The 244,039-nt window shown below is 31.5% G+C and overlaps 7 protein-coding genes across 17 annotated transcripts; 2 read left to right on the forward strand and 5 right to left on the reverse strand.

Moving 5' to 3' along the window:
• Nucleotides 1-5,307: 5,307 nt before the first annotated feature.
• LOC143074078 (PX domain-containing protein kinase-like protein) lies at nt 5,308-32,157 on the reverse strand. Of its 2 annotated transcripts, XM_076249636.1 has the most exons (15): nt 31,954-32,157; nt 27,494-27,682; nt 27,044-27,140; nt 26,237-26,314; nt 25,380-25,453; nt 24,498-24,572; nt 22,201-22,444; nt 21,534-21,658; nt 20,608-20,725; nt 19,599-19,677; nt 11,503-11,629; nt 10,857-10,940; nt 9,671-9,770; nt 7,526-7,550; nt 5,548-5,686 (listed from the first exon to the last, which is right to left on the reverse strand). In XM_076249636.1, exons 1-14 carry the CDS (start codon nt 32,053-32,055, stop codon nt 7,531-7,533), a joined length of 1,512 nt encoding a protein of 503 aa, XP_076105751.1. In that variant the 5' UTR covers nt 32,056-32,157; the 3' UTR covers nt 5,548-5,686; nt 7,526-7,530. The 2 variants fall into 2 exon arrangements, with proteins under 2 accessions (XP_076105743.1, XP_076105751.1); XM_076249628.1 differs by lacking the exon at nt 7,526-7,550 and having other exon boundaries at nt 5,308-5,686.
• On the reverse strand, nt 14,072-15,609 carry LOC143074104 (uncharacterized). The gene is made up of 2 exons (XM_076249655.1): nt 14,832-15,609; nt 14,072-14,558 (listed from the first exon to the last, which is right to left on the reverse strand). Exons 1-2 carry the CDS (start codon nt 15,468-15,470, stop codon nt 14,217-14,219), a joined length of 981 nt encoding a protein of 326 aa, XP_076105770.1. The 5' UTR covers nt 15,471-15,609; the 3' UTR covers nt 14,072-14,216.
• Nucleotides 32,158-32,441: 284 nt separating the features above from the next.
• On the forward strand, nt 32,442-43,972 carry LOC143074094 (uncharacterized). Its single transcript, XM_076249645.1, has 6 exons — nt 32,442-32,513; nt 35,426-35,511; nt 36,824-37,080; nt 37,538-37,679; nt 39,613-39,873; nt 43,064-43,972. The coding sequence occupies exons 1-6, from the start codon at nt 32,506-32,508 to the stop codon at nt 43,246-43,248; spliced, it is 939 nt and encodes a 312-aa protein (XP_076105760.1). The 5' UTR covers nt 32,442-32,505; the 3' UTR covers nt 43,249-43,972.
• Nucleotides 43,973-59,726: 15,754 nt separating this feature from the next.
• On the reverse strand, nt 59,727-82,971 carry LOC143074124 (uncharacterized). Of its 6 annotated transcripts, none has more exons than XM_076249687.1 (4): nt 82,944-82,971; nt 73,773-73,856; nt 70,947-70,986; nt 59,727-65,444 (listed from the first exon to the last, which is right to left on the reverse strand). In XM_076249687.1, the coding sequence occupies exon 4, from the start codon at nt 65,306-65,308 to the stop codon at nt 62,360-62,362; it is 2,949 nt and encodes a 982-aa protein (XP_076105802.1). In that variant the 5' UTR covers nt 65,309-65,444; nt 70,947-70,986; nt 73,773-73,856; nt 82,944-82,971; the 3' UTR covers nt 59,727-62,359. The 6 variants fall into 6 exon arrangements, with proteins under 6 accessions (XP_076105802.1, XP_076105796.1, XP_076105788.1 ...); XM_076249681.1 differs by lacking the exon at nt 82,944-82,971 and adding an exon at nt 80,419-80,454; XM_076249673.1 differs by lacking the exon at nt 82,944-82,971 and adding an exon at nt 75,095-75,127.
• Nucleotides 82,972-93,673: 10,702 nt separating this feature from the next.
• LOC143074114 (uncharacterized) lies at nt 93,674-101,218 on the reverse strand. The gene is made up of 2 exons (XM_076249663.1): nt 101,121-101,218; nt 93,674-97,964 (listed from the first exon to the last, which is right to left on the reverse strand). Exon 2 carries the CDS (start codon nt 97,820-97,822, stop codon nt 93,989-93,991), a length of 3,834 nt encoding a protein of 1,277 aa, XP_076105778.1. The 5' UTR covers nt 97,823-97,964; nt 101,121-101,218; the 3' UTR covers nt 93,674-93,988.
• A 78-nt stretch (nt 101,219-101,296) lies between these two features.
• LOC143074168 (Fanconi anemia group D2 protein-like) lies at nt 101,297-184,248 on the forward strand. Its single transcript, XM_076249720.1, has 41 exons — nt 101,297-101,387; nt 101,806-101,888; nt 103,914-104,036; nt 104,920-104,987; nt 105,826-105,878; nt 106,259-106,306; nt 106,953-107,013; nt 108,237-108,292; nt 108,712-108,799; nt 110,252-110,464; nt 112,167-112,271; nt 113,463-113,563; nt 125,925-126,033; nt 126,498-126,671; nt 127,359-127,493; nt 130,165-130,296; nt 131,051-131,158; nt 131,436-131,485; nt 132,154-132,213; nt 132,639-132,801; nt 133,464-133,540; nt 133,896-134,033; nt 134,853-134,953; nt 135,851-136,075; nt 136,572-136,695; nt 137,375-137,450; nt 138,113-138,204; nt 138,713-138,794; nt 139,547-139,663; nt 140,850-140,978; nt 161,551-161,669; nt 165,183-165,299; nt 165,637-165,764; nt 166,685-166,784; nt 169,443-169,659; nt 170,311-170,382; nt 172,681-172,719; nt 173,556-173,705; nt 175,821-175,967; nt 181,382-181,474; nt 182,190-184,248. The coding sequence occupies exons 2-41, from the start codon at nt 101,813-101,815 to the stop codon at nt 182,274-182,276; spliced, it is 4,353 nt and encodes a 1,450-aa protein (XP_076105835.1). The 5' UTR covers nt 101,297-101,387; nt 101,806-101,812; the 3' UTR covers nt 182,277-184,248.
• Nucleotides 184,249-189,464: 5,216 nt separating this feature from the next.
• LOC143074178 (uncharacterized) lies at nt 189,465-229,968 on the reverse strand. 5 transcript variants are annotated; one of them, XM_076249728.1, is made up of 7 exons: nt 229,467-229,968; nt 225,362-225,406; nt 199,534-199,588; nt 198,641-198,760; nt 195,004-195,244; nt 190,693-190,849; nt 189,465-189,755 (listed from the first exon to the last, which is right to left on the reverse strand). In XM_076249728.1, exons 1-7 carry the CDS (start codon nt 229,650-229,652, stop codon nt 189,648-189,650), a joined length of 912 nt encoding a protein of 303 aa, XP_076105843.1. In that variant the 5' UTR covers nt 229,653-229,968; the 3' UTR covers nt 189,465-189,647. The 5 variants fall into 5 exon arrangements, with proteins under 5 accessions (XP_076105843.1, XP_076105851.1, XP_076105856.1 ...); XM_076249736.1 differs by lacking the exon at nt 198,641-198,760; XM_076249741.1 differs by lacking the exons at nt 225,362-225,406; nt 229,467-229,968 and adding an exon at nt 218,977-219,126.
• Nucleotides 229,969-244,039: the final 14,071 nt, after the last annotated feature.

Here is a 244,039-nt window from a genome sequence, read left to right on the forward strand (position 1 = left end):
GTTAATGAATATCAACAATCTGGTTAAAACACAAATCATATTGCACTTGAACATAAGAAATAAATCACAAAAGACAAAATTTGTACTTCAGGGGTTCTAATTTTGTATACTTTGTCCTGATGAAGCCGATCTAATCGGCGAAACATGTCGACAATAAAAGATGCAGTTTACTTAGATTACGCTAGTTAATGTAGCGGTTTATGATGATGAGTATAAATAACTTTAAAATCTCTGATATTCTGTGGTTTTGTATGGTTTGATTTTATCGAATATAGATGCTATATATGTCTCTTTTAAGACAATTTTATACTCAATTACACTTCAGCTGTTCAAGATTATCAAAATCTTAAGGGTAGTCTGTCTTTCAATCTTATGTTGAAGAACATATAAACAATTATTGTAAAACAAATGGGGTATTGAAGTGATCCTATATCTCTTTTCATTACTCACTGCCTGGCATGCCCGGCCACCTCCAATCCTAAACACAAAACACGACACACATATCTATCTACCATAAATTAATATATATATATATTGGAATAATCACCCCAAAACATTGCTTATGGAACAGTTGCAGTCCATAGAGAAAAACTATACATTGTCTCAAAATATATTTAAACAAGTTATACAAACAAGTAGAATGCAAGATTTTGAAGAGCATTTCTATCATGTTTCAAGCTGAGTAATGGTTAAAATATGCAGAGGCAAAATAGTTACTCTTTAAATATTGCTACTTATCTAATGATTTTTTTGAAAAAGAAAAAAAATTAAATGTTCTTTTTCTGACATCAATAAAAGGCCTTTTCAAAATATTCATTTCAGAATTTTAATTTATTTAACATTATTATTCTAAACTAAACAATGAAATTTAAATAACTCTATCTCCAGTTCTCTTTAAATTAAAGTTGATTTTAAAGAAAAAATTAATTATACATTTGTATTGAGCATATATTTATTTTTTTACAGTTAGTTGATTTCAAAATCTCTTCCACTGATTTTAACCTGACACCATATCAAGTATTTTTTTTTTATTTACAGAATAATAAAACAAAATTTAAAGTTCTTTTCAGAATTTGTTGGTGAAAAAGCTAACATTTCAAACCACTAAGGGTGAATGTAAATCTACAGTCATTTAAATAATAGGGTTTATATAATTGTTGAGGTAATTTCATAGTTATTTTGGATCAATAATGTATAAACACCATGTCTAAAATACCACTGAAATTTAATGATCAGAATTAGAAAAAAATAGCATATCAAGATTGTACTCTCAAATCAATCTTTTATGAAAAGATCTTTTAATAGACTTTCTACTGACAGTAGTTAAGAGTCTTACAAAAAATATAAACTTGCCTATGAAGGATGTCCCAACCACAAATAATTCATTTCTGACTAGGAATAAAGGCAAATGCTGGCCTGCTTAACTTATTTAAGTAGTGGAGAAAAAGTACAAAATTTTTCGGTAGATGGTTAGAAATCTGGCAAGTTAAAAATCTAACAGCATGCCAGACTACCTTTATTTTTATTACACAAGTTACTGTACAGTGAAGTATCTACCTATTATATCTCTAAAAGTCGTATTAGAAGTACATGTATGTAATATTTGTCATAACACTGTAGCTGAAATTTGAGCAGACATTAATCAGTCAATTAAAAAAAAATTTTAATCAATTTTAACCTTACAGCTCATAAATAATCCATGCTATGAGGTTTCATTTTTGTTTTTTGTTTTATAACATCCTAAGCGACTACTTTGAATTTCACCAATATTAAAAACATGGATAATGTTCTGTGATTGATTAATTGGTTGGTGAATTGTTTACGCCGCATTAGCACAAAAAGGCTATATCGCAGCGAGAATGTACTGTGAAGCTTATAATCTTTCCATACAAAAAATATAGTTGACCTATTGCATATAATATTATAATAAAAGATTAAAACTCAAAAACTTAACTTTGACCACTGAACCATGAATATGAGGTCAAGGTCAAATCAAACCTGCGAGACTGACATGTTCATCATAAAATAATTTCCTACATCAAATAGAGTTGACCTATTGCATATAGTATCATAATAAATAAAAACTGAAACTCAAAAACATAATTTTGACCACTGAACCATGAATATGAGGTCAAGGTCGAATGACACCTGTCAGATGGACATGTACATCTTTCAATCATTCTATATACCAAATATAAGACATAAAGCTTATAGCATCTGTTTTATGGACTTGACCATGAAAACTTAACATTGTTTAATAATCCATGAAAATCAGGCTGATGTCAGATAAAAGCTGTCTAAAGGGCATTAGAACCTTGCAACGTATGCACATACTAAATATAGTTATCCTATTACTCATAATAAAAAAGAAAATAACATTACAAAATTTTTTAACTTGTTTTCAAGTAATCACTGAACCATGAAAATGAGGCCAAGGACAATGGACATATGACAGATGGAAACTTCGTTACATGATCTTACATAAGGCATCAATATACAAAGTATGAAGCATCCAGTTCTTCCACTTTCTAAAAAATAAAGCTTTAAAGAAGTAAGCTATCCACCAGAAACCAAGGGATGAGGATGGAAACAATTATACAGAGCTGAATAACCTTCAACAATGAGCAAAACTCATACTGTATAGTAAATATCTAAATGCTAAGACATGACAAAACATAAAACAATTAAAAATAGATATTGAAAAGATAAAAATCTCATGATATGATGGAAAATACCCATTTATCATTAAAACAGCACTTTAATTGCTGGTCTTCATCTGCACAGTTGAAAGTGTCCACACTTTGCATCAACCTCAAAATAGACCTGCATTAAATTATAATCCTAACCACTCAAATACTAGTGTAAATAGTTGAAGTTGACAACAAATAAAATAAACCTGTATGTCAACTTCTCCAACATTTATCAATAAGTAAAACAAAGACTATGTGTATGGTTGTATTAAGGAAATTCTTTGAATAAACATGAGTACAGTGTAAAATATGGCACAAACATGACTTATAAACCATAACATATGAGCTGCCGCGCATAGAAATTAATCATATGCAAGTCCATATGTACAAGTAGGCCTATAAGTAAAATATGGTACAAACATGACTTATAAACCATAACATATGAGCTGCGGCGCATAGAAATTAACCGTATGCAAGTCCATATGTACAAGTAGGCCTATAAGTAAAATATGGCACAAACATGACTTATAAACCATAACATATGAGCTGCGGCGCATAGAAATTAACCGTATGCAAGTCCATATGTACAAGTAGGTCTATAAGTGTTTTTATGGATTTTGGAATATTCAGATACGAAATAAAAGATGAATTTTGGTCTGTTTAACAGTTTTTTTATATCATTTCAATTTAGAAAAAGTTGCAAGCTGTGCATAGAATATTTTTTCAACCTGAAATATTTAAACAGATGTTATGATATTCATTTGCATAAGGTTCATTTCTATCCGAAGCAGGTCATATTATAACAAAATCTTAACTCATAATTATATTTATTGCTCCGATAGCTCATCATTTGGCTAAATTACCATAAAGTTCATAATTAAGGTATGCCAGACAGTTTAATTATAATTACTGGTAAATCAAAACAGTGATAAAACAATATTTCATTTTTTTAACTACTAACACTATAACCTATCACAGACAAAGGTTTTATACAGTTTCAGGCAAACACAGTTTGATATTTTACAGCAAAGCTATTTCTTCCTTTCAAAATTCAAGTACAGATAGAGTTATTTCCCTTTGAGAGATTTTACCAAAACGTTTTTTGTATTCTTTTCCATTTAATGACAAATGTTGAAGCATTAATTTGAAAACTAATTGCTCCATAAACACATAAACTAAGACATGGTTATCTTGATCAATTTTTTTCAAGCCTTTTTTTTTTCTTTATTTATCAATTTCTTTTTTCTCTAGTATTAAGGGAGCTACCATTTGATTTTTATGGGGGGCTAGGATGAAATTTAAAATAAATAGGCAGGACAGGAGTTTTGAGTAAAAAAAAAAAAGGCAGGATGAGACAATTGCCCCCAAAAAAAAGTCAGGACGACAATTTAGGTAAAAAAAAGTCAGGATAAACTATAAAAAAAATGCAGGACCAAACAGAGTGAAAAATAAAAAGGCAGGACAGAGATTACAGCTAAAAAAAAATGCAGGACAAAATTTTTCATCCTAGCCCCCCCCATAAAAATCAAATGGTAGCTCCCTAACACAAATATTTGTACTTGATACTTGATGGGCTGACAGACAGCCAGACAACAAACACACCAGAAAACATTATGCCTAACTTTGACAGAGCACTTAGATATTCCTTTGTCATTACACTACATAGGTACCTCATCAAAGGAAAGATAACTCTACTGAATGTTGAGGTGAAAACACCATTACCTCTACACAAATACTACTAATATTAAATTTGAATGACCCAAAATATAAGAAAAGTGAAATATATTTTAGAGTAACAAAGCTGGCATGACATAATTTGAAACAAATTGATATCAGCAAGTGGATCACATAAAACAACTCTAATATGATTATTTCTATCACAAATTTTTGGCATTCTTTTTTATTTACTGTATATATATGTGTTTAGAGAATTTAACTACCCTTTGCAGGACAAGTGGCCCTGAATCATAAAATATGCAATCTACAATAATATATTATTTTCACTAAAAAGAAAGCATACAGTATTTGTTTATAATTATTATGCAATAAGATTCAAAAACATAACAGTTTTCAAAAAAGTCTTCTTCAATAAGCACTTTGCAAATATACCTGATTATATGGATATGGTATAAACAAAATATAATAACAATATGTCAAAATACTATTTCACTGCACAAAAGAGCATTACATCTCATAATTTTCACATATTTTATACATATACAACTAATTAAAAAATGGTTTGATTCTGGTTTCTGTGATGACTACAATTTGTTTTCATTGTAAATTGACACGCTCAGTTTTCAATACAATAACTATATATACAGCTACCTTTTTTCCTTTCCCATTCCAGAAATTAATTATATTTAATAAACTGATAACAGCAATAGAAAGAGTTTTTAAAAAAAAAAGTATTTCAATTAATGCCCCCCATCCTGAATCCATCCCTGCACTGGTTATAGTGACTCTTAATTACAAATTACAAATATTTTATTGGATAAAGCACAAAAGACAAATGTGACATTGCATAATCCAAATGAACAACAGAGTAAAATGTATTTAAATGAAAATTAAAGATTACTTTCATGATTTACAACAATTTGATTTGATTGGAAATACAGTTAACAACATTAAATTAAAGCTTAAAAAATAAATGCACAAAACAACGTTTCTGATGAATGTCAATTAACGGATTTAAAATTCAACCTATAAATAGACTTTGTAGTTAATGTCTTCAATACTGATTATTCTGTATTCCTCCTAAACCTTTGGAGCACTTTTATCTACCGTCACTGCCTTCTTCAGTCCACCTTTACTGAAATTTTGTATCGATCCTAGTAGAGCTCCTCTTTCATTTGACGCTGGAGGTGGGGGTGCTGCTGGCCCAGATGTTGGCGGGGGAGGAGGAGGGGGAGCTGGAGCACCTGGTGGAGGGGGAGGTGGTGGTGGAGCACCAGGAGGGGGTGGGGCAGGGGGAGCTGGAGGGGCAGCTGGAGGAGCTGAAAAATAAGAAAATAGGTAAATTACAATTTAAGATTAATACTGATGTTATATGATATCTATATGAAAGATGTCAAATTAAAAAAAAATTGACTGCCACAATTTGATTGATCAAATGATGCTATTTATAATTGTTAAGACATGCATTTGATTTCATTAAAATGGTGTCTATGACCAGTCTTGGGATTATATCAAGCAGTCAAAATAAAAGTGTTGATCCTGCAATCAGCCAACTGTAATACATATAACAGGTACTCAAATATTTTTTATTTTTTTTACTTGTACAAATAAAGTCTCCTGTTAACCCACTTCCATGTAGAGAATGCAGTAATGTCGATACTTATTTTTTGGAACAGTTCATTTTGGGGTCTTCTTCATGGTCTACATTTAAACTATGTCTGTTTCTATGAAAAATTGGAGACAAAATTTAAACAGCTAAAACTTCAAGTGCCATGTGTTTATTTCAGGATGAAAAGAAGATATGTATATTGTCAAATATCCACTACGAATTCAGAGAAAAGCTCTATAAGCCTCGGTTTTTTCTGCTGTTTCTAACGCTCTTTAAACAAATATTACATTTCTTACAATGTACATTTATTGTTTACAGATGTATTCTTACTACTCTCAGCTGACAGTTTCATTTCAATTTTTTTTATTCCATTTTTTTGAAACAAATCTGAGATGAAAACCAAGTTATAAGTACAAACCAAGTTATAAGTACAAACTTTTATTATCTGCACATACCTTTTAAAAGTTGTACGATGAGCAGATATATTTTAAGGAGAATTATTTTGTTCTTACTCAATTAATATAATACAATAACATATGATTTGTGATATCAATGAAGAATTGGTTATGTTTAGGAAACATCTATTTGGTCCCAAGTTATGTTAATAGTGCTCTTCTAAAACATATTAGTTTCTCCAAGATCTATTATTAGTATATCAAAACACTACAATGTATACATTTTGAGAACCAAATTGAAATATAATCTGATATCAAAGCCTAGCTAAAGCAATTGATAATTATACATATATTCCATCAAGTACTGTCAATTCAGAAATTATGGCAATTTTGATTGAAGTTATTGAAATTTTGATTGAACCAAGTAAAATATGAGATTAATTATGTGATTTCAGGAATCAGATATCATAATAAAATTTCTTATTATTGTGAAACTCATCCAGTTGCATTTTGCATTGATAAAAACCTTGCAATAATTTCTTACATAGCAGTATACAGTTCTAACTTTTGAAGTGTGCAAACTTTATTCAGGATAATGAAATGTGTTTTATTTTCTATTTCCAATTCTAAAACAATATCATATGATTTTTTAATAACTATTAAAAGTTTATGATGTTTTGGAAAATCTATTTGGTCCCAACTTAAGTTAATAGCACTCTTCTAATGCATGTCAAATTCAAAAATGTTTTGCTTTATTCCAAATTAAAAAGTCATTTCTTCACCTCTATGAGGAAGACTCTGTTGTAAATCAATCTTGATAATAAAGGAGGAGAGAGTTGTAGAACTTTAATTTGGTGAGTCCAGAAGTTGTTTCTGAACATATAAGTTTGTTGTATACTTCTCTGCAACATTAATCATCATAGGATAAAAATTTGCACAACTATAAAAATTAGGGTAAAATAATATGATATAAAAATTGCTTTTACACATAGAAAATCTTCTTGCTTTAAGCTTTGTAAAAAAGGAGCAGAACAAATGTTATTAAGTCAAAGAACCCACTCCATTAAAAACTAAAAGCTATACAGAGAGAATAGATGCACACAACAATGAAGTTTAATAGATGTTATAATGAAAACATGCATATGACATTGTACCTAGATCAGGAGCTCTTTGATGATTCTGAAAACATGAATACCGGTAATGTTTAATCAAACAATTTATCAATTAGATATTGAAAAAAAAAATCATGAATTATAAAAACTGGTTAGCAGTGTTTAAGTTAAAAGACACTTACTCCAAAAATTAAACAAAATAATATTATTCAAGGAAAGACTAAAATGTCAGTTATTGAATAAAATTATTGATTTAATAAGTCTGCAATTATGTTAAAAGCTCACACACAAAAATATCCATGGAGAAATTAATAATGTTTTCGATCAACAACTCTAAAACATGTATCACTAACCCAAATAGCAATAAAGATTATCAATAATCAAAACAAGAGTTGACACACAAATGTCTTGCTTCATAATTCTTTTTAAAGGGTAATGAACTGAGATTACCTTGACAAAGCAGAAAGAAAATAGGTCAAGGTCATATGAAATATATAGGACAGACAAATAATCCTTACTCAAATCCAGACCACATACTGTTGACCTATTATATATAACTAAATATGAATATACCCCAACCTGAAAACCTTACCTATGGAGTGTAAAAATCAAGTCTAAGCCCTTTGATATATATCGATAAGTAAGATAGAAATGTACGCCTCACATCAAATCAACTACATAAACATTATTGATCTACTATGTATAGCTACTGAAGAACAGACTTCATCCTAAATATTGAACTTCATTACTGCTGGAGTTCAAATTGAGGTCAAGGTTATAACATATGTCAAAGAAACATATCTTTGCATTCAATTTACATACTTAATATTGTTTACCTATCATATATCATTTTTTAAGGAAAAGTTTCATTCTGAAAAATTTATCAGTTTACTGGAGCACGTTCATGAAGACAAGGTCAAATTGTATACATCAAAAGTGGTATCACATCAATTAGATATACAATTTCCTCACAAATTTTCAGGTATTCACATACCAAACATTGTTGACTTTTCAATACAATTGCAGAGAAACAGACCTCATCATGAAAATTTAACTTTACCAGTACTGGAGCATAAAAATGAGGTCAAGATCAGAAACAATGACTGACTATAACTTAATCAATTTTTTCCATACAACTGTTTTGTTATCTTAGCAAGAGTTGAGAGGATAGGATTTCTTAAAAGGTTATCTACAAATTGGCAGTGCATTGGTCATGAACTGAAAGTAACATGTATATGTCTTGCCGACTTCATCTTTTGTTGAGTAGAAACAAAAGTGTTAAGAAAAGAGATTCTATTATAAAACTAATTGAAAAATTCTTCATCAACACCATGTCTGAGTATACCTATTCGGGCATAAACATTCTTATGAATAAATTTTTGTTAGACTAAGGAGTTTCATCTAAATGAGTTTTGTATGAATGAAATTGACGTCTGATACTTAGGGCTATTCCAGAAAAAAATGTATGGGGGGTTGGGGGGGGGGGTTGGAAGGCACATTATATTAATAATACATGGGTGATGGGTATCAGAGCAACTTTTCACACTATAATGCCCTATAATTCGCAATTACAATTGTCTGGGTGGCAGGTGCTGATAAAAACTGCCTCCCAACCAACCAACCCCCCCCCCCCTACATTTTTTTCTGGTACACCCTTTATCAAAATTCATAATGCATTATCTTATTTACTGTAGATTCATTTATGTATGGGGGTATCAATTTTCATGGACTGAGGAAAACTTGTATTTTCTTTGATATTTGATTTCATGTTTTTTTCAAATTTGCATACAAGCCGATGGCATACTAGTGATTCGTTGACCATTTAAATTCATGGTTTACCTGTATCAATGAAAACCACGAAAATTGGTATCCCACAAATAATAATGAATCCACAGTATACAACAGCCCAGTAGCACTTTTGTCAGATTATAAAATTCTTGTGTGTTAGAACTGTGTGACAGAAGGCTTTTATATGAATTCTGCATTTGCTTCAAGATGCCAATCATCTTTGACTTGGACAAGCTTAGTGACAAACACAGCTTATTTTTTTAACTTCCCTGCTTTGTTGTTTTAATCCTTGTAAGAAAGTAATTTAAACAAAACAAATATAAAGCCCCTAAAAAAGAAGAAGGCAGAAAAAACTATTTGAACTATAAACTTTGTGTTGTATACAGATGGTTGCCATACCTGGTGCAGCAGGAGTAGTGGGTGATACTGGTGATGTAGGATTCTCACTAGATGTCACTGCTGTTGATGATGACTCTGGTTGACCATTTTCCATTGCTTTCTGATAAAATATAATGAAATAAGGATAAGAAATAGAGTTGATTTTTTTTATTTTGTAGTGGGAAGGGACAGGGAATCCTTAGGCAAAGCTAATATTGTGTACTGGTTTTAAATACCTTTATTCCTATTTTTTAAGTTAGTTTTTTTTCAGATTTGATACAACAAAACAACGAGATATTATTTCATTATCCAACTGGGGGACATGAACGAAACACTCTGATGCCAGTCTGTAAAATAATTATTTCAGCTTAAACAAAATGCAAAATATGGTGATAACATAGTATTTATGTTGTTTGAACATATATAAGCTTCTTAGAAAATAGTTTTATTCAAAACAATTATGGAGTACAAGTCTTAGTATCAAACATGAAACTTGATAAAGCTGTACTACAAAAAAATCCTGTAATGATGGAATATCATTCAAATATAATAGCATAGGATTTGGAGAAATGGACACAGCCTTAACACTTTGAAATGGAGATAGACCAGAGAAAATCTATTGTAAAACAGATATTTTTGGCAATTTCCATGCTAACTATTTCATAAAATATCAAAACAGCCACACTTTGGTGAGTTTAAAAAAACAAACCTGCTGTAATGCCAAAAAAACCCCCAAATTTCAAAATGAGAGTACATAAAATTGAGAATGGAAATGGGGAATGTGCCAAAGAGACAACAACCCGACCATAGAAAAAAACAACAGCAGAAGGTCACCAACAGGTCTTCAATGTAGCGAGAAATTCCCGCACCCGGAGGCGTCCTTCAACTGGCCCCTAAACAAATATATACTAGTTCAGTGATAATGAACGCCATACTAATTTCCAAATTGTACACAAGAAACTAAAATTAAAATAATACAAGACTAACAAAGGCCAGAGGCTCCTGACTTGGGACAGGCGCAAAAATGCGGCGGGGTTAAACATGTTTGTGAGATCTCAACCCTCCCCCTATACCTCTAGCCAATGTAGAAAAGTAAACGTAATATGTTCCATACTTTATCACATTTTGAATATGTTGTCAAAATACATTGTGCAATGTGCGACCTAAATGAAAATAAGCACATAATAGTTTCTGTAAATTTTCTTACTTTCTTTGACTTCCTTCTCCTCTTCTTTTCTTCCTCTGACATATGGAATTCTTTAGCTTTGGACATTCTCTTAATTTTATGTATCTAAAAGAATAATATTCAGTTCATTTAACATAGTTCATGATATGAATACAAACCTTGAAAACAGCACTATAGCACTCTATAATACATTTTATCTTTAATTACAGTATACTATATCATTTTTCATATTGAAGTAAATGTGATTATAGTTGTGGGGAAAAAACTTCTGCATTTTGTCTTTCTTCTTTCTTAATGAAATACAGATAAAACTGTTTCATTTGTACTGACAAGGTGTAAATGGTCCAATAACAGCTTAAATAAGTTGAAGGTTTAAAATGGTTTTTTATGTTGGGGGGGAGGGGGGGGGCCTTTTATAGCCACTAATTATACTGTATAGGTTTTCTCATAGTTGAAGGCTGTAAGATTGCTTATAATTGCTTGCATCCACGTCATATGAATTTTAGTGGACAGTTGTCACATTGTCCATATTTTTATAAAGGTATTTTGTTGCTTGCTGGATTGCATACTGAACAGTTGATGAATCATTTGATGTTTTTCTGTATGTAAAGAAGAGGAACAAGAAGAATAATTACGGTATCCTTAATAAAATTTTAATAAAACACACCACTTTTTGTTCATCATGTAGCCTCTTTTCCACATCATCTTTTGCTGTTCTGATGAATTCTTTCAATTTACTTGGTATTTTGAGTATTGGTTTGTCCATTAGTGGCAGGGTTATATCTGAAAATAGTCTGAAAGAGAAAAAGAAAGTCAGATACACTTACAACTACAACTTGAGACCTTACCCAGTGTATATTTGTAGGACTCGGAGGTGCGATGGGGACGCTGAAGTGTGATGGTCACGCTGAAGTGCGATGGTCTACGCCGAAGTGCGATGGTCCTTTCGCTGAAGTGCGATGGTTTAGCAGGACTTTTAGTTGTTTTGACGTTTTCTAAACAACACGGATTTGCAGGGAGGTGGATAAGATTATTTAGATTAAGATTTATTGCGAACAAAGGAATAAAAAAAAAACAAAAACAAAAAAACAAAGTAACGAACAATTCAAGTCCAGAACAGTTTTGAGCATTAGAGGTTGAGGTTACAAAATAATTTATAACTAAGTCATGCTACAAATCATAAGGAACAAATCGGCTAAAAGATGATCTTGGTCTGCAGATTGGTTATCTAGCGTTCGGTGTTATGCCGCACACATTTTGTACGACCAATAAAATGTCTGGGTCTTTGGTTCAAGTATGTTTCACTAAATTATATGTGATTTTTTTTTTAAATAGAATAAAATTTATTAAAAGCAATCAGATTTATCGAGTCGATATAATTTTGCTTTATTATTGAGATGAATTCTGCTTTGTAAGAAAACTCGCACTACATATAAGTCTAATTGTATTGTTCTTACAGTATAAATCTTCTGCAACAGGTTAGTCTGCGGAATAGCGGAAAATCAGCTTATTCTAAAGTTTTCACAGAACTCGCGTCACGTTTCGTTATAAGTCAAGCATATATACATGTACTTGATGGCTTTTATTTGTTAAAAACTGTTACGATATTATATAAATGGATGAATGAGTGTCTTATGAGCAATTTCTCGGCTATGATATGACGAGAACAAGTTATATTTGATAAAATAAGATGGACCCTGCGTAGCACTATATAGACCGACACGCTGAACCTTTTTTTTTTTTTGGCGCACTTGACATTTCCTCCAACTCGAATCGCGTATACTAAATTAATGCCATCTAGCCCATTTTTTCTGACTCCATACTTCTCCGTGCTAAGCGGATGATTAGCAAATTAGAATTGTATGTATTTTTTATTAGACCTGACTAAAAATTGAAACCGATCTCCCAAATGCGAAGCTAGAACGCTAACCACTACACCACACCTCATTCAATAGAGTTCTTACTTCAGACCATCGCATTTAGCTGGAATAAACCATCACACAGTTTCATTAAAGTCAACTTTATAGTTAGACTGACAGAGCCGCCATCGCACTTCAGCGTAACCTTCATCGCACTTCAGCGTAGACATCAACAAGTTAACGTCACAATGTTACCATCGCACTTCAGCGTGTTAACCAACGCACTTCAGCGTACACCATCGCACTTCAGCGTGACCATCGCAGTTCGGAGTACCATCGGGGTTCCGAGTCCTACATATTTAGATACAGACAGTTTTATCCAATGGTCAGAATGGGGGAAATTTCTTGATAAAGAACAATAAAAATTCTTGCCAAAACAATGTTCACAGTATATTTGGTGCATGACGATAAATAAATCAACTGACTTAAAAGAATGATCAATCATATTATATTTTTCAAAAAATTACGGTAACAATAATCATTTGAGACCTCTGACAAATAACAGTAAAATCTTAACCAATTAGACAATAACAGTAGCCAAAAAATAACTGTTTGACGCCTAAGAATAAAGGGCAGTCATATTGAGATGTCTTAATACCAACAATCATTAAATCTCAAATCACAAATGTTACCCTAAATTAGGAAGTTTCTGTGCATGATAAAATAGGAATCTACTTATATTTTTTTTTGTACAATTGAACAGCCTGACTGATTATATCATCAATTCTTTTTTTCTCATTTTCAGTTCATCCTTCTGTTTTCAATGCAGTAAAACTTTTTTTAATTTTATGGGCAATTTTACTTCTACATTTATCTAATAAATAATTAATATATATATATATATGCAAGAAATTTTTATTCAATCACACTGAAGCATTTTCTGTTTATAGTGTCATTTATCTATGTAATAACAAAGGAAGAACAAATTATGCACGCACAGTTCCAAGATTTGATGTTAGATGATCCCGAGGATTTATAGTTAGAGGACCATATGACCACAATGATGTAATGTAACCTATAATTTTTTTTTCGTTTTTAGGAGGTGAATCATTAAATTGGTTACTTGCATTTCATCTTGTTAGTCTTATGGTTTTTGTTTTTACATAATTCACTGCTATTTGACTGTAGCTGGTAACTCATATTTCTTTGGTTTATTACAATCTTTACTGTTGTATGATGTTGAGTTGGATATTTATTTTTTGAGGGTTGTTTTGTTTTGTTGTTGTTGTTGGGTTTTTTACTCTGATAATCATAATAAGAAGAAAGTATATATAATATCTATCATTTATTAGCACATGAAATAATTCAATAACAATATAGCACTTTATCATAAAATACACAATATAATTAAAACAACAAATATTATAGCAATTTAAAATACACAATATAAAGCATAGCACTTATACACAACACTATTCTTAGCACTTGGGACATATGTACATAAAGTTCAAATCATTGTTATTCAGTAAGGCTGGTAGTAGGAGTTCCTGTTGTAGCGAGATGACATCTTACGAGAAGTAATGGCTGTACGAGAGTGAGTGTTCTGTGAACGGTTACGTTTGTTGGCAAACCACTTCTTGACCTGTTCTTCTCTGATGTTACCCTGTAGTGCAAAGGATTGGATGGTGGTTGAGTCTGGGTATGGGTGGTCTACGTTGCAGAGGTACCATTCTTCCATGAGTTGGACAGATCGGCGTGAGAGCTGTGGACGAGACCTGACTGTGCTGGGTCTGGTAGTGGACATCTTGGTAGTAGTAGTGGGTATCTGGTTGCTGACTGTCTGCTGGAGATTAGAGACGCTGACCTGTAAAAGGAGAGGATAGTAAGTAAATATGTCAAAACATTTGTACAATATACAATTATTTCATACACAAGAAACTTACTTATTATATTAAACATTATAATTTATCTAAATAAATAAATTATTAAATTCAATATTTTACAGTTGACCAAATATAAAACTAAATATCTTTTTAACCTTTGAATATTTTACAGTTGACCAAATATAAAACTAAATATCTTTTTAACCTTTGAATATTTTAAGAGACTTCTTAAATTCAAAGAATTATTATATTACCTCAACCCTATCTATAGCCTTGTGTAGTTGCTCATCAAAGTGGTCGTTGATGGAGTGTTGAAGGTGTGGTTTGGTAGCATTCTGGTGAAGTGACTGGTAACGCTCTGTCTCGATGACAGCAGACTGGTACTTGAAGAAGCTGGATAGCTGAGACACCTGTGTTGGGTTGCTGACTTCAAGTTTGGTAAACTGGCGTTGAAGTTGTTGCTCTCTGGTGAATACACTGGTCTTGGGTTTGTGTAGTAAGCTCATCAGAGTCTGTGGTATGGTTTGCTGTTTGACTTCTGTCTTGAGTAGTGACTGAAGTTCTAGGACTGCTGAGTTGTTGGTGAGTAGTTGCTCTGGTGGTGGAGATCCAAGAAGATCAAAGAGTGAGTCAGCAAGGCGAGTTTCTGTCTCAGGCTCCAGAGCTGTTGCTTCCTCAAGGATAGCAGCAGCTAAAGCCTCATCGTCATCTTCGCTGGTGGTGGTAGCCTCAGCAGTAGTAGTTGGTTCTGGTTGAGTTGTGACATCTGAGATAGGGGTGTCTGGTTGAATGGTGGCAGCTATGATGTCCTCTAGTGTGGTAGTAGATGTGATCTCAATGGGTAGTGGAGACTTGGTAGGTGATGCCAAGAGGAAGTCAAGGAAATCAGCCATGATTATAATGATTGATAAGTAATAGTACAATGATTGATTGAAATTGGCAGTTGACAAGTGAATAATGATTTGGGTCAAAAGTGACACTTTTTTATATGGTGTCACATGTGATAACCTACAAACACTGGATTTCCATTGGTTGAAAGTAATGATGAACAGTATTCATGCATTTCTATTGGCTAAAAAGTTGGCTTCTGTTGTTCAGTGTGATTAACATAAGCTAGCTTGGACTCATCAAAGTATCATTGTGATTATTATTCTAATCATAGGCAATCAAAATCAATTATTTGAAAATAAAAAAATCTTGATTATCAATTATTATAAATCTTAAAATTATGAATACTAATGTTGAGTAAAATATTTGTACAACTTTTAATCAAGAATTATAATTTTCATAACTTACATCTTATACATATCATAAAGTATTTACAAAAACTATCCATCATACTTTAACCTTTTTATGAAATACATGTATCCTGTTCCAAAGAATTTCAATGATTATAAAATATCACTTTTATGCATGAAAATATTTTTAAGACTTATATTAAACATGGTTAAACCACTCTTCCAAATTAAATGAATAACAATGACCTGTGTGTACTATAATATCCAAAATATGAGTTCAATTTACAGTGCAAAATCATCATTTAGGATTTTTTTGCAAAATATTCAAAAATAAATACTAGCAACTTTTAGATAATGACTATTTGAGAACTGACAAAGTTAATTATCATTTGGGTTTTACAATATTTCTCAAAAAAGAAACCTGGTTTACAAAGCAAATTATATCACATTTCAGATGTTGTATACTAAAATTATTTGGATCAGTGTTTCCAACCTTTTTTCTAACCCACTTCATTAATAACAATATTTAAAAAAACATTTATTTTTCTGATTTTAATTTAAAAAGTAAATGTAAATAAATAAAATAATAAATATTTTTGAAAGATAGTTTGAATAATAAAATTAGATATTATAAAATTTGTTTCTTTTTGTTAATTGATGTATAATAATTAGTAAAATGTATAAAAAATAATCATGCATAATCATTCTTCTGTTATTCTGTAATTATTCTTTTGATCTTTGTGATTAAACATTTCAATGGTAATAATCTGATCATTAAGGTCAAATGTGTTCACCTAATTATAACTAAACTGTATTCACCATTCAGATAAATTATCTATCTTTATGATTAATCAAACAATCAATGATTACATGATTCTTTAATCATGACTACCAATTACTAATTATCACTCATTTTAACTGTAATCACCACATCTGGAGAAATCTTTTGATCTTTGTGAATAAATTAATTAGTTCATGATTAATCAATTATTGCTTGAATTAATAAAAAATAATGTCTTATTTGCAGGCAATTTAATGTTACAGAATAATTAATTTGTGATTTAAGAAATTAATAATAATTCTATTTTTATTTCATTCACCTTTTTTTCATTTTTTAATAATTCAAATATTGGCACTTTGATATTTCGTAGTGAATACAAATATCATTTTTGTGATGTTCAATGCAGAAAAAAACATCTTAAAATAAATTTAGAATTCCACACATTTGAAATATCTATCAACTTCAGTCTAATGTTAAAAACTGATGATTCATCCTTAATAATTAAAGAATATCTAATAAAAGAATTCAAATAGAGAAAAAATATTAAATGAGTGACCAAACAACACTTAAATTCAAGAATGCGTCTAGCGCATGAGTTAATTATCAGTGTTGTTTGGTTACAAGTTGATTTTTTTTTTATTAATTATTCTTTTTGTTAAATTGACAATTTTTTTGACTAAATTTTTTAGTGGAATTAAAAGTAGAAAATGTAAGGAACTATATTTTTTTCAATGCATCCACAATTTATTTTGATTTGACCTTGTCGACAACATCTTGGCAACGCCTATTGTTGTATTACATCAGAGGAGTGAAATAACCACATTTATTATATACTTAGTAGTAAATACACATAAATTCTACGTGTAATACAATCATTGGCAAGCGTGCTGTATCAGCCACCCCTGATGATATTGATGATATCGATATCAGCACAGTTGCAAAAGCTTTATCACACCTTTAATCTGTATGACGTCACATCATCGATTGCAGTCACTCTTGCAAAGGCTTTCAAATCCCTAATCTGTATGACGTCATGTCAAACCTATAATCTGTATGACGTCATTTCAAACCTCCTTATCTGTATGACGTCATGTTACATAAAAAACATCAACTTGAGGTATATGTATATAATAAAGTGTATATGATATGGCTTTTTCAATATCAAACACCATATCAACCCTCAACCAATGTAATCCCTCCAGCAGAGCTCTTGGGATTATATTGGTGTCTCAGGTTGATATGGATTCGATATTGAAAAAGCGATATGATATTCTCTATTTTTTCACATATGAAATCATTGGTTTTTATTTCACTGGAAAATTCATGCAATTCTTTACAACCAATGGGGGCTTAGTGGTGGTGAAGAATCATCCCCATCATAAACATTAAAGATACAGGAACTATTACTATAGTTGCCTCAGCAGAATGTTTGAAAATAAGAGGCAGCTAAAAAGTGAAATCACAAAAATACTGAACTCAGAGGAAAATCAATTCGGAAAGTCCATAATCACATGGCAAAATAAAAAAACAAAACACATCAAAAACGAATGGACAAGAACTGTCATATTCCTCACTTGGTACAGGCATTTTCAAATGTAGAAAATGGTGGCTGTTAGTTTTATTGTTTTAAAGGAGTAGGTCTGGTAAGGGCCGATTTTGGTCTCAAATTTCAGGTTCATCTAACAAAAGATTTTGAACACTTTTTAAACACTTAAGTTTCTATTTCAGTTGATTCAATTAGTTTATGTGAAAGATTTTAACTACTTTAGACCTTAAAAATGCTCTGATTCAAGCTTAAATATGAAAATCTATCAAATATGCCAAAAAATGTCACTTTTCAGATGGTTTCTGTCAAAAAAGAAATTGGCCGCATCCGTGTTCATCCTCAACCTTTTTATATGTTATGTATTATTATCAAATACAAATTACATTTCAATATTAAGAATGAACACGAATGCGGCCACTTTCATTTAAGACGGAAACCGTCTAAAATTTAACTGAAATGCTTAAATTGTGAAGATTTCTGTAATTTAGCATGATTTAATGATACTAGTACCCGATATGTGTGCATTGTATTGTCAAAAACAGCCCATATTTATGTAGGAGAAGCATTCTACTTTCCAATAAATAGCTAAAAGTTTACATTTTAACCATTTTGTAAAACTGCAGTTTAATTGAAGTCTGGAGCTGGCATGTCATTTAACTGCTAGTAGTCTGTTGTTATCTATGTATTATTGTCATTTTGTTTATTTTCTTTGGTTACATCTTCTGACATCAGACTCGGACATCTCTTGGACTGAATTTTAATGTGCGTATTGTTATGCGTTTACTTTTCTACATTGGCTAGAGGTATAGGGGGAGGGTTGAGATCTCACAAACCTGTTTAACCCCGCCGCATTTTTGCGCCTGTCCCAAGTCAGGAGCCTCTGGCCTTTGTTAGTCTTGTATTATTTTAATTTTAGTTTCTTGTGTACAATTTGGAAATTAGTATGGCGTTCATTATCACTGAACTAGTATATATTTGTTTAGGGGCCAGCTGAAGGACGTCTCCGGGTGCGGGAATTTCTCGCTACATTGAAGACCTGTTGGTGACCTTCTGCTGTTGTTTTTTTTCTATGGTCGGGTTGTTGTCTCTTTGGCACATTCCCCATTTCCATTCTCAATTTTATGCTATATTTTGGGGCCAAAAAGGGGTCTTACTGAACCTACCTTTGCCATTTCGCATCCTTTTACAGCAGAATTTGCAGTCTGGCTTTTGCACATTGATGAAGTTATAGGTTGACCTATAGTTGTTTACTTCTTTTTCATTTGATGTCTGGTTGAGAGTTGTCTCATTTGCAATCATACCATATCTTCTTATATTTATAGCCAGAGATCTTAATGCTGGTAGATGATTTACATCTTGTACATATCAAGGGCTGATGCCAAAACATAGGTATTTATTACAATAACTTATGTCATTGCATGCATGTACAACTACAGAATGTAAAATTTATACTTACGGATGAGACAGTAAATCTGCTACCGTTGGTAAACCATTTTTACAGGCCTCAGAGGTTAAAATAGACTCCAAAACAGACCCTAAAAAAAATATAGAAAATTTGTATCAAGGTTATCTTTTTTTTCTGTTTGGAGGTGACATGAACAAAAATGAACAATGTTTTAGTCTTAGATACATGAACTTTTTTATTGATTGTTATTGGCTTTGAACTCTGAGATCTGTACTTAGTGTCTTTTTGTTGTGGGGATGTTTAAGTATCCATCTACGTTCACTCTTGTGTGTTTTTTAGTTGTTTTATATTTAAAGGCCTTTAACAGCTGACTATGTGGTTTGGACTTTGCTTATTGTTGGAGGCTGTATGGTGACCTATAGTTGTTAATTTTTGTGTTATTTGGTTTCTTGTGGAGAGTTGTCTCATTGGCAATCATCTTCTAATTTTTATAAAACGTCATGCTTAGTATACATTGTACCTCCCTCATTAACAAACATTGAGAATAGATTCCATGCTCACATGCATGGTCAATTAAAATTTAAACTCATGTCAAACATAAAAAATATGCCATGCTGATCTGAAAATTGCTAACATGGTTCAACTCATGATTATATTAAGTTTCCAACCAAATTTAATATCAATCCTTTATAAAAAATATAAGTTTTTTAGTTTTCTCGTTTGAATTGTTTTACAGTGTCATTTTGGGGTCTTTTATAGCTGACTATTTGGTATGGACTTTGCTCATGGTTGAAGGCCGTATGGTGACCTATATTTGTTAATTTTTGTGTAAATTGGTCTCTTGTGGAGAGTTGTCACATTGGCAATCATACCATATCTTCTTTTTTTTTTTATAAATAAGACATAACGAAAAAAAAAAAAAGTAAGTATAAGGAAATTTATAAGAATTTACAGTGCCTAGCATATCTGAAAATCAATTTCAGTTTAAAAAATCATAATAAAGTTTAGACCAAATATGAAATCATTCTTAAATACAGATGCTGATGAGTTGAGGACTTACTAATCTGTGGAGGGCAGGACGGCGGGAAAGTATCACAAGTGGCAGCATATAGCTGAGAACCGAAAGTCATCTCATACAACAACTGTCCAAAACAATATACATCAATGGATTCTGTTGTCTGTAAAATAAAACATCATTCATACAATAATAAATACTGTGGATTCATTTAATTTCATGGTTATCTATTTTTCATGGATGCAGGAAAATTTGCATTTTCATAGATATTTGATTCCATTGTTATGGCAATCTGTGCATAAATAGCCTATAGAAAATTTGTAATTCCTAGAACTTTTGAATCCCTGGTTCACCTGTACCCAAGAAACCCATGATAATTTATATCCAAAAAATAATAATGAATTCAAAGTAGACTATTAAAATAAGTTGTAAATTCTGACATATACATTGAACGTTTTGGTTTCATATTCTCTTGCAAAAAGATACCATAACATTTGAACAAAAGAACATTATAAGGTAAAATCATACTACAAGATACAATTTGTCACCCAATTACACGACATCATTTTAATATATGCTGAAAAGTTTTTTACGCTGAATACTGTTTCTGTCAGTATAAAATCTATTACTATTTTTAAAGCAATCTATTAAAGTAAAAATGTTGCAATTGCCGGAACAAGAATATGTGTCCACAGCACATGACGCCTTGATTGCATTATTATAATCATATTTTCATGTCAAGTTACTGTACTGTGAAATAAGTAATTTAGCATATATTTTTTAGTTTTGAAGATAATCATGATAATTGGTAAAAGCACTAAAAATGTTTTAAAACAGTCATTCTTGGTGTCTGTCAGAACAACTTTTTACACAGGGAAAACAAACAATCCTTAAATATATACAAGTGCATAATATTACCACCCAACAAAACAGAGTAAAACCCATTCTTCTATCCAAGTTATATCACAAACCTGAATCTTCTTAAACTGTACAAAAAATGGTCTGTAATATGATGGTAACCCTAGAAACCAATTTTGAAGATCCAGAAATTTACACACTTGACCTTCAACTATGATATTTCCAGCATGTAAATGACCTACAACAGAATTCTCAAGATTTTACATTAAGATTAAATATAATATAATGTAACAAGTAACATATTTATAGGATTGTTGGTAATTTGATTGTCCATATAACAATATTAAAATAATGCTAAGATTATAACAGATTGTTGATTGATGTACCCCTATTTTTGACATTTTTACCTATTATGTCAGTTTTTGTTTGAAAGACAACATAGCTATCAAACTTTCCTTAAATAAATTTATATAAAGAAAGAACAAATTCAGCGATTTTTCCATTGGTTAAGGGGCATAACTCTAGAACAGTAAAAGTGATGGCACCAAAATTCAAACTGGATTTGTGCTTTGTGGTAGTCAGCATTGTGTATAACATTGTTTCATAACCTTTTATAGAGGCAAACTAACGTTAAAGAACAGAAACCAATGTTGGGTTATACATACAGAGGAACAGACATGGGTAAAACTTAATAATCCCTTAGTTACAGTGGGGCATAACAATTTTCACTTATCAATTGCAATGCAAAAAATGCTTTTGTATATACTAGTGCTTACTTACCATAAGGAATGCATTTTTCTTGTAAATATTTTAATGTCAGAAGTATCTGTTTTCCAAATGTTTTAATTGCCACTGGTTCTAATATTGAGTAAGATTTTGGATTGCCATATTTTTTCAAATAATGAATCTTTGGTTTACATTTACAAATAAGGTCTCTAAGTGTTCCTTTTTCACAAAAACTTTGTATTAAAAGTCCTCCACTTTCATTGGCAGTAGCAAAGGTCACAGGATAAATATTTGGATGCTGAAATATAGAAAAGAATTATAATTAAACTCATTTGTGTCACAAAGGTATTGTTAATACATGTATTTTAAAGTGATCACTGAATTTTCAAAATGTGTCGCTGCCTCAATAATGACCAAACATTCCTCCTTAGTTATTACCTTTATAAAGATATCATTGGTTCAATATTTATTTATGGGTTAATTAAGGCAAGTTTTTCCATGTTACGACAGCACATGTGATGAATAATTTGTTTTTTTGGTCCAGTGTTCATACAGAACGGGTGATGGATCATATGTCTTTCCTGGTTGAATTGTCCTGTTGGTTCCAACATATCTATCGTGAAGTGGGTAAATCGGGCAACTATAAGGCCCAGTGTTCTCCCCAGGCCCTTAAAGGACCGCGGGCCCACGATGTTTAATTTTCTACCGTGGTGGTATCGTTCTTGCCGCGATGTATAATTTTTCACCGTGGTACTAAAATTTTCGGTAAAAAAAAATCATAAATCGGTAAACCTTTTCGTTGGGTATTAAATTTCAGATGCAAATTGACCAGTTCAAACCAGTTCAATCCAGTTCTGACAACGAAGATTGTTTACACCACGTGATCGATTTACCTTTTGAGGTTAACCTTGATGATTGGATTTAATCGATGTGCATGATTCTTGTGTTTTAATTAATTAAGAGATCAGAACTTAATGATCACAGACTTATGAGACTTTTGAGGGACAAGCAGACATTTGTTAATTAACTCTATTACTCCAGCCTTTGGTCATAAATGATTTGCGTATTTTTTAAACGTGCGCTATCCAAAAATCCTGGGGAGAACACTGTATAAGGCTAACAATAACAAAGGTGTCTGGCATGTATGTATCTCTATTCAAGTTCTCAAGTCAATACGTCACAACAAGGTGACGTTACAATATATAGAAAGTTACGTTTATGTGTTTCTTCCAACAATATTGTTTCTGATGCAGGTCATGTTTTCCCACAAGTTCATTGAATTCTTACTACTGCCAAAAACCGCTGTCTACAGAATTAACATGTTTTGAGGTAATATATATTTGCATTTCTTCAAACCATTTTCATGTATATTTGTTTTCAATATTTGTATTGAGTGATTGTGTTGGAGATAGTTCTAAGTAAGCTGAGCAGGTCCATGCGTAGAAACTATATGTAGGTCTGTTACAATTAAACGTCTGGCTTTTCAGGTTGAAATAAAAAATCGCCTTTTCAGGAGTATATCTTTCAGGCTTTTAGAGCACCCTCAAAAAATTCATTAATGATTGTTTGCTATATATTTATTTTAGACAGATTCTTATTGATTTACAACCATACCCGTAGCCAGGGGGGTTCAGGGGGTTCAGACGAACCTCCCTTTGAAAACAAATACGCACTGTTAAAGTGAACGTTCTGTTCGAATTGTGACTGTTAAAGTCGAGTTCGTCAGTCCAAGTAGTCCCCTCAACCCCCCCCCCCCCTTGAAAATTCCTGGCTACGGGCCTGACAACAGTGACTTAGTATCACAGAGTATACTTTTGTATGGAACCACTTGTGACTGCAGCATCATCTGTCTCTGATGAAGGTCAATGATAGTAAAAAATGGACAGGCATCAGTTGCCTTCAGGTGCTATAAATAACATAGCAGAATAATATCCACATTTTACATCTTTTTTTTTTTTTGTATACCGTTTTTTTTTTCTCTCAGCTTAATAGTCTCAGAGAATATCTTTTAAAAGCATTTATAGATGAATGTTTCACTACAATTAATGGGTGTGATTTGTCCTGCAGGTCAGGAGCCCAATAAAACATTACTGTAAACCTTATTTTTGTGGATACCTTATTTCTTGTATAGTCCTTTCTAGCCCATTTACCTGGCGATTCTCAAATTTACTTTTTGCAGTTAAGTATGGAATAATCCAAGTTTTACACATTCAAGACGATTTATATTCACAATAGTTTTCTACTCGCAAAAGTCATGAAAATAAATCGCTTGCAAAAATAAGTTGATTTACAGTATTTCATCAAAATTAGACATTCATGAATCATTATTAATTGAAACAAGTTGAACTTACTTGTATGGATGGGAAAATCCTCAGCACAGCTGCCAGTTCCTTCTCTGGCATAAATTTGTCAGGCCCATAATCACACTGAAAAAAAATCATAACCATCACTACATATAGAACCATATGACTAATATGTGTGTGTTGTTGGTTTGCTGTCAGTATAATTGATGTATATTCCCACATCTACTTTTATTTAAATATAAATCAGAAAAATCTTGTTTCAAGATAAAAAAAATATGAAGATGTGTTATGGTTGGGAATGAGTCATCTTTCCACCTAATTCCATCGAATGAAGTGAATGTAAGCAATTATAGGCAACCGTATGGACTTTCACAATGAGAACATGTTTTCATGTTAAAATTTATATACAAAAGTGTACCTTTTACAGCCCTTCACAAATCAACTGTCAATGAAATCAGTATAAAATAAATTGAGAATATGTTAATTGGACACCGATTCTGCTCCCAGTTGCATACCCCTGTATACCATTTTAAAGAGACATAACTCTAGAACAGTAAAAGTGACATCACCCAAATTATATCCTGATTTGTGTTTATAATCATTGTTTATAACTTTCATAACATTTAGTAGAGGTAAACTTAAGTAAGAGAAGAAAACTAATTTCTTGACGCACATTCTTCTGAAGAGATAGACAATGGCAACACTCTTTTGGTGGGCAGGAGCAGCGATGGAATACAAATCTTCATATTTCTGTTCTAAATAGGCTAACTTTCTCTCTCTTGAATTTCATCATGTTGCATTGAATGGCAAGCACTTTTTTTCTGTCAATCCTTACAAGGCTTTCTGAGTTACTGTATTTCTAAATATGCCACCACGGACATGTAAGTATCAAAATAAAATGTAAAAGTTATTTAAAAAAAGAAAACTTACCCATGTTAAAATTTCTTTAATTTTTGGTTGATCTATTGGTTTAACTAAAATATATTCTTTTCTTAACCTCCATCCTGAAATTTATATAATATCTTTACTTTATAATTATTATGCATGTTATATCTTTCTCAGAGTTTATTTTAGCAACTTTTTTTTTATCTGTTATTTCATTAATACAAATGTAGAATTAATAATTTGTAATGAAGAAAAACAAATATTGAATCAAGCAGGCCGTTGCTTAACAAGAACTCCTGTTTTTGGATAGCAGTACAACTGAAATGCAGATAAAAAATTTATATAACAAAAATATTGTTCAGAACAAACCACATTAACCATCAATGCCTAAGAGAGAAAAGACCTACAACCAAAAATAAACACATATGGATGAACGATGACTCAGTGTCTTCAACAGTCATATTAAGTTTTACATAATAACCATGAGGTATGAAATTCAAGTAATCATAAGAATATCCAAAACAATGTAATGAACAGGGTCTCTTTTGGTAGTGCAAATATAAGAATATTTCACAAAAGTAGACCCTATTCAGGGAACAGGTAAAAATTCACATACCTTCTTCAAATAGAATGATTGATCGATTGATTGTTGGTTGCTTTACGCCGCATTAGCACAAAAAGGCTATAATGCGGCAAGAGCTAACTTGAATATTTTTTACAATTTAAAGCATATTTTAAAAAAAGACAAAAGGTCCTTTAATAAACTAAAATTCTAGACTAAAGCAAATTGATTATTTACAAATAAAAATCAACAGTAAGATAACGTGATAAAAATTAAAATCGATTTAAATATAATAACATTTTTATTCAAATAGAATGACAGATAAATGTAAATTATATACCTATATCTGGTAAAGATTCTATAACATCCCATTTGTTTTCAGACCTAAACACCATAGAAATATGCTGCAATGCAATCTCTGAAAAAAAAACACCAAAGAGCATTAACAATACTCTAGTGATCAAGTATCATAAAACTATTACACATCTCACAACAATATCTAACAAAGTTACAATAAACCTAAAAAAAAACATATTTGCAAAAACTAGCCACGGTCATTTTTGTGTAAATAAAAATAAGTAATAGACACCTATAAGCCAAGAACTACTTGGTATTGTTTCTAGTTAAATTAAAGAAAAAAGCCTAATGTGTAAATCAGAATTAGTACCACAGCAATATTAAAATTATTGATTGTTGGTTGCTTAATGTCAAGTGGCAAATATTTCATGCATGTTCGAGATGATAGCAATATTAAGTGATAAAAAGCTTCATATAAAAAAAATTAGCTTGCCTGATTGACTACTGTGGATTCATTATTATTCATTGGATACCAATTTTCGTGGTTTTCGTGGGTACAGGTGAACCACGAATTCAAATGTTCAACGAATACACTTATTAAATAGGTTTTGTATACAGAGATTGGCAAAACCACGAAATTAAATAGCCACGAATATGCAAAATTTCAGCAATCCACGAAAATTGATACCCACGAAAATAAATGAATCCACAGTATTGGAAATCTAATCTAGATCAATAAAACCAATTCATTGATTTCTTCAAATTTTAAACATGACCTTATTCCTTATTAAAAGCATACTCTTCCAAAGAGAATTTTATATGAAAACTTGTAAATCAAACATACACTGACCTGTCTGGTTTATAGTATAATTGTCTGGACTCAGGAATTTCTTCACAGCTTGACTGTTAGCAAGTAAAGGATGACCAAGAATGGTATCAATATATTTCTGAAAATATAATGAACTAATTATCATTCATTTCAACTAAAAAAAAAATCTGCCAAAAAATTAAGAAGATTTCCATCAGAAAAAGTGAAATAACATAACATTTTTGGTTTTAGGTTTTATCTGAAAATTTCTTTCCAATGATTTTCCTGTATTTCCTTTTTTTAAACCTGATCCTTGTACCATTTATATGCTTTTTATCTTAGATTGGTCATAGATGGCTTAAGTTCACAATATTTTACTTGCTACTCTGTTGTTATAGGAGGTACACAAGTATCTGACCCTGCTGTCAGTTTCAGAGACAAAATTACCATCTGTCAAATAAAAATAATTTATAAAAATATATTTTGACATACCTGAAGACCTTGTTGTCTTTCAGCTACAAATTCTCTATCAAAATTTCCAAAGACTTTTTTGGGTGGCAGTTGTACATCAATATTTGCTATTTTGAGCTCTGTATCTAATGCTACAAAATCACTGTAACGTTTCTGCAATGTCCAACTATTCTCAGGTTTTGGTCCATATTGAATTCTTACACTGTATACCTAAAAACGCAAGGACATAAAATTGTAGTCCTACACAAATTTCATGTATTGAAAAATGGGATATGTAAAAGACATACACAGAGCTGTTGAAACCTGTTTAGGATTTGCGGATCCTTGATCTTCCTAGACTTTTGTCATAGACGATTGTAAATTTTAGGATTTTTTTTTATAGTGCTAGCGTTGCCTGGCAAAAAAACATTATTCACATTTAATGCCCTATCATGTACTTTTAATATTTCAAAGTTTTGTAAACACATATTGATGCAGGTAGAGGACTCTGAAATTAAAATCAGAATTTACATCATAAAGTAAAACAAACTTGTAGCAAATTTTCATAGTATATGTATCAACAACAAATTTCTTACTCTTTTTTTGTATGTAAAATATGGAATTGGGGAGGGCAAAAGTTGAAATTAAAAAATTATGAAACTGGATGTATCAAATTAATCATATTTACTATGAACATGATGAATGAATAGACCACTTTTGAATTTGTTGCATTCTTTTCAATAACTTTGGCTTTAGTGGCCATCATTCATACATTTAAGGAGATTGTCACTTCCTTCCGATGTTGAGCAAGCAGTTAAAAAAATATAATGCTAAATTGACAAATTATTTCTACGAATTTTCTAGTTTATCCTGTATAATGAATATCAGGAAAACACTTGATGAACTTTTATAGTACAGGGATACAGGCAATCCCCTCTATCTGGTAGACAGGGTAAATGTCGTCATAAAAGCGTGCATAATTGTCAAAATTTTCCAGTGAAGGACATAACTCAAAAAGTGGTCTATTCTGAAGTATGAGGCATAACTTCTTCCAACTAAAGCAACATGTAACAGTTATTAAAATTTCAGTATTTACATAAAGATAACACTTATAATGTGATTCAATTTGACCAATATGACTTGTTCTTATGTCATTTAGGCAGCAACCATTTGATTTTCTGGGGGGGCTATGGTTTTTTTTGGAAAAAAAAGTTTGTTTCCAGTTTTTGGAGAAAAAAATAATTTGTTTTTGATTCTGAGAAAAAAAAATTGTTTGTTTCACCCCCAGCTGCCACTATATGTAATGCTAAAATTGAAAGAAAAAATTGTTTTCGACTTGTCGCGAAAAAAAAAGATTGTTTTTCGCCACAGGCGAAAAAAAAAGTTTGTACAAAAAAAAAACCCATAGCCCCCCCCCCAGAAAATCAAATGGTTGCTGCCTTAGTATGAAATAATGATATTCTAACCATAAGGGGTCTATTCTGATACTTATTTCAAAGACAGAAGCGAATAAGTAATCAATGAAAGCATATCTTCAACTTCTTAAAAATTATTTTCTTTGTATATCAATTTATTATACATTTGTTATAGTTTAACCTTAACCTTAATTGTCATTAGCATTTGCCAAAAAATAATAAATGCAGTTAATGGTCTGAACTTGATCAATGTATTCTTCTGTCAGATGTGTCTACCTTTAAGTGGTAAGCAGGCCTGATATTCCCAGACCATCAAGACAGTAATCTGGACGAACGTTTGTACATGTATATAGTTAAACAAGACGAATTTCAAGCAATTTATTCTAAATGCAATAAAAGTTGTGGTAGCTAGCAAAACAGAAACAAATTTAACTACACCTTTCATGTGGGTGTTGAAGACTTATTTTCATGTAACATGTTAGCAATTTTTGTATTAAGTTTTTTGTACTTGAACATGAACATGTCAAATGCATCATGTGCATATGAAGCTTGTTATAAAGTGTGTTTCCTGCATAGTGGTTATGTTTAGCAACTAGAAAGCGATATTTATGTTAAACTCATCATGAAATCAACATTTTATTTCCTCTTCATCAGTACAGACACCTCTCTTTATGACCATAGTGGAGGAAAATGATGGGATATAAAGTTAATTATGATGTGGTGCACAATGGTAAGGTCATAGAGATCCCTACGTCATGCCACATCTCCTTGTTCTTATATTACCCATGTATAATCAGTTCACAATGTCATAAATGTGATATGATATTCTATCTCTATTCTTTCAGTCTTAAATGAGTAAAGGTATAATTTACTAGTAGTCAATATGGCTTCCATTCCGGTAGATCATGTGTTACTCAACTCCTAGAGGTTTTGGATGAGTGGTCAGAATTAATTGATAGTGGGGTTCCACTGGACTTGATTTTCCTTGATTTTTCCAAGACGTTTGATACCGTGCCACATCAGCGTTTATTTTTGAAACTTGAATAACTTGGAATAAAGGGCTGCATTTTGAATTGGATAAAATGTTTTCTATTTGGGCGTAAGCAATGTGTTCGTATAAATAACACAACTTCAACATGGTCAGACGTGGTGAGTGGTGTACCTCAGGGAAGTGTTTTAGGACCAGTTCTTTTCTTAACATTTATGAATGACCTTCCTGATGTAGTAGAGAGCATAGTGAAAGCTTTTGCTGATGATTGTAGAGTTTATTCTATAGTCTCGTCAGATTATGAGCGATGTAAGTTACAGGAAAATTTGGATAGATTATGTGAATGGTCAAATATGTGGAAATTAAAATTTAATGCTGCTAAATGTAAAGTATTGCATATTAATCCTGACAGTGACCTACAATATCGTTATACCATGTTGGATTAATCCGGAAAATTTATTGCATTATCTACAGTGAATGAAGAAAAGGATCCGGGAGTAACTTTCGAGTCTAATTTTGAATTTGAAAAACATGTATAAGTGATATTTATAACAAAGCGCAGAGAGACTCTGAGTGTTATCTCTTATTCATCATTCTTTTGATTACACGGATCAAGATATGTTTCTTACTATTTATAAATCAATAGTGCATCCGCTGTTAGAATATGCAGGGGACTTACTTAAATGAGTGATTTTCTAAATCACTGATTCAAGTAACATTATTTCCATAAAGGTTGGAAGTAAGAGTTGTCTTTCTTTAATAATCACTTGCCCCCCGTATTTAAGTAGTACAAAATAATCACTAGAAGAAGTGATTTAATTTTAATGTAGTTTTAAATAAAGAATACTTATGATCCAGGGACTAATTATGTTTCTAAACTTATCAGAACCAACATCTGTGTTGTCTAGGATAACCAGGTCACTTCAGGTGATGACCTTGTACTGAATCTAGGATAATGGCATAAAAATCACTTGTTTAAGTATCATACCTCCATTTTCTTCCCAAAAATCACTTGTTTAAGTATCATACCTCCATTTTCTTCCCAAAAATCACTTCTTTAAGTATTATTATTTTAATAACCCCCACTAATTTCAACGCCCCCAAACAGTGAAATTTTTATCGCGAACAGTAGAATTTTATTACATAATCTGAAAGATGAAACCTTTAACTTTACAGGAAAAATACTCCCACTGCTGGGAAAAATCTGTTAAGAAGATCATTCTTTAAATACATTATTATAGCATTTTTTCAACTAAAATAGAATTTGCAGCTAAATGATAGCACCAAAGGCATAAAACTTGCTACATTTTTGTACTTAAAAGAAGCAAAAAAATCATTTTTTTTTAAGTTTTACTAATGAAGTTATTATTTAAACCTATGTGTTTAAAATTTTGGTAAAACTACAAAATCACTATTTCTGTCAAAACTTTGAATTTGCTACTCAAATAAGTGATTTAAAAATCACGTATTTCAGTAAGTCCCCTGACTGATATTTTTACAAAGAAGGGCCACAAAACTGGTAAAAAATATTTGTCATCTTAATTATGAAGACAAGGCTACATTCATTGGGTTTGCCAACCTTGGAATATCGTAGGGATAGGAATGATATGATACAAGTCCACAAAGCGTTGCATGGTATAGATGACATCGACTGGATGAGCCTATTTACTTTAGCACCATCTAATAATACTAGAGGTCACTCATTAAATTTTTTTAAAATACAGTGTAAGACTACACATAGACTAAATACTTTTTTCAATTAGAGTAGTGGATCAGTGGAATAACCTGTCAGATTTAACGGTGACGACAAAGACTCTGAATAATTTTAATTCTGCATTAAATGGCGAAAACTGGAATCCATATAAATTCATATGTTCGTGTTGAGTGTTTCAACTGGGCACACCTGTATGGGTACGTCGTAGCTACCAATTCTGGCTAATAAAACCTAAATAAGTATTTTTGATAAGTTTAATATATTATTTATAAATATATTATGATGAGAAGAGAAATCATATACGACAATCCAAGATGAGGGGTCAGTAGAAGACTTTGGCTTATGTAACGACCAGAAGATAAAGGTATAAAGGTATAAAACCAACCATATGATCTGCTGACTTTTGTGCAGCTTCAATTACACATGTTAACGCAACAGTGTCATCGATAGACAATTTCTGTGACAATTTCTTTTCAAAAACAGCCATTGATTCAAATTGTAACAACTGTCAACTCATAAATATCGAATAACAGGATATAATTTAGTTGTTTACATGGTCAGTGGGAGTGGGTGGAAAATTTTCATAATAATGTATTATCGATACCGGACATGATATTAAATATTTCCGGTGTCATAAAAAATCCTAGAAAGTTAAAAGTGTAATTGTCATTAATGACACAGATGATTTGTATTTATTCAGTAACACTATCACTTTACTAAGAATATATTTCAGATCAAATCAAAATTTTATTTTCATAATTTTGTATTTTTTTTTTAATTCGGAATTGATATCGCCCGATCACGATAACTGACTATACGATCTCTTACATCATTCTCACCAATGCGTTTGTGTAGAGCAAGACTTCGTATTAAAAATAAAAGCATTATTGTAATTCAGAACTAATTATATTTTTGTAAACAAGACCGAAATGTGACAATGGATATGTAAGATTTTTTGCACTATATTTGATTAGAAATACAAATTTAACCATATACTTTTCTCAAGTACAAGATTTGGATATATTCTAAAGCTAAATTAATGTACCAAATATACCATTTTTCAGCATTGTATTCCATCAAATCCTTGATAATTTCCATCAAATTGTGTTTAGGTCAAGGTTGATCAGGATTGGTAAACAATATGTTTGTATTATTTTTTTATGAGACTAGAAATACATTGTCTCAATAAAATGGATTTTTCATTGCTTTTGTTTGTCGTTTTATACTGAGACTTCTACAACAGATATAATTTAGTCTCATATCAAAAGTGAAACTTCATCTGTTCATACATTTGTACACCTTATCGCTAATTCCGGATAACCCAGTAGATTGAACTTTTAATGCATACAACAATCACTTTTCCATTGTGGCGTCAGATATTTTGTTTTATGACGTTGTTACGGCCAGAAATCGCCTTTAAATTGTAGCCAACAAAAGACACAAATCAATAATAAAATTAAACAATATTTATTATACAAAAGTTTACAAGAAGTTTTACACAAATATTACTGTCAACTTAACTGTCAAAATATGAGTCCAATCTTTTATCTTTATCTGTATTCGGAAATCTTCTAGGAATCCAATCTGAATATTACGTTCACTACTAAGGTCACAATCCAGTATGATGTTTTTTGTAGAATAAAAGTGTCAATCCAAATGCTATGAATATTAATGTCTATCGATGTCTAAATCTAAGTCCAAGAGTAAGTCCAAGAGTGAGTTTAACTTTAGTGTCTGTATATATATATATATTTGTCATGGAAGATTCTAGAACAGTCTATAATAGAACATCCTAGAAAGTTACAACAGAAGTTTCTAGTAAATGTAAAAGTTTATATAATGCATCTTTTATTAGGATCATTCTGGAAAGTTCCAATCATTCTGTAATTGTTCCAGAGATTTCTAAACTGCACAATTCTAAAATTATTCTGTAAACAACTATCAGGCCACACAATACAAATCAGGCCAACATAAATAAATACAATAATTACAATATCATAACAACGTCAAAATTTTACATGAACCTGTGTGATATTCAGTAATGGCGGACAAATAGTGATAAAGGTGTATTGTGAAGTCATCTGAGTTAATACAATATCTGACTGTCAGGTCCTTTTGCTCCATAAAACACATTCTGCCCTTGAGTCTGTTCTCACCCTATAGTATTTTTTTTATTCATATGCTGGTTGAATTGGAAGTTATTTTTTTATTGAATATAAACATCAAATGTATATTTATATTTTTATGAATAGAATTCATCAATTTTAAATGAAATATTTTTTGTGTGAATAGATAATTAATTGTTAATTATGATTTATCTAAGATACCGTTTTAAATTGGTATTTACATACATACATACATAGTATTACATACAGTGACCTATAGTTGTTAATTTCTGTGTCATTTTGCATTGGTTTTGTGTGGAGAGTTATCTTATTGGCAATCATACCACATCGTCTTTTTGATACATATGTAGGTAATATGGTATTTTTGTTATATTTTTTGTAAAGTAAAATACAAGAAGTGCTTGGTAGGAGTAAAACAAAACAAAGATTTTAATTTTTAATGAAAAAAAGGAAAGATAATTATTTTTAACAGTTTGTGATGAGTTTGGAATCTTTATTTTCTAATACAACTCTTACATGTAGATTATCATGCAATATTTATTATCCAGTTGAAATTCGAATCAAATGTCAAAATAATTCACATAAGAAAACCTGTTTATCATTTTAGAAATATCACTCTATTCTATTTTATAACAATAAAAAAAATACTTATTAAAGCATGATTAAAAGCTTATTTAACACAAAACCTTTAAAAGGGTGCAAACATGGAAGAGGGCAAACAAGAATGGGAGGGAACATTATTTTGGTTGAACAGACGCAGACTCCAATAAAAGAGCAGTATAACAATTTCCTGAGAATTCCTGAAAATTCAATATGAACCCAAAATGATAGATAATATGAGGCAGATGTCACCTTTGAAAGGGGATGAAGTCAGGAAATTTTTTAAATGCTATACGATATCCTAGTGTTAACAGCATATTTATATAAATAACATTTGTTTTTAAAAAAACTCAAGCATAAAAAATTGAAAAGGTAACTGAATTAGAGAAATGTATTCAATGTTGGTTTCTTTTGTTCAGATTTTTATATATATATATATATACATGTGTATATATATATATATCATTTTCAATGTTAACAAATTATAATTGCTATCTTCAGGTATTGTTTTTCTTCGTTGTTTTAAAGTATAGTTTATAAATTGAAAACATAACCATGCATACAAAAATATGCCTGTTTGATCTGAGATGAGAGAACTAATTTTGCCAGCTATAACATTGTACTCTGTACAAATGATGTATGCTGATTAAGTTCAAGCCTCATTTTGATATGTGCATGTACATGTACTCAAACAGAATAAATTCAAAATGTGTATCCTTATTATTCTTTTTGGTATTCAGTAACACAAATGATATACGGTAACTGACAACAGTGCCAGGTATTATTACTATATTTTTTTTAAATTACTGTATTAGAATAAGGCCAAAAACAAAAAAAAACCAATATGTTTACAAAATTTAAAAAGAATAAAAAAAATATTGGCTTAAGAATATTTTTTTTTTACAGAATTGAAGGACCCCTTACCAGACCCTCTAATGTACATGTAATGTTTTAAAAATTTAACGGGTTTCTCAATATAGGTCTAAATGTAAATAGAACCAAATGATAATTTTGTCAAATCCTAATTTTGCAAGTGACTTTTCCTTAAAAGAGCTAACAGGTGAAATTTTCATATGTCTAGAAAAAATATTAAATTTCAGCTTATAAAATATTTGTTTATTATATTTTTAGGTCTCAGAACTTATGTACGGCCTTGTGTAAATGGTTTTTATTATGGATAATTCTGCTAAAGTCATCATCAGTTGTAGGTGAAAGAGGTATGTTAATTTTAAGAAGATGCATATTTTAAACAATCATGGCTGTAAAAACGAAAAATAGCAAAAATACATAACACTGAGGAAAATTCAAAATTGAAAGTCCCTAATATGAAAGGGCAAAATCAAAAGATTAAACGCATCAGAGGACTGAACAACAACTGTCATATTCCTGACTTGGTACAGGCATTTTCTTATGTAGAAAATGGTGGATTAAACCTGGTTTTATAGCTAGTTAAACATCTTACTTGTATGACAGTCACATCAAATTACATTATGTTAACAAGGAATACAATGTAGCTTTAAGTATGTATACATGCCTATAGGGACCTGGACATACAATATCCACATTTTAGATTCTTAAAACCATCATGATGATGACAATTAGCAAAACAAAACTAAAATGTCATTTTAACCCTTAAACTAAATTGCTACTATGCATGCATTTTATGTCTTAAATTGTTCTATGAAAACATCTTGAAGAAGAGGTCTGTGCGTATAGTTTATGTCATGTATGTCCATGTAAGCAAAAGCAACTGATACATGAAAAATCAAAAAAAAATCCACAAAGCACCACCAACAGACTTGTTGTCTGCTCTTATCTTAGGTTGTTGTCTGCTCTTATCTTAGGTTGTTGTCTGCTCTTATCTTAGGTTGTTGTCTGCTCTTATCTAAGTTGTTGTCTGCTCTTATCTTAGGTTGTTGTCTGCTCTTATCTTAGGTTGTTGTCTGCTGTTATCTTAGGTTGTTGTCTGCTCTTATCTAAGTTGTTGTCTGCTCTTATCTTAGGTTGTTGTCTCTTTGATATATTCCCAATTTCTATTCTCAGCTAGCATGCAGTTTTATTGTGAAATATATTAAAAGTACATGTACAAATAGTTTTCAACATGGTTAACAACAACACTCTGCATGTACTACATGTACATTTGCATTGCTTTTTTTTTTAGATAACTAGGTTATAAAATTCTCTAAAATACTATCAAAGGTAGTTGTAATACATGCAGAAGTAAAAAAAAATATTACAGTACATTATTCATACATATATTATATAAAAAATTATATTTTGAATTTCAATTGCAACTGACTATTCTGAGCTGACACCAATAGAGGGTTTGTTACGTCTGTAGGTAAGGTCAATGTCAACAAATTTTAAGTCAACTTTTCATCCAATTACATGTATTAAAGGCCCCATATTCAAACCTGCAAAGTCTTGTCCAACTCAAAATGTTCAAATGTCTTCAGTATCATCAATGTCCAATGCCTTTTTTTTAAAACTTGCCTTCTTAATTTATATGTGTTGTTTTCTTTATTTCAGTTTGGATGGACGATGAAACTATGTGCAAGAAGAAAACTGCCATATTTGTATATGACGGAAAGCCTTTTTTTATTCAGGCCAAAGAAGGAAATAAAGACGATCCACCAAAGATTTACGATTGTGAATTAATTGTTGGTCCATTTGATGAAAACAGATCATTAGTTGTTACGTTTATATCTTTTTATATCAAGACATGTGTTGTTAAAGTCACCATTTCTGAAGGGATATCATCGACAATGATGCATGAAAAATCCTTAGTAAGTTAAAATCTTTTAATAAGTGTACATTTTATTGATTGATTTGTGTTAAACATCACTTTCAACACTCCCATTGCCCCGAATTATAGTTGAATCAATTACAACCAATGCTTTATTGACAATGCAATATTTAATTTGACTTCCCACTGATAAATTAGCACAATCTTTACCCTTCAGTGCTTACAAGCAATTTGATAATAAATAATTTTTCAAGGATTTTTGATTTAGTGGTTTTCAAAAATTTGGTAGCATGCAATATAGAAATATAGGTCTTTATTGACCAAAAAATAATTGTGGTTCACTTTTACCTATGAAGTCTATGAAATTTGGTGTCATACAAGTAATAATGAATCTACAGTATTAGAAAACTATTTATCATGTAACATTTTGTAGGGAAAATACAACTATAGCATGAGGGAATGTATTAATCACCAAGGACTTTCTTTTTCTTCTTCAGAAAACACTTGATTGTAATACTAAAGGCAAAGCAAAGGACCAATCTTTTAGACTTTCCAAAGAGAATACCTATTTGAGATTTTATTTAAAGACAGATAATCCAAATGATCTCAGATATAATTTCATATTAAATATAACTTCAGGTGAGTTAAAAAAATAGTCTGATGGTAAAGCATTTGAGATGAAAGATATTGAATAATAATCTTACTATTGAAACCTTTATTAATTGGTCCAATATTTTATTCAGGGACTTCAAGGATATTTTTTTTTGTTGGAGGAATCGTGTTTTGGTAAATTTTTACTGTGAACATTATTTGACAAAAATGTTTAATTGCAATAAATTTGTTTATAGATATAAGAAGATGTGGTACATGTATGAGTGCCAATGAGACAATTCTCCATCCAAGTCACAATTTGTAAAAGAAAACTATTATAGGCCAAAGTATGGTTTTGCATATATCAAGTGTTTTGTTTATTCACTGCGATACCTTGATGGAAGACTAAAATATGGACTGAAATTATACATACAAGTCTTACAATCTTTCCAGCGGTGATTTTGATCACTTTAATTCCATGTTTTGTGCTGATTTTAAGGTGGTACATAACACTATAGGGAGATAACTAAAAATCAACTGACCATTTTAATCACATTCTATTGTTACGGAAATGTAAAGATTCACAATGATCAAATTAAGTGTTTGTCAAACTGCTATATATTCAATGATATTTTTCCAATAAAGTATGTGGTTCAAGTTTTTTTTAAATTTTTATATTTTGGTCAACATGGTCATATTTTTGTTTGTGCTGAAATCATTACAAACATATTGCTATGTCAATTCATTTAAAAATATATATATCCCACATTGTAAAAGAGAGGCAGATATTATCAATTGGACATACAAGAGGGTTGGAGTGCCTTTAACTGTCGGCGTCAAACAGTCCTTTTCGGTTGCCTTGTGTTCAAGTTGAAATTGTACTGTGATTTGTCAAAATATCCTTATCCTGATTTGTCAGAAGTCTCAAATAATTATGTTGACCGTTATTTTTGGAAAAAATTTAATGTGATTCATCAAAATCAGTCGATTTTTTCATTGTCTAAATGAAGGCGTACATTTCTTATTGTTTTTTGTCATGAAGGTAACCACATTAAGACCCTTATTTAAAACTCATAGGTGGAGAAAAAACTGACAACATCATGGCAAAAACATAGACACAGAAATGAAAAACAAGTTCACAAAACCAACAAATGGGTAACACAAATTGGAACCCCACCAAAAACTCCTAATTACATTTTTTGTACAATAAAGACAAATTGAGTAAAGTCATACAAATATAATAAATCAAAACATAAAATAACATAATACAATGTGTACATGTATATAAAATAAACTACCCTAAGACATAATACATGTATAGCAAAGAAATGAAATGTTTTGAAAACTGATTTTCATTGAGATTCATTTATTACATCAGTACCAGTTCTATGGATTTAAGAACAAATGTATGTGTGTTTATTTAATATCATACTTTTTCCAAAGCTTGCTTATACATTTATATCCACAAAATCAAAGAGAAATGGTACTTAGGGCCCGAGAACACAGTTATTTCGTAGTGCATTTCTTTTAGACAATAAATTCAAATTAAAAAATTCCCACCTGCTCTATCTCAAAAAGATTTTTACAGTGTAGTGCACTACTAGTGGGACAAATGATATCAAATTTGTAGAAACTTCTACCAGCTCTTACTCAAAATATTGACATTTCTGTGTTAAGGGGGTCTAAAATTCAGTTTGACAGCTTCCGACGTAATAAAATTTGACCTTTTTTAACTGGACCAAATCACTACTTAACATAAAGATTCAGCACCCAAATTTTTTTAGCATGTAATTACACCCCCCTTCTTAATATTTCATGCATTAAATATCAATAAATAAATTGGCGAAGTGTATCAACTAAAAAATGCAAGTTATACACTGTTCACACTAGGGACAACAAAAACCAAAGGACGATAACTGTGTCCTTGGACCATAGGGAATAATAAAGAATCCATGATATGACATTTATTTTATATTTTCAGTGCCGTTGAAACCAGAAGATGACAGTCAATTGTCAGTAGGTGTAAAGATTGGAATAGCTATAATAAGTGTAATAGCTTTTGTACTTATTGTGTACTTTGTATTCAAAATTGTAAAACTGAGGATGTCAATAAAAGAGGACTTTGATGTCTCGCCGTCTGCCTCAAATCTGTATAACCTTCCTGGTAGTAATGCAACTAATGTGAATGCTTATGTACCTGTCCCAGGGAAGGAACCAGCTGCGAGACAAATAAGGGAACCAGGTGAGGAAACAAATTTATTTGTAGGAGAAATGATTTATTGTGTACTGGTAATACACTCTTCCTTATTAGCATTAATTGACCATGAAGCGTCACTAAACAAAGAAAAATTGAAAAAAGAAGAAAAGAAGCAAAATCTAATGGTACAAAAGTATCTATATTTGATTATTTTTATACAACCGCAAAAATTTTGCGGTCATATATTGGTATCATGTCGTCTTCAGTGTCGTCGTCAGAGTCGTCCGAAGACAATCGTTTACGGATAATAACGCAAGTATAAGTAAACAGAAATCAATAAAGCTTGGGATTGATTTTGGGGGTTATAGTCCCTAAGGTGTAGGAATTAGGGGCCCAAAGGGCCCAAAAATAGCGTTTATCTAGTGTCAGAACAATAAGTTGTGTATAAGTATTTCAATTGTTCTGTAATTGTACCACAATGTTTAATACCATAAGCAGAAGGTTGAGATATATTTTTAAGGGTTATGGGGCAAACAGTCTAGGAAAAAGGGGCCAAAAACAAGCATTTTTGTCGAGCCTGCAACTTTTGTTGCAGAAAACTTGACATAGGGATAGTGATTCGGCGGCGGCTGCGGCGGCGGCGGTGTTAGCTAACTTTTTAAAAACTTTATATTTTAGAAGGTGGAAGAACTGGATGCTTCATACTTTGTATATGGATGCCTCATGTTACGAAGTTTCTGTCAGTCACATGTCAAATGTCCTTGACCTCATTTTCATGGTTCAGTGACCACTTGAAAAAAAAAGTTAAGATTTTTTGTAATGTTGAATTCTCTCTTATTTTAAGTAATAGGATAATTATATTTGGTATGTGCGTACCTTGTAAGGTCCTTATGCCCGTCAGACAGTTTTCAGTTAACCTCGACCTCATTTCATGGATCAGTGCACAAGGTTAAGTTTTGGTGGTCAAGTCCATATCTCAGATACTATAAGCAATAGGGCAAGTATATTCGGTGTATGGAAGGACTGTAAGGTGTCCATGTCCAACTGGCAGGTGTCATCTGACCTTGACCTTATTTTCATGGTTCAGTGGTTATAGTTAAGTTTTTGTGTTTTGGTCTCTTTTTCTCATACTTTACACAATAGATCTACTATATTTGTTGTATGGAATGATTGTAAGGTGTACATGTCTAGCGTGCAGATGTCATCTGACCTTGACCTCATTTTCATGGTTCAGTGGTCAAAGTTAAGTTTTTGAGTTTTGGTCTTTTTATCTAATACTATATGCTATAAGTCAACTATATTTGGTGTATGGAAATATTATATGATCTATATGTCAGTCGCGCAGGTTTTATTTGACCTCGACCTCAATTTTCACGGTTCATTGCTCAGTGTTAAGTTTTTGTGTTTTGGTCTATTTTTCTTAAACTCTAAGTAAAAGGTCAACTATATTTGTTGTATGAAAGCATTGTTAGCTGTACATGTCTGTCTGGCATGTTTCATCTGACCTTGACCTCATTTTCATGGTTCACTGGTCTTTGTTATCTTGGTTAATGTTAAGTTATGTGACAGTTGTTATAAAGCTTTATACTTAAGACTATCAACATAATATCAATGATTAGTAAAGAAGGCGAGACATTTCAGCGTGTGCACTCTTGTTGTAGTTTCAAGTCAATAAATTGGAGTTATCTTTCTTTGTCCAGTATGGTTGTTGAATCACCTAAAACCAATGCTTTATATAATCTTCTTTGCAAATTGGAGTTATCTTTCTTTGTCCAGAATAGAAGTTGAATCAACTTAAATCAATACAATATACAATATATACAATGCAATATTCACTTTACTACCAACTGATAAATTAAAGCAATCTTTACCATTCATTGGTTACAACTTACAAGCACTTAGATTACCATTCTAGGGTTATGCCCCTCTACAAGTGGAAAAATTGAAGAATTTTTAGTTTCTGTTCTCTTAACATAAGTTTGTCTCAACTAAATTTAATGAAATGTGTATATAATGCTTATTACCTCTAAACTCAGTTTAAGTTCAATTTTTGGCAGCTTCACTTTTACAGTTCTTAAGTTATGTCCCTTAATAACATTATATGCTAGCGAAGGCATCATCTGTGTCCTTTTGGACACATTCCCCATTATTTTTATTAAGCTCAAAAGAGTATAAAACACGTTGGTAATTTAGAATATGGTGTATGATAAAATTAGCAAAATAAGGGTACAAGTCTTACTGATTTGTCTGCAAAAAAAAAAATTACATTGTATTACACTTAATGCTTAAAAGTACATGTACACATAAATGGAAGAACACACTATCATGTAAATTCAAGAGAGATAAGGGGCCTTGGTGGCCCTACAAGTTTGTCGACACTCAGGCTACACTGAGTTTAAACTGCTGCATATGGCAGGTGCGTTATACTTCAATCTTAATGTACTATGTTAGTTTTCCTGCTGAAGATCAATGATTCTCTTCAGGCACTCCATCTTCCTTCACCAATAAAAACTAAATACCAATAATCAATCAATCAATCAATCAATCAATCAATCAATCAATCAATGAAGAGCAGGAAAATTTAGCAGAAGAATACTTAAAATTGATTTTACTATCATGTAAAAAGGTGAGAAGGTAACAAAAATCTGTTGAATTAATAGTTATAAGTTAAAGAAGGAAAGACAAAACCATAGGCAAATAAAAAAGGATGAATAGACAACGGTTAAGAAAATAGAACACTGAAAATTAAATTTTGATCAATAAAAAGATATTCTAGACAGAAAGGTGCAACTGTAAACAGAAAATATCTTGCAATGGGAGGAATTACAAGAAAAACAATTTGCACAAACTGAAAGATATGAAAAAAGGGGGGAGGGTGTAAGCTGTTTGTTGCTAATGACAAAGGGAATTAATCCAATTATAGATCAGTAAGGTGATCAGTCATAATAAATGAGTGATGATTGGGTTTTAGCTATGACAAATAAAACATATTCTTATTATCAGTGACACTTATAATTTACACCTGTCAACTAATAAAATTGAGACAGGAAATGGGGAATGTGCCAAAGAGACAACAACCCGACTACAGAACAGACAACAGCAGAAGGTCACCAACAGGTCTTCAATGTAGCGAGAAATTCCCGCACCCGGAGGCGTCCTTCAACTGGCCTAGTCTTATTGGTGTTCATAAAATTGGTGAAGAGATTACTTAATTTTTACCATTTTTGCTTTTTAGATCCAGAGATCTATTATGAGTTCAGTCCATCACAGACTCCCGTGAGAGAGAATGGATCAACGGACCCAAAGACACCAGAAATCTTACCTCCAACTTACGAGGAAGCTTTAGAGAACTCTGTTCCACTGACTGAAACAGATCGTCTTAATGCAGAATATGTAAATTATAATACAGAAAACTCATAATGTATACATGTGTCATTATCACTATTTTAATGTAGCGAGCCATTGTTAGATCAAATACTGTTGTAAGAAAATAGCTTTATACAGATCTTGCCACAATTCATCGGTAATGATGAGTAGGATTAGAATTTTAATGTGGGGTTCACCTTTTGTTGTCATAATATTTAATGAGGGGGGCCAGACTTTTTTCGGGGCATCTGTATCTGGTGTTTTTAAACTCTGTATTTCAGGATTGATCCTTTCAGGATCCGGGAATTCTTTTTTCGAATTTGGGATGTCAGGATTTAAATTTCTTAAAATTTGGGACCTCAAGATTTAATGTGCTTAAGCCCGGGATTTCAGGTTCAGGACCACTCCAATCCCCCCCCCCCTTTTAATGGAATTGAAAATATATTTTGACTTCCATTTAACCAATGATGAATAGGGTTGTTTAAAACAAGAACAGGTTGATTCCTATATGAAAATGTTGATGTGTGTTTAAAATACTGAACCTCTAAGAATGAGAGGAATTTAAAGTAAAAAGAGGATAACTTGTGTGTACTAAAATTCTGAGAGAAAAAGTCATGTATTGTCTCAAATAATCCCACCTACCATTCTAAATGCTTACTTTTGTTCGGTAAATAAATTTGGAAGTATTTGCTTTTTATTAATATTAAATAAAAGGACGAGGTGTGAATAAGGTTGAAATGAATTTTGCAAATTATAACAGATTTCTTTGTCTGTGCAAGTCTATCTTTTTACATTTTGTAATGATTTCTTCTGCTGGAGAAACCTACAACTTGTTATTGTTTACATCTCTGTTCTAGGGTATTTTTGTAGATAGTTGTCTAATTGACAATCATATCACACTTCTTATTTTTATACGACCGCAAAAATTGAAAATTTTTTGGTCATATATTGGTATGATGTTGGCGTCGTCATCTGCGTCGTCGTCCTCGTCGTCGTTGTCGTCGTCCGAATACTTTTAGTTTTCGCACTCTAACTTTAGTAAAAGTGAATAGAAATCTATGAAATTTTAACACAAGGTTTATGACCACAAAAGGAAGGTTGGGATTGATTTTGGGAGTTTTGGTCCCAATATTTTAGGAATTAGGGGCCAAAAAGGGCCCAAATAAGCATTTTCTTGGTTTTCGCACTATAACTTTAGTTTAAGTGAATAGAAATCTATGAAATTTTAACACAAGGTTTATGACCACAAAAGGAAGGTTGGGATTGATTTTGGGATGTTTGGTTCCAACAGTTTAGGAATAAGGGGCCAAAAAAGGGCCCAAATAAGCATTTTCTTGGTTTTCGCACTATAACTTTAGTTTAAGTAAATAGAAATCTATGAAATTTTAACACAAGGTTTATGACCACAAAAGGAAGGTTGGGATTGATTTTGGGATGTTTGGTTCCAACAGTTTAGGAATAAGGGGCCAAAAAAGGGCCCAAATAAGTATTATTCTTGGTTTTCGCACTATAACTTTAGTTTAAGTAAATAGAAATCTATGAAATTTTGACACAAGGTTTATGACCACAAAAGGAAGGTTGGGATTGATTTTGGGATGTTTGGTTCCAACAGTTTAGGAATAAGGGGCCAAAAAAGGGCCCAAATAAGCATTATTCTTGGTTTTCGCACAATAACTTTAGTATAAGTAAATAGAAATCAATGAAATGTAAACACAAGGTTTATGACCACAAAAGGAAGGTTGGGATTGATTTTGGGAGTTGAGGTCTCAACAGTTTAGGAATTAGGGGCCAAAAAGGGGCCCAAATAAGCATTATTCTTGGTTTTCGCACCATAACTTTAGTATAAGTAAATAGAAATCTATGAAATTTAAACACAAGGTTTATGACCATAAAAGGAAGGTTGGCTTTGATTTTGGGAGTTTTGGTCCCAACAGTTTAGGAATAAGGGGCCCAAAGGGTCCACATTGAACTTTGTTTGATTTCATCAAAAATTGAATAATTGGGGTTCTTTGATATGCCGAATCTAACTGTGTATGTAGATTCTTAAGTTTTGGTCCCGTTTTCAAATTGGTCTACATTAAGGTTCAAAGGGTCCAAAATTAAACTTAGTTTGATTTTAACAAAAATTGAATCCTTGGGGTTCTTTGATATGCTGAATCTAAAAATGTACTTCGATTTTTGATTATTGGTCCAGTTTTCAAGTAGGTCCAAATCGGGGTCCAAAATTAAACTTTGTTTGATTTCATCAAAAATTGAATAATTGGGGTTCTTTGATATGCCAAATCTAACTGTGTATGTAGATTCTTAATTTTTGGTCCAGTTTTCAAATTGGTCTACATTAAAGTCCAAAGAGTCCAAAATTAAACTAAGTTTGATTTTAACAAAAAATGAATTCTTGGGCTTTTTTGATATGCTGAATCTAAACATGTACTTGGATTTTTGATTATGGACCCAGTTTTCAAGTTGGTTCAAATCAGGATCCAAAATTATTATATTAAGTATTGTGCAATAGCAAGAAATTTTCAATTGCACAGTATTCCGCAATAGCAATAAATCTTCAATTGCACAGTATTGTGCAATAGCAAGAAATTTTCAATTGCACAGTATTGCACAATAGCAAGAAATCTTCAATTGCACAGTATTGTGCAATAGCAAATATTTTCAATTGCACAGTATTGCACAATAGCAAGAAATATCTAATTGCACAATATTGTGCAATAGCAAGAAATTTTCAATTGGAGTTATCTTTCTTTGTTCAGAATAGTAGTTAAATCAACTTAAATCATTGTTTTATACTATATACAATGTATATTCACTTTTACTACCAACCAATCTTTACCATTCAGTGATAACAAGCACTTTATTTTACATTTTAATATTTTATGATGTATTTAAGAGTAGTTATTGTTGCAAACTCCATTAGAAATTTGAATTGATATCAGTTTTGGAAAAAGGGAAAGGGGGATGTGAAAAAAAAATGGGGGGGGGGGTTAAATTTTTCTTATTTCAGATTTCATAAATAAAAAGAAAATTTCTTCAAACATTTTTTTGAGAGGATTAATATTCAACAGCATAGTGAATTGCTCAAAGGCAAAAACAAAATTTTAAGTTCATTAGACCACATTCATTCTGTGTCAGAAACCTATGCTGTGTCAACTATTTAATTTTAGATTTAAATAAGTTTGAAGAAGAAATCTTTAATTGATTTGTAAAATCTTGACATTTGTTTTGTGTAAAAAACCCATATAATGTCAAAAATTTGATCACAATCCAAATTCAGAGCTGTATCACGCTTGAATGTTTTGTCCATACTTGCCCCAACTGTTCAGGGTACGACCTCTGCGGTCGTATAAAGCTGCACCCTGCGGAGCACCTGGTTATATGATATACACAGTACATGTAATATCTGAACAGAAACTGTAAAAACAATTCTGCTTTGATAAGATTTAAGAAAAGTAAAATCTTATAAGACAGAAAAAGAAATATCTAACAATTCAAGTTCATTCATCATGTTCATATACCTATTTTTTTTTTTTTTTGCTGGATGCTACATCTTTTAGAGCTTTCATTTTATAATTAATTTTATTGTGTGAAGAAATCATGCAGGAATTAAAATTAGCAAGATTCTTATCATTTAAAAGTGCATTGATCAATATTTTACTTAACCACATATTCTCAATCACTAATTTTTCTCAATCCAAGAATAGTTTTTTGTTGTATTCATACAATATATTTCATCATAAGTATATATGTATGGCAGGAGCTGTACTGTACAAATATTTGTTCACTGCAAGTTGAATGTATAACCTTGCACATCATCATATATTCATTTGATCAATTAGTTTATTGTTTTTACGTCATATTATATTGTAATCTTGCTTTTTAATATTTTGATGAATGGATATGAATTAGTATTGTGTAATCTCTGAGATATAAAAAAAAAGTATGCATGCAATAGGCTATTTGCCAATTACCGTTATTGACCCTGAAGTTAGAGATCCCTTTTTTAGTTGTCTCCCTTATGAGGGACATTAATTTTTATTTACAATGAAGAGCTAGCAGAAGAGCAAATTTACTGTGTAATGTGAGTAATCTATAAGGTTTTCAAATCTTTTAATTACATTCATTTGTTGTTTTGCTAAATACTTTTGACATCAGAAATTATTTTTCATGAGAAATTAGTGAAACCGGCGATACATCACTTTCAATTCATCATGCTTTGCATTGGCAAAAGCCAATTTTGTCCGGTATGGAACCAGTCTACGATTGACAAAGGGAAGTAATTTGTTTAAAAAGTGTGTAATAACAGAATTGGTAATTGGCAAAAAAAACTATTGGTGTGCAATTCGTCATGTTTAACACAATTTAGAGAGTGTTTTTGTTACAATTAACAAAATTGATATTAGGTTGTTTTTTTCTTGTATAAAGTGAGTATGTTAGCCTCAACTATGACCTCTTTGAAAGAGGAAATGTTTTATTTTTGTTGTTGTAGGATTGTGTTTCTAAAATTATTAGATCCTGATGTGTTTCTATGTTAATTATATTGTGAATTTTTTCACACTATAATACATACTGTAAAATTCAGTTTTTTTTTACATGTCTCCCCTATTAATTTCCTGTAAAAGAATGATGTCACACAAAAAAGCTAAATACTGTTTACTGCAATTTTGAAGTAAAATGTTTGCTCTATATTGGTGGTCTAATCCATTTTACCCTTGTTGAACACAGCGACCTTTGGAACATTTATGAGGTGGATATGAATTGCAAGTTTGTATAGGGACAATCAGCCTCATATCCATCTATACCAATTACACTTTCAATATTATTCTAATCATCCATCTCCTAAATCTACTAATCCATTTTAAAAAACCAAGTATGCCAGATCAATTAACTTATGAATGTATTCAACTTTATAAAGAAAAACTATTTTTCTTCTTTGAATACATAACATAAATATAAGATTTTTTCAGCTGTTAAAATTGTGTACTTGTTATACATACATGTACAATCATCCCATGCATAGTTGTTTTTGCCTTTTTAACTTTTTGGATTCGAGAGTCACTGATGGGTCTTTTGTAGACGAAACGCACGTCTGGCATTTATAAAAAATTTAGTCCTGGTATCTATGATGAGTTTATTTGTTGCTTATTTATTTATTGCCATGTTGTAAGACTGCAAACCTTTAAAGTCTGTGCATTTTTTATCATTAAACGTCAATACAATTCCCCTATATACATGATATATGGAAAGATACAGGCTACTATGTATGGAATGGGCATAGACTTCAATACTTGTTTGTATTAAATTGTGTGAGTACACATATTCTTTTTGAAAATATTTATATTCATGTCATAGAAAAGTTTTACAACAAATTTTGTTTGTAGGCCTATTTTCTACTCATTTTTGCTTTGGCATTAATGGTATAGTGTTTTGATATATTATACCTAGAATAGAAAGTGGTTCTTTCTTGTTTCTTATGCTCAATGAATTTTATATGTGCATAAGATTATGTTGCTCTTCAATTTTTCCCTATTGACTCCAACTTATTTTAATTTCTTATGCTCATTTAATTTTATTTGTGCATTAGAATATGTTGCTCCTCAATTTTTTCCCTATTGAAACCAACTGTCTCCGCTTTAATTTTGCGTGGATTTTTGTAATCACTAGTCATTTTCTTTTTCCCATTATGTTATCTTCTACTTGTTACATTACATTGTACAGTGATACACTATTTGATTAACCATATTTGAACAAAATGGTTATTTTAAGTTGCCTTGTACTTTTCAGCCTACGTTTTTATATAAAATCTCAATGATTACAAGAAAATGTACAAATTTGGATTCATTTCTATATTGTAACATGTAAATGTGGATAAAATAGGAATTTAAAAATCATTAAACTACATATTTAATAAAAACTATTGGTTACTTCGACAGTATCAATAATGAAAATGCTTTTTCAAACTTCTCCCAAAACCATGAGAAATAATACCAGTATGTAATTGTATGAATTCTATGTAATTTTTAGCTCACCTGGCCCGAAGGGCCAAGTGAGCTTTTCCCATCACTTTGCGTCCGGCGTCCGTCGTCGTCGTCCGTCGTCTGTCGTCCGTCGTCGTCCGTCGTCCGTCGTCGTTAACTTTTACAAAAATCTTCTCCTCTGAAACTACTGGGCCAACTTGAACCAAACTTGGCCACAATCATCATTGGGGTATCTAGTTTGAAAAATGTGTGGCGTGACCCGGTCAACCAACCAAGATGGCCGCCACGGCTAAAAATAGAACATAGGGGTAAAATGCAGTTTTTGGCTTATAACTCAAAAACCAAAGCATTTAGAGGAAATCTGACATGGGGTAAATATGTTTATCAGGTCAAGATCTATCTGCCCTGAAATTTTCAGATGAATCGGTCAATCTGTTGTTGGGTTGCTGCCCCTGAATTGGTCATTTTGAGGAAATTTTGCTGTTTTTATACGACCGCAAAATTTGAAAAATTTTTCGTCGTATATTGCTATCACGTTGGCGTCGGCGTCGTCGTCGTCGTCGTCGTCGTCGTCGTCCGGCGTCCGAATACTTTTAGTTTTCGCACTCTAACTTTAGTAAAAGTGAATGGAAATCTATGAAATTTTAACACAAGGTTTATGACCACAAAAGGAAGGTTGGTATTGATTTTGGGAGTTTTGGTCCCAACATTTTAGGAATTAGGGGCCAAAAAGGGCCCAAATAAGCATTTTCTTGGTTTTCGCACTATAACTTTAGTTTAAGTGAATAGAAATCTATGAAATTTTGACACAAGGTTTATGACCACAAAAGGAAGGTTGGGATTGATTTTGGGGGTTTTGGTTCCAACAGTTTAGGAATTAAGGGCCAAAAAAGGGCCCAAATAAGCATTATTCTTGGTTTTCGCACAATAACTTTAGTATAAGTAAATAGAAATCAATGAAATTTTAGCACAAGGTTTATGACCACAAAAGGAAGGTTGGGATTGATTTTTGGAGTTGAGGTCACAACAGTTTATGAATTAGGGGCCAAAAAGGGGCCCTATTAAGCATTATTTTTGGTTTTTGCACCATAACTTTAGTATAAGTAAATAGAAATCTATGAAATTTAAACACAAGGTTTATGACCATAAAAGGAAGGTTGGGTTTGATTTTGGGAGTTTTGGTCCTAACAGTTTAGGAATAAGGGGCCCAAAGGGTCCAAAATTGAACTTTGTGTGATTTCATCAAAAATTGAATAATTGGGGTTCTTTGATATGCCGAATCTAACTATGTATGTAGATTCTTAATTTTTGGTCCCGTTTTCAAATTGGTCTACATTAAGGTCCAAAGGGTCCAAAATTAAACTTAGTTTGATTTTAACAAAAATTGAATCCTTGGGGTTCTTTGATATGCTGAATTTAAAAATGTACTTAGATTTTTAATTATTGGCCTAGTTTTCAAGTTGGTCCAAATGGGGGTCCAAAATTAAACTTTGTTTGATTTCTTCAAAAATTGAATAAATGGGTTCTTTGATATGCCAAATCTAACTGTGTATGTAGATTCTTAATTTTTGGTCCAGTTTTCAAATTGGTCTACATTAAGGTCCAAAGGGTCCAAATTAAACTAAGTTTGATTTTAACAAAAATTAAATTCTTGGGCTTATTTGATATGCTTTATCTAAATATGTACTTTGATTTTTGATTATGGGCCCAGTTTTCAAGTTGGTCCAAATCAGGATTCCATATCAAGTATTGTGCAATAGCAAGAAATTTTCAATTGCACAGTATTGCACAATAGCAAGAAATATCTAATTGCACAATATTGTGCAATAGCAATTAATTTTCAATTGGAGTTATCTTTCTTTGTATAGAATAGTAGTTGATAATATATGTTGGAAATTTGCCAGACATGACTATGATGTCATTTTCTATTTTTATTTGCCAATAACTTTATGTAAATAACTTCATTGGAAATTTGCCAATATAAAATGTTGCTGATGAAGCTTTTTTTCCTTATCTTATCTAAAATGTTTTAGATAATGTATGTTGGAAATTTGCCAGACATGACTATGATGTCATTTTCTATTTTTATTTGCCAATAACTTTATGTAAATAACTTCATTGGAAATTTGCCAATATAAAATGTTGCTGATGAAGTTTTTTTTATTGTTTTATACAATAAACAATGTATATTCACTTTTACTACCAACCAATCTTTACCATTCAGTGATAACAAGCACTTTATTTTACATTTTAATATTTTATGATGTATTTAAAAGAGTAGTTATTGTTGCAAACTCCATTAGAAATTTGAATTGATATCAGTTTTGGAAAAAGGGAAACGGGGATGTGAAAAAGGGGGGGGGGTTAAATTTTTCTCATTTCAGATTTCATAAATAAAAAGAAAATTTCTTCAAACATTTTTTTGAGAGGATTAATATTCAACAGCATAGTCAATTGCTCAAAGGCAAAAAAAAACTTTTAAGTTCATTAGACCACATTCATTCTGTGTCAGAAACCTATGCTGTGTCAACTATTTAATTTTAGATTTAAATAAGAAGAAATCTTTAATTGATTTGTAAAATCTTGACATTTGTTTTGTGTAAAAAAAAAACATGTAATGTCAAAAATTTGATCACAATCCAAATTCAGAGCTGTATCACGCTTGAATGTTTTGTCCATACTTGCCCCAACTGTTCAGGGTTCGACCTCTGCGGTCGTATAAAGCTGCGCCCTGCGGAGCACCTGGTTGGTTATTATCTTGAATATTATTATAGATAGAGATAAACTGTAAACAGCAATAATGTTCGGCAAAGTTAGATTAACAAATAATTCAACATGACCGAAATGGTCAGTTGACCCCTTTAGGGGTTATTGCCCTTTATAGTCAATTATTAACCATTTTTCACAAATCTAAGTAATCTTTTACAAAAATCTTCTTCTCTGAAACTACTGGGCCAAATTAATCCAAACTTGGCCACAATAATCTTTGGGGTATCTTGTTTAAAAAATGTGTGGCGTGACCCGGTCAACCAACCAAGATGGCCGCCACGGCTAAAAATAGAACATAGGGGTAAAATGCAGTTTTTGGCTTATAACTCAAAAACATAAGCATTTAGAGGAAATCTGATGTTGGGTAAAAATGTTTATCAGGTCAAGATCTATCTGCCCTAGAATTTTCAGATGAATCGGTCAACCTGTTGTTGGGTTGCTGACCCTGAATTGGTAATTTTGAGGAAATTTTGCCGTTTTTGGTTATTATCTTGAATATTATTATAGATAGAGATAAACCGTAAACAGCAATAATGTTCAGCAAAGTTAGATTTACAAATAAGTCAACATGACCGAAATGGTCAGTTGACCCCTTAAGGAGTTATTGCCCTTTATAGTCAATTTTTAACCATTTTTCATAAATCTAAGTAATCTTTTACAAAAATCTTCTCCACTGAAACTACTGGGCCAAATTAATCCAAAGTTGGCCACAATCATCTTTGGGGTATCTAGTTTAAAAAATGTGTGGCGTGACCCGGTCAACCAACCAAGATGGCCGCCACGGCTAAAAATAGAACATAGGGGTAAAATGCAGTTTTTGGCTTATAACTCAAAAACCAAAGCATTTAGAGGAAATCTGACATGGGGTAAATATGTTTATCAGGTCAAGATCTATCTGCCCTGAAATTTTCAGATGAATCGGTCAACCCGTTGTTGGATTGCTGCCCCTGAATTGGTCATTTTGAGGAAATTTTGCTGTTTTTGGTTATTATCTTGAATATTATTATTGATAGAGATAAACTGTTAACAGCAATAATGTTCATCAAAGTAAGATTTACAAATAAGTCAACATGACCGAAATGGTCAGTTGACCCCTTTAGGAGTTATTGCCCTTTATAGTCAATTTTTAACCATTTTTTGTAAATCTTAGTTATCTTTTACAAAAATCTTCTCCTCTGAAACTACTGGGCCAAATTAATTCAAACTTAACCACAATTATCTTTGAGGTACCTTGTTTAAAAAATATGTCCGATTACCTGGCCATCCAACCAAGATGGCCACCACGGCTAAAAATAAAACAGGGGTAAAATGTAGTTTTTTGCTTATAACTCTGAAACCAAATCATTTAGAGGAAATATGACAGGATTAAATTGTTAATCAAGTCAATATATATCTGCCCTGAAATATTCAAATGAATTGGACAACCGGTTGTTGGGTTGCTGCCCTCCAATTGGTAATTTTTAAAGAAATTTTGCTGTTTTTGGTTATTATCTTGATTACTATTATAGATAGCGATAAACTGTAAACAGCGATAATGTTCATCAAAGTAAGATCTACAATAAGTCCGCATGACCTAAATTGTCAATTGACCCCTTAAGGAGTTATTGCCCTTTATAGTCAATTTTTAACAATTTTCATTAATTTGGTAAATTTATGTAAATTTTTACCAAATATTTTTCTCTGTTACTAATGGGCAAAGTTCATTATAGATATAATTGTAAGAAGCAAGAATGTTCAGTAAAGTAAGAACTTCAAACACATCACCATCACCAAAATACAATTTTGTCATGAATCCATTTGTGTCCTTTGTTTAATATGCACATAGACCAAGGTGAGCGACACAGGCTCTTTAGAGCCTCTAGTTTTTAATGGAAAAATATGTGTTAAGTTTGTGGTTTGAATGTTTAAACACATGAAGAGCAAACAAATTGTATATTCTAATTGCAATATTAGCTAAATATCAATCAATATCTTGAGGGGCTTTTCTAGAAATATTGCTATTTAATAGAGGACAGGAAAAAGGCACTTTGAACTTAGTTAAATTCTCTGAAAAATATGATTAACTAGTTAATATAATCACGAAGAAATTATCAGATTGCATTAATGTAAAAATTGTTTTGTCCATCTCATGTATTTATTTCTTGAAAAGCCCAGAAAAAGCCTTGTATTTCCATTAAGATTGAAAGCTGAGTATGTCACCTTCTTCAAATCTTTGGTTGTGAAACAGTTTTGTATAAACATTTCTTTTATATAAATTTTAGTATGTGTATTAAAATGTGTATATTTTCTGACTAATATTTAGTGCAATAATTTGTTTTCAAATCAAAAATGATTTTAATCATATGTGCCTGTATTGTTTTAGCAAGCATAGAAACTAAATAATAATGGACTGAAAAATTGTCCCAATTAAACAACTCTGTTAATAAATTAAAAAAAAAGTCTTTGAGCTGATTTTTTTTCAGTCTGCAGATGGGACATTTTTTTTAGTGAACAGGACTAGTATAAGATATTTGCCACCAAATTATATCTGTTTTCAGGCTTTATTAAATCGTTTTTGAAACCACGGGATTTGGTTTTTTTACCAAACATGGTCTGGATTATCCTTACAGATATATTTCAAAATGCACAATGATAGGTAATCACTTAACTATTCCCTTATTACTATTAGTAAAACACATGAGTAAAACTCAAATTTGACTTATTTGTGCAATAATCATATAACTCACTGTAACTAAATGTTTGGGTAATTTTTCATATAATGGAATCACCCTTTTTATATAACAATATAGATAATATAAAAACATCGGCATTAAATTAATCTTAAATTTTTACAAGAAGTTTAATTCAGGAATTTATTTTTTTAATATCAGGTTAGTTATTTCAGGCAGCTTTGAATTGATTAGACTAAAAGAAAAAGTTTTAAGATTATCTCCCTTTAAGAAAAAGTTTTAAGATTATCTCCCTTTAAGTTTTAACAAATCATTTCAATATTTATTAAAGTATCTTTACTCTTGTTAGTTTTGTTACACCTTATACTTATAAAAATTATAATTGTATTATTTCTATGCAATCCATAGTCACAATGCTTTTGCAAAATGTCTTGCCCATATAAACCAAATTAACTTTTTGTATTACCGGTAATTGTTCATTTTAAGTCAATGAATGCAGAAGCTGTGTATATTCTTTGTTTAGCTGCAGTGTTATGAACTGTTTTATCATGTGCATAAAGTTTGTGACTAATAGTTTTTGAAAAAAGTTAATATTACTTTTACGATGGAGTTTTATCCTTATTCCATTTAATAGCAAATAATTACATTAGATGTATGTTTCATTATAATACGTTATTCTGATTGGCTAACTGTACATCACGTGTTATTCCACCAATTGCATTACACAATAAAACTTATCATTCATGATGACACGAGGTCCCATAATAAAGTGCACAGGTAAATTAAATAAAAACTTGATGTAAATCGTGTTTTCATGATCCTAGCTAAAAAATGTAATTATAAGTATTGAATGCTTCTTTTTGTAACTTCATAGGGTTGTAAAAGCGTTGACCATGCTCACATTTTTAGAATGAAGCGCGGAAGCACTTCATACAAAATGTACTTCGGTCAACGCTTTCTTGGTGAAGTAATACAAAAATGTTCAATCATCATAATTATGTGAAATACCAGTATACTTCTCTCGTAATTTTAAGATTTGTATATTATCAGTGTGTGTTTGTCTGTTAATTTGTTAATTTGTTTTCTTAAAATGTATCATTTTATCATTTTCCTAAATTTCATAGTTTAAACTAAAATCAATAAATTTGATACCTGGCATAAATGCAAATCTCTGTTTATTTGTACTTGAAACCTGAATTTTTTAACACATGTATAAAAGAATCAGATATTTATTGGACACATTTCATTGGATTATAGCAGTTTGACTAGTTTTGATCATTGATAAGTTTAATATTTCCTTAACAATAGAAAATGCGATTGAAATGTTCAGCTGATTTTTACAGAGTAGTGTTTTGTGCAACCTTAACTTATCTTTTTGTCATAGTTTTTTTTAGTGAAAAGAGTAATTCCCTATAACTTAACATGTTTTCACTAAAAAGCCTAGGGTGCAAGTACAAACATTATGATAAGTCTTTATTAAATACTTAAATCAAACTGCTAGTGTAATTTTGAAAGAATTGAAAATTTGAATATGAGTTGTCATGGTATAATGATGATTGACATATTGTTGTTGTCTGCCATGTAATAACCAACAGTGCTGAAAGTGGCAGTAAACACCAACTAATCAATCAATCAATCAATCAATCAATTTGATTTTTATAAAAAAAAATAATGAATTTTACTCAGAGATAATCTTTTCAATACAAAACATCCATTTGTCCATTTTATATTAGTGAGTTAACATTTTTGACACATGAGAATACACACCAGACTACATTAACTTCATTCATTCATTCATAACCATGTAGAATACATTTTATTGTTGTTGTACTGTCTAGTTTTATAATTGCATTAAAAGTTGTAGACATTTTATTATTTCAATCTAAACCATAGTCATTCTTACTTGCTTTTATGTTTAAGTTATTATATATATTATGAATAAAATATTTTTTTGGTAAATCTTGTTTTGGTTTTAAGGTGGTTTCCATGTAAGATAGACCAGGTTTATTTGCAAGCAATTACTTATGAATGATTATTTTTTATTCCTGCCTGTAGGCAATGGGGACATTATGTGTTTCCCTTGTCCATCTTTCTTTCTGTCCCAATTTTGTTTCGTCACTCTAACTTAAGTTTTTATCATTCAAATGTTATGAAACTCATACACCATGCTAAGAACCTAAACTTAGTCTGAATTTGAACAGTGAGTCAATTACCATTCTAGAGTTATACCCCTTTATAACTTGGATGCTTTCAAAATTTAGCTTTCTGTGTCATGTTAATTTCTCACTTATTATTGAGTAATGAGATGGCAATATTTGGTATATGGGTTCCTTGCAAGTCAATATGTTTGTCAGACAGGGTTAACTGACCTTGACCTCATTTCATGGATCACTGATCAAGGTTAAGTTTTCATGGTTACATGTGTATATCAGATACAATAAGCAGTAGGTTAATTAACATTTGGTGTATGAATAGATTGTAGCATGCTTTCATCTGTCTGTGAGTTTCATCTGACCTTGACCTCATTTACATTATTTATTGGTCAATGTTAAGTTTTGAGTTGTAAGGTCTGTTTCTTGGAAACTATGTAAATTTGGTCAACTATTTTTGGTGTATGAAATGATTGAATGGTGAACATATCTGTCATGCAGGTTTGCCTGACATTGACCTTATTTCCTTGGTTCTTAAAGTCAGAGTGATGACCATGTTTCATGGTAAAGACTAATTCTTAGATACTATGAGCTATAGCTTAACCATACATGGTTTATGGCATGATTGCAAGGTGTATTCGTCTGTTTGGCATTCTTCTAACCTTGACCTCATTTTCATGGTTCATTGGTCAAAGTTAAGTTACAGTGGTTCATACCTGCCAACTGTCACTAGTTGGGGGAGATTCCCCCCATGAAAGCTCCCAAATGGAAATTTTGAAAGAGCAATTTTGTCCACAATTTTAAACAAAACAGTTAATTTTAAATATGCTATTAGCTATTAAGAGTATGAAGAAGCCAAAAAACAACATTAAAATGCATTTGAAAGCCCCCTTGAATGTTTTTTTTGGAACACAGGATTCCTCTTGTAAAACCCCCCATGGGCATTTTGAAAAGTTGGCAATCCTATTTCTCATATTCTACTAGCAATTAGGTGAACTATATTTGGTGTATGGATCAAATGCATAGGATGTCTAACAGGGTTCACTTGACTCTCATGATCAGTAAAGCAAGGACAACATTCAGCATTTGTAGGTTTGTGTAATATACTTGTGAGGAGTCTTTGAGAATGGTTATAGTGTGTTGTGTTTTATTGTTCATTAGGAATTTGGTGTTGACATGAGATATTTGTTGATCTGTTGAATTCAATCATAACTTGTGATATTCATTACCTCTTAGAGCTTTCCATATGAAGAGGTACCTCTTTGATTGCTCAAGACTGAGCAGTAACCTCTTGATAAAAATTTTGTAAGTTTATAGTGTTGCACTGTTTGACATTTACTGCAAATCTTTTTTGATACACTTTACACTAGATAAAGCATCATTTCAAGGTAAACCTTGTGAAAAATCATGGAAATCCTATTAGGAAATATGTTGAAACAAAGCAGTCATCTGATTTTTAAAACAACTATAGGCAGCAACAGTAAGTATCTGAAATTTGGTAATAATGGCAGATATTTATTTTCTTTTGTTCAAATTATTCACAACCTTTTTTGACTCAAGAAGATTGAATGCTTAACCCTGACTTTTCTGAAGGAAAGGATGTTTCTCTCTAAATATTGTTTAAAATAAAACAAATATGTTTTGTTTAAGTGCTGTCTCAGTAACGATACCACATATGTCATTTTATTAATTTTGTTACAGTGACTTGACTGTTAGTGTTACTATTCACCAATTGCAACTCATTCAAAATTTTGACCCAATTGCAATTTGTTTTATTAAATCAAATTGTTCAACTGGTCAAAAATTTGAACAAACTGTTCAGTCAAAATGTGAAAGTGCAAAGTGATAAAATAAATCATACTTACAATCCTATAAGTCTGTAACTCCACTGTATTGATGTATTTCCTAAATCAGTCTATCAATCTGTATAGTTATATTATTGCCATTACCATACTAAAGGTGAACTGTTTTATTTTGAATTGCTATAAAAATGTCAAAACTAAGCTTTTATAGAGTTTTTCTTTCGAAAAGTATTCTATATTTATAAGAATCACACACTATGTGAATAAAAACATTTCATATTCAGTAAAATATTTGAAATTGCAATATGTTTGTAGGAAGGGGAGATAATCGCTTTTTGGTTTCAAAAAGTCTTTATTCAAAAGAATAGTATTTTAGGTTATCTCCCCAAGGAAGCGTATTGTTATTTCATACCTATTTTACTGAATATGAAATGTTTTTATTCACATAATGTGTGATACTTATAAATATAGAATACGTTTCGAAAGAAAAACTCTATAAAAGCTTAGTTTTGACATTTTTATAGCAATTCAAAATAAAACAGTTCACCTTTAGTATGGTAATGGCTGTAATATAACTATACAGATTGATAGACTGATTTAGGAATTACATCAATACAGTGGAGTTACAGACTTATAGGATTGTAAGTATGATTTATTTTATCACTTTGCACTTTCACATTTTGGCTGAACAGTTTGTTCAAATTTTTGACCAGTTGAACAATTTGATTTAATAAAACAAATTGAAATTGGGTCAAAATTTTGAATGAGTTGCAATCGGTGAATAGCAACACTAACAGTCAAGTCACTGTAATAGTAAAAGTTATACATTCTAATACAACCATGTTTGTAACGTTCATTTTGATTGGATAACATCATACATTTTCATGGCATCAATTGATGATAGATGCTATGGAACATACGTGCAAGCGCAGATGATTTAAATTTGTTTTCTGTCAGTTTCATTAGAATGGAGATAACAATATTGTATTTTAAGCTCCAATGGCATCAATTGGTGATTTGATGGTCGCAAATACCTGTTTACTGTCTCCACTAACGTGTCGCCAGTAAAGTTAATTTGCGACCATCAAATCATCAATTGATGCTGTCGGAGCTTAAAATACAATACAGTTATCTCCTAATTGTTGTAGTTATAAGAGTCTATTATTCTTCATACAATTTTATTTCATGTAAACAATAATAAAAATATAAACTTAAATATCAGCACCAAATAAATAGTAATAAGGAAAAAAAAAAACAAAAGGCCAAATTAGCCTTGTATCAGTGAATTCTAAAAAATCATGGATTTATCAAAATCTTTGTGGTAAAATTCTTATCGTAAAATCAGAAACATTTGCACAAACTTGTTATTGCATCATTGAACAATGTACAAAAATGTGAAGTAAAACTATTGTGATGTCAATATATATGCAAATAATGCTATCAAAATTTATGAATCAAGTTTAGATTTTTAAGATCCTAAACGAGTAGTATTACCATGATTACATTGCATGAATTTATGAATTAACAGTAATTTATGTTTAATAGATGGAAATTTATTCTTGAGGATGATTTAAATATACTCTGAAATATTCTTAATTTAGCCGAGTTTCAATGTTTTAAAAGAATTTTGTTTGCAAAAAAAAAATAACTGACAAGTAATTATAGGTACTACCACTGAACAAATGTGATACTATATTTCACCTCACTAGATTGTCATGACTGTCAGTTTTTCAAATTTGAATATTAAAATTACTGAAATTTAACTGTCAAGGGCAGAGGAATATAATAAATGGGTCGTGAAATTATAAAGATAAAGCTCATAAAATTCCAAAAATAGACTTGTAATATAAAACATATATAAGAAAATAAACAAATTGATGGATTACAAAGAGATTGTATACAAAACTTTAAAAAAAAATGTATACATATGTACTAAATAAGAAGGTACACATTTGTGAATCACAAGTACATTTTAATCTTAATTTCAATTCAATTTCAGTCCCTGCAGTATACATGATTGAAGAAATACATGTTTGGTTGATAACATATTTGATGCTTTTAACATGTTTAGAAACAAGCTTATAGGAAATCAGTATTTACTGAAAGCTAAAATCTGTTTCAAACATACCCAATAAAATCCTAGCAAAAATGAGTACCTCATAAATGATATGAATTCAGAGTAATTAAATAAAAACACAAAAAATTAAAACCTTAAGCTTGACTTGTAACATTGTGTATAATATACATTATATAGTATATAAAAAAGAAGATGTGGCATGATTGCCAAATGACCCAACTCTCCACAAGAGACCAAACGACCCAGAACAACTATTTATAGGTCACCGTACCTCTAGATACCTTTCTATTTCTTTGTGAACAATGGTGTTGCCTTGTTGACAGCAAATTATTACCATTTGTCAATTTTAAAGTAAGTTAAATTTTACAAAAAATATGGTAAATAAGTTTCTCCTACTAATTCACATTGATTACGTATTAATTATGCACAACTTCAATAAATTCTTATTTTTGAAGCATCCAGGTTTGCTGGTCATATCAAATTAAGGGGTACATAGTTTATACCGGTAGTTTTTACTGTCAGATAATATAGGCAATAAACAAAAATTCTCTTGTTGACTAGTACATATATTGAGATACTTGTATGTTTTTATACAATACATGCAATTGAATTACAATATTTGAAAACTATCTTATTTGCATTATCTAATTAAATCTAAATAATATATATATAATTTCTGCTATGATCAGATGTAGAATAAGCATTTGATCAGATGAGGGGAGATAATCATTTATTTCTTTTTTATTTTTACTAAAGGGAGATAAATCTTTGGTATCTTTTTATCAATACAAAAGGGAGATCATTCTCCAATTTCTTTTATTTTTTTTCTTAAGCAAAGAACAATTGTAGCACCAATATGATTTGAGAGAACTTAAGGATGTTTGCTCCTCAATTTTTTGAATTTTCGCCAGATTTTCGGAATCCTCTGGTTTTATCCAATTATTAACATTAAAAATTTTTTCCAACTAACCCCTACTTTTCTTTTCATATTTTTATTACATATTGTTTAAAAAGCCATATTTCAAAATCTTAAGAAATCCTTGTTATTTTTTCATAGCTTTTTAAACAAAAAAGTGCCAATGTAAAGTGAAAAAAAAATCTAGAGAGAATTCTTTCCCGCCAAATTTTCAATGGCTTACTAAGTATATCTTGAAAACAAGCACACAGACCCTCCATTTTTTTCTGCTTATTTAGTTTCTCTATTTAAAAACTATCAATTTATAACAGTCTTTCAAAAAGCTTGTTATTTTAAAACGGAGTAGCGAACATCCTTAAGTGGGAAAATTTATAATCAGTAAATGTTCAATCAATAATTGGCATACACAAAATTAAAACTTAACATTGTCTATTTATTCTTTCAAAGCAGATGTGGAGAAATTTAATCAACTGAACAAAAAAAAAAGAATCAATGCTTAATGTATAGAAATTAAGATTTCTTAAAAATCTGTTTCAATATACATGAGAAAAGAGTTCTGGCACCATGTTTACTGGTTTATCATTAATTGTATAATAGCAGAACATTTTTGCCATATCAAGTTTTAATTTTCTACAAAATCATAGATGTATGATTGTCCTTCATCATGCAAAATGAAAATATGAGAAGACAAGACAAAAGATGAACACTGCAGAGAGATGACACTAAAATCATATAAGGCCTTATACAAGTATCTAACAAATATGAACACATTTAAATTGATTTTCTACTATAAAATATAAATCATAATTTAGTGTCATCATCAATATTTCTGTCTGTTGAAGATTCAATAGACTTTTTGATTAAAGGCTTTTTGGATGAAGAATCATTATAAATGGCTGCCTCTGATTCTTCATATGAAAACATTGAATTACTTCTGTTCTGAAGAGGTGAAACCTCTTTTAAAAGTAAACTGTTACAATTTCCTGAACTACAAGCTGAGAGATCACTAGGCAAGCTTCTTGTAGATCCTGAATTATGTATAAAGCTTCTTTCATATGCCTGTTCAAATTCCCACTCTAAACTATGAGTCAAATTTATAGAGGATAATGGTCTTGTTATATCAGTACCAAAAGTACCAACACTCATTTTTTCGAAGTCAATGCTGCGTTTGAAATTTTCTGATGGTTCTGTATCACATCGATGAAGTTTTTGTGCACTTTCTACGGCATTCTCTTTATATCCTTTGTTAGAAATACCTGTATCACTAGAAACAGAATTGCGTTTTTCATTAATCATAGTTCCATGTATTAAATCTGGTAAACTGGTTCCAACTTCAGAACCAGTCACACTATCATCTTCAGCTTTAAATCTGACAACACCGTCCCTTATTACAAGATGAGATTGTTCTTTTTTCAATGGACAATGTTTTTCTTCATTTTTGATATCAAAATTCACTACAGTATGTTTCTTGTCGAAATCATCACTAAGCGCTATAGCATGAGAGTTTGCTGCAGAACTAGGTTCTGAGTCAATTAATTTTTCTTCCTGAGGAACACAAAATAAACGTTTGAACATTCCAGTAACAGTAGAAAATGTTTTATTTGAGCTTCTTCTACGGACCATGATTGGTTGTGATGCAACGTATACCATGAGGCAACACATCAAAAATTCCACAAATCGTAACAAAAACTGATAAGAAAAGAATGGCCATGGCTCTGGAATGTGGCTATCAATATAAAGTCTATAAACGCCGAATATTCCATACACTTCTAACATTACACAAAGTAATCCAAAAATAGCAGCAGCAAATGTTATTTTCACCGATGTATTTAAAGTGTATCTATTTTTACTTTTCTTCTTCATAGATCTGCCATTAGTTTTGCCATCTTTACTTGCAAAACTTGCTTTGTATATACTTGCAGAGTTTTTATTTCGAAACATAGCTGCTAATCTTAATTTGTTGAATATATGAAAATATCCTATGAATAAAACAGTGCCCCAAATGACATAGAAAAATTGACATACTAATAGCAATACTTGAGCACTGAAGAATAATCCAACTATAACAGATGTAGCAATGGACAGTGCAAAATGAAATGTTATAATTCCAATAAGTAACGAAAGTTTCTGTATTCTTGTAGAAACCACTTGAACCCTTGTTGCCAGCAACAGGGCATAGAATAAAATACTAAAAGCAGACGTCAAGCATGGATATGCAGTACTGTAGAGAAAATAGTTCACAATCACGGGAAATGTTCCATTTCTGTTGTGAGCATCTATGACAAGGTACAGTCCTCTCAACAAACACTGAAGTGTGACTAAAACATTCAATGTCACAAAATAGTTCCTACTGAGTAAATGTTCAATACGCCACAATCGTATAATATTATAAACACTGTATAATCCAAGAAGTAAGAATATTATACCAAATAAGTATACAAGAAAGTCCCATCCCCACTTGTATTCCTTCATAGCTAGGTCCCATTTTGGAACAGGTTCAGGAAAAGATTCAGATTCAGGTTCAGTTTCTGGTTCTGGTTCAGATGTAGTTTCAGGTTCTGATTCAGGTTCAGATGTGGTTTCTGGTTCTGATTCAGGTTCAGATGTGGTTTCTGGTTCTGATTCAGGTTCAGAAGTTGTTTCTGGTTCTGATTCAGGTTCAGAAGTTGTTTCTGGTTCTGACTTAGGTTCAGATGTAGTTTCTGGTTCTGACTTAGGTTCAGATGTAGTTTCTGGTTCTGACTTAGGTTCAAAAGTTGTTTCTGGTTCTGATTCAGGTTCAGAAGTTGATTCTGGTTCTGACTTAGGTTCAGATGTTGTTTCTGGTTCTAATTCAGGTTCAGAAGTTGTTTCTGGTTCTGATTCGGGTTCAGAAGTAGTTTCTGGTTCTGATCTTGGTTCAGAAGTAGTTTCTGGTTCTGATTTTGGTTCAGAAGTAGTTTCTGGTTCTGATTTTGGTGTAGTTTCTGGTTCTGATTTTGGTTCAGAAGTGGTTTCTGGTTCTGATTCAGGTGTAGTTTCTGGTTCTGACTTAGGTTCAGATGTAGTTTCTGGTTCTGACTTAGGTTCAGATGTAGTTTCTGGTTCTGACTTAGGTTCAGATGTAGTTTCTGGTTCTGACTTAGGTTCAGATGTAGTTTCTGGTTCTGACTTAGGTTCAGATGTAGTTTCTGGTTTTGACTTAGGTTCAGATGTAGTTTCTGGTTCTGACTTAGGTTCAGATGTAGTTTCTGGTTTTGACTTAGGTTCAGATGTAGTTTCTGGTTCTGACTTAGGTTCAGATGTAGTTTCTGGTTCTGACTTAGGTTCAAATGTAGTTTCTGGTTCTGACTTAGGTTCAGATGTAGTTTCTGGTTCTGACTTAGGTTCAGTTGTACTATTTATATACAACACAGTTTCATTGTTATTTACAGATTGTGCTGACGACTCAGATGTAGTTTCAGGTTCAGCAATAGGTTCATTTGAAGATTTAGCATTCAATATGTCTTCATTTTCACCTACAGTTGTGGACAAATTACTTTCATTAGTTGTGTAATTCCCAGAAAATTTTTGCTGAACATTCTTAATGTGAACATTTTCAAAAGTAGAATTTACATTATTAACATCTCTCTTGAACCTAATGTGTCTATCAAATGCTTCATTGATGTTATTCGGTTTAAATATCTGGCAGTAAATTATGCCACTGACCACAAATAGCAAAAATCCAAATATTCCAATACATAGAGGTACGATTGTCTTTTTCTGACGCATTGTATTTTGGTTACAATACTATGATATTTTCTCCTGGTATAAGATCCGAAGTTTCGTCATAATTTCAATTTGATCCACAGTGCAAACTTTCTTATTCAGGTTTCTTCACATGAGTCGTTCTAGTTGTTGGTAGATTCTGAAAAATTCAAAAACTTTATCAATACATACAGGCTTTGGGTAATTGTATTTCAATATACAATAATTTCATATTTTAATGAGTGAATAATGTTTCAATGTAAATTGATGTCATTTAATACACTGGATCATAATGTTTTTCGATTTTACATTATTCAGCAAATGATTAAAATTCAATATTATAGTGAGCAATCTATCAAAAACAAATGTTGCACTACAGAAAAATATTAGATTTCAAATATCAATATTTCATGGAACAGTTCTTGGCACCATATGCAGCTTATGGTATACAGTATATCCAAAACCAAACCAATGAGACTTTTGTCTTGATGGCGACTGTTTTGTAGACCTCTGGCAATTAAGAGTGTGACATATTGTTCATATGTAGACATTTGTCTATTGTTGAAGACTGTATGTTGACATTGAGAGGTCTATTGGTTGCTTTTTTGTATTGTTTGTATACATTGTAATCAATCCAAAGTATACTTAATTTGATTTAAAGATTTCAAATCAAATTATGTATACTCCAGAGTAAGATACATGCCATGTCTATTTTGAAACAACTACTGACATCAAATTTCCAATATAAGTATGTTTGAAATGTATAGATTAGTGCAATATACTTTTTGAACATTTGTTTTCCAATTATATAAATTATACTTTTCTGGTACAGATTAATATACTGTATCACTTATTTTTTGATATTTCAACTAAAATAATATAAAAATTGTATCAAAAACTTGATATAACACAACTTTGAATACTAGTAGGTTTTTTTCACATTACGAATCCTACTTTATGTTAACATAATGTAACTTTACCTTTTTTGTGTTCATGTAAATTTTAAGCAAAGTGATAAAATTACATTGCAGGATACAAAAGTGCCAAGTTTTTATGTGTCAAATGTAAAAATCTTTTTGTATGAGTACATTTAGTATTCATTTAACTGATTTTAATCACCTACGAACTTCCTGTAGTAATGTGTGGTTCCTGTTTCAATAATCCTAGATTAAGGGGTCATAATGTATGTTTAGATATGAGATCTTATGATAAATAGGTATCATTTTTTTTAACTGTGAAGTTAAATACAGAAACCACACTCTAATTACTAATGGGTTTTTTTAAGATAAGGGGAAGTAACTTAGAAAGAGACCCATTATTTGAAATAAAATCAGTTTATTAAAGAGCTGCAACTTAGACAGAGCTAATCTCTATTCAAAAACAAAATCTTCTGGTTCATAGTGACTTCATGTCTCCTTATATTTCATTTCAATACATGTTACTAGAACATAGTTGTTATAAAATGTGTCAAAAATGTGACTTGTAAAAATGTTTATCAAAGATGCTGATTTCATTTCTATCTATTTGTTTAAGAAGAAGAAAACAAATACAGCAAGAACCTATCACTATTTTATTTTTTGTATATTGACTAAAATCAACCCAGTTTTTTTTTTAATCATAACTGACTAAAAAACACATATATTTACTTCCTTTCTTGTAGTCATTTGACCTTCTCATTGACAAACAACTTTAAACTGTAACAAGTCATGTAATATAGCAATAAATATGGAAAATTGAAAGCTACCAACACTTATTAAGTTTCTGTGATAGCATAATCATTTTCAAATAACTGTATTTAATTTGTATAAATGTTTAAATTGCATGATCAAAATTAAGGTATGTTCATTTCAGTATTTTGGCCTTTTAAAAATCATAAGGGTCCTTTGTCAATTAACTGTTTAAAAAAATGTGGAATAAAACTGAAAACTTTTAGAATACACTTATCTGACAAAAAAATGACATTGAAAAATATGAGTACCAAATTGCTTAAAAAATTCTCTCGATCTTCAATCAAAGATTAAATTTGTGATTTTTACATACCTGATATTTTTTTCAATGGATAAACCTTATACAGGAAATAAAAACAGGAAAGAGTACTGGTAGCAAATACAAAATATTTACATTATTTCTGCCTCTGGTGATAATCATCAAGCTTCTTAAAAAAGTGTCAAACTACTTCAAAAATGTCTGAATTAATTGTCCAATCATATGATCATTGAATAGGTCAATTGCCACCAGCTGTGAGAAGTCTTGTGGTCATTTATGTAAATTACCAGGGAATCATATATAATTGGGGTAGTGTCAATATTTAATAATCAAAATTATCATTATTTCTATAATAATTGCTTATAAAAACCTATTTAATATTCGTCTGACCTATGGGGCACTAATTGATTAGCAGTACATAATCATATTAAAATAATCACTGCACATTGAAGAATACAATATTTCCCCCACTAAAATATAAATTAATTTTTTAAATCTTAAAATGGATTTTTTTAAAAATTTTATTGATTGATTTATTCAGATGGTCTATAACACCACTGTAAGCAGCTATATTATTGCAGCCAGTTTTTATTGGCAGAGGAAGCAAGAGTGGTTTGAGGAAACAACAGACCCTATGCCCTTTGAAAATGTAATTTGTTGTACCTTTGTAATTATGATGATAAAAAGTGTCTGTTATGGTTTTAAATGACATACTATGTTCAAATATAGTTCTTTCGATTCATAGGATGATTTTACTTTTTCAATCAATGAAAAAAACAGAAAACAAAAAATTGTTGCAACCAGTGACAATGGAATGGAAAACAATCAAACCATAAACTTGTTTCAACAAATATTTATTTATTTTTACACATGGTCTTCTGAGGTCTGCACTTTCAACTACAATATCTGAGTTTATATCTTTGTTTCAGAGAACAGATGTACCAAGATTCACATGTGATTTAGTTTAAGAAGGATTTAAGCATCTGACATATGTTAGTTAAGTACCCTAATCTGTGTAAATTATCATAAGGTCTAAAAAGGTTAAAAACTATTCTTTCTTACCAAACAAGGGTAAAATTTACTGAGTTTGTCATAACATGATCAACACGACAGGTGCCATATGTTGAAGAGGATCTGCAGACCCTTCCGGAGCACCTGATATCACCTCCAGTTTTTGGTGGGGTTATGTTGCTTAGTCTTTAGTTTTGTATGTTGTATCTTGTGTACTTTTATTTGTCTGTTTGTCTTTTTTTTAAGCCATGGCGTTGTCAGTTTATTTTCAATCTATGAGTTTGATATGCCTCTGGTATCTTTTGCCCCCTCTTTTTAAAGCAAAAAAAAAAAAATTAAATATTTATTGCGAACCCTATCTTAGTTTTCCATAGATTCACCTGCAAGTTACCTGTCCATTTAAACTTTTGTAAGTTCTATTGTCCCATGTAACAAATACAACAGATATTGTTCTCTGTGTAGTTTATTCACTGGGACCTTTAAATTTCTTCTAGGAGAAATATATCACTCATTGATTAATTTACCTGACCAAAAAATTATCTTCTTTTTTATTGAAATACTTCTAATAACTCACATAAACTGTATGCAATATTGTATTTATTCAATATTATCATTAATATATTTTCAATCTGTTCAATATAAAATCTGGTTTAATACTAAAAAGTTTATTTCAGACACATTTTTTAGTACTTTCCAATGAATTTACATGTTTTTGTTGTTCATTTATAGACTTATGTTTATGAAGACCTTAATTTAAAAATAATAATATTCAATTTTTTATTTATCAAACACACAAAAATATTGAATATTTGATCAGAAATCAACTTTTAATTTTTGAATCAGTATTACAAATGTAATATTGAACACATTAAAAACGAGTTACTCCAGGTATCGAATAAATACAACACCACATGCAGTTTTGTGAGTCCTTACTTAGTATTGGTATAAGTATTTTTTCTTCATTGACAGTTCAATTTTTTACTCAGGTAGATTAATCAATGAGTGATATATTTCTCCTAGAAGAAATTTAAAGGTCTGAGTGAATAAACTACACAGAGAACAATACCTGTTGTATTTGTTAGATGGGACAATAGAACTGCCAAAAGTTTACAGCTTTTACATTAATGCTAGCAAGACAAATCTTTGTTTGGCTTGCTTGCTTTGTTTGTATCAATGTTTGCTCAACCATGGCAATTCAGATAGGCGGGGCTTCAGCTTGTATACATCATACTTTAATTTTATTGGGCGTTATGTTTGAGGTTAAGGACACTCAATTTTAAAACATCACAGGATGACAAATATAAAGCGCAATCGTAGAAATGGAAGCCAAAAAAAGATTATTTTTTTCTCGAAGATATGCATTTTCACCATCCAACTTAAAATACTGTCGTCAAGTACTTTTAGTAAAACAAAATAGCTATTCGAACACACCTACTCTGATTTTGTAATTCATTACATAGGTATTTCATTTGACCCAACAACCTGTAGCTTTGCTATATAAATTAAAATGATAGAATCTGAAGCGAGATGATGTATCAAATGTTCTTGCTTTGTACGTTTTCAAGACAAAATATTCATCTCAAACACACACTAACATAAGAAGGTGCACTCGATTTTCTCTTTTTGATATAATTGTTACCAATTTTTTGATTTTTTTTCTTGGGTCACATAATCGGAAGGGCAGACACGGAAATAACTGAACTTATAGATTGAAATGTTCTCCGTCCGTGGTAATTTTTAAAAAATTGGAGGTTATGCATTTTCTTCATCCAACTTGATAGATAACCATGACTTCGACTCGATATCTAATTGTTCTGCTTAACTATGTAATAGATAAATTGAAAACTTATGCAAATGTTACTATAGTAAACATTACAGAAAGCATTTATCGCCTTCTCTATAAACAAAGAATAATCAGTTTGAAAGTTTACAAGCAAAAATTAATCCAAAGTGCGCAATATTCAATAACAATGGACATAATAAATAAACGGAATGAATTAAGTCATTTCCCCCCTACTTAATTTATCCCTTTTATTAGAAAAGCGAGTGCACCTTCTTATGTTAAGGTGTGTTTGAGATGAATATTTTGTCTTGAAAACGTACAAAGCAAGAATATTTGATACATCATCTCGCTTCAGATTCTATCATTTTTATATAGCAAAGTTGACTTTATAACATAACAAAATCACAGTACTAAAAGATGAAATATATGGGTCAAATGAAATAGCTATGTAATGAATCGCAAAATCAGAGTAGGTGTGTTCGAATAGCTATTTTGTTTTACTAAAAGTACTTGACGACAGTCTTTTAAGTTGGATGATGAAAATGCATATCTTCGAAAACAAAAATACATTTTTTTTTTACTTCCATTTCTACGATTGCGCTTTTTATTTGTCATCCTGTGATGTTTTAAAATTTAGTGTCCTTAACCTCCTACATAACGTCCAATAAAATCTAAGTATGATGTATACAAGCTGAAGCCCCGCCTATCTTAATTGTCATGGTTGAGCAAACATTGATACAAGCAAAGCAAGCAAGCCAAACAAAGATTTGTCTTGCTAGCATTAATGTAAAAGCTGTAAATGGACAGGTAACTTGCAGGTGAATCTATGGAAAACTAAGATAGGGTTCGCAATAAATAGTAAATATTTTTTTATAAACTTACCCTTAGATTTTTTCACTTTAAGTCAGCTCTAAATGAAATCCTGTAAGAAAAACATAACTATGTAAAAAAATATCCATATAACAGTGTCAAAATATTTACTATGACAAGTTACAAATGTTTACTGGCTGACCTTACAGTTATGCTTGAGTGATGTTAGGTAAGGTTGATGGGCCTGACATAATGTTACTCTCAATCTGTCAATCACAAATTAAAATATTTACATCATAGTCTGGCTAATAGTATGTACAAGGAAAAGAGATGTGACATTTTTATTTTGTTTTTATTCTTCATGTACTGAAGGTATGTGGGAAAGACAAAAAAATAAAGGCTTTGTTTTGGGAGGGACTATGAACTGAAATTCCATTTGTATTATCGCTGAAATATAATTAAAATTTAACCCATATTTTTTTAGGTGGATCCTCCAAGATTTTCAAATTTCTTGAAATATGTGACAAAATCCGATATATAAACTACCATATATATAAATAGATTTGACCTCAGCAATTTGTAAAATACCACATATTTATAACAAGTTAAATTTTCACAATTTGTACTCAAAGAGATTCATAATACATCATAACATGTAGGGACACTTTAAAAGGATTCATTTTTGGTAGACTGCACAGAAATATCATGCTGGTCTATCTGTCAAGTGACATCAGAAATCAACTCAAACTTTAAAATTATTTTTTTTTGTGTAAAAAAAATGTTTTTTCTTTTTCACCTGCCATGAGAGGGGATGGGGTGGGATGGGGGTGTTGGAGAGGTCCTGATCCCAAAATTCTGGACTTAAAAACATTAAAATCTTAAATCCAGACATCCCAAAATTCCCGAATCCACGAAAGGATCATTCCCAAAATCCTGAGCTTAAAAACACACAATCCTGAAGTCCCAATAAAGGTCCTAACCCCCCTCCTCACTATTTACTGAAGCAGAGACTACAGTGTTTTATTAAATGATATGAGCAAATAAGCCCTAATACGTAAAATTTAGCATGTGCAATACTGCAAACGTTTCACTCTCAATATAAATCAAGATTTAATATTGCTCTTTGAACAGGGCCAATTCAAAAAAAAAAAAACGAGAAAAAAGCTGTATTGATCACGTTTTTTTAAAGAAAAACAGGGCCAATACGGGCCAATACAGAAAAAGGCGGGAAAAAAGCTGTATTGGCCCTGCATTGATTACAGTTTTTAATTTTTTTATAATCATTTAATAAAAGTGTTATCAACTGGCTGTTTCTGTATTGGCACTGGTATAGATTCTCGGTCAGCTGTATTTGACCTCGACCCTACGCGTCTCGAGGCCAATACCTTTATCAGTGCCAATACAGAAACAGCCAGTTAATAACACTATAATAGTAATCACAACCTGAAGAAAGTACAGAAAATTGAAACAACTACCATACTATATTAAATCCCACTATAGCCATAAATCAACCATAATGAAAAATCATCATTCATTAACCTTTTTTCCATACTTATATATTTTGGCCATTGTTATTTGCAGGTGTTGAAAAAAAATTGTGAAGTTTATCCTCATTTTTCACCTTGGCTATTTGTTTCCTGCCTAATCAATCAATCTGACAACTTCCCATGTTCTTTGTTTTAATCTTACAGCTGTTTATTGTTTATTAACAAAAAAAGTAACTTTTTTTTTTATATATATATATATAAAATTATATAGAAAATTAAATAAGCATTAAATAACATATAAAATGGTCATTCTTTGGTGAAAAACATATTTCCTAAATTAACTTATTACATTGTAAATATCCTTATATTGGTATAAATTTTAACACCATAAAAACGTGACAGTTTTACATAATTCCTTAATCCTCACGTAAATATTATAATTTTATTATATTTTACAATTTTGGTTTAAAATACTTAAAAGTTGTCCTGGTTTTATTTTTTTACCTAATCTATTTCCCTTAAATTTATCCATTTTTATCAACTGATATTTTTAAGTAAACGGATAATCAGATATAAAGTTACTTTATTATAAATATGAGGAAGCTTAATAAAGAAATATATGTTCATTTTTATTTCCTGAATAAAATGCCTTGCATGTATGCATGCACATATGAAGAAAAAACCTTTCAATTCAGCATATATATTTCAAAATATGATATAAATCCAAGATGTTTCAATATATAAAATTTATGATATGCTATACAACTAATTCCTTCACGGTCTCAATAAAAAAAATTGTGCAGAGCATCAGTTTACAAAGTAGTAGTTTGTTTAAGTGTCACATATTTGTTTTCATTCATTTTTTGTACATAAATTAGGCCGTTAGTTATCTTGTTTGAAATGTTTTACATTTCTTATTTCAGGGCCTTTTAAAGCTGACTATGTGGTTTAGGCTTTGCTCATTGTTGAAGGCTCTAAGGTGACCTATAGTTGTTAATTTCTGTGTCATTTGGTCTATAGTGGAGAGTTGTCTTATTGGCATTCATACCACATCTTCTTTTTTATATTGAAGCCTAGATTAGGAAAACAACAAATAAGAAATAAAGCAAATGACATGTATAGCAGAAAAATTCCTGTGGATCTTTTTAGAAGAGAGTAAACTCCTGCATTAAGAATTAGATTACACTAACATCACTTTTATTTTAGTTTATTTAGCTTATTTATTTTTAAAACAGCATTTAAATTAACTAAACAGATTTAAGTTTTTAAAGTATAAAAATTCAGAACTATAAAACTAGAGAAGTATTTCTTTACTTTGACATCTAAATATAAAATTTTACCTTAAACATGTTAAAGTAGGACAACCTACCCTGATATATTTTTGTGATATTTGTGTACTAAAATTGATTACCTCTAGAAATACACCTTGTCATTTGAAGGATTAACAGACCATGACTTTGTCAATACAATGGGTGTTCATCTTTCTCTCCAATACCTGCAAGCAAAACACATAAAAACTGATACTATAGTTCAAATATTTTAATGGTAAATGATGTACTTTAAAGAAACATGAATATATTAGTTGTTTTTATCAGAATCCCATAAATGTCATCAGAAAAGTATAAAGGAATTTCACTCTGTACCAGTTAAATCTTTGAGAAAAATGTTGGTCGCAGTGACACAAACTGTTACTAAACAGTTTTAAACTAAAATAGACTAATGTAATAGCTAACATTTCATTGCTATGTGTACCCATAACATGTATAGGTTATTTCTTTAGAAACAAAACAGTCTTCAAAGCTAACTTACAAATCACTCAAGTGTGAATTGTAAGCTGTGGTGTAGACAAAAGTGACCAACATGACCCCTTATTCTTGCAATTGAAAGATATTGTGAAGTGATATTAGATATTAGTGTCATATCACTGATACATTATAAAGAATTAAGATGATGGATGGCAGTGCTTAAGGTGGTACCTAACACTTTAACTAAAATTAATTTGGCTCGTTTAATTTTCTTAAAATTTTGACAAAGTAAATCCTTTGACAAAAATATAAAAATTTCAAACAATTTGAACCAACTGTTTAATCAGAAAAATTACACTGGTTATATAGCAGTTTGACAAACACTTATTTTGATCATTGAGTAGCTTAATATTCCCTCATGAACACAACGCCATGAAAACGTGCTGCTAATTTTACAGAGTTATCAAAGCATATTCAGGACAAGAACTTTGAACCCTGCTTTTTACTAGACTGACACACTGACCTAGATTTTTAACATGTCAGTTCACAAGGTAACAGTCTTATTGAAGCTACCCTACCGAGACACATAATTGTGACTCTAGGCCCACCAATCTATACTCTTTATAAGATACAAGTTAAATAAATGAAAGGATCTAAATTATTTATATGTTCAAAACTAACGGTAGTTTAAAAGCCTACTTCAAATTGACTAAAATGCCTGATTTTTTTAAAAGAAGTATCACAGGTTCTCTTTTAAAAATCAGAGGTGTTCAGAATACCAGAAAAAACTTTAAAATCAGAAAAGAAAAAACCGATTTTCAATCTGTTCAGAAACTGAAATGATTTGATACTCTATACATTTAGTAATTTTCAGTGATTTAAAAGGGAGTTGGTTTCCTAACTGACCTGATAGTTATTCTTAATTTCACAAAGACAAAAATAAATTCAATTTTTATAATTATATCAACATATACATATATAACTGTACCTTTTTCTATATGCTTACTTCCTAAATTATTTAAAGCTAAAAGTTATATTAGGTAAACCGGAATTAACCAATAGGAAAACAGTTAATCCCATTAGTGAGCAACTCCTGTTATTAGTCATTAATCTATCGTGAATTAAATAATTGAAAATTGATTTAAAAGTGAAGTAACACTTTGATAAGTCACCCATGACCTCCCACACCATCTTTATACTAAAACATGACTGTTGTTGTTTTTGTTATGTAATATTTGTACACAATCGATGGCTAATTCTAAGGATATTTCTCACTTTTAATTTAACTTCAACCAAATTAAATGTTATCCTGTTTACCAATTTTGAGGGGTCAAACTCTCTATACATTTATTTAATTGGTTCATGAATTTTCAAGTAGACATGTACTACAGATTGATACTGTATATGGAATGGTTGAAAAAAAAATATAATTAGAGAATTTCATTAACTCAGACTACCTTATAGAGTTCATGCTTCCAGAGTGCTTTTCTTAGGATAAACCTTCACCAGAACACTTTAACCCAAACATTAAAAAGGGTTGTACAAATATGTGGAAACATTTGGAGCAGAACCTACAGGTTACTTTCTTTGCACTGAATTTGAACTGCTTTAAAAATTTAAGACACCTTTCATACTCTTTCATACTCAGTGTGAACAGGATATAAATTTACAGCTAAAATACAAAATAGTGAATTTGTTTTGATCAATAGTAGAAACTTGTAGTAAATAACTTTACTAGAAACATTATTATTGGTTGATTGGCCCAAAAAATTGTTATCTTCCAAAATATCAATGTGTTTAACAATATTCAGTTATCTGAAACTGTTGATGCCTTTCTTCTTTTAAAATGCATTTTTTAAAAACATTTTTACACTTTTATTCCCTAATGGATTATTTTATCCAATTAGGGTGGTTGGTCCCTGCAATTTCAACTTTATATAATCTACGGTGACAAAAAACTTTACCATCCAAGAAAAGTACATTTATGAATTTTGTAAAATTTTACTCTCTATCTTAAAAATTCTTCGAAATCTTTGTGTTAGATCTAATGTGAGTGTTAGAATTACTTTCTTTAATAATGTTTATGTTTTCACATTCCCCCCTTTATGTCAAATGTATATACTTTACCTAAACACCGCTTGATTCATTAAAAAAAAGAGTTAAATCCAGATATATTTAAGGTTAAATGAATTCCATATTGTGCACACAATGCACCATAATACCTTAATCCCTAGTATAATATCAAAAGCTGTAATTTACTTAGAATGTATATCAATTCTTCATTCTGAACTCATCTCAATAACAATCAAGGTCTATCATTAACTTGTTCACTTCGATTAATCATGCGAAACTTGAACTTGCAAATTAGAAATTCTTGGGCCATATATATGAAAAGATCTTATTTAAAATAGTAGAGGGATGTCATTCAATACATATCCACATCCTGTATTGTAGTTGGGCAATGTAGACCAGAACATGTCTAACCAGAGGATTCATTTATTGTATGAAAGACTTTAAAATTTGCTGCTTCTCCACTAAGCACACAGTAATAAGGAGTTATTAAGAGTAAAGACTGGTCTGTTAGGAGTCAGAATAATAAGTCTGGGTAAGGTGACATGTCATCTTAATACAGACTAGCAGTTTAAAATTTGGCTCAGTGTGTCAGTCTAGTAAAAAGCTGTGTTAATAGTCATATTACATTATAAACATTTATTATCATAATATTTTAGTATTCTTTTAAGCATTTCAAGTATCAATTTGCCTTTTAACTTAAAACACAGTCATTGCTAAAGTATTTCCTTTTTATGGCTCCGCCATGAAATAACAGTAAAATTCTAAAAATTGTACACACTCTGACAGGTTGTCACACAATTAAATGCAGACACATGATATAGAGTGCAACCTTTGCCCAAAAATATATTTTCTCAGGAGGTATTTTATGCAATTACAGCTTCTTACTGGCAAAAAGGAGACTGCCAGGTATGCTTACGGTAAATAAATTGTACAAAATTATATCTTAAAATTATAATTATAAAATAGAAGATGTGGTATGATTGCCAATGTTACAACTCCCCACATTGCATTTTTCCATTATGAAAACATTTGAAATGAGACTTCAAGCATTAAAGTTGTTATCTATATTTTCATAAAGCCTTTATTCCGAAGTGTTAGAAAATGATATATAATATTGCAAAAAGTTTCATTTTATAATATTATTTGACAGCACTACATTACTCCAAAATGTTCCTTTTCTGTTTTAGTCAGAAAAAGCAATATTCCATACCTAGCTGGTTGTGTTTTCTTCAGAGTTATGACTATACCCATGTGCAGTAAAAGCAAAGATTACTTCAGTTTTCACTCGGAAACAATTTTTTTGAAGATTTTCCCACATCATATTTTTTAAACTTTCAACTTTTTTCTCAATTCTACTGAAATCTAACTAATCTATTCAATTTATGAACATTATATATAATTTTCCATATGTCAGCCTACACCCTCTTTATTAGTTCCCTTTACTAACTGAGTTCACTGACACATTATGCTACCTGAAGTAGGCTAGAGATTTCTATATTTTCTTTACCCAGTGACTTAGATATAAAAACATTGACCTGTTGACCTTTGATGATGTAAACACACCAAATGATGTAAGATCTATTTGGGAAACAGACATCAACTTTGTTCTCTGTATCACAAACCTGATATCTTTTATTTCAATCTTAAACTAACTGATCTAGATATAAACCTGAAAAAACTTATATTCTTAATACCATTACCTATGTTATGTAAATGTCACTGGTTCAAGGCATGCAGGGTAAGTTTGGTGCCAATCTAACTCTTACAGACGTTATGAAATATTACTTAAATGAGTAATTCATTTTCTGTCACACTTAACAGGTTCATCAGACTGTATCCCTTTTCATCAGGTCAAATAAAAAAGTATCTGTGGTTCCAGTTACATCTGAAAAAAGTTAGGGTAGGTAGGTAGGGATTTTTTTTTATTTTATGTTTTTTTTTACATTGAGTCTATGGGAGCAACATTCTGACTTTAACAGTGCTTAATGAAAAATGACAATAAAATCTTTAGGGTAGGCTATTTTTAAGCCGAAAAAGTAGGGACAGTAGGGTTACTGGAACCACACATATATTTTTATTTGGCCTCATATAAAATCACAATTAAACATGCACCAAATGAATAAAGGGATTTCCAAATTTTATTATTTTTGCAGATTGTTCATGATTGTAAGCTTTTGTAAATACAAACATGTTTTAATATTATAATTCTTTTTTATCAAAATTTCTAATGACATTGCAGCAATATAAGAGTTAGTCATTCTCATCCCGAGACATCAATATCAGCCCAAGGGCCTTTAGGCCCGAGGGATGATATTGGTCGAGGGTGATAAAAAGAACTGCTCAATTACTTATCCGAAGCACCTGGGTTACCTTACAAATTGCGTGCTGTTGTTTTAAAAATATTTTGTTTTGTATTTAGTTGTGTATTTTGTATTTTTTATAGTTGCATTTAGTGTGCCAAAAAATATGAAAACTTGACGTTCGTTAAGTCACATACAATATGAAAACTTGACGATTTGTGACGTCACTTATAAAAAAAATGACGTCATTAAAAAAAATTACCTATTTTGAGGAAAATTTTTCTTAAGCAAAAAAAACAAAAAAAACTGACTTTATGTAAAAAAAAAAAAAAAAAAAAAAAAAAAGTAGGCGTGTGATAAAGGGTAGAGGTGTGATAAAGGGTATGCGATAAAGGGTAGGGGTGTGATAAAGGGTATGCGATAAAGGGTGCGCATCAAAGTTGCGCGATATGGATTAAACAGCAGGCTATTTATCAAATATGCAAAACTACTGTATTTACTACTAAACATATGATAAATATTAGTTCTCAGACATATATAAAACTTGTAGAAAAAACTTCTTTAATACAATAAATCTTTGCAAATTTCAGGCATAGATTTTGATGATACTAAATTCCTTCTTTTTCACATACCCTGAGGTAGACCATGAAATGAGAAGAAAACCAACAGAATTAATTGCTGATAAAAGATATAACAACTAAGAATGTTGCATGGAAATAAGTTTTTTTATGTTCTAGTGAAACAAAAAACCTAGACCCTTTAAGCAAGACAATCTCCCCATGTCTGCTATCCAATCAGTTGTGATACAAATATCAATGATGCTTACATTTATAAATGTATTCCCTTTTATCAGAAGAACAAGCCTTTTTAAGAGAGTTAGTGACGTAAGAGTGTGCCTCCATCATACAGACTAGGTTCCCTCAGAACATGTCTACTGGTATTTTTAATGTTAAACTATTCTTTACTATATGTCACCAAATAATCCCCTCAAAATCTACTTGACATTTTTGTTTATGATTCAACATCAAAAGCTGTCTTTATCCAAATTATAGATTTGAAGGTAACAAAAGACAAGTTGACCTAAAATGAACAAACTCATTTGTGGAAATGACAAGAACAAGACAGCTACTCCTGAAATAGGAGTGATCAGGCAAGTTACTGAAAGGTAGGTGTTCACCTAGACTATTTCTTTAGCCATATATATATTATTATTATTGATAATATTTCCAAATATCACTTGAATTTTCTTTTATAAATATATATTCATTTATCTTTTTAAATATTGTGTGGAAGCAAATTTTAAGTAAAAGAGCAAATATTGCTGACTGAAAATGAAAGTTGTGAAGTATACTAATAAGGAATTTTGTCTATTGTTTAAAAAAACATTTATTTGGACCATTCTGCTACCAATTTAGGCCCCTCAGATTATAAATTTCAAATGTGAACTATGAGATGTTTTATTTATTTCCTCATCAACCTCTTTGTTAACAGAAATAGAAACTTTCCAAGAACCAAAATAGAGCACCAGGGTTAGATGAGGATGTGAAGTTTCTAATACATTCACCGAAAGCTCCTTCAGCATACTAAACCCTGAGCCAAAAGATCATTTTACATAATTTCAAACTATTACCTTTGCAGTAATTGTAATATAGCAGACTGACTTAAAGATTCAAAATTTCAAATGTGAACTATGAGATGTGTTGTTTAATTCCTTATCAACTTCTTTGTTATAGAAATAGAAGCTTTCCAAGAACAAAAATAGACCACCAGGGTTAGATGAGGATGTGAAGTTTCTAAAAAAATCACTGTAAGCTCCCTTTAGCAAACAATTTAACCTAAGTATAGCCAAAAGATCATTGTTCTTGATTTTAAATTATTACCAGGTGAATGTTCGACATCATGAAAAGAAATTATTTTAAAACATTAGAAAACAACTTACTTGCAGTATTTCCTCCTTAGCGCTATTTTATTGTAGACTTCCTGTTTATGCATGTGATAAATGGTTAGTACTTAAGTTTATGCAGGTTAAGGTCAAGTGATTCAAAATTAAATAAACACATTCTTAACACTTTAACTTTCTGATCAAAGAACATGCAAATTTAATTTACACTTAAGAATCATTGTCAGGTTAAGTGAATTAATGGTTCATATTTTATTCATTATTCAGTCAAAATATTGTGTTCTGTTTATCCACTAGCATTGTCAGGGATCTAATTTATTTATGTAGCAATTTTTTTTACCTAAAAATGTTTGTTTAGCAATTTTTCTTTTATTAATCTAAAAGTCATTTATAATAGAAAACGTTTATTTTACATTTTTTTCTAATCTAGCTAATATTTATAGAAAGAATGTTAAGTACACATATGATTGAACTTATTTATTATATCAACAATGAAAGACACTTAAATTCAACATCTTTTCAATATACCTGCTTTTGAAAAACATTAGTCTGCAATAAAATATGTAAATTGACAAAGGAGAATGCTAGCAGACTGCACTGCTCCCAGATTTCCACTTATGATTATTAAAGGACATATTTTCTACAAAATAACCTACTTTTGATCCAAAACAGTTATTCCTTTTCATACTCAAATATCTAAAAATGGGCATTACATACATCTATGGAAATAAAAACTCCAAAAATCTTTCAATTTGACAGTTTAGACATAATATCATTGTTAATTTATCCAATAGTAGGTAATTGAATTTGCATTAATTCAACCATATGACATTAAAACAAGCCAGACAAATCAATTAATTTTGGACAGTATTTACAATTTTCACAATACAATCTAGCAGACTACAACAACAAAAAACCCACAAAACATCCAAATGTTCAGCAGCTACAAACTAACAATGCATAAAATTACTTTAATCAAAACAATGGTTTCCACTAGAAAAACAGTTAATTACAATGCTAAGGTCACTGCCTGGTCAAGATAGAAATAAGGAGGACATGCAGCCGAAGATTTATAGAGATTGTCCACTACAAGTGGACCTGACAATAAACACTGAATTGCTTCATAATCAAAGGTCAGATGATGAATAAATGAATAAACAATTAAATTAATTTTCATCCCTGGTTGTACCAGTGAATTTTTGGATCTCTCATTCTATTCAAATGCCTCAAATGACTTCCCCCAGTATTCATATTTCTGTCACTTTAATACATTGTATTTCAGGAAGACAAGTAAACATTTTTGTACATCCACATTTGTACAACTGGGCAAAACAATTCTAAATTTTATCAGGATGTCAGAAAAGACAAAAACTGTTGAAATCAAAACAATTTGAATCCATCACATCCAATGTTGACCTATATTGAAAACTAATGAGGAACATACCCCACCCTGAAATATTTACTTGACCACTGCAGCATGAGCATATATAACAAAATCATTCCACATATCAATCATTTTTGGTCCATCATGTATAGTTACCATAGATCTGACCCAACCCGGAAAACTTTACCCACAATTTTAGCATTAAATGTGTTAAATACCATAGTCATACAAATAATGTTGACAAATTCTAGACAGTCTATACTCTGGGGGAGAAGGGACTCTAGGTGTATAACAGTGACCTACATTTGTTGATCTCTATCATATCAGTAGACGTATAACAGTGACCTACATTTGTTGATTTATAACTATCATATCACTAAGTGTATAACAGTGACCTACATTTGTTGACAACTATCATATCAGTAGGTGTATAACAGTGACCTACATTTGTTGACAACTATCATATCAGTAGGTGTATAACAGTGACCTTCATTAGTTGATGACTATCATATACCTAGGTGTATAACAGTGACCTACATTTGTTGACAACTATCATATCACTAGGTGTAAAACAGTGACCTACATTTGTCAAAAACTATCATATCTCTAGATGTATAACAGTGACCTACATTTGTTGATTTATAATGATCATATTACTAGATGTATAACAGTGACCTACATTTGTTGATTTATAATGATCATATTACTAGATGTATAACAGTGACCTACATTTGTTGATTTATAATTATCATATCACTAGGTGTTTAACAGTGACCTACATTTGTTGACAACTATCATATCACTAGGTGTACAATAGTGACCTTCGTTTATTGATGACTATCATACCACTAGGTGTATAAGGATGACCTACAATTTTGTTGGAAACTATCATAACACTAGATGTATTACAGTATTCTACACAAATGTAGGTCACTATGACCAATTTTATATCCCCTTGATTTATATCAAGTTTTCATTCAAAATTCATTTCTTGACTGACCTACAGTGTAGTATTTTTCACATTGAACTTCCAATTTTTTTTCTCTATAACCAATCCTCTGATTTTTTTTTTCTCTATCCAAATTTGTTTATTTACTTAGTTACAAAGAAATCTATTCATATCAAATCCATTTCCTATTAAATATACCGGTAATTGTTTGTTCAACAAAAAAATACTTACAGTTTTGTTTCTTCCTGATAGAAAAATCATCTTTATCTTTCTGAAATATAATCAAATTCAGAAGTTGAATTAAAAAATCCCATTGAATACAATATTCAAGGTGATAAACACTAACTACATGGATGTCAGCTATTCAATTTACTTACCTATGCTAAATGAATACATATATAATATATATATATATATTCTAAAATGTAATATTTAATTCTAATGTAATTATTGTGGTACATCAGGGTAACTTACTAGCTATCATTTCAGTTTTTACACCAAAACCCTTTCACATTATAGTAAACTTTATGGAAAAAACTTTATAGATTAATTAGATCAAAAATAAATGTACTTAATACATAGACATCAGTACTAAAGACATAAGACGTTACTGACCCAAAGCAACAAAACACTTTTAAAGGTGAAGAATTTTATCTACTTTCAAAGAGCCGAAATGTAATTACCAGAAAATCTAATTTTAGATCATTTCCTTGGCACCATTATCAAAATATCGATACCCTTATTGCATTCTTTTATAATTATATAATACCACTATGGCATAATAAAATACTTTTTTGTACAATTATCTACAAAGAATAAATGTAAACACTGCATAACTGATATTTCAATAAAATATATCTACAGGGTGTATATCAATGAATGCCACAAAAAACACTGAACAATAAAACTTATCTGGTTTTTAGAAATTTATAATCAATATCTTTTACAACTAACATAAAAGAACACTTAGTAGTATTCCATTTTAACAAAACATGAATTCATAATATTATTTAGTCGTTTTGGCAAAAAATTTGATTTCTTAAACACATAACATAATCTAATAACAGATGCCATGTGATTTACATGTAGTAAATGATTTCCTTTCGACAATTCAACCGTTATATAACCCTAATTACATTACAGTTTTTGATCATTTTCCAAACCTTAAAGATTTGTAATTTTCTCGTTAATGATGGTATCTGATTAATATTTCTGCGGAAATGTGCATTTAGCATTGTACAGCAAAAAGTAGAAAAAAGACATATTTTTGACGAAAGGTGACAATTCACACATAAGTTCTTTAAAAAATTGATGCAGATTTTTTTTATCTCTTTTATGGATATTGGGCAGCAATGACATTAGGTTAGCTCACGTATATCCGTCAACAATTGCATTAATACATGCTCTCAATCATTTCTAAGTTTACAGTAATTTTGTTTAGCAATCACTCAATATGAATTTGATACAATCAATTCAACCCCACATATCATATATTGCACATTTTAATCTCTTACAAAGTAAAAGAAAGCAATATTCTGATAAATCCAATGCCAAAAAGGTTTTTTATTCACTATACATCAATGAATATATCTAATCTATTAAGAAGATTTGACTATTGTTGTTTGTTAATAAGCTTTTGCTCTGCTAGATAGGGATATAATTAACTAATTCACACTATCACAAAACTGACCATCTCCTATCTCTTTATGTGTCAATTGGGATTAGCTCACAAGGATTAAGACTTTATAGAAGTTCAATAGACTGGCATGTGATGAAACCCATGGTTCTAGGTTGGGATTTATTTGTAGTACATATTGTGTAAAAACTGGTTAAAAAGAACTGTGGTGTGTGTCATACCTGCCATCTTTTGAAAATCACCACAGGAGATTTAAAGCACACTTTTACCTAACAGATCTCTTACCAGTCATTAGGGTTTTAAATCTTAATACTGAATATTATTTAGAGTAAACATGTTCAAAAATGACATTTAACTCCTTTGATTGCATAGAGAATGTCTCCCATGTTAGATTTGCGGTTTCACACTCTATAACCAAAAAATGTTTCAACCAAATTTGCTTCCTTTCAAATACAAGTATATATCAGTGGTGGATCCAGCCATTTTTAAAAAGGGGGTTCCTGACTTAGGAGAAAGGGGGTTCCAACTATATGTCCCTATTCAAATGCATTGAACGTCAAAAAAAGGAGGGGGTTATAACCCTCAGAACCTTCCCACGGATCCGACATTACATATGAGATATCAACAGCAATTAATAAAAACATTTTGTAAAACCAAATGAATTTACAATATTTCTACATTTCTTGTTGTTCATTTAGGACTGACGTATTGTTTTAAATTCCAAATCACACATTAAATTTTTACCTTCTTGTCATAGCAATGGCGGATCGAAGGGGAGGGTTTCGGGGTTGGAACACACCCTTTTTTTGGGACGATGAATGCATTTGAATGGGGACATATGGTTGTACCCCCCTTTTTTTTTTATCTTGGGTTGGGAAACTCCCTTTTGAAAATGGCTAGATCTACCCCTGCATAGATATATTTAGTTAACTCTGCAATCAGTTTAATATTCCCCAATTAAGAGAAAGAGTTCATTACTTACAGAAATATAAGTAAATGTCAGTTCATCTTAAAGACTCTTTGTTTGAAACACATAAACTAGTAAATACCTAAATTCCTGACATAAGTATGTCCACAAAGCAAGATTCCTCTCATCACAGAACACCAGGTGTAAATGTGTGTAAAGCTTTTGATTTGACAAACTGGTAGAGTTATAGATAATTAACAAGAACTAAACAACATAAATGTTTAATATTATTAATTGAATAAGTCATTTTTCTACACTAAGGTGTCATAACTTCATATAAAAAATTTCTTCAAAGGCATGAAAACAATATAATATTTTGGGATTCATATTGTTTTTGGATACCATGTTATACAGTTTTTGTGGATAATTATATAGGTTAACCATAATATCAAATGTTCCACAAAGTGCTCTTTTTCTACTAAGGCAGAGTTCGGATAAACCACGAAATTCAATCTCCACGAAAATACAATTTTTCCTTTATTTGTGAAAATAAATATATCCATAGTTCCAGTCACTTTGTTAATAAGCAAAGATAAACACATGAGAAATGTTTAAAATTGCTTCTCAATTATTAATGACAATTTTGTATCATTATAATTTACATCTTATCAATATTTTGGCCTCAAATAATAGAAAGAAAAAAAACCCACTAAAACAAACAAATATAAAAAGCTTAGCCAAATACTGTTATACATACCTGCAACAGAAGATGATTAAGTTCCAGCTGACCAAGACAGATCTTTACACCTCTTGACCATTAAACCCCTATCTAATGTGTTATCCTTAATGTAAAAATTATCTGTTCATCAGAAACAAGCACTGTCATTCAAGTCAATTATTCTTATAAATCTTTCTAATTTATTGAGGATTTACAAAAATATTAAGATAAAATATTACAATTATTACTATAGAATTATCCATTCTTATCTAGATAGGTATAAAAATAAGAGTAAGATCTTTGAATAATTTATGAATAAAGATGCCGATTTTTATCAATAAATGTACAAATACAAGATATCGTAATGTTAACAGTAATTAGACAAATGTTTCTGTTTAGTTTGATTAGAATTATGATGATGTACTCATGCACTCTGTACAAAATATGAAAAATTGTTGTTAGATGTCTTCTGGATATAAATATTTGTATTGATGCAGTCGATAAAAATCGACCCACTGTTTCTGCCTTTAAAAATAAACTGACAAATAAAATTAAATGTCTCATTGTAAAAAAACTATGTTTTTTAAATGGTGGCATATTTCTCCTGCTTTGGGAGAAAACAGCTGAAAATCTTTATCACAGACTTAAGACATACATTTATGATATACATTCATAAATTAGTTTGGCGTTCATTTTCACTGGACTAGTATATATTTGTTTAGGGGCCAGCTGAAGGACGCCTCCGGGTGCGGAAATTTCTCGCTACATTGAAGACCTGTTGGTGACCCTCTGCTGTTGTTTTTTATTTGGTCGGGTTGTTGTCTCTTTGACACATTCCCCATTTCCATTCTCAATTTTATTCATGTTCAGATCAGGATTTCAGTGACTTAACACTTTCTTTAACTATAAAAGCCTTGCTCCAAGTTTTGATAATAAAAAGTTTCACCCTTAAAATGTTTTTTTTAAGAAGAAACAAGAGTGCACACACTGAAATGTCTCGCCTTCTTTACTAATCATTGATATTATGTTGATAGTCCTAAATATAAAGCTTTATTACGACTGTCACATAAACTTAACATTAACCAAGAAATCTAAACATTGATCAATGAACCATGAAAATGAGGTCAAGGTCAGATGAACCATATACCAGGCAGACATGTACAGCTAACAATGCTTCCATACAACAAATATAGCTGACCTATTGCTTATAGTTTAAGAAAATAGACCAAAACAAAAAACTTAACACTGAGCAATGAACCGTGAAAACCAGGTCAAGGTCAAATAAAACCTGTACGGCTGACATATAGATCATAAAATATTTCCATGCACCAAACATAGTTGACCTATGACATATAGTATTAGATAAAAAGACCAAAACTCAAAAACTTAACTTTGACCACTGACCATGAAAATGAGGTCAAGTTCAGATGACATCTGCCCGCTAGACATGTACACCTTACAATCATTCCATACAACAAATATAGTAAACCTATTGCATAAAGTATGAGAAAAACAGACCAAAACACAAAAACTTAACTATTAACCACTGAACCATGAAAATGAGGTCAAGGTCAGATGACAACTGCCAGTTGGATATGTACACCTTACAGTCCTTCCATACACCGAATATACTAGTCCTATTGCTTATAGTATCTGAGATATGGACTTGACCACCAAAACTTAACCTTCTCACTGATCAATGAAATGAGGTCGAGGTCAAGTGAAAACTGTCTGACGGGCATGAGGACCTTGCAAGGTATGCACATACTAAATATAGTTATCCTATTACTTATAGTAAGAGAGAATTTAACATTACAAAAAATCTGAACTTTTTTTTCAAGTGGTCACTGAACCATGAAAATGAGGTCAAGGACAATGGACATGTGACTGACGGAAACTTCGTAACATGAGGCAACTATATACAAAATATGAAGCATCCAGGTCTTCCACCTTCTAAAATATATAGCTTTTAAGAAGTGAGCTAACACCGCCGTAGCCACCGCCGCCGCCACTGCCAGATTACTATTCCTATGTCGAGCTTTCTGCAACAAAAGTTGCAGGCTCAACAAAAACCATTGAAAATTTTAAAATCAAACCAAGAACCTTTGAAAATTTAAATATTAAACCAAGAAAGCCTTGTAATTTTTAATTTTTAATTTATTTTATTATTTTCTATGGGACTCAGTCAGACTACGAAATCTTATCTATGCCAGTCTTTCACTTGAAATGTATCGCTTCTATAAAAAAAAAGTAATCTTTTAATCATAAATTCATTTCAGTTGCACTATTATTATATTTAAGACCCCTATGCATGGGAATGGAAGACTTCAAAAAATAAATTTCTCCTATATAAAGGAGACATTATTCCACTGAGAGCAAATTTATTCTTTTTCCGTCCATAAAACCATAGATGTAATAATGGGTATTACATCTATGATAAAACCAATTTCCCCAGCTCATATTTTTATAGGTTGATTGATTGCTAGTATTTAAAGCCACATTCTGCATTCTTTCCTTTTTTTTTTGCAGGCAGCTTTTATTTGTTGAGAAAACCAGCGAGAGTACACAGCAAGAACAGACGACCTTTAGCAGAAAAACTGGATAGACCCATGCACCTTGCCTGAGTCCTCAACTCATTGTTGAAAGCTAGTGATCACTGAACATGAACTACTTATACCACTTAACCCCTGTGTGACCAACATTATTAACTAACAACAAACATTGATCACTGGTTTAAATAAAAGATCTTTATCTTTTATCTTAAATTTCAGTTGAAGTAAATTTAGACACTTCCCAGCAATATCAAATTGTCTAATCCATTAATTTTCAAGTGACTTTAAACCATGCAGAATAATGTTGTTTATTTTTTTATCATATATAACTTACAATGTTAAAGAACATATTGAGGTGCTTGTCTTTTCTAAAAGAAACAACAGATTATAGTTCATGATAAAATGTGTTACTCGATCATAGTCAGAGGTGGATCAAAGGGGGAGGGCCCAGGCCCCTCCTTTTCTGGGAAAAAATTGTTTGATTATATAGGGAATCAATGAAGCACGTTTGGAGTTGGCCCCCTCTTAGGCAGTCAGTGGGCCCCACTTTTGAAAATTTCTGGATCTGTCACTGATAGTACCATGTCAATTCAAACCAATTGCCACTTTTTATAGAAAATAAATAATAAAATAGTTTTTTTTATCCACTTAATAAGTTCTTTTTTATTTAAACTTTACATTTTAATGTTTAGAAAATTTTATTTTTTATTTTTTATGACATTTTTTGAAAAAAAAACCCACTTTTTTTTCATGTAAAATTAACCAATTACTAATAAGCTCTTTTGGTATTAAAATATACTATATACTTACATTTGAAAGAAATTAATCTTCCTCAAACATTCATTCATTCCAAATTATCAATGTAGATTTGCACTGCAAGAGATTTGAATTAGCAGGTAATGATCATGCAATTATCTCCCTTTAGATATGATCAAGTAAGCAGACACGATTACCATGCTTCATTACAGCCATGATGGCTTCTACACCTGTGATATAACAATGGAATACAAACAATATATGCAAAATTGTGCAAAGGTTAAACCATTCAGTGAAGGTGTAAATGCTACATTCATAGTGAAACGCAATGAACTGGACTATTTCCAAAATATTAAATACTCATACTGAGAAAATATGAAACCATGTAATTCAAATTAGTGAAAGAACCTAAATCACTTTGTTTGATATTAAAAGAATTTTTATTAGTGCATAGCATCAGTTTTTTGTGCATCTAAATCTTTATGCACATTTTCCCCCTAGATTAATTTAAAGATCCTAACAATACTTGTTTGTATGGATTTACGGAATGTGATATTATATGCAGTAAAAACCAATAGGTGAGCCAATAGGACAGCAATTTTTATATAGATATGAATAGTTTTAAATTTACAGTAACTTGACTGCATTCATCTGGTGCTTTACTTTCATCACAGATTTAAAGATATATAAACCCATTTAAAATTGGGTTTACCCTTGTAGTTTGTTTTGCCCATACCAATTTAGGTTTGCTAGACACCCTGACGTTTTGTCTTTGTTCAGATATCCTTCCCATACTGCAAGTGATAGTGAGAATACAGAATATCTACAGAATGAACCTCATTACAATATATAAAGTCACCTCTTCTACATACATAATACACATAGTATGGTACAAGTGAAAACGTGTCTACTGTTGAAGACCATATATATACTGTAGATACAGAAATTCTTGCAATGTTTTTACAATTGCAAAACATGTGACAGAGTTATATTTGCAATAATTTAAACTCTCATTTTGATTTTTTTATCTGAATTAAACAGGATTTTTCTTAATATCGCAAAAAATAAAAATCTCATTTTAATCTAAAATGACAAAATTACAATAACTTCTCAATTTACAGTATTGACCTTTAGATGAGTTTTTGTTGTTTATGTTATTGGGTTGCTGTCTCATTGGTGTATATCCTATATCTCCTTATAAACATAAACATAAAACAAATATATGTTGATTATTTGTCCTTTAAGGAAATTCATACCAAAAGTTTAACCTGATATAACTGAACTGATATGTGAAACGAAACATAGATACAAGATAGTTTAAGGAAGTTTCCTGTTAATAGCATGTGCATGCAACTCAAACTGTCTGAAGTATGACCAAAATTAACTGATATTTGCACAAAGGATATCATAATCTTCATGGCAATGATATCTGCAAATACAAATTAAGCTAATCCATATGATTTTCTTGACCTTCAATATACAAATCTTATCATATTTGCAATACATTTTCTAAGGTATAGACAGTTATACATGTAGTATCATCTTGAATTTAATAGGTAATCATAAAATAGGTGAAATTCAGTTTTGTAACAAGAAAGAATGCTCAACTCACACTATCATTTTATATGTTCAGTGGACTGTGCAATTGGGGTCAAAACTCTAATTTGGCATTAGAATTAGAAATATCATATAGAACATGTGTCCATATACAATGTACTAAGTTTCAAGTTGATTGGACTTCAACTTTATCAAAAACTATATTGACCAAAAACTTTAACCTGCAGGGGGACAAACTGATCAACGGATGCACAAACCGAATAACATAATGCACCTAGGTTGGTCGAAACGAAAAAAAATAAATGAAATTGAATATGCAATACATATATGACAACAAAATTTGCAACACTTGACTATTCAGTAAGTGATTTCAACCTTGCTTAAAATATTCCACAAATTTTGAACAATCATATAGAAAATCATCAATGAACCCAACAAGGCACTGCAGAGTAGAGCATAATTAATATAAACAACAGTTTTCTATAAAACTATTTTGTTATAATGAACTTTAAAAATGACCAGGACCCTAAAATAGTAAGTACCTAAATGGCCATCAAAAATGAACTCAGATCTTTAACACAAAATACAGCAAAGTGGAGCATTCTTTTGCAATCAGTGTTTTCTATAAAACTATGATCTTATATTGTATTAAATTAATCAGTTTTAAATTTTAACTCTTTCACTGCTTATTCTTTCTTAATTAACAGAGCCTTTGTGAGGTTTCAAATTAGTCTGAATGTATGATCATCATTCATAACTAGTAAGGACCAAGCTTAACTTTTCTGTTTTTGCTCGACTTATTGGGGATAGTGTCATGTATATCTACCCTTATCTTTTAATATTTATAAAGAGGACCTTCCAGGGATGTCTGAGATGAGAAAAGTTAAAATACTGGAAAACAAAAAAGTAGCTGTAGGTCTCTGACAGATTCTATAAGTGTGCCCACTTTATAACTCATTGACTTGAAATATGAGATAATTATGTTCAGTATTGAGTTACACATGAGAAAAGTGTGTGAAGAATCATTTTCAGTTCATCAGACATAATGAAAACTTCAACATATCAACCGACAGGAACTCGTTACAACTGATCACTGTCAAGCTTCAACAAAAACAAAGTATTTTGTTCAGTTGTACCTGAGGAAAAGTGTGACAGAATATTTGTTAACAACTGTTATCCTAAAATGCTAGCAAGTTAAAGTTTTGGTTGGCTTGCTTGCTTTGTTTGTATTAAAGTTTGCTCAAGCATTGTAATTAAGATTGACATCTGCAAACAATATAAGTAGGTGGAGGGGCTCTTTATAGCTGACTATGCAGTATGGGCTTTGCTCAATGTTGAAGGCCGTATGGTGACCGACAGTTGTTAATTTCTGTGTCATTTTGGTCTTTTGTGGACAGATGTCTCATTGGCAATCATACCACATCTTCTTTTTTATATCAAATCTGTATATAGGTAAATTTGATAGTTTGATAATGTCCAATCAAATTAAAATATCATGTACATGTATCCAAATTTAACTCTGCCTTTTTATATCATTTTCAGATGTCAATCTCAATTATAATGTTGAGCAAACATTAAAAAAGCAAGCAAACCAGACCTTTAACTTGCTAGAAATAGGATAACAGCTGTAAATGAACAGAGGAACATACACACAAGATGAATGCAAAACAGTGTCCACTTCCACAGTGAAATTTAGAATTGTTCATATGTAATGAGTCTACAAAAGTTTATTGTTATCTCTATATTAATCAAAGGGGGGATAATTCATACTTTTCTTTCTTTATAATGTTCTTTCTTTTTTAAAATATCAAAACTTTGTTTTCATCCTATAAATGGTTTTTAATCTTTCGTTATACAAAACCAAATTACAAAACAAAACTTTTTAATAAAATAAACATTCTCAAAATCACAATTACCACATCAGCACCATTATATATACAAATCAACATATTGTAATCTCAAAACCTCAAAATAACAGTATAGTTTTATAAATATATTCTAAAAAAAAATACCAAATATTAATTATTAGCAAAGCCCCACTTTACAGATGATATCATATATGTACATTGAAATATAAATGATGACATATCAACAGCAAAATCATTGTTTACTGTGTACTTCTACCAAAATACAATAATTACACCTAAAATAAATATTTTTTGTACTTATTTTCTCAGGCAAGCTGTACATGTTGACAGAATTTTTTAAAAAGTACAAAAAACAATGTATTTCTTAGTTTTTCTGCTATTTGATGTAACTATCAACTTGCTTTTCTGATAATGGCTACTTTAACAAAAAAAAACTTGCTTCCTTTAAAATTCGAAACAAATGCTTGATAAAGTATTCAAAACCAACTAGACTTATCTCCCTTTCTATACTATTTTGAATTACTAACTAATCTTAATTATAAACAATTTATAACAGCATAATATTGAATATAAAAAATAAAATATTTCAAACTACACAAAAAAATATGCATAATACAGAATAATAATGTAAATTTACTAAATAATATGCCTTTTATTTACTAATTATCTAAATATTACACCAAAATAAATTGGAAAATAATAAGTTTTATAGGAGTTGAAAATAGAAAATGGAAAATAACGGATTTTAATTTATTCCTTTTATGCATCCTCACTGAAATAAACTGTTGAAAAACAGCGATATTTCAACAAGACTGTTTGTAATTCTTCAGATATGATCAATTTGGCAACAGATAATGTAAGTTATGCAAAACTTTCCAATTCCTTGACTGAGGATCAAGGGAAAAGATTAATTTGAAAATGAGACCTGGCTTTACAACTGCATACCAAATATCATTGACTTAATATCATTGACTTAATATCATATACAGACCTAATCACAGACACAATAAAGCTTTAACATTTAAATTATGCAAAATTTTCATAAAGAATAAATATTAAATGGGAGAACATAATCTCCATAGAAGTGATATGTCACTGAGGCTGAAGCATCATCATACATGTAGACAAAAATCAAACATGCTATCAGGCTGGCAAACCCAAAGGAAAAATTATCAATTCTAACAATATTTTAAAAAGTTTTTTTTTCATCTTCCAAACTTATAAAAAATACATGTATCTAACAATTAAGAATGTTCATCAGAATTTTAATAATCAGTTTTTATTATGCAGATTCACTGTTAAAATCTTTTAGTCCTGAACCGTCAAGACCAACTGTGCAGGAGTTGTTAGAAGCAGACTTGTGTAAACTAGTTTGTCCAAAACTTCTTTCAAATGCTTGTTTTAATTCAATTTCCATACTTTCCATCAAGCTCACAGCAGACAAATTCAAATTGCTTCCAAAAGTTTCAGAAGTGACAAAACTAATTCCGTCAACTGATGCAATGTCACCTGTTTGAGATCTTTTCATTGGGAAATCACATTTGATTGCCTCAATGTCCTTTACATTGAATTCCATTTCTATGATGAAAATAGAATTATTTTGAGATTTTTCATGGATTTCAACACAAGTGTTACTAAGATCAATGCTAGCATTTCCTTTTTCTTGAATGACAGCACCATGAACCAGATCTGGCAGATTGGTTGTTAATGATGACCTTGACCTTCCAAATCCATTAATAAAGCGTTTTTTGAATCTTGCATGTAAACTTGGTTTCTCCTTTTTCTTTTTTTCATGAAACTTAGGTGTTACCCATTCATGATTTTTGTCAATGTTATGATTCACATCTAATGCCGGTGATATGAATTCAAAGCTCTTTGTTTCATTTTGCTGATGAGTACAGCAACTACATCCAAAAGTTTCATAAGCTCTTTCAACAATATCATGCCAACTTGTTTTTTGGAAATTAACAGACTGTGTAGTTACATATACCATTAAAAAACACATACAAAATTCAACCAATCGTAAAAGAAACTGGTATGAAAAATAAGGCCATGGTTCGGGAGAATGATTATCAATCTGAATCTTATATACACCAAATATTCCATATATTTCCAGCAGAACACATACCAGTCCAAGAATTGCTGCTATCAGAGTAATTTTCACTGAGGTATTCAAATTATATTTAGTCTTTTTCCCTCTCTTTATTTTTCTAGAAGTATAGTCACTTGAAACAGATATAACATTTCTTCTTACAGCCGTCCTTCTAGTTTGATATGTAAATCTGTCTGTGTGTCCTCTGTGAATGGAAATTTTTGAACGACGTATTGCTGCTTTTCTCAACTTTGTGAATATGTATAAAAATCCAGCAAATAAAATTGTTCCCCATACAATATAGAAAAGCTGACATATTAACATTAATACCTGTGCTCTGGCAAATAACCCAACAATAATGTCAGTAACTATTGACAACCCAAAATGAAAAATAATTATCCCAATAAGAACTGTAAGTTTCTGTATTTTTGTTGAAAGCACCTGGACTTTGGTTGCCAGTAACAATGCATAAAACAAGATACTAAAAGCAGACGTCAAACATGGAAATGCTGTACTGTACAGGAAGTAATTAAGTATTATGGGAAATGTCTCATTTCTATTTTGTGCATCAATTAAAAGATATAATCCTCTCAAGATAGCTATGACGGCAATCAAAATATTTAACATCACAAAGTAATTCCGACTGAATAAATGTTGCATTGGTAGTAATCGAACAATATTAAATACATTGTAAGATCCAAGTAAAAGGAACATTATTCCAAACAAATAGACCAAAAAATCCCATCCCCATTTGTACTGTTTCATAGCAACATCCCAATCTGGAATAGGCTCAGCAAAGTGACCTTTAGGTTCAAATTCTGGTACTGATTCATCATCAAAAGGGGATTCTGGTACTGATTCATCATCAAAAGGGGATTCTGGTACTGATTCACCATCAAGAGGGGATTCTGGTACTGATTCACCTTCATGAAATGATTCTAGTATATATTCAACTTCAAGAGTAGATTCTGGTACTGATTCCCCTTTAGAAATGGATTTGGATACTAATTCCCTTTCAAGAGTAGGTTCAGGTGATGATTCACCTACTGGAATGGATTCTGGTATTGATTCACCTTCAGGAATGGATTCTGGTATTGATTCACCTTCAGGAATAGATTCTGGTGATGATTCACCTACTGGAAAGAATTCTGGTACTGTTTCACCGTCAATAGTGGATACTGGTATTGGTTCACCTTCAGGAATGGATTCTGGTATTGGTTCACCTTCAGGAATGGATTTTGGTATTGGTTCACCTTCAGGAATGGATTCTGGTGATGATTTACCTACTGGAATGGATCCTGGTATTGGTTCACCTCCAGGAATGGATTCTGATACTGATTCACCTTCAGGAATGGATTCTGGTACTGTTTCACCTTCAAGAGTACATTCATGTGATGATTCACCTACTGGAATTGATTCTGTTACTGTTTCACCGTCAATAGTGGATTTTGGTTGTGGTACACCTCCAGGAATGGATTCTGATATTGATTGTCCTGCAAGAGTGGATTCTGGTATTGATTCACCTTCAGGAATGGATTCTGGTGATGATTCACCTACTGGAATGAATTCTGGTACTGTTTCACCATCAATAGTGGATTTTGGTTGTGGTTCACCTCCAGGAATGGATTCTGATATTGATTTTCCTGCAAGAGTGGATTCTGGTATTGATTCACCTTCAGGAATGGATTCGGGTATTGATTCACCTTTAGGAATGGATTCTGGTGATGATTCACCTACTGGAATGGATTCTGTTACTGTTTCATCGTCAATTGTGGAGTTTGGTATTGGTTCATCTACTAGAATGGATTCTGGTACTGATTCACCTCTAAAAGAATATTCTAGTATTGGTTCACCTTCAAGAATGCACTCTGGTATTGGTTCACCTTTAATAGTAGATTTTGGTATTGGTTCACCTTCAATAGTGAATTTTGGTATTGGTTCACCTTCAATAGCAGATTCTGGTATTGGTTCACCTTTAATAGCAGATTCTGGTATTGGTTCACCTTCAGGAATGGACTCGGGTATTGGTTCACCTTCAGGAATGGACTCGGGTATTGGTTCACCTTTAATAGCAGATTCTGGTATCGGTTTACCTTCAATAGTGGATTCTGGTATTGGTTCACCTTCAGGAATGGACTCGGGTATTGGTTCACCTTTAATAATAGATTTTGATATTGGTTCACCTTTAATAGTAGATTTTGGTATTGGTTCACCTTCAATAGTGGATTCTGGAATTGGTTGACCTTCAATAGCAGATTCTGGTCTTGGTTGACCTTCAGGAATGACCTTTGGTATTGGTTCACCTTTACTAGTAGATTCTGGTATTGGTTCACCTTCAATAGTGGATTCTGGTACTGTTTCACCTTCAATAGCAGATTCTAGTATTGGTTCACCATCAGGAATGGACTCTGGTATTGGTTCACGTTCAAAAACGGACTCTGGTATTGGTTCACCTTCAGAAATGGACTTTGGTATTGGTATACCTTCAGGAATGGACTCTGGTATTGGTTCACCTTCAGGAATGGATTCTGGTCCTGATTTACCTGCAACAGTGGACTCTGGTATTGGTTCACCTTCAGGAATGGACTCAGGTCCTGATTTACCTGCAATAGTGGACTCTTGTATTGGTTCACCTTTAGGAGTGGATTCTGGTTCTGATTCACCATCAGGAATGGATTCTGATTCTATTTCATCTTCAAGAGTGGAATCAGGTACTGATTCACCATAAGGAATGGATTTAAGTATGGATTCAACTTCAACAGTAGATTCTTGTACAGATTCACCTTCAGGAGTGGATTCTGGTATGGATGCAGCTGTTGATGAAATAACTTTTGAATCTTGTTCTATCTCATGTTCAGACCTTCTACCAGTTCCTAAAGTGTCTAGTTCTGATATATTGACTGCTGCTCTAATAGACCGTGTAAAAATAACATTTTTCCCTGAGTAGTGATAAGAATATACATTCTGTCCTGGTCCACTACATAAAGACAGGAGAGTAAGTCCAAAAAGTTTTACATACCACATTGTTAAGCATTTCTATGCCACTCTGACACTGACTAAAACCAATTCTGTACTTCAATTCTCTGTCCATGAATTTAGTCCTTTCTCAGACATAACAGTAACATCAATGTACATTATCAACAGTAGGTCTGCTTCTGTTTTTTATCTGAAAGTATTTAAAAAATTAAATTAAATTTCTTCTGAACATACATGTATATGTAAACATTTTTCTAGATTCAGGGATGATTCCACTATATAGTTTAGGTCCGCTTGGCGGCCCTGAAATCGGCTAGCGGCCCCAAAAAAATATTTGTGAATATAAATTTACAATTTATGAAAATAAAATAAAAATCGGTATTTCCGAAAAAGTTTAGGACTTTGTCTCACATGTCTCACTGAACACGACAATGGACCAGTTCAATTTTAAATCCATTTTAATCAAAGTAAACTTATAAAGATGACCTGTTGAAAAAATACCAAATGGATGATTTTTTCATTGGTTTATATATAGCAAGCCATTTTGCTATTTCATTTAATTTCAAGATATCTTGTATAGTTTATAAGATATTATATGAAATATCTTACAGATTAAATAAGATATATTATAAAGTTTATGAAATTTGAAATTTTTAAAATAATTTCATAAAATATAAGAGATATAACTTATAGTTGATATAACATATCTTATAGATTATATAAGATATCTTATAAACTATATGAGATATCTTATTAACTATATAAGATATTTTATAAACTATATGTATTGTTTTTAAGATATACAGTGTATCTTATATGAAAGATATCTTATTAACCATATAAGATATTTTATAAACTATATACATATGTAAATGAAACTATAGAAGATATCTCATATACTTTCAGAGATCTCTAATAAACTTATGAGATATTTTATATAATATATAAGATATCTCATATAATATATATAAGACATCTTATGTAAATGAAACTATAGAAGATATCTTATATATTAAATGGGATATCTTATATATTACATGAGATATCTTGACATTTGATTAAATAGTAAGACAGCTTGCCATAGATTTATGTTAGCTGGTATATTATGTTTATGTATATGTAATATGCTTAGGTTACTTCGAAGTAAGGCGTTGAAGAAAATAAAAATATAATAGCCTTTCAAGACGTAATAATCATTTGGACTAGTGCATCATGTGCAGTGATATTCATGTAATACCACTTCCCTGGTCCCAATCCAATAACTTTCAAGTAATCTGGTGATCATATCTATGAGGTCAGAATCATATATATCATAATCAGTAGCCCATCCAGTATTATTCAAAATGTTACAACTTCTTAAATCAGTGTAGTCTAAGAGGTTAAACTTAATATACATTTTCCGTTTTTACAAGAAAATGATATGATTTCGTCTTAGATTTTATGCATAAAAGATTCCCAATTGGGATTAAAATTCCCAATTTGATGTTCAAGGGACCCATTTGAAAACACCTGGAATCATCCCTGAGATTAAAAACTAGACGCTCTCAAGAGCCTGTGTCACTCACCTGTATAAACTGTAGTTTTGGAAATCATGTATGATAGTAAGGTTTAAATCATAATAAATAGTATTGAATACCCCAATAATGACGCCAAATTTGGTTTAATTTGGCCCAGTTGTTAAATTAAAAGCAGGTCATCCCACTAGAAACTAGACATACAATAGCTACTGTAGAACCCTTATCATTATCTAAACTAGTTTTCAAGATGTGATCATTTGAATTTTGTTTTTTTTACAATTTTCCCTTAAGATTTCTAAAGTAAACCCCTATGTTCTTTTTTTAGCAATGGCAGCCATGTGGACAGGGTCATCAGACATATTTTTTAAATTAAGATACCCTATTGAAAATTGTGGCTAAGTTTAATTCTATTTGACTCTTAAAATTACCAATTCAGGAGCAACAATTCAACAACAGGCTGTCTGATTCGAGTAAAAATCTCAGGGCATATAGTTCTTAACCTAAAACTATATGGTCAGGTAAACAATCCTTACAATCAATCATTACATACCGGATACACCAAATATACTAGAAAATTTAACCTATTGATTGCAGCATCTGCAAACAGACCTTACAAAAAAAACCATGAAAATGTGGTCAAAGTCAAATGAAATTTACACTTTGTAATTATTCCATGCACCCCAAATAGTTAATTTATTGCTAATAGTATCTTAGATTCTGAGAAACATACTTAACCATCCAACAACTGATGGATGGATGGATGCTCTCACCCCATATGGAATTTACTGACCCCATGTATACCGTATTAGGTCACTAGCACACTATGTAACTAATAATATTAAATAATATTAAATATAACTGGAAAGAAGAAGAATTAATACCATTATGATACAATTAAGTCATTTATTTTTTATACATTTTGGACTTTCTTAACCATGTTAACTCTCAACTTAAACTAAAGAATTTTTTTAACTCTCTACCCGACTTCTCAACTTTTAAATTCTAGGCTCTAGCTATATTCATAACTGCATGGACTCAATCTTGAAATTTAATTTGTAATTCCACTTTTTCAACTGGCAACTCAACATTTGTACCAATAACTGGATAACTCGATCATCAATTGTAACTGGCAACACAACTTGTGTTTAAACTGGAAATATGACTTTCTTAACTGATCTTACATTGTAACTCACAACTAAAGCATGACAGGAGCAAGTTCCCTCTTAGACTTATATAGGCAGTCAATGAGCCCCCTTATGAGGGTACTAATGCCCTTTACGTCAGGTGTCAAACAGTCTCTTTTGGGGTACCGTTTGCATTAATTGGATAAAATTTTACCGTGATTCGTCAAAATATCCTTATCATAATTCGTCAGAGGTCTCAAATAATTATCGTAAATATCATAACCATCCTTTTTGTAAAAAAATTAAAGTGATTTGTCAAAATCAGTCGATGCTTTTATCGTCTAAAAGAAAGTGTACATTTTATCATCAAACACCAAAAATTATCGTTAACGTCATTTAGTAAGTATTTACTGTTATTCGTCATGAAGGTACCCCCATAATCCCATTACGACCCTCCCATATGAACATTTCTGAAATCTGGATCAGCCACAGGTTCCAGTGTGTATCTCAGCCATAGTGTCATTAATACTGTCTCAAGTTTTTGGTGTTGCATTTCAGTTTTATTTTTGTTTTCTTTCCTGAACATGTACAAAATATTTGTAACTGAACTTTAGTCGGAAATAAATACTAATCCATTCCGTTTTGATTTGTGACTTCTTTTTCCCGCAAAGTTTGAGTTTATGAAATTTTAGTAAGTAAACTTACACTCTTAATTGTCCATAAGGGCTTTATTTCTATGTGTTTGAATGTTGTTACAATGTAAAATTTGTAGATAATGTGTTTATAATCGAGTAACCAAGCTTCAAGCTTTTCATTCGTTTTCTGTGGTGTTTTCAAAAAGTACGATAAACCGGAAATGACATTTGGCGGGAAATGTAAAAAAGGAAAACAAGGAAATTTACAAAGTATCTTCGAAGATATCATCTCATTGTTTTCACATTATATTATTATATTGCTGTTCTCAGCGGCGAGGTTATTTGTTAAGATTCTTTAGATTTATACATTCTGATGTTGAGAAAGACCCTGAGGCAATACATTGCATTGGACCAAAACATTGAACATACAAAGCCCCCCCTTTTTTTTTGTGTTTTGATGTATGCGTTCCAGGGGCGAATCCAGCCGTTTTTAAAGGGGGATCCCAACTAAAGATAAAAGGGGTGTTTAACTATATGTCCACATTCAAATGAATTGATTGAGAAAAAGGGAGGGTAATTACGAGGAATATATATAGGGATAGATCTTGCCATGGATAGAAAACAAGTGCCTGTGGTAAATAATTGTGTACATTTTTGTTAAATTTTATTGTGTTTATGTACTCTAGTTGCAAAGTTAGAAATGGATGCCTAATGCTTTGTTTGTTTGTTAATTATAATAAAGAAATCCATTTCAGATTCAGCATGGTGGCAGAAAGAAATTCTGTTTTTTCTAAGAAAAGGAAGACTAGTGGAGAACATGGGGATGAAAAGATTAAAGGTATTACATGTACAGACATAGTTTCTTCATCTTGTTCCAATTAAGGACTGGATTACAAAATGAATTTAATTGGTTCCGACTGAAAACTTAACGCAGTGTCAGGCAACACAGAAAGTTCTCTCTTGGCTATTTACATTTGAAATGTTCGCAATATGATACAATTAATATCATGTACAACTGGAATTGTCTACTTCCTTTCAGAGCATGCCTATAGCATGTTAAGGGCAGCTATGAATCCCTCAACTGTGTTGGCTGATGTTGGTAGGTTGTTCCAATCCCTGATGGTCCTTGGGAAGAAAAATTTGTTAGTTTCTGTTCTTCTAGGCTTTCCCATTTAAGATTTTTGACCATATTTGTGTGGAGTCATTTATTTTCTTGTACCAATATACTTGATAAATGAGATCCTACATATTTGTGGATATTTAATTTCGTGGTTTTGCTGAAGTCTGCAATCAAGCATATAGAAAATTTGTTATTCGTTGAACATTTAATTTCTCATTGGATCATTTCTCAAATCACTGAATAAAATTGATTTCACCTGGGTTAAATTTCAATTTGATATCCAGATATGCATGTAATTCAATTGTTAATGAACCTAAATGTGGATTCATTCATTTGTCATTGTTGTGCTTTATACAAATAATGCTACAAAAAATTTGATTGTGAGTTTTTAGTTTTGGTGATACATCCTGTAGTAATTTTCAAACAACAAAAAATATCGCAAAAATTTCTGAATTTACACTTATATTTGATATAGATAAAAAAAAATATCTATGTCGTTAAGTACAATGTGCAATATTTATGTTTTGTCTTGTGAAATAGTTCAAAGGGTTTTAGTTTAATATGTAAAATGAAGGATTCATTTTACATTATAGAAATATGTGGTACATGTTTGCATGCCAATGAGACAACTATCAATTATACACCAGGTGATGTAGATGAAAGATATCATACATTTATAGTATAACTAATCGCCGTATTTGAATATCAAAAATAAGACAACGCGTGACCGAACGACGCATGGATTAAACGAGTGCGCAGCACGAGTTTAATCCATAGCGGCGTTCGGTCACAAGTTGTCTTATTTTTGATATTCAAATACGGCGATTAGTTATTCTTTTTATTACATTGGCAAATGGCTTTTTTTTTATGAAATTCATGTAGAAAATGTAAGGAACTATATCTTTTTCCTACGCATTGACAATTTGTTTTGATCCGACGTTATCGACGTCTTGACAACGCCTATTGTTGTATGACGTCAGAGAGTGAAATAACCACGGTTATTTCACATGTGAAATTATCAGTTTTTATCTAACTGGGAAATCAATGTAATTCATTGCAACCAATGTAATAATGTAGGTTATATTATGGCCTTAATTCAACAATGAGCAAAACCATAATCATATAGTACATTTGTTGGCTATAAAAGGTGCCAACAATTCAAACGAAAAAAACTCCTGATTTATGTAAAAATCAGTAAAAGAAAAACAAATATGGAAGACTGTGATCACTGAAAACCCCCGAATTACAGGATTCTGACTTGATTCTCTTCATGGAATATTGTTAAAATTTTAGGGAGCTGAACAATTTGTTCATCTCTCTCTCTCTGGTCATTTACTACAATATTTTAGTTATGACATGTTTAGAATTAACAAGTTTGTATGCCCTCGTCGCAGCAGTGAAACTTGTACACAATGCTTATTTAGTTTTATCATGTTAAACAATTAAACTGTCAATTAATGCTTATTACCACAAAATACAGATACAGTAAAGTCAGTTTGAATTTAGGTTGCGTCACTTTTATCATTCTTTCATTATGTCTGTTTATAATGTTATATAAGAGCATTCTTGTGCATCATCTGTATTCCATGGACACACTCTCTATATATTGAGTTTTAACATGTTAAGAAGAAACAAATGTATATGAATCATACTGACAATTCTGCACAACTGTAGTCTGTTTATAACATCTACATGATCTGTATACATTTTATATTTGAATGACATTTTATGTTGAATTTCTAGGTGGCCAAAAGAAAAGAAAAGGCAGTGAGGATGAAGATATATATCAAAACAATTCTACATTTTGTGAATTAGTGAACAAAGCAGGACTGACATTAATGAAGGGAAATAAACCTAATTCACTGGGTAACTATATTTAAAAAAATGTATTGGAAGGTTAAAGAAATGTTTATAATCAAGAAATTATATCTCAGCAAAGTACACTTTCATTAATAGTCCAGTTAGATTATCACATCTCTATACATGTTTTCCAAATGACAAATAAAAAAACCTTTAAAAACCATGTGTGTACTTCTGTTTGTCATATTCCAATGTTGATATTCAAAAAAGATACTGATCCCATTTCTTGTACATTTAAACAACCTCACTATTTGTAAACCAACTTTGAAATTCAAGAAAATGTTTGTAAACATATACTCTCAAAAAGTTTGTCTTGTATTTAAGAAATAATTAAAGGCATTACACTGAGGAAATTGGTCTTTTATTTATGTTTAGGGGTCAGCTGAAGCACGCCTCAGGGTGCAGGATTTTCTCGCTGAATTGAAAACCCTTTGATGGCCTTCAGCTGTTTTCTGCTCTTTGGTCGGGTTGTTGTCTCTTTGACACATTCCCCATTTCCATTCTCAATTTTATAAGATTATCTATGAATATAGGATTTTTTAACTGGTCTAATTTAATAAAGAAATCCATACTGATTCTTATGGTTCTTATGAAGCTTAAACCTTCAAATTTTCTTATGAACAATATAATGTAAATTTCAAGTTACCACAACAGTTTCACCTGACAAAAGTTTTAAACAATAAGTGAATTTGCTATTCATTGTATTTCTGGATACAATGGTTGTTTTTACTGTTTATCTTATGACTGAAAAAAATATATCTTTGAAACTGTTTTACCAATGTAATCATACATAAAAATTAGAAAATTTAACTGACATGATATATCATCATGATCATTAGTATCTAGCTGATCATTTTAGAAATAGGATAATTTTTTATGATTTATTTAGGCTTTGACCAAGCAGTATTTCAGAGAAATCTCCAAGTTTCATTAAAAAGACATGAAAGTTATCCAGAGGTAAACTTGTTGACAGTTAACGTTTGATTTAGGAAGATATTTATATTACCTGCTTTATGTGCAAAGGACATTTTTCTTATTAAATATTTGCACCATATATTTCTTAATTATCTGATTATTATTAATTTTGAGAATTTTTAAGTAATTTTGATATGTTTGCAGTAGGTAAATTATTATTCATGTTGACTAATTCCAATAAAAATAGGGAAAATTATTTATTACAAATGAAAGAAAATAAAAAAAGAATACTTTGAAATGCAATTTCACGAGCAAATTGCATTACATACAAATCATGTAAAAATTAAAAAGAACAGTGTAAAAAGAGAGGCAAAAGATACCAAAGTAATATTCTAATTCATAAGTAGAAAATAACGCCATGACAAAAAAAGAAAAAGGACAAAAAGACAAACAACAGTACACAAAGCATAACATGAAAAAACTGAGCAACACGAACCCTATCAAAAGTCGTGGGTGATCTCAGGTGCTCTGGAAGGGTAAGCAGATGTGGCACCTGTCTTGTTGCTCATGTATGAACAAATCCTTTGAAAACTCCACTTACAGTTGGTCATATTCAAGGAAAAGAGGTTGTAACCTGACTTGAGATGATTATGTGTTTGATGATAATAACAAAAATACAAATTAACTTTAGGTGATTCCAGTACAAATTTTAAGCAAAGATGCTATTTTAGAAAAAAGTAACAAAATAAAGGTAACAAAATAAAGGAAACACATTCTAACATCACATTTTCCTTCTTTAAGTCAAAATTAAATTGAATATAAATACAATTATATATATATATGTCATGTATATGTGCTGTTAAAATTTCTATCATTTAAGGTTTTAGATGAATTTGTGGAAGGATTCCAAGAATATATTGAGGACCAAAAGAGGTACTTGACAACCTTAACAGCCTTTAAGTCATAACACTTTCAAGTCAGTTTTTTGTACTCATACTCCAAAATCATCCAATCAAAATGCTGGATTTCATGTTCCGAACATGATTTTTGTGCCCTGAGCACTGAGCAAAGTTTTAAGACTTCAACACATGTAATGAATACCATTTATATCTAGTTTTAGTAGTACAATTAAAGATAGCTTAAATTCATCTAAGATAAGCAATGTTTGATATTTTCACATGAAACCTATTTCTATTATATTTAATAAATATTTTATTTGTTTAAATTTCAGTTATAAAAAAATGATTTTTTTAGTGAAAAACTGGAGACATTGTTAATCTTGTTGTCTTGATGATACTGATATTTATTTTCAGATTACACAACAGCCTGGTTCCTACATTTACAGCATCAGAATGTGACAGGTAAATCTTAACTTACATGGATAATATCTCAACTTAGATAACTCCTCAGGCCATTCTTAAGTCACAATTGACTTGCTTCAAATAATTCAGCAGTGTATTTGTTGAATGATATTTCATATTTATTGCATGGCATAATGTATGTGAAATAAAGAATTATGGAATTTTAAAAAAGAAGATATTCATAAATCAAAATTTCAATTTGCTTATTAAATGAAAAAGGAATCCAATTTTTGAGATGTTGTTTATAATTTAAAAAAAAACTATGGTGACTTTATAAATAAACTTATATGAACTTGGGTTATAAAAAACATGTATTCCAATATGAAGCATATGCATATTGGTAATTGTTTCATGCTAGCGCTACTGTCTTTAAAAGGTTTAATACTACTTTAGAATCACTTGGACATACCAACAAATTTCAGTTGATTGTTTGTTAACACAATTTTCTGAACTAGAAATGGCATGCACATAAATTGTCATGAAAATGCCACACTTATATTCTCTCTTATATGGATTGTGCTAGAAAATCAGGAAAAAATAGCTGCAAAGTCTGCTAGTTGGGGCTGAAATGTATCTGTGAAAAGTAGGTTGGTTCACATAATTTCATAAAAAATAATCATTGTTAGTTTTTCTTTTGTATTTCTAGTGCAAGAAGTGTTCATCAAGACTGTTTAGTCAGATTGCTTCTTGGAGTTGATTTAATACAGGTAAATTTATTTAAATGGTTTGTAGATGTCAAGCAAGTTGATTATTAAGATTAAACAGAATAAAAACAAGATACATGTTGAATATACAGAAAACAATTTAAATGATGTCTATTGAAAAAAAAGTTTAAGAAAACATCCATAGGATTTCTTTAAAAGAATTTAACGTGTGTTAAAAGAAAACAAACTTGTTATTCTGATGCTAAATAGCCATGTTTGAGCAGCACAAATATACAGCTTGTACTGTTAATAGTATTTTTATGCCCCACCTACGATAGTAGAGGGGCATTATGTTTTCTGGTCTGTGCCTCCGTTCGTTCATCCCATTTCAGGTTAAAGTTTTTGGTCAAGGTAGTTTTTGATGAAGTTGAAGCCCAATCAACTTGAAACTTATTACACATGTTCCCCATGATATGATCTTTCTAATTTTAATTCCAAATTATAGTTTTGACCTTAATTTCATGGTCCACTGAACATAGAAAATGATAGTGCGAAGTTCAGGTTAAAGGTTTTGGTCAAGGTAGTTTTTGATGAAGTTAAAGTCACATCAACTTGAAACTTAGTACACATGTTCCCTATGATATGATCTTTCTAATTTTAATTCCACATTAAAGTTTTGACCCCAATTTCACAGTCCACTGAACATGGAAAATTATAGTGTGAGTGGGGCATCCGTGTACTATGGACACATTCTTGTTATATATGTTACATCTAGTTATTAGCTCAATTAGATACTCTGTAAATCATACATTATATTTTGGAATGGATTAATTTGAATTTATAGGATGAAATTAATTTTCAAGAGAAAAGCAAAACACTAATTTCTTAATATTGAGAGAAAAGCAAATAAATGCCATTATTCTTTGAAGGGAAATGACAAAACCACCAAAATAAAACATTGATGAAACAACATGTCATGTCCATAAAAAGTGAATCCAAAGTACACAATGTTTTACCTTTTAATATTAAAATGTTATAGCTTGATATTTGTTATCTTTTTGTGTTCCCTGCATCTGTAAATCGTACATTCTCTATATAAAGACAACCTTTTATCACCAGTTGCTCTCATGTGTCTGTTGAATTCTTCTTTGATAGAAACCACTAAAACTTGCTCCCACTCTTTTATAGGAAGAGAAATTAAACACCATTTGATTTATTTTTATTTTAGCTAAGATATTTACCTCTGTTTTTTTTTTTTACTTAAAACTATGTTATTCTATTTTCAGACCAAACTAATGCATTGCTTACTAGAAAAATTGGCAGAATTTACAGAAGATGACCAGTAAGTTAGACCAACTACCTGATGTTCAGTGGTTGTCGTTTGTTGATGCGTTTCTTGTTTCTTGGTTATTTTAATTGGACCATTGGCTTTCCTGTATGAAGGGTTGTACAATAGTCGTTTTTGGGGCTCTTTATTACTTGCTGTGGTGGTATGAGCCAAGACTCTATGTTGAAAAATGTACTTTGACCTACAATGGTTTACTTTTACAAATTATTGCTTCGATGGAGAGTTGTCTCATTGGCACTCCATACTACATCTCCTTATATCTATATAATAGAACTTTGACAATTATTGTGTGAATAAAATGTTAAAAGATGTTAAAACATAATTTAGAAAGCAGGTTTAAAAAATGTGCTCGCTACTAGAAAATTGTTTATCATTTAAAAGCAAATTGTATTTTTATTTAATTTGTTTTTCAGATCTATATTTGAACATGGTGAAAAAGTTAACATACCAAGATTATTGATGAGTCAATTTAGATGGCTAGACAGAATATTAGCAGGAAAGGTACAATATGCATTTGCTATCTCCACTTAGGAAACTTTAATGTTATAGATTTGTATTGAAAATATTTGAGTCATAAGAGTGCAATTCTACTTTTCTAAATGAAATGAACCTGTCTCTAACGGTCACTTTCTGACCTCTCCAAATGTTTTCTCTATATAATTTACGCTTCAAACCTAAATTTTTGGGGTCACCTAATTTGGGCATGACATCATCATTTCAACTTTTTATACCCCCGCTTTGAAAAAAGGGGGGTATACTGTTTTACCTCTGTCTGTCCTTCCGTCAGTCCGTCCGTTCCATGAATATTTTTCGTCGCATTTTTCTCAGGAACTACAATATAAGGATTTCTGAAATTTGGTTTCAGGGTTTAAATAAGTCTGCTACACGTGTGATGCCTTTTCAGATTCATCACTCAATAACTTCCTGTTTACCAAACACTAGTACTATTTTACACATGATAACCAAGTTGAAAATTTCCATCACAATTTTCTCAGGAACTACAATACAAGGATTTCTGAAATTTGGTTTCAGGATTTATACAAGTCAGCTATACCGTGTGATGTGTTTTCAGATTCATCACTCGATAACTTCCTGTTTACCGAACACTTGTATTATTTTACACATGATAACCAAGTTGAAAATTTCCGTCACATTTTTCTCAGGAACTACAATACAAGGATTTCTGAAATTTGGTTTCAGGATTTATACAAGTCAGCTATACCGTGTGATGCGTTTTCAGATTCATCACTCAACAACTTCCTGTTTACTGAACACTTGTACTATTTTACACATGATAACCAAGTTGAAAATTTCCATCACATTTTTCTCAGGAACTACAATACAAGGATTTCTGAAATTTTGTTTTAAGGTTTATATAAGTATGCTATACCGTGTGATGCGTTTTCAGATTCATCACTCAACAACTTCCTGTTTACCGAACACTAGTACTATTTTACACATGATAACCAAGTTGAAAATTTCCGTCACATTTTTCTCAGGAACTGCAATACAAGGATTTCTGAAATTTGGTTTCAGGATTTATACAAGTCAGCTATACCGTGTGATGCGTTTTCAGATTCATCACTCAACTACTTCCTGTTTACCGAACACTTGCATATTTTTACACTATTAAAATTATCAACTTGCGGCGGGGGTATCATCAGTGAGCAGTAGCTCACAGTTTCACTTGTTTGACACTATTTTAATGTTTTTAAATACCAATATATTCATAATGTTAAACAAATATGTTCAGTTGATGAAATCGAAATGAGAATAGGGACTTGTTTGGCTCTGAGATCAAGTAATATAAGGTAAATTAAAAAATTCCTCATGTTCCACTCCTTTCATCACTGACTTTAATATTTTCTACAAGTGTTACCATTTTTTCAGTGTGAGCCCTGTAAATTATACCTTTTTATCTATAGACATTTAGAATAATTAGTTATATTGCAGGAGATTACAGAGAAGATGGTAGAGATGATTGGAATCGTCACACTAGATGTACAAAGGGAGATAATTTCTTGTTTACCAGAGGTTGTAGAAGATTCAGAACACGGGGATGTAGCCACTGCACTAAGAGATTTACTCTCACATAACACACAGCTCACAGTTCCCATTCTAGATTCCTTGGCTAATCTGAACCTTACTTCAGAATTATTGGCTGAGGTAGAGATAATATTACTATTGAAGTTTTCTAAAATCAAAGAAAAAAGCACTCCTGGACAAATTGAGATGTGGAATGTACTTCAATGAGGCAGCAACCCATTGAACTCAATCCAAAAGAAATCCATAGGTCAACATATTGTCTCAACATTAGATGAGTGACTCAAATATGTCAGGATCTAAAATTGTTCAAATAAATGTTTGAGATATTTATATACATTTTTTATGGACTAATATAAAGATTAGAAGGATATAATTTTGAAAAAATGGCTATCAAGGGAGTATACATATTTATAATTTGACACTGTGTGTGTTATTAGTGCAAAAAAAGTTCTTGAGAAACTACTGACCAGTAATGTGAGCCGAGGACATACTGCATGTTAGATGTCAAATTCTGATCAGTTGAAGTGCCAAATAAAATTTCATGAAGGTGACATAATGATAATTCAGTTTAAAATGATTATTGCATAGAAAACATGAAAGAATGGTTAATGTTCATTTTTAAAATGCATGCCACACTTGTGGTTTTTTTTTTAAAACTTTTTGGTGGAAATACAGTTAACTCTCGTTGTCTCGAACTCGGTTGACTCGAAATTTCGGATGAGTCAAAGTTTTCACGTGGTCCCGAACTTTATTCCATACAAAAGTATGTAATTCGACTCCTGATGAGTCGAAATTGGATGAGTCGAAATTTCGGTTGAGTCGAACTAAATTTACGGTCCCAAGGTTAACAAAAGCATTCAAAATTCATTTTTTTATCTCGAACTAATACACATATGTCAAAACATGACCTCCGGGATTTAAATGGATTGAAGAGAGATAATCTGACAATACACGTGTAATTAAATTTCCGGTCACTGACCACTGTATTGATTTATGACATGCTATTTCCATGAGTGTTTACCTAAGATTATCTTTTATAGAATTTTTATAAATAATTAGTGATACATTGTTAATGTTCATGAAAAAGTATTTAAAATGTTTACAAAACAATTAATTTGTGATTTACACTAATGAGCTTGGGTGTGTATAAAGTGAGGATTATGGCTTCCGTTGATGATCACCTAAAAACTACTCAAACGGCGTCTTTAATCTTGTTATATTTTCTTTTGAAAAGAAAGAGTGAGATAAAACAAAATGAATAGAAATCAAAATTTTCTTAAATCTCTTGTATCCGAGAATAAACAATTTTGTCAGCTATAACCGACCTGAATAACGAAACTATCGATTGGAAATTACTCTCTTGGAACATGTGGACAAGCCATAGGATATTTTTTAATAGAAACAATTGAATAAGTAAAAATAATGTCATTATAATAATAAAAGACTGTGACAAACAAATACATCGATCTGATACTAGAATATCGACCCCCTTGCCATATTCACCCGGATTTATTTTAGCTTTACCAAGCTAAGCAAGAGTTGTGTCCCTTAGATTGTCGAACTTCCGGTGTTCGTTTGAGTCGAACTACGTGTATCTCGAAATATTTCTCTGGTCCGGCTGACTTCGACATAACGAGAGTCGACTGTAGTGTTGAACAATGTTTAATTTCTCGCTACATTGAAGACCTGTTGGTGACCTTCTGCTGTTGTTTTTTTTCTATGGTCGGGTTGTTGTCTCTTTGGCACATTCCCTATTTCCATTCTCAATTTTATTAATGCTTTCAAATAGTAAAAATCTTTTAATATGTATTTTCTGTTTCAGGTAAGAGGAACAGTTTTAAAGACACTTCACTCTGCAGAAGTAGAAGAACTCCCAGTCATTATAAAGTTTTTACTACAGTCGGTCAATAATCAAGATGCAGTAGAGGTAAAGAGTATATCAATTAGTTATTGTCAGACAGTGGTATCAGATTCAAACACTTCTTTGTCCTCATGTTTGTTATTCTTCGTCTTGACACTCAAGGGTGTGTATACCAAGAAAATTATATTTTAACAGTTTCTAACCCAGAAAATGGGTACTTTAATTAGTCAGATGTTCTCCTTTTCAATTTCACTTTTTGGTTTTAACTGAACATAATGTAAATTTTAATTATAACTGAAATCTAGAGAATCACTGTGACTTATCATTTTATATTTTTATTTTATACACAGATGTCCTCATTTTTTTTTTATCAGAATGTTTTTTATTTTACTTAAAAGTAAATGTATTATGAAGTTGTATGAGCTTATAAGAACTAGATGCTCATGCAGCCTAGAAGGGAAAATATAAATAATTAAGAAGCTAAGGTTTCTAAGGAAAAGTTGACCATAGATGAATATATCTCCTAATGTTTCTACATATTTATATTCATACCTGGCTTTCAAATGCGAAGATTTGAGCTTTCCTAATTATGGTACATTCAGAAAAATGCTTAAGACTCTCAAAATTTATGAAGTGTTATTTTAATTTACTGGCACTGTAACATATTGGTGGATTGTTCAGTCCCCAAGGGTATCATCAGATTAGTAGTCCTTGCATTGGTACTGACATGATTTATAACATACAACTTTAAAATTCCTTGTTGATCAAGTAAGAATATATTGAGAAACAAAGGTTCCAATTCTCTATGGCAAAGTTGACCTTAGATGAATTTGGGTATTTTTCAGGTCTTTTTTGGTTGTATTAACTCCTAACATTTTTACACATGTACACATTCCTGTCTTTCAAATGTTTATTTTTGAGCATTTCTGAAGAGTGTTCATCAAGAAAAGTACTTTGTAATCATAAAATCTAGAAATTATTTGCTATCAACCAAATTTCAGGGTATTATAAAATCTGAACTGACTAAAGCAACAAAACATACTTGGGCATGACTTCATTTATGTTACTGTGGATTCATTATTATTTGTTGGATACCAATTTTCGAGGATTTTGTGGGTACAGGATAAGTCAAATGTTCAACGAATGACAAATTTTCTAAAGGTTTGTATGCAGACTTCAGCAAAACCACAAAATTGGTAAGCACGAAAATAAAAGAATCCGCAGTATACAGCTGTATAATCTTTTGTCTATTTCAAGGTTGTGTCAGAAATACGAGCAAACTTGGATTTTAGTACAACTTTTAGACCTCCAATATCATCTACACCTCACCAGTCTGTACAGAGGAACAGGGATAAAAGGTAGATTTATTCAGATTGATTATATGCATTATAGAGAGGCAGCACCAATCTATGTAAAGATGTCAGTTTCATTTGGAAGAAATACAGATTTATTCAAGTTTATTTTCAAATCCACATTCTATTTTTGCATCTATTGTTATGCCACACCAATTTAATTTCTTGTTCTACGGATTTTTGGACTCCAAAATAGCGATCGATTTGAAAATTTTAATAAAAAAATATTTAATTTGCAAATTTTTGAGGCGAAGCTTGAAAAGTAAAGGCGAGCGATTATATTTTTTTTTTGTAAACATAAATAGTAGGATTTGACAATATTAAAACTTGATTTATCACTTGTACTTTGACATTTCTTTAATTAATGAAGTATTTTTTTCCCTGTTTACCAAGAAATATTTGAATAATTAAATCTGGTCTTTGAATGTGTGACTGACAATGAGACAATTCTCCATTCAAGTCATAATCAGGTTGGGAACAACCCCTTAATGTTATAAATATCCCTTTTAATGAGGGGTCAATATAACTTTACAATATATTTTTTGGTAAAAAACACTTTTTAGTACAAAAGGGCTCATATTTTCCCAAAGAACTATATATCTATCTGGTATTAAATGGTCAAAGAATTTTGTAATCTTTCTGGACTTTAACCATGTTAACACATTTACTTTAACAGTTTATTATTCATAATAAGTGGACCCCTCTTTTAGAAAAGTTGTTAAAAATATGTTGTATTTAACCTCTTTTTGAGTAAAAAATTCTAAGTTATGAAAGGTTTTGTATAGTAGCACTTTACAAATCCTTGGTATTTCTATTTTCTTTTCTACAACAGTAAAATGACCCCTTGTCTGAAAAGGGGGGGGGGGGGTATTGTTCCAAACACAGGTCAAAGTATGGCCTTTTACACAGGGCTTTGATCAATACCAAACAGCAAGCTATAAGGGACCCTAAAATCATTAGTGTACACAATTCGAACAGGAAAACCAACGATCTAATTTATATATCCAAACGCCGAAACGGGAAAATACCAACAGACCAATGCACCACATCAACCAATGACAACTGCTGAGCGACAGGTCCCTGAATCAATCAGGACAGGTGCATAAACATACAGCGGCTATGGATAGTTTTGTTTCGCCAGCATACAATTTAATTGCAGTTGAAGGCAACTCTTTCAGAAGTTCCTTGAATTTTATTCTAACAACGAACATTTTGTGATAGGGAATATAAGTAGGGGGAAAGAAACCTATGTTTTGTTCTGTATAGGTATTTCCGCTGTTTTATTTCGGAGCACTCCACCTTGGGATTAATTGGTTTTACAGATATGTACAGTGTGGTAGGGTGCTAATAGGGTTAAAATCGTTATATACAGGTTTAAAAGACTTTGATCTAAAGACAAATGTTTATATCTTTTTATAATATTTACAAAACAACGGTGCGGGAAATGGACATGATTACATTTACCAATGCGGGAATATAAAAAAAAATTAAAAAAATCTGTTTTGAAAAAAAAAGGTGCGGGCGGGTCCGTCGAACAAGGAATTAAATTGGTGTGGCCTTATCTGAATATTTTTCACAGGATTTTCTTCATACATGTATATTACAGTGAGTTGACTGTTAGTGTTGCTCTCCACCAATTGCAACTCATTCAAAATTTTGACCAAATTACAATTTGTTTTATTAAACCAAATTGTTCAACTGGTCAGAATATTGAACAAATTGTTCAGTCAAAATGTGAAAGTGCAAGGTGATAAAATGAAATATACTTACAATCCTATAAGACTTTAACTCCACTTTAATGATGCTGTGACAAAATTAGTTTATCAGTTTGTATAGTTATATTATAGTCATTTCCATGCTGAAGAGGAACTGTTTATTTTGAATTGCTATAAAATTGTCCAAACTAAGCTTTCATATAGTTTTTCTTTCTAAAAGTATTCTATATTTATAAGAATCAGATATCATTTTAAATAAAACATCATATATTCAGTAAAATATGTCTGGAATAACAATATGCTATTGATAAGTTTTCAGGGGAGATAACCTAAAATATTATTCTTTTGAATAAAGACTTTTTGAAAGAAAAGTTATTATCTCCCCCATGGAAACTTCCTACAAACATATATTTCAATTTTACACATATTTTACTGAATATGAAATTTTTTAATTCACATAATGTCTGATTCTTATAAATATAGAATACTTTTAGAAAGAAAAACCATATGAAAGCTTAGTTTGGACAATTTAATAGCAATTCAAAATAAACAGTTCCCCTTCAGCATGGAAATGAATATAATATAACTATACAAACTGATAAACTAATTTTGTCACAACATCATTAAAGTGGAGATAAAGTCTTATAGGATTGTAAGTATGTTTTATTTTATCACCTTGCACTTTCATGACTTGGCTGTGGTTTTCTACAGCAGTTGGTTCAAATTTCTGACCAGTTGAACAATTTGATTTTATAAAACAAATTGCAATTTGGTCAAAATTTTGAATGAGTTGCAATTGGTGGAGAGCAACACTAACAGTCAACTCACTGTAAGAAAATTTATGAATCTTTTAATATACTGTGGATATTTATTATTTGTTGGATATCAATTTTTGTAGATTTTATAGCTATAAATACGTTACCATCATAAATTCTGAGTGTAACCCCAATTGCGTCATAGGTCAGATGGAAAATCCCAACTAAAAATAAACGTACTCTCACTGGTCCGGACATATACCCCTGTTTGCCCATATTCTTCCATTCAATTTCCATCTGCGACATCGGTCACACGTGCACATCAAGTTTTACAGATTCAACAGAGAAGTGTTTAGTTTTTTGAATAGCTTAATTGCTTTTCATATATATTGTGTATTTTATTGGAAATATATTCCCTTGTTTTGTTTAAATTTCTAAACAAATTATTTGTGTTTTTGACTAAAGTAAAATTTATTATGGACTTTAATTTGAATAGTCCGTATGTAAGTATTCCTGGTTCGGACTATCTCTTAGATGGGTCACTACCTTTAAGTCCCCCCCAAACTACCAGTACATTGACCGGAGTTTCGACAACGGTGTCTGGTATTGCTACCTATCCGACCCTTTCACAAGGTTCGGCCATGCATTTTGGGGGGGTACCTACGTCAACTTCGGTGACTCATACTTTATCTAGGTCTGTTAATTCAGCGGGTACTATTAGTTCTGTCCCAGGTACAGCTATGGGCTTGAACTTGCCAGGTTCTAGACCCCCATTATCCTATTGTGGGTATATGCTTCCCAACACGGGCACACAACCTTTACCCTCATGGTCTCAGCCACCTTGGCCACAGTCTTACCCTTATGGTGGGTTTATGCCAAACCAACCTGGTTTTTGGCCTTATAGGGACAATTTCTATGGTCCCCCTTCTGGGGTAGCTACTGCACCACCTTTAGCTCCTGCTCTACCCGTAGCAGTATCTTTGACTTCTGCAGTAGCTCCTTCTACCACCGTACCTGACTCTCAAGCTTCTAGTTCTTCTCATGGTACTCAGGTTTCTGATCATGCATCACCTTTGGATGGTTTACAGAAGTTACTTTTAGACTTTGGTGAGTCTTTCAAGGCTGAATTTAGTACTCTATCCAGTCGTATGACTCTACTGGAAAATAGAGTTTCTTCTCATCAACCTTCTCCAGCTAAGTCTGTAGAATGTGATGAGAGGGAGGATGACGAGCTTTCTGTTTCCCCTGGGAGTCATGAAAGGGCTTTCCTCACTGATGAGGATGTTGAAAGTTCTTCTTCTCCCAAGGTATCGAAGACGGCCCCTGAGCCTTCTTCTAAGTCAGCTCAACAACCTCCCACCAAGGAGACTGAGGATCCTCCTTCCTTGAAGGATCTTAGGGATAAGGTGTATACCTTGATGAGGGATGAAGCACATATCCCTTTTCTCTCTCCTTCCAAGCCGAAGAAACCTTCTTCAACTTTTGAAGCTTCCTGTGGTATTTCTCAGGATACTGTGACTTCTCACAATTCTTTTCCTGAATCTGGCCATATGACTTTTGCTTTACAATTTATTAATGAAGGTATCGCTAATTCTGCTAGTGAAAAGGTTGCTAATAACAATATCTCAGGATTTGGAATGTCATCCTTTTCTGATCAGGTTAAGTACAAGGATTTTGATATCTTTGATTCTTCACTGGGTAGACTTGTTCCCAGTTGTGACAAATCTATGTCATCTTTATTGGGAAAAAAGCCAGTAGATGGTCTTCGTCTCACTCAACCTGTTTGGTCAAAGACTGAGAATCTCCTTCGTAGTGCTTCTCAAGTTCTTGGCACAGCCGAACATTTTCTAGCTGCAACCGGACATTTGCTTAACAGCGAAGATTCGGTTGTTCCAGCAGGAGTACGATCCTTCTTACTTCAACTGGATAAAGCTTTAGGTTCATCTCAGTTGCTTTTAATGGGTTCTATTGCTAATTGCACCCTATCTAAAAGAGCAGAGTTTCTTGAAAACATTTCTATCGCTGAGCCTTTGAAAGATTCTTTACTGAAATCTCCACTCTCTGACAAGATGTTTGGTTTACCCTTACAGCGGGTTCAAGAGGAACTCAGCAAAAACCCTCCTCCAGTCAAAGTTAGTGTACAAGTTACTAATGGCAAGAGGTCGGTTAATGCTACATCTAGTTCTAATAGTACTTCTGCTTCAGGTGGTCCTCCTTCTTCTGCTAAGAAAAGGAAGAATAACTACGGCAAACCGCAGAACAAACCCAATAACTCAGGAAAAAGCTCAGGTAAGCCTTCTGGTGGTTTTAAGGGTTCCAAGAAACCTGGGTCTAGTACCTAGGTTCTTGCCCCCTCGTACGTTATTGACAGCTTCCCCAGGGGAAAATTTACAACAAGTTCCTCAAAAATCAATACCAGTAGGGGGGAGGTTAAGTTTTTTCCTAAATCAGTGGAAGAAAATTACCTCAGACTGTTATGTGCTGTCAATAATTCGAGGGGGATTAACACTTCAGTTCAAGAACCCACCTCCTCTATCTGCAGTTCCAATAAGTTTGTCTCATACACAAGAGCCAGTCAAGTGTCAACTTCTATCAGTAGAAGTGGACACTATGTTACAAAAAGCTGCAATAGAGGAGGTGTCGATCTTAACTCTGTCTCCGGGATTTTATTCCCGTCTTTTTCTGGTTCCAAAGAAGACTGGAGGAATGAGGCCAGTCATAGACCTATCTATTCTGAACAAATTTCTTATTGTTCCCCACTTCAAAATGGAAACAAACAGATCCATCAGGGCTTCAATCCTTCCAGGAATGTGGACTACTTCTCTGGATCTTTCAGACGCGTATTTCCACATTCCCATTTCCAAAACTTACAGGAAATACCTTCGCTTCGTTTGGAACAACAAAGTTTTCCAGTTCAAGGCTCTCCCTTTTGGCCTGTCTACAGCCCCTTTGGCTTTTACCAAAATCATGCAGGCAGCTATAGCTCACCTACATTCCCTGTCTATTCAGATTCATTCCTATCTGGACGATTCCCTTCTCAAGGAATTTTGCCCAATCAAATTGAGGGTTCAGACAGACTTGGTCATCAATTGTTTTCTGTCCCTAGGCTTCCTTATCTCTTGGAAAAAGTCAGAGATAATTCCGTCTCAAGACTTTGTTTTCCTGGGAGAACATTTCCTAACCAGTGTAGGCCTAGTCCTCCCACCAGAGGAGAAATTTACAAAACTATGTCAGAAAATACATTTATTCCTGACGGTTCAATCAGTCACAGCACGTCAATTCTTGCAACTTCTGGGTCTATTGAACTCTCTGGCAGATGTAATTCCATTGGGACGACTTCACATTCGTCCGCTTCAGTTTTATCTGCACAAGTTATGGATTGCAGCTTCACAAGAATGGGAAGCATTGATTCCAATCACTCAGCCTTTATTTCCACACCTTCAATGGTGGTTAGTACGGGAAAATGTAATGAGGGGCCTATGTCTGTCCCCTCAAGTTCCCAGTCTAACATTATTCACAGATGCCTCCACCCTCGGTTGGGGAGCATATCTGGAGGGGCTTACAATCTCGGGAGTCTGGAGTCCAGATCTTTTGGAAGAGCATATCAATGTATTGGAAATGAAAGCAGTTCTGTTTGCACTGAATCATTTCCAAATGTCTCTAAAGAATCAGTCTGTCATTCTGGCCACGGACAACACAACAGTTGTAGCTTATCTCAAGAATCAGGGAGGAACTCATTCACCTTCTCTTTATCAGATAGCCAGAGACATTCTCCTTCTGTGTTTTCAACTCCAGGTTCATCTAGTGGTGAGACATATTGCGGGGCACCTCAATATTCTAGCCGACACTCTATCCAGATCCCTTGCTCCAGTAAACACGGAGTGGGAACTACTTCAAGTAGTTTTCAAAGCTGTGACTCTTCATTGGGGGTCACCTCAGATAGATCTGTTTGCGACCAGTCTCAATCACAAACTTCTAACATTTGTGTCTCCGGTTCCAGATCCAAAATCTTTTGCGGTAGACGCAATGAGCCTATCTTGGAAAGGAATGTTCGGGTACGCCTTCCCTCCTTTCAGGTTTCTCTCCCCAGTACTTCAGAAAATAGCAGGGGAAAATTGCAAGATCATAGTTATTGCTCCAGCATGGCCAAAACAGTCTTGGTTTCCAGACCTTCTGCGCCTATCATGTGCTTGTCCTCTAGTTCTACCTCTGAGACCAGACCTTCTGTCTCAAATCAAGGGCAAGGTTCTTTATCAAAATCCAGAAAAACTTCATCTACACGCCTGGCTTCTCTCAGGGTTAGCCTCAGAAAGAGAGGTTTTTCTGAAGGAGCAACCAAGCATCTCACAAAGTCTGTCAGAGACTCCACTAGCATTGTCTATGATGCAAAATGGTCAATCTTCTCAGATTGGTGTAGTGAGCGGGAAATTGATCCTTTCCAAGTCACTGTACAACAATTAGCAGACTTTCTAGTTTTTCTTTTTGAATCCAAAGGATTATGTCCCTCTACTATTAAGGGATATAGATCAGCTATCTCAAGAACTATTCATATTTCTGGTGGCCCAGATTTTGGAATCAATGAGCATATTTCTCTTTTGGTTCGTAGTTTTAGTCTTGAAAGACCAAGACAAAAAACTTTAGTTCCTAAGTGGGACCTTGGACTAGTTTTATCCTTTTTAAAACTTCCTCCTTTTGAACCAGCAGAAACAATAGATTTAAGGTTTCTTTCCTATAAATGCTGTTTTCTTTTAGCTTTGGCTTCTGGACGGAGAAGGAGTGAAATCCATGCCTTCTCTATTTCTGATGCTTGCCTTCGATTTAACAGGGATAAATCTTCTGTTACTCTTTTAACGGATCCTGCTTTTTTGGCAAAGAATCAGATTCCAGATAAGGGTGCAGAACCAGTTGTGATTCCTGCACTCCCTAGCGATTCTATTTCTGTACTTTTATGTCCAGTAAGAATCCTATCTATTTATCTGGAAAGAACGTGTAGTTTACGTTCTGTTTCTAACTCAAGACTCTTTATTCCTATTAAAAAAGGAATCTCAGATCTTTCTGTTAAAACTATTTCTACTTGGATATGCAAATGCATATCTTTAGCTTATGGTTCTTCTAAGGCAGAACTTTTAAATAGTTTTAATGTTAAAGCTCATGATGTTAGGGGTATCTCCACATCCTGGGCTCTGTTTAACAGTGCATCTTTAGAAGAGGTACTGTCTGCAGGTTTCTGGAGAAATGAGAACTCTTTTATATCTCACTACCTCCAATCTATGGCTACTTTTGCCGAAAGTTTATACTCTCTTGGACCTATAGTTTCAGCACAAAGATTGAACTTTCCTCCTGTTTCTTCTGTTACAGGGGATTCAGCTTTACGTTAGATTCTGTTACTCAGAATTTATGATGGTAACGTATTTATAGCTATAAAATATTCAAATTTTAAAGTAAATTTGGATTTTATTAGATAAATACTTACCATCATAAATTATAGGTCCCACCCACCTCCCCTTCATCCCCTTTCCTTATGTTTCTGTCTTGAGGAAATTGAATGGAAGAATATGGGCAAACAGGGGTATATGTCCGGACCAGTGAGAGTACGTTTATTTTTAGTTGGGATTTTCCATCTGACCTATGACGCAATTGGGGTTACACTCAGAATTTATGATGGTAAGTATTTATCTAATAAAATCCAAATTTACTTTAAAATTTGAATATTTAATGGGTACAAGGTAACCACAAATTTAAATGTCCAATGAATTGCAAATTTGATGTATGATTTAATACAGACTATTGGTCTAAGTAGTCCAACAACTGAATCAGTAGCTTGACAACACTGAGGTTGTGAGTTCAAAACGACACATGTAAGGTACGCTTGAGTCCAATCTTAATCTTCTTGGATTGTCAGTTTTCCTACTGAAGGTTGGTGGTTCTCTCCAGCACTTCTGGCTCCCTGTATCAATATAAACCGACCGCCACAAAATAGTACAATAGTGCTGAAAATAGTGTTTAACACCAATCATTCAATTAATCAAATATCACAATAGCAATTTTTATACGACCGCAAATTTTGAAAAAATTTTCGTCGTATATTGCTATCACGTTGGCGTCGGCGTCGTCGTCGTCGTCGTCGTCCGGCGTCCGAATACTTTTAGTTTTCGCACTCTAACTTTAGTAAAAGTGAATGGAAATCTATGAAATTTTAACACAAGGTTTATGACCACAAAAGGAAGGTTGGTATTGATTTTGGGAGTTTTGGTCCCAACATTTTAGGAATTAGGGGCCAAAAAGGGCCCAAATAAGCATTTTCTTGGTTTTCGCACTATAACTTTAGTTTAAGTTAATAGAAATCTATGAAATTTTGACACAAGGTTTATGACCACAAAAGAACGGTTGGGATTGATTTTGGGAGTTTTGGTCTCAACAGTTTAGGAATTAGGGGCCAAAAAAGGGCCCAAATAAGCATTATTCTTGGTTTTCGCACAATAACATTAGTTTAAGTAAATAGAAATCAATGAAATTTAAACACAATGTTAATGACTACAAAAGGAAGGTTGGTATTGATTTTGGGAGTTTAGGTCCCAACAGTTTAGGAATTAGGGGCCAAAAAGGGACCCAAATAAGCATTTTTTAGCTCACCTGGCCCATAGGGCCAAGTGAGCTTTTCTCATCACTTTGCGTCCGGCGTCCGGCGTCCGGCGTCCGTCGTCCGTCGTCCGTCGTCCGTCGTCGTCCGGCGTTAGCTTTTACAAAAATCTTCTCCTCTGAAACTACTGGGCCAAATCAAACCAAACTTGGCCACAATCATCACTGGGGTATCTAGTTTAAAAAATGTGTGGCGTGACCCGGTCAACCAACCAAGATGGCCGCCACGGCTAAAAATAGAACATAGGGGTAAAATGCAGTTTTTGGCTTATAACTCAAAAACCAAAGCATTTAGAGCAAATTTGATTTGGGGTAAAAATGTTTATCAGGTCAAGATCTATCTGCCCTGAAATTTTCAGATGAATCGGTCAATCGGTTGTTGGGTTGCTGCCCCTGAATTGGTAATTTTGAGGAAATTTTGCTGTTTTTGGTTATTATCTTGAATATTATTATAGATAGAGATAAACTGTAAACAGCAATAATGTTCAGCAAAGTAAGATCTACAAATAAGTCAACATGACCAAAATGGTCAGTTGACCCGTTTAGGAGTTATTGCCCTTTATAGTCAATTTTTAACCATTTTTCGTTATTTAAAGTAATCTTGTACAAAAATCTTCTCCTCTGAAACTACTGGGCCAAATTAATCCAAACTTGGCCACAATCATCTTTGGGGTATCTAGTTTAAAAAATGTGTGGCATGACCTGGTCATCCAACCAAGATGGCCGCCACGGCTAAAAATAGAACAAAGGGGTAAAATGCAGTTTTTGGCTTATAACTCAAAAACAAAAGCATTTTGAGGAAATCTGACAGGGGATAAAAATGTTTATCAGGTCAAGATCTATCTGCCCTGAAATTTTCAGATGAATCGGTGAATCGGTTGTTGGGTTGCTGCCCCTGAGTTGGTAATTTTGAGGAAATTTTGCTGTTTTTGGTTATTATCTTGAATATTATTATAGATAGAGATAAATTGTAAACAGCAATAATGTTCAGCAAAGTAAGATCTACAAATAAGTCAACATGACCAAAATGGTCAGTTGACCCCTTTAGGAGTTATTGCCCTTTATAGTCAATCTTTAACCATTTTTCATAAATCTAAGTAATCTTTTACAAAATCTCCACTGAAACTACTAGGCCACAATCATCTTTGGGGTATCTAGTTTAAAAAATGTGTCCGATGACCTGGCCATTCAACCAAGATGGCCGCCACGGCAAAAAATAGAACATAGGGATAAAATGCAGTTTTTGGCTTATAACTATGAAACCAAAGCATCTAGAGCAAATCTGACAAGAAGTTAAATTGTTAATCAAGTCAATATCTATCTGCCCTGAATTTTTCAGATGAATTGGACAACTGGTTGTTGGGTTGCTGCCCTCCAATTGGTAATTTTTAAAGAAATTTTGCCGTTTTTGGTTATCTTGAATACTATTATAGATAGCGATAAACTGTAAACAGCAATAATGTTCAGCAAAGTAAGATCTACAAATAAGTCAACATGACCTGAATGGTCAATTGACCCCTTAAGGAGTTATTGCCCTTTATAGTCAATTTTTAACAATTTTCATTAATTTGGTAAATTTATGTAAATTTTTACCAAATATAGTTCTCTGTTACTAATGGGCAAAGTTCATTATAGATATAATTGTAAGAAGCAAAATCGTTCAGTAAAGTAAGAACTTCAAACACATCACCATCACCAAAATACAATTTTGTCATGAATCCATTTGTGTCCTTTGTTTGATATGCACATAGACCAAGGTGAGCGACACAGGCTCTTTAGAGCCTCTAGTCTTGGTTTTCGCACCATAACGTTAGTATAAGTAAATAGAAATCTATGAAATTTAAACACAAGGTTTATGACCATAAAAGAAAGGTTGGGTTTGATTTTGGGACTTTTGGTCCCAACATAATAAGGGGCCCAAAGGGTCCAAAATTAAACTTTTGTTTGATTTCATCAAAATTGAATAATTGGGGTTCTTTGATATGCTGAATCTAACTGTCATGACTGTGTATGTAGATTCTTAACTTTTGGTCCCGTTTTCAAATTGGTCTACATTAAGGTCCAAAGGGTCCAAAATTAAACTTAGTTTGATTTTGACAAAAAATGAATCAGTTAGGTTCTTTGATATGCTGAATCTAAAAATGTACTTAGATTCTTGATTATTGGCCCAGTTTTCAAGTTGGTCCAAATCGGGGTCCAAAATTAAACTTTGTTTGATTTCATCAAAAATTGAATAAATGGGGTTCTTTGATATACCAAATCTAACTGTGTATGTAGATTCTTCATTTTTGGTCCTGTTTTCAAATTGGTCTACACTAAAGTCCAAAGGGTCCAAAATTAAACTTAGTCTGATTTTAACAAAAATTGAAATCTTGAAGTTCTTTGATATGCTGAATCCAAAAATGTACTTAGATTTTTTATTATGGGCCCAGTTTTCAAGTTGGTCCAAATCAGGATCTAAAATTATTATATTAAGTATTGTGCAATAGCAAGTCTTTTCAATTGCACAGTATTGCGCAATGGCAAGAAATATCTAATTGCACAATATTGTGAAATATCAAATTTTTTTTTAATTAGAGTTATCTTTCTTTGTCCAGAATAGTAAGCAAGAAATATCTAATTGCAAAATATTGTGCAATAGCAAGATTTTTTTTTAATTGGAGTTATCTTTCTTTGTCCAGAATCAACTTAAATCTTTGTTATATACAATATACAATGTATATTCACTTTTTACTACCAACTGATAAATTAAAATAATCTTTACCATTCAGTGATAACAAGCAGTTTTTTTACATCTTAATATTTTATGATGTATTTAAATGAGTAGTTATTGTTGCAAACTCCATTAGAAATTTTAATTGAGATTAGTTTTGGAATAAGGGAAAGGGGGATGTGATTAAAAAAATTGGGTTCAATTTTTCTCATTTGAAATTTCATAAATAAAAAAGAAAATTTCTTCAAACATTTTTTTGAGAGGATTAATATTCAACAGCATAGTGAATTGCTCTAAGAGAAACAAAAATTTTAAGTTCATTAGAACACATTCATTCTGTGTCAGAAACCTATGCTGTGTCAACTATTTAATCACAATCCAAATTTAGAGCTGAATCCAGCTTGAATGTTGTGTCCATACTTGCCCTAACCGTTCAGGGTTCAACCTCTGCGGTCGTATAAAGCTACGCCCTGCGGAGCATCTGGTTCTAAATGGAGATGATTTTGAAGCTGAATTGGACTTAAATGACCCTGATAATTTTTCAGATTACAGAGAATAAGTGGTGATGTGAACAGGGGAGCAGAAGCTTTGACCTTGGATGCCATTAAATCTAGTATAAGGTTCCAGAAATGTGTGGCAGAAGCTTGTGTTAAGGTTTGTTTAAAAAAAGAAAAAACAAATTTATCATAATAAATCTGGAGACATTTAAAATTCTTGATAAAATTGTTAAACCCTTGCCCTAAAAAAGTTGGGGTATACTGTTTTACCTCTGTCTATCCATCCATCCATCCGTCAGTCCGTCCGTCCATCCCATTTATATTTTTGATGCATTTTTCTCAGGAACTGCTTTACCAGGATTTCTGAAATTTGGTTTCAGGACTTATATAAGTCAGTTATACCGTGTGATGCATTTTCAGATTAATCACTCAACAAATTCCTGTTTACAGAACACTTGTATCATTTTAGACATGATGGCCAAGTTGACAATTTTCGTCTCATTTTTCTCAAGATCTACGATACAAGGATTTCTGAAATTTGGTTTCAGGGTTTATATTGTCAATTTGAATTCACCAGATAAATTATCTCATCAATTGAAAGATAAATTTTAACTCTTTTAGGCAATAGATGGAATAAAACAGCCAGGTGACCATAAAGTGATAGACATATTCTTATTGCTGATTCTACACAGTACAAACAGGAAGAAACCAGTAGAAAGTCTGGTCAGGAACAAGATCAGAGCTGGTGGTATAACAGAGGTTCTACTTCAAGATATCTTTACAAATCATAATGAGGTAATATGGATAAAATGAAAATGTAGTCATGATCACAGTATTCATAATGTTTAGTTTTACCTTTTTTTGCAGGTCAGCATTTCTTTTTAAAAAAAGCCTCATGGTATATTTAAAATGCATAGGAAATTAAAATAATATTTACTTAGTTTTTACTCTGTAATTGTGAATAAAAGCTGTTGCCAAAATAACAAAAGTATCAGCTAAATATAGATTCTACTTCTGCATTTTATGATTTACAATATTTCTCTGTCTGCTCAGGGTTTAATTGACACACTTGCTGAGTGTTTTAAATATTTGAAGTGTACTTGTTGAAAGGAGAGAAATATTGTTATGTTCCTGTGTGATATCTTCTTGCATGATCTTTTGTATCTGTAAAATTGAAATTGTATGTTAAGATCAATGTTTTATAAATAAATGTAATTAATAAGTGAATTACACATTGATAATAAAAAAAAAAAAGGTAAATAGCAGGAAAAGTATAAATTGCCAATAATTCAAGAAACTGAGATAACAAAATTAATTTTCAGATATAGCATTGGAAAATGTATGAATTAGCATGATATATGTTACATGTGTTAGTTTACAATAAAATAGTAGAAATATTGGCCAGAATTTGGTGTTCTTTTTGAATGCATTTCAAATTTGTTCAGCTAAGTGTTGAAACTACCTGTGTTTGCTTCATTTTAGGTACTAAGAGAGTTTTTCCCCTCCATTTTATCTTTAGCAGAAGTACTGTTGAGATCACCAGAACCAGCTGTGTCGTATATAGCATGTACACTATACACAAAAGCCTTTGTAGCCTTTGATTCATTTTGTCAACAGGTAAGTTATAAAAATTGATACTGTTGAATTGTCATTTAGAAATTTATTCTGTGATTTATAATTACTGTAAATTCAGAAATTATTGCATGCATTTATTATTGTGATTTTGTCATTTCAGACAATGCGATTTTAATTTTTACGATTTTTAGAAAAATTCTGTTTAATCCATATAAAATACTTCAAAATGCAAGTTAAAATTATTGCGTTTACAACTCTCGCATTTTTCGCTATTGCAAAAACCTCGCATTAATTTCTGAATTTACAGTACTGCGGATTCATTATTTTTTCTTTGGATACCAATTTTTGTCGATTTCATCAAGTGGGTACAGGTAAACCAAGAAATTAAATGTTCAACAAATTACAAATTATTTATAAGGTTATATGCAGACTTTGGCAAAACCAAAAAATCAAATATACATGAAAATACAAGTGTTTCTCAATTCACAAAAATTGGTACCCATGAAAATAAATGAATCTACAATACAAATGACTTTGGGGTGCTGTCATTGTTAACAAAGGCTATGCATGCATTGGGCCATTCCAGTTAGTATCTGCTAAAGAGGGATGGATGGTCCTTTCTGAGGGGTGTAAAATTTATACATCTTAGGGGTGAAATTTGTTTTTTTTTTCATCTGACACGTACACTTATACGCAAAAATTTCTGAGGGTCTTGCAGCAGTAAATAATTAAAAATAATTACATCTTAGGGGTTACAAAAAATACCTATTTCAGATCTTAGGGGTGCTTTGGAATGAAGACAGTTTCGTATCATGCATTATCTGGTATTGTATTTAAAATTCTGATGGGTACAATCCTTGCAGTAAAGAATTCTGATAGGTCAATTTTTCCCATGAAAGCCCATCCACCCAATATGAACAGAAACTCTACATCTGATAGGTCTTAATTTATAGATCTGATAGGTAGTTTTTCAAGATAGGTATGAAACAAAAATCTCCCCATCCATCCCCACCTGTCAGAAATTAACTGGAATGGCCCATTATACAGGGTAGTACTGTAATTCAGTTATTTGTGTTTCCAGGATCAGATTCATTTACTTTAAAAAAAAAAAAAAAAAAAAAAAAAAATAATCTCAAAGTTGATGGTATGTTTTAAGCAACTTGTTTGGTAGTCAGTCTGTAAATTTCATTACGTATTACACACTTCACAAAAAATGAAATTTATTTGTATATGACTTTTGGTCTGTCTACTTTGTTATGGATCCATTGTATTCCTTGGTTCAAAAGTTTCGACAGGTTTCACTCTTTACAACTAAATAATAAAAGAACATTATCAGCCTAAGTAAGAGAAAATATTTTAAAACTTGTCATTTTACTTCTCAGCCAGGCACTAAGTATTCAATACAGAAAGCATAGACATGCCAGATTGCAGGCACATTATCATTGTATTTGGCTAGTATCCTTTCACTTAACTTCAGGTTCTTATAACCTTGTGTATATATAGATATTGGAATGGATGGTGACCAAGGATACGGAAATTTTTTCACCTAATTTTGGTCATTTTCATATAACTTAAAAGTTGGTGCCCCTTTTCAAAAACAGATTGTCAAAATCTCATTACTGCATGAGTATGCTCCTACTCGTAGCATCAACGAACTTGTTTAACTGTTGCATTGCAATTACTTCAGGATTTATCCTACCATTTTCCTAAAATCGATCAAGAGCAATTAAGGGAAGGCAACAGTTTAAGAATAAAATGATTTTAATGACTCAAAATCGTAATTTTCTCAGTCATCGCTTACGTTTCTTTCCATTCTGAAGTCGAAATTCAAACCGAATGTAACGCGACAATACTAAAACAAACAATTCCGGACTTATTCCCGGGATTAGTTTTGTTTATCAAATTCACAGGAAAACATCGTTTTTTTTTAATATTTTACCTTTAATAGTGTAAGAATATTAATTAAAATAGTTGCACTTGCTTTATTTAGCAAGAAATCATTTTAAATTTACGATTTAGAGTCAAATCTGCGGAAGAGAATTTTAGGCATGCGTATCATAGTAAACAAAGCACGTGTGTTAGTAGTGAAAAAAATCTTTTTTCTACGTAAATTAAATCAAGTTTTAATTTAATTTTAAATCATAACTGACAATTGTCTTAGCTGAAAAGTAATTAAATAATGAAGACAGTTGGTATTGAATTTTAATTTCTTTATTATATTAGTTCTGAGCTTGTGATTAATAGCCAGGTGTGAATTAAAAACACAGGTAAAGAGATTAGCGATCATTAGCCAATAGCTCCCCAAGTCATTAATATAGCTATTAGGAGGGCCCTCAGGATTATAACACTTTACTGGAGTGGCAGTTTAATTACATAAAATCGATAACAAAACAAAAATATGTTTAAAATGGCGATTTGAAACTGAATCTCAACGAAATGACCGAAATTATTTCTGTTGAAAAATAAAATTTGACCTAAATCTCAATAAATAATTTAGGACTTTTGAGTTTCCAAATTGGTCATGTCTGGCATATATGACCGTTTCCGGACCCTTGATGGTGACACTTAATAGATCAAATGAATTATTTGATCTGTGTTCAGTACAATTGAAAGAACCAATCATTTATTATTGCTACATATCACTATGTTTTTGTTTGTTTTTGTTTTTTTTGCTTGCTTTTAAATTTAAGTTAAGATCATTATCATTTTACAGGAAATAGTAGGAAACCTGGTTACACATATTGGCAGTGGATTTGAAAGTGAAATAGACCATTCATTAGATATTCTTTCAGAACTGGTGGAACATTATCTCACAAAGATGGCACCATTTGCAATATTTGTAAAGGTAAATTATTATAAATCTTGACCTAGAGCTAGTGTGAACTTATGTGATCATTTGACACTCATCATGTCATTTACTTTTTTATGAATCTATGATACTTTTTCAATTGAAAATATATTCAGTGTGAATTTTGTAAGTTATGTTCTTAAATATTATACTTATTATATGAGCATCAACCTTCCTTCACGGCATTTAGGAGGCCTAGATGTACTGTATCACTTATCTGTCAACTCTGATGTTATTAGTTCAAATCCTGCACCTGGCAGGTGCTCTCGACTCCAATCTTAATTGACTAGGATCGTCAGTTTTCCTACGGAAATTCCATGGTACTCTCTGGGCACAACTTCCTATACCAATAAAAACTGATTGCCACGAAAAAAGCTCAATAGTGATTGAAGTGGCATTGAACACCAATCAATCAATCAATCATGGCATCTATACCAGAAGGAAAGATGTGAAGAAGCACTGAAACATTAAAATCAGACAAGTATGACAACACCTAGAGTGCAATAAATAGGTGTAAAAAGAAAGAATGGCTCACAAAAACATTAACACATCCTACTAAATAATAATGACAAAAATTATGTTTCTTCAAAATGTTAATCAGTCTAAGCTCCATTTACATCTTTTGAGAGGCGAGTCTGTTGTTTCTTTTTTTTTGTATCCTGTATGGATGAATGGTTTTTTTTCTCAGGTATTAGAAACTTTGATGGTTCATTTTACAGATATCCGTACTTAGAACAAATATTTATTTCAGGGTGTTTTAGATTACTTAGATAATTTATCAGTTATGCAGATAAGAAAACTTTACTCTATGTTGAGTATCCTGGCTTTCAGAAACCCTAACGATGGTGGAATGATACAGGTAGCATGCATTTAAATTTAGAAATTTTACGATGAGGAATGTTACATTTTTTCACTGATACATTTAACATTCCCAATAATTAATAGCCATATTTAATTTTAATGAAAGTTAAAATTAGAATTATCAGTAAAGCATTTGAATGTGAATGGTCTTTATATCTTTTGTGTGTTCAAGGCTTTTAGCTGATTAAAAATTAAGTGTGAAAAAATATGATAAAGTATATACTCTCTAGACCTATATTTGCATCATAAACATTGATAATTTTCTTATTTTATAGGATGATCTTCACATAATTATAAGGAAACAGCTTTCAAACAACAGTCCAAAGTAAGAATTGTTACACTATTATGTCAGACTTTTTTATATTATTAGTTTATATCAAAATCTTTACTTTAATACCTGTCTGAAAAAACATTTGCAATTCACCCTTGGTAACCCTACACATTCACCAACTTTTGAATTATCTCCCTTTAGCTGGAAATGGCTACCCTCTAACCACAATTTTGACCTCACTCAATTAATTGAAAATACTTAGAAAAGTTAGACATCGAGTGAAGAAAAGTAATGAAAGATATGTATAAGAGTTGTGTAAAATGCAGATGAAAGTCATAGACACTCTTAAAGAGTGTTACAGCCAAGCTTCTTTCTACCCAAAACCCTTCTGTGCAGGAGGTAGGCAAAAAAATGTCACAAAGGAGTGAATTGGCATCGGACACAAAACATTCAAAAGTCAAAATTGAACACTGTGACGATGAGCATGAGAGGCAGAGTACTAATACTAGTAGGATATGAGAACTAATCATGCGTTATATCAATTTATCCTTAATATTATGAGCTATTTAAAGCAGAAAAAGATATCCCCATGTTATAACCAACCATCTTGAACATAGGTGCATACACTAAAATCGAGTAATTTGTCAGCTAATCTTTTCAGTTTATCCTAAATGAATACAGCTCATGTTGGGGAACATCATTTCTGTATGTTTTCTTTGCAGGTACAAAAGAATGGGTATAATTGGTGCTATAATGATTGTTAAAAGTATAGCCTATAACAGGTATTGTAATAGTGGCACTTCTTATTGATTAATTGATAAATTATACTATTAGTTATGAAAAAGGAGATGTGGTATGATTTCAAAAGAGACTACTCTTCACACGACAACAAATGAAACAGAAATAAACAACTTTAAGGTTACCATACTTCCTTTAACAATGAGAAAAAATGAAAACTGTAAGACAGTTCAAACTAAAATATTAATGACCAAATTTATTTACAAAATAATGAACGAAAACAAATATGTTACAAATTGGATTATTTTTAGGTCTGTAAAGATTATCCCTTGTGAAATTTAATCATGTGTTCCTGCATTATTCCCAGATATTTTAGTTGAAATAATGTTACTCCTGCAAATGTTTACATTTAATGTTAAGCTGCATACAGTATATGAACAGTTTCTTAAAAGATTTATTATTTTGTCAGTAAAAATGGACAATCTGGGTTAACAGAAGAATCATACAAGCAGGTTGTAGCCTTATTGAATCTTGTAAGAACCAGTATAAACAGGATACCAGAGGCGGCAGCTCTTTTCATGGATGAACTCGCTAATGTTATACAGAAAGGTTGCCTGGATCCTAAAGTAGAGGTTTGTGTAACAGTGCTTCTTCTTCTAACGCTGCAGGGGGCCTGAGTGGTAGAGTGGTCTAAGTAGTTACTACTGTAATAACCATCCAGTCAATACTGAGGATGTGAGTTGGAACCCCACAAGTGTAGGTGCACTTGACTTAAATCTTAATCGACTATGATTTCCTATCGAAGGTCTATAGTTTTCTCTGAACACTCCGGATTCCACCACTAAAAGTGGTGTTAAAAGCACAAAAAATCAAATCAAATCTAACGCTGCATATTTAGTCAGGAGCCTCTTGAAGAATTGAAGACTCCTGACAGATGTCTCTGAGAGGATAACCGTACAGTTTCTAAAATATCGTAAAGAAATTGTTTCAGGATTTTTTTAAACCGTTGCAGAATCACCTAATAAGGACATTCTATTCAGTCTTTATAATATATAAACAGACATTAGGAAATTTTGAAGGGATTTAAAAACTGATAGGACAAAACTCAATCTGTGTCATGGCACTATACTGTGAAAAAAAAATGTTCGAAATTATGTTTAAAAAAATGTGTATACACTTTGAGTAGATGATATTATTTTCCAATTAGTTTGTAATTTGCAGTTTATTAGTAGAGTTTTAATTGTAGTAAAACTTTGAGATTAACTTCTTATTTAACATTGTTATCATTTTATAGGCCTGGATAGATGAGACAGTGATATCAGATTTCCAAGGGAATTTTGTATTATATGTGGACGAATCTCCGAAGGATGAGTAAGTATTGGGTTTTTGGTTACCGTTTATTGTGACTGAAACATTCAATAGCAATGAGAAAGATTTCTAATTGTTAATGTTATACACATCATAGTTATCTTATATTATTTATATTCAAATGTTAAAATTTAGGAATGTGTCAAAGAGGCAACAACCCGACCAAAGAATAGAAAACAGCCGATGTATATTTGAGAAGAATTAATTTTGAACATAATTTGGAAATGAAAGTATGTGCATAAAAGTTTTTTTATTGGGATTATAAAATATATATAATTGATAATTGGTATCAGATTATAAAAAAAGAATTTTTTTTTCAAAAATAAAAGTTTGTTGACTACATTATGTACATTTTTAGATGTTTAACCCCTGGAGAGCTACAATATAATCTTGACCCAGAAAGTGAAGAACCTATTGCAATATACATGTCACATCTGGTAGAAAAATCTGCTGCTGATAAAAAGAAGTCAGCAATTAAGGATTCCTCCAGTGAAAGGTAACATAACTAGACATTGAAAGAAATGTGAAGTTAGACTAAATTATTTTAGAGGTAAATGTTTATCTATGGATCTTTTTTAAAAAGTCTTTTTTCATTGAAATATATGTACTTGTCACACAGGCAATACTTTGTACTGTTCACATTTTCTGAGTCACAAATATCCATACACATAAATTGCCTTTAACTGTCTCCAATAAATTTTTCAACAGGTTTCATTATTTTGGTGGGGGAATCTTTTGTTAAAATATGAAGTTCTCAATATTTAAATTTAGTTGCTTTTGCTAGAAACAACATTGTTAGTACAAACATAGATGATATCTAAATAAGAACAAGTGTTGAAGGTTCGTGGTACATTTTTGTATTAGCAATTTCTAATCTTGAATACTTGGTTGACCCATACTTAGATTCAAATTTACACCCAAAACTACTTTTTGAAGAAATTACGATACACATTTTGTTCAAAAACAGATATGCTTTATAAGTGTATATGTGTTTTATGTTTTAGATTTATAATTCTAATTGAAGTGACAAAATATCTCACTTAGACTTAAATCAATATTTTGTTTGTTTCCCAAATCCCGACACTGCCAAGCCAGGTGTGGGTAGGTAGGTAGGTAGGGAAATCATTTTATTTTTTCCACAAAGCTGGAATAATATCAGTCGATCCAACAAGCCTAAAAATTGGAAATGAATAAAATAATATTAGTCTAAGATTTGACAATAAAATTTCATGAGAAGCACCGATTTTGCAGGGTCGGTCGGGATTCGGAAAACAAACAATATTTTATTTTAGGCCTTACTCTATATTTATTTTAGTGGCTTGAGTGATCCATTGTGTCTGTCCCCACACTTCAGACTGTTGTATGTTTGTGAATCTAGACAACAAGAAGATCTCAGTGATATCAATGCCTTATTAGGTATGTATCAGATGATATTTTATAACAATGTAATAATAATATAAAATCCTTCATATAAAGAGAAAGAAATGGTTAGTTGATCGAAAAGATTATAACTGAAACAGCATTATAAGGGCTGGTCTAGAAAAACATACATAGAACCCAAAGAAGGCAATTTGAATTTGGCATGATGGGTTGGTGAAAAATATTGTGATGTTCACGATTTAATGTAAGCAGGTCTTAAAAATTTCTTCAATTAGTGGTAATTCTATTTTCAAAGTGCCTTTGCTGAGTATAATGTGTTATCATGAAACAGTCTTTAGAATTATTTTTTTAAGAGATAAATGATGTATCGTAAGAAAAGAAAACCATCAAAGTAGCAGTTACCATCATCTATTATAGAAGTACAGAAATAGCATGACCAAAGACAAAAAAAGACAAACAACAGCTTGCACAACTATTAAAAAAAACTAAGATTAAACAAAATGAATATATACCAAAAACTAGAGATGAACTTCAGCGTTCCAAAAGTGAAAATCAGGTTATAAGTCATAAATAAAGGAGGAAAGTATAAAGAGGAAATAAGATGTAAATCTCTAAATGTTTTAAAATATATTTACCTTTCAACAATGATAATTTACATTCAGAAATTAAATAAAAAAGTAATGTGATCTCCAACAAAATGTTACAAAACAGCAGCTTGCAAAACAATTTAGCAGGGAGAAACTCCAATCTGAATGTTCTTCCTCAATAAAAAAAACTCACACAAAAACTTTGTTTAACTCCAAGATAATCGTTTGGAGATCTGATAAGTTTAAGATTTTTATAAATAGGATACAGTCATAAAAATAATTTTTTAATATTCTGTTAAAAAAATGTGATATTTTTAACCCAAGAAATGAAATAATTATTTTGTAGGATGCCCAGTATTTTTACCAAAACCAGAAGTTTATGAAAAGTTAGAACCTTTATCACAGAAAGAAAAGGAGTTCCTGTGTGACAATTTGTTCTTATCACTCAACTGGTTCAGAGAGGTCATAAATGGTTTTGCTACTCAAACAGACCCAGAAATGAAGGCCAAGGTCATATCAAGATTACATAATATTACAGATCTTCAGAGGTCATTGGAAAAATGTTTGAATGGTAGGTGTTCATGAAATCAGAAAGCTTCATTGCACTTTAAACCTTTTAATTGACATGTGTCTTTATGGAGAATAGCCATCTTAATAAAAACAGTTCTCTAAATTATATAAAAATGGTTATGGAAATAAAAAAAAAATGAAATTTGACATTATAATTCCTATTATATGCATGCACTTAGATGGATTGATGGATATTTAACATCCAGTGGCAAATCATATTCAGGATAAGAACATGTAAATGAAAATACTTAAACATGTAAAGGAAGGAATGGGTGAATTTAGGTTATTACTTAGTGTGAAAGCTTAAACTGTATGAAAGCCTACTTTATTGTACCAAAATGTATGCTCTATTCACAAACATTTCCATTAAAAAGATATCAATTATTTACTTATAATATAAAAGGAATTTAATGAGAAAATAATTAATCTCAACCTTCAAACATACACAAATTAGCATAGCTATTATGTGTAACTATTTTTAAAGCATTTTTCTTTAGTTCAGCCAAGTTATAGCCCTCTACCTGCCCATTTTGATTGGTATGAAGCACCTAAGACTGTCATACAAAATACAGCTACTACAACTGAGGGAAAGAAGAAGAAAACTAAGAAAGCTTCTAAGAAGTAAGTACTTATAACAGTCTGTAATTTGTTGTGGTTTTTTTTTCTCTTTGAATTTAATACTTATAATTATAAGTATAGTATATACTGTTATATCTTACTTGATTAAATAAAACATTTAATTTTTTGTGGCAAGATATTATATAAAGACAAAACATGTACATTCTAAAACAGCTATGCATAGATAAAAGCACAAAGATTTTGTTTCTTTTTATTTCAAAAGCTGAAATGTGTTTCGAGATCAAACAGCCCACAGTGAATTATTGTAAATTCAGAAATCTTTGCAGGTTTTATTAAAGCAAAAATGAAACAATATCAGTTGGAAATACAAAAAAATGAACAGATACATGCATGTAAACTTACTTTTAAAATGATTTCATTAAATTTCCTAGCGAAAACAACATGAATGCAAACGTTCATATATAAAAAAGAAGATGTGGTATGATATGTATTTCCAGCATTCAAATCACAACTGACGATGCAATTTCCATTGTGATTTCAATAACATGCAGCCTATGTTTTATTAATATTAGAAAATATCTTTTGTTTCCAAATCAAAAGAAGAATTGTGGTATAAGAATTTGGAATTTACATCATTAAAATTCACTCTCAGATAACTCTGACAGCTGTAATATGAAATATTTTAATGTAGAAAATATTCTGAACAATTTATCTTTTAAAGAAAAGCAGATAGCAACGAAACTACCAGAGTTGATGATAGTGATGAAAGCAGTAAAGATTCAACACATATAGAAAAGGTATCATTGTATAATAGGATGGTTAATTTGCATGAATAATGAATATAAGATTCAAAATGTTTGACTTTTAAACATTATTCAAAGGTGAGTATGGGCTTTGCTCATTGTTGAAGGCCATACAGTGACCTATAATTGTTCATGTCTGTGTCATTTGGTCTCTGGTGGAGAGTTGTCTCATTGGCTATCATAACGCATCTTCTTTTTTATAAAATTTTAAAATTGTGTTTCTGATAATTAAGCCTTTTAAAATGAGTACTGTAAATTCAAAAATTATTGCGATGTTTTTATTATTGCGAAAAATGTGACAGGGTTATAATAGCAATAATTTAAACTGACATTTTGGTATTTTTTTATATTAATGAAACAGGATTCTTCTGTATACATATATTGCAAAATTTAAAATCGCACGTCTAATAATTTCAGAATTTACAGTATTTTGAATTTATTCAATTATTTGTTTCGACAAAATGCATTTGAGAGAGTATCTGTGAACGCATTTTACTTGTTTCGTTAATTTCCTCTTTCATGAGCTTTCTGATAACATGACAGTAAATTTATTATGATCAGTTAGCTAAATACTGAAGCTCTTGATGGCCTGCTGCAGTTGTGTGGTACGCTCAACACAATTTTGATGTAAACCATGAGGTTTTTATTTCCATTAGGATTCACAGAATACACAAATAACAGAAAATAAAGACGGAAACAGTACCTCAAAATCAGGAATTAGTCTACAGAATTACAGACCTTTCTTCAGGTATGATGGAGTTGGTAAATGTATATCTAAAAGTTAAATGAAAGAAATTTTTGTGGAAAGTTTGATTTTCATGATGTATAAACTAAAAGCTAAAAATCTTTACACGCAAGCGATTTTATATTCTATGTTAAAAGTTCACAAACTCATTTAAGGATGAATGTTTTTCAATATCGCTTTGATGCTTTTTCATGTGTCTTCCTGTTTGCCTATAGTTGGGGATTTTTCATTACCTATTGTACAAGCAAAAATTTTGTACAACTTTTTTTGCCTTCCAGTTATTGTCAGTTATCTGCAGTAAACATGTGAACTCTATTAATTGCATGCAGAGAACTAGGTCTAGACCTGGTATTTGTTGTTTATAATAGCTAATACTTTTAAAAAGTTGGTCCATATATGTGTTTTAAACAATCTTTGCCTAAAATGTTGAAGAAAAAATCCTAGAGTTGTGCATGTACAATATAAGTTTTGGTTTGTGACATATAGTGCTGACAGTTATCTTGTTTTACAGGGAAATTAATATGGAAGTATTTACCATTCTAAATACAGGAATGATTACAGTAGCTGATTTAGACACAGAACAGAATACAAAGGTTTGTTTGATCAAACATCTAACATTCTCAGTATTATACACACCTGTTATCATCAGAATTTGAATTGCGAGTTACTGTATGGATGAAATAAAAGAATTGTATTCTCCTAAAAGTTTGTTTGCATTGAGAAAGTAGAAGGATTCATATTATCTGCTAAATCGTTTGCCATTTTTGATGTGGGGATTATAATACAGTGTTATTTAAGAAATATGTTATAACTTAGATAATCAAGTTCTTAGGTTATCACTTTATTCGTTCTTTTAGTAGCAATATTTTTTTGTGTAATGTATATAATCAAGAATGAAATTGATTATTGATCATCCTTTGTGAATCAGACATTTTCAACGTCTTTCTTTCAATTCTAATTTATAATTCTCAAAATTCATCAAAGTTGCTACCATTAAGATGTTATTTATTATAAGATATATATTTTTTAGCTTCCTTTTGTTGAAAAACATGATCTATGTATTTGATTTAAGTTAATTTATGGCTATTTGTATTCCCGACCTAGGAGACATTGGTTTATACAGTGTGTATTTTCTATTGCTTGACACAATAAAGAACAATAAAAAGAATGTGACTCTGCTCCAAAGATTTATTATTTATTATTTATCTTTTTTTTTTCATTTCTTGACATATAAAGGAGATAAATTTTTGAGTTCTGTTTAGTTGAACTTGTGTAGGTAAAGTGCCTTGAAAAAGAGAAAATAGAGAAAACAGAAATAATTAAAGTTAATATTTTTATATTGTAGGCTACAACAGAACTAAGTATTCAGCCACCACAGCTAGAATTCTTGCTGGAAGATTTGGCCTGCAAATTAAGCCACAGTTTAATAGCATCAGCCTCAAAGAAGAAAACTTTCTTAAAAGTAACTAAAGTTTAGGATAGCATACACTAGCAACTGATTTATTAAAGGATTTACTCCTTAAGGATAAGTAATCAGTTCCTACCCAATTAGTGGCACCTGTTTTGTTGCTCATGGCAAGTTTAAATTGATGATAAACACATTTGGTAGTGTCATAAACAAGGAAAAAGGACATGATTATGTCTTTAAGTGGAACCCAACTGTGAAAAAGATATACCATAACAGTCAATTGAATCAGGATGTAATTTTGTCAACATTGGAAAGGGATAACTTCAATTTTGTAATTAGAAACACTTGGTTCATGTAGTACCTTCCATATAAATATTAGCATCCTTTTTAACTCGCCTGGCCCAAAGGGCTAAGTGAGCATTTCTCATTACTTGGCGTCCATCAATAATGTTCAGCAAAGTATGATCTACAAATAAGTCAACATGACCAAAATGGTCAGTTGACCCCTTAAAGAGTTATTGCCCTTTATAGTCAATTTTTAACAAATTTTTGTAATTTTTTACAAAAATCTTCTCTGAAACTTCTAAGACAAATTTAACCAAACTTTTCATTATTAGGGTATCTAGTCTTAAAATTGTGTCTGAATACCCGGCCGCAAACCAAGATGGCCAACATGGCTAAAAATAGTACATAGGGTAAAATGCAGTTTTTGGCTGATATCTCTGAAACCAAAACATTTAGAGCAAATCTGAGACGGATAAAATTGTCAATAGGTAAAGATCTATCTGCCCTGAAATACTAAGACCATTCAGGCAACCTGTTGTTGGGTTGCTGCCCCTGAATTGGTAATTTTAAGAAAATTTTGCAGCTTTTGGTTATTATCTTGAATATTATTATAGAAAGAGATAAACTGTACACAGCAATAATGTACAGCAAAGTAAGACCTAAAAATAAGTCAACATGACCAAAATGGTCAGTTGACCCCTTAAAGAGTTAAAGTAAGATAAAACAAGCACATCACCATCACCAAAAAATAATTTTGTCATGAATCATTCTGTGTCCTTTGTTTAATATACACATAGATCAAGGTGAGCAACACCATCTCTTTAGAGCCTCTAACTTCAATGAAAGAATGATTCAGTGGATTTATAATGTCAAAAGAGTGCTAACAAATCATGAGTTCAATGCCATATGTACATAGATTGTAATGAAATTCATTTGAAATGTTTTCTTTGAACAGCAAAAGACGGATAAGAACATAGGATTTTCCCACATTGATCAGTTAACTCCAAAGGAAGTAGCCACAAAAGCTGTAAAATTATTACCAGCCTTGTGTAATCATCTAGAAGCTGCTAGTGGATTCTTTCAGGTAAGCAGTTAAATTATTACCAGCCTTTTGTAATCATCTAGAAGCTGCTAGTTGATTCTTTCAGGTAAGCAGTTAAATTATTACCAGCCTTGTGTAATCATCTAGAAGCTGCTAGTGGATTCTTTCAGGTAGGCAGTTAAATTATTACCAGCCTTATGTAATCATCTAGAAGCTGCAATTGGATTCTTTCAGGTAAGCAGTTAAATTATTACCAGCCTTATGTAATCATCTAGAAGCTGCTAGTTGATTCTTTCAGGTAAGCTGTTAAATTATTACCAGCCTTATGTAATCATCTAGAAGCTGCTAGTGGATTCTTTCAGGTAAGCTGTTAAATTATTACCAGCCTTATGTAATCATCTAGAAGCTGCTAGTGGATTCTTTCAGGTAAGCTGTTAAATTATTACCAGCCTTATGTAATCATCTAGAAGCTGCAATTGGATTCTTTCAGGTAGGCAGGTAGGCAGTTAAATTATTACCAGCCTTATGTAATCATCTAGAAGCTGCTAGTGGATTCTTTCAGGTAGGCAGTTAAATTATTACCAGCCTTGTGTAATCATCTAGAAGCTGCTAGTGGATTCTTTCAGGTAAGCTGTTAAATTATTACCAGCCTTATGTAATCATCTAGAAGCTGCTAGTGGATTCTTTCAGGTAGGCAGTTAAATTATTACCAGCCTTATGTAATCATCTAGAAGCTGCTAGTGGATTCTTTCAGGTAGGCAGTTAAATTATTACCAGCCTTATGTAATCATCTAGAAGCTGCTAGTGGATTCTTTCAGGTAAGCTGTAAAATTATTACCAGCCTTATGTAATCATCTAGAAGCTGCTAGTTGATTCTTTCAGGTAAGCAGTTAAATTATTACCAGCCTTATGTAATCATCTAGAAGCTGCTAGTGGATTCTTTCAGGTAAGCTGTAAAATTATTACCAGCCTTTTGTAATCATCTAGAAGCTGCTAGTTGATTCTTTCAGGTAAGCTGTTAAATTATTACCAGCCTTATGTAATCATCAAGAAGCTGCTAGTGGATTCTTTCAGGTAAACAGTTAATTTATTACCAGCCTTATGTAATCATCTAGAAGCTGCAAGTGGATTCTTTCAGGTAAGCTGTTAAATTATTACCAGCCTTATGTAATCATCTAGAAGCTGCTAGTGGATTCTTTCAGGTAAGCAGTTAAATTATTACCAGCCTTGTGTAATCATCTAGAAGCTGCTAGTGGATTCTTTCAGATAAGCTGTTAAATTATTACCAGCCTTATGTAATTATCTAGAAGCTGCTAGTGGATTCTTTCAGGTAAGCTGTTAAATTATTACCAGCCTTATGTAATCATCTAGAAGCTGCTAGTTGATTCTTTCAGGTAAGCAGTTAAATTATTACCAGCCTTGTGTAATCATCTAGAAGCTGCAAGTGGATTCTTTCTCGTAAGCTGTTAAATTATTACCAGCCTTATGTAATCATCTAGAAGCTGCTAGTGGATTCTTTCAGGTAAGCAGTTAAATTATTACCAGCCTTATGTAATCATCTAGAAGCTGCAATTGGATTCTTTCAGGTAGGCAGGTAGGCAGTTAAATTATTACCAGCCTTATGTAATCATCTAGAAGCTGCTAGTTGATTCTTTCAGGTAAGCAGTTAAATTATTACCAGCCTTATGTAATCATCTAGAAGCTACTAGTGGATTCTTTCAGGTAGGCAGGTAGGCAGTTAAATTACTACCAGCCTTATGTAATCATCTAGAAGCTGCTAGTTGATTCTTTCAGGTAAGCAGTTAAATTATTACCAGCCTTATGTAATCATCTAGAAGCTGCAATTGGATTCTTTCAGGTAGGCAGGTAGGCAGTTAAATTATTACCAGCCTTATGTAATCATCTAGAAGCTGCTAGTTGATTCTTTCAGGTAAGCAGTTAAATTATTACCAGCCTTATGTAATCATCTAGAAGCTGCTAGTGGATTCTTTCAGGTAGGCAGTTAAATTATTACCAGCCTTATGTAATCATCTAGAAGCTGCTAGTGGATTCTTTCAGGTAGGCAGTTAATTTATTACCAGCCTTGTGTAATCATCTAGAAGCTGCCTGTGGATTCTTTCAGGTAAGCTGTTAAATTATTACCAGCCTTATGTAATCATCTAGAAGCTGCTAGTTGATTCTTTCAGGTAAGCAGTTAAATTATTACCAGCCTTGTGTAATCATCTAGAAGCTGCCTGTGGATTCTTTCAGGTAAGCAGTTAAATTATTACCAGCCTTATGTAATCATCTAGAAGCTGCTAGTTGATTCTTTCAGGTAAGCAGTTAAATTATTACCAGCCTTATGTAATCATCTAGAAGCTGCTAGTGGATTCTTTCAGGTAAGCTGTTAAATTATTACCAGCCTTGTGTAATCATCTAGAAGCTGCTAGTGGATTCTTTCAGGTAAGCTGTTAAATTATTACCAGCCTTATGTAATCATCTAGAAGCTGCTAGTTGATTCTTTCAGGTAAGCTGTTAAATTATTACCAGCCTTATGTAATCATCTAGAAGCTGCTAGTGGATTCTTTCAGGTAGGCAGTTAAATTATTACCAGCCTTATGTAATCATCTAGAAGCTGCTAGTTGATTCTTTCAGGTAAGCAGTTAAATTATTACCAGCCTTATGTAATCATCTAGAAGCTGCAATTGGATTCTTTCAGGTAGGCAGGTAGGCAGTTAAATTATTACCAGCCTTGTAATTTTACATGTTATATTTTTTACATATTTTTTCAAAATTTTTCTATAGCCTCAACATCCTTGACTTTTTTGATGACCTCACAAATTGTGCCTTTTCTCCCAGGAGATACAGTTGTCTTTTCATAAGATTCTGTTATTTTATCCTTGTTTTTGAAAATTGTACTACAGTGGATTCATTAGTTTTTGTTAGATACCAATTTTCGTGGATTTTGTGGGTACAGGTAAACCATGAAATTTAAATGTTTAACTAATTACAAATTTTCCATAGGCTTGTTTGCAGACTTTGGCAGAAAAACAAATGTCCACGAAAGTGTAAGTTTGTTCAATCCACAAAAATTGGTACCAACGAAATTAATTAATCCACAGTAAAAGGTATTAGGGCTTGGCAGCGTTAACAAAATACAGTAAAAGTACTTTTATTGATATTTGTTAGGTACCAATTTTCAGACATTTTTTTTTTTGTAGTTTACCTGAATGGCTTTTCCATGAATTTCAGTATCCAGCAAAATATAAGAACTGCAGTCCAAATCAGAGCATTGACCCCATTACTATAAATTTCACAATACATGTTTTATCCATGGTTTGACCACATCGAATACCTTGAATTGTAATTGATAATGTTAGGTTCATGATTTTGGCAGTTTATCTAAGTTGCCAGTATTCAATTGATTAACTGTATCAGAATAAAATCAATAAACAAGATTTCATTCTGGTTAAAAAAAAATCAATTAACCATAACAACAGACACTTACTTCTCACTTTTTACAACTTGATACGTCCAACAATAGTTGTATACCTGGTTGCCCCTAAATGATGAAATTTTACACCCTTGAAAATAACCTGCTACACAGTACTATAGGCTAAAGGACCACTTTATTTGGTGTATGGAATGATTTTTGTCGAGCCTGCAACTTTTGTTGCAGAAAGCTCGACATAGGGATAGTGATCCGGCGGCGGCAGCGTTAGCTAACTTCTTAAAAGCTTTATATTTTAGGAGGTGAAAGACCTGGATGTTTCATACTTTGTATATAGATGCCTCATGTTACGAAGTTTCCGTCAGTCACATGTCCAATATCCTTGACCTCATTTTCATGGTTCAGTGATCACTTGAAAAAAAGTTCAAAATTTTTGTAATGTTGAATTCTCTCTTATTATAAGTAATAGGATAACTATATTTGGTATGTGCGTACCTTGCAAGGTCCTCATGCCCGTCAGACAGTTTTCACTTGACCTCGACCTCATTTCATGGATCAGTGAACAAGGTTAAGTTTTGGTGGTCAAGTCCATATCTCAGATACTATAAGCAATAGGGCTAGTATATTTGGTGTATGGAAGGACTGGAAGGTGTACATGTCCAACTGGCAGGTGTCATCTGACCTTGACCTCATTTTCATGGTTCAGTGGTTATAGTTAAATTTTTAAGTTTTGGTCTTTTTATCTATTATATGCCAAAGGTCAACTATATTTGGTGTATAGAAATATATTATGATCTATATGTCAGTCCCGCAGGTTTTATTTGACCATGACCTCAATTGCACGGTTCATTGCACAGAGTTAAGTTTTTGTGTTTGGTCTATTTTTCTTAAACTATAAGAAGTAGGTCAACTATATTTGTTGTATGGAAGCTTTGTTAGCTGTACATGTCTGCCTGGCATGGTTCTTCTGACCTTGACCTCATTTTCATGGTTCATTGGTCTTTGTTTAGCTATCTTGGTTAATGTTAAGTTTATGTGACAGTTGTAATTAAGCTTTATACTTAGGACTATCAACATAATATTAATGATTAGTAAAGAAGGCGAGACATTGCAGTGTGTGCACTCTTGTTTAATGTGTATATGATTGCCTAGCATGGATTATTTGACCTTGACCTCATTTTATGGATCATTGATAATGTTCAGCTTGTATGATAATATCATATTACAGACTTCCGACATAAAATCAATGATATTGAAATCAGGTTAGAAATTTCAGTGTGTGCATCTTGTTTTGATGTGTTGATTAAACCATTTTTAGCTCACCTGGCCCAAAGGGCCAAGTGAGCTTTTCTCATCACTTTGCGTCCGTCGTCGTCGTCGTTAGCTTTTACAAAAATCTTCTCATCTGAAACTACTAGGCCAAATTAAACCAAACTTGGCCACAATCATTATTGGGGTATCTAGTTTAAAAAATGTGTGGGTTGACCTGGCCAACCAACCAAGATGGCCGCCATGGCTATAAATAGAACATAGGGGTAAAATGTAGTTTTTGGCTTATAACTCTGAAACCAAAGCATTTAGAGCAAATCTGACATGGGGGAAAAATTGTTTATCAGGTCAAGATCTTTCTGCCCTGAAATTTTCAGACGAATCGGACAACCCGTTGTTGGGTTGCTGCCCTGGAATTGGCAATTTTAAGGAAATTTTACTGTTTTTGGGCTATTATCTTGAATATTATTATAGATAAAGATAAACTGTAAAAAGCAATAATGTTCAGCAAAGTAAGATTTACAAATAAGTCAACATGACCGAAATGGTCAGTTGACCCCTTTAGGAGTTATTGCCCTTTATAGTCAATTTTTATCCATTTTTCGTAAATCTTAGTAATCTATTACAAAAATCTTCTTCTCTGAAACTACTGGGCTAAATTAATCCAAACTTGGCCACAATCATCTTTGGGGTATCTAGTTTTAAAAATGTGTGGCGTGACCCGGCCAATCAACCAAGATGGCCGCCATGGCTTAAAATAGAACATAGGGGTGAAATGTAGATTTTGGCTTATATCTCTGAAACCAAAGCATTTAGAGCAAATCTGACATGGGGGTCAAATTGTTCATCAAGTGAAAATCTATCTGCCCTGAAACTTTCAGATGAATCAGACAATCGGTTGTTGGGTTGCTGCCCCGAAATAAGTAATTTGAAGGAAATTTTGCAGATTTTGGTTATTATCTTGAATATTATTATAGAAAGAGATAAACTGTAAACAGCAATAATGTTCAGTAAAGTAAGATCTACAAATAGGTCAACATGACCAAAATTATCAGTTGACCCCTTAAGGAGTTATTACCCTTTATAGTCAAGTTTGACCAATTTTTCGTAAATTTTTGTAATCTTTTACAAAAATCTTCTCTGAAACTACTAGGCCAAATTTAACCAAACTTGGCAACAATCATTATTCAGGTATCTAGTTTAAAAAATGTGTGGCGTGACCCGGCCAACCAACCAAGATGGCCGCCATGGCTAAAAATAGAACATAGGGGTGAAATGTAGATTTTGGCTAATATCTCTGAAACCAAAGCATTTAGAGCAAAACTGACATGGGTTAAATTGTTTATCAGGTCAAGATCTATCTGCCCTGAAATTTTCAGACAAATTGGACAACCTGTTGTTGGGTTGCTGCCCCCGAAGGAGTTATTGCCCTTTATAGTCAATTGTTAACAATTTTTGTAAATTTTTAGGAAACATTTTCCACTGTAATTACTGGGCCAAGTTCATTATAGATAGAGATAATTGTAGCAACAAGAATGTTCAGTCTACAAACACATTACCATCACCAAAACACCATTTTGTCATGAATTTATCTGTGTCCATTGTTAATATGCACATAGACCCAGGTGAGCGACACAGGCTCTTGAGAGCCTCTAGTTTACCAAGCCTACAACTTTTTTGGCAGAAAGCTCGACATAGGAATCCTGAACAGCTATGTCGGGCTGCAGCTATAAGCAATAGATCAATTATATGTGTTGTATGGAAGGATTGAAAGGTGTATATGTCTGTCTGGCAGGTATCACCTAACCTTGACCTCATTTTTCATAGTTCATCAGTCAATGTTAAGTTTTCATAGTTAAGTTTGTTTTTATGGTACTATAAGCAATAGGTCACAAATATTTAATACATAAAATGATTGTAAGGTGTACATGTCCAACTGGTAGGTGTCATTAGGAACTTTTAACTATTTTTAAAAATATAATCAGGAAAAAAAAAATTAGCAGGCGACATTTATCATGTGCACCATTGTCTTATATTAAAGTCATAAGCAACCTCAAATTAAAAAAAATTATGCATATGTTTTTTATAACTTAATGGTCGGATAGTTTTGATTATTCAACTTTACTTATTTTTAATTGCTTCCTTCCAGGAAGTAATTCCGGAAGCAATTCTCTGACATATTTTCCGTATGCATAGTGACTGAGCGTAACCCTCCTCGTAAAAATCCGGTGGTCGCAATACTCATTGATATGTCATTAAAATAAACAATTATCTGATTGTAGATATAGGAAGATGTGGTGTGAGTGCCAATGAGACAACTCTCCATCCAAATAACAATTTAAAAAAGTAAACCATTTAATGATCATAGGTGACTAGGTCAATGTACGGCCTTCAACACGGAGCCTTGGCTCACACCGAACAACAAGCTATAAAGGGCCCCGAAATTACTAGTATAAAACCATTCAAACAGGAAAACCAACGGTCTAATCTATTTAATGTTATGTACATGTTAAACACGTGCTAAATACCCATGCTTTTTTGTTATTAGTTTACTATAAGGTGACAATTGATAAACTTTGGCTTCAAAACACGGCATTTAATGAGCAGCCATATTTGTTAAATCATAACAGACAGAGAGAGAAAAAATTGACGATTATACAATATATTTGCGTAAAAAATGAGAAAATCGTGCACAGAGGACTAAGTTTATGATATACATGCATTGGTTCAAGAATTGGATAAACATTATTTTTCACCACTCACTCGTTTTATATGACATTAAATCAATTGTATGTTCATAGTACACGGATGCCCCATCCACACTATCTTTTTCTATGTTCAGTGGACTGTGAAATTGGGGTTAAATTCTGATTTTGCATTCAAATAATAGGGAACATGTGTTCTAAGTTTAAAGTTGATTGGACTTCAACTTCATCAAAAACTACCTCGACCAAAAACTTAAACCTGAAGTGGGACAGACTGACGGACAAACAGACGCACAGACCAGAAAACATAATGCCCATTAATGGGGCATAAAAACATGAAATAAATCATCAAAATAGAATAGTAAGCATATTTTTATTGCACTGTAGATTTTTTAGGCCCATTGCTATTGCGAAACAATAAAATCACCTTGCTAATCAAAGTTCAGCTGTAGGTCATGTAGCTTGTATATATAGTTAAAATGATATCAGTTTATTTCTTTTGTAACCACTATAAAATGTCAGAATTTCAGATGCAAACTTAATTACACTCCTGAAAAATTAACCTCATAAATCTCAGAATCGCACCCTATGAATATCGACTCGTTGTCAATTTCTATAGATAATGGCCTGGCTATCCCAAGTTCTTTGGTTCTAACAAAATGAATGCATTGTACATAGTTATCAAGGATGTGTAAAATGGCATTCTTATCATCAGCGACTATAATATTGTTAGATGAGGTACTTGTTAAATCTGCAAGTATCAAAGGATGAACAAAGTCATTAATTTCAGGATGGCCCATATAAACACCACTGATCCCACCCCTTGGATTTAACTTAATCACTCTACCCTCACTGTCAGAGTTGAATCTGTCACCAACATAAATATCATGGTTGTTGTCAGTGGTGATTTTACTTGGTAAGGTAAATATTGGTTTTGATTCACTGTCTAAATAGTATGCCATTTCTTGTTCTCCTTCCGCATTCATCACTATAACTTTCCTAGGACCATTGGGAGGAAATGGTGGACCATCTTCTCGTGCTCCAACAATAATTTTGTTGTTCTTAGAAATATGAAATGCAGAATTTATAATCAATGGTGCAGCTGTGTACTTTGAAGGTACTATTTTCCCTGTCTCAGGTTGGAACATATACAAGGTTGACTTCCGTAGGGACAGAAATAAATCTCCAGAATTGCTTAGTTGCATTCTTATAACATCACTTACATTAACAGTTCTTTCTTTAATTATTGATCCATCTTGAAAGAGTTTAATAAGTTTTATTTTCTTTGAGGTATAACTACTTATCCATATTGATCCTTTAGTATATACCATGCAATTGATTGTTGAAAAGGTGGTTTTATATTTTCTTGAAAAGTTGAATTTAGGATTAAAATGCAACTCCTCCAATCTTCCATACATTGATGCAATGGTTTGTTGTTTAATACACCCAGGAACAAAGTTTGGAAGACCTTTGTACTTGGTAACATCAATCAATCTTATTTCTCCCTTTTCTATTGTTTCTTTTGCTGCAGTCTTAAAGACCTTTATCATATCCTTTGAGTCTATTACATCTTTGAGAAATGTGCTTTTCAACTCTATAGCCCTAAAATTCTCCTTTGTCTTGTTTTCATCAGCTTCCAACAGCTTAATCATATTGTTTACTCTGTCATCAAGTTGGCTTTGAAGATTCTCTGACTGTTCATGAATGGTATCTTTTAAAACTTTCTCTTGATTCTGTATTGCTTGTTTTTTCTCTGTATAACTTAAAAGTCCTTCTGTTTTCATCTTCTGAAGTGTCTCCATGTTTGTTGTCAATAAAGAAAGATCTTGGTTTGTGCTAGCATGCAAGTCTGTCAGAACTTCCATAAAATTATGGAATCCTTCACTTATTTCAATCATTTTGTGTGTATTATGAGCATTGGTAATACACAAAGGGCAGACAACTTCTTCACATTCAGTACAAAACAAACAGCATATTTTCTCAGAATGCTTATCACATTTAATATTATTGAAATCATAAATGTGTCCTATTTGTTTTTGTTCAGATGCAATGCTTTTTAAATCCACAATTTTATGCTCTTCAGTGGATTTTACTTTCTCATGGATTTTTCTACATTTATCACACATTAAGAAATTACACAGTAAACATTTCCACTTAATTTTACTTTCTTCTTCACACATTTGACATGCTAAGACTGTCTGTCCTTTCTGGAAAGATTTGGATAAAGCCATTTTCTATTATTTAATTGTACACTGACTTTTAAATTAAAACTTGCAATGAATATAATTGCTTTTTGATTCTATTGTTAAGCTTCGTTGTTTATTATATGCACCTTGGTTACGCTAACCTTGAACTTTTAAGTTATTTTGTTTATTTGCAAAATATTTTAAAAGACGTAATCTAAAAATAGAATTAAATGTTTAACAAAATAGGTAATAGAAAGAGCATAAATGGTGTCATTATTCTTTTCAGTGTTTGCACAAATGTTAAAATGTATTATCAACTGAAATATTTTTAAAGTAATGTTTTTGCTTGCATTTTTTCATCTATCATTATGTAGAAATAAAATTTCAAACCTGGTATCTATGATGAGTTTATTGACAAATTATATTGATATACAGATTCAACCCAATAAATAATCTGGCATGAATGATTCTGATCTCTCACATTACAGAATCAAAAACCAGAATTTAGTGTACATTTTGTCATTTTACCTATTGCCCATAATTTTGCTTTTTTAATAGAATACATTAAAAAAAAGAAGTTAGACCAATTTCTAAAAGCTATATTGTAAAGTCATTCACCATAGGTCCTTGAAATCAGTGAAAATAAAATAAAACTAGGCTAGGTACTACTTTACATGTGGACCATGAGAGATATTGCCATCAGTTGTAGTCTGTCTATATTGTCTGTCCAACTTTTTTGAAAAAATATCTTTTCTGAATCCACTGGATCAATATTACAAACATTTGGTTTGGAAGAACTTTAAAGGACATTAGCTACCTGAGGTATTGAAGACCCATTGGTGGCCTACGGCTGTTGTCTGCTTTATGGTGGGGTTGTTAAAGATTTGAGTCAAATTAATGAACATTTGACAGTTAAAGGCCCTTTAAACATCCCATTGGAAGTCCAATTTCATCTCTTCATCTCTGTTTGCCTATTTTTGCAGCATCTTTATGGAGGGAACAAGATTGTTTTGCTGTTTTTACATTGGTCAGTAATAATTAAGACCAAGATATTCTCAGCAACCACAAGTTACTGTATATTCAGAATTTTGATATTTGGTCTCTGGTAGAGAGATGTGTTATTGGTAATCATACCACATCTTCTTATTTTATTTCTTAGACATATGAAAATAATTTACAATGCAAGAATGACCAGTGGTATTAGAATTTTCATACAACTCCCTGGATTTGATCCTCATGGGATTCAAAAGAGAAAAAAAAGGGTAGTTAATGACCTGTTACATCAAATTGTGTATCATTTCCATTATTAGCTCACCTGACCTAAAAGGTCAAGTGAGCTTTTCTCATCACTTGGCGTCCGTCGTCCATTGTCTGTAAACTTTTACAAAAATCTTCTCCTCTGAAACTACTGGGCTAAATTTAACCAAACTTGGCCACAATCATCCTTGGGGTATCTAGTTTAAAAAATGTGTCCGATGACCTGGCCATTCAACCAAGATGGCCGCCATGGCTAAAAATAGAACACAGGGGTAAAATGTATATTTTGGCTTATATCTTTGAAACCAAAGCATTTAGGGCAAATCTGACATAGGTAAAATTGTTGATCAGGTCAAGATCTATCTGCCCTGAAATTTTCAGACAAATCGGACAACCTGTTGTTGGGTTGCTGCCCCTGAATTGGTTATTTTAAGGAATTTTGCAGTTTTTGGTTATTATCTTGGATACTATTATAGATAGAAATAAACTGTAAACAGCAATAATGTTCAGCAATGTAAGACCTACAAATGAGTCAACATGACCAAAATTGTCAGTCAACCCCTTAAGGAGTTATTGCCCTTTATAGTAAATTTTTAACACCTGTTCGTCATTTTTTGTAACTTGTAGAAAAATCTTCTTCTCTGAAACTACTTAGCCAAATTTAACCAAACTTGGCCACAATTATCATTGTGGTATATAGTTTAAAAAATGTGTCCGATGACCCCGCCTACCAAACAAAATGGCCGACATGGCTAAAATTAAAACATAGTGGTAAAATGCAGTTTTTGCTTTATATGTTTGAAACTAAGACAGTTAGGGCAAATCTTTCAAGATTTAAATGTCCATCAGAATCAGATCTATCCCCTCACAAATTTTCAGATGAATTCGACAACCCGTTGTTGGGTTGCTGCCCTAAAATTTGTAATTTTAAGGAAATATTGCAGTTTTTGGTTAGTATCTTGAATATTATTATAGATAGAGATAAACTGTAAACAGCAATAATGTTCAGCAAAGTAAGATCTACAAATAAGTCACCATGATAAAAATTGTTAGAGGACCCCTTAAGGAGTAATGCGCTTTATAGTCAATATTGAACAACTTTTCGTCATTTTTGTAACTTGTACAAAAATCTTCTTTTCTAAAACTATGGGCCAAATTTAACCAAACTTGGCCACAATCATTACTAGGGTATCTATTTAAAAAAAGTGTCTAATGACCCCACCTACCAACCAAGATAGCCGACATCAGTAAATACAGTAACAGGTGAGCGACACAGGCTCTTGAGAGCCTCTCGTTAAAGAATGTGTTGATACTTAAAATTGGTTTTCTTGTAATCTCTGCTCTTAACCTGAATAAACAAACAAGAATTTAGTCATTTGTCTTGATAAGGCTAAAAGGTTATTTCTTCTAATGCAACATTTTCTCGTTCTGAAAATCCCTATTCTTGTAGTTCTTCAGACTTAATTAAAGGACTAGTATTAGCTATTGCTTTCATCTATCAGTGGGAGAATATATCAATTATATATAAAAAGAAAATGAGAACAATACCTTCAAAAACAAAGAAGACAATTAGTCATACTACTAAGTTATAATTGTTGTCCAACTGCAGGTAATGATTTTGATTGATTGGAAGTTGTTGTCATTTACCTCATATTTGCAATGAAGACATCACATTCAAGTGATGCTATTTTTGTTTCCACATGTACATTAATGTTTTTGATGATGAATCTCTTTACTTGTATAGTTATTAAGTACGAAAAGAGATGCTGAGTTGCTGACATAATATCTGCTTGCACATACTAAATAATCTTTACCTCCATGATGTTGGAATTAGACATAACAATTGTAGTTAATAAATTTAATTAATAAAATCATAAATCAAGATAATTTACATGTTAAAACTCAAAACAAAAATATACTGTCATACAATATCAACCTATCTACTTAATACTACTTAAGAAAGGCTGGACTAAATTTACACTTTAGTGGCTGTTCTATACTTTAATATGTCACGACAGGACCTTGCAGTAACAATGCAAAACTATCAATGAGGTCATAACTCGGGAGAAAAGAAGAAAATTTACAATACACTGAAGCTCATTGTTAAAAAAATGATAAAATCTATACAAAATGTAAATCTCCATGTAAAAAAGTTTTTCCCAGTGGAAATAGCATGGATTCGTAGGATTATGGTATTGTAAAAAGTACTACTTGGGGGTTTAACAACCTTGACTACCCATGAGGTTTCTATGGTCTCATTAAAAGAGTTTTGTTGTATACTTTTATATGACTAAGACTTTTCGGTAACAATTCAAAAATGTCAATGATGTCATAATGAATTAACAGCTTATCAAAAGTCTACTAGGCAAAATTGTAACCACCTAAGTGGCAAGTATATATGCATGTAGTATAAAAAGCTACATGTTTGAAATAAATAAATCTGTTTATATTTTGTTTTGAAAACAATGAAATCAAATGTTATTTAAACTCCTGATAATTTCAATTCATAAATCTTGGCTTCTCGATTGTAACCATCATCAGTCCCCCCTACAAATAATACCCCTTCATCACTAATTTCTAAAGACAGTGGATTATATATACCAAATTCTCTATCTATTTTCACATAATGAATGTAATGACACATGTTATTGAGAACATGTAAAGTATTACACCCATAATCTGTAACAATAACATTATTGGCCAGTGTTGTTTTCAGGTCAAAAGGTATAAATGGCTCATGAAAGCCATTTATTTCAGGATTACCGAAATAAATGTTACTGACCCCACCCTGCTTATCAAGTTTGACCACCCTTCCATAACATTCCTCAGACAACATATCAATTACAAAAATATCATTATTATTGTCTGTGGTGATTCTGAACGGTAATGTGAAGATTGGTTTTCCTTTCTTGTCTAAATGGTATGTTGTTTCATGATTTCCTTCAATATTCATCACTATAACTTGCCTAGGACCACAAGGAGGAAACATTGGTCCTTGTTCTCTTGCCCCAACAATGATTTTATTGTTCTTTGAAATATGAAGTGCGGCATTGGACATTAAAGGTGCAACTGTGTACTTAGATTTCACTAATTTCCCTGTTTCAGGTTTGAATATACTCAGATTTGATTTTTGTAGTGACAGTACCAGATCTGAATTGTTTAGTTGCATACGTGCCACATCACTCAATTTAACATTTTTGTTTATATTTATTAATCCATTTTGAAGAAGACTAACATTTTGCATTTCCTTTGATGTGAAATCACTTAACCACAGTGATTTATCAGTACAGCAAACTATGCATTGTATTTGTGAATAGGTTGTTCTGTATTGATTTAGAAGTTTGAATTGAGGCTTCTGTGGTATTCGATCAGCTGGAATATCAACCAAAATTCCGTAAAAAGTTGCAATGGTTTCCTGTTCAATACATCCAGGAACAAATTTTGGAAGAAAATTGTATTTTGCCAGATCGTCTTGGCTTCTTAATGTCTTTTTTGACATATTTTCTTTTCCTACAATTTTAAAGACCTTCAGTACATTGTTCGAGTCTATAGCATCCAGGAAAATTTGTTTTCTCAACTCTGCAGCTTTATAATCTTCATTTGTCTGGTTTTCATTAGCTTGCATTGATATAGTTATCTTGTTTAAACCTTCATCCAGCGTGGCTACAAGTTTTTCTGACTGTTTATGAACTAATTCATTAAAGACTTTCTCTTGGTGCAAAATTCCTTGTTTTTCCTCTGAATATTTGGACTGTACCTCTGTTTTTAGGCTCTGTAGTGTCACTCTTTTTGTTTTCAATTTAGTAAGATCCTCATCTGTGCTAGCATGCAAGTCTCTCAGAACTTCCATAGCAACTTTGAATCCTTTACTTATTTCAATCATATTGTGTGTGTTGTGTGCATTGGTAATACACAAAGGGCAGACAACTTCTTCACATACTGTACAAAATAAGCAGCATATTTTCCCAGCATGTCTGTCACATTTAATGTTATTGAAATCATGAACTTGTTCCAATTGTTTTTGCTCGGATGCAATATTTTTTAAGTCCACAATTTTATGTTCTTCAGAGGATTTAAATTTCTCATGGATTTTCCTGCATTTATCACAAATCAATAAATTACACAGTAAACATTTCCACTTTATTTTACTTTCTTCTTCACACATTTGACATCCTAAGACTGTCTGTCCTTTCTGGAAAGATTTGGATAATGCCATTTTCTGTTGTTAAATTTCACGTTGACTTGCTGACTTGTTAATTTAAACTTGAAATGGGTGTTATTGCTGAACTTATATATCTATCGTTAAAATTCCTTGTTTAAAGTATGTACCCAGGTACTCCAACCTTGAACTTTAAATTATTTAAGAAGATATAATATGTCATAATCTAAAAATAGAATTAAATATTGATTATTGAAATAGGGTCAAAATGGGGAATCGAAAGAGTTTAAATGGTTCCATTATTTTTTCAAGTTTTTGCACAAGTGGAAAATGTATTGATGCATTAATTGTACCACAACTGAAATATTATGAAAGCATTGTTTTTACCTGCCTTTTTCCATCTTTCATTTGACAAATTAAATTGTTCTATATAGTTACAGCCCAATTAATGATCTAATGTGTAGGATATCTCCAATTACAGAGACCAATATTTTTTTTCTTACTATATTCAAATTTTAAGTTGAATTACCTCCATGTGATCCATGAGAGCTATTGCCATCAATTGTAGCCTGTCTTTGATGTCTATCAATAACTTTCTCGAAAAATGTTCTTTTCTGAAACCACAAGACCAACAAATGCTTGCTAGAATGATCCATAGTGTTTCTAGTATAATCCTTTCTTTGGATGTCCAATTTTTATCACATCATCTCTGTTTGATTGTCCTTGTAGAATATATTTGCTTGGGACAATAATGTGTTGCTGTTTGCTGTATGTACATAGATCAATAAGTCAACTAATAAATAAGTGAAAACTTAGCTATAAAAGATTTAGATTTATACTTGAATCAGAATATTATGCAACTCTTAGGGCTTGATCCTCAGGGGGAAGGGATGGATTAAAAAATATTAGTAAAAAGAATGGTTTGTAAATAAACACTTATTACACAATTGGAAATAAAATAATGAAAATTTATGTGTAATTTCCACTAAGAGGTGTCTAAGCCAAAAGTTGAAAAATTTCAAAAGACTTTGATACTTGTATTGAGACCAGAATTCTATGTGAAAATATTGGGTTTTTATGCAGTTAATCTGCATTATGCGAGCACCCTAGATTTGTGGTCTACCCGATAAATGCTGAAATACTTGCCATTGTTATTATCTAGCTGGCTACTATGTTATATATAACTAATTGTTGAACACTTTTTTAATACTTTTAATTCTGGATTACAAAAAATATGACTAGAAAAACCTTAAATGATCGTCGAATCACCCAAAACTTTTGAAGTTGCACATAGGAAGTAGTGCTCATTAGGAATTCTTATGTAGTTTATTATCGCCTGTGCTTTTGGCTAAGATGTCAAAAAACAATTGTACGAAATATTTAATCGCCGAAAATCTTTTAAGACAAGTACATTGTTGTAGTTTAGATTTCCCACATGGCAAAAGTCGTAGGAATATTGTTTGTCGTCAATACGTAGTACAACTACGTCAGTAGTCTATTATATAATAAGTTCAACTATTCATTGTGTTGGCGGCAATTTCAAATTAGAAGACGAAATTCTTTTCTTTTCAATTTGGAGGCAGGGGTTCAAATTAGCGGTGGTCCGAGGTCCGCGACCTTCCACTTTCGACTTGGTTACTAGCCACGCCCGACGGGCTTTCCACTCTGAGACAAAAATAATACATTTATAGTAGTCTCAGTTCCACTTGAAAGAAAATAAAAAAAATAGCTTTGCAAACCTTTTCGCCAAAGTCTCCAAATAAACGATCTCAAAACTTATTTTAATCATTATTATTCATGACAGCGATGTCAATTTTGTTCAATCGCTAGCTATATACAGAAAATCGCCGACAAAAAATGTGTTAATACGAGTAAAATCGTATCTGACTGACAAAAACAACATTGGAACACAATGACAATGGCTGCCATGAAAAGACAATTACAATTTCGGATCCGATTCCAGAAGCAGATAAGGGTAATTCCGGGTTTTTGGCGAATCCAGGCAGGTGACAAAATACATCTATGCATGGTAAATGAATATAAACACTAGAATTGAAAACCAAAAGATTATTTAAAAGAAAGAAAAAGCAGAAAATATTTTAAACAGAAACTCAAAATTACTTTTGACAAATTTTAATGTCAAAATCCAATACAATGTGACAGCTGGGAATAGTATATCTAACAATATATATGTGTTCCTTGTCACAGTATAAATTTTCTTTATCAGTAATAAATGTTGATAATGCATGTAAGATGCTTTTAAAGTGTAAGCATATTACTGCAATTTTGGGGTATTTTTTTTCTCAATTTTAAAGGGTCAGTTAAAGTAGCTGGAAGATTCAATTACTTTATTTTCACAAATAACTACCTGAATGTAGGCAAATCATATGATATATAGGCGTCCTTTGGGCCACTCTACCCCCTGGCCTCCTGTTTGATAACTTTGAAACGGATGAGATCCCCACCTCTCAACCATATACATTCATGTATGGGACTATATATATAACTAATCAAATGAAATATAAGAGGAGTCCATGGGGTGACCCACTCCCTCCTGTTTGGGAACTTACGAAACGGTCGAGATCCCCACCCCTAAATAATATATATTCATGTATGGGTCAATATAACTAATTAAATGAAATATAGGGGGAGTCCCCCTACCCCCTCCTGTTTGAGAACTTGGAAATCGAAGAGGTCCCCACCCCTAAATCATATATATTCATGTATGGGACAATATAACAAATCAAATGAAATATAGGGGAAGTCCCTGGGGTCACCCTACCCCTTCCTGTTTGAGAACTTGAAAACCCTTGAGATCCCCACCCCTAAACCATATATATTCATATATTCATGTATGGGACAATATAACAAATCATTAACATTTACTATGGGCAGGTAAAGTCAGACCTCACCTTTGATCCTTGTAGTAGTGAACATTTGTCTGATTTGTGTTGCATAACTATTGTAATATATAACACATACTCAGTTTTCTTTACAGGGAACCAGTCCATTCATACTATTACATGTTCGTACTAAGTCAACACTACTACTAACAGTCAACTAAAACCAACGTTAACTACCAACTAGAACAACTACAATCATTGCGAACTTGTACCACTGCAGACTCACCATAAACAATATACATTTATATATTCATTGCTATTAAAACCTTGATAACATATTAATTATTTGCCTTAATAATTAATTCATTAGATAAACATAAATGTACAATATAAGAATGTTAATGCCACATCAGAGGCGGATTTAGAGGGTTTTTCAGTGCCCCCCCCCCCCCCTTCCATTTTTGAGAAAAAATTTGGTTGATTATATAGGGAATCACTAAAGCATGACTGGAGCAGGTCCCCTGTTAGGCAGGCAGTGGGCCCCCACTTATGAAAATTTCTGGATCCGCCACTGCACATAATTACGTTTGCCTGGTTTTTGGTTAACTGCCTGCAGCGCTTACAGCGCTTTGATTTAAATTATCCATCAATATAAAAGTTAAATCAAAGTATTTAGTGTGATTTAACAGATGGAGTTAGAATATTTGTATGGCTCTGGGATCATGATGTCTAAGGGATACTAAACCAAAGCTTTGACTGTTCAAGTATTTCGCTCACACTATTGATAATTAATAAAAAAAAAAAAAGAAGAAGAACATTTGGAGTAATCAACGTTGTAACAATGTCTATTCTTAAGATTTTGAAATTTTGATTTTTGCCTTTTTGAAGAGAACCAGAATAATAGATTTTTTATATCACATTTTCCAAAAATGCTATTGCTGCAGTTTTTGTCTCGCTTGACGGAGTCAAAAAGCGAGACATAGGTATGCTGTTTCCGAGTTAGTTTGTGATAAGGTCTAGTTTATGGTGGTCAGTTAAAGATATTTGGTATGCAGTTGTATTAATAGTATTGGCACATCTCATTACCATGGAGATTATTTGGCCCGGCCCCCTCAGTCAAGGTCAATTGACTGAAATATTTGCTTAGTTTTCATGTATTAGTTTGTGATTAGGTCAGTTTATGTGGTACCACTAGTAGTAAGTCAATGATATTTGGTGTGCAGTTGTATAAGCATTGGCAAGTCTCATTACCATGAGATTTACTTACCAAAACCCCTCAGTTATGGTTTATTGACTTTGAATATTTGCAAAACTTACATGTTAAAATATTGCTATTTTGATTTCACATTTGCATTATCAAAATTACAAAAAAGCGAGACATATCTCTGTGATAACAGTTTATTATTTATGATGTCACACCAAGATTGTGTGACGATAGATATAGGAAGATGTGGTATGAGTGCCAATGAGACAACTCTCCATCCAAGTCACAATCTTTAAAAGTAAACCATTATAGGTCAAGGTACGGTCTTCAACAAGGAGCCTTGGCTCACACCAAACAGCAAGCTATAAATCGCCCGATAAAAAACCTATTCAAATACGAAAAACCAATTGTCTTATCTATATAAAAAAAAAAAGAAAAACAAGAAACACTTATGAACCACATCAAGAAACTACAACTACTAAACATCAGATTCCTGCAAACAATTGCAAACGTTTTAATGGTACCAAACCTTCACCCTTATCTGAAAAAATAGTGTAACATCACAACATAGAAAGACACATTATAAATATCAATTGGAAAGGCTTAACTAATCAAAAGACGTAGTAACACAGATATACATACTTTGAAAGATCCATTGATAAATATTTTTGTGTGCTCATAAAAAAAAAAGACTTTGTAAATGTAAAGTCTTGAGATAGAAAAACTTGATCCTTGTGTAATTATGTGACTTCATATTTATATTTTTTATCAGATTAATTATATGTCTTATATGATTCTCCTCTTAGAAAGCCTTGGATTTACCACTTATACATTTAAGGTAAAATTGATAGCCAAAATCTATATTTCACATAGGACTAGCAAAGCTTAACAGAAGTGCTTAATTATAAAAAAGAAGATGTGGTATGATTGCCAATGAGACAACTCTCCACAACACAAATGACACAAAAACTAACAACTATAGGTCAACGTACGGCTTTCAACAATGAGCAAAACCCATACCGCATAGTCAGCTGTAAAAGGAGCCGCCGTGGTGTAGTGGTTAGTGCATCGGACTACTAACACAGGTTCCAGGTTCGATTCCCGTCTGGGATGAAAATTTCAGGGACTGAATTTTCGTCGCTCCCTTGACACCATTTGCAAGTATGGTCTTGAGGAAACGCTGATAGTCCGTCGGAAGGGGAAGATAAATGGCTGACCCGTGTTAAGAGAGAGCCATATCTCTTGCACGTTAAAGACACCCTTGTAGATTTTGAAAAAGAGCAGGCTAATGCCGCTACAAGGCAGCACTCGCACCCGCAAAGTGGAAAGGGATTAATATAAGTTGCAAAACTTGTTTTCCAATCCACTACAATGAAATATGTTTAAACTAAAGGCAAGTACAGATCTGAGAGTATACACCACATATACTTGGAAGTTATTGGTTTTGTTAAATTGTTGGTAAGTTATGTCAACACAAAATGTCCTTCAGTTATAAGGAAAGTATTTAACATGTATCATTCCAACTTTTAAGAATAACTATATGAGTATTATTTTTTTTCAGACAATGATTGCTGAGAATGATGGAATGATAGATGGTCCAGGTTTCAATAGTCCTGAATCCTCACTGATGGCCTCTTGTTTCCAGTTAATTCTACAGACAATGTGTTCTCTGTTCTCATGGTGAGTATATATTCAGGTATCAACAGTCCTGAATCCTTACTGATGACCTCTTGTTTCCAGTTAATTCTCCAGACAATGTGTTCTCTGTTCTCATGGTGAGTATATATGTCAAGTTTTGAACAGTTCTGAATCCTTACTAATGGCCTCTTGTTTCCAGTTAATTCTCCAGACAATGTGTTCTCTGTTCTCATGGTGAGTATATGTCCAGGTATTAACAGTCCTGAATCCTTACTGATGCCCTCTTGTTTCCAGTTAATTCTACAGACATTGTGTTCTCTGTTCTCATGGTGAGTATATGTCCAAATTTAAATAGTCCTGAATCCTTACTGATGGCCTCTTGTTTCCAGTTAATTCTACAGACATTGTGTTCTCTGTTCTCATGGTGAGTATATGTCCAGGTATTAACAGTCCTGAATCCTCACTGATGGCCTTTTGTTTCCAGTTAATTCTACAGACAATGTGTTCTCTGTTCTCATGGTGAGTATATGTCCATGTATTAACAGTCCTGAATCCTTACTGATGGCCTCTTGTTTCCAGTTAATTCTACAGACATTGTGTTCTCTGTTCTCATGGTGAGTATATGTCCAGGTATCAACATTCCTGAATCCTTACTAATGACCTCTTGTTTCCAGTTAATTCTACAGACAATGTGTTCTCTGTTCTCATGGTGAGTATATGTCCAGGTATTAACAGTCCTGAATCCTTACTGATGACCTCTTGTTTCCAGTTAATTCTACAGACAATGTGTTCTCTGTTCTCATGGTGAGTATATGTCCAGGTATTAACAGTCCTGAATCCTTACTGATGACCTCTTGTTTCCAGTTAATTCTACAGACAATGTGTTCTCTGTTCTCATGGTGAGTATATGTCCAGGTATCAACAGTCCTGAATCCTTACTGATGACCTCTTGTTTCCAGTTAATTCTACAGACAATGTGTTCTCTGTTCTCATGGTGAGTAATGTCCAGGTATTAACAGTCCTGAATCCTTACTGATGGCCTCTTGTTTCCAGTTAATTCTACAGACAATGTGTTCTCTGTTCTCATGGTGAGTAATGTCCAGGTATTAACAGTCCTGAATCCTTACTGATGACCTCTTGTTTCCAGTTAATTCTACAGACAATGTGTTCTCTGTTCTCATGGTGAGTAATGTCCAGGTATTAACAGTCCTGAATCCTTACTGATGACCTCTTGTTTCCAGTTAATTCTACAGACAATGTGTTTTCTGTTCTCATGGTGAGTATATGTCCATGTTTCAATAGTCCTGAATCCTTACTGAAGGCCTCTTGTTTCCAGTTAATTCTACAGACAATGTGTTCTCTGCTCTCATGGTGAGTATATGTCCAGGTTTCAATAGTCCTGAATCCTTACTGAAGGCCTCTTGTTTCCAGTTAATTCTCCAGACAATGTGTTCTCTGTTCTCATGGTGAGTATATGTCCAGGTATCAACATTCCTGAATCCTTAATAATGACCTCTTGTTTCCAGTTAATTCTACAGACAATGTGTTCTCTGTTCTCATGGTGAGTATATGTCCAGGTATTAACAGTCCTGAATCCTTACTGATGACCTCTTGTTTCCAGTTAATTCTACAGACATTGTGTTCTCTGTTCTCATGGTGAGTATATGTCCAGGTATTAACAGTCCTGAATCCTTACTGATGGCCTCTTTTTTCCAGTTAATTCTTCAGACAATGTGTTCTCTGTTCTCATGGTGAGTATATGTCCAGGTATTAACAGTCCTGAATCCTTACTGATGACCTCTTGTTTCCAGTTAATTCTACAGACATTGTGTTCTCTGTTCTCATGGTGAGTATATGTCCAGGTATTAACCGTCCTGAATCCTTACTGATGACCTCTTGTTTCCAGTTAATTCTACAGACAATGTGTTCTCTGTTCTCATGGTGAGTATATGTCCAGGTATTAACAGTCCTGAATCCTCACTGATGGCCTCTTGTTTCCAGTTAATTCTACAGACAATGTGTTCTTTGTTCTCATGGTGAGTATATGTACAGGTATTAACAGTCCTGAATCCTTACTGATGACCTCTTGTTTCCAGTTAATTCTACAGACAATGTGTTCTCTGTTCTCATGGTGAGTATATGTCCAGGTATTAACAGTCCTGAATCCTCACTGATGGCCTCTTGTTTCCAGTTAATTCTACAGACAATGTGTTCTCTGTTCTCATGGTGAGTATATGTCCAGGTATTAACAGTCCTGAATCCTTACTGGTGGCCTCTTGTTTCCAGTTAATTATACAGACATTGTGTTCTCTGTTCTCATGGTGAGTATATTTCCAAATTTAAATAGACCTGAATCCTTACTGATGGCCTCTTGTTTCCAGTTAATTATACAGACATTGTGTTCTCTGTTCTCATGGTGAGTATATTTCCAAATTTAAATAGACCTGAATCCTTACTGATGGCTTCTTGTTTCCAGTTAATTCTCCAGACAATGTGTTCTTTGTTCTCATGGTGAGTATATGTCCAGTTTTCAATAGTCCTGAATCCTTACTGGTGGCCTCTTGTTTCCAGTTAATTCACCAGACAATGTGTTCTTTGTTCTCATGGTGAGTATATGTCATGGCTTCAAAAGTCCTGAATAAGCAAGTCAGCATAGGAAAATCCCCTACCATTTATTTTTTTGTTGAAATCAGACAAGTTTAATTTTAGACTCTTTGGAACCTGATGTGGACCCATTTGAAAAAATGGGCCAAAATCAAAAATTTGATAAACATTATTAGACTCAGCATATTGAAATCAATTTAAGTTTGATTGTGTACACTGGTTTGGACCCACTTGGCTAAAAAACAAAATTTTAAAAACACAGTAAGATTAATCATCTCAAAGAAGCCCAATATTTCAAGATTATTTAGACCGTTTGAAAATGGTTAGAAATAAGCAATTCAAACAAAGTTTAGAAATTTGCCTGTTTTTTACCCCTTGTTGGCCATTAATTCCTGAGCAGATACCACCATAACCCCAAAATTTAATCCAATACATGTACTACTTTTGTTATATGGAACCTTGCGGTATGATTTCAAACAAATCCATACGTTTGTACTCTAGTTATTTCCCAAAAACCAGAAAAGGTTTGCTTCTGATCCCTTTTTGGCCAAAAATTTCTAATCACTCTTTATCTTTCATAAATTTATGGAATGGACTTTGTGGTACAATTTTCCATACTTAAGTCTTTGTTTGGAAACCAAATGTTTTTTTGGCAGATATATGCCTTACCATTATACAGCCGCTGTATAACACTTATCTCCAGAGGTGAGCAAGGGGCAGATGGAAGTGATGTTTTCTGTAATCATACCAATAAACTCTACGCAACTTCAGTTTCCCAATGACTTGTGTTAACCTACAGATAGGACAAAGGAAATAATTCTAAAGGAGAAAAATTATGAAATATTTTAAATATAGAAAATCAGGGTATAATGATAATCATAATTTGGATTGAGCTCTACATCTGTTATTCATAAGTATTAAAGTTTTTCAGATGTTATATATTTTTTACAGGAATGGATTTCTGATGTCTGATAACAAGTCATTGTTTAAAGAAGGACTTGGAACATTAGTTTCAAGGATCAAAACAACCTCTGGTTCTACACAGATATCTAGACAGGATCTTATTAAGTATGTATCAAGGATTAAAACAACCTCAGGTTCTACACAAAAACATTTTATAATTTTTTTTTATTATTTTTTTTTTAAATTGGTTTCTGCACAATTTGCAAAACCATTGGATGCTTATAGTACCTTCATTTTGAAATTACATTGTAATATGAAATTTCATCATTTTGATTTCATAGTGGTTTTCAAGAATGATTTATTTTTTATTACTCTAAACAAAAATTTGAAATTAAACAATTTATTGAATGAGTAAATTATTAATTTTCCCTAATTCTAAAGTCATGTAGGCAAAATGGAACGCTATTCTGGATAAAACTTCAATACTTTTCATGTTTTTCAGGACATCGTTTCAGTACATTAAGAACTTTGCTGACATGGTACCAAACATAGCTACAGCTGTCAGTGTTGTTAAGTTATTAACTGTATTAGCAGATAAATCTGACTCCAGAGATCTTCATGGACAAATACGTAAGTTTGGCTCAAGATATCTTCATTGACAAATACTTAAATCTGACTCCAAAGATCTTCATATATACAAAACCAACATTGAGTTTTTGTGGGAAGATTCATTTCTCAAATACATAATAGCAATAGATAAATATAAGGTATACATATAAAAAGAAGATGTGGTATGATTGCCAATGAGATAACTCTCAACAAGAAACCAAATGACACAGAAACTAACAGCTATAGGTCACTGTATGGCCTTCAACAATAAGCAAAGCCCATACCCTATAGTCAGCTATAAAAGGCCGTAATATCACAAATTTTAAACGATTCAAACAAGAAAACTAACAATCTAATTAATGTACACAAATATGTAACACAGCAACAAAAGACAACCACTGAATTACAGGCTCCTGACTTGGGACAGACACATACATAAAGAATGTGGCTGAGTTTAACATGTTAGCAGGATCCCAACCCTCCCCTGTTACCTGGGACAATGGTTTAACAGTACAAATTTAGAACGAACTATAAAAATCAGTTGAAAAAGGCTTACATGATCATCAGACAGGGTTCATCTGACCTTTCCTCATTTCATGGACAAGTAATCAATGTTATGTTCTGTTTTGCAGATACTGTGACAATTTTTATGCCCCACCTATGACAGTAGAGAGTCATTATGTTTTCTGGTGTGGGTCCGTTCATCTGTCTGTCTGTCCCACTTCATGTTAAAGCTTTTGGTCAAGGAAGTTTTTGAAGAAGTTGAAGTCAAATCAACTTGAAACTTAGTACACATATTCCCTATGTTATGATCTTTCTAATTTCAATTTCAAATTACAGTTTTGATCACAATTTCATGGTCCACTGAACATAGAAAATGATAATGCCTGTGAGGCATCCGTGTACTATGGACATTCTTGTTCTACTTGTTATTTTTACAGCAAACATTTGTGAGGAATTTTTGAAAAGGGAATGGATGTCTGCAGATGGACAAAAGGAAAAAGGTGTTAAATATAATGAAAATTTACAGATAATAATTAGGTAAGAATAGAATTGCACTTTACAAAAGCATTATTTCTTAATCTATTAAAAAATTAATGAAGATATTCAGATTTCATTCTGATCCAATTTGGGCTATGTGAGTTATTCCCCTTTTTCTTTGGTATTGTAATTGACAGCATAACTGAGATGCAAATTTTCCTTGATACATACAATATATGTCTACGAATTTCTAAAGCATTATATGTCACTTCTTCAACCATAACTTTACTAAACTATTATAATATTAAATATATTTGTCTATTGAAGACATAAAACAATTTTGTAACATCTTTTTACCATTGCACATCATTGCAACAAAAGGTTCTGCTTATAGACTAGGACACTAAATGATTGAATAATAGTTTTGAGTCAAAATCAGTCTATGAAATAATTTTTTAGAAAATTTTGCTATTTTTATGCCCCATTTATGGGCATTATCTTTTCTGGTCTGTTCGTCTGTCCATCCTTCCATGAAACATGAAACATGAAAACTTAATTAAACGCCTATTTCTACATATACAATATGTATTCAATGGCGTTGTACATAAATGACATATAAACTACAAAAATACTATACAAAAATACAATATGTATGTACTATACCAAAAATTGAAAATATACACTGTGATACACAAGAAAAAAGTCAGAAAAGTTCAAAATAATTTTCAAAATACAATGTTTTCAACCGACATTTAAAAGTATCCAAAGATTCAGAGTTTTTTACATTTGTACCTAGTTCATTCCACAATTTTGGCCCAATAGTACTAAAGCTTCTATCTGAAAAAGTTTTCTTTTTGTTATATGGGACTGCATAACAACCAATAGATGACTCTGACGACCTTAATGAATGTTTCAACACTTGAGGATTTAACAAATTGATCAAATATGACGGTGCATTACCTACACGACAGTTGTACATATATGTTAAGATTTTGAATGTAATTCTGGCTTTGATCGGAAGCCAGTGTAAGTCAAACAATGCCTGCTTGGCACTATCATACTTAGAACGGTTTAACACAAGTTTGGCACACATATTCTGTACACGTTGCAATTTATATTAATCAGTTTGTGAAATTCCAAAAAGTATAACATTGCAATAATCTAAATGTGATATAACCAAAGATAAGACCAAAGTTTCAGTTGCTTCTTTCGATAGATAGGATCTTATGCACTTTATTTTGTAGTAGTTCATCATTGCTGTTTTACATTTTTTAGTAATATGATCTTTGAAGTTTAGAGTCTCATCCAGAAAAGCTCCTAAGTACCGTATACATGTTTTTGATTTTATAACATCTCCACAAATGATTATGTCTTTTGTCTGACATTTAGAGAGTTGGCGTCGACTGCCAAAGAGAATAAACTCTGTTTTCGCATTGTTCATTTTTAGTTTGTTACTGTTCATCCAGGTGTTTATATGAACAGCGCAGTCCTGTAAGTCACGAATTGCATCCATCTCATTCGTTAATGTTGGCACGAAACGTTTATTAGCAGTATGGTCGTCGGCAAATCCGTACACAGTAATAGATGGTGGAATAATGTCGAATAGAGTTCCGGCGTAGACTAAATAAAGCCAGGGACCTAAGCAACTTCCCTGTGGTACGCTACATTCAAGTTGTCGCTCTGATGATGTTGTAGAGCTGACATTTACACGACAGCTTCGAGTTCTCAAATAGGAATCGATCCATTTAAGTGCGGTTCCATTTACACCGTACTGATATTCGAGTACTTTTATCAAAATACTATGATCTACAGTATCGAATGCTGCACTTAAATCAACGGCGATCATAGCGGTGACTTCTTGATGCTCCATCCCATCGAGTATGTCATTAACGAGTCGTAGAAGGGCCGATTCGCACGAAGGGAATTGACGATACGCAGATTGGTTTATAGGAAGGAGATCATGATCTTTCACGTGTTCATTCAGTCTATATAGCGCACATTTTTCAATTAATTTAGACAGGAAAGACAAGTTGCTTACTGGTCTATAATTTGAGTAAATTAGTTCAAGACCAGCCTTTTTCAGCAGAGGCCTGACTACCGCTTGCTTCCATCTTAATGGGAAGACGCCTTGACTAAGAGACAAGTTAACTAACTTTGTGATAACAGGCAACAATTCACTAAGGAACGATTTAAGTACTTTCGTAGGCAAAATGTCAAGTTCGCATGATTTACATTGCAATTTATTTATGATGGTCTTAACTTCGTCTTCTGTCTTCCATCTGTCCTGCTCAAGGTTAATATTTTTGGTCGAGGTAGTTTTTGATGAAGTTGAAGTCCAATTAACTTGAAACTTACTACACATGTTCCGTATGATATGATCTTTCTAATTTTAAGGCCTAATAAGGGTTTTGACCCCAATTTCATGGTCCACTGAACATAGAAATTGAGTGTGATTGGGGCATTCGTGTACTATGGACAAATTCTGATTTATTATTTATCTATTTAAAACAAAATTTACTAGATGATCTTTCCAGTTTGAATGCCTAATAAGGGTTTTGACCTTAATTTCATGGTCCACTGAACATAAAAAATGATAGTGTGATAGGTGCATCCGTTTACTATGGACACATTCTTGTTTATTATTTGTCTATTTAAAACCAAATTTACCTTGGTGAATAAAAATATTGTACCTTACTTTGTCATGACAATTTTTTACAGAGCTTTTATGGTGTACTCAGATGACCCATTATCAGCAGCTGAAACCATAGCAACTAAAGGAATGCCTGAGCTCTTGGAAACAGATAAAAATGGCTGCTCTGCCACCTTCCCCACATTAAACAGATCGTCCTTTTCAACCTTCTACAGAGTTATGTTTAATCAGTTAATAGATTGTATAAAAACTATGTCACCAGCAAAGCAGACTGATTCTAGAGAGGTATTTTATGTCAAACATGAAAACAGAAATGTATAAAAGTTAGAATTCGTAAAATTTTCAAATAAAATACAAATTTGCATGTTGCATTTCCACGGAGATTATATCCCTCTATCATGGTTTATTGACTTTGAAACGTTTGCAAGTTAAGAAGGAACAACTTATGACATGTATTTGATATGCAGTTGCAGTTATATTGTCATCGGCACTCATCATTTCAATGGAGGTTATTTGGCCCTGCATCTTCACCCATAATTCAACATTTGCATTATACTATAAAAATTTCAAAAAGGCAAGACCAGATTTTTCAATGCACAGCACCTTGTGTATTTATCCCGCTATGGAATCAGATGCGAGCCAAAGCTGTATGCTAAATTTTGCCTTGTCTTGTCTTTGGCAATTGGACAGCTGTTACAATCAATTGAGGATAAAAGTCACATCTTCCCTTTGTTAACTATATCTGTTTTCTGTTGTTTATTTATGTGCATACAATAGATCAGCTCTGTAGACATGTTAAAACTGAATCCCTTGCACTTATGTCAAGTTTTGAGGTTCATAAGATTTTCTATATAAACTAATAAGAATTCGATTTTTTCAGGAAATTATTTAATTCTGTGTAGTTTTTGGTTTCAAGATTAGTATTCTCTGTTTTAGGTGAAAATAGACAAGCTGCTACAGTGGAATCAAGCTGTAAGAATATTACATATCCATATAAATTTGATTAAGGTTTGTACCTATAAAAATATAATAAACACTGAAGACAGTATATTTTTATGGCCCCGCAACGAAGTTGTCGGTGCCATATAGTTTTCTCTTGTCCGAAATTCTGATATTCCTTAATTCCATAATTCCGTCATTCCGCAACAAACCATTATACGGAGTTTTCAGATATTGGGCTCCACTAATTTTTGCTGAAATTACGGGCTTTGGACTTGAGAATTTGTTGAAAATTGTTGAAAATCTCAGTTATACAGACTTTTTTTCTAAACGCCTTCAGATATTGGGCTGATTTTTGATATGTGAGTTAACCATGATGAGTTACAGATTAAGTTTAAGTTTCTTTTCGCTCCACTAATTTTTGCCGAAATTACGGTCTTTGGAATTTGAGAAATTTTTGAAAATCACAGTTATAGACTTCTTTTCTAAACGCCTTCAGATATTGGGCTGTTTTTTGGTATGTGAGTTAACCATGATGAGTTATAGATCAAGTTTAAGTTTAGTTTCGCTCCACTAATTTTTGCTGAAATTACGGGCTTTGGACTTTGATAAATTATTGAAAATCACAGTTATACAGATTTTTTTTCTATACGCCTCCAGATTTTGAGCTGATGTTTGATATGTGAGACTACCATCATGTTTGTGTCCACATGTGTTTATATTGAAATTGCATATTTTTCATATTTTTGGGACGGGGCCATTCGTGTCTCTTTGACACATCTAGTTATAATCTGACCTTATTTGTAAGTGGAGTTTTACAAATACGAAGGCGTAACAATTTTGTATGCTCTTTCATGAATATGTTTATTGTAACAGCTTATTGACAGTTATTTTCAATTTTATATTAAGAATATATCAATGTATCTGTTACCAAGAGTAATTTTAGGGCCCTGCCCAATGGAGGGGCACCCTATAGTGATCAGTCTGTCCATAACAAATTGTGTCCACTCTATATCTAGAGAACCGTTATAATTTCATACTTTATACTTGACATGTATATTAACCAACATCAGAGGGTGTGTCATTATGTTTGAACAACTTCTTAGGTCAAAGGTCAAGGTTAAAAACTTGTTTTAGTTGACAACCCCATGTCCTATGGTAAAGATCTTGTCTGCTCTATATCTTGAGAAATGTTAAGATTTCAAAGTTTATACTCGACATGTACATTAACAAACACCAGAGGCTGTGTCTTAACTTGGGTTTCAGTTGACAACCTCATGTCCTATGGTAAAGATACAATTCTTTTACCACAGCGGGGCCTACAGAGATAGCAGTCATCTCAATGATGTATTGTTCCTTTTATGTATGATTATAGTTAATTCTAATATGACGTGCTTCTTTCGCTTTGTAAACAACACCGTGATAAAATTCTCGATATATCTATACTTAGCGCAGACTCCAAGATGTACGCAAATGGCTGTTTAAATATGCCTCCCACGTAAATCCACATGTATCGTAACCTATATGTAAACGGTTGTGGATTTCGCTGTGTTAACAATTACAATTGAATAAAACCCTACAGAACATTTATTCTGATTCTGATGCATAACAAAAAGAATTTACTCATTAGAGAACGGAAAAATGGACAAAAACAAAATAAATTAAAATTCCGCGAAATTCCAGTAATGATTTTTGCGCATTAACGTCATTTCAAAACATGACGTCATACGAATGAAAACTTCAAAGCTGAAGGTTTTTCTATTGCGTTTACCTTCTAAACTCGGATACAATTGCATTAAAATTAAGTATTGAGGTAGGTGTTGCTTGTTTTCTGTTCTATTGCATTATTCGCACATTTACTGATTTCAGCAAGTCAACATGGCGGCTCCTTGGTTACAACATGTCAACAGTGAATTTGACGGTAGCTTACGATAAAAAATGTAAATTTAAAATTGCAAATGTTGGGTTTACTGAGAAGTAAAAAAAGTAATCACATTTTTTTTCTAGCGGTTAGTTAAGAAATCATTCATGCAGGTTTATTAGATTTGTTTTACATTTATCGAACAGTGGGTAAAATAGAACAGCCACACACACGGTATTCCCATCATCGCTTCAGTTTTTTAATGATCGTATTTGTCCTATTAGAATCGAAATAATTCATGGAAGCCATAGATTTGTTGTAAATTTACACATGACCTGGGCCGTGATATTTGTTAATTTTATCCCTCGCTACACTCAGGATAAAATTCTCATATCACGGCCCAGGCCATGTGTAAATTTCCAACAAATCTATGGCTTCCATGAATTATTTCTTAAATTTACAATGTATATCAAAATCATTGCAAATTGTTTTTCTTCTATTTTTAGGCATTTGATGGAAGAGGAAATGTTACATCAGCATTAAAGGTATATTCATACTTATATTTATCTTAGATATATAGATTTTATGATAATATACTATTTTAGGTATATATGGTCAGATCATTTGTTTTCGTAGGTCATAGGAATTAATAGTTGATAATTGAGACCTGAAAATAATATGCACACAGACTGAAAGTTGAGCTTCTAGACTTGCAATTTATATTGAAACTTTGTTATCCTGTATCTATGAATGCATGAATTATTTATATCAGGCATACTAATTTATCTTTTATAAGCTTCTGACATAAGATATATAACTCAGAATAAAATACCACTAGATGTAAAGCAAATAACAGTAAATGAATAATATATTGTGGTCTTGTTTATTTTCATGACTACCAATTTTTGTAGATTGCTGAAAATTTCCACTTTCATGGATATTTGATTTAGTTGTTATAACAGTTTCTGTATACATTCCTATAGAAAATTCTTAATTCTTTGATCATTTAAAGTGGTGGTTCCCCTGTACACTGGAAACCACGAAAATTGGTATCCATCACATAATGATGAATCCACAGAATTACAACTTGGGATGTAGAAAACCAAAACAAATGAAAACATATGGCAGACAAAAAAGATTGAAATGAAATACATATAGATAATTTTGGTTTCAAGTCTAAACTTAATAGACATATTTGATGTCCTGGTCACTGAATTGAGGCTTTTCTAGAGTTTTATGATAGTCTTCACCAATCTAGTATAGAATATATCTTCAATTCTTCAATTTCATTAACAAATCACAGATTGCAATGTTCAGTAACTGCTGAATTTAACTGTATTACTTTTTTTCACTGAAGATTACATTTGTATATCTACTTTAGTGTGGAAGACAGTTTATAGAGATATTTCTAAGACAAGGTATGCCGCTACTGGACACCATGTTCCGTACCAACAGAGAGGATGTACAAGGCTTACTGAAAAATCTACAGATTAGTACCAGATATCTTCATCACATGTGTGGACATTCAAAGGTTAGTCAAAATAAACAACTGACCATAATTTATGTGAGCTGACAGTAACCTTTTTCTCACTGAAAATTAGGCAAATAATATTCTCATGACCATACTTGTTGACAGTCATGTTCTTTATACTAAATTGCTAAAAAATGCATAAAATTGTCAATTATTATTCTGTAAGAAACAGTATAAACATATCTGACTGAAAACTGATTTAACAAATAAGTGAATCAATATTAAAGCCGAAATATGCAATCTTTAATGACCTGACCTCAGTAATGTAATTATATCCCTTCTTAAGGGGGCTCCTTGGTATAAATCAATTTTTTTTTCTAATATAGGATTTAGCTATATTTTTTTATAAATGAACTTTATCATATACTTAAAAGAAAAATGAAATAAAAAAATGGGGTCACCGTTCATTTAACTCACAATCTGCCTCCGGAAGAAGCATACATTTTTGTTAATGTCCTTTTTTTCTGTTGAGCTAATAGGAGAAATAGAGGTAATATCAAAATAAAAAAAATAACTTAATTACAGAAATCGCTTAAATTTTATAATTATTTAGTTTATGTACAGCTTATTTGAAAACAATAATAAAAAATATAGGTCACCGATGAGTTAAAAAAAGATATTTCAAATTTAATGCCAAAAAATGGCATTTTTGCACCAAAGGGAGATAATTTGGAGTTTTTTCAATGATATAAACATTTTAAAAGTCATCTGGGGCCAAACTAAATCGGTTTTTTGGGTTGATTTTTGTACCATATCATAAAGTAATAACTTATAGTGTAATAAATAAAATTTGTAATGAAAAAATAAAGATTAAATTTTATGCTGACTCTTTTGTACCCACGAGCCACCTTAATAAGTCTGCTTAAAGGTTTTGGATACCTTCTTCTGACACATGTTTGAACATTCTTAGGTTTGGTAAAAATGAATATCTACACAAAAATACAAGATACCTTCACCACCTGGGTGGACATTCTGAAGTAACTCAAATATCTACATATGAATAAATACTTTCAACATATGTGTGCAGGGCCAAGTAGTCAAGTACGCAATTACTCATCATATAGGTTTTCTAAAAACTAATGTGGCTGTGAAATTGATAACTTAAGCACTGTCACTGATTTGAAAAAAAATATATATATTATTAACCTAATCACTTTTGAAAATCTTATTTGGACAAATTATATCGCCTAGCAGAAAGGAACCATTTTTTAGTTGTTTTGAAGCACCAAAAAATCCTGCATATCACAATAATTGTCAAATAAAATTGTGTATTTATTGTTTTTCTGTAGGCACTTGCACAAATATGAGGAAAGTAAAAATTTCTTATCATTTATCGTCTGATCCTTGGAATTTGTTAATTTGATATATTCTACAATTATAGTCTTTGTATGGGGTCGATACGAGGATATATTGACCTGAAAGAAGTATATTGACTGAGGACGAAGCCTGAGGTCGATATACTTCTTTAGTTCGATATATCCTGTATTGACCTCATAAATAGGCTATAATTGTTTTATAATTAATTTTCGACTATATTTGTATCAAAATCGTCATTTTATTTTGTTTGAATTTTATAGATTTCATATTGTCTCATAGGCATTAAACACATATAATATTAGTTGTTATTTCATTTACTTTTTTTCTTTTTTTATAAAAATTTTAACAATATCATGAAATTCATTACATGACGTAACAAAGTATTTCTGTTTTTATATATTCTGAAAACAACTGTGCAATATGGTTTTTGCTATCTGCCGTTTTCTATCTACCTTCGAAAATATAGTTTAACATGTGACTATCCCTGAACAAATCAAATTAGTTAAAATATACGAATTAATAATATTACTAAACATAGACCTTTATTTAAATACTGCTGATTCATTTATTTTCATGGTCACCAATTTTATTGATTGATGAAAATTTGTACTTTCATTGATATTCGATTTTGTAGGTTTGTCGAAGTTTGCATACAAGTCTATAAAAAATTTGTTCTTTGTTGAACATTAAAATTCAAAGGTTCCTTTTACTCATGAAATACACGAAAATTGGTATCCATCCAATAAAAATGAATCCCCTGTAGAGAATGAATAACAAAAGTATTTCTAATATTTTCAGATCATGAAAGATGTATGTCTGACAAACTTGGTACCATTGATGAAGAAATGTTTGGAAGCTTTTGTATATCGTGTCAAGGCTATGCTGACTATGAATAAATGTTTAGAAGCCTTCTGGTTAGGAAACCTGAAAAACAGAGATTTACAGGTAAATACATTCTTGATGTTTCTAATTTTTCAGATCTTACAAATAGTATTACCCCATAAAATGTCACATTCTTTATTTAAATATTTTCAGTTCAGATATGTATAGATTATTGGGTTTACTACACGTTGGTATTGTAAAATATCAGATGCTAGCCACAATGTGAACCTGGTGAGTGAGTGCAGTGAATGAGCTAAAAAGCCTCACACCGCTGATATTTTGGGTAAAACTTGAATATGCATGCAAAGAACTAAAAAGGAGTAGGTCCGGTAAGACCCCTTTTTGGCCCCAAAATATAACAATTTTACAAAATTGTTAAAATGTAAACCTTTAGTTATTTATTGGACAGTTGAATGCTTCTGCTACATAAATATGGACAGTTTTTGACAATACAATACACATATATCGGGTTGTAGCACCATTAAGTCACGCTAAATTACTGAAATCTTCAAAATTCTATCATTTTAGTTAAATTTTAGACGGTTTCCTTGTAAAACGAAATTGGCCGCATTCGTGTTCATCCTTAATATTGAAATGTAAGTTGTATTTTATGATAATACATAACATATATAAAGGTTGTGGATGAACACGGATGCGGCCAAAAAATTTTACAAATAAGATAATACCAAAAGTAGAAAAAGAAAATGGAGATGTAATTTCAAAACAAAAAGATATTTTAAAAGAAGTAAAATCTTTTTATGAAAATTTGTACAAGAATAAAGACAAGTCAAAGGGAGATAAATTCAGTAAACTTAAAGAAGGATTGAAAGATATAAAATTAAAAAAACTAACTGATGATGAGAAAAAAAATCTTGAAGGTGAAATAACAATTGAGGAAGCTGGTTTGATATTGAAAAATATGAAAAATAATAAAACACCAGGATCTGATGGTTTCTCCACAGAGTTCTTTAAATTTTTTTGGAAAGATTTGAAAATTTTTGTTGTAAACTCCTTGAACTACAGTACTGAGATTGGTGAACTATCTGTTACGCAAAAACAAGGAATCATTACATGCCTGCCGAAGGGAAATAAGCCTAGACATTTCTTAAAAAATTGGCGACCTATATCTTTATTAAATACAGTATATAAAATTGGCTCTGGAGTTATAGCAAAACGCTTTAAAACAGTTTTAGATAAACTGATAGATTTCGATCAAACTGGATTTATTAGTGGGAGATATATTGGAGAAAATCTTCGTTTAATTTATGATATTATGCAATTTACTGAGGAAAAAGATATTCCAGGACTTTTGCTGCTCATAGATTTTGAAAAGGCATTTGATTCGATTTCTTGGGAATTTTTAACCAGTGTATTGAAGTTGTTCAATTTTGGAGGATCAATAATTAATTGGGTTAAAGTTTTTTATAACAATATCAAATCAGCTGTAAACCAGGGAGGACATCTATCAGAATTTTTTTCTATAGAACGAGGCTGTAGACAAGGGGATCCCTTGTCGCCTTATATTTTTATTCTCTGTGCTGAGATATTAGCATTAAAAATACGAAATAATGATAAGATAAATGGTATTACAATTACGCAAGTTGAGCACAAACTTTCACAATTTGCTGATGACACATCTCTTATTTTAGATGGTAAAGAAGAATCTTTGAATGAAGCATTAAAGGAATTAGATTGGTTTGGAAATATATCTGGTTTAAATATTAATTTTTCTAAAACACAAGTTATTTGGATAGGAAATAAAAAGTATAGTAATGAGGTATTATGTCAAAATAGAAACCTTACATGGGGAGAAACATGTTTTAAGGTACTAGGTATAAGCTTTGATGTTAATCTTGATAGAATTGTAAAAATTAATTATGATGAAAAAATTGTACAAATTAAATGTGTAATAAGACAATGGTCAAAACGAAATCTTACTGTTATTGGTAGAATTACTGTAGTAAAGACATTGATATTGCCTATTTTAAATCATTTGTTTATATCCTTACCAAATCCAAGTGATGATATTTTAAAAAATGTTATTCAACTTATGTACAACTTTATATGGAGTTCACCAATTGATAGAATTAAGAGAGATGTTTTACAAAATGATATTGAAGATGGTGGACTCAAAATGATAAATCTTAGTGCATTTATTTTAGCACTGAAGTGTACATGGATAAGGAGATTATTTAAAACAGACAACAAATGGCAGAATGTTTTTTTTGTCAAATGTTCATGTAGAACTTGAAAAATTTTATGGTTGTGGAAGTGTTTATATCCAAAAATTACAGCAACATATCAAAAATAAATTTTGGCAAGATGTTCTGAAAGCATGGCAACTTCTTAGAGAAAAAGATGAATATGACAGTTGGGAATGCTTTCTTGCTAGTCCAATCTGGCTTAACAATAATATAAAGGTAGCAAATAAACCTATTTTTTATAAAGATTGGTTTGAAAATGGTATAAGATTTATAAATGATATTGTAAATGAAGATGGGACCTTTTTCTCTCATCAAAAGATAGAAGAAATGTATCAGATAAATGTGAATTTCATGAGATATAATAGTATTATATCTGCTATACATCAAGCATCAAAATCATTTGTGGGAAAAAATCACAAATTAGAACTACCTTTAATTCCATCTGCTATTAAAAGACTTGTTAAAAGTTCAAAAGGATCTAAAGATATGTATATTGTTTTGAATAAAAATGGAAGTGTTCCCACTAGTCAGTTAAGATGGACTGAAATTTTTGGCTTTGATCAAAATCATTGGAAAAAAATTTATAAACTGCCATTTGTTGTCACAAATAATACTAAGTTACAGTGGCTACAATTTAGATTCAATCATCGAATCTTAGCTACAAACAAATTTCTTCATAAAATTAAGATTTATGATAATCCAAATTGTACATTTTGTAATAAAGAAATTGAAACATTAGAACATTTATTTTGGGAATGTGAACATACACAATTATTATTAGAACAGATTGAAAATTGGTTTCTAATTTCTAACCAATGGAATTAGTGTACTTTTTACAAAAGAAGTTTTTTTGTTTGGTAACACTGCAAAAATATCAAAAGGCAATGCAGAAAATACTCTTTTTCTTACCATAAAGCAATATATTTATAATTCCAGATGTTTTAAAAAAAAACTGACAATAAACTCAGTAAAAGAAAAGATAAAATATGTGTATGCAATGGACAAAAATATTGCTATGAAAAACAAATGTGAACATCAGTTTCTCAGAGAATGGAATGCTTTTGATATATTACTTAGCATGCTTAGTTAAGTACAAAAATGTATATACATGTTATAAATGAAAATGCTGTATTTACTATACTAAAATAGAATTCAATTTCTAGATGAATTATATTGAAAACTCACCACACTATTCTCTCTCACTCTCTTTCTCTTTCTATCTCTCTCTCTCCGGTGTTCAAACTGCTTTACTCTTTATCTTATATTTGTATATTTAAAAAAAAAAAAAAATTGCTTCCTAATAGAAAGATGTATTGATTAGATAATATCTATAGATTTATATATTATATATTGCTATTATATTTGTGTATATTATGTTGTAAATTGGAAGTTATAAATGAGGGCCCTCATGGGGTTTTTGATTATGTGATTACTTGGCCGTTTTTTTAATGATTATTTGATTATTAAGCCAAATATTTCATGATTATTTGATTACCTAGGACTGTATTTTTAGTTTATGATTATTTGATTACTAAAGATAAGCAAATATTTAATGATTATGTGATTATATTGGCAAAAAAATGGTGATTATGTGATTACTAGGACCCCCCCATGAGGGGCCTCATAAATAATAAAAATAAAAAAAAAAAAAAAAAAAAACCTGTAGTTATTTATTGGACAGTTGAATGCTTCTGCTACATAAATATGGACAGTTTTTGACAATACAATGCACATATATCGGGTTGTAGCACCATTAAGTCACGCTAAATTACTGAAATCTTCAAAATTCTATCATTTTAGTTAAATTTTAGACGGTTTCCTTGTAAAACGAAATTGGCCGCATTCGTGTTCATCCTTAATATTGAAATGTAAGTTGTATTTTATGATAATACATAACATATATAAAGGTTGTGGATGAACACGGATGCGGCCACTTCATTTTTGACAAAAACCATCTGAAAAGTGACGTTTTTTGGCATATTTGAGAGATTTTTCATATTTGAGCTTGAATCGGATCGTTTTTAATGACTAAATCAGTTAAAATCTTTCACTTATACTAATTAAATCAAGTGAAATAGACACTTAAGTCTTTAAAAAGTGGTCAAAATCTTTCGTCAGATGAAACTGAAATTTGAGGCCAAAATGAGTCCTTACCGGACCTACTCCTTTGTGATTCAGTCCGTTCAAGATATTATTAATGTTAAGTCAATTATATTTGGTATTCACATGTTGTAGCTTTGGCATATCCAATTTTGATAGATATTATCTGGCAATGATCTCTTGATCAGGGTCGGTTGAATTTTAAAATGGTGCATATAATTAAATTGTTTAAGAGGGTGGTAAAGGGTTGTTTTCCTGCAACATGTTTTGCCATTTATATTTCACATGCAGCCATGAAAAGGTTTGTTATTCACCTTGTTTCGTGAAATCGGTAAAAAGATCAACGTGCAAGAACTTTTTAATTGTTCGTTCATCGTAAAATTGCAATTTTATTTCGCGTTCTTCGGTGCAGATATCCCATATTTACGCCTCTCGTTTAAGTATTGCAATCTTAATTTCTAAACTTATGCATTATACAATAACAAAAGAGAGGCAGAAAATACCAAAGGAACATTCAAACTTGTAGCCATGGCTAAAAATGAAAATGACAAACCGACAAACAACAGTACATAAAACACAACATAAAAATCTGAAGACAGAGTAAAACAACCCCACCAAAAACTTGTGGTGATCTCAGGTACTCTTTTAGAGTAAGACGATCTTGCTCCACATGTGGCACCTTTTGTATTGCTTAGGTTAATAATACACACAGGCAAGACATATCTCATTGTCAACAATTCATTGACGATTAATTCAATTATGGAAGGAATGTAAGGTTAAGTATTTTGTATTGCAGAGCTACATACTTGTATATTAGTTTTCACAGCCACATTCTGGTTTTCATACCACAATTTTAAATGATTAGTTCAGATTGATTGAAATCACATTTTATAAATGGGACATTCAAACTAAATGGGACATTCAAACTAAATGGGACATTCAAACTTGTAGGTCGAAAATGAACTGACAACGCCATGGCTAAAAATGAAAAAGACAAACCGACAAATAACAGTACATAAAACACAACATAAAAATCTGAAGACAGAGTAATATAAACCCACCAAACTTATCTGTACTTCTCTAAGAACAATTGTATTGCTTCTTGATGAAATATTTGTCCTATTTGAAAAATCATTTTATGTTTCCAAATTTTACAAAAACTATATGTTACAGGGTGAAGAGATTTTATCCCAGACTTCTGCTGCCACTGACGACCAGGGCAGTGATGATGAGGCTCCAGAGGAAGATCAAGAAGAAAGTGATGTTGTAAGTTATACAACTTTAGTACAGAATGTTAGACATGATAAGATGGATTGCTTCCATAACATGTATTTATGCATTTTAATGAGAGACACCAAATTGCCTGCACTGCAGCCGTCCCGCTAGACCACACGACCACCTGGGCTTCAATAATAAAGCTTTCAGTGGCCGTGTGTTACCTTTCCTCGTCAGTTTTTAATCTAGCTTCGTACTACAGTACATGATATATAAGGCATGGAGATGTTATTGTTACAGATCAGCTCAATTATCTATATTAAAGGATCCTACAAATGAATGCAAGATACAGTCACAGAAAATAATAATATTTATAAGTACGTCTGAGTCAGTGACAACTCTACAACAGATTTATCCATCGGATCACCAGCAATGATGGTGATACATGGCTGTGTACATAATGTATATACAACTCGTCTAAACATCAACCCAACAATGTTAGATCTGTAAATTTGCTTTCGCAAATTTTTTGTTCTTCCCTCGCTGGGATTTGAACCCATGCTACTGAGATATTGTGACACCAAATCGCCTGCACTATAGCCGTCCCGCTAGACCACACGACCACCTGGGCTTCCCAATATATATATATAATGATACTTTTTTGGTGAAATCATTTGTTTGTTGTAATAGTATGGGTATATAGGTTAATCTAGGAAATCAGTTTCTGATGCTTGTCATTTCAATTTAATTTTTCCATTGGTTGTAGGAAATGGATAACCAAAGTGAGGCTGGAGATCAGACCAATCAGGATGGAGATGATAGTGATGGACAATCTTGTAGTGAAACTTTCTAATGAATGGACTGTTGCTGTTGTGCCAATTATTTAAAGAGAAATGAAAACTTCACAACATGTCAAAAGATTAAATAATTAAGAAATGATTGATTTCTTTGCTCACAAAATCAAGATTAACTGGTTACAAACATGTGACCTTGAGAATTAAATGTTAATGAGTACTCAAAATATTTTTTCAGGAATTTATATTTGTCATTATTTGGTGTTGATTAGATGTGTATTTATTCAGATGAGTACAGTTTACTGTCTAGTCACTGCATTTTAATAAGTCTGTACTTCCCAAAACAATAGTGTGGATTCATTTATTTTTTTTTTGTGCCAATTTTCTTGGATTATAGAAAACTTTGATGTACATGAGTATTTAATTTCCTGGTTTTGTCAAAGTCTGCACACCAGTGTTTGAATATTGGTCCTTAGTTGAACATTTAATATCCTAGTTAACCTGTCACCACGAAACCCATGAAAATTGGTATCCAACGAATAAATACCAATGAATCCACATAAGCATGATTAGTCTGCATAATAACTGAAATTTCATGTAAATCATTACAGTATATTACATACTATTTCATTATAAAGGTAAAGGAGTAGATCCAGTAAGACCCCTTTTTGGCCCCAAAATATAGCAGTTTTACAAAATAGTTAAAATGTAAACTTTTAGTTATTTATTGGACAGTAGAATGCTTCTGCTACATAAATATGGGCTGTTTTTGGCAATACAATGCACATATATCGAGAACTGGCACCATAAAGTATGCTAAATTACTGAAATCTTCACAGTTCTAGTATTTTAGTTAAATTTTAGACGGTTTTCGTGTAAAACGAAAGTGGCCGCATTCGTGTTTATCCTTAATATTGAAATGTAAGTTGTATTTTATTATAATACATAACATAAATAAAGGTTGAAGATGAACATGAATGCGGCCACTGTCATTTTTGACAAAAACCAACCGAAAAGTGACATTTTTCGGCATATTTGATAGATTTTTCATATTTGAGCTTGAATCGGATCGTTTTTAATGACTAAATCAGTTAAAATCTTTCACATAAACTGATTGATTCAAATGAAATAGACCCTGAAGTGTTTAAAAAGTGGTAAAAATCTTTCGTCAGATGAACCTGAAATTTGAGGCCAAAATCGGTCCTTACCGAATCTACTCCTTTAGTGGTACCAGAGAAAATTGATGAATTTAAAGTTTTTCTTTGAATTGAATTGAATGAGCTTCAACTTTATAATAAGATAATGTATAATTTTTGCATGTGTATGGAGGGTATCTTTTGAAAAGATTTCAGGGTTAAAGTTAAGTTTTGAGCCCTTCAAATTTTGGGGAGTAATTTGTATATTGATTTATATTGAAATCAAGATGATGGACATTTCAATGTTTTAGATCTGTTGCATATATATTGAATTATGAAATATAAATTTTGAGTATTTGAAGGAAATATATTTAACAGAAATGTTACGAGAATATGTTTAGTTATAGTTTTTTCAATTGTTAGAAATCTCAAATTTTGATTGCAACATTATTTTATGCTGCTTAATAGAGACTGCACTGGCATGAATTGTTGAGAGCAATAAGAAATAATTAATGTTGATTTTTTTTTACTGTTCAAAAATGCATGGGTAGGAATTAGAAATTTAATGCATAAATTACAATATTATTTTGATTTTCAAAACTCAAATGTCTTTAATGATGATATTTAAAACATATTGTTATCCTTTTCAACACTTTAGGAACATTTGGATGAAATGGTTCTTTTATTTTAAGACAACTTATCTAATAATCAGTTATATCACATGAAGCATTGCATTTTACTTATTATTGTAATAATGACATAGCTCTAAAATTGTCAATTCTTCTTTTATGACTTTCTTTTTCTTTTGTTATAGTTTGTTACAGGTTTTGTACATTTTTACTGTTAAGACTAGTCTCTGATGTATTTAATTTTATATTTAAAAGAATGAAGTAAAGCATGTTTTACATTTATTACCTCCCTTGAAATAAGCCGTTAAAACTAGAAACAATTTACTTCCCCTTTGAAGTATTACTGAAAACAGAGAAATAATTATTGCAGTTTTATTTACTAGATATGTATTATTCCTTTTGTTCTAGTTTAAACACTCTTTATTTGTCACCATTAAATTTGAAGCTTATCTAGTAATAATGGAGCTGATTTCTTGAAAATATGAACACTTACAAAAATGTTTGCTTGCTTTCCTCACTATTGATTTTATATCGAAGGTCTCAAAGATTAAGTTGTAATTACAGTATTTTTAAAAGATCTATGACAATGAGGTCAAGGTCAGATAAATCGTATTAGACCGACATATAATCCTTCCAATTTTTTCAATACACCAAATATAGTTGACCTATTGTGTAAGCTTATTGAAAACAGACCAAAATACAAACTTAACATTGACTGTTGAATCATGAAAATGAGGTCAAGGTCAGATGATATCTGCCAGACAGACATGTACACCAAATATAGTTAACCTATTGCTAATAGTTCTTGAAAAACAGATTAAAAAACAAAAACTTAATGACCAATGAACCATGATAATGAGGGCAAAGTCAAATGAAACCTGCCAGACTGACATGTACCCATTACATCTTTTCATTTACCAAATACAGCTGACCTACTTCTTACAGTATTTTACAAACAGACTTACTGGTTTAACCTTGATCGCTGCAATGAGGTCAAGGTCATGTAAACTGTAGACGATGCAAGGAAGGTATATACATTTGTACAGTTATCCTATTACACATTCAGAAGAAATTTATAAATGTTGTAACATAAGGTATCTGCTTGAAAATATGAACACTTACAAAAATGTTTGTTTGCTTTCCTCACTATTGATTTTATATCGAAGGTCTCAAAGATGAAGTTGTAATTACAGTATTTTTAAAAGATCTATGACAATGAGGTCAAGGTCAGATAAATCGTATTAGACCGACATATACTCCTTCCAATTTTTTCAATACACCAAATATAGTTGACCTATTGTGTAAGCTTATTGAAAACAGACCAAAATACAAACTTAACATTGACTGTTGAATCATGAAAATGAGGTCAAGGTCAGATGATATCTGCCAGACAGACATGTACACCAAATATAGTTAACCTATTGCTAATAGTTCTTGAAAAACAGATTAAAAAACAAAAACTTAATGACCAATGAACCATGATAATGGGGGCAAAGTCAAATGAAACCTGCCAGACTGACATGTACCCATTACATCTTTTCATTTACCAAATACAGCTGACCTACTTCTTACAGTATTTTACAAACAGACTTACTGGTTTAACCTTGATCGCTGCAATGAGGTCAAGGTCATGTAAACTGTAGACGATGCAAGGAAGGTATATACATTTGTACAGTTATCCTATTACACATTCAGAAGAAATTTATAAATGTTGTAACATAAGGTATCTGCTTGAAAATATGAACACTTACAAAAATGTTTGCTTGCTATCCTCACTATTGATTTTATATCGAAGGTCTCAAAGATGAAGTTGTAATTACAGTATTTTTAAAAGATCTATGACAATGAGGTCAAGGTCAGATAAATCGTATTAGACCGACATATACTCCTTCCAATTTTTTCAATACACCAAATATAGTTGACCTATTGTGTAAGCTTATTGAAAACAGACCAAAATACAAACTTAACATTGACTGTTGAATCATGAAAATGAGGTCAAGGTCAGATGATATCTGCCAGACAGACATGTACACCAAATATAGTTAACCTATTGCTAATAGTTCTTGAAAAACAGATTAAAAAACAAAAACTTAATAACCAATGAACCAAGGTTATGTAAACTGTAGACGATGCAAGGAAGGTATATACATTTGTACAGTTATCCTATTACACATTCAGAAGAAATTTATAAATGTTGTAACATAAGGTATCTGCTAAGAAGATATAAACCAGGTCTTCTACCTTCTGAAATATAAAGCTTTATACAAACATTTTTTAGACTCTTTCAGAATAGAAATACCACGCCATGATAATTTTTTGTAGCATAAAGGTACAACTGCCAAAAAACTATGCATATTCTTAACCTTGGAGAAATTCCACCATATATTACATCATATTGGAGGATTTTGACATATGTGATACAGGAGTCTTTTCGTAGGGGGGGGGGGGGGGGGGGGAGTGTAGGCAAATTGATAAAAATATATTAATTCTTTCTGTCATTTTATTAATAACAAATAATACTGGATAACATAAATCAAATTATATGTGAAACAATAATAACATACAATATAATTACTTGGGCCATAAGAGAACAAAATTATTTACATAAAACCTGACTGGTCCATGAGGGGAAATAAGCACATAAAATCTGGTCCAAGAACAAATTATATATTACATAGCACAAGAAATCTGGTCCACGAGCAAATGATATACTACGTATAAACATGAAGCACATAAAAATCTGATACTATGTAGCACATGAAATTTGGTCCAAGAACAAATGATACAATGTAACATGTTGCACATGAAATCTGGTCCAAGAAAAAATAAAACTATGTAACATTTAGCACTGTTTTCGAAACTCATAAAATTCAACTGATAATCTAAAAACATGTGCAAATATCCTTATTTGGAGTGTTTCCATACTACTGATTTTTTTTTATCTTTTCTACCAGGTCTATGAGTACAGTTTCATAAAAAGTCTGAGAGTTATGACTAATTCCTACTTGTATTGGAGATAAATAACATTCATTGCCATTGGTCAAAACTTTCACAATGATGAGAAAAACAGTGAAATGAGTGAAACAGTACCAGAATATAATATATCTAAAATTACTTTACTAATGTTAATTTGGAGCTTCCTATTTGAAGCTCTTTTCGTCTTTTGACAAATATCTAGCTTTTCTAAACAAAAGAAGTACACATTGCATTACTGGGAAGTCATGCATGTACTGCATCTCTTTCTGTGGAGAACTATGAATGTACATTTGAGTCACATATCATAAAATGATAACAAAGATTAAAAAAATACCAGATTATGACCCCTTTTTGCTATAAATGTTTTTGTACTTTTTACAAATCTGAAATACATTTTCTTTATTTTATTTTGTCTAAATACTAAATGTATCTAAAAAATAATTCCTCAATATACTCTGGCTAATTTTGTATGTGCTGTACGCTTAAATAAAGAGTATTGTATACAGGATAGGTAAAACACACCATTCATTCTGTCATAAAATATACATTATTTAATTTAAGCGTCAATTTCCTTTCTATTCTACGTTTGTTAACTTAAAATTATACATGGAACACATATTTAACCAATTTAGAAACAACATTGATTTATAAATATGGTATTACAATGCTGGGTCGTTGTTATGCTTAGTATGAAAATAGACATCTATGGACGCAGAAACTGACATACTTCTATGCACACATTTTCACTCATAAAGACATGCATGCACACTTTACTTATAAAACAATAATTATGGATGCATGCAAATCAAAATCCAATAGTAAAATATGAGATTTAGGTGGGGTTTTTTTCCAAAAACAAATGTAAGGGTGATAGAAAACATTTTTTTAGCATAGTCACATCACAAAGGATTTTATTATTTTCAAAAACAATCAACACTCATTAAACTTTGTAATCTCCATCAAATAAGCTGCAATTAACATGAAGATGCAGAAGAACCCATGAATGGAATGGAACATGAAAAGAACACAATATTATGTCATGGAAGATCTGTTCTTTCTGTTAATTTCTTAAATACAATGATAACAATAAGCACTGAAAAAGCTTCTGCTATGAAGTGTTAAAAGGTCAACATGGTTTTGGGTGTGTTTTATTTTTTTATAGAAATAATTGATAATTTATTCCAAGTAATTAATGCAATTTCCCTTAACTATCAATTTAGTGACTGTTGCAAAACAACAGTAATTGATTCTACTATGGTAGCCATAGTTACTGAAAAATCATTGACATAAATAAAATACATCACCATGACAACACCAATGGAGGGAAACATGGCAATACTAAGCCCTGAGACAATGATAGCATTTACCAGTATAGCACCATTATGTAATTTCTGAAGCACAAAATTTACTACACTGACTTTTAATACGTTATTTTACAATTGTTCATGCAATGGCAGAAAACCTGATGAAATGTTACTTAGTACATGTTTCTTAAAACTGAATGGATATTTGCAGTCATATAATCATAGGAATTAACAACAATCCCTTTTCTTTTTTTCAAAATAAGGTATGCATTTGTCCTTCCCTAAATAAAATATAAAACATGATAAAATTGACAAGTAAGAAATATGTAACTGCAGTACATGTGTTAAAAACTGAAATTGCTTGCAATTTTACAATGGTATTATTATACAAATAAGCACATGTTAATCTAATCAATTCCTTGCATCAAATTAAATGCTGTTTGGTATACAAATCTTGTGATACTTTTCAATTTACTTTCATCTTCATTGAAATAGATTTAAAGCTATGAGATAAAAGGCATTTTTACGTAATACACCTGAGCTTTTGAGGGTTGTGCGTCCTTTTCCTTTCAACTCCTAAATTTGGTGATAATTATTTCATAAACATATTTTACAAAATTCAAATCCTAATAAAAAAAATTGTAACAGGAGAGTATTTAAAATTTGTTTCTATTTCTAACAATTTTCAAAGAATAGATTATCTCCCTTTCTAGAATTCCATCCAATTTATTTGTGCCCTATTCATAACTTCAGCACTTTTTAATATAAGATTACATAGTGTTTGAGGACTTCTACACATTAAATATACATGTTGCATTTCATAATAAAGTTGTAAGAACTCATGGCAACAGAACTTTTTGAACTGAGTATTATCATCAAATAATTTGGAAACTGAGGTACAAAAAAGTATGAAATTCCACTTAAATAATTTCAAATTTATCACTGGATTTCTGACACCAAATTGATTAAAATGGCATTCACATTGTGGTCCAAACATAACTTGGAATGCATTTTGTTTGTAGAAAAAATATTAAAAAGCTGAGTTTAAAAAAGTTTTAAAACAAATGTAATATTTTTCAAAGTCCTGAAGATCTCATGTCAGCAGAGCACTAATTTCAACAATGTATCAAGAATAACTCTCTACTGGGATTAAAACATGTCTGCCATACGCTCAATACAGGTTAACATGGAAAGTTTTTAAATACATTAAAATAAACATTTAAGATGATAAAATACATATTACATTCTTTACTTTCTTACATAATCATCTAAAATATCCAACTCCATCTAGATTTGCAAGAAAACCAGCTTCTTAGAATCTAAGTCTAAATGGCCGAATTCCACAAATTGATCAAATTCAGAATGATGTCATTTCACTTGACCATTCACTTCACTTGACCATTAGCTGTCTTGGCTAATATTCTGGCCTGGATTTTTGAAAGTTCAGTTTGATTACCTTCTTCTTTAATAGGTTTCATTGTAAGATCTTCTTGCTGAAATGAACAAAGATATTGGTAAATAATTTAATTTTGGATGTAACGCATCTTCTGATTGGCTGACCGAGTTTTGTCTATAAGCTCATAGACATAATTTCGTCTTATGACCATGACGTCATCAAAGTTTTTTCATGATTTACTCTGATTTGAAATACAAATTAGAATTAAATTTTAAGGAATGACTAATATTTTGTTAATGTTAAGCACACTTTAAAATAACCCTCTACGCAGGTTATTCAGTGTTTACCACATTTTTTATGTTATTTCTTCATAGACAAAAAAAAATATTACAGTCATTCCTTTAATATAGAATTGATTCTACAGAAATGAAAAATCTTTGTAAAATACATTGTGTAAAAGCTCATTAACATATATACACAACTTAATCTACATTATAATCTAGATCTCAAAATAAGGCTAGTATGATTTTTTTTGCAATTTGTACTGTCCTCAATAAGTTTGAAGTGCTGATGCAAATATATAAGACACAATTCAAAAAATTAGATACTCTTGTCTAGCAGAAAGTGGTCCCATCATACCCTCTCCTTTGTGTTATCTCTAAAATTTAAATGTGTGTACTCCAAAATGTATATACATTAAAACAGTGATTCCTCTTACTATTCATGAATACCATGACAGGTGCCACAAGTAAAGCAGGATCTGATATATTCCCAAGTTTTGGTAGGGTAAGTGTTGCTCAAACTTTTGTTCTTTGTGTAGTGTTTTGTAGATTTGGGTTTTTTTTCTTCTTTTTTTGTTGTTTGTTTTTCTCAACTTCAACTTTTTTTATTGTCCCCTTGGTATCTTCCAGATTTTTTTTTTAACAGTGAAAGAAACAGTGTCTCCATTGTATGTTAAGATGATTTAACTACAGATCAATATATAAAATTATAAATATCTTTTAAAAAAAAATTGTTGGTGTAAGGGTTTATACCTCCTTTAATCTTGATGCTTGTTGTTCTAATTTATATTCAAAACTTGATCTTTTCTGTGAAGCTTTCATCTGTGCATCCCATTCTTCTCTTCTTTGTTTTTCTTTTCTTTGGTTCAAAACTTTATCAAGTTCAGGTTTTTCTAGCACATTTTTACCACTGAAAAAAAAACATGAAATTAATTGTATAGAAAATTACATATGTGTTTTGTCTTCAGAAAATTCTTTCCATATAAATGCTGGAGCTATCTATATATATATTAACATTCACATATGAATTTTAAATTTTTTATTTTTTTTAATTTGAAAATAAAGATGAATTACAGAGCATTTTAATATCATAATATATATATTTTTTTACAAGTTATCTTTGTAAGTGCAGTGAAATAAGTCGAGTGAAAAAGAGCCACAAAAATCACATCTACAATAAAAATTTTGCAACAGAGGATTTTTTCTTTGATGCAAACCAAAACCACTGTAATATACATGTTTGCGTGAGAAAAAAAGTTCAGAAATGATTGCCTGTTTTTAATATGCGATTCTTTTTATCACCTTTAACATTTCTGAAATTCCTTCATGATATTCTATTTATATTATACACCAAAAATGAAATAAGAATTTAAAAGGCAAAGTTCTTTTTAATGCAAAGCTTTTTTATGTCGCATTATAGAATGAAAAATTTTGCAAACATTTCTGAACTTAAGAGTAGTGAAAAATTGCAATAAACACCAAATTTCATTCATATAGATTGTGAAACACCTTTTCAAATACCTTGTTAAACTTTGAGAATGACTGCTTAAATAAAATTTCCATAATATATAAATTTTACAAAATAAAATAAAATTTGCATGATAGAATAATTATGCAAGTTCGAAAACCATGGCTACACGCAAGTAATAGACACAACAGATGACTCTCTCTAGAATTTAGTCCAAAACCTCAATAAAAAAATCGATTACTAACTGTTTAACATATAGATCTGTGTCTTATGTTAACCCTTATAATAAATTCAAAGATAGTATGGCAAACAGCCTGGCAATTATGCATTTAAGGAATGACTGTAATATTTTTTCTGTTTATGAAGAAATAACATCAAAAATGTGGTGCATAGCGGGTTATTTTACAGTGTGCACCACATTTTTTATCTTATTTCGAATAAGTAGAAAAAATATATGTCATTTCTTATAATTTAATTCATAATTCCATTTTAAACTGGGAAAATCATGAAAAAATGTGGATGATGTCATGGTCACATGACAAAATTATGTCTATGAGCTGATAAACAAAACAACGTCAGCCAATCAGGAGACTTGTTACATTCAAAATTAAATTATTAAAAAATACAGCTTTAATTGATTAGTTGGTCAATTTATCACCTTCTATAAATTCATGAATTTCATGATGATCAGTTTCAATTAGTAGAAATTCAAATTACATAAAGAAATAAAATTTAGAATGTGTCTATGGACTTCATATGCCCGTTTGTAAATATGCATGGGTTGACTTCCACATACAGATGCATGAGTAATGTAGTAAGGTCGTTGTGTGGTTATAAGCATTGTGTATAAGTTTCATTTCTTTCGGTTGAGGCAAACTACAGTTAAAGATTGGAAACAACAGATGAAGCAAATTTTCTTTATATAAAGGGGCATAACTCTTATTTTGTGAAGACACTGCACCAACACACTATTAATATGTTAAATCTGTTAATATTGTTTGTGAGTGTTTAATTAGAAATCACACTACAACAAACAAACAAACCTGGTTCTCAACCTACAGAAAAAGTTTTTTTTACAATTTGTTGTAGATTTGAAATTCACATTTTGAAATTTTCTATATTAAAGTATTATTACAAATTCAGTAAAACCTGTGATAAGAGTGTACTCTATTGAGCAAAAACTTGTCCTGTAAAATCACCCTCTTCTTCTCTTACTGTCTTATCACCTATGGGTTTGTATTTTGAACCTCAATTTAAAGGTTACTACTCTTATGCAACTTTTTTCTTTTTCCGAGAGTGAAGTATATATATATACAGGTTTGACTGTAGTTCTAAAAATTCTATACAGATTACACACAGTCAATATGATGTGTATCAAATATGTATGCTTAACTCATATTAGTTGTCTTTTAATAACACACTTAATATATAAGATAGAATTCAGATGATGTAATTGAATTCGTGTTATCTCCCTTTGCCATTATACATTTCGTGGAATAAATAGTTGATTTCCTTTATTGACTGAATCAATTGTAAAATGTAATACATATAAGTCTTATCAGCATTCCTGGCTAAATCATAGTGATGAATAAAGCAAGGCTAAATGAAATCAAAATGGTACAGAGAAACAAGTTGAATAAGGCTGATTTAACCTTGGTAGAGGACTAATAAGACTTTAACCAAATCATTTCTTTACATGTACAACTAAAGTGTTGGTCTTTTTCAAAACACCAGATACTTTTGAGATGGCAGAAAGACTTTGAGAGTCCTATATTAAAGTTCACTCTTTTTATAGGTTTTTATAAAGAGATTACTTTGGCCACAAGTGTATAGTAGTTTAAAAAACTAATCAATTACACTTAGATGATGTACAATGTATACAAAACAACCATATTCAGCATTATTTATCAGTAAGGACATCTAAATTTGTTGTTATAATTTTAAACTCAGACATTGGATCCACAAAATAAACGAAATGTATGTGACTGAACTTCAAGTTACAGATTCAAATCTTACTTGAATTTCAACTCTATGTGATAAAACTAATTTCTTTTAAAAGTATCATCTTGAACTCAAGAATTTTTTAACATGAGCCTTGACTTTCAAGCAATTATTGTTTACTGGTGACAGTAAACTATCATTTTCTTCCCACTTATTGGGTGAATGATCTTATAAAGTATATTATATCTCTGATTGATACCATGAACTAAACATGGTAGTAAACAACATCTAGGATCGACAATATCAAACTATGCTCTGGAATTTCTAGAAGGGGCTAGAAATTAAAACCTCATATTCCCAAAAACCCTGCTGGTTATAGTAAATGATCCCACCAAGTCAGTGGCGGATCCAGGGGGGGGTTTCCGGGGGTTGGAACCCCCCCTTTTTTTTTGGCCGATCAATGCATTTGAATGGGAGCATATAGTTGGAACCCCCCCTTTACTCTGGGTTGGGAACCCCCCCTTTTTAAAATGGCTGGATCCGCCACTGCAAGTAACACTGATGAGATACACACAGAACCAAGAGGTACTATGTAGACACAATTTAAAACAGAAAAAAATCATCAATATGAACCTAGGGTCTTCACTTCAAAATTTAGGATAGGATCCTTTCCTTATTTGTTACCCATTTTTAGGTGATGATTATCATGAATCACTGAGATGCAAGAGATACTCAAGAAGAAGAGTGGATGTGATATGTGACAACCTCAACTATTAAGGGACAATTTTCAAGATAATGATAATCCAAACATTACTTGAGTAAAATTGAAGACAATTTGCTGATGGTTAAACCAACACCCTATTAACAAATGGCTGCCACCAAAGGCCAACAGGAACCAAATAATTTTTCATCTTTTCAATTTATTTTTTTTAATGTTTTTCACATGCACTTAAAAGATGTAATCAATGCTGGAAAACAAACGCAGTATTGGCTGGGAAATAAAAAAATTACACAGCTGTCTCTTCGTCAATGTACATTATATTACATCTATTTTTAAACCATTATTCAATAACTTGTCCTTAAAGAAAGTCACTTGATGATTTATAATATGGTTACAATCACCTCTTAAGAATTTTAAGTGACATTTGTCAGATCATATATAGTCCACCACACAACAGCCCGTAATTTATACAATTAAAAATAGCCATAGAATCTTCAAAATTTTTCATAGAGTTTTGCTTGCTTTTTCAACACAATTAATGATTAATGTTCCCTACGATGACTGATATTTTGTTTCATTTAAAAATGGCGACCACACTCAAGTAATAAGAGGAGCAAGAAAACACCAAAATGGAAACTGTAATTTGATGAAATACTTCTCATACCTACAGTTGAACAATTATCAATCTGTAATATTAATTCAAGATGGACAAAAAAATGTTTGTAATTTATATCTTGAAAAAAGTTTTTAAATAATCAAAAATTCACAAGCATTTCTTTTCTCCTTTTCCAAAGTTTATAATTTTCTAATCTAATTACTTTTACTAACTAACCCTATACTTAATATATATTGCATATTATTGGTATACTTGTGTTATATTTGCTATCGTAGCATATTTTCATTTTTTTAACTTTTTCTCGAAATGGACTCTTACGTTTTATAATTCCGTAGTAATTCTTTGTGTAATGCCATTCGTTCCCTAGAATCCACACATGGATTTGAAAGTTTCCTGGGTTTTATCAGTTCATTATTTTCAATGTCTGGATCAGATAAACGTTTTTCTGACTCTGATGGGCCTCTAGCTCTGATGATGACTGGTTCTCCATTTCCTACTCCTGAGTCTACTCCATCATCATTATAATCTGGTTCTGGCTCAGGTATATCAAACTGGTCATCTGAAAAATGGAATAACTTATTCATATGCAAAAATATTCATTGAAACTAAAAAGATTCCACAATATATATCACAATAAAAGATATCCAACAGTTCTGATGCGCTGCCTTTTAAAATATGTTTATAAGACAATATGTTTATATCTAAATGTTTCTAGATGCATAAAATAAGAACTTAATAATAACTTGCACTAAAAATTGTTTATGCATATAAATGAAACAAAAGCTATTTAACAAAACAATTTTTACATAAAAAGAACATCAATTGTTGTTGTACATAAGACAATAAAGTTTTTAAACACTTGTACGTTAAAAATAATGTTATAATCTGAAATAAACATAACTACATGCACTGTCAAGTATTGTGCATAAACAAATATATTCTCTTCTCATTTAATTGCAAAAGAAATTAAGATTAATGAAGTAATTTTCATTTTACAAAAACCAGTGATAAATTTCGAGGAGATGCAAATGTTACTTTAAGATTCATTAAAATGTTTGTATCTTAATAATCATTTGTTTCGGTAGCATTTTCTAGTCACTGTCTTCTTTTCAGATTAGAATATGATATACATGCAGTCTTTTCAAATATAATCAAATTAAGTTGTAGCAAAATAATTATCTTTTGCATTTAATATTTCTCAATCTACTAAAACAGAAAAATCCAAATAAGGTATGAATTCATTGAAAGGTGTTACATAACTCCATAAAAATATTTGAAATTTTGTGCGGGAACTACATATTCAGATAGTATCTACAATTCTAGTCCAGATAAAGATAGCTAAAGTACTGTCGTTTATTTAGGGGCAGATCCAGAGGGAACAAATTCCCTTTTTGAAAATGCTGGATCTGCCATTTATTTATGCATATAAATAAGAGTTCCCTACTCTATAAAGGACTAAAAGGTGACTGATTGTATAATAATTCTATAAACATTTGTAATTAGTGATGTTATTCAACAGGAAATGTTTAAAGATAAATAACAGGAAGGAATAGTATGGTGGTAACAATTATATAACCATGTTTCATATTTCACATTTTTATTTCTTAGTACAGAAATGATAAGTTTGTACAGAAAATATATTTTTTTACCATTAAAAATTCGTTTAAAAAATGTTAATGCAATTGAAGCAGATGTAAAATCACAAAAAGATAATTATTTAAATATTTAATATAATCTAATATATACATTGTATCTACAAGGATCAAGTAGTTAAGTTTGACCTTTAACCTTAGATATAACTAATATGACTAATGAGCCCTAATATGATTGTAAATCAGCATTAATTTAGCCTCATTTCGTTTGCTACCCAAACTATCCTTAAGGTTTGTAAAACATGTATGTTTTTCTATGTTGTGATGTTACAATATTGTTTCAGATAAGGGTGAAGGTTTGGTACCATTTTGAAATCTCCCCTAAGTCATCTTGTTTCTCGTTTTTTATATAGATTATATACCATTGGTTTTCGCGTTTGAATGGTTTTACACTAGTAATTTTTAGGGCCCATTATAGCTTGCGATTAGGTGTGCGCTTGTTAAAGGTTCTGTGTTGAAGACCCTACTTTGACCTATAAAATGGTTTACTTTTACAAATTGTGACTTTGATGGAGAGTTGTCTCATTGGCACTCATACCACATCTTCTTATATCTTTGAAAATCATGCAAAATGAATCAACAGGTCAGTGTATGTAGAAAAAAATAAATTGGGATTCTTCTGTAGACTTAGTTCTCTCTTGTCAAATTATATTAGGTCTGATTAGGTTAAACATCACTAACAAACACATTGAAACTGTGCAACATATTGATAGTAAAACCAAGATATAGGATATCAATCCATCACACAAAATAAGTACATGCACAGGAAAAACACTCAAAAAGCAAGAAACACTCTTTTATTGCTGTTCTCCATCTCAATGAAGCAATTAAAGACAACCCTTGCAGAAAATGTAGCAGAAAACTTAGCGACTTTGTAAGAGATTTATATATCTGAATTGGTCAATTCAAGGTATAAAAAAGATATGTCTGAAGAGTTATATCCCTTATGTTAACATGAATAAACATATTATTAAAAATGTTAGCTGAACTAAATCTAAAAAAAATCATTAAGCATCAAAATTGACCTAAAAAATTTGGAAGCAAAACAGATATAATTTCAATTATCCAGGCTATTCCATAGATAAGAAAACATGTTTGAAACATCTGGTTTTTAAAATTGAGCAACATTATGCAACGTTTGATGTTTAACATGTTATTCTAATTAAAACAGCTGCATAAAAAATAAATTGATATGGAAGTCACATGCTAAACAGTGACAGCCAAATGCATTTGAAAAATGATTAAATGTTGTACTATAAATGTTAACAGATTACAGATAATTAATTGAGTATTAAATTCAATGTATTAAAGGTTTATTTACAATTAAAAAAAAGTTAGTACAAAGGAAAATATTTAACAACAAGCTACCCATCCAATGTGTCCTAAGAACAACACTTCATTATTTTTATTTAAATTTTTACACCTGGAAACCTGATGATCCCTGCATAAGTTAATTTGCTGAACAAGCAGATTAAATACATATTTTATAAGGACATCAAAATGCTTATTGTTGTCATGGGTGTGAACAATATTTCAGCTGTTTTTTAACAAAAGACACTATTTTTGTCGTATACATATTTCATATCTGTATTAACTACACTCAGATCAAAGCTTTTCAATGGAAACATTGAGTACTTTCACATAAGAAATGTTTTCCTTATGGTAAAGGTTATAAGAGCTTAGACTGAAAAATGGTAAAGACTGCTGTCAACTTTGAAATATTCTATTCTTGTTGGTTTTGACATCTGAAATTTTTATAAAGATTCCAAGTCGACTGTTATATTTTACAAAGATGTTGAAGCCAGATATTTACATAAATGTGAATTTAATAATTGATTTTCACACAAGAAAGTTCTCTTTCTAGTTTTTTAAGAAAAGCCTACTCATCTTATACAGCGTTATAATAGAATTAAATTTCATTAATGATTATAATCAGTGCTATCAGTTTTCTTGGAATCAGTGTTTTATATTAGCATGGTAGAGCTAATAATTTCAAATCTGTACCAGAAATCATCAAAAGTGATTGTGTTTGAGCTAAAATTTTTACTAGTTGCATTGTTTATTTTTGATATACTTTTGGCACCAGATATTACTGTAGCCCATACACACAGGCCTTGTTGCCTTGTTACAGACCTGTGATTTTGTTTTAAAACTGAAAACAAGTTTAACTAAATATTTTTCACTCATTCTAATACTGGTATATGTGTGCTGAAACCAAGAAAACTAACAGAAACACTACAAAGAGTTAAAAGGTTTTATATGTGCCACAGAACACACAACAACATTTACAAGACCGGCAATACCTATCAGTTTAATGTTGTTTATAACAGTGCCAAAATTTTTGGCGAATGCAAAATATTTTTCGTAAGATTCTTGACTGTCTACAGATCCCTCCTCATAGTCTGGTACCGGTGTCTGTGGGTCTATAAACAAACTTATTATGTTAAAATAAACAAACAAACATGCAGGTTTAGCAAAATATTCTTCTAAACTAAAAAATCTGGACAAACTGAAAACAATTAAGCAAATTTTAACAAAAATTAAGCATCAAATAAATGTTATGTAATCTTTTTAAAGAAATATTGACATGTGATTTAATATTGTTATACATGTTATTAAATAACTGTACATTTTACTATTTTTGTAACTCAAAAAATGTTCTAAAGTTTCATATTCAGGCTATTTCAATCTTCGCACACCAATCCTAACCTGAATCACATACCAGTAGATTTCATGTACTTTTATGAAAATATTGATTTACCCAGAATGCATTTGATTCTAAAATGTCCACTGTATTTGTACATATGTATGAAAATTGAATATATGTTACTTTAGTTTTAGTTTGTCCATTTTTAACCCAAAACCAATAAAAAAAACCTACTGCTTTCATGCATCCCATTTTAACCATGTTATATGTAATGTAAACAAAGAATTAACTAAAAAGCTCTTAAAGCAAAGTAGGTCAACCTTACCCAACTTCATTATTAAATTCTGCTTATATTTTTTAGCCAACAATGATATAATTAAGAGCAAGCTTGTGATCATTTGTATCTTGTTTTATGACAGAAAATCCTGATTTGTATTAATGTCTACTTTAATAACTTGATATTATCATTCTCTAAAAAAAAACGCTCTTTCAAGCGTTTGTTCTTCAAGTAAATAATATTAAGCATACAAGATAGGAACATCAACATACCTGGTGATGTGTTCTGCATCTCAGAAAATCTCTGTATAGATTCTTCTCTTTGGCTCTGAAAAATACAGAACATTTCAAAGAATTAATTAATGTATAAAATGGAATTAAAACAAAAAGTTGCCTATAAAGTGTAAGCATACCCACTCAATAGTCATAAATTAAAATACCGGTATTGGAAAACAGGAAGTTAGTTTATGATAAATCCGAAAAAATTATTTGTTTGGTTGTTGAACAGTCAGACAGACAGTTCAATAGACAGACCAAGAACAACAACTAACAAGAGGGTTGCAATAGAGATGGGGTGTTGCAATGCAGATCATTGTTTCACAACATGATATGACTGCAAATGTTGTAATTGCCAATATAAATTGCATGATATATCGTAGTAAGTTAGAATCCTACTTTCTGACGAAGTCACCATAATCTTCTTATATGGCTTTAACTTTAAAGGAATGATGAATATCATTAATTTAAATTGTCATCAAAATTCAATACTGAAAGAATGTCTATGATGATATAATAGAATTGAGTAATTAGGAACAGGGAATGAGTGAAGAATAGTTTTCAAAGCACAATGAAGCCAATATTCATCATATAATGACCAAGTCAGTAATTCTCATTTATAAAATGTCATTTTAATGGTCTGAAAGACTTTAAAATTGAAAATGAATAATTATACCTAGAAAATATGGCTTCATCTTACATTCAAAAATAAAAGTTAAGATAAATGATCTTGTAACAAACAATATTTTTGTCTATATTCTCTTATATAATAACTAAGAGGTATATAAGTAAGTTAGTTATACGTCCTTGGTATTAAGGATACCAGACATTAAAATGGGTAATTGTAACAAATTGAGATTAGTGAATTACCCTGTATCCCGCTTATTGTTTTGTTAGATTCCTGTATCCAGCTTATCATTGTTATATAAACCCTTGTAATTATTGTCCTGCTCAACTTCCTTTCATATTTTCCTGCTAAATAATTTGACTTTCAAGGGTCATATATACAAAGAATCAGCAAATCCCATGTCACGCTTAGACCAAATTGAGACCCACATTACTTTCTACTTGCTATAATACACAACAAAATTTATATTACAATAACACTATACTTTACCCCCAGAAAAATCATGGGGTGAAAAATAAAAAATGACCTAGATTTATGACCTTAAATTAATTCTAAACCTTTCACAAAACTTATGTATATATTTCAAATTATGATCTATTTGCCATTAAATTTCAGAATTTTATTATTCAAACAAGACATACAATTCAAAATCAATCATAAATTCAATGATTTTCTTCCTTTGTTGACAGACAGATTTTCACTTTTAGAGTATAATGTAAAACATTCAAATTGCTTATTCATTCATCACAAAAAAGTTTAATCCTAACATAAAATATTTGAATTAAACCCCAGTTCGATATGACATTACACGGTAAACATAATACCTTAATTCACTATCTTAATTTTAAAATACATCATTTTGTTGTACACATGAATATATATAAATAATTAAAAGGGTATGTGGGAGTTGACATCAATGAGACAAGAACCTAACAACATAAGTGTACATACATGATATCTATTACAATTGTAAAATGTATGTACAATGCACATACTATTGAATTCCAAGAAGGAATGAATACTATTTCACTAAGAGGGATTTGATAATGCTGATGGAAGCACTTTTTGAATAAAGAAGGAAAGCCTTATATAGTACAGTTGGGGTTTATTTCACTCATTCTTTAAACATTTTTATGTTAAATTTAATGTTACTCTTCTGTGTCTTGTCTTTAATTTTTAATTTTTTGACATGTTATTATTAAATGTCACTATATTTTCGACTTGTGAGTTTGGATATCCCTTTGGCGTCTTCAGCCCCTCTCTCTTATGAATGTTGCATTTTATTGGGATATATCTTTAAAACACCATGTAATTATTATCTTCCCATCAAAATAAAGGACTCAGACCTTATGACATTTTTAATACTTCCTATTTCATTAAAGGTGTTATTTGGTTGATTGGATATATGATTGATCGATGTTGTGGTCATGCAAAATGATAAAAAAAAAATGTGGAAGGCAAAATTATGACTGTAAGCCATGTTGTTTAAGCATATTACGAAAATTGTCGAGGACAAAAAGTTTCTACATCAGATTTTCTCCTAAAAAGAATACCGCAAATGAGCATTTATACTTGAATGGAATGCATAGATACTAATGAAAAATATTCTTACAATTACTAATCTTGACTCTAATTGAAAAATATGTGACAAAGATTTGAAGAACTTACTGTAAAGTTTACTCATAAAAGATTGATAGCTGTTTTATCAACATCCAGTGGCAAATATCATAAAATTAGCTCTATATCAATAAAGCTTTCAACACCAACAACATATTAAACTTATAAGACGTTTGATCATATATGGAAAATAAATCATTAAAAATGCACTAGTATGACATTGTTTAATTGGGATCAGTCAATGTACATGTATTTGAATTAGTATTTGTTCAAACAGGAAACAGGAAACATTTAAGTAGCAAAGCAACTACCGGATACAAGTACCTCTTAATCTAATAATCCTTGAATACAGTTTTTCACAAATAAAAACAAGATCAAAAATTTGAAAAAAAACCATAAGGCTTAAGTATATTTATTCGTTTGAACAATGCAGATAGTCGTTTCACTGTTACATTAAAAGTAACCTACATCTTTGACCTTTTTCAGACAAAGAGCTTAAGTAGGTCAGAACTATGTCTTGTTGGTGACAATACCTATACTCATAAAAATATGGTCAAACACATGTTAAGTAAAGCCACAAGTCATGTCTGTACATATTTATAAGTCTTAATGGAAATTTAGCAACATTACATAGCATGTAAACGATGTTACGGAAATTAAAAAAAAATAAGTTGGACATGAAGGTCTACCTTAGGTCTATTAGTTAATTACCGAACATGACAGGAAAAGTAAAAATCGTGTAATATGAACAGAATAATCATGTAAATGAACTCCTTTTACAGCGGTGGTATGATATATGATTTCTAAAAATGTGTTTATAGCCGCAGAGGTGTTACAGTTCAAGGCCTTATTTTGCTTTTATTAAATTAACATCAGTTTTAATTTTTTAATTTTTTAATGAAGTTTTAAGGGGGAAAGGGGAGGGGGGTCTACCAAAGTATTGTACATACATCCTGAGAAGGAATACTATTAAAGTCTAAAACTTAAACTTGGTTTAATAAAATTATCAAGAAGTTTCCATCATCTAGCCTTTCAGTCAGTGAAGTCAACTATGTTTTTCCCACAGTGAAAATCAGAACAAATAAATCAACTTCCATTATCAATATTTCTCAACATTTCAGGGTGGATTCAAGGAGTTTCTAAATAACTTTCTATGCCACCAATAATACCTGCTTTGTTTTCATCTATAGTTCTGATTGCTTGCTTGCCCAGTAAAAATCATTTCATGTGTACCTGTGTACTAAGCAGTAAATGTAAACAATAAATCAAAAAGATCTGTTCTTCAGATTTGATCATCTACTTTGGAAGCCTAGAAATTTGTACAGCTTAGGTACTGAATCCACAAAATTAAAGTTTCATATATCCTGGACTGTGCAACTCATACATAATGTAGGTATTTGTAAATAAAGGGTAAAAGCTACTTTGCCCTTAATTGATCAAATACCTCATAAATTGTTGCCACAGTCTTAGGTTCGCTAATACGCAGAGTATGTGGCAATCATCTTCAAACCCTTGGTATCTTATATATTGATACTGGACATAAGTAGTTTATACAAAAGGGACAGTCAAACAGATGCTCCCCCAGAACAAGATAGCCACCTGACAATGTCCTGGTATACATATCACTATACTATGTGGCTGACTTAATATTAAGCTTCATTGAAAATATCTCAAGATTTGAAGGAAAAAAGTTTAATTGAAAGAAAATATACCAATACAAAGCATGAACTATCAAAACTGTCAAACATGAAGAAAAATATACAAAATCAGCTTTATGTCTGTTCAAAGATTAAAATAATTGTCTTGTATATTCCTGTTCATGCTCCACTGGTTATATTAAATTTAACTTATATATTGAACTGTAAATAAACAGCTTACAATATTACTTACCTCTAATCAAAATATATATTCTTAAAATTTTCCAGGGAATATTAGTGCATATAGTAAACTACTTGTTAAAATTTAATCATATGCTTCCTTAAGAGTACAAAATCCCATCTCCCATGGGTAAATCCTGAACGAGAAATCAAAACAGATCGACACAACGTTGACAAATAGACGGTAGTTTTAAACAGGAAGTGTAATATAGTTTAATCTCATAAAAAGATTTAACAATAGAGTGTAGTAATACATACTATACAAAGGACATGAATATTATATATCAGTGTTTCATACCTCCCAAATGATGCATTTACATCACAGTAATAATTTGAAAACAGATTTAGAAAAAAATTGTCATCAAAATGCAATGAGTTGTTTTCATTGCCACTAATAAACCTAGCTTAAATAAATTATTACTGATATAAAGTTCTGGGACCAAACACTTTATCAAAATTTGAAATCTTGGTGTGTCTCTTAGTCATATGCATAGAAGATTAAAAATTGATGCAAAAAAGCGATTTGTATATTTGTGTCAAAATGACATAGCTTAACATTTGGGACCCCCATAGTTTGATGGGTTTTCAGGAAAAGATCCATTCTAATGATATTCTCATGTCAGATGCACAATCTCGAAAACAGAAGTATTCGATATAATCTGTGCAAAGATATTTATTAGTGTTGCACATTTTGATAAAAGAAACATAATACAAGATCTTTGCTTTCTGAATTTGCCTATAGTAAGCCACAACTTGTCTCCCCCTCCCCATTACCTCTTGTTTAAAATTTGAAAAAAACAAATCAATGTTGTTGCCTTGAAAAAGGAAAATTCTTTGGCAAAACACATCCCTCCTGGTTTGAAGGGTAATACACCCTTGAAACCAAACCTGATCTATGGCATACATACGTTTACCCATGTCTTGTAAGACGATTTAAAAGCATGAGCATTGAAACAGCAAGTCATTGTGGTCAATTCACTGATTTATCAAACACCTTCTCTTAATGAACTACTGACTGGACAATAAACTTTACACAAATGTTTGGCCCTGAATGTAAATAGTATTCATGACATGATACTTAACACTAATCAGCTGATTACCTGTAATTACCTGTAATATGTCATAACAAACTCACACCTGACTGACTAGGTATATATATATATCATCCATCACCTAACCTGACTTCTTGGTTTAAAGATCAATGACCATTGTTTATGTGATTGATTAATAAATGGTTGCTTAAGCCAGTGGCAAATATTTCATGACAACCATTGTTTAAGTGAATACTGACTTCAACTATATCCCATAATTATCTTGTCTTAAATGAAAAATGCATTAAATTTCACTTTATCATTTCATTGTTGTTGTTTTATCTAGGCTCCAGGATATTTTTTTGGTCTGACAAATAATTGTCCATATGTTCTTGGGGAATGTAACTAAATCTAAGTTTATTTGAAAATCTTATTTTTCATAAATAGACAGATTCATGCAATTGGCAACTACAAAAGTATGAAAACGACAACATATTTTCATATGCTTAACTCACCTGCTTTAAACCTTAATTAAAGCTACAGAATCCTATAAAATAAAGTGTGATGAATATCAAATCACCATCATTTGGTCCTTGAAGAAAGAGTGAAGAAAACAAATTTCCAAGGGGCTATTAGATATCAAAAGTCAGAGAACAGAAAACAGACAATCACCTTGACCTGAATAAAGAAAATTGACAACAAAAAACAAGTCCAAATAACACTACACAGTTGTGGCACCAAGAAACCCAATATAAAACAGGGGGGGGGGGGGGGGGGGGGGGGTCATCTACGGTGCTCCAGAAAAGTAGGCAGATCCTTCTCCACTAGTTGGACCTGTTATATGAGGCAAAGTACATGAATAACAGATCATACTCACTGGTTTCAGTCATGAGTAATTGCAGAGATATAACCATGTTGGTCCATAAACTGAATAAATTGACATAATTTCAATGAATAATTCTTACCTAGTTTACTTTACTCATGCCAGGGATTTTATGAATGTTCTATTAGGGTTTCATCTAAATGTTGAAGGGTATAACTTGTTATTCACATTGAATCCTCCTATTTGGTATAATCCAACACTTTTTGCAAATAGTATCATTTTTAGAGGACCAATTTAGCCAACAACTAGACAAAACAGTTTCTTAATATTGTAGAGAAAGAGATTTTAACACTTATACAATTTTAGCCTAATTAGCTAATTCATACACATTTTTGATCAAATTTGCTTTCGGGAAAGGATCTTATTATTTTTCTTACTGACTTATAATACATGGAAGACAGACACTAAGAGATCTTATACAACCGCTGGCTGCTTGACCAGGAAGGTTAAACGGAAATTCTAGGAACGTGATTATGAAATAAAAATCAATTTCCTTATTACCTTTAAAATACACTAAAGACCCCCCAGATGGACAGTTTTAATTTACCTTCATCAATCATGAAATTAACATCCTCACATCCATCTTGAAATGAACAGCTCTGGTGATAATTATATACTATTTCTTATAATATGTCACAATCATAACAAAAATCTAATAAGCTGTAAATTTGTCCTGAGACATAACCTTATAGTAAGCTTTTTTTTTTAATAATTACACACCTGTTGAAATTGTCATGGAAGAATAAAAATCAGGCATGTTTACAAAATTTTTTTTTACCTGTTGATATTAAATAGGTTATAAAATAGGTCATTTGAGAATTCGAATCAATCCCATAATTATCATTTTTTACCATATAAGTAGAAATTGATGACATATAACTATGTGGTCATATGATATAAGATGGTGTAAGGGATTGGAATTGATTACAATGATTGTGTACCATTCACTACCTTTAGATTATGATCAATACTATAGTTCATGTAGGAGGACTTTTTACATATTTTTCTGTGAAAAAAATAAAAAAATAATTTCAGTCTAATCAGATAAAATTGTTTAGAATAGGTAAATAATGTAACACTTTCATTATCAAGATTTTATCACATATGTAGCAAATGTGAATTTTTTCAAACTATCAAAATTGATAACAAAACAAAATCGTTGATTTTTATAAATCTACATTTAGTTTATTATCTCTAAAAGAGATATGAAACAAACCCATTGTTAGAACAAAATGTATATTTAGTTGTACAAATAGTGAAGACAGAAGGAAAAAAAGGTACTTTTTTTTCTTTAAAAACCTAGAGCTCTAAAGTCAACCTACATCTTTAAAAATGGCTACTTTTATAAACAGAGTGCACACGCTGAAATGTCTTGCCTTCTTTACTAATTATTGATGTTATGTTGATAATCCTAAATATAAAGCTTTATCACAATTGTCACATAAACTTAACATTAACCAAGAAAACTAAGCATTGACTAATGAACCATGAAAATGAGGTCAAGGAGAGATGAACCATGCCAGGCAGGCATGTACAGCTAACAATTCCTCCATACAACAAATATAGTTGACCTATTGCTTGCTTATAGTTTAAAGAAAAATAGACCAAAACACACAAACTTAACACTGAGCAATGAACTGTGAAAATGAGGTCACGGTCAAACTAAACCTATAGATCATAACATATTTACAAAAAACAAATATAGTTGACCTATTGCATTTAGTATTAGAAAAAAAGACCTAAAATCAAAAAATTAGCTTTGACCTCTGAACCATGAAAATGAGGTCAAGGTCAGATGACATGTACACCTTATAATCATTCCATACACCAAATATAGTAGACCTATTGCATACAGTATAAGAAAAACAGACCAAAACACAAAAACTAAACTATAACCACTGAACCATGAAAATGAGGCCAAGGTCAAATGACACGTGCCAGTTGGACATGTACACCTTACAGTCCTTCCATACACCGAATATACTAGACCTATTGCTTATAGTATCTGAGATATGGACTTGACCACCAAAACTTAACCTTGTTCACTTATCCATGAAATGAGGTGGAGGTCAAGTGAAAACTGTCTGACAGGCATGAGGACCTTGCAAGGTATGCACATACCAAATATAGTTATCCTATTGCTTGTAATAAGAGAGAATTTAACATTACAAAAAATCTTAAATTTTTTTTCAAGTAGTCATTGAACCATGAAAATGAGGTCAAGGACATTTGACATGTGACTGACGGAAACTTCTTAACATGAGGCATCTATATACACGGTATGAAGTATCCAGGTCTTCCACCTTCTAAAATAAAAAATATAAAGCTTTTAAGAAGTTAAACAGCCGCCAGATCACTTTCCCTATGTCGAGTTCGCAGGCTTGGCAAAAATCATCATTAAAGGGGAATATTTCTATTACAAGGTTGAGTTCAATATCGTAGCAGCTACGTAGCTGCTATCAATATCTATGTAACAACTAGTCTATAGCTTCACGTTCAATAGTCCAAATCTACTTAGCACTATGTAGCCGCTACGATATTGAACTCAACCCTGGTAAGAGCTAACTGATAGTCAGTGATGATGTCAGATTTGTAAATAACTGATCATGCTAATCAGGTTTTTTTCTTTACGATCAAAAGTTTCTATTTATTTTATAAAGTTTTCAAGATAATAGGCTAAAAAAAAAAAAAACATAATTTAAACATTAAAGGGCAATAACTCCAATAATGAGTTGACTGAATATTTCTGCCATTTGGCATATTTGAAATTCTTGTCTTGCAAGTCATTTTTGCTATTTATAGTTTCTTTCTATCTATTATGATATCAAGGTTTTAGGCATTAACACAAAACAATTATAAAATCATCATCAAAGGGCATATAACTTCATTAAGTTTTTGACTGATGATTTAGATAATCTTTGACATGTTATTGCAGATCTTGTCTTGCTGATATTTTTTGCTATTTCAAGTTTCTACCTATCTATTATTATTTTAAGGATAATACACACACAAAAAAAAAAAGTTAACGGACAATGAAGATACATCTTAAGTTGATGTAGAAAGTTTAACCCATTTCTGTATCAAAACAAACCAATCTTAAGTGGTTAAACTTCCAATTAACCATGTAAGTATCTGTAAGACCTTATTACCATGTAGAGTTGTTACTGATGTAAACGATATATATTGAATTATGAATGAATAAGTCTGTAATTTGAGTGTGAACTACATGTTTAGTTTGTCAGCTATGTAAATATTACATCAACTTGTGACAGCTGCTCGATACAAGTTTATATCATTACAAGACAGAAATGAATCTAATGTGACAACTTTTATTGACAGAGTTGGAAATATACATCCTATTTTTAAGTTATAATCAGAAATATAAATTCTTAAAGACCTCAAGTAGAAGTAATTTAAACCACAGAATATGTTTCTCATTAAAAGTACCGTAATTGCTAGTCCTACTCTTGGAAATCTGTTTTGAGCAAGGGAATTTTTTAAGCTATCTATTGTTTGATTGTTTGATTGGCTGGTGTTTAACACCACTTTCAGCACTATTGTACTATTTCTTGGCGGTCAGTTTTTATTGGTGGAGTAAGCTTAATTGCCCAGAGAGAACCAGGACCTTCAAAGAAAACAAGGGAAAAGAACTTAATAACTTTACACTTAATTTATTAAATTTTATTTGCAAAGCTTTCCTGACAGTACAAATGCTCAACCAGTGCACTTTCTAACATTGATTCTTTTCTATTACTGTTTAGTTATCTAAAGAAGCATAACACCAGGAGACCATATTTAGTACTATGTACATATTTATATAGTAAAATTGCAAACTGTAGGATACAAATCATTATTATGCTTTGCGTGTTGGAATATAAACAGTTGATATCAATTTCGGCTCATAAGTTAAGCATGCTCAATTTTTTTTTTGGTACTTCAGCTTAAGCTTAATATTCATCACTCTCTTAAATATCATCCAAATCATGTCAAGGAAATAAAATTGCAATTACACTGATTAAATTTTCATCAATTTCTATCAATAATATTTCTTCATTCTGCCTTCCTATTTCAATCCTTAATTTGACAAAGATACTATTTTTTGCAATGGTATGTGATATTAAGAGACCAACACTCAATCAATCAAATAAAAGCTAAGGTTTATCATATTCAAGTTAAAAACAGTAGAAAAGTTATAAATCAAATTCTCTCTCTTAAATAACTTGTTTATAATTTACGTTGTTTAAGAATAAGAAGTTATACTGGTACTTAACTGTGTCTTAATAATTTTGATGCTCCAAAACCAAATCCAAATAGACCTACTTTAAAATATAGATTTGAGCTTATGTCCTTATAAGTATTCATTTACAGAAGTTTAATCTACACTGCATCTGGCCTCACATGTATCCATTTACAGATACATCATATAATAATGACAAGCAAGGATTTGTGTAGTATTGAATATACTATACAAATCCTTTTGACAAATAAAAGAATCATTGAATGTGTTCTTTACATTTGCTTAGAACTCAGACTGTATCCCTGTTTAGTTTTTGTTTTTGTTTTTGTTTTTGTTATGTTGGCATCATGTTCCTCAATCTTTAGTTTTCTAAGAAATGTTTTGTACTATTGACAACTTTGTATTAGTAGTTTTCTGAAAAGTATTTTGTAGATCTACTATTGTTTTTCTTATCTACTTTTTTGTGTGCTGGTGTTGGATGCCTTTCATCAACTTATGATTTTTAATTGCCTCTTGACCTCTTGTACTTTTTCAAACAATTACTGAACAAATAAGATATCTCCTCTGGTGATTTTCAACAAGTACATCTTTATCACTTTTAACAATAACATAATTACCAAGAAACTGCCTCCAAATCACATTTTACAGAAATATATACCATGCAACATGTTTCATTTTACTGTTTTTAAATTAAGTATGATGATGCAGAAAACTTTATAAAAAATCCATAATGAATTAATCATCACTGAAATGATATTCAACATCTGGTGGATATAAATGCTTCTTCTGTCTATTTAACAGTAATATATATATAAAAGCAATAAATTGATGTTGCCTGTTGAAATATTAAAACAACTTGAGGCATCTGCATTGATTCTTGTAATAGTCACACCTACTATAAAATTTAGGTAGTGCATATTTTTTAAATTTCTAGCGCTCATGCATGCATTCACATTTTTAAACGGTACATATTCAGTGGCAGATCTAGAAATTTTCATAAGTGGGGGCCCACTGACTGTCTAAGAGGGGACCCACTCCGGTCATGCTTCCGGGTGCGGGAATTTCTCGCTACATTGAAGACCTGTTGGTGACCTACTGCTGTTGTTTTTTTCTATGGTCGGGTTGTTGTTTCTTTGGCACATTCCCCATTTCCATTCTCAATTTTATTCATTGATTCCCTATATATACAACCAAATTTTTCCCAGAAAAGGGGGGCCCACCTCTAAATCCACCTCTGACATTTTTGTTAAGAGGCCAGCTGAAGTTTGCCTCTGGATGCAGGATTTTCTGTCTGTGTTGAAGACGCAATGATGGTGTTTGGTTTTTATTTTCAATCTTTGGTCAGGTTGTTGTCTTTTTGACACCTTCTCCATTTCCATTCTCTATTTCATGTAGGAATGTATTATGGAAAACATGTTTCCACTAACATGATACATTTGTATAAATTATTGAAAACTAACATTCTGCATTGACAATAATGTGTAAATAAGATACACCACAACAAGCTGACGCCCTCATAGGTGTATCTCATACATGCACAAAGATGTAACTTAGTGCAGTGGTTACCGTAATTCTAAAACATATTTCTTTTGTTAATTTTATAAGTAAACAATTCAAAAAGCTGTCATAATGACATTAAACTTATGTTTTTTCTTGAATTCATTAGTAGCATTGTCAATTTAATTCAATCAAAGGCCATTACTCCTAGTCTATAAGTGGAAAATGTCAAAATCAAACTTAAATCTCTCTTTTGTCATTAGAAAAAGCATGGTGGCCTTCAGCTGTTGTTTGCTCTTCAGTCGGGTTGTTGTCTCTTTTACATATTCCCCATTTTTATTCTCATATAAACAAATTTGAAAAGATTTAGTTTAAAAAATCTGAAGTTATCAATGGACAAGACATATAGCACCATTTTTCAATCTACATCGATAATTAAAACTCCAATAGAACAAAAAGTTTCATCAAAATTATCAATTTGAACTATTTTGCCATGAGAAACAACATATTAGAATTTGAAACCATCACCCACTTATCTAACAGAAACAACTTAAAACCCTATTTTGATAAATCAAGAACCATAACTCTTGTTAATGCAAATGATAATAATACAAAGTACCGGTAATACAGAACCTTGTCACATCATCATAATGTGCAAATCTTTAACTCATGATCTGTATTTCAACCAAATGATCTTTCAACTTTACAAAACCAAAATGGCAAAAATGAACATAACTGAAGACCCTGGCAGTATGAACATATCCTTTTTTTGGTTCCAATTGAAGTCTATATTATTATTTGATTGGTCTTATAGTGACTGTCATGTGCCATATATATACATTATACAATTTAAATTGTCTTTAACCTGGTCAGTATTTTCACAAGGTGATTCAAAATATTCTCTTCGTCAATATTTGTGTTACCCTTTTTACTTCTGACCTCAATTGAGGATCAAGTTCAATCAATGAACATGCTTCAGTGAATATCAAATATTAAAAGGTTACTAGTGAATGAACACAAATTTGATTAAATTTCTGGTGTTCGTAAGCACTATCATGACTATGGTGAAATGTTAAAGAACACTATAAACTAAAATTAACTCATTATTTTGCAAGTTCTCTTTAAAACCAACAATTTACCCCATACTTGTGCATTATTGCAAGAAGTATTTTGAAATCCCCATTAATTCAAGCCTATGGAAATAGTTTTACAGTACTCAATCAAAACTCCATAAAATGTTTACTACCTTGTAATTATTAAGTATAAACAATTACTAAGGATTTATTATCATGTAAACAAAGTTTATGATTGTATACGATATTTACAAGGTGATAGTACTTATCCTAGGTCTTGACTTTTGACAAGGGTAAGGGCTAGTTTATCAGATACCTTACATATTTCTATCTGTCTTATCCCTGCATGACTAAAACATTATTTGTTGTCTTGTAAATTTAACATCATACATGCATAGCCATCTATTAAATCTATTGAACTTGACCTGATGTTTGCTTGACAGTTTTTAAATTGCTTCTTGTACATAGCAACAAAACATTCCTTGTAGAATGCAACACAAGTTTTTGCACTTGATATTTGATGTGCAATATATCACTGTGTACATGGTGTATAGGGATGGAAAAGGAAGTTGTTTTGCCATCTTATAAATTTTCATCTAAAATAAATATATAAATTTATCTCACATGGAAAGGACTGATGATAGTAGTTCCCCATATGTTTTTTTTTTTGTTCTAGAATTTGCTCAATAAACTGATGCACACAGCCTAACGTAACAAGCATGTTGTCGAAACAAGGATTCGGTACTTATGCCCTATGTTAGAATGTCACTATCTCTCCATCAATCCCCACTGCAATTCATTGCTCCTTGAAGAGTGTGTAGGAAACCTTGTTGTTGAATAAACTTGAGTGCTTGGAGTGATTTTTTGTGCTAAATGACAGAGAGAAAAACACTGTATATGTGGGTAAGGCTCGAGTCAAGACTTTATTTTGTAGATGATTGAATTTCATTTGATCAGAAAATATACTGAATTTCAGCTTTGACATTCAAACAAACAGACAGCTCATATAAGAAAGCATACAGCACTGGGTATGCAATTCCCTGTACCATGAGACTAGGAGTCATCCTTCTAAATTACCTTTCTACACATGTACAACACCAATGAAGATACACTCAAATTCTTGAACTTGATAACTTGATATTTGAACCTCACTGATATCCAGTAATCAATTAGTACTGAATATTATATTTTCTTAGAAGAAACACAAAAAAGATGTCCTTATTCCAAAAAGATCAATACAAAAAGATCATTTTTATCAGGTTTTCTGTCATTAAAGGGAACATTTAACATTGTGTTAAAATGTTTGAGTTATCAGGGAAAAATCTGCCGCAAAGGAAAGTTTTCCTCAAGCAGATTCTCTATGATCAAACAAAAAGCAGAGCAAATAATAATTTTCCAGTTGTAATATTGAATGTCAAAACAATAAAATGTATGTAAATAAAAATATAAAAATTTCTATTTCATTAAGATTAAATCAAAACATGATTTTATAGATTCAAAGCATGAAAAGTTGTGACAACAAGGCCTCAAGGCTATAATGTCATGGTTAGCAATCAGCAAGTCAATTTAACAGCTAACCAGCAAGTCATTTAATATGTATCAACAAAGATGTTTAATGTTTTAAACATAATGGTTCCCCTGAAGCACCTTCTTGGTGTAAATTGGTACTGGTCAGTACTGTTGGAATTTTGACTTTAAAAAAAGGTTGATTAGATCAATCAACTCTATAAATTACTACTACCCATTAAATAGTACATTAGAAGTTCAAGTTACAACAACAAAGCAAAATGTATTGACCTCTTTATATCAAAGAGAGGTGGCTTTTTCTAAAAGTGAACAATAATTGACCTTAGCGTTAAAATCCAGCTCAAGTGTAGAGAGACAATTAAAGACTTATAGGAGATGAACTTAGTAAATAAATTAGGCCGTTAGTTTCCTTGTTTGAATTGTTTTACATTGTCATTTCAGGGCCTTTTATAGCTGACTATGCAGTATGGGCTTTGTTTTACAGTGACCGCTAGTTGTGAATTTCTGTGTCATTTGGTCACTTATGGAAAGTTGTCTCATTGGCAATCATACCACATCTTTTTATATTAAAAAAGATTGACAATGCTTATTTCAAGACTAGATATCTGTTGTTTACTAAGTGTAAAAGTGTTTGTTTATTTGTCTCATTGTTTTCTATCATACAGTTCTTTTTTCTAATGTACAATTTACTTTTGCAATGCTGCAAGGTGTTCCTTTAATGAAGCTATTTGAGATTGTAATATGCCATCATTTTATCCAGAGTAAGTAGGTAATAAAGTTCAGGATATTGCAAAAAATCAAATTCTTTAACTTTTTCAGACTAATAAAAATATACAATTTCCCTTGTTTTTGCACTAAGCAAAAATCTTCTTTGCTTGAAGCACCAAGACTGAGAAATCATTTAAATCCTAGAAAACAATTCAGAACTGTGTCAAATGAAAATATAAGCGATGACAGTTAACAATAGCTAGATAAGAAACGAACTGCACTTACGATTTTTCTTTTGATTTCAGAAGCTATCACTTGAAAATCCTTCATACTTAATTTCTAATTCAGAAAGAGTGCTCCAAGAATATATCCTCCAACAAAAGTCCTCTAACAAAAGTGTTACATATAGAATGGTACACAACTAACCAATACACTATACATAACCACACCATAAAAATAGACATTCTGTTGACATATACAACACGTAACTATATTTACTATGTGATTGATGGATTGACAGGAATGGTCCCTGTATGTCAAGAAACCTGACAACAGGATCATCACATTTAATAAAAAATAACAAATATTATGATTTGTGTGTTAATATTGCCTTTGGAGAAGTGTATTTCCGCAATTGCTGTCATTAGGTATGACAACATTTGGAAATTGGAAATCTCTTTTTTTGGAGAAAAGATGGCTTCTGTTTATATTTTATGATACTTTTAATGCTTTTTGTTTTCAAATCTATTTCAATCTTTCTGTATTTAGATAGAAACAAGAATCAGTTTTTATAATATAGGACACCATGCCATGCTCACGCTGTATTCATATGTTCAGCGAACTTTGAAATTGGTGTCAAAACCTTAATTTGGAATACGATTTAAATTGTCACACCAAATGAAAATGTGTACTAAGTTTCAAATTAATGTGGCCATAACTTCATGGTAAACTATATTTATAACCAAAATCATTAACCTGATATAGGACCGACAGGAATCAAGGAACAGGTGGACACACTGAGCAGGAAACATAATGCCCCTACAACCATTGGTGTTAATAAAAATCAATTCAGTTTAATTCATCTACATAGATGTAAAAATGAATTTCTTACACTAAAATACAACTAGATCAACTATATATAGTGTCAATATTTACCACCAAAAATAAGCTCGAGTTTGACATCAGCTTAATATTAGCTGGATAAACAATCTTATAATTTATGAACAGCCAGGAAAAAAATGTTTACCTTCCTTTCAAGCCTATCATACAATTTTCTTCAAAATTTTACTGGTTAACCAATTATTTCAAATAAAAGAATTTTCTTTCATCACTTGTACATCTCCTAAATATTCATTAAATATTTGCCACTGGACATAAAGCAAACAAGAATCAATCTGAAATCTAAATATATTTATTGTTACCCTTCAAATATTCGTTGACAATTATCACAAAATGACCATTAATATTTTGAATAATTAATGCTAATGATTGTCTTTAAATTAAGAAAGTTATGACCATTAAATCACCATTAAAATAATGATGGCCATGAAAATCCTATAAATCATACCTGTCTGTCAAAAAAGTTGTTACCTAATTATAAATCTACCTTGCTAATAAAATATTGACAAATTACCAAACACTGGGAAACATTGCACCTGACAGAAGGATGTTTATCTGTTTGTCATCGGAAATGTGACCTTTTATGGTGGTCCTTGATCTCAATGATAACCTTATATTTTATTTCTCAAGGCATACAGGATGAATGGACTTGGTTATGACCACATAATCTTGATGATTATTGATATAATAGCAGTCTGACCTGCAATAACAAGATTTATTTTAGATAACCAAGATTTTGTCAACAGATGATAGACTTGCCTATAAGGCAATGTAGGTTTGGCACATTCTGAAATGACCCGACATTTCCAACAGAAAAATTCCCTATAAAACCAATAACTTTAGTACATATCAGGACCAAATTGGCGATTTATTAGAGTTTTTGTATTTCAGTGTTCTCACAACAAGTTTAACTCCACATCAACATATTTATTTCTTTGCTATGAAATCTAATGTTCATGTCCTGAAAATTGTATAAAGCATTGTTCAAAAACTCATCTACTGAAAAATTCAATATTCAAATGGTTTGGACTTTTCTATATTTACAGATTAATTTATACTTGTGAGGATACATGTCCTGAATTCTCTATTCAATTGATTGTCTGTTTGCTAGAATTTTACTGAATAAACCAAAATCATAAATTGATAAAAGTAGGAAATTCAAAGTCATGAAAAAGAAACAAAAATTGTAATACATGCATGTAAACTGCCAGAGGATAACTCTGTGATGTTTTACAGTCGCAATAGATGAAATCATGATCGGGAAACTAGATTTAGCTGGAAGTCCAAATCCTTGTGATGTAACGCATTTAGCTTAGGGTCAGTTTGTCAGTACACCTGTAGTAGCCTATTACATCCTCTCAATTTATTTCTGTATCAATTATATTCACAAAGCTAAACAAGCATATTTCAAATTTACAATTATTCAAGTAATTTGAATGTAAACAGCAGAAAATAAAAAAATGAAAAAAATTGTCTTTACAAAAGGTTATGTTGTTATTGGGTGTTTTTCATGTAAATCTAGTAAATGCACTTAAAATCAAAATTATTTACATTTTGAATTCTTTAAATTTACCACAAACACCCCCACAATAGCTTTTGACAGATACAACTACAAAACTTGTTGCTTTAGTAATACTATTGCAAAAACAGTAAATTTTACCATAAATCAAAATATCAAAACATTTATTTGTGCACATTTACAAAAGAAGGTTACAAAATTGTTTGGCAATGACAAAAACAGACATTAAACAAAAAAATGTTACATAAATTTAGAATATTTACAATTAGAATTACATTTTAAATCAGTTATTACCTAACAAAATAAAATGATAAATTTTTCAATAGCTTTGAATTGTACATTTACATTAATATATAAATATATAACTTCAAATATTATGATTTATTTTTCCAAAGATTTTTATAGAAAATTCAAATGCAGAAATAAAGAGATGTATCACAAATCCGCCAAAGTTGCTAAGATAAGGTGATAAATGGGGTTTAAATTCTAAACCATATAGTTCTTTTGTATAGTTTACCACAAACAGTAAGTATAATGTGGTGTCCAAAGAAAGTGACACCCTGTCTTCATCACGATGATAAAATTAATGTAATAGGTATAAATTATGGTAATAATAGTCTTAACCTACGGTTAATTTAAAATGACTTTAGAAGTTTAGAGTTACAAAACTTTTATTCAAAATTCAATTTCATGGCATTCAGAAGAACCAACATGATTATAGGTCTCCTTATCAAAGTAAGGATATCAACGAGTAAGAATTGCAATAGCAAATGCATGCTTTTGGTTTATTGTGTAGTTGGGCTGCTGTCTATTGATATAATTAAAAGAAGGGCTGCTGTCTATTAATATAAATATAAGAAGATTTGGTATGACTGCCAATGAGACAACTCTCCACAAGTGACTAAATGACACAGAAATTAAAACTATAGGTCACCGTACAGCCTTCAAAAATGAGCAAAGCCAAAACCGTAAAGTCAGCTATAAAAATCTACCAGTTCTTAAATCTTCTCATCTTTTTTTTCCTACCAATAGGTTAAATAAATTTCAATATACTACTGGTGAAAATTCACAATGGGGAACTCAAATAGCTTAATCAGAACATAAGTATACAAAAATCTATATTACATTTGTACATAACAACCTCTGCCAAATTCAAAAAGTCAATAAAATATTTAAGATAAATAGTTCAAAGATTCAAGTGTACTGTGTTGAAAATGACATTTAATTCTAAAAAAATTGACTAAAATTAAATCTTTGAGGAGAAACTTTCTTAAAAAGATAAAAGCTTCTTAAATATGGTTTAGTGCTTAAAGTACTAAGCAAATAAAAATTTTGGAAAGACGTAGGCTTGTATTACAAATATAACAAATCTATTCTTTGACCAAACTAGAATATAAATATTCAGTGTCAAGCATTTTTCTTTAAATCAATATTTTTCAGTAAATCATTTTCAGATTTTACTTTACTTCTTCAACCGTTGCTATGGTGATCAATTTCAAGGTATTTGTCATTAACATATAGACGAACTTAAAAACACAACTATTGCATTAATTCCAACATACTAAAAACATTGATGGATTGTTATGTTAAAAGCTGTTACTCTTTTACAACAAGTTCTGACATAAATTGGTATAACTAAGTGAACTGTTACGAACATCAGACCAAACAGGAAATGACCAGATTCTGGAATATATAATTAACAGGCAGATAGAATAAAAATATACCTTGTAAATCAATGTTCCCGCTCTAGCTGGGGGATATATCTTTGGTTCTCCCCTCCGATTATACAGACTTCTGGATCGTGAGCTAATCATGGCTAAATGTTAACGATTTTTTTTTTAAATCCTCAAAATATTTCTGTCTTCAGAAAAAGTCACAATGTCTTTGATTTTTGAAATATCCTTGCTTTCTCTAATTTATAATACTGTATTATTAATCTAGTGAATGAATTCTCCCTGGATAAAATTATCTTCCTAATTTTTGCTTCCACAATGCAAATTTAAAAAAAAAAACAGTTAATCCACAGTATACTCCTTCTTCCTCAGATTTATTATGAATATGATTTTAAATTCAATTACATCTCTAACAGTGTACCGGACAAATTACAATTTAAACTTTATAGTCCAAGATAAACAAAGTATCATAGCCTCTAACTGAACAGGTAAGTCTAAATGACATTCAAATTGCTAGACCGTGAACGGTAACAATAGGTGGGCCCAATTACGTGAGGAGAATTCTTGCAGATTGAAACTCTACAAACTTGTGTTGCTTGACCAACTGTCTGTTTACAAGCTGTTTAAATAATGTGAATCAGTATGGTCAAGTCATAATGTCCATTATCATCTTTAAAAGGTGAGAGCTTTATAGAATACCGAAAAAAATAAACTCTTTTAATGTAGAGTCTTCTTAATTAATCAAAAATAAAATTACCATCAAATGTTATTTTAGATATGCAGGGTTTCACAAAGGACAGCATTTACATTTTCTTATATATACATTCATATACATGTTTAACTATATTAGACATGCCCATCATTGCATCTTATGTCAGGAAAATATTTTTGATGACACAAATTTTACTATTTATTTTCAATAATTCATTCATAGTATATGCAATCAAGAGTAAACATATTAAAATGCTTTTGATATATATATATATATGTAAACATTTATCCTTTTTATACACAGGCTTAAATCTAAATAGGTAAACTAGAAAACAAAACAAAAAGGGCCAGTGTTTTTATAGGTTAGAAATTATTTGAAAATAAATAACTTTCAAAATATTTTACTAAACTATTTTTTTCCCCAAGGTTAAATGTACTGATCTGACTTAAAAGTCATTTTCTGTACAGATTGCAATACATGTACATGTATTAGTTTTTATACTTAATTTCATGACAATAGATAAATCTTACACAGACAGCACATTTTCCCATTTTTTTCTCACATTACAAACATACAAGTCTACATGATTTTTGCAAGGGAAGCAGTATATTTTCAGTATAAAAAAAACTGACATAAAAGAAGATGATATATTATTATTTTTCAAGATTTTCTATAAAATCTTACACTACAGACAAGAAAACATATTGACAACACAATATTGCATTATCAAGCAAGATATATGCTTCAAAAGACCTACAATTTATAGACATTCATGACTGCCATACTAACTGGGATCATGATCTTTTTTCCAATAAGATCCTGAATTCAGACACCATATAAAAAAAACTAAATGCATAGGTTATTTTGAAAATCTTAGAATTCTAAAAGTTTAGATAATTCAGATTGCTATATACCTGGTTTACATATGTTAAAAATATTTTGAAAGAGGTAAACATGGACGTATCCATTATTGAGGGAAACAAAAGAAAAAATTACTCAAAGTTGTTAAAAAAAAACTTAAAACATCAATTCTTAAATTTCTACACAAATATATTTGAACAAAAATTTGAAAAAATAGATAAAAAAAGTAAATTGTATTCATATAAAAGTTTAAAGCAAAATTTAGAAATGGAAAACTACTTAAACTGTAAATCTTTTGAAAAGAGAAGTAACATAACAAAAATGAGAATTAGCGATCATAATTTAATGATAGAAAAAGGAAGACATTTAAAAATACCTAGAGAAAAAAGACTATGCACATCCTGTAATACAATGGAGGATGAAGCCCATTTTATTTTATACTGCAAAAAAATTGCTAAACTAAGAGATAACTTTATAGGAAATGTAATTAAACATATGCCAGATTTTATGTCCTGGCAAGAAAATGAAAAAATTAAATATCTTCTTTGTCAGGGCCGTAACTAGGGTTCGAATTCAGGGGAGGCAGGGGTTTTGGGGCCGCCGATTGAGGCCCCAATAGATATGGGTTAGGGGCGCATCCCCCACCCTCGCTGATTTTTTTCTCTCAGTCATTGGCTAAAAATGACCCGTTTCCCTTCGATTTCCTTACTTTAAGAAACATCAGTATTGCTTGAACCTGGAAGCAACTTTTATGCAAAAACAAGCTGAGATTGTTGTTCGGGGTGAGCCAAGTCTCCATCTTGAAGGCCGTACTTTGACCTATAATTGTTAACATTAAATACATTGTGACCGCAGATTTTTTTCTCAAATGATATGGCTAAAAATTACCCGTTTTCCTTCGGTTTCCTTACTTTAAGAAAGATCAGTTTTGCTGGATCCTTGGAGCAATTTTCATGCAAACAATTATTATCTGTAAGATATTTTTTTTAGAAACTGGTAAGTTCAAAAAACATATAAAGCAAGATTATAGAACGCAAGATATATTTTTGTTTTATCGAGGATCTTGAATTTCAATTTTGTTGAAAGCTGAACAGACATCTATATAACTACAACCAGGGACTTTCTATACTAGTCTAGTATATACTTAGTATAGAAAGTCCCTGCTACAACGGATGGTTACCTACTTAGGCATTGACCATAATGTTCTCATACGATCGGGAGACTTAAAAAAATGATCCAACAGCTGATTCAGCCGGTAACGAATTTCCGATACCTTAAAAGATTTACAATACAAAAGGAACTTCCTCTGCTTAATTGAGCCCCCAAATAAATGTGAATAGTTAAGTTTTTATTCAAAATTATCGAAAGCAAAGTTTCATATGTGTTCTCGTCCGAATACTGACCCTCTCAATACTGAATAACAGACGGACGGCCACACGAAAAAAAGGAATACTGAAACAGTTCACTTTCGATCAAAAATCAGAAAAATGACAGACATATCACGTATCATGATAACACTGTTAAAACTGTAAACTTGTGTTGTTTATAATATAAATTCAAGTTCTTGAGTACATATTGTCAATATTTTATTTTATTACTTCAAAAAAAAATTTGGTGTAGAAAATTCAGGGGAGGCAGTTGCCTCCCCTGGCCTCCCCTGCCTCATAGGTAGTTACGGCCTTGTTTGTCCATCAACCTCAAAAGAAGTAGAAAGTTTAGGGTCCTATTTTAAACAGGCATTAGAACTAAGGACAGGGGACTCTTGATTTATTTACAAAATATATTTATATATCATATAGATAGATTGTTTTGCTTTTTTGCTTTTTTTGTTTTTATGGTTTTGTTTGTTAAATGTATTTTGTGTATGTTTATATTATTTGTTACAAACTTATTGTTCAGAGTTTATAAGACAATAAATATTTGAATTGAATATAATACATTGATCTTTTTCTCATTTTCAATTTTCATTACAAGTCTATATGTTTTTTTCCTACAAGAAAGTATTTCATTTTCAGTGTAATACCTCTGATATAAGATTATAGATGATATATTATCATTAATTATTCATTTGATATATAAGCTAGGTCATCCTGGTATAAATATAAGCTGCTTTAATATGATCCATCAGCATCTATAACACCTAATTTAACATGTCATAAAAAAACATATGATGGAAAGTCAATTTTTTTTTTATTATAAAAAACTGACAACCAAAACATATACATATAGTAACAATACATAGTTGGGTTATCAAGCAAGATGAATACTTCAAAAGATGAAATTATTCAACAATTTATAGATATTGTCATAGTAACTGGGGGACATGATCTTTGTCATGATAGGATTCTGAAATTCAATACCAATGGTCCATATAAAGGAGTAATGACATAAGTATATGTAGATTTAGAACAATTATGAATATTCATTCAAATATACATGTATGGTTCAATAAAATGATGTTTGGCCATTCAACCAAGTGTCAAATTCATTATTCTGTAGGACAGCAACACTGTTTTCCATTAGTAAAGTTAACTCAGTCATAAATGTTTCATTTACGTTTTTCAAGTGTTAATATATATCTATAAAAGAGTTTAATCAACTTCAAGATGATTTGATATTTTCACTAATGATTGGTCAGAATTTGATAAGCCAAACCAATCAGCCATGGGTTATCAGTTGCGTGATTAGTAGGGTTTTAAAAGCAGCTACATAGGACCATGGACGAAATTTTCAATATGCTTAACCTTTATAAATGAAAATCAATATTTTAAAGTTCACTGAATGTGCAACAAAACATCTTGCTTGCTGATTTAGAGCATGTTTGCAGTAATTCTACATGTATACTGCACCAGTTAAAAGGAGGCTTCAAGTCTCCCTTGAACACCTTGGTTGCAGCATGTTTCCGCAAGTGTTGAAGGTTTTAGGTTTAACCTTTGGCTTGGGTTAAAGCAAAGACTTTAAAATTGGTATTAACTGCTTCTTCGCTAAGCATGCAGGATTTAGGAGAAAGAGCAAAAACTGGTCAGCTCTGAGTCTGAATATTGTTTATTAGTAGAGAGACCTGTCTTCCTGCAGACTGTTGTAAACTAGCACATTTTTAAATCCAAATCAGCGTTTTGGTCCAGTAGAAAGCAGGGTTAATATTTATATTACATCTTGTCCTGAATATTCATATTAATTTGCCACTGGACGTTAAGCAGCCATTCATCATCATCATCAAGTCTTTCAAACTTTTTATCTAAAACTAATTATATTTTGTAATCAATTATCTAGCAGGATTGCCTCAAGCTACTTATTTTGGATTAGAATTGATTGTCAGAACAACATTATCACATTATAAGTGCTTTTTTTATTTCTTTTAGTCACCTTATATTAATTGGTTGATAAATTGTAGATGTGAAATGAGGCCATCTACCACATCTGGTCAAATTCACAATCTATTTTTTTCTCAAAGCATCATCTTTACAGCACTTCTATTAGAAAAAAATTACATCTGTCCAAAGTTCCAATTATTTTTTCTCAAAGCAGCATCCATATCATGAAATAAAAAAAAACATTCTAAACCAAACAATGTTTCTCATCTGGCACTTAACTAACCATTCAAACATAATTACCATTTGAAATAAACAAGCTCTTCATTGAACAATGCAAGTACAACAATATAAAATTACAGAACCCATTGAACACAAGGGTGAAACAAGGTTTATCTGAACTTGAATCTACGCACTTGTACCAGATCGCCCTCTACACCTGATTTCAATTATGTTTGAACCTGACCATCGTTATATACCAAAATATGCCTGGACACACACATGAAATTGAATGAAGAAATAAACGAAAATTTAATTCATGAAATACTACAAACTAGAGCAAAACATGTAGCATATACCTGATTTATGTTGTCTTGATGAGTTTAATTCAGATTCAAGAAAAATGGGGCACAAATTCTGAACTATGTTACTAATGCAAGACCATTATCATATTATTACCATATATATTCAAATAATTGTGAACGTGAAAAGGATAGTATAATAATACAAAAGTGGAGGAGATCTGGTCTTCCAGTGATATAACTTTACTCAGTTCAGTTAAAAAATTAAAGCCTAAAAACCCTTATCAAGTTGTTTGATTGGTAGATTTCTTATTCTGAGAATGATAAGCATACTCAAAAGTTTAATGACTATAACCTCTGACCACTTGCAGTTACAAAGATTTTTATTAGATTATCAACAACTCAGAATTCAACCACTCTTAAAATTAGATTTTATATTTGTACTCAAGGTACTGAGTACAGTTTTTTTACCAAGAGTCCAAAAATGAGATCTCTTGTAAAGATATTTACTATTTGAAGTCCCTCCAACTGATGTCTTGACATTCATGTATCCTGGAAGCAATTCGTTCAATGTGTGCACCAATTTAATTGCACTAGTGCATGTAATATCTCAATCTTATCCAAATGTTTTGTACCAGACCTTGAACTCTTTTAATAACAGTTTATGACAAATATATCATGTTGCTCACTTCTAAATATCACTTTAAGAAGATGTAATAAAAAGATACCATATAAAGTCTCCACTTCTGTGTAATGTATCAGTGAAATTAATTGTTGATTAGAATCAGGAAAGGATGAGAAGGTACTCTTTAAAAAGTTGGAAAATGATACCTTTAATAATGTATAGCATGTACAAATATTTAGATCAACTTAATGTACAATATAATATTCTTGTAAAAAATTTACATGCAATATACACAGATGCATTAGATCTAGACCTTGCCCTATGTGACTCCAGGCATAATAAGGACTAGGTAGGTAGGTATACACACATGAATGTCTTTGTCTCCACGAGGAGAAACATAACTTACCTTTATATCTTCTGAGATCAGCTTTCCTATCTTCCTTTCTTCAAACTGAAATAGGAATACAAGTATATGTAATAATTTTTTTCTCTTCAAACTGAAATAGGAATACAAGTATATGTAATAATTTTCCTTTCTTCAAACTGAAATAGGAATACAAGTATTTGTTATAATATAATTTACAAGCATCTACAAAAAGATATTGAATTTGTTTCAAACAGCTGACAGCTGGTGCTTTAAAATATACATGTAGTATTCAATTTATTCAATTTAGAAAGGATTTGGACCCAGGAAGGATTAAGGTTGCCCCTAAAATTCATTTACTTGGCCTCTATATCCTTCTGAATAACACTGGCCATACCAATGAACCAAAATGCATTTGTGGTGATTTAAGATGAGATACAATGCACATAAAGCAGCAACAAATAAATAGGGAATGTGTCCATGGGACACAGATCATGCCCCAAATTATGAATTAATTAAAATCATTTAAAGAGAGACAGCAAAAGGGATGTATGACTATGTATAACTACAAATGTATTACATACTTCTAATAGACGTCCTTGTGTGAAATAAGTATAAAAATTAAAACTTACATTCAAATGTAAGTGGTTTTTTTCTTTTCTTGGGAGAGTTAAAAGATTAAATTGTACAACTTCCTATTCAAGGATGTTTAGTATATAAATAAACTTCCTAAACATATAAATGTTGACGAAACCTCAAATAAATTGGGTGAAACGTAAGTATAATTATGTAAAGTTCTAAAAAAAAACTTCAAGTTAAAAATTTTGTTTACATAAAGGGCAACTCTAATTCATTATTGTGTAATCTTATTTGGATTGAAGGGTAGGGATTAGAAGAAACTGACATATCTATTATACATAGGTATTTACTAGAGCTTCACAACACTATATCCTGTTTATCATGTTTATATACTGCTGTATCAAGGTTTAATCTAAAAGCTGTTAAAATACCACAGGTACTGCAGACTCCTTCCCCTGTATTTCACCTGACATTTCCTTGGAGGTTAGTTTATTTCTAACCAACCTTATTACATGATAAACAGAATCAGCCTTTGATCTGTATTTACGACAAAGCCATAGTTCATGTTTTTCCTAAATAGTAATTCAATAATTTGACTCTTAAACCTAAAACAAATTTTCCAGGGCTGACTTTAAGAATTGAGTTGTGCTGATGAAAATTTTGTAGCTTGAAACATAAATTTGTTTAAAGATGTTCCGTTAAAACTTGCTTTTGTTTAAGTAATGTTCAACTATACCATAAGCAAATAAATCACTAATTTGATCTTAAGCATGTTCAATCTCACAAAAAGTCAGAAAAATAAACAACTTTTCTTGAACTTTCAAAGTTTGGATTAAAAAAAAATTGCTTTTTAGTATTTGCAAAATCAGCAGAATATCTTAAGCAACTAAAAACATGACAACTACAAATGTATATCACGTTAAACATTCTTATCAATTGTGAAGTTGATGTATTTAGTGTTTAGGTCAGGATACTTTTACAATTTAAATTACAAAATATAGGAACAAAATAATCTGCAAACATTTCAGCTTAACATCACCTTACATGTATATGCTTTATACTTTCAAGGTGTTAAAATATAAAAGGCTATTATTTCAACTTGGAATTATTTTTAATTATGAAATTTGCTTTTGTCTTGTACATGTCATATATATATGCAAATCAATTTACATACATGTACATGAAGTTGAAACTTTGGTTTTACATTCCTAGCATGCAGTGATTATGAAAACTTAATAGTGGCTTTAGACATTTGCAAAATTTCTTAATATATTTAACCTAAAGTGACAAAAAATTTTGTGTAGCTGAAATTGACCTCATTTTCATGCTATGCGAATTCAGATATAGCAACAGAATCATGTCCATTCCTCAACTTTAAATGATAGGTCAACAATATTTCATCAATCTCTGTCATTTAGTGGTGACATGCTTGCCACTACTTAGGAGCTTGTGAGTTTGATCTCTGCTGAGAAAGTGGCATGATTATGGAGTAAGAGCAAAACCTGACCAGCTTAAGCTTGAAGTTAGAAATAAAGTTAGAGTGCGAAAACTAAAAGTATTCGGACGACGACGACGCCAACGTGATAGCAATATACGACGAAAAAATTTTCAAATTTTGCGGTCGTATAAAAAGCATGGTATATTAACATCTTATTGACATGTTATAGTCCTAATCATATTTGTTATATTAGCTGCTGCTATATGTATCAAGCAACAATATTTGCCAGAAGTTTGAATGCAAGATGTATTAATGGACCACGCAACACCATCATGATTGGTAGAGACAAGCTGTAAATTAAACCTGACAAATGGGTCATGAAAATGACAATTTTACTTACCCATATTTTTTTTGGGAGTTAGAGTAAAGAGATCTTTTAGATAAGATCTTGAATACAATACATGTAAAATTTAAAATTGAGAAAGGAAATTGGGAATGTGTCAAAGCGACAACAACCCGACCATAGAGCAGACAACAGCCGAAGTCTGCCGTAGTCTGCCCATTTACATTGTAGTATGTTCCCTAGCAAAAAAAAAGAGTTATTTATTTGATACATTATTTTACATGCCGTCCATTTTCTTGATACTAATACATGTAGAAAAAATCCTACTGTATTTCTAACGGATAAAGATATCTTTTCAACTAGACAAAACATGCTGACAACAGAAGGGTGTGGTTACAAGACAACTTTAACAAGGACTTTAATCTCTAATTTATCATCTATAAGGTAAAAACAAAATGTCATAAATCAGTCAAAGTACAAGATTTGGGTGCTTAATGTTGATGTAAGACCTATTTAACATTTCCTGTCATCTCAGGCAATCTGTCAGTCAAAATATTAGATACTAATTTTACCACAAAAACACTAAATTTATACATTGCACATTTCAATGCCAAGCTCATCAGAATTGGAGTACACCTGTTACCATCATTGCATCAAAAAGACAGTTAATAACAAAAGTACAAATATCTTCATGTGTCTCAATCTACACACAGCACATTTGAATACATTTACATTATTAATTAATAAAAGTTATCTTTATTAAGAAAATAATAAGCATTTTTTAAACACAAATGTCATTTTAAAGATTTTTTATGGTTAAGAATTATTATTGTTACATTTTTTTTATTTTCAGCAAGATAATGAACAATTTAAAACAGCATTAGCCGTCAAATTCATGTTCATTGATTTGACTCAATTTCTCAATTTGATTTATATCCAAATTACAAAAAGTCCAACAATTTATGATGTGAATTTTAGTCTGGACGCCATCGATCTAATAAACTATCGAGGTTACCTCCAAAGACTGCCAATGGTCATATAACCTAATATAAACATATATATATACATGTATGTTAGAGGAGTGGATAAGGCATCTGCGCAATGCTTGGCGGTGTTGCCGTAGAAGTGAGAAGTGAAAAGCAGAGGTTCCATATCGGTCTGGGAGGAAGTAAATAGGGGGTAGGAGGGGTCCTGATCCTGAAATCCCCAATTTAAATATATTTAAAGCCTGACAACCCGAAATTAGTAAAAAGAATTCCCGGATCCAATAAGGGTCAATCCCGAAATCCAGAGCTTAAAAACACCTGATCCCGCCAGAGTCCCGATAAAGGTCCTATCCCCTCCAGTAAAGAATTGTTAGGTTGGTTTATCTAGGCACTTTAATTTTATATGTGTATACACATGTACATGTACGTACATGTATGACGTTTAAGGTTTAAAATAGCATGAATAGAGTTAGCTACGGAACTGTAGCTCTTATGGGTCTTGTAATATGTTTTGACAATTTGCAGACCAGACAGTTCTGTAAGGCATCACAAAAAAAAAGTATAATACTAATGGTCTTTCAGGACGTCATAATTTTTGGACTACAGCCTTCGTCCCAGAAAAAAATTAAAATAGCCTTGCCATTTGTTAAAATTATTTGGACTAGACTACAGCTAGAATAGAGGAATCATAGAGTCAAATAAATTAAATATGTTTGCATGAACTGTTTTATTGTATCATTTAAATTTTCTATTTTCTATTCCTGTATGTCTTTAGTGTGTTTTGTGAAAAATGTTACAAACCTTCATATATTTTGATGGAACATATCCAACTGTGTTGTCAGAAACAGCTCTTGCTCCCCACCATTCAGCACCGGTTTTGTTTACATCAAATATTTCAAATTTGTCACCTTTCTTAAACGACAGTATATTCTGTGAACCATCTGTATCAGGTGAAACAAAATCTGAGATGGCACTAAATATTTCCATTATGTCTGTTAAATAAAAACAGTACTTTCACCTTGATGTTACTACCAGATTATGGAGGCTGAACAGGTGATCATAAATTTAAAGAGATCATTAGCAAAGCGGGACTGTTTATAATTAACAATTTATATTATCTGTGTGTTTGTTTACATCAGTCTCTGTTATTTCATGTCATATCGAGGATATTCAGGCATGTAGCTTCTCATAAAATAGCAAGGTTTCACCGCTGGAATGTTTGGGTTTTCTTTCCTTCTTGAATATGGAATGAGATCAATCGAAGGTTTTGTCAAACGTAAAAAATAATAAAACATCTCTGTGACAGGTGGGTAAACATTCCGTGACGGAACGGATATGCATTTCCGGACATAAAAATCAGCTCACCTGGAGCTGAGGCCTAATACAATTGCCCATCGCATACAGTTTCGTTATTTTAATCAAGAGAAACCAGCATATTATCCCAATTCCTTTTTTAATAAGTAAATATAATTTCATTATATAAATAAAAAATAAATAAAATAAAAACTATGGATATGAAATTGAAGATTTTATGATTTTTGGACAAACTTAAAAACATTTTCGTCAATTGTATGCCAGTGTTTTGAAAGACACAAATAGTCGCCTGTTTCAGAAAACAGAAGAGGTAAATGCATTTTCCCCCTATAAGTTCAATTAGCCGAATGTTAGCAAAATCTGTGACCATGATAGCCCGCTTACTGTCACTTGACCTTAAGCAGTTATAGTTAGTATCATAGTGTGGGTATATTTTACCAGCCGTACGATCACGGATAGCCGAAAGGACGTAGCCATCCATATACAAATGTGGGAAATACAGATACAGATACAAATGTGGGAAATACAGGTACAGATAACGCACCAAAACCGTATGACATAGATTTGAGGTAGACCGTCGGTAGATTTCCTCAGCCATTATAGAATTTTCTAATACTTAGCCAAAATCACATAAGATTTAACTATATATCCTTTTTTCAAAACTATAATAAAAAGAATGGGTCACCGTGCTATTTTCAGTCAAGCTACGTGCCGTTCAAAATTGCCGAAATTTGCTTCCTTTGTTCATGAAAAATACATTTTGCAGAAAGAAATCTATGAGATAGAATTTTAAAATAAAATATGAAAAGATAGGTTTTAAAATATCTTTTAAGAAAATAAAAATAAAATGGTGTCACCGAACTTGATATTTTGCTGCAAGTAAAAATTTACTTACTCGACCGTAGTTTTTTTTTTACCTCGGGCTTAGGTTTCATAGCAGAGACATATAATAGGCCACAGACCACAATTAATTCCTCTATCAGTTCTTTATAACCTTTTGCATCATTAAAAAAATTGCACCATGCACTTTTGTCCAATTTTTTGTGTGTGTAATGTATTGTCCTAGTCCAAATATATAACCAAAATTCAGAAAGATTGAAGCAATCACTTTTACAAATTTAGCCAATACACATCCATACCCCTATTGACAAGTCAAGAGATGTTCCGAAAACTGTAAATATCACCTTTTTGCACTTGACCTAATCACTCATTCCATATCAAAATCAGTTAAAATACAACCTCCAAAAATTTATTTGACCTCTCTTCTTTCATTTCCACCCAAAAAGATTTAAGGAATGAGTGAGGAAAGGAAAGAAAAAAAATTAAGGAAAAATACACTCTAATTAAAAGGAACTATATTCGTGGACAACGAAAAGCGGTGTCATTAATTGTGGTCTTGGGCCTATTAGGGGCCTAAAACTTGACCAATTCTAATAAAACTTGGCATGATTCAAGCTTAGTATATTATAAAACAGGTTACAAAGTTTCAAAGCCATATGATACCAAATAAAAAAAATGTGGCATTTTTTATATCTGAATTTTGGGTGCTGAATTGTGGCGTTGAATTAAAACAATTAAAACTATCAAATTTGAGCTTCTAAAAACCAAAAGATACCAAAACTAACACTTTTTAATGTCTCTATGTATAAGTTAACATCTATTTAAAGCAACAGAAAGCATATTTCATGCATCAGACTTATGCAAAATGGCCAGAAGTTAATTTTATATGAGCCTGTGCCAAAAAATAGAGGTTTTCAATTAGGGTGAGGCCTTATATCAAATGTAATATTTTTCACTTACCACAATTTTCTGAAGTTGTTAAGTTATCAAACAAACTTTACCAGGTTATAAATGTACTTTTGATGGAAATATAAGTTTCAAATAGCATAACGCATGTGGATAAAATGGTCTTTAGCAATGTTATGCTTAAAAAAACAGATTGCCAGTTTAGACCGTTCCCCACATTTGCATATTTAAAAGCATATAAATGATATGGGAGATGGAGATATACTTCTTTTTGCTAAAATCTGTGCTCAGATATGATAAAACATGGAGCCTGGATGTAACAAGACTGTCACTTTCAACTATATATACAGACAGTATGGTCTGATGCAAAGTTTATTAACTTTACTGTTTAAAAACTGAATGAAATGTCAGCCTCAAAAGGCCAATATTTAAACCACTAGCTATCCAACAGAAGAAAGTAAAGGTAGTCTGTAAAACAGAAATGGTTAAGCAACCAGTCATAAGTGTTTTTGATGTAGGTTCAGTGCAATCTGTTTTGGAATACAACTTTTAAGTGCATAGAACTTCACATTTCACCTGCTGCGTATACTGACCGTTAGACTTAGACTATTAAAACAGCACATTTTGCACTCTTTTTATGTTTTTATCTACTTTTTTTTGTGTTCAGAGTTCACAAATAAGTTAAACAACTGAAATAAATACCACAAACACAAATAGATATCAGAAAAAAACTGTCAGAGAGAAATTAAGCATGCTGTTTTTGAAAAAATAGTGAAAAAAGTGAAAAAGCTACATTTTAGGCATTTAACCTGAAAAGTGACTTTTTCACAAAATTTCTATCAAATGAAAGTGAAAATCATTTCTTCTCATATAGTTTGACAAATCAATACCAATAGATCATTCAGAAAAGATGCCAAAGTAAAAATTCTAAATTTGCTGAAATGCACCTCTTAGGCCACAGACCACAATTAATTCCTCTATCAGTTCTTTATAACCTTTTGCATCATTAAAAAAATTGCACCATGCACTTTTGTCCAATTTTTTGTGTGTGTAATGTATTGTCCTAGTCCAAATATATATCCAAAATTCAGAAAGATTGAAGCAATCACTTTTACAAATTTAGCCAATACACATCCATACCCCTATTGACAAGTCAAGAGATGTTCCGAAAACTGTAAATATCACCTTTTTGCACTTGACCTAATCACTCATTCCATATCAAAATCAGTTAAAATACAACCTCCAAAAATTTATTTGACCTCTCTTCTTTCATTTCCACCCAAAAAGATTTAAGGAATGAGTGAGGAAAGGAAAGAAAAAAAATTAAGGAAAAATACACTCTAATTAAAAGGAACTATATTCGTGGACAACGAAAAGCGGTGTCATTAATTGTGGTCTTGGGCCTATTAGGGGCCTAAAACTTGACCAATTCTAATAAAACTTGGCATGATTCAAGCTTAGTATATTATAAAACAGGTTACAAAGTTTCAAAGCCATATGATACCAAATAAAAAAAATGTGGCATTTTTTATATCTGAATTTTGGGTGCTGAATTGTGGCGTTGAATTAAAACAATTAAAACTATCAAATTTGAGCTTCTAAAAACCAAAAGATACCAAAACTAACACTTTTTAATGTCTCTATGTATAAGTTAACATCTATTTAAAGCAACAGAAAGCATATTTCATGCATCAGACTTATGCAAAATGGCCAGAAGTTAATTTTATATGAGCCTGTGCCAAAAAATAGAGGTTTTCAATTAGGGTGAGGCCTTATATCAAATGTAATATTTTTCACTTACCACAATTTTCTGAAGTTGTTAAGTTATCAAACAAACTTTACCAGGTTATAAATGTACTTTTGATGGAAATATAAGTTTCAAATAGCATAACGCATGTGGATAAAATGGTCTTTAGCAATGTTATGCTTAAAAAAACAGATTGCCAGTTTAGACCGTTCCCCACATTTGCATATTTAAAAGCATATAAATGATATGGGAGATGGAGATATACTTCTTTTTGCTAAAATCTGTGCTCAGATATGATAAAACATGGAGCCTGGATGTAACAAGACTGTCACTTTCAACTATATATACAGACAGTATGGTCTGATGCAAAGTTTATTAACTTTACTGTTTAAAAACTGAATGAAATGTCAGCCTCAAAAGGCCAATATTTAAACCACTAGCTATCCAACAGAAGAAAGTAAAGGTAGTCTGTAAAACAGAAATGGTTAAGCAACCAGTCATAAGTGTTTTTGATGTAGGTTCAGTGCAATCTGTTTTGGAATACAACTTTTAAGTGCATAGAACTTCACATTTCACCTGCTGCGTATACTGACCGTTAGACTTAGACTATTAAAACAGCACATTTTGCACTCTTTTTATGTTTTTATCTACTTTTTTTTGTGTTCAGAGTTCACAAATAAGTTAAACAACTGAAATAAATACCACAAACACAAATAGATATCAGAAAAAAACTGTCAGAGAGAAATTAAGCATGCTGTTTTTGAAAAAATAGTGAAAAAAGTGAAAAAGCTACATTTTAGGCATTTAACCTGAAAAGTGACTTTTTCACAAAATTTCTATCAAATGAAAGTGAAAATCATTTCTTCTCATATAGTTTGACAAATCAATACCAATAGATCATTCAGAAAAGATGCCAAAGTAAAAATTCTAAATTTGCTGAAATGCACCTCTTAGGCCACAGACCACAATTAATTCCTCTATCAGTTCTTTATAACCTTTTGCATCATTAAAAAAATTGCACCATGCACTTTTGTCCAATTTTTTGTGTGTGTAATGTATTGTCCTAGTCCAAATATATATCCAAAATTCAGAAAGATTGAAGCAATCACTTTTACAAATTTAGCCAATACACATCCATACCCCTATTGACAAGTCAAGAGATGTTCCGAAAACTGTAAATATCACCTTTTTGCACTTGACCTAATCACTCATTCCATATCAAAATCAGTTAAAATACAACCTCCAAAAATTTATTTGACCTCTCTTCTTTCATTTCCACCCAAAAAGATTTAAGGAATGAGTGAGGAAAGGAAAGAAAAAAAATTAAGGAAAAATACACTCTAATTAAAAGGAACTATATTCGTGGACAACGAAAAGCGGTGTCATTAATTGTGGTCTTGGGCCTATTAGGGGCCTAAAACTTGACCAATTCTAATAAAACTTGGCATGATTCAAGCTTAGTATATTATAAAACAGGTTACAAAGTTTCAAAGCCATATGATACCAAATAAAAAAAATGTGGCATTTTTTATATCTGAATTTTGGGTGCTGAATTGTGGCGTTGAATTAAAACAATTAAAACTATCAAATTTGAGCTTCTAAAAACCAAAAGATACCAAAACTAACACTTTTTAATGTCTCTATGTATAAGTTAACATCTATTTAAAGCAACAGAAAGCATATTTCATGCATCAGACTTATGCAAAATGGCCAGAAGTTAATTTTATATGAGCCTGTGCCAAAAAATAGAGGTTTTCAATTAGGGTGAGGCCTTATATCAAATGTAATATTTTTCACTTACCACAATTTTCTGAAGTTGTTAAGTTATCAAACAAACTTTACCAGGTTATAAATGTACTTTTGATGGAAATATAAGTTTCAAATAGCATAACGCATGTGGATAAAATGGTCTTTAGCAATGTTATGCTTAAAAAAACAGATTGCCAGTTTAGACCGTTCCCCACATTTGCATATTTAAAAGCATATAAATGATATGGGAGATGGAGATATACTTCTTTTTGCTAAAATCTGTGCTCAGATATGATAAAACATGGAGCCTGGATGTAACAAGACTGTCACTTTCAACTATATATACAGACAGTATGGTCTGATGCAAAGTTTATTAACTTTACTGTTTAAAAACTGAATGAAATGTCAGCCTCAAAAGGCCAATATTTAAACCACTAGCTATCCAACAGAAGAAAGTAAAGGTAGTCTGTAAAACAGAAATGGTTAAGCAACCAGTCATAAGTGTTTTTGATGTAGGTTCAGTGCAATCTGTTTTGGAATACAACTTTTAAGTGCATAGAACTTCACATTTCACCTGCTGCGTATACTGACCGTTAGACTTAGACTATTAAAACAGCACATTTTGCACTCTTTTTATGTTTTTATCTACTTTTTTTTGTGTTCAGAGTTCACAAATAAGTTAAACAACTGAAATAAATACCACAAACACAAATAGATATCAGAAAAAAACTGTCAGAGAGAAATTAAGCATGCTGTTTTTGAAAAAATAGTGAAAAAAGTGAAAAAGCTACATTTTAGGCATTTAACCTGAAAAGTGACTTTTTCACAAAATTTCTATCAAATGAAAGTGAAAATCATTTCTTCTCATATAGTTTGACAAATCAATACCAATAGATCATTCAGAAAAGATGCCAAAGTAAAAATTCTAAATTTGCTGAAATGCACCTCTTAGGGGCCTAAAACTTGACCAATTCTAATAAAACTTGGCATGATTCAAGCTTAGTATATTATAAAACAGGTTACAAAGTTTCAAAGCCATATGATACCAAATAAAAAAAATGTGGCATTTTTTATATCTGAATTTTGGGTGCTGAATTGTGGCGTTGAATTAAAACAATTAAAACTATCAAATTTGAGCTTCTAAAAACCAAAAGATACCAAAACTAACACTTTTTAATGTCTCTATGTATAAGTTAACATCTATTTAAAGCAACAGAAAGCATATTTCATGCATCAGACTTATGCAAAATGGCCAGAAGTTAATTTTATATGAGCCTGTGCCAAAAAATAGAGGTTTTCAATTAGGGTGAGGCCTTATATCAAATGTAATATTTTTCACTTACCACAATTTTCTGAAGTTGTTAAGTTATCAAACAAACTTTACCAGGTTATAAATGTACTTTTGATGGAAATATAAGTTTCAAATAGCATAACGCATGTGGATAAAATGGTCTTTAGCAATGTTATGCTTAAAAAAACAGATTGCCAGTTTAGACCGTTCCCCACATTTGCATATTTAAAAGCATATAAATGATATGGGAGATGGAGATATACTTCTTTTTGCTAAAATCTGTGCTCAGATATGATAAAACATGGAGCCTGGATGTAACAAGACTGTCACTTTCAACTATATATACAGACAGTATGGTCTGATGCAAAGTTTATTAACTTTACTGTTTAAAAACTGAATGAAATGTCAGCCTCAAAAGGCCAATATTTAAACCACTAGCTATCCAACAGAAGAAAGTAAAGGTAGTCTGTAAAACAGAAATGGTTAAGCAACCAGTCATAAGTGTTTTTGATGTAGGTTCAGTGCAATCTGTTTTGGAATACAACTTTTAAGTGCATAGAACTTCACATTTCACCTGCTGCGTATACTGACCGTTAGACTTAGACTATTAAAACAGCACATTTTGCACTCTTTTTATGTTTTTATCTACTTTTTTTTGTGTTCAGAGTTCACAAATAAGTTAAACAACTGAAATAAATACCACAAACACAAATAGATATCAGAAAAAAACTGTCAGAGAGAAATTAAGCATGCTGTTTTTGAAAAAATAGTGAAAAAAGTGAAAAAGCTACATTTTAGGCATTTAACCTGAAAAGTGACTTTTTCACAAAATTTCTATCAAATGAAAGTGAAAATCATTTCTTCTCATATAGTTTGACAAATCAATACCAATAGATCATTCAGAAAAGATGCCAAAGTAAAAATTCTAAATTTGCTGAAATGCACCTCTTAGGCCACAGACCACAATTAATTCCTCTATCAGTTCTTTATAACCTTTTGCATCATTAAAAAAATTGCACCATGCACTTTTGTCCAATTTTTTGTGTGTGTAATGTATTGTCCTAGTCCAAATATATATCCAAAATTCAGAAAGATTGAAGCAATCACTTTTACAAATTTAGCCAATACACATCCATACCCCTATTGACAAGTCAAGAGATGTTCCGAAAACTGTAAATATCACCTTTTTGCACTTGACCTAATCACTCATTCCATATCAAAATCAGTTAAAATACAACCTCCAAAAATTTATTTGACCTCTCTTCTTTCATTTCCACCCAAAAAGATTTAAGGAATGAGTGAGGAAAGGAAAGAAAAAAAATTAAGGAAAAATACACTCTAATTAAAAGGAACTATATTCGTGGACAACGAAAAGCGGTGTCATTAATTGTGGTCTTGGGCCTATTAGGGGCCTAAAACTTGACCAATTCTAATAAAACTTGGCATGATTCAAGCTTAGTATATTATAAAACAGGTTACAAAGTTTCAAAGCCATATGATACCAAATAAAAAAAATGTGGCATTTTTTATATCTGAATTTTGGGTGCTGAATTGTGGCGTTGAATTAAAACAATTAAAACTATCAAATTTGAGCTTCTAAAAACCAAAAGATACCAAAACTAACACTTTTTAATGTCTCTATGTATAAGTTAACATCTATTTAAAGCAACAGAAAGCATATTTCATGCATCAGACTTATGCAAAATGGCCAGAAGTTAATTTTATATGAGCCTGTGCCAAAAAATAGAGGTTTTCAATTAGGGTGAGGCCTTATATCAAATGTAATATTTTTCACTTACCACAATTTTCTGAAGTTGTTAAGTTATCAAACAAACTTTACCAGGTTATAAATGTACTTTTGATGGAAATATAAGTTTCAAATAGCATAACGCATGTGGATAAAATGGTCTTTAGCAATGTTATGCTTAAAAAAACAGATTGCCAGTTTAGACCGTTCCCCACATTTGCATATTTAAAAGCATATAAATGATATGGGAGATGGAGATATACTTCTTTTTGCTAAAATCTGTGCTCAGATATGATAAAACATGGAGCCTGGATGTAACAAGACTGTCACTTTCAACTATATATACAGACAGTATGGTCTGATGCAAAGTTTATTAACTTTACTGTTTAAAAACTGAATGAAATGTCAGCCTCAAAAGGCCAATATTTAAACCACTAGCTATCCAACAGAAGAAAGTAAAGGTAGTCTGTAAAACAGAAATGGTTAAGCAACCAGTCATAAGTGTTTTTGATGTAGGTTCAGTGCAATCTGTTTTGGAATACAACTTTTAAGTGCATAGAACTTCACATTTCACCTGCTGCGTATACTGACCGTTAGACTTAGACTATTAAAACAGCACATTTTGCACTCTTTTTATGTTTTTATCTACTTTTTTTTGTGTTCAGAGTTCACAAATAAGTTAAACAACTGAAATAAATACCACAAACACAAATAGATATCAGAAAAAAACTGTCAGAGAGAAATTAAGCATGCTGTTTTTGAAAAAATAGTGAAAAAAGTGAAAAAGCTACATTTTAGGCATTTAACCTGAAAAGTGACTTTTTCACAAAATTTCTATCAAATGAAAGTGAAAATCATTTCTTCTCATATAGTTTGACAAATCAATACCAATAGATCATTCAGAAAAGATGCCAAAGTAAAAATTCTAAATTTGCTGAAATGCACCTCTTAGGCCACAGACCACAATTAATTCCTCTATCAGTTCTTTATAACCTTTTGCATCATTAAAAAAATTGCACCATGCACTTTTGTCCAATTTTTTGTGTGTGTAATGTATTGTCCTAGTCCAAATATATATCCAAAATTCAGAAAGATTGAAGCAATCACTTTTACAAATTTAGCCAATACACATCCATACCCCTATTGACAAGTCAAGAGATGTTCCGAAAACTGTAAATATCACCTTTTTGCACTTGACCTAATCACTCATTCCATATCAAAATCAGTTAAAATACAACCTCCAAAAATTTATTTGACCTCTCTTCTTTCATTTCCACCCAAAAAGATTTAAGGAATGAGTGAGGAAAGGAAAGAAAAAAAATTAAGGAAAAATACACTCTAATTAAAAGGAACTATATTCGTGGACAACGAAAAGCGGTGTCATTAATTGTGGTCTTGGGCCTATTAGGGGCCTAAAACTTGACCAATTCTAATAAAACTTGGCATGATTCAAGCTTAGTATATTATAAAACAGGTTACAAAGTTTCAAAGCCATATGATACCAAATAAAAAAAATGTGGCATTTTTTATATCTGAATTTTGGGTGCTGAATTGTGGCGTTGAATTAAAACAATTAAAACTATCAAATTTGAGCTTCTAAAAACCAAAAGATACCAAAACTAACACTTTTTAATGTCTCTATGTATAAGTTAACATCTATTTAAAGCAACAGAAAGCATATTTCATGCATCAGACTTATGCAAAATGGCCAGAAGTTAATTTTATATGAGCCTGTGCCAAAAAATAGAGGTTTTCAATTAGGGTGAGGCCTTATATCAAATGTAATATTTTTCACTTACCACAATTTTCTGAAGTTGTTAAGTTATCAAACAAACTTTACCAGGTTATAAATGTACTTTTGATGGAAATATAAGTTTCAAATAGCATAACGCATGTGGATAAAATGGTCTTTAGCAATGTTATGCTTAAAAAAACAGATTGCCAGTTTAGACCGTTCCCCACATTTGCATATTTAAAAGCATATAAATGATATGGGAGATGGAGATATACTTCTTTTTGCTAAAATCTGTGCTCAGATATGATAAAACATGGAGCCTGGATGTAACAAGACTGTCACTTTCAACTATATATACAGACAGTATGGTCTGATGCAAAGTTTATTAACTTTACTGTTTAAAAACTGAATGAAATGTCAGCCTCAAAAGGCCAATATTTAAACCACTAGCTATCCAACAGAAGAAAGTAAAGGTAGTCTGTAAAACAGAAATGGTTAAGCAACCAGTCATAAGTGTTTTTGATGTAGGTTCAGTGCAATCTGTTTTGGAATACAACTTTTAAGTGCATAGAACTTCACATTTCACCTGCTGCGTATACTGACCGTTAGACTTAGACTATTAAAACAGCACATTTTGCACTCTTTTTATGTTTTTATCTACTTTTTTTTGTGTTCAGAGTTCACAAATAAGTTAAACAACTGAAATAAATACCACAAACACAAATAGATATCAGAAAAAAACTGTCAGAGAGAAATTAAGCATGCTGTTTTTGAAAAAATAGTGAAAAAAGTGAAAAAGCTACATTTTAGGCATTTAACCTGAAAAGTGACTTTTTCACAAAATTTCTATCAAATGAAAGTGAAAATCATTTCTTCTCATATAGTTTGACAAATCAATACCAATAGATCATTCAGAAAAGATGCCAAAGTAAAAATTCTAAATTTGCTGAAATGCACCTCTTAGGCCACAGACCACAATTAATTCCTCTATCAGTTCTTTATAACCTTTTGCATCATTAAAAAAATTGCACCATGCACTTTTGTCCAATTTTTTGTGTGTGTAATGTATTGTCCTAGTCCAAATATATATCCAAAATTCAGAAAGATTGAAGCAATCACTTTTACAAATTTAGCCAATACACATCCATACCCCTATTGACAAGTCAAGAGATGTTCCGAAAACTGTAAATATCACCTTTTTGCACTTGACCTAATCACTCATTCCATATCAAAATCAGTTAAAATACAACCTCCAAAAATTTATTTGACCTCTCTTCTTTCATTTCCACCCAAAAAGATTTAAGGAATGAGTGAGGAAAGGAAAGAAAAAAAATTAAGGAAAAATACACTCTAATTAAAAGGAACTATATTCGTGGACAACGAAAAGCGGTGTCATTAATTGTGGTCTTGGGCCTATTAGGGGCCTAAAACTTGACCAATTCTAATAAAACTTGGCATGATTCAAGCTTAGTATATTATAAAACAGGTTACAAAGTTTCAAAGCCATATGATACCAAATAAAAAAAATGTGGCATTTTTTATATCTGAATTTTGGGTGCTGAATTGTGGCGTTGAATTAAAACAATTAAAACTATCAAATTTGAGCTTCTAAAAACCAAAAGATACCAAAACTAACACTTTTTAATGTCTCTATGTATAAGTTAACATCTATTTAAAGCAACAGAAAGCATATTTCATGCATCAGACTTATGCAAAATGGCCAGAAGTTAATTTTATATGAGCCTGTGCCAAAAAATAGAGGTTTTCAATTAGGGTGAGGCCTTATATCAAATGTAATATTTTTCACTTACCACAATTTTCTGAAGTTGTTAAGTTATCAAACAAACTTTACCAGGTTATAAATGTACTTTTGATGGAAATATAAGTTTCAAATAGCATAACGCATGTGGATAAAATGGTCTTTAGCAATGTTATGCTTAAAAAAACAGATTGCCAGTTTAGACCGTTCCCCACATTTGCATATTTAAAAGCATATAAATGATATGGGAGATGGAGATATACTTCTTTTTGCTAAAATCTGTGCTCAGATATGATAAAACATGGAGCCTGGATGTAACAAGACTGTCACTTTCAACTATATATACAGACAGTATGGTCTGATGCAAAGTTTATTAACTTTACTGTTTAAAAACTGAATGAAATGTCAGCCTCAAAAGGCCAATATTTAAACCACTAGCTATCCAACAGAAGAAAGTAAAGGTAGTCTGTAAAACAGAAATGGTTAAGCAACCAGTCATAAGTGTTTTTGATGTAGGTTCAGTGCAATCTGTTTTGGAATACAACTTTTAAGTGCATAGAACTTCACATTTCACCTGCTGCGTATACTGACCGTTAGACTTAGACTATTAAAACAGCACATTTTGCACTCTTTTTATGTTTTTATCTACTTTTTTTTGTGTTCAGAGTTCACAAATAAGTTAAACAACTGAAATAAATACCACAAACACAAATAGATATCAGAAAAAAACTGTCAGAGAGAAATTAAGCATGCTGTTTTTGAAAAAATAGTGAAAAAAGTGAAAAAGCTACATTTTAGGCATTTAACCTGAAAAGTGACTTTTTCACAAAATTTCTATCAAATGAAAGTGAAAATCATTTCTTCTCATATAGTTTGACAAATCAATACCAATAGATCATTCAGAAAAGATGCCAAAGTAAAAATTCTAAATTTGCTGAAATGCACCTCTTAGGGGCCTAAAACTTGACCAATTCTAATAAAACTTGGCATGATTCAAGCTTAGTATATTATAAAACAGGTTACAAAGTTTCAAAGCCATATGATACCAAATAAAAAAAATGTGGCATTTTTTATATCTGAATTTTGGGTGCTGAATTGTGGCGTTGAATTAAAACAATTAAAACTATCAAATTTGAGCTTCTAAAAACCAAAAGATACCAAAACTAACACTTTTTAATGTCTCTATGTATAAGTTAACATCTATTTAAAGCAACAGAAAGCATATTTCATGCATCAGACTTATGCAAAATGGCCAGAAGTTAATTTTATATGAGCCTGTGCCAAAAAATAGAGGTTTTCAATTAGGGTGAGGCCTTATATCAAATGTAATATTTTTCACTTACCACAATTTTCTGAAGTTGTTAAGTTATCAAACAAACTTTACCAGGTTATAAATGTACTTTTGATGGAAATATAAGTTTCAAATAGCATAACGCATGTGGATAAAATGGTCTTTAGCAATGTTATGCTTAAAAAAACAGATTGCCAGTTTAGACCGTTCCCCACATTTGCATATTTAAAAGCATATAAATGATATGGGAGATGGAGATATACTTCTTTTTGCTAAAATCTGTGCTCAGATATGATAAAACATGGAGCCTGGATGTAACAAGACTGTCACTTTCAACTATATATACAGACAGTATGGTCTGATGCAAAGTTTATTAACTTTACTGTTTAAAAACTGAATGAAATGTCAGCCTCAAAAGGCCAATATTTAAACCACTAGCTATCCAACAGAAGAAAGTAAAGGTAGTCTGTAAAACAGAAATGGTTAAGCAACCAGTCATAAGTGTTTTTGATGTAGGTTCAGTGCAATCTGTTTTGGAATACAACTTTTAAGTGCATAGAACTTCACATTTCACCTGCTGCGTATACTGACCGTTAGACTTAGACTATTAAAACAGCACATTTTGCACTCTTTTTATGTTTTTATCTACTTTTTTTTGTGTTCAGAGTTCACAAATAAGTTAAACAACTGAAATAAATACCACAAACACAAATAGATATCAGAAAAAAACTGTCAGAGAGAAATTAAGCATGCTGTTTTTGAAAAAATAGTGAAAAAAGTGAAAAAGCTACATTTTAGGCATTTAACCTGAAAAGTGACTTTTTCACAAAATTTCTATCAAATGAAAGTGAAAATCATTTCTTCTCATATAGTTTGACAAATCAATACCAATAGATCATTCAGAAAAGATGCCAAAGTAAAAATTCTAAATTTGCTGAAATGCACCTCTTAGGCCACAGACCACAATTAATTCCTCTATCAGTTCTTTATAACCT

This window comes from Mytilus galloprovincialis, chromosome 1 (genome assembly GCF_965363235.1).
Source record: "Mytilus galloprovincialis chromosome 1, xbMytGall1.hap1.1, whole genome shotgun sequence".
NCBI classification, from domain to species: Eukaryota; Metazoa; Mollusca; class Bivalvia; order Mytilida; family Mytilidae; genus Mytilus; species Mytilus galloprovincialis.

Coding starts and splice junctions, on each gene's coding strand:
- LOC143074104 (XM_076249655.1), bottom strand. CDS start 15,470: ATGGCTGATTTCCTTGACTTCCTCTTGGCATCACCTACCAAGTCTCCA. Junction 14,559..14,831: donor AGGCTATAGATAGGGTTGAG/GTAATATAATAA, acceptor CTCCTTTTACAG/GTCAGCGTCTCTAATCTCCA.
- LOC143074078 (XM_076249628.1), bottom strand. CDS start 32,055: ATGGCTGTTTTTGAAAAGAAATTGTCACAGAAATTGTCTATCGATGAC. Junction 27,683..31,953: donor AAAAGTCAGCAGATCATATG/GTTGGTTTTATA, acceptor TTGCGTTTTTAG/GTATACAGTGTAAGAATTCA. Junction 24,573..25,379: donor TTAAAGAAATTTTAACATGG/GTAAGTTTTCTT, acceptor ATTTTTTTTCAG/TGTGATTATGGGCCTGACAA.
- LOC143074094 (XM_076249645.1), top strand. Junction 35,512..36,823: donor ATCAGTTGTAGGTGAAAGAG/GTATGTTAATTT, acceptor TCTTTATTTCAG/TTTGGATGGACGATGAAACT. Junction 37,680..39,612: donor CATATTAAATATAACTTCAG/GTGAGTTAAAAA, acceptor TTATATTTTCAG/TGCCGTTGAAACCAGAAGAT.
- LOC143074124 (XM_076249687.1), bottom strand. CDS start 65,308: ATGCGTCAGAAAAAGACAATCGTACCTCTATGTATTGGAATATTTGGA.
- LOC143074114 (XM_076249663.1), bottom strand. CDS start 97,822: ATGTGGTATGTAAAACTTTTTGGACTTACTCTCCTGTCTTTATGTAGT.
- LOC143074168 (XM_076249720.1), top strand. CDS start 101,813: ATGGTGGCAGAAAGAAATTCTGTTTTTTCTAAGAAAAGGAAGACTAGT. Junction 165,300..165,636: donor TCTAGACAGGATCTTATTAA/GTATGTATCAAG, acceptor CATGTTTTTCAG/GACATCGTTTCAGTACATTA. Junction 166,785..169,442: donor AATTTACAGATAATAATTAG/GTAAGAATAGAA, acceptor AATTTTTTACAG/AGCTTTTATGGTGTACTCAG.
- LOC143074178 (XM_076249728.1), bottom strand. CDS start 229,652: ATGGAAATATTTAGTGCCATCTCAGATTTTGTTTCACCTGATACAGAT. Junction 199,589..225,361: donor TGATCTCAGAAGATATAAAG/GTAAGTTATGTT, acceptor TGTATTTTTCAG/AGCCAAAGAGAAGAATCTAT. Junction 198,761..199,533: donor GATGCAGAACACATCACCAG/GTATGTTGATGT, acceptor GTTTGTTTATAG/ACCCACAGACACCGGTACCA.